Here is a 288,358-nt window from a genome sequence, read left to right as displayed (position 1 = left end):
CTCCAGCCATCCGACTCATAGACTTTCTCTCTGTTACCGCACGGAAAGTGGTAATGGAGCACCAAGTCTAGGTCCAAGAGGCTTCTAAACAGCTTCTACCCCCAAGCCATAAGACTCCTGAACAGCTAATCAAATGGCTACCCAGACTATTTGCATTGCCCCCCCATTATGCCGCTGCTACTCTGTTATTATCTATGCATAGTCACTTTAATAACACTACCTACATGTACATATTACCTCAATTACCTCGACAAACTGATGCCCCCACACATTAACTTTGTATCTATAAAAAGTAAATTTAAAAACTCTACCTACTTAGAAATGTCCTTGTTTTTAAAATAAAAGCTTTTTTTGTCCTATAAAATAACACCAACTTGATCAGAAATACAGTGTAGACATTGCCAATGTTGTAAATGACTATTGTAGCTGGAAACAGTAGATTTTTTTATGGAATATCTACATAGGCGTACAGAGGCCCATTATCAGCAACCATCACTCCTGTGTTCCAATGGCACGTTGTGTTAGCTAATCCAAGTTTATCATTTAAAAAGGCTAATAGTTTATTAGAAAACCCTTTTGCAATTATGTTAGCACAGCTGAAAACTGTTGTTCTGATTTAAAAGAGCAATAAAACTGTCCTTCTTTAGACTAGTTGAGTATCTGGAGCGTCAGCATTTGTGGGATCGATTACAGGCTCAAAATGTCAGGAAACAAAGAACTTTCTAATGAAACTTGTCAGGCTATTCTTGTTCTGAGAAATGAAGGCTATTCCATGCGAGAAATTGCCAAGAAACTGAAGATCTCATGCAACGCTCCCACTCCTCTTTCTATTCTGGTTAGAGCCAGTTTGCGCTGTTCTGTGAGCGGAGTAGTACACAGCGTTGTACAAGATCATCAGTTTCTTGGCAATTTCTCGCATGGAATAGCTTTCATTCCTCAGAACAAGAATAGGCTGATGAGTTTCAGAGGAAAGTTCTTTATTTCTAGCCATTTTGAGCCTGTAATTGAACCCACAAATGCTGATGCTTCAGATACTCAACTAGTCTAAAAAAGGCCAATTTTATTGCTTCTTTAATCAGAACAACAGTTTTTAGCTGTGCTAACATAATTGCAAAAGGATTTTCTAGTGATCAATTAGCCTTTTAAAATGATTAACTAGGATTAGCTAACACAACGTGGCATTGGAACACAGGAGTGATGGTTGCTGATAATGGGCCTATGTACGCCTATATTGCCTTAAGAAATCTGCCGTTTCCAGATACAATAGTCATTTACAACATTAACAATGTCTACACTGTATTTCTGATCAATTTGATGTTATTTTAATAGACAAAAACAAGGACATTTCTAAGTGACCCCAAACTTTGGAACGGTAGTGTGTACATTTTACCTCAATTACCTCGACTCCGGTGCTCCCACACATTGACATTGACTCTGTACCGGTACCCCCTGTATATAGCCCCGCTATTGTTATTTTCTGCTGCTCTTTAATAATTTGTTATTATTTGTTATTCTTATCTATTACGTTTTTGGGGGGTGTTTCTTAAAACTGCATTGTTGGTTAAGGTTGTATTCGGCACATTTGACAAATAACATTTAATTTGATGCTGCACGTCACTACTTCACAGAAGAGGCATTTGAACAACATTTTTTTTATTTGATCAAAATTAGTTTTTTTGAAGAAATGCCTTCGGGAATATGTGAACTTTCATGTGCTTAATAAAAATGTTTATGCCATCTGTAAAAATCAACACATTTGTTAAATGATGAGCCTAGTTGGTTTAGCCACGGAAAAGACAGGATGTTTTAAAGGGAGTGTGTGTATGTGTGAGAGAGACTGTTTTAAAGGGAGTGTGCGAATGAATAATGAATAACAAAACTATTTGTTGATTGGCTGAAATAGTGGATGGGCTGGACATGCCGAGAGATGGGTTTGGATTGGTCTTCCATGTAGCATGCTTCTGTCTTTAACAAGAGCTGCTCAGTATGTGTAGGATATCCTTTCTAACATAGCTTTTTTTAAAGATATCACGAAAACTGCAAGTTTTGCTAATGCTTTCCACTTTCTGGAATCAGTAGAAGTCCCAGTGGAAGCAGAGTATGATAGCTACTGTCTCCAGATTACATCTTCAAACTAAAGGTAACCATGGCATCGGTGACAGAGAGGCAGAAGCGTTCATCCATGTTTTTGGGTTATAGAGTCTAGCTTGCTACATTATTAGATATTATTTGTTTGTAATTTAGTCAGAAAGTCATTTTTAATGCAAGTTAAAGCGTACTGTTAGCTAACTAGCTAATGTGAACTGGCTGGCTGCATCGCTAGCTAACGTTACATGTATGGTGTGTGTAGTAATATTATTTGTATCTCAGAGCCTTTTGCGTTTCTAGATATAGTCTAATATTAGCTAGCTAGCTAACATTGAACATAGTCGGTTAGTTTTATCTACCAGCAGATTCATGCAGGGTAGTAACAATATGAGTTGGGATTATAGTTTATTGTTTAGGTAGCTAGATGTCTAAACTAAAGACTCCACTATGCAATTAACCATTTCACTGTATCGTTTACACCTTCTGTTTCCTGTGCATGTAACAAATAAACTTTGATTTTATTATATAGTGTGTATTTACCGGAGACGGTAATGTGAAGAACAACATGATCTGCACCAAAGTCAAATTAGGATATAACGTTAGGCCAACGAGACAGTGTCCAAGTTCTTGGCAGAGTCAGGTTGGAGACCTGAGCCAACTCCCCGTGCTTACTGTGATGAAGCAAGCACCGTGTTATGCGGTGATGCGCACTGTGTCGCCAGGGCGCATTCACAGGCCGGTGCAATCTGTGCCCGCTCCCCGCATTTGTCGAGCTAGGTTGAGCATCCAGCCAGGGCGAGTTGTGCCAGCTCTACGCTCGAGATCTCCAGTACGCTTCCATGGCCCAGTATATCCTGTGCCTGCGCCACGTACCCGGCCTCCAGTGAGTCTATTCAGCCTGGTACGCCCTGTGCCTGCTCCTCGCACTTGCCCTGAGGTGCGTGTTACCAGTCTGGCGCCACCTGTGCCAGCCCCAGGCATCAGGCCTCCAGTGCGCCTGCCCAGTCTGGGGTGTCCTGTTCCTGCTCCCCGCACTCGCCCTGAGGTGCGTGTTACTAGTCTGGCGCCACCTGTGCCAGCCCCACGCATCAGGCCTCCAGTGCGTATTCCCAGTCCAGAGCTTCCGGCGACAGTTCCCAGTCCAGAGTCTTCAGCGACGGCCCGCAGTCCAGAGTCTTCAGCGACGGCCCGCAGTCCAGAGCCTTCAGTGACGGCCGCAAGTCCAGAGTCTTCAGCGACGGCCCCCAATCCAGAGTCTTCAGCGACGGCCCGCAGTCCAGAACCTCCAGCGGCGGTCAGCAGTCCAGAACCTCTGGTGATGATCCACAGTCCGGTGACACAAAAACGGAGGGATCAGCGGGCGGAGCGGGGGTTATGCCCTGAACCGGAGCCGCCTCCTCTGTTGGAGGATCTGCGGGATGAGAAGGTTCTGCTTACTGCACCAAAGCCGCCAAAAACGTTTGCACCCTCCCTTTTTTGTTGTTGGTTCTTTTGTTTAGGTGCGGTCAGAGTCCGCACCTTTGGGGGGGGGTACTGTCACGTCCTGACCATAGTATGATGTTGTTTTCTATGGTAGAGTAGGTCAGGGCGTGACAGGATTTTTTTCTATGTTTTCTATTTCTATGTTGTCAGGGTCTAGTTTTGTATTTCTATGTTGGGGTTTTTGTTTGGGATGACCTCCAACTAGAGGCAGCTGGTCCTCGTTGTCTCTAATTGGAGATCATACTTAAGTAGGGTTTTTTTCCACCTGGATTTGTGGGAGATTGTTTTTGAGATGTTTCACCTCTGTGTCACGGTTTGTTGTTTTGTTAGTTAAGTTTATTGTTTATGTATTGCATAGTTTCACAGTGTTAATAAAATGTGGAACGACACACACACTGCACTTTGGTCTGCTTTTCCTTTCAACAACCGTGACAGCCTGTCATTTTTTTGTTGATTTTTTTTTTCATAACGACAATAACAAGTTTGATGTTGGATGACAATAGAATGTTCATGATGTCGCTGCGACAACTGTATACAGACATGTCGATTGACGTAGTATAAACCAGCCTTTAGTCTTGAAATCTTTGGTTGCTTAGTACACTACAGTACTCACTCTGGTTCGCACTGGCCTCACGTGAATCCTTAAAGAGATGAGTGGAGCTAAGCCTTAAGAGGGTGTGAACGATGCTGAATGGGTGTAGACAAAGTATAGCTCTCCAGTAGATTTACCAAAACATTCAAGGGCCATTTTCTCAAAAGTGGGGTTACAAATGTATCAACTTTCTAAGCAGAACTACTTTCCCACTGTTCCTCCACTGTAGTGTATGCTTTACCATTTTCTAGCTCTGAGTCTACTTTTATCAAATGTAAACAACACAATTTCACATTTTGCTGCAAAAGACGAAATCAAGCCAGTCAGTCACATATTTACCTAGGGTGCCAATAATTCATGAGGGCACTGTCATATATCCAACCAAGGGTATGCAAATCATTACATTTAATAGGCTACAATAACACTTTTCAATATTGGTGCAGGGTATAACTGACTCCACTTCCTCAGTCTGTCTGTGAATGCAAAGTACAAAAAGGGAGTGAGGGACAGCAGGAACATGAGACTTCTCAATGCTGATTCCTTTAAGGCAAACACTTCTGTTTTGAATGGACGGAGAAGGAGAAAAAAATCCCAATAAATTAACACTGAAGCTTTTTGTGTTGTAGACTTCCAGTGATTTTGCAGCTTCCAAAATGTGACAGTAGTGCCACCATTGAGTGACTGCTGATAACAGAGTGAACAGTTTGAGCGCACACAACTTGACAGTTTTAGTGTTGCATACTAATAAGCAGAGTCTCTGGAAACATTGTGTTTTTTGTTTTCTGTCTATGCTCTTCTACAGATGTGATAAGGGTACTGGAGTGGTCACAATGAGTGTTGAGGGTACTGGTTTTGCACTATAAGAGTGTTCACAATGAGACACATCCTTGGACACCCACAGACAAACACATTCACACTTGTATCCACACAAACACGGTTGTCTTGGGGTGAAGACTGTTTTGGAGACATAGAGGAACAGGCTTGGAGCCAGTACAGGGAAAGAGAAAAACTTGTAGATAGTACAGGGAGAGGGACATGCTTGGAAATAGTACAGACGGAGGGAGATGATGTGATCAAATGGCCGTCGAGGTAATCAGAAGAGTGGAGTCTGGGACAGAGGGAGGAATAGATGGAGGTAGGGAAGGTGGTGCCATTGAGCTGGAGTTGACTTTCTCCATTTCACATTCCTGTCACCACTTGCCCTTGGGACCAAGGTACAAAGGGAGACTGAGGCCAGAAAGGAAAGTAATTTCCTTCCTTCACCAATCTAGCACTTTGGCATAGCAGGCACCTGACACTTATCCCACATCTATCAGGGGGTAATACCTGCTTGGCTCCTATAACAGGATCTTCTCTCCTTGGCCTATCCAGACTGGAGCACCAGCCAGGCACATTGGTCATGCATAGCTGGGTAACATCAAAGACATGGCCAAAGCAATCTCCTCTTCTATCATCCCAACTAAATTACATCCAATCACAAATTCATTATTTGGGCTCGTGTTCAGACATTCAAAGGCACTATGAATACTGCAGTTATACCAGAACAATAATGAACACCTGAAGGAAAATGTTGCATCATTGATTATGATAATTAATACCAACATCTGCGGACAGATACAGCTATAAAATATAACTACTGACTGTCTGTGTTCGCTTATCAAAGACCTTCCTCATGTTTTATTAGCAGTGTTCACAGTCAGATGTATCCAACTCTCGAAGGCCCCCCATTGTGTCACTCGATTTATCAAAGCAGAAATAGTGGCATCATTTGCACAACAGAGGCCAAAGTCCTCAATCTGGCATTGACTTAAGTTGATTTATCTGTAACGGGCGGCGTTAGGAGTGCATGGTCTATCAAACTCATGGACCCTCACTCCACCATTGTTTATCGAAAGGGATCGGCTCTAATGAAACAGGGAAGAAAATCAACGGCACCAGGTTTCCCTTGGACCTTAATTTATGGATTGGTTGGCTCAATACCATCAAAGCAACAGTCTCACCTGCTAAGAGTATTCATTCAGTGCTTGTTTTTCTATTTTTTTCCTGCCTGATGTTTTGAAAGTTATGGCTCACTAGCCATAGTGCCTGTCTGTCTGCCTGCCTGGCTGACCTCCAGTATCTGCATGTCATGCTGAGCCTCCTAGGGGGATAGCATATCAAAATCCAGCGGTCCAGTTATTTTGACTGGATCGGTGATCAGTCCAAAGCCACTTAAAAGGTTACAAGCATATTTGTTCTGTTAGTTTTGACACATTGCAGCAGAAGCAGAAAGAAATAGAGGTAACTGTGTAAAATAACAACACAAGCAATAAAAGGTAATGATAGACATTTGTAGAATGTCAGTTAAAGTCTGAAGAAAAACGTTTGAGCAGGCAATCGTATCTATAAATCTCCAAAACAGATTTGCCATTACAGGCACAACTCATTTGGTAACAAGGACACCACATCATCTGCAGTAAAAATGGGGTTGCCCATAACAGAGTTGGATTCCAAAGCAATGCCATAGAAATGTCAGCACAATGCAAAGTGGTGATGTCTGATAGTGAAACCACTGAGCTACAGTATCACCAGCATGAGCTACAGATGTAGGATATTAATTAGAGCCAGTTTGCTTTCTTAAGGGAAAATCAAGTCTGGGAAAATCAAGTCTGACTCTGTATCGGTACTCCCTGTATATAGCCTCGCTATTGTTATTTTACTGCTGCTCTTTAATTATTTGTTACTTTTATTTCTTTTTTTTAGGTATTTTTCTTAAAACTGCATTGCTCGTTAAGGGCTTGTAAGTAAGCATTTCATTGTAAGGTCTACATCTTTTGTTTTCGGCGGATATGACAAATAATATTTGATTTGATACAATAACACCAAGATGTTGTCTGTACCATGTACAGTTCACGGATCATAGTCTTACAGGAGGCATGTATAGGTATAAAAAGGGCCTAAAATGTCCCAATTTTCTAAAAATGTGTTTGTGATATAAATATAAAAATAATGTTTAGCACCATAACTCCGAATTACGTTTTTATGTGAGAATTGCCAGAACGATATGTGATAGAAAAGATATTTCCGGGCCATTCTGGCATGGAATCGGTCAGGAAAAATGTTATGCATATCTTCGGCTTTAACACCGATATGAATTTGTATAGATTATTTGCATCCTATTCACAATAAAGGCAAACTCTGGCTGGTATAGCTCAAACAGAAATCAAAAGTCAGAATAATACAAATCTATTTCTGCAAATGGACAATTGCTTTTGTCTGTCCATGCCCATTTTTTTTCCCAACATGTGTTTTACTTTATGCGTGAGTGGGCGAGCAGTAATTCAAATATCTCATGTGGTCAGATGTGTAATCAAAGTTAAGGCTCTCACTCTTAGCTTCCTGTAAAGTCAGGAGGGCTCAACATCACACTCGCCTCCCTTCTCTCCTCTATATCTCCACCAGAACATCTCTGTCGCTACATCACCAGTCACATCTAATCATTTAATGGCATCTATAATTTGAGTCACTGCTTATTCATCATGCCTGGCATCCTTGCAAATGTGTTTGTCTTGCCGTGAGGATAGCATATAGATTAATTAGGTTGCTGGCGAGGTTCTGTACAGAGCATATTCATCACAATGCAAAGGAAGGTATAGGTGGGGGTGTTCATATTGACAGCATACGGATCTTGGATCAAGCTGTCATTCTGTTACCAAACTTTGCATCTGCACTGTTCTTCAAGTAGATGTGTTTTGTAAAATCTTCACTAGAAATTGTTAATAGAGGTCCTTGTGCAAACAGTTGTATGGTTTGTTTAACTTTGCAGTCATGGAATTTTGATAACATACATTTTAATGTGAAAAATCTGAGTCTTAGCATAATTCTGTTACTGTGGAATTGCCCTGAGGTCAACCATTAGAAAAATCAATGTCTGTCTATATGGAGACTGAAAACCCCTGACCGAGATATACATGGAGGAGGCTTAACCTAGCTAGCCGTCTTGATTACTTCCTGGTCTCATTCTTGCTGGCATCTAAAGTAAAAAAAGAAGGAGACCAAAGGAGACCGAATGCCAAACGGAACCGTCTAATTGGCCTTCATATACAGTACCAGTCAAAAGTTTAGACACACCTACTCATTCAAGGGTTTTTCTTTATTTGTAGTATTTGATACATTGTAGAATAATAGTGAAGACATCAAAACTATGAAATAACACAAATGGATTCATGTAGTAGAAGAAAGAAGTGTTAAACAAAGCAAAATATATTTTATATTCTTCAAAGTAGCCACCCTTTGCATTGATGACAGCTTTGCACATGCTTGGCATTCTCTCAACTACCTTCATGAGGTAGTCACCTGGAATGCATTTCAATTAACAGGTGTGCCTTATTAAAATTTAACAGACACATCTCAACATCAACTGTTCAGAGGAGACTGTGTGAATCAGACCTTCATGGTCGAATTTCTGCAAAGAAACCACTACTAAAGGACACCAGTAAGAAGAAGAGACTTGCTTGGGCCAAGAAACATGAGCAATGAACATCAGACTGGTGGAAATCTGTTGTTTGTCTGTCCAAATTTGAGATTTTTGGTTCAACCGCGTGTCTTTGTGAGATGCAGAGTACGTGATCTCCGCATGTGTGTTTCCCACCGTAAAGCATGGAGGAGGAGGTGTGAGGGTGTGGGGGTGCTTTGCTGGTGATACTGTCAGTGATTTCTTTTAGAATTCAAGGCATACTTAACCAGCATGGCTACCACAACATTCTGCAGCGATACGCCATCACATCTGGTTTGCTCTTAGTGGGACTATCATTTGATTCTCAACAGGCCAATGACCCAAAACACACCTCTAGGCTGTGTAAGGGCTATATGACCAAGAAGGAGAGTGATGGAGTGCTGCATCAGATGACCTGGCCTCCACAATCACCTGACCTCAACCCATTTGAGATGGCTTGGGATGGGTTGTACCGCAGAGTGAAGGAAAAGAAGCCAACAAGTGCTCAGCATATGTGGGAACTACTGGTTGAGAGAATGCCAAGAGTGTGCAAAGCTGTCAACAAGGCAAAGGGTGGCGAATTTGAAGAACCTCAAATATAAAATAGATTTTCATTTGTTTAACACTTTTTTGGTTAGTACATGATTCCATATGTGTTATTTCATAGTTGTGATGTCTTCACTATTATTCTACAATGTAGAAAATAGTAACAATAAAGAAAAACTCTGGAATGGGTAGCTGTGTCCAAACTTTTGACTGGTACTGTAGGTACAGCAGATACCCTTATTGTATGGGACACTTTTAATTGTACTTTAGAGGCCATACAATACTCTTCATTAAAATCAAACCAAATAAAATAAAATGTTATTAGTAAAATGTGCCGAATACAGTGAAATGCTTACTTACAAGCCCCCAACCAACAATGCAGTTTAAAAAATATGAATAAGAATACGAAATAAAAGTAACAAGTAGTTAAAGAGCAGCAGTAAAATAACAATAGCAAGACTATATACAGGGTGTCACGTACTGACCAGTATAGAGTATATTTGGTTATTGTAGTTTGGTCAGGACGTGGCAGAGGGTAGTTGATGTATGTATTATGGGGTTTGTCACTGGTCTATGTCTGTGTTTCTATGTCTAGTTGATTGGGGTTGGACTCTCAATTGAAGGCAGGTGTGTTGAGTTGCCTTTGATTGGGAGTCCTATATAGTAGTGTCTTTGTTTTTCGTGGGTAGTTGTTTGAGAGCACTGCTTTTTGTTGAGCCTGCTTTCACTGTTTCATGTCGTTAGTTTGTTTATTGTTTTCTTCCGTGGTGTTCGCATTATTTGATTAATAAATATGTTGAGCACGAAACCCGCTGCGCATTGGTCCCTTTCTCTCTACGATGACAAACGTGACACAGGGGGTACCAGTAAAGAGTTAATGTGCGCGGGCATAGGTTAGTCGAGGTAATTGAGGTAATATGTACAGTTAAAGTCAGAAGTGTAAATACACTTAAGTTGGAGTCATTAAAACTAGTTTTTCAACCACTCCACAAATTTCTTGTTAACAAACTATAGTTTTGCCAAGTCGGTTAGGAAATCTATTTTTCCAACAATTGTTTACAGATAGATTATTTCACTTATAATTCACTGTATCACACTTCCAGTGACTCAGAAGTTTCCATACACTAAGTTGACTGGGCCTTTAAACAGCTTGTAAAATTTCAGAAAATTATGTCATGGCTTTAGAAGCTTCTGATAGGCTAATTGACATCATTTGAGTCAATTGGAGGTGTACCTGTGGATGTATTTCAAGGCCTACCTTCAAACTCAGTGCCTCTTTACTTGACATCATGGGAAAATGAAACGAAATCAGCCAAGACCTCAGAAAAAAAAGAAATGTACACCTCCACAAGTCTGGTTCATCCTTGGAGCATTTTCCAAACGCCTTAACCTGTTATGGCTAGGGGGCAGTATTTTCACGGCTGGATAAAAAACGTACCCGATTTAATCTGGTTACTACTCCTGCCCAGTAACTAGAATATGCATATAATTATTGGCTTTGGATAGAAAAGACTCCAAAGTTTCTAAAACTGTTTGAATGGTGTCTGTGAGTATAACAGAACTCAAATGGCAGGTCAAAACCTGAGAGATTCCTTTACAGGAAGTGGCCTGTCTGACCATTTCTTGAACTTCTTTGCCATCTCTATCTTTTACAAAGGATCTCTGCTCTAACGTGACACTTCCTACGTCTTCCATAGGCGCTCAGAGCCCGGGAAAAAACAGAATGTCGTCATCCCAGCCCCAGGCTGAAACACATTATCGCCTTTCTCAAGTGGCCGATCAAGGGACTGTGGGCTTAGGCGCGTGACCTGGCCGCCCCCGTCTTTGTGATTTTTCCTCTATTTGCCGAAAAGGAGATTCCCGGTCAGAATATTATCGCTTTTTTTACGAGATAAATTGCATAAAAATGGATTTTAAACAGCGGTTGACATGCTTCGAAGTACGGTAATGGAATATTTAGAATTTTTTTGTCACGAATTGCGCCATGCGCACGACCCTGATTTACCATTTCGGATAGTGTCTGGGACGCACGAACAAAACGCCGATATTCGGATATAACAATGGATTATTTTGGACCAAACCAACATTTGTTATTGAAGTAGCAGTCCTGGGAGTGCATTCTGACGAAGACAACAAAAGGTAATCAAACTTTTATAATAGTAAATCTGATATTGGTGAGTGCTAAACTTGCTGGGTGTCTAAATAGCTAGCCCGTGATGGCTGAGCTATGTACTTAGAATATTGCAAAATGTGCTTTCACCAAAAAGCTATTTTAAAATCGGACATATCGAGTGCATAGAGGAGTTCTGTATCTATAATTCTTAAAATAATTGTTATGCTTTTTGTGAACGTTTATCGTGAGTAATTTAGTAAATTGTTAGCAAATTCCCCGGAAGTTTGCGGGGGGTATGCTAGTTCTGAACGTCACATGCTAATGTAAAAAGCTGTTTTTTGATATAAATATGAACTTGATTGAACAAAACATGCATGTATTGTATAACATAATGTCCTAGGTGTGTCATCTGATGAAGATCATCAAAGGTTAGTGCTGCATTTAGCTGTCTTCTGGGTCTTTGTGACATTATATGCTAGCTTGAAAAATGGGTGTCTGATTATTTCTGGCTTGGTACTCTGCTGACATAATCTAATGTTTTGCTTTCGCTGTAAAGCCTTTTTGAAATTGGACAGTGTGGTTAGATAAAGGAGTCTTGTCTTTAAAATGCTGTGAAATAGTCATATGTTTGAAAAATTGAAGTTTTTGTATTTTTGAGGAATTTGTAATTCGCGCCACGCCTATCATTGGATATTGGAGCAGGTGTTCCGCTAGCGGAACGTCTAGGTACCATGTTCATCTGTACAAACAATAGTACGCAAGTATAAACACCATGGGATTACACAGCCATCATACCACTCAGGAAGGAGACGCGTTCTGTCTCCTAGAGATGAACGTACTTTGGTGTGAAAAGTGCAAATCAATCCCAGAACAACAGCAAAGGACCATGTGAAGATGCTGGAGGAAATAGGTACAAAAGTATCTATATCCACAGTAAAACGAGTCCTATATCGACATAACCTGAAAGGCCGCTCAGCAAGGAAGAAGCCACTGCTCCAAAACTACCATAAAAAAAACCAGACTACAGTTTGCAACTGCACATGGGGACAAAGATTGTACTTTTTGGAGAAATGTCCTCTGGTCTGATGAAACAAAAATAGAACTGTTTGGCCATAATGACCATCGTTATATGTGGAGGAAAAATGGGCAGGCTTGCAAGCCGAAGAACACCATCCCAACCGTGAAGCACAAGGGTGCCAGTCTCTCCTGCAGTAAAGCATCCCCACAACATGATACTGCACTTCACAAAATAGATGGCATCATGAGGCGGGAAAATTATGTGGATATATTGAAGCAACATCTCAAGACATGAGTCAGGAAGTTAAAGCTTGGTCGCAAATATGCCTTCCAAATGGACAATGACCCCAAGCATACTTGCAAAGTTGTGACAAAATGGCTTAAAACCTGTTTTGAGGCAAATATTTGCATATTATTAGTAGATTTGGATAGAAAACACTCTGAAGTTTCTAAAACTGTTTGAATGATGTCTGTGAGTATAACATAACTCATATGGCAGGCACAAACCTGAGAACAATCCAACCTGGAAGTGGGAAATCTGAGGTTTGTAGTTTTTCAAGTGATTACCTATCCAAACTACAGTGTCTGTGGGGTCATTTTGCACTTCCTAAGGCTTCCACTAGATGTCAACAGTCTTTAGAACCTTGTTTCATGCTTCTACTGTGAATGGGAAGAGAATAAGAAGGGATTCAACAAGTGGACTAGGCTGAGGCCAACAAGTTGTTTACTGCGCGGTTACGCAGGCGCGCAGTTCCTTCTTTTTCCTCTGTAATGAATACACTATTGTCCGGTTGGAATATTATCGAAGATTTATGATAAAAAAAGACCCTAAGGATTGATTGTAAACATAGTTTGACATGTTTCTACAAACGGTAATGGAACTTTTTGACTTTTCGTCTCGGGTTTTGCGCTCGCGCATTGTGCCTTTGGAATAGTGATCTAAACGCGCGAACAAAACGGATGTATTTGGACATAAATGATGGACTTTATCAAACAAAACAAACATTTCTTGTGGAAATGGGAGTCCTGGGAGTGCATTCCGACAAAGATCAGCAAAGGTAAGTGAAGATTTATAATACTATTTCTGAGTTTTGTTGACTCCAGAACTTGGCGGGTAACTGTATAGCTTGCTTTGAAGGCTGAGCTCTGTACTCAGAATATTAACCTGTTGGGGGTAGGGGGCAGTATTGACACGGACGGATAAAAAACGTACCCGATTTAATCTGGTTACTACTCCTGCCCAGTAACTAGAATATGCATATAATTATTGGCTTTGGATAGAAAACACCCTAAAGTTTCTAAAACTGTTTGAATGGTGTCCGTGAGTATAACAGAACTCATATGGCAGGCAAAACCCTGAGAGGATTTTATATGGGAAGTGGCCTGTCTGACAAGTTGTTGTTCATCTGGGCTCTTTTTATTGAAGACTAAGGATCTTTGCTCTAACGTGACACTTCCTACGGCTCCCATAGGCTCTCAGAGCCCGGGAAAAAGCTGAGCGATATCGAGGCAGCCTCTGGCTGAAACACATTATCACTTTTGGCAAGTGGCCGATCAGAGGACAATGGGCTTAGGCGCGTGCCCGAGTCGACCCCATGCTTTATTTTCTTTCGTCTGTTTACCTAAATGCAGATTCCCGGTCGGAATATTATCGCTTTTTTACGAGAAAAATGGCATAAAAATGGATTTTAAACAGCGGTTTACATGCTTCGAAGTACGGTAATGGAATATTTAGAATTTTTTTGTCACGAAATGCGCCATGCTCGTAACCCTTATTTACCCTTTTGGATAGTGTCTTGAACGCACGAACAAAACGCCGCTATTTGGATATAACTATGGATTATTTGGGACCAAACCAACATTTGTTATTGAAGTAGAAGTCCTGGGAGTGCATTCTGACGAAGAACACCAAAGGTAATAACATTTTTCTTATAGTAAATCTGACTTTGGTGAGTGCTAAACTTGCTGGGTGTCTAAATAGCTAGCCCTGTGATGCCGGGCTATCTACTGAGAATATTGCAAAATGTGCTTTCACCGAAAAGCTATTTTAAAATCGGACATATCGAGTGCATAGAGGAGTTCTGTATCTATAATTCTTAAAATAATTGTTATGCTTTTTGTGAACGTTTATCGTGAGTAATTTAGTAAATTCACCGGAAGTTTGCTAGTTCTGAACGTCACATGCTAATGTAAAAAGCTGGTTTTTGATATAAATATGAACTTGATTGAACAAAACATTCATGTATTGTATAACATAATGTCCTAGGTGTGTCATCTGATGAAGATCATCAAAGGTTAGTGCTACATTTAGCTGTCTTCTGGGTTTTTGTGACATTATATGCTAGCTTGATAAATGGGTGTCTGATTATTTCTGGCTGGGTACTCTGCTGACATAATCTAATGTTTTGCTTTCGTTGTAAAGCCTTTTTGAAATCGGACAGTGTGGTTAGATTAACGAGAGTCTTGTCTTTAAAATGGTGTAAAATAGTCATATGTTTGAGAAATTGAAGTAATAGCATTTCTAAGGTATTTGAATAACGCGCCACAGGATTCCACTGACTGTTACGTAGGTGGGACGATTTCGTCCCGCCGGCCCTAGAGAAGTTAAACAATGTGCTTTCGCCGTAAAGCTGTTTTGAAATCTGACACAGCGGTTGCATTAAGGAGAAGTGTATCTATAATTCTTTGAATAACTGTTGTACATTTTATCAACGTTTATGATGAGTATTTCTGTAAATTGATGTGCTCATTTTGCCTCCCAAGTTTTGGGAGGCAAAACATTTTCTGAACATCACGCGCCAATGTAAAATGTTTTTTTTTGGATATAAATATGAACTTTAACGAACAAAACATACATGTATTGTGTAACATAGAGTCCTGGGAGTGTCATCTGATGAAGATCGTCAAAGGTTAGTGATTCATTTTAGCTGTATTTCTGGTTTTTGTGACGCCTCTCCTTGCTTGGAAAATGGCTGTGTAGTTTTTCTTGTCTAGGTGCTGTACTAACATAATCTAATGTTTTGCTTTCGCCGTAAAGCCTTTTTGAAATCGGACAATGTGGTTGGATTAACGAGAAGTTTATCTTTAAAATTGTGTAAAATAGTTGTATGTTTGAGAAATTTGAATTATGAGATTTTTGTTGTTTTGTATTTCGCGCCCTGCTATTCCATTGGCGAGGGGTACCGCAGCAGAACATCTGTCCTCAACTTAAGGACAACAAAGTCAAGGTTTTGGAGTGGCCATCACAAAGCCCTGACTTCAATTCTATAGAAAATTTGTGGGCAGAACTGAAAAAGCGAGTGCGAGCAAGGAGGCCAACAAACCTGATTCAGTTACACTGGCTCTGTCAGGAGGAATGGGCCAAAATTCAACCAACTTATTGTGGGAAACTTGTGGAAGGCTACCCGAAATATTTGTCCCAAGTTAAACAATGTAAAGACAATGCTACCAAATACTAATTGACTGTATGTAAACTTCTGACCCACTGTGAATGTGATGAAAGAAATAAAGCTGAAATAAATCATTCTCTCACTATTATTCTGACATTTCACATTCTTAAAATAAAGTGGTGATCCTAAGTGACCTAAAACAAGGAATTTTTACTAGGATTAAATGTCAGGAATTGTGAAAAACAGAGTTAAATGTATTTGGCTAAGGTGTATGTAAACTTCCGACTTCAACTGTATATGTAGGTAGTGTTATTAAAGTGACTATGCATAGATAATAACAGAGAGTAGCAGCGGCGTAAAGGGTGTGTCAATGCACATAGTCTGGGTAGCCATTTGATTAGATGTTCAGGAGTCTTATGGCTTTGGGGTAGAAGCTGTTTAGATGCCTCTTGGACCTAGACTTGGCGCTCCGGTACCACTTGCCGTACATTAGCAGAGAGAACAGTCTATGGCTAGGGTGGCTGGAGTCTGACAATTTTTAGGGCCTTCCTCTGACACCGCCTAGTATAGAGGTCCTGCATGGCAAGAAGCTTGGCCCCAGCGATGTACTGGGCCATACGCACAACCCTCTGCAGTGCCTTGCAGTCAGAGGCTGAGCAGTTGCCATACCAGGCAGTGATGCAACCGGTCCGGATGCTCTCGATGATGCAGCTGCAGAACCTTTTGAAGATTTGAGGACCCATGCCAAATATTTTCAGTCTCCTGAGGGGGAATAGGTTTAATCTTGCCCTCTTCGCGACTGTCTTGGTGTGCTTGGACCATGTTAGTTTGTTGTTGATGTGGATGCCAAGGAACTTGAAGCTCTCAACCTGCTCCACTACAGCCCCATCGATGAGAATGGGGGCGTACTCGGTCATCCTTTTCCTGTAATCCACAGTCATCTCCTTTGTCTTGATCATGTTGAGGGAGAGGTTGTTGTCCTGGCACCACACACCCAGGTCTCTGACCTCCTCCCTATAGGCTGTCTCGTCATTGTTGATCCATGACCAGCCTTACAAAGCACTTCATGACTACAGACGTGACCTGCTACGGGTCGGTAGTCATTTAGGCTGGTTACCTTAGTGTTCTTGGGCACAAGGACTATGGTGGTCTGCTTAAAACATGTTGATATTACAGACTCGGACAGGGAGAGATTGAAAATGTCAGTGAAGACATTTGCCAGTTGGTCAGCGCATGCTCATAGTACACGTCCTGGTAATCCGTCTGGCCCTGCAGCCTTGTGAATGTTGACCTATTTAAAGGTCTTACTCACATCAGCTGCGGAGAGCGTGATCACACAGTCATTCGGAACAGCTGATGCTGTCATGCATGTTTCAGTGTTACTTGCCTCGAAGCGAGCATAGAAGTAGTTTTGCTCGTCTGGTAGGCTCGTGTTACTGGGTAGCTCTCGGTTGTGCTTCCCTTTGTAGTCTGTAATGGTTGTCAAGCTCTGACACTTCCGACAAGCATCGGAGCCGGTGTAGTACGATTCAATCTTAGTCTTGTATTGACATTTTGCCTGTTTGATGGCTCGTCGGAGGACATAGCAGGATTTCTTATAAGCTTCTGGGTTAGAGTCCCGCTCCTTCAAAGCGGCAGCTCTGGGCTTTAGCTCAGTGCGGATGTTGCCTGTAATCCATGGCTTCTGGTTGGGTTTGGTACGTACGGTGACTGTGGGGACAACGTCATCGATGCACTTATTTATGAAGCCAACGACTGATGTGGTGTACTCCTCAACGCCATAGGAAGGATCCCGGGAACATATTCCAGTCTGTGCTTGCAAAAAGGTTGAGTAGCTTAGCATCTGCTTCATCAGACCACTTTTCTATTGAACGAGTCACTGGTGCTTTTTGCTTGTAAGCAGGAATCAGGAAAATAGAAGTATGGTCAGACGGAGGGCGAGGGAGAGCTTTTTACTCGTCTCTGTGTCTGGAGTAAAGGTGGTCTAGAGTTTTTTTCCCTCTGGTTGCACATTTAACATGCTGATAGAAATTTGGTAAAACTGATTTAAGTTTCCCTGCATTAAAGTCCTATCTCTGGTTGAGAGTATTCCTGTTTGCTTATGGCGGAATACAGCTCATTGAGTGCGGTCTTAGCACTAGCATCGGTCTGTGGTGGTATGTAGACAGCTACGAAAGATGGAGATGAAAACTCTCTACGTAGACACCGTAGTCAACAGCTTATCATGTGATACTCTACCTCAGGCGAGCAAAACCTTGAGACTTACTTGGATATCATGCACCAGCTGTTGTTTACATATACAGTTGAAGTTAAAAGTTCACATACAGTGCCTTGCGAAAGTATTCGGCCCCCTTGAACTTTTCGACCTTTTGCCACATTTCAGGCTTCAAACATAAAGATATAAAACTGTAATTTTTTGTGAAGAATCAACAAGAAGTAGGACACAATTATGAAGTGGAACGAAATTTATTGGATATTTCAAACTTTTTTAACAAATAAAAAAATGAAAAATTGGCCGTGCAACATTATTCAGCCCCCTTAAAACCTCTTCAGCGTCTCATCCCGTCACCGGGATCAAATCCAGCGAAAAATCATATCTCCAATTAGCATTAAAAAAAAATCATAATTTAAAAAAAATAAAAATATATATATATTTTTTTTTTTATAGATACACCTCTCCTGAATCGACCCACGTCATCCGATTTCAAAAAGGTTTTACAGGAAAAGCAAATCATTAGATTATATTAGATGAGTCCATCGTAAAAAGCAGCTTCATAGGCTTTTTCCGACCAACCACTTGCATCACATATAATCAAAAAACAGCTAAATGCAGCACTAACCTTTTACAAACTTCATCAGATGGCACCCCTAGGACATCATGTTATACAATGCATGCATTCTTTTGTTCAATAAAGGTCATATTTATATATAAAAACAGCATTTTACATCTCTGTCTGAGGTTGACTATATAATTTCCCCTCAAAAGCGTCCCGGGAAACAATGCTACATTTCCCTAAATTACTATCCTATAACGATTTTTTAAATTTATATTGTCAATCTAACATTTATAGATGAATATCTCTTGAGAACACCCGTCATACCAGATTTTAAATTAACTTTACTGGGTAATCACACTTTGCGATAAAAGGAGATGCGATACTCAGAAAATGAGCTAATATACAGAGCTCGGCGCCATCTTGGAAACAATCGCATGTCACATCTCATCTTGTATAATATTGTCAATAATCGCCTACCTTTAGTTGTCTTCATCAGAAAGCATCCCAGGTCCACAACAGATGTATTTTCGGTCAAAAAGTCCATACTTCACGTTCCATTAGCCTGATGTTGGTAGCGCGTCCTATGGCTCTCTCCAAGCGCAGGGCTGAAGTTCCGGATAAAATGCGATGCTCCCGCATGTAGGTTCGTTCAAACATGTCAAACGTTGTAAAACATAAATCTTCAGGGCCTGTAACACCAAGAGAGCCAATAACATTCGAGGGGGATGATGTCATGGCCTTTAAACCCGTTTCCAAAGGTGGGGGCAGACATGGCCGCCGGCGTCATAATGGTGATGGCCCATCCCCTGTGACCAATTTCAAACTCGTCTCATTCACTGAGTTTTGACTCTATAAGGCTCAAACCACTGTGAAAAGACTGGCGACATCTAGTGGAAGCAATAGGAAGTGCTCACTGAACCATGGTTAACGGTGTTATTTATAGGGAAAGATGAGAAGTCGAGTCCACAATTCAGAATTCCACTTCCTGTTTCAATCGGTCTCGGGGTTTTGACTGCCATTTGAGTTCTGTTATACTCACAGACACCATTCAAACAGTTTTAGAAACTTTAGAGTGTTTTCTATCCATATATAATAAGTATATGCATGCCCTAGCTTCTGAGTTTGATTAGTAGGCCGTTGAAAATGGGAACGATTTTTTTTCAAAATGCGCTGTGGCGCCCCCTATCCTACGGTATCCTCAAGAGGTTTTAACCTCTATGGGCTAGGTGGGACGCTTTCGTCCCACGTACTCAACAGCCAGTGTAATCCCGTGGCGCATTATTCAAATACCTTAGAAATGCAAAACCTTAAATTTTTCAAACATATGACTATTTTACACCATTTTAAAGATAAGACTCTCGTTAATCTAACCACACTGTCCGATTTCAAAAAGGCTTTACAACGAAAGCAAAACATTAGATTATGTCAGCAGAGTACCCAGCCAGAAATAATCAGACACCCATTTTTCAAGCTAACATATAATGTCACATAAACCCAAACCACAGCTAAATGTAGCACTAACCTTTGATGATCTTCATCAGATGACAACCCTAGGACATTATGTTATACAATACATGCATGTTTTGTTCAATCAAGTTCATATTTATATCAAAAACCAGCTTTTTACATTAGCATGTGACTAGCATGTGACTAGCATTCCGACCGAACACTGCCGGTGAATTTACTAAATTACTCACGATAAACGTTCACAAAAAGCATAACAATTATTTTAAGAATTATAGATACAGAACTCCTCTATGCACTCGATATGTCCGATTTTAAAATAGCTTTTCGGTGAAAGCACATTTTGCAATATTCTCAGTAGATAGCCCGGCATCAAAGGGCTAGCTAATTAGACCCCCAGCAAGTTTAGCTCTCATCAAAGTCAGATTTACTATAAGAAAAATGTTATTACCTTTGCTGTCTTCGTCAGAATGCACTCCCAGGACTTCTACTTCAATAACAAATGTTGGTTTGGTCCAAAATAATCCATCGTTATATCCAAACAGCGGCGTTTTGTTCGTGCGTTCAAGACACTATCCGAAAGGGTAAATAAGGGTTACGAGCATGGCGCAATTCGTGACAAAAGATTTCTAAATATTCCATTACCGTACTTCGAAGCATGTCAACCGCTGTTTAAAATCAATTTTTATGCCATTTTTCTCATAAAAAAGCGATAATATTCCGACCGGGAATCTGCGTTTAGGTAAACAGACAAAAGAAAAGAAAGCATTCGGTAGACTCGGGCACGCGCCTAAGCCCATAGTACTCTGAGCGGCCACTTGCCAAAAGCGATAAAGTGTTTCAGCCAGAGCCTGCCTCGATATCCTTCAGCTTTTTCCCGGGCTCTGAGAGCCTATGGGAGCCGTAGGAAGTGTCACGTTATTGCAAAGATCATCAGTCTTCAATAAAAAGAGCCAAGATAAAACACACCTTGTCAGACAGGCCACTTCCTGCATGGAATCTTCTCAGGTTTTGGCCTGCCATTTGAGTTCTGTTATACTCACAGACACCATTCAAACAGTTTTAGAAACTTTAGGGTGTTTTCTATCCAAAGCCAATAATTATATGCATATTCTAGTTACTGGGCAGGAGTAGTAACCAGATTAAATCGGGTACGTTTTTATCCGGCTGTGTCAATACTGCCCCCTAGCCCTAACAGGTTAAGTTAATACTTTGTAGCGCCACCTTTTGCTGCGATTACAGCTGTAAGTCGCTTGGGGTATGTCTCTATCAGTTTTGCACATCGAGAGACTGACATTTTTGCCCATTCCTCCTTGCAAAACAGCTCGAGCTCAGTGAGGTTGGATGGAGAGCGTTTGTGAACAGCAGTTTTCAGTTCTTTCCACAGATTCTCGATTGGATTCAGGTCTGGACTTTGACTTGGCCATTCTAACACCTGGATATGTTTATTTGTGAACCATTCCATTGTAGATTTTGCTTTATGTTTTGGATCATTGTCTTGTTGGAAGACAAATCTCCGTCCCAGTCTCAGGTCTTTTGCAGACTCCATCAGGTTTTCTTCCAGAATGGTCCTGTATTTGGCTCCATCCATCTTCCCATCAATTTTAACCATCTACCCTGCCCCTGCTGAAGAAAAGCAGGCCCAAACCATGATGCTGCCACCACCATGTTTGACAGTGGGGATGGTGTGTTCAGGGTGATGAGCTGTGTTGCTTTTACGCCAAACATAACGTTTTGCATTGTTGCCAAAAAGTTTGATTTTGGTTTCATCTGACCAGAGCACCTTCTTCCACATGTTTGGTGTGTCTCCCAGGTGGCTAGTGGCAAACTTTAAACAACACTTTTTATGGATATCTTTAAGAAATGGCTTTCTTCTTGCCACTCTTCCATAAAGGCCAGATTTGTGCAGTATACGACTGATTGTTGTCCTATGGACAGAGTCTCCCACCTCAGCTGTAGATCTCTGCAGTTCATCCATAGTGATCATGGGCCTCTTGGCTGCATCTCTGATCAGTCTTCTCCTTGTATGAGCTGGAAGTTTAGAGGGACGGCCGGGTCTTCGTAGATTTGCAGTGGTCTGATACTCCTTCCATTTCAATATTATCGCTTGCACAGTGCTCCTTGGGATGTTTAAAGCTTGGGAAATCTTTTTGTATCCAAATCCGGCTTTAAACTTCTCCACAACAGTATCTCGGACCTGCCTGGTGTGTTCCTTGTTCTTCATGATGCTCTCTGCGCTTTAAACGGACCTCTGAGACTATCACAGAGCAGGTGCATTTATACGGAGACTTGATTACACACAGGTGGATTCTATTTATCATCATTAGTCATTTAGGTCAACATTTGATCATTCAGAGATCCTCACTGAACTTCTGGAGAGAGTTTGCTGCACTGGAAGTAAAGGGGCTGAATAATTTTGCACGCCCAATTTTTCAGTTTTTTATTTGTTAAAAACGTTTGAAATATCCAATAAATTTCGTTCCACTTCATGATTGTGTCCCACTTGTTGTTGATTCTTCACAAAAAATTACAGTTTTATATCTTTATGTTTGAAGCCTGAAATGTGGCAAAAGGTCGAAAAGTTCAAGGGGGCCGAATACTTTCGCAAGGCACTGTATCAACTTCTTAGTTTAAAGGGAAATAATAGCTTGAGGATAGTAATTTTGCACATAAGGCAGACACCTCATTTTAGTGTCTAACTGCGTCAAATTTAAACTTACTGTAGGCATAGTCCACCAACCCTTGGCTTACCCAATGCCACTGTTCTATCCTGCCGATACAGCGTATAACCAGCCAGCTGTATGTTGATAATGTTGTTGTTCAGCCTACGACTCTGTGAAGCATAAGATTTTACCGTTTTTAATGTCCCATTTATAGTTTAATCTTCCTCGTAGGTCGTCAATTTTATTTTCCAATGATTGCATGTTAGCAATTAGAACGGAAGGCTGGGGGCGTTTATTTGATCGCCTACGAATTCTCAGAAGGCAGTCCGTCGTCTCTTCATGCAAATGACGGGGATTTCGGCCTGTTCCCGGGAAAGCAGTATGTCGTTCACGTGGGGCTCTTCAAGCTCGTTAAAGGAAAAAAAAGCTTCTGCCAGTTCGTGGTGAGTAATCACTGTTCTGATGTCCAGAAGTTATTTTCGGGCATAAGAGATGGTGGCAGCAACATTATGTACAAAATAAATTAGAAAATAAGTTACAAACAATGCAAAAAAATGAACATAAAAACACAATCGGTTCGGAGCACGTAAAACGTCAGCCATCTTCTCTGGCGCCATCTTCAAACAAAAGCAGTTTAGGTCAAAATAGATTAGACTAATAAAGGAAATAGAGGAAATAACAGGTAATGAAACTATACTATAGAGGCACAAAATAGGTTAGAGGAAAAACTAAAAGAATTAACTTAAAAGGGAAATATTCAAGAATGATCAAGTGTAATGTATTCCCAAAAATAAAGCAAATTGGATGGAAAAAGGTTCAAATGCATAACAATTGTCTCGAATCTTCGACATAGAACTGCTACCAAAAACAATTCATGGAAACTCATTACAAATGGAGTCATCCATGATTCACCAAATTATTTTTTTAAACATTTTTTAAGCATGTTTTCTTTTCAGTCTCCTCCATTTCCACTGAATGATGATAACTGTAAGGATTTCTTTCCTAATAATAACAATAATGTAAAATTAACAAATTTACAGAAAAACCTGTGTGAAGGCCAACTTACAGAAGAGGAACTTTTTGAGGCAACTAAGTCTTTTCACTTTGGAAAAACACAAGGGCTTGATGGTATACCAGTTTAGTTATATCAGACCTTTTTTGATGTACTCAAAGATCCATTATTAGGATGTTTTAATTACTTCCAGGCGCTCAACAAGAAGGTCTGATTTCATTACTACGAAAAGAGGACCCAAGTGGTAAGTATAAAGATCCAGTCCATTTAAAAAACTGGAGGACTCTTCCACTTTAATGTTGTGATGCGAAAATCCTGGCGAAATGAAAAGCACATAGAATAAAAAAAGCTTTTACCAGATATTGTTAATCCTGATCCGTTTTTTTACATGGATTATACATAATGGAGATAAAATATGACAATTACTTGAAACAATTGAGCATTATGAAAGATCAAAAATACCAGGCCTGGCCTTCATAGCAGATTTTGAAAAGGCGTTTGAATTTATATAAAATTCTAGTCGTATTTTATAATAATGGTTACTTCTCAGAAAGTATTGAACTTTTAAGAGACTGTCCATTGTCTCCATATCTATTTATTATGGCAATGAATAGAAACGGAAGAGTTATGTCACATATGCAGCAATCAAAAATAGAGTGCCTTTCGGAATGTATTCAGACCCCTTGGCCCGCTCAGAGTTTGCCAAAAGACACCTAAAGACTCTCAGACCATGAGAAACAAGATTCTCTGGTCTGATGAAACCAAGAGTGAACTCTTTGGCCTGAATGTAAAGCGTCACATTTGAAAGAAACCTGGCACCATCCCTACGGTGAAGCATGGTGGTGGCAGCATCATGCTGTGGGGATGTTTTTCAAAGGCAGGGACTGGGAGACTAGTCAGGATCAAGGGAAAGATGAACGGCGCAAAGTATAGAGAGAATCATGATGAAAACCTGCTCCAGAGCACTCAGGACCCAAGACTGGGGTGAAGGATCACCTTCCAACAGGACAGCAACCCAAAGAACACAGCCAAGACAACGCAGGAGTGGCTTCGGGACAAGTCTCTGAATGTCCTTGAGTGGCCCAGCCAGAGCCCAGACTTGACCCCGATCGAACATCTCTGGAGAGACCTGAAAATAGCTTTGCAAGCAAAGCTCCCCATCCAATCTGACAAAGCTTGAGAGGATCTGCAGAGAAGAATGGGAGAAACTCCAAGTACAGGTGTGCCAAGCTTGTAGAGTCATACCCAAGAAGACTCGATGCTGTAATCGCTGCTCAAGGTGCTTCAACAATGTACTGAATACTTATGTAAATGTGATATTTACAACTAGTAAACATTAAAAAACTGTTTTTGCTTTGCCATTATGGGGTATTGTGTGTATATTGATGAGGGAAAAAATAAGTTAATTGGAATGACTGCTCAATCCAAATTTACAACCAATTGATTAGAGCATTTCCACAAAAATGGAGGAGGCAAGTGGAAAAAGGGAAAATATACAAATTGTCTGAAAGGAATTGGGGTAAATACAAAAATATACCAGTTTCATTTGAGGACAAAAATGTTGACAGATGCAACACACAAGTTGCTAAATAAATGGGAAGAGATTTTCGATGTACCGATTCCATGGCACGTGGTTCATGAACTAGTACAAAAAACAACACTTGATTCAATCCTTCAAGTTTTTCAATTTAAATTATTATTCTAAATTCTTGCCACCAACAGAATGCTATATATACGGGGCATACAACAATCTCAGCTCTGTAGATTTTGCTGTGAATAGACAGAATCACTAGATCATTTATTCTGGTATTGCCCCTGTGTAGCTTGTTTCTGGTCACAGGTTCAGGAATGGTTAAAAAATCACAACATTCACTTAAAATTAACCTTACAAATAGCAGTGTTGGGCGATTTGGAAAGCCATAGTCAGTCAATAAATAATATAATAATTTACGTAGGAAAGGTTTTCGTCTTTAGCTCACAATCTCTGGATACCATACGATTAGAAATGTTCAACATGTATGGAAAAACATCACAGCACAATTGAAAAATATATGGCACGTTGAGGGGTGGGCTGAGAGTGGTTGAGGGGTGGGATTAAAGAGCTTAGCTTTGGTAATGCATTATTGTTATGTGACTGCTTTATACAAAAGTACCATGTATGTAAAATGTGTTTTCAACATATGTATGTAAAATGTATATGTAAAATGAATGTATACGTAGCAGAAAAGCTGTAAAAAATACAAACATATATTTGTCCTCTGAAGAGGGAAGGGTTAATAAAAAATAAACAAATAAAAAAGCAATGGCTGCCTACGATCACGGCACACCTGACGGAAAGGAATCTGACAACCTGCCATTGATTAAGCCTCGGCTCTGCTATTGTAAATAGTACAATATAAAGATGCACCGATACTACATGCTAAAGCAGATTTGAGCTTTCCCTTGACACTGTCTTCCAGTTCATTCTCAACACAAGGAAATAAAAAATGCATGCTATACTTGCATAATTAATCAACTTCTCCAGTCCCAGAGCCTGGCTATCATAAACTTATTCAATAAAAAAGTCCTCTGCAGCCTCTCAAACTCTTGACAAGCTTGCATTATTCCTAAGCTCCAAAGACAGTGGGCTTTGTTCTGACTTTATTGGGTTTTTCATTAATTAACTTCATGACAATATTTAGCACAGGCTCTCTCTCGTCTAGTCTCTGTCAGCAGGTTATTTTATTTTTACTAATTTGTGACTTTTTTCTCTCAAGCGTTCATTGCAGAGGTTTAATAACACTGGCTGAGGATGACTGCTGTATATTCCATGGGCGCTCATCTACGGGAAGAAAAGTGGTATGTTGAGCACATGCTTTCCACTATACTATTAATGTGCTTTTTTTAAGACTTTGCATTTAAATGTTATCTCACGAGATTCTTCCTTTCATACGAAATGGAGACTTTGTAGTCCAAACGTTGTTTAATATTAATAGTTTGTTTTGTGTTGTAAGTCATTTCCACATAATGTTTTACAGCTTAAGCCCTTCTCACATAAGGTCTACTTGTTGATCTTGTTTTGACCAGTAATCCTTACAGAACCTAAACTGAATCTGTATGCAGCACTACAAGGTCTCTCCATGGTGTGTATTGAGGCAGTAGGTGTCGGAGGAGTAGAGACAGATCTTAAATAAGATTTAGCCTGTAAGGTAGGAATGTGACGAGTTGGACAAGTGAAGAGATACAAAAAGATCATTCAAAGTGAACTGACCCAACTCAGTAAGAACTTATAATTTTCTCTAAATTCTTCACAGTGGTTGAATACTGATGAAGATGGCTTTATCACCTTCACTGATTACGCCAATGCCTTGAGAGACAGTAGTATTTGGGACATACCTATGGTTCATTCTGTTCCTAAGTGTTGATGAGCCAGAGGAACCTACAGTATGGTCTAAGGCTGAGACATTTCTGCTTAGTAAAGCACACTATAGGCCACCCTATTGAGCCAATTGTAAAGGCCATGAGGTATGGAAGATAACGCTGACATGCCCAGGGGAAATTAAGCACTAAGGGAATGAACTAAGGGAATATTCCCATCCCCTCCTTACAGTACAGTTCAATTGAACTGTGGTGGGTGGAAATCAATCCGTCCAGTGGAGAATGCTGCTAAGTTATGTGTGTGAATTTCATTAAGAGTGAGAAGATAAGAAATGGGATGGGAAGGAAAAAGGGAGAGTAAGAAATACAGTTTAGAGTAAGACAGCTAAAGTGATGATGGTATTGATTATGTGTTTTTTTTAAGACCAAGGCTAGTGCTCGTGTCAAGGAATATTGGAGATGAGATCTCATCAAAGGTTGTTTCTGTGGCCTGCTGCCATTGATTAAGCTACCCCAATTAGTGGGGAGGCCTTGACAATTCATAAATCAGCTGAAATTGATTTTTAGACAAGTATTAAGCAGCATCAGCACTGGGTTTACATTTTCATATTCAATGTAATATGCATGCTGCACACTGAGACACATTTGACAAGTTGTCATCTAAAGAGTCCTTGTTAACTTTAATGATTTGATTGAATAGAATTCATTGGACATGATGTCCAGCATAACTCTTACTTTGGCAAAAACTCTTCTGTTCTGACATTTGAAAATAGTGCAACTTCCTCACATACGCTGCTGCTACTGTTAATTATCTATCGTGTTGCCTAGCCACTTTACCCCTACCTATATGTATATATCTACCTCAATTACCTCGTACCCTTGCACATTGACTCGGTACTGGTACTCCGTGTACATAGCCACGTTATCGTTACTCAAGGTATATTTATTCCTTGTGTTATTATTGTTCTGTTTTTTACAAAGCATGTGACACACAACAGTTGATTTGAACTTAATCACACAGTGCAAAACTCATTTTAAGAAGTAAAAAAATTATAGTTCAAATAAGATACAGTTGACACACACGTCAATCAAAATAGCTTGGTTATACAGATACTAAATAACATAATTACTGTAAAATAAATTATTAGCAATCCAAGAAAGAAAATGATTTAATGTAATATGCATGCTGCACACTCAGACACATTTGACGAGTTGTCATCTAAAGATTCCCTGTTCATTTGATTCAATGATTTGATTGAATATGATTCATTGGACACGAAGGCCAGAATCTTGTAGTGTTGTTATCACGAGGCGGATAGTACTAGTCTCAGAGTTTATTACAGAACAAGGGGCAGGCAATCGGTAGGTCAATGCAGGCAAAGAGTCGTAATCCAAATCAGAGTCAGGCAGGCACAGGACAACAGGCAGGTTCAGGGTCAGGACAGGCAGAAAGGTCAGAACTGGGAAGACTAGGAAAAGCAAAAACTAGAGCATAAGAAACACGGAACACGCAGGTCGGACACAGGAGACAAATGGCTGTGCGACAGCAGATTCATTCACGATACATGAAAGTGGGATGTGTACGGAGGGTGCGGGGCAACAGAATTTGAACAGCAGAGGGGTTGAGGACCTTAGAAATTGGGAAAAGGCCGATATAACGGAGGGAAAGTTTGCGGGACTCCACCCAGAGGGGCAGAGCCCGAATGGTAGCAGGGAGCAGGGGTCCGGTGGCGGTCTGCCTGTCATCAATACATGGAGGTGGTTTTGAGAAGAGTGGTCCTCCATGTACGGTGACAGTGACAGACGAACATCTAGGTAGAAGGTATGCTGACCTCTTCCTCTTGTTCAGGGAAGAGTGGGGGCTGATATCCCAGGGAACACTCAAAAGGCGAGAGACCAGTAGCAGATCAGGGAAGGTGGTGGGATTGGTGGAGAAGAGGCAATGAAGAGTCATCTCCAAGTCCTGGTTGGCTCGCTCCAAATTACCTTTAGACTGGGGATGAAAACCAGAGGACAGGCTGGGCGACAACCCAACGAGGGTGCAGAACGCCTTCCAGAACCCGTTTGAGAACTGAGGACTGCGATCAGAGACCATGTCTACCGGATGTCCATAGATCCAGAAGATGTGCTGCAACATGAGCTGGGCCGTCTCCTTAGCTGAGGGCAACTTAGGAAGGGGGATTAAATGGACGGCTTTGGAAAACCTATCCATCACCGTAAGGATAGTGGTGTTGCCATCTGACGGACGAAGTCCAAGGATATATGGGACCAGGGGCGGTGAGGAACAGGGAGTGGTTGAAGTAGGCCAGTCGGAGCTTGCCTCGGAGTCTTGTTCTCCGCACACACAGACGGCAACAAACGTGGAGACTTCAGGAACCATGGCGGGCCATCAAAAACATTGTCGGATGAAAACCTAGCTCCGATGGGAGCCAGGATTACAGGTGAGTCTCGAGGAATGAGCCCATTCCAGGACCAGAGCATGGGCAGAGTCTGGGACAAACATCCAGTCAGCCTTGCGGACCAGACTCTTTATTCCCCAGATGATATCAGCCACTAGACAGGAAGTAGAAAGGATCATCTTGGGGTCCGATGGTGTAGTAGCTGTACAGACCTGAGAGTGCATCAGGCTTCACATTCTTGGACCCCGGGCGGTAGGAAATAGTGAAATGGAAACAAGTGAATAAGGGCCCATCTCAACTGCCTGGAGTTGAGGCTCTTGGCGGTGCGGAGATATTCCAGGATCTTATGGTCTGTCCACACCAAGAATGGATGTTCTGCCCCTTCTAACCAGTGCCTCCACTCCTCCAACGCCATCTTAACTGCGAGTAATTCCCGATTTCCCACATCATAGTTCCCCTCAGTGGGGTTAAGACGATGGGAAAGGAAGGTGCAGGGAAGCAGATTTGGGTCCAAGGCAGAACGTTGGGACAGGACAGCCCCCACTCCAACATCCGAGGCGTCGACCTTCACCACAAAGTAATGGGACGGGTCCGGATTGATTAAGATGGGAGCTGTTGTCACGAGTGCTGTCTTCGAATGCCCTGTCCTAAATTAGCCAAGGCGCAGCGTGCCGGTAGTTCCACATCTTTTATTTGTGAACTCGAAAAAACAAGAAAACAGGTGAAAACTGAAACAAACGTGACGTTCTGGGGCTGCTCACACACAGCTGCACAAAAACAAAATCACACAAAAACACAGGGAAAAACAGGCTTCCAATCAGAGACAACGATAGACAGCTGACTCTGATTGGAAACCATACCCGGCCAAAACATAGAAAACAAAACATAGAATGCCCACCCACCTATCACACCCTGACCTAATTAAACAGAGAAAACACAGCTCTCCTAGGTCAGAGCGTGACAGTACCCCCCCCCAAAGTTGCGGAATCCCGGCCGCAAACCTGAACCTATTGGGGAGGGTCCGGGTGGGCATCTATAATTGGCGGCGGCTCTGATTCCAGGTGTAGCACTCCCCCCTGCCCACTGATCCCCCTGCTTCTGTGTGTCCGGAGGAACCAGACCGTGGATTATCGCTTGAGGCTCTGGAACGCCAACCGCCACTGAAGACTCTGGGCTGCGGACCGCCGTTGAAGACTCCGGGCTGCGGACCGCCGTTGAAGTCTCCGGGCTGCGGACCGTCGCCGGAGGCTCCGGGCTGAGGAGCGTCGCCGGAGGCTCCGGACTGGGGAACGTCGCCGGAGGCTCCGGACTGGGGAGCGTCGCCGGAGGCTCCGGACTGGGGAGCGTCGCCGGAGGCTCCGGACTGGGGAGCGTCGCCGGAAGCTCCGGACTGGGGAGCGTCGCCGGAGGCTCCGGACTGAGGAGCGTTGCCGGAGGCTCCGGACTGGGAAGCGTCATTATAGGTTCCGGACTAGGGACCGTTGCTGCAGGCTCCATGCCATCGATCATCTCTACAGGTGCCGGGCCATGGATTATCCCTACAGGCTTCGTGCCATGGATTATCTCTACAGGCTCCGGACCATGGATAATCCCTACAGGCTTCTCACCATGGATTATCTCTACAGGCTTTGGGCCATGGATTACCTCTGGAGGCTTCGTGCCATGGAACATCCCTACAGACTCCGGGCCATAGATCATCACCAGAGGCTTCGTGCCATGGAACATCCCCACAGGCTCCGGGCCATGGATCATCACCAGAGGCTTCGTGCCATGGATCATGTCTACAGGCTTTGGACCATCGATTATCACTGGAGGCTTTATTCGTGGAGCTGGAACAGGTCTCACCGGACTGGGGAGATGCACTGAGGACTGAGTGCTCAAAGCAGGCACCAGCCGTACTGGGCTATGGAGGCGTACTGGAGGAAGAGTGCAAGAAGCAGGCACAGGACGTACTGGGCTATGGTGGTGCACTGGAGGGAGAGTGTGCGGAGCAGGCACAGGACGTACTGGGCTCTGGAGGCGCACTGAAGAGAGAGTGCGAAGAGCAGGCACAGGACGTACTGGGCTATGGTGGCGCTCTGGAGGGAGAGTGCGCAGAGCAGGCACAGGACGTACTGGGCTATGGTGGCGCACTGGAGGGAGAGTGCGCGGAGCAGGCACAGGACGTACTGGGCTCTGGAGGCGCACTGGAGGGCAGGAATGCTGAGCGGGCATAGTCCAAGCTGGCTGAGTGCCAACCTTAGCACGACCACGGTGAGGAGCTTGCGCTGAGCGCACCGGGCTGTGAGTGCGCATGGGCGACAGTGTGCGCACCACCGCATAACACGGTGCTTGTACAGTCACTCGCTCGCCAGGGTAAACTCGGGGAGTTGGCTCAGGTCTTAATCCCGCCTTAGCCAATCTCCCCGTGTGCCCCCCCCGAAAAATGTTTGCCGCTGCCTCTCGGGCTCCTGTAGCTCTCTTAGCTTTTCTTCCCAGTATCGCTGCTCCGCCTTCGCTGCCTCTATCTCATCCGGCGGGCGGCGATACTCTCCCGGCCTTGTACAAGGTCCTGCCCCATCCAGGATCTCTTCCCAGGTCCATTCCTCTGAACCACACTGCTTGGTCCCGCTCGTCTTCCTGGTGAGTGCACGATGCTTGGCTTTCTTTTGGTGGGATCTTCTGTCACGAGTGCTGTCTTCGAATTCCCTGTCATAAATTAGCCAAGGCGCAACGTGCCGGTAGTTCCACATATTTTATTTGTGAACTCGAACAAAACAAGAAAACAGGTGAAAACTGAAACAAACGTGATGTTCTGGGGCTGCTCACACACAGCTGCACAAAAACAAAATCACACAAAAACACAGAGAAAAACAGGCTGCCTAAGTATGGCTTCCAATCAGAGACGATAGACAGCTGCCTCTGATTGGAAACCATACCTGGCCAAAACATAGAAAACAAAACATAGAATGCCCACCCACGTATCACACCCTGACCTAACTAAACAGAGAAAAAGCTCTCCTAGGTCAGAGCGTGACAGCTGTAGTCAGTCACTGCTTGAGGTCTGAGAACGCTCAGTCAACTGCTGGAGACCATATGAACAGAACCTTGGTAGAGGTGAGTACAGAGAGGGGGGAAGCAAGGTTGCTGTAACCCCATATGAAACGACAGTAGAAATTAGCAGGAAACATTGCAGCTTCACTCTGGAAGTGGGTTGAGGCCAATCCACCACCACGCTCACCTTGTCAGGGTTCATCTGAATATTCCCTGCAGCAATGACGTGTCCTAGTAATGAGATGGTAGAGCAATGGGAGTCACATTTCTCCGCCTTCACGAAAAGCTGGTTCTCCAGGAGACGCTGGATGACCTGTCGGACATGGAAGACGTGCTCTAGAGCTGACCGGGAATAAATGAGGATGTCATCGAGATAGACAAACACAAATTGGTTCAACATGTCATGGAGCATATCATTGACCAGGGCCTTGAACACAGCGGGAGCGTTGGTCAGTCCGAGCGGCATAATCAGGTACTCGTAGTGCCCACTAGCCGTGTTGAAGACTGTCTTCCACTCGTCTCCTTCCAGTGACCGAACCAGATGGTAGGCATTCCGAAGGTTCAACTTGGAGAAGATGACCACCCCCTGGAGCGGCTCGAAAGCAGAGGAGATGAGTGGTAGCAGTAATGTCATTAAGACCCCAGTAGTCGATACACGGATGCAGGATCTTGCCCTTCTTCTCCACAAAGAAGAACCATGCACCGGTGGGGATTATGGACGTATAATCCCTGCAGCGAGAGAGTTCCCAATGCACTCTTCCATCGCTTTGGGGTCCGGACCCAACAGGGAATGAAGTCGAGGCAGTGTGGTGCCCAGGAGAAGGTTGATAGCACGGTCATAGATCTGATGTGTAGAAAGAGATATGGTGTGGGCAGAGTTGAAAACCTCATGTAAATCCTGATACCCCGCGGCAGGTACCAGAATCTCCAGAGTAGTGCTCCGGAGGAGGTAAGCGAGGTTCTCGGAAGAAGAGTCGCTGGGAAGAAGAGTCGCTGGTGGCGGGGTTGCTGAGAGTCTAGGGGATTACTGTTGTGGCTTGCTGCCAAGTTGGGAATCTGTGGAATTGCTCCAGCAATGTATTCAATGCATGGTCATGGTGTTCTGCCAGGGTATGGAGTCCCTCCATAAGGCTTTGCAGTAACTCCTCGTGTCTTCCAATGATGGCTCCTGGGGAGGAGACAGCATTGCAGGGCTGGTCCGAGTCTGCTGGGTCAGTCATGGCCAGTTCGTACTATCACAGCTCAGGCTAAGACCCAGATGCAGACACAGGAGGCAGATAATACGAGTCTCAGATTTTATTACAGTAAAAGGTGCAGGCAATCGGTAGGTTAAGACAGGCAAAGAGTCATAATCCAAATCAGAGTCAGGCAGGTACAGGACGTCAGGCAGGAAAACGCAAGTTTAAATACATATGAGGTAATGGGAGACACCTGGTGGGGGTTGGAGACAATCACAAAACAGATTAAACATTAGGGTGTGACAGTTGTCATGTTTTTGCTACGCCGGACCTGTTATGGATAGGGGGCAGTATTTTCACGGGCGGATAAAAAAACATACCCGATTTAATCTGATTATTACTCCTGCCCAGAAACTGGAATATGCATATAAATATTAGCTTTGGATAGAAAACACTCCAAAGTTTGTAAAACTGTTTGAATGGTGTCTGTGAGTATAACAGAACTCATTTGGCAGGCCAAAACCTGAGAAGATTCCTTACATGTAGTGCCCTCTCTGACCATTCCTTGGCCTTCTACACTCTGTTTATTGAAAACTGAGGATCTCTGCTGTAACGTGACACTTCCTACGGCTCCCATAGGCTCTCAGAGGGCGGCAAAATGTTGAATGATGCCTTTGCAGGCCCTGGCTGAAAAACAGTAGCGCATTTGGATAGTGGTCGATCAGAGAACAATGAGACTGGGGCGCGTGCACGACGTGACACCATGTTTTTATTTTTTCGTCTTTGAACGAAAACAGGGTTTCCCGGTCGGAATATTATCGTTTTTTTTACGAGAAAAATTGCATAAAAATTGATTTTAAACAGCGGTTGACATGCTTCGAAGTACGGTAATGGAATATTTAGAAATGTTTTGTCACGAAACGCATCAGGCGCCTAACCCTTCGTCACCCTTCGAATAGTGTCTTGAACGCACAACAAAACACCGCTATTTGGATATAACTATGGATTATTTGGAACCAAACCAACATTTGTTATTGAAGTAGAAGTCCTGGGAGTGCATTCTGACGAAGAACAGCAAAGGTAATCCAATTTTTATTATAGTAAATCGGAGTTTGGTGAGTACCAAACTTGGTGGGTGTCAAAATAGCTAGCCATGATGGCCAGGCTATCTACTCTGAATATTGCAAAATGTGCTTTCGCCGAAAAGCTATTTTAAAATCGGACATAGCGATTGCATAAAGGAGTTCTGTATCTATAATTCTTAAAATAATTGTTATGTTTTTTGTGAACGTTTATCGTGAGTAATTTTGTAAATTCACCGGAAGTGTTCGGTGGGAATGCTAGTTCTGAACGTCACATGCTAATGTAAAAAGCTGGTTTTTGATATAAATATGAACTTGATTGAACAAAACATGCATGTATTGTATAACATAATGTCCTAGGAGTGTCATCTGATGAAGATCATCAAAGGTTAGTGCTGCATTTAGCTGTGGTTTTGGTTTTTGTGACATATATGCATGCTTTGAAAATGGCTGTGTGATTATTTTTGGCAGGGTACTCTCCTGACATAATCTAATGTTTTGCTTTCGCTGTAAAGCCTTTTTGAAATCGGACAGTGTGGTTTTCTATACAAATCTACTAATTATATGCATATTCTCGTTTCTAGGCAAGAGTACTAACCAGTTTAAATCGGGTACGTTTTTTATCCGGCCGTGCAAATACTGCCCCCTAGCCCCAACAGGTTACAAAAGGCTTTCCAAGAGTCAAATCTGTAGAGTAGAGAGAGAAATGGGGGAAAGGTATTTATGGGGGTCATAAACCTCACCAACAGGGCAAGGTCATGACACAGTTGTAACTCTTACTTCTGTAGAGTAGAGAGAGAAATGGGGGAAAGGTATTTATGGGGGTCATAAACCTCACCAACAGGGCAACGTCATGACACAGTTATAACTCTTACTATTTACCTTAAGACAGAAAAAAACACAAGGTCAAATACGATACAGATATCTCAATCAAAATAGCTAGGCTATGCAGATACTAAAGAGCATAATTGCTGTAAAAGAAATTATGACCTCTTCTATAAAGGCAGTTAGAGCACCGTCTGAAAGTAAAGTCTGTTATCCAAATCTTCTAAATATTGTTGTCAAAATGTTTACAATTGATTCAATATTTATTCCCTTTACTTTCTTGGTAAACTTCCGCTTTGTCCAGTGTTTCCAGATTTCTATGAAATATGACCAATAATTAATTACAATATGTGTGAAATAGTTTTCCTTCCAAAATATTGTATGTTAAAAAGTAGCTTTTCTGTGTTTGAATGATGTAGGCGTACCCCAACAACAGAATGATATGTTTGTATACTGATCATCTGAGTAGACCACTGATTGGGCAACTCAGCCAATGAGCCAACACGACATCATGTTCTATGAGAAAAAACAAGACATTTTTAAATGTCAAGCCCTAGGTGGAGTTTTTTACGTGTTTTTTTCTTCCATTTATGCTTTGGCCACAAATACGAGTATAAGACGAGTCAATAACATAGTTTGGGTATAAGTTAACATAATACAAACTTTTAAAACTGATTTTCACTGGATAGTTACTTTAAAGCATAACAATTGGAAGATTAAAGAGATAGTTGTATGATCTTTTCTCTTTTTCTTATTTTTCTTATGACCACTATTTGACACAGTAATTGAAATCAAATACATTCTACTGAATAATATAATACACCTAAATTGCCTGATCTCTAAAGTATGTAAATTCTTCACTGCACAATGTGCTAAATGTTATAGAAAGGACCATATTTTATATATCTGGTCTTCTTAATAATAATAAAAATGCATTAATTGTTTTTACATTTATGTTCAACAGTCTTCAGTAGTAATGACAGTGCTTGGGGCAGAGTTTATGCTTCTTTTAGCATGCAGGATCAGACAGATAGTTGGAGCTCTGATTGTTCTGAAAATCCCTCCAGTGAAAAATAGGCCTGTGGATCCCATCCTTCTTCTGACTAACACTTTCAAGGTCAAGTATTAGAAATAGGTACTCTGCTTGCTTTGATTCTTTAACCATTATGCCTCAGTCAGCAAAACACTTTTCACATGTTCCCCAGTTCTCCTAATGACTATGAAATTAGTTCACAGTGAAACCATGCACACCTGAAGCAATGGAGGGGCCTCGGTTAAGTGACGCGCAATCTATCCCCGATGGAAAACCCAGAGAGAAGAGTGCAGGGGAAAAACATTGAATGCCAGGACATTGACGGAGAGCGAGAAATGGACAGGGAAAGTATTGTGTAGTTTGTACAGCATCTGATATTGACGCTGTCAGAGAAGCTGCTCACTATACTATGAATTGATCAAACTCAAACTTCTTTATCCAGTTTAGCACCAACTAATTTACCTGTACGTGACAAGCAGACATGAATTTCATTAGGGAAATTGCTACACAGCTTAATAAAGGGACGTTCTAACCATTCACTGCATTGTAAAGGCTGTGGTTATGGCTCATTAGTTATAACATGACATTTTACACATGGGCTTACCAATGACTGGCTATAGATGTGTTCAATGAGACTTTCTTCGGTTTCACAATACAAGACCCTTCAGGTCATACACTACTGGTCAAATCTTTAGAACACCTACTCATTCAAGGGTTTTTCTTTATTTTTACTATTTTCTACATTGTAGAATAGTTGTGAAGACATCAAAAGTATGAAATAACACATATGGAATCATGTAGTAACCAAAAAAGTGTTGAACAAATCAAAATACATGTATTATTTAAGATTATTCAAATAGCCACCCTTACCCTCGGTGACAGCTTTGCCCACTCTTGGCATTCTCTCAACCACCTTCATGAGGTAGTCACCTGGAATGCAGTTTAAAAGTGAATTTGTAGAATTTCTTTCCTTTTTAATGTGTTTGAGCCAATCAGTTGTGTTGTGACAAGGTAGTAAGGGTATACAGAAGATAGCCCTATTTGGTAAAAGACCAAGTTCAAATTATGGCAAGAACAGCTCAAAAAAGCAAAGAGAAACGACAGTCCATCATTACTTTAAGACATGAAGGTCAGTCAATATGGAAAATGTCAAAAACGTTGAAAGTTTCTATAAGTGCAGTTGCAAAATCCATCAAGTGCTATGATGAAACTGGCTCTCATGAGGACCGGCACAGGAATGGAAGACCCAGAGTTACCTCTGCTGCAGAGGATAAGTTCATTAGAGTTACCAGCCTCATAAATTGCAGCCCAAATAAATTCTTCACTGAGTTCAAGTAGCAGAGACATCTCAACATCAACTGTTCAGAGGAGACTGTGAATCAGGCCTTCATGGTCAAATTGCTACAAAGAAACCTCTACTAAAGAACACCAATAATAAGAAGAGACTTGCTTGGGCCAAGAAACACGAGCAATGGACATTAGTCTGGTGGAAATTTGTCCCTTGGTCTGGAGTCCAAATTTTCGATTTTTGGTTCCAACCACCGTGTCTTTGTGAGACGCGGTGTGGGTCAACGGATGATCTCGGCATGTGTGTTTCGCACCGTAAAGCATGGAGGAAGTCATCAAAACTATGATTTTGATCTTCACTATTATTCTACAATGTAGAAAATAGTAAAAATTAAGAAAAACACTTGAATGTGTTCTAAAACTTTTGACCAGTATTGTATGCTGCAGTCCCAGTGTTGAACTCTCTTAGCCTCATCATGCTCTCTAGCTGAGAAGTAAAAATCAGGGGCGTGGAATTGTAATGTACAGTGTTTAGAAAACAATAGATAGAACAAACTTTGACTATCCAGAAACAGGTGTTGGGCTGAAGCATGCCTTAAAACAAGATGTGTTTCTTATGGTCTGTAACAGCAGATTGTTATAACGTGGTCAAATCTGACCAAGGTCTGCCACCCTTTTGGTTTACACTATACCTAAGGATAGAGACTTGAAATCTGCAACTCCTCCCTTTCAATTATACCCACACAACAGATAAAAGCAGGCATCACACTCAGTGTGTCATACAATATACAGGCAAACCTGAAAAATAATAAACTAATGGGATAGTACACTATGTGCACTCTGCCACACCTCCTCCCTCTGTCTCACTCTCTTCCTCTCTCTTCAAAGGAGAATGGTCAGGCGCCAGGGTTAGGATCCCAGGAGGGCCCACAAGGAAAAGGATCCATGGGCCGCTGCATGTAACATTTCACAATTTAACCTCCTTGGATGATAGTTAAGGTGGATTATAGCACATTGTTATTAGGAAGACACTGATTTTCTATTTAAATGTAAATCAGCCCATTTTTTTCAATTATTATAATCCTGCATAACTTCTGGTGTGACAGGGAAAACATTTAATGGAACACAAAATCATTGAAGATCCCAGAAAATTAAGAGGATCCTGCAAGGCAGTGTGGGGCGTGGAGAGACTTTAACTTGGTCCAGACTGTGGCAATTAATAGCTGGGGGATGGTATGGGAAGACACTGTAGAATGGAACTATTCTACAAATGCTAAGTCTCGTTATCCATTAGTATGGCATGAAGTATATTGCTATTCTGGAGAGTAGACAACACGTGAGAGTGATCATATTTGTTCATTGGTCAATTCGAGTGAATACTGATGTTACGTGGTAGCTTCGTCACATCATTACATCACATCATGGGTTCCTGGATGCATTTAGAAGGACATCCTGTGCATTCAAAAACAGAACCGTTTGTGTCTTGGCTCCTCAGACTCGTTAGATCCTGAAAAGCTATCTATCCTGTATTACACACAACTTCCACTACCTAATCGTAATCCACACATCATCTGAAAGAATAGTATCTCAAAGGCTTCACTAACAAAAACTTCAAAACCAGCATAGCAGCCCAGACTAGCACCTCAGAGTGGAGATGCTATCATGCTGTGTGAAGCAGAGTCTGTTTAAGTGTGTTTGAGATGGTGACGTTACAAAGTTGTGAACAGCTGTCAGGAATCAGAGCATGCAACAGCTGCCTTCCAACAGTAACTTTGGAACTCTATTGTTTGACAAACGCCTAACAACGTTTGTAGTCCTAGTTGGTTTGCTGTTCACATAGTTAGTGTGTAATCGAGAGTCCCTCACTATTGACATTAGGAATGGCGTTTTTATGTCACAATAGGGAAATTAAATGCACCCCATCCTCTGTATCAAGTGTATCTTCCTGACAGACTCCCCACTGCTTTCAGACAGTTTGGCCACATCAGAGACAAGAGCTGATACACAAGGAGCCTCTGTCTCAAATACCCCTCAAAGACCTCAGTACAGTGTACTCAAGCAGCCAGACTACACTCGAATGGGCCTGGAACCGCACCCGAGCGTTGAGTGGAATGGATGAGGGCCACCAGGAAAGGGGCAGCAATCCAAGCAAGAGCAGAGAGAAATGAGAGGGCAAACAGAGTGTTTCTGACACCACAAAATCATTTTTTCCTCTGCAATTACCACTAGATAGCTTTTATTCCATCTGGGGAGGCGAGAGTGAGTGCAGCTAGGTCTGTCAGCAAATGCAACCTAAATCCATTGCCTACAGTAAATCTTGTGGGTTTTTGAGGATGTTTTAATGACCTGCCTTGTCCCCAACATGGCTCGCAATCTGATTTTTAGCGGCAGGGAGGACGAGAGGCTAATTGAAGTGTCACTCAGAGCAGAAGTGTATTTCTTTCTTTCATTCTGCTGAGAAAGGAGAATTATCTGTTTGAATAAGAAGTCGTCAGCACTCGAAATGCAGAGATAGTCACTGATTATTTTCAGCAGGAGCTCTATCATGGAAATGAAAAGAGCATAATACGTAGGAATATCCTTCTATGGAATAATGACTGTGAAAAGCACTATATAGGGTAGAATAATCCACTGAATAGTCTTTCTTGTCCAACGAAGTGCATTATGAATCCTAGCAGTCACTCCTTCTTTGAAACTCTTTAATCCATCTGGCTCGAAATTCAGTTTAAACAAAGGTTTTGAAGATTATGTTAACAGTAATGATTTCCATTAAAGAAAACTTTTAAAGGAAAAATGTATTTTGTACAGATTTTAGAGCATAGCTCAATTCAGTGACAAGCAAAACATTAGTCTGAAGAAGCTTTCACTTCGGCTTGATAGCACTGCAAGACTATGTCCTGAAAGGCTGTTTACATTTCAAACTGCCCGTTCTTGAACCATCATCTAACATTTTCTTTGCTTTTGTTCTTCTAAGAGCATGAAGTGCCTTTTCGCCACTTGAACAAGATAACCATCATAAACTTTAGCTAGCAATACTATAGTCTGAGCTGTGTTTTGGATCCTCTGATGGAGGGAGGCATGTATAGAGCTTTCTCCATCTTCTATTTCTCAGCCAGCTCAGTAAATGTAGCATTTGTGTAACTACTGGGTCACAGCCATTTATTTCATTTTCAGCGGTGGGGCGAGAGGGAGCGAGGCACACGATAAAAACACTCTGGAGCCCGTCAACTGCTTTTCTCTGTCCAAAGACATGTGGCGATGAAGACCTTCCATCTGAGGGTAGGATCGTACTCTCTGCCATTAATCAAGGCAATAGTGGAGGTTAGCGGCGCACTGGAGTCTGTCAGGGGATAAAACAGACTGAAGCATAAAGCTCCCATTGATCCAAGAGAGTCTCCCGTAATCCCACCGGATTAGTGCTGGCTAAAAGTAACTGATATATTTGCAAACAAAAAACTGCTTACGTTCAGGACATTATTCCCGAAAAAGAGTAAGACATGCTGTAGCTGCACAGATGGGAAGAGTCGTGTATACAACCAAGCATAGTTGTCTTTAAACTCTTGTTTTTTTTGTGTTTTGTCCAAGGAATTATTTATCTCTGGATGCTTGATTTTGTCTATTTTCCTTGGTGGGATGTAATTCTATGTGGAAGCTTTTTTATGTTTTTCTTAATGATGGGATGTCTCCCAGTAGTTGGATGGGCTTCTTGACAAGGTAGATAGATGTCCTTCCTATACCAGACATTGCTGAAGACATGAGTGATTGTACTTTTAGACAGAAAATGTAGCTCCATGATGACTTTGATGGAGACTGCATGGACTAGCATTTTTTGTTTGATCACTTGTATGACTAGCTAGCACACAGACCTATTGCCCATCATTGTTCTGCTTTTCAAAACATTGGAACATGTTATGATATTCTAGATTGATAGCATGGCGTTAAGCAATCCAGAAACTACATTACATTCCAGCTGAGTAATAGTCCACTTGATTTATTTTGAATACTAATGACATGACAACATACAGTGTGCATGCTCCCAGCCATAAAACCAAATTCTTAAAAAAAAAGTTTTATACATTGAGTATTTCCACTGAAATAACAAATGAGAACGTGCACAGACATGGGTGTCACCTTGACCTTTTCAGATGCTCATTCACTTTTTTATCCTTGGCAGAAAAGCTTCATATTGCAGACCAGTAACAAAAGGTAGCTGCTTCTGCATGGATTATTATTATTTTTTAAGGTGGAACACATACACAATCTCTAATGGGATTGTTCACACTTGCCTAGCAGAAAGTGCTGGCGTCTTTCAAGCAAGAAAGAACGTTCCCTCTTTGAAAATGTGATTATCACAAACAGGAAAACAACAAAGGCTTAATCCAGACAATAAGGACAGTGGACTCTTAAGGCATGACTGGATAATATTTCTTTATACACCAATGATTATATGAAAGTATTTGTAGTAATAAACAGCCAGGGAAAGGTGAAGAATGATAATCAGATGTGGCTAGTGAGCACCAGCAGCAGCAATAGCAGCAGGCCGGCAGAGTGCCTCATTCTAACAGCAAGATGTGACCTATTGTGGTCCCTTCTCTTGCCATCCTGTCCATTTCCGTTTGCGTTAATGCACGAAAATTAGATTTTTACTGTCATCTGTACTTTGGAGTCCGGGTCATATTTGCAAGGGCCTAAATGGCACTACCGCCCACTGAAAAAGCCCTGAAGCTCACTAAGGGATGTGGCGTGGGTAAGGACACAGACCTTTAAAAGCCCATGGAGCAGCATACCATCTATTCGAAAGATTGGGACAGCACATACAGTTTCGTCTTTCTAATAGAATAAGGACCAGAGTGGTCATATTGGTACACTGCAGGTGGAGGGTGTACAATGTCGACTGGGCGAACACACTCTTACAATGTATCAAATGCCCTGTGCTTTCTGCCACTCTGTCTGCAAATACTTCAAATGTTCAAATTGGCAAAGGTTGTTTCTGGTAAACCGTAAAATATATGGTAAATATAAGGTTAAGAGCAGTAAAATACTGTATGAATGCCACATGTACTGATACAATAAAAAATTTAATCATACTGATAAAAAACATTCTAACCCATCTACACAAAATACCCCATAATGATAAAGTGAAAACATGTTTTTAGAAATTTTTGCTAATTTGAGGAAAATTAAATACATAGATATCTCATTTACTGTACATGAGTATTCACACCCCTGAGAAAGTGCATGTTAGAATCACCTTTGGCTGCGATTACAGCTATGAGTCTGTATGTGTAAGTCTTTAAGGGCTTTGCAAACCTGGATTGTACAATATTTGCACATCATTCTTTTTAAAATTCTTCAAGCCGATTTAAGTCAAAACTGTCACTAGGCCACTCAGGAACATTCTATATTGTCTTGGTAAACAACTCCAGTGTTTATTTGGCCATCTTTTAGCTTATTGTCCTGCTGAGATGTGAATTTGTCTCTATGTCTGTTGGAAAGCAGACTGAATCAGGTTTTCATATCGGATTTTGTCTCTGCTTAGCTTAATTTCATTTATTTTTATCCCGATACCCATAACACGATGCAGCCATCACCATGCTTGAAAATATGAAGAGTGGTACTTGGTCATGTGTTGGATTTTCCCCAAACATAAAGTTAATTTCTTTGCCACATTTGTATGCAGTTTTACTTTAGTGCCTTCTTGCAAGATTCATGTTTTGGAATATGTTTTATTCTGTATGGGCTTCCTTCTTTTCACTCTGTCATTTAGGTTACTATTGTGGAGTAACTACATTGTTGTTGATGCATCCTCAGTTTTCTCCTATCACAGCCATTCAACTCTGTAACTGCTTTAAAGTCATCATTGGCCTCATTGTGAAATCCAAGAGTGGTTTCATTCCTCTCCAGCAACAGAGTTATGAAGGATGCCTGTATCTTTGTAGTGACTGAGTGTATTGATACACCATCCAAAGTGTAATTAATAACTTCACCATGCTCAAAGGGATATTTAATGTCTTTGTTTTTATTTTACCCATCTACAAGTAGGTGCCCTTATTTGCGAGGCATTGGAAATCCTCCCTGCTCTTTGTGGTTGAATCTGTGTTTGAAATTCATTACTCAACTGAGGGATCTTACACATAATTGCATGTGTGGGGAACAGAGATGAGATGGTCAATAAAAAATCATGTTAAACACAAATGATTGCACACAGAGTGAGTCCATGCAACGTATTATGTGACATGTTAAGCACAGTTTTACTCCTGAACTTATTTAGGCTTGCCATAAAAAGTGGTTGTGTCACAGATCCCTCTGGAACTTTCATTGCGCACACCTGACCCCTCTTCCCACTGATTGTATTTGTATATAAACTCAGGAAAAAAAAGAAATGTCCCTTTTTCAAGACCCTGTCTTTCAAAGATAATTATTAAAAATCCAAATAACTTCACAGATCTTCAATGTAAAGGGTTTAAACACTGTTTCCCATGCTTGTTCAGTGAACCATAAACAATTAATGAACATGCACCAGTGGAACGGTCATTAAGACACTAACAGCTTACAGACGGTAGGCAAATAAGGTGACAGTTACTAAAACTTAGGACACTAAAGAGGCATTTCTACTGACTCTGAAAAACACCAAAAGAAAGATGTCCAGGGTCCCTGCTCCTCGGCGTGAACGTGCCTTTGGCATGCTGCAAGGAGGGCCAGGGCAATAAATTGCAATGTCCGTACCGTGAGATGCCTAAGAGAGAGCTACAGGGAGACAGGACAGACAGCTGATCGTCCTCACGTGTAACGACACCTGCACAGGATCGGTACATCCGAACACCAACCCTGCGGGATAGGTAAAGGATGGCAACAACAACTGCCCGAGTAACACCAGAAACGCACAATCCCTCCATCAGTGATCAGACTGTCCGCAATAGGCTGAGAGAGTTTGAACTGAGGGCTTGTAGGCCTGTTGTAAGGCAGGGCCTCACCAGACATCACCGGCAACAACAGAGTCTATGGGCACAAACCCAACATCGCTGGACCAGACAGGACTGGCAAAAAGTGCTCTTCACTGACGAGTCGTGGTTTTGTCTCACCAGGGGTGATGGTCGGATTTGCGTTTATCGTCGAAGGAATAAGTGTTACACTGAGGCCTGTACTCTGGAGCGGGATCGATTTGGAGGTGGAGGGTCCGTCATGGTCTGGGGTGGTGTGTCACAGCATCCTCGGAATGAGCTTGTTGTCATTGCAGGCAATCTCAACGCTGTGCGTTACAGGGAAGACATCCTCCTCCCTCATGTGACACCCTTCCTGCAGGCTCATCTTGACATGACCCCCCAGCATGACAATGCCACCAGCCATACTGCTTGTTCTGTGCGTGATTTGCTGCAAGACAGGAATGTCAGTGTTCTGCCATGGCCAGCGAAGAGCCCGGATCTCAATCCCATTGAGCATATCTGGGACCTGTTGGATCGGAGGGTAAGGGCTAGGGCCATTCCCCCAAGAAATGTCCGGGAACTTGCAGGTGCCTTGGTGGAAGAGTGGGGTAACATCTCACAGCAAGAACTGGCAAATCTGGTGCAGTCCAGGAGGAGGAGATGCATTGCAGTACTTAATGCAGCTGGTGGCCACACCAGATACTGACTGTTACTTTTGATTTTGACCCCCCCTTTGTTCAGGGCACATTATTCCATTTGTTAGTCATGTCTGTGAAACTTGTTCAGTTTGTCTCAGTTGTTGAATCTTGTTATGTTCATACAAATATTTACACACGTTAAGTTTCCTGAAAATAAACGCTGTTGACAGTGAGAGGACGTTTATGTGCCCTTTGTTCACCATGGTGTTGATTATTGTTACAATGTCCTTTGGTGCGTGTGGTTACCTGTGCTGTGTGTTTTGAGCATTCGTGGCCTTGTGGATTGCGCAGATGATTACGGATCTCGTCCCATGAGTTAATTGGGCGCATGAACCGCTTGCGGGACACCTACGACAACATCCTTTGAAATTGCAGAGCGCGATATTAAAAATACAAAAATTGTAATATTAATCATCGTGCATATGTGTATTTATTCAAGGTACTCCTCGCTCTTTTGTTTGGGTTTCAACCCTGTGTTTTTGTTACGTGTTTGTTTGGTCTTCGTCCCTGTGCCCTTACACGGCACACCGTAATTTGGGGTTTAATAAAAAACCCTATTACACATTCCTGTGTCTGTCTCCCGAATCATATATACCAGCGTAACAGGTTGAATACTTCTTGACTCAAGACATTTCAGGGTTTCATTTGAATTAATTTGTAACAATTTCTAAAACCACTTTGACATTATGGGCTATTGTGTGTAGGCCAGTGACACAAAATCTAAATTGAATCTATTTTAAATTCAGGCAGTAACACAACAAAATGTGAAAAAGTAAAAGGGTGTGAATAGCTTCTGAAGGCGCCGTTTATTTATTTATTTTATTTAACTTCTTATGGCTGGAATCCCGTTAGCGGGATTGATATGACAACAGCCAGTGAAAGTGCAGGGCGCCAAATTCAAAACAACAAAAATCTCATAATTAAAATTCCTCAAATATACAAGTATTATACACCATTTTAAAGCTATACTTCTTGTTAAAACCTGTTGGGGTTAGGGGGCAGTATTTGCACGGCCGGATAAAAAACGTACCCGATTTAAACTGGTTACTACTCTTGCCTAGAAACGAAAATATGCAAATAATTAGTAGATTTGGATAGAAAACACTCTAAAGTTTCTAAAACTGTTTGAATGGTGTCTGTGAGTATAACAGAACTCATTTGGCAGGCCAAAACCTGAGAAGATTCCATGCAGGAAGTGCCCTGTCTGACAATTTGTTGTCCTACTGTTGCATCTCTATCGAAAATACAGCATCTGTGCTGTAACGTGACACTTTCTAAGGCTCCCATTGGCTCTCTAAAGCCGCCAGAAAGTGGAATGGGGTGTCTGCTGTCTCTGGGCGAAGAACAGCAGGAGAGTTTGTGAGTGGTTAGCCTGGGGACAGTGAGACTGAGATACGCATTCATGAGAATTCTCCATTTCTTTCTTTCAGCCTTTGAATGAACACAACGTTGCCCGGTTGGAATATTATCGCTATTTTACGAGGAAAATAGCATTAAAAATTGATTTTAAACAGCGTTTGACATGCTTCTAAGTACGGTAATGGAATATTTTGAAATTTTTTTGTCACGAAATGCGCTCGCACTACCCTTCGGCTAGTGACCTGAATGCACAAACAAAAACGGAGCTATTTGAATATAACTATGGATTATTTGGACCCAAAACAACATTTGTTGTTGAAGTAGAAGTCCTGGGAGTGCATTCTGACGAAGAACAGCAAAGGTAATCCAATTTTTCTAATAGTAATTCTGAGTCCCAAACTTGGTGGTTGTCAAAATAGCAAGCCGTGATGGCCGAGCTATGTACTCAGAATATTGCAAAATGTGCTTTCGCCGAAAAGCTATTTTAAAATCTGACACCGCGATTGCATAAAGGAGTTCTGTATCTATAATTCTTAAAATAATTTATGTATTTTGTGAACGTTCATCAATAGTAAATTAGTAAATTCACCGGAAGATTGTGGTGGGTATGCTAGTTCTGAACATCACATGCTAATGTAAAAAGCTGTTTTTTGATATAAATATGAACTTGATTGGACAAAACATGCATGTATTGTATAACATAATGTCCTAGGAGTGTCATCTGATGAAGATCATCAAAGGTTAGTGCTGCATTTAGCTGTGTCTTTGGTTTTTGTGACATATATGCTTGCTTTGAAAATGGCTGTGTGATTATTTTTAGCAGGGTACTCCTGACATAATCTAATGTTTTGCTTTCGCTGTAAAGCCTTTTTGAAATCGGACAATGTGGTTAGATTAACGAGAGTCTTGTCTTTAAAATGGTGTAAAATAGTCATATGTTTGAGAAATTGAAGTTATAGCATTTTTGAGGTATTTGTATTTCGCGCCACGCGATTCCACTGGCTGTTGACTAGGGTGGGACGCAAGCGTCCCACCTAGCCCAGGGAAGTTAATCCAGCCACAGTGTCTGATTTCAAAAAGGCTTTACGTTGAAAGCAAACCATACGATTATGTTAGGTCAGCGCCTATACACAAAAAAACAGCCATTTTCCAGCCAAAGAGAGGAGTCACAAAAAGCAGAAATCGAGATACAATGAATCACTAACCTTTTATGATCTTTATCAGATGACACTCATAGGACTTGTTGTTACACAATACATGTATTTTTGTTCGATAAAGTTCATATTTATATCCAAAAATCTCAGTTTACATTGGTGCGTTATGTTCAGTAATGTTTTGCCTCCAAAACAGCCGGTGATTTTTGCAGAAAGCCACATCAATTTACAGAAATACTCCTCATTAACCTGTTAGGGCTAGGGGGCAGTATTGACACGGCCGGATAAAAAACGTTAATCTGGTCACTACTCGTGCCCAGTAACTAGAATATGCAATATAATTATTGCCTTTGGATAGAAAACACCCTAAAGTTTCTAAAACTGTTTGAATGGTGTCTGTGAGTATAACATAACTCAAATGGCAGGCCAAAACCTGAGAAGATTCCATGCAGGAAGTGGCCTGTCTGATAAGTTGTGTTTCATCTTGGCTCTTTTTATTGAAGACTGAGGATCTTTGCTCTAACGTGACACTTCCTACGGCTCCCATAGGCTCTCAGAGCCCGGGAAAAAGCTGAACGATATCGAGGCAGGCTCTGGCTGAAACACATTATCGCTTTTGGCAAGTGGCCGATCAGAGTACTAAAACCCCTTCGAAGTACGGTAATGGAATATTTAGAATTGTTTTGTCACGAATTGCGCCATGCTCGTCACCCTTATTTACCCTTTCGGATAGTGTCTTGAACGCACGAACAAAACGCCGCTGTTTGGATATAACTATGGATTATTTTGAACCAAACCAACATTTGTTATTGAAGTAGAAGTCCTGGGAGTGCATTCTGACGAAGACAGCAAAGGTAATAACATTTTTCTTATAGTAAATCTGACTTTGGTGAGTGCTAAATTTGCTGGGTGTCTAAATAGCTAGCCCTGTGATGTCGGGCTATCTACTGAGAATATTGCAAAATGTGCTTTCACCGAAAAGCTATTTTAAAATTGGACATATCGAGTGCATAGAGGAGTTCTGTATCTATAATTCTTAAAATAATTGTTATGCTTTTTGTGAACGTTTATCGTGAGTAATTTAGTAAATTCACCGGCAGTGTTCGGTGGGAATGCTAGTCACATGCTAGTCACATGCTAATGTAAAAAGCTGGTTTTTGATATAAATATGAACTTGATTGAACAAAACATGCATGTATTGTATAACATAATGTCCTAGGGTTGTCATCTGATGAAGATCATCAAAGGTTAGTGCTGCATTTAGCTGTGGTTTGGGTTTATGTGACATTATATGCTAGCTTGAAAAATGGGTGTCTGATTATTTCTGGCTGGGTACTCTGCTGACATAATCTAATGTTTTGCTTTTGTTGTAAAACCTTTTTGAAATCGGACAGTGTGGTTAGATTAAGGAGAGTCTTGTCTTTAAAATGGTGTAAAATAGTCATATGTTTGAAAAATGGAAGTCTTTGCATTTTTGAGGTTTTGAATAACGCGCCACGGGATTACACTGGCTGTTACGTAGGTGGGACGATTTGGTGCCACCTACCCTAGAGAGGTTAATGTTGATGAAAATACAAGTGTTATGCATGGAACTTTAGATAAACTTCTCTTTAATGCAACCGCTATGTCAGATTTCAAAAAAGCTTTACCGAAAAAGCACACCATGCAATAATCTGAGTACAGCGCTCAGACACAAAAACATGCCATACAATATATCCACCATGTTGGAGTCAACAATAGTCAGAATAGCATTATAAATATTCACTTTCCTTTGATGATCTTCATCAGAATGCACTCCCAGGAATCCCAGTTCCACAATAAATCCTTGTTTTGTTCGATAAAGTCCATCCTTTATGTCCAAATACCTCCTTTTTGTTCGCGCCTTCAGTTCACAAATCCAAATTCACGGTGCACAGGTCAAACGAAAACTCAAAAAATTCCATTACAGTTCGTAGAAACATGTCAAACGATGTATAGAATCAATCTTTAGGATGTTTTTATCATAAATCTGCAATAAAGTTTCAACCGGAGAAATCCTTTGTCTTCAGAAATGCAATGGAACTGAGCTACCTCTCACATTACATTTACATTTACATTTTAGTCATTTAGCAGACGCTCTTATCCAGAGCGACTTACAGTAGTGAATGCATACATTTCATACATTTTTTTTTTTTCTGTGCTGGCCCCCCGTGGGAATCAAACCCACAACCCTGGTGTTGCAAACACCATGCTCTACCAACTGAGCTACAGGGAAGTGCGCATGGCTGAGGCTCATGCCCTGCTGGCAGTCCTCTCACTCAATGAGCTTTTATTCTCCCCCACTTCACAGTAGAAGCCTCAAACAAGGTTATAAAGACTGTTGACATCTAGCGGAAGCCTTGGGAAGTGCAAAATGACCCCACAGACACTGTAGTTTGGATAGGCAATCACTTTGGATTTATTATCAGGTTTTTGCCTGCCATATGAGTTCTGTTATACTCACAGACATAATTCAAACAGTTTCAGAAACTTCAGAGTGTTTTCTATCCAGATCTACTAATAACTAAGATAATGCATATCTTAGTTTCTGGGAGTGAGTAGCAGGCAGTTTACTCTGGGCACGTCAGTCATCCAAGCTACTCAATACTGCCACCATCCATAAGAAGTCAGTTAAGAAGAAATTCTTATTTACAATGACGGCATACTAGTAAATCCCCCCCCCAGCCAAACCCTCCACTAACCTGGATGACGCTGGACCAATTGTGCACCGCCCTATGGGATTCCCAGATGTGATACAGCCCGGGATCAAACCCAGGTCTGTAGTGACGCCTCTAGCACTGTGATGCAGTGCCTTAGACCTCTGTGCCACTTGGGAGACCTGAATCATTGGGTAGTCATTGCAAATATCTTAGTCCAGACCGTATTGTGTATGTAAGAATAAAGAATGAATGACCAGTACAGACAATTTTATTTTCATAGCTGATCCCTGTTCTCTCTGCTACCGCACAGCAAGCGGTACCAGAGCGCCAAGTCTAGGTCCAAGAGGCTTCTACGCAGCTTCTACCCCCAAGCCGTAAGACTCCTGAACATCTAATCAAATGGCTACCCAGACTATTTGCACTGCCCCCCCCCCCCTTTAGGCTGCTGCTACTCTCTGTTATTATCTATGCATAGTCACTTTAATAACTCTACATACATGTACATATCACCTCAATTACCTTGACTAACCGGTAAATGGCACAGTGACTCTGTACCAGTACCCCCTGTATAGAGTCTCGCTATTGTTATTCAAATCAAATGTATTTATATAGCCCTTCTTCCATCAGCTGATATCTCAAAGTGCTGTACAGAAACCCAGCCTAAAACCCCAAACAGCAATCAATGCAGGTGTAGAAGCACGGTGGCTAGGAAAAACTCCCTAGAAAGGCCAAAACCTAGGAAGAAACCTTGAGAGGAACCAGGCTATGAGGGGTGGCCAGTCCTCTTCTGGCTGTGCCGGGTGAAGATTATAACAGAACATGGCCAAGATGTTCATAAATGGCAAGCATGGTCAAATAATAATAATAATCACAGTAGTTGTTGAGGGTGCAACAGGTCAGCACCTCAGGAGTAAATGTCAGTTGGCTTTTCATAGCCGATCATTGAGAGTATCTCTACCGCTCATGCTGTCTCTGGAGAGTTGAAAACAACTGGTCTGGGACAGGTAACACGTCCGGTGAACATGTCAGGGTTTCATAGCCACAGGCAGAACAGTTGAAACTGGAGCAGCATCACGGCCAGGTGGACTAGGGACAGCAAGGAGTCATCATGCCAGGTAGTCCTGAGGCATGGTCCTAGGGCTCAGGTCCCCCGAGAGAGAGAAAGTGAATTAGAGAGAGCATACTTAAATTCACACAGGACACTGGAGAAATACTCCAGATATAACAGACTGACCCTAGCCCCCGACACATAAACTAATGCAGCATAAATACTGGAGGCTGAGACCGGAAGGGTCAGGAGACACTGTGGCCCCATCCGATGATACCCCCGGCCAGGGCCAAACAGGCAGAATATAACCCCACCCACTTTGCCAAAGCACAGCCCCCACACCACTAGAGGGATATCTTCAACCACCGACTTACCATCCTGAGACAAGGCCGAGTATAGCCCACATAGATCTCCGCCACGGCACAACCCAAGGGGGGGTGCCAACCCAGACAGGAAGACCATGTCAGTGACTCAACCCACTCAAGTGACGCACCACTCCTAGGGACGGCATGGAAGAACACCAGTACCCCTGTAATAGGGTTAGAGGCAGAGAATCCCAGTGGAGAGAGGGGAACCGGCTAGGCAGAGACAGCAAGGGCGGTTCGTTGCTCCAGTGCCTTTCCGTTCACCTTCACACTCCTGGGCCAGACTACACTCAATCATAGGACCTACTGAAGAGATGAGTCTTCAATAAAGACTTAAAGGTTGAGACCGAGTCTGCGTCTCTCACATGGGTAGGCAGAGCATTCCATAAAAATGGAGCTCTACAGGAGAAAGCCCTGCCTCCAGCTGTTTGCTTAGAAATTCTAGGGACAATTAGGAGGCCTGCGTCTTGTGACCGTAGCGTACGTGTAGGTATGTTGCCTACATCCGTAATGGGTCAGCGGTCAAACAACCTCCACTCATCACTGTCAAACGCTCCCTGAAACACTTCAGCAAGCAGGCCTTTCTAATCGACCTGGCCCGGGTATCCTGGAAGGATATTGAACTTCAGTAGAGGATGCCTGTTTTTTTTTTTTAAATGCCTTCCTCACCATGCCCCATTCAAGAAATGTTGAATCAGGAACAGATATAGCCCTTGGTTTTCTCCAGACCTGACTGCCCTTAACCAACACAAAAACATCCTGTGGCATTCTGCATTAGCATCGAACAGCCTTCCCTGTAGCTCAGTTGGTAGAGCATGAGCTCTGAGCTCTGAGCTCTGCCCAGGGTTGTGGGTTCGATTCCCACGGGGGGCCAGCACAGAAAAAAAATGTATGAAATGTATGCATTCACTACTGTAAGTCGCTCTGGATAAGAGCGTCTGCTAAATGACTAAAATGTTTAAAAAAAAATGTAATGATATGCAATTTTCAGGGAAGTTAGAAACCAATATACACAGGCAGTTAGAAAAGCAAAGGCTAGATTTTTCAAGCAGAAATTTACTTCCTGCAACACAAACTCAAAAAAGTTATGGGACACTGTAAAGTCCTTGGAGAATAAGAGCACCTCCTCCCAGCTGCCCACTGCACTGAGGATAGGAAACTCTGTCACCACCGATAAATCCACTATAATTGAGAATTTTAATAAGCATTTTTCTATGGCTGGCCATGCTTTCCACTTCTCTACCCCTACCCCGGTCAACAGCACTGCACTCCCCACAGCAACTTGCCCAAGCATTCCCCATTTCTCCTTCTCCCAAATCCAGTCAGCTGATGTTCTGAAAGAGCTGCAAAATCTGGAGCCCTACATATCAGACAATCTGGACCCTTTCTTTCTAAAATTATCTGCTGAAATTGTTGCAACCCCTATTACTAGCCTGTTCAAACTCTCTTTCGTGTCGTCTGAGATTCCCAAAGATTGTAAAGCAGCTGCGGTCATCCCCCTCTTCAAAGGGGGGGACACTCTTGACCCAAACTGCTACAGACCTATATCTATCCTACCCTGCCTTTCTAAAGTCTTCTAAAGCCAAGTCAACAAACAGATTATCGACCATTTCGAATCCCACCGCACTTTCTCCGCTATGCAATCTGGTTTCAGAGCTGGTCATTGGTGCACCTCAGCCACGCTCAAGGTCCTAAACGATATCTTAACCTCCATCGATAAGAAACAATACTGTGCAGCCGTATTCATTGACCTGGCCAAGGCTTTCGACTCTGTCAATCACCACATCCTTATCGGCAGACTCAATAGCCTTGGTTTCTCAAATGACTGCCTCGCCTGGTTCACCAACTACTTCGCAGACAGAGTTCAATGTGTCAAATCGGAGGGCCTGTTGTTTGGACCTCTGGCAGTCTCTATGGGGGTACCACAGGGTTCAATTCTCAGGCCGAATCTTTTATCTGTATATATCAACGATGTCGCTATTGCTGCGTGTGACTCCCTGATCCACCTCTATGCAGACGACACCATTCTGTATACATCTGGCCCTTCTTTGGACACTGTGCTAACTAACCTCCAAACGAGCTTCAATGCCATACAACACTCCTTCCGTGGCCTCCAACTGCTCTTAAACGCTAGTAAAACCAAATGCATGCTTTTCAACCGTTCGCTGCCCGCACCCGCCCGCCCGACAAGCATCACTACTCTGGATGGTTCTGACTTAGAATATGTGGACATCTACAAATACCGAAGTGTCTGGCTAGACTGTAAACTCTCCTTCCAGACTCATATCAAACATCTCCAATCCAAAATCAAATCTAGAATCGGCTTTCTATTTCGCAACAAAGCCTCCTTCACTCATGCCGCCAAACTTACCCAAGTAAAACTGACTATCCTACCGATCCTTGACTTCGGCGATGTCACCTACAAAATAGCTTCCAGTACTCTACTCAGCAAACTGGATGCAGTCTATCACAGTGCCATCCATTTTGTTACCAAAGCCCCTTATACCACCCACCACTGTGACCTGCATGCTCTAGTCGGCTGGCCCTCACTACATATTCGTCGCCATACCCACTGGCTCCAGGTCATCTATAAGTCTATGCTAGGTAAAGCCCAGCCTTACCTCAGCTCACTGGTCATGATAACAACACCAACCCGTACCACGCGCTCCAGCAGGTATATCTCACTGGTCATCCCCAAAGCCAGCACTGCCTTTGGCCGCCTTTCCTTCCAGTTCTCTGCTGCCAGTGACAAAAACTATTTAACCAGGTAGGCCAGTTGAGAACAAGTTCTCATTTACAACTGAGACCTGGCCAAGATAAAGCAAAGCAGTGAGACAAAAACAACAACACAGAGTTACACATGGGATAAACAAACGTACAGTCAATAACACAATAGAACATCTGTATACAGTGTGTGCAAATGTCACACCGGTCTGCGCAGACTCCGGTCTTGGGCGACACCAATGTTTTTATTAGGTTTTATTTACTGCAGTGTCTATTAATTGTCCAAATGCAAAGCCACTTTCCCACTCTATATTGCTATAGAATTTTCAGAAATGCTTTAGTACACGTAATTCCAAACATTATAAGAATTTATGAAAATGTGAAAATGACCATATCTAAGTGCTCGCTTGTCAGAAAATGTTTTTAAAAGTGTTATATTCTTCCTGGGTGTGTATATAAACAAATTGTTTTAATATGATTTCATGTTGCTAAAATGCTGTCAATTCCACTTCAATGCTTTCCTTGTTTATAAATAAATGCACTTAACCAGTCTCTTACCTTAGTCTGGATAAAATTACCATTATTAGGATAGGTCCTAAGAGGCTCTATTGTTGTACAGTATGGTTTTGTTATTTAACACCGATCCCGAAAAAGTTAATTATCATAATTTATTTCTTAAATATATATTCAGCCATAATGAATGGTGAAGTTTGCAATTTTTTCAGGTGTTAGATCCTTCGAGGTGTAGGTCTATTCCGTGTGGCTGTTTGTCTCTTCAATTCTAGCTTTGAGGTTTAAAAATCCCTACAACTGCCCACATGTGCAGCCAGCACCTTCAAATAAATTCAGATTGGTATCACTACCCCTCCATATGTTTTTAAGTGCATTCCTCCATATCTCAGGAGTAACGTGTGTCAGAGGGTGAGGGTTGGGTTTAGGGCTGCTTCAGAGATGTGGGTATGGAGCGTATTGGCTGCTTCACTTTGCATTTTCAATTGGGACCAGTGGCAAAATACTTCCAAACGGAATATTAATTTATGCTAATAATGGTTGAATCAGCGTATTTTACAGTGTTTTACTTTGATGCCATGCGGCACAAACATCAGCATTTTCCCCTCTAAATATATGTGGAACCCCCTCTATCCACCCACACATGTGTAAAAACAGTTACCATATTCACTAAATAGGAATGTTTTCCATATGGATTGATGTCTTTTGTTCCTACTTTTAACTCAAAATAGATCAATCTGGTTTTCTAACACAAACTGAAAGATTGAAGTATCTAGTGGGTTTCAATGAATTCACTCATGTTCATGTAGATCAACTATACAATATATCAGTGATATTGTATTACAGTATATAATTTGGAATGTAATTCAGGCCAATTACTACTTTCATGCTCGAACTCATTTGTTCAACCACGCATTTTTATAATGACACATTTTCGTTCTAAGCAGAGGAATGTATGAGACCGATGACACATTTTCATTCTAAGAGGAGAATTGCATGAGACCTATTTGAAAAGACATTAGTGGTTGTCACTGGAGTGCATCCATACATTACAGTAAGGCTAATAAAAACATCTGCATGAATGGTTCAGAGAGCTACTTTCATTTGCAGTATCAACATAGTGTTAACAGAAATTAGCAGTATTCTCTTGCTGCCATGTAGAGAGAACGTTCTTCCCGCAGCCTGAGGGCACATCCACTGTTCAACCCATTGCTGTTGTTTACAGCTCAGTTTGTCAGGAGAGGGCAGTCATACATTCATAATACATACATAATACATTCAATGAAGATGTCGATAGTTAGTCTTTGAAATGGAAATGTTTTTCTTCGAATTTTCCTCTCAAGCAAGGAGTCAAGCTTGAATTTTGCAAAAAACGCTCTGACCCGTGATGAGTCCCTCAAGGTGCAGACTGTTGCTGACCACTTTATTGTTGACTTAACATCAGACAAGGCGAGGTAAACAAATCCATACAGTCTTTGCATAGCATGTAAACCACATCTCCTTCAATGCAATGCAGATGAAATTCAAATGTGATGGGGTCGTGTGGCACAGCCAGGCCTGTGGCTGTGTGATCTTGTCTGGAGCGGAGGCAGTGAAGCTCTTGGCTAAGCCTTGGTTGTGTCTCAGGGAGTTTGAGTATGCTATTGATGCCTTGAAGTTGGGCCTGACTGCCTCAGAAGAGCCACCAGCAAAGTAATTGTAAGAAGTGCCTTGAAGTGTGACTACTTTGCCATTGACACAGTGGTAATTCTATGATTAAAATACTTTAATGCTTAACACAAATTATAACTCATTCAGCCACAATAGGCTTCCTATTTGTCGCAGGCTAAAACTTAATTCTAGAATATGCCCCAACATCCCTGAAGATTACGCAATATTTGTATTTTAAAAAGTGTGCCGGGAGAAAACACAGTCTCGTCTGTCTTCTGTTTCCCGACCTGTTGCCCTCCTATTTCATTTCATCAATTTAGAGCCTCTGCTGCTGCACTGTACAGGGTTGATTAGAATGAGAATCAAACACATCTGGGTTGGAGACGTCTCCCCTCCCGGGAATCTGACTGACAAAGATTGAGCGGATGTCCTTCCTTGAAGACAAGAGGCTGATATACTCATTTCGAACACAAATTGCTAGAAACACACTGAGGTGACACACACACACACCCACATCGACAAACACCGACAGGCACACGCGTGCGTAGAAGCATTAGGAGCTTTTCAGCGGCAAGTAAGGGATATGCAGGCCCGAGATGAATAAACAGACCTGTCACTATCCATCTAGCTCAAACTGAGGACCTGTCCATCATCTTTATGTCACTGAGTGTAGGAATGTCTTCTCTTCTCACAGTTCATCTGGTATTGGGAGGAGGGGAGGGAGACAAAATGAGTTTATAGTTACTACTGAGCTTAAGAGGTGTATGGTACATCTTCAAAACACATCTTGTGTTTTGGGAGGTTTTCATGGTTAGCATGCTGTGACTGAATTGATTTATAGACTTGAATTCATATTTGTTAATGTATATTTCAGGGAAGCTGGGTTTTACAGCTTCAGTCAGAGACTTTCATTTTTCTTTTCCATGCCAATTTGGCATTATATCTTCCCTGGTAGACCATCTGACATTCAGTGCTTCACAGTTACTCATCTGCTCTGAATACGAGTTTTGGATTGATGCTCAATTTGTTCCAGGTAATTTTTAAGCCTTCAAGTTATAAAGGTCACGTAGCAGCTCTACTTAATTAATGACATTAGTTTGGAGCTGCTGCCATGCCTCTGGGCCGTACTGTGAGTGGGGTGGAGATGTATGTGTTGTGCAGCAGCTTGAGATGAAGGGATGAGAAAGTATGCAGAACTAAGATTTATTGCCATTTCTCCAAGTGAGAAAACCAGTCTTCCTGCTGCCAGCATAATGTTGTTGGTCCTGAAACCTGGCTAACATGGAAATCAATTTCTAATCCTAGTGTTAAGGCTTTTGGGTTTTGCTGCAAAAAATGTGTGTATTTTTTTTTCTCACAACATTCACACAGGTTCTCATTTATTGGGGGGATTCTTCCCAGACATGAAAATAGTTCTAAAGCTGGGTTTTTGGACCATATTATGACATACAAAAACAAAGCAAACTGTTGACAGGTTGAACATGTTGCATATGCTCATGCTAGAATGGATATTAGGAAATACAAGTACAGCCAGTCCTATGATTCTAGACCACCCATTTTCAGCTTGTTATTTCATTACTAGATTCAAGTTGTGGAAAATGTGGTGTAAATTCTTAATGTCACACATATACCTTTGTCAAAGCATGACAGTCTTCTTGGGTATGACCCTACAAGCTTGGCACACCGGTATTTGGGGAGTTTCTCCCATTCTTCTCTGCAGATCCTCTAAAGCTCTGTCAGGTGGGTTGGGAAGCGTCGCTGCACAGCTATTTTCAAGATTCTCCAGAGATGTTCGATTGGGTTCAAGTCCGGGCTCTGGCTGGGCCACTCAAGCACATTTAGAAACTTGCCACTCCTTCATTGTCTTGGCTGTGTGCTTAGGTTCGTTGTCCTATTGGACAAAGACCCTTTGCGCCAGTCTCAGGTCCTGAGCAGGTTTTCATCAAGGATGTCTCTCTACTTTGCTCCGTTCATCTTTCCCTCGATCCTGACTAGTCTCCCAGTCCCTGCCGGTGAAAAACATCCCCACAGCAGGATGCTGCCACCCGCATGCTTCACCGTAGAGATGGTGCCAGGTTTCCTCCAGAAGTGACGCTTGTCATTCAGGCCAAAGAGTTCAATCTTGGTTTCATCAGACCAGAGAATATTGTTTCTCATGATCTGAGAGTCCTTTAGGTGCCTTTTGGAAAACTCTAAGCTGGCCGTCATGTGCTTTTTACTGAGGAGTGGCTTCCATCTGGCCACTCTATCATAAAGGCCTAATTGGTGGAGTGCTGCAGAGATCGTTGTCCTTGTAGAATGTTCTCCCATCTCCACAGAGGAACTCTGAAGCTCTGTCAGAGTGACCATCGGGTTCTTTGTCACCTGCCTCACCAAGGCCCTTCTCACCCCATTGCTCAGTTTGGCCAGCCGGCCAGCTCTAGGAAGAGTCTTGGTTGTTCCAAACTTCTTCCATTTAAGAATGATGGAGGACACTGTGTTCTTGGGGACCTTCAATGCTGAAGACATATGTTGGTACCCTTCCACAGATCTGTGCCTCGACACAATCCTGTCTCGGAGCTCTACGGACAATTCTTCGACCTCATGGCTTGGTTTTTGCTCTGACATTCACTGCAACTGTGGGACCTTATATAGACAGGTGTGTGCCTTTCCAAATCATATTTAATCAATTGAATTTACCACAGGTGGACTCCAATCAAGTTGTAGAAACATCTCAAGAACGATCAATGGAAACAGGATGCACCTGAGCTCAATTTTGAGTCTCATAGCAAAGCGTCTGAATACTTATGTAAATATGTTTTTTTCATTTTTTTTCAGTACATTTGCAAACATTTCTTACAACCTGTTTTCGCTATCTCATTATGGGGTATTGTGTGTAGATTGAAGAGGATTTTTTTCCCAGCCATTTTAGAATAACATAACAAAATGTGCAAAAAGTCAAGGGGTCTGAATACTTTCTAAATAACTTCTTTGGTCATAGACAAGTCATTTCAGGATATTGGACATTATGCACTGCACTGAATGAAGTGTATTTAATGTTAATATGAAAGCCAATCTACAACAATATGTTGTAGATACTATATTTCCTGAACTAAATTTGTGGCACTTCTACAGTACTGTGTCCTTCTACTAACAGCCCCGGAAGTGTATCAAGTAAACAAACCAGCGAAAACTACAAAACCGCTGCTGTTAAATTTTGATTCCTGTTTTACGTTTCTTGGAGTTTTTCATTTTGAAATCTGCCCAAATAAAAGCATTGCCACCCAAGGCTCAAAACTACAACAAAGCTTACAAATAAACTCTCTCACAGAAGGTGGAAATTCCATATTGTTTATGCCTTTTCAGGCTTTGAGCATGTTGTGTGCTCAGTCTCTGTGAACTAATATCTTTCTCCAGAATTGTAAAAAAAAAAAAAAGTTTCTTTGGCCATTTAATTTCCAGTCCAAAATAATATCCCAGGATCACACATATAGAAACACACAAACTGGCACATACACATACATATCCTCATTCACACATGCACTTCCGTATACATTCATTTGTAAGAGGCCAGTTAAAAACAATGTTAATTTCGCTGAATCATTTATACAAATACAAAGAAGGTTTCATTGACCTAATAGCTATAAGTAGCCCTGTAGCGCTTGATTTCGAGAAATATGAGAATGGGTGTAGGAAACTGGTTGAGCCAGGCAAGTTAAAAGCTGAAGAAAGAATGCTCCTTAAAATATTTACAAGGTGAAACAGACTTGTTAGCAAGCACTGCATTAGAAGGATTTATAGCCTTTACATTAGAGGTCAATCAATGAAGGACTGCAAATCTAACTCACTCCTGATAGAATTTGCAGGCTAATGAATATTATAGGACATTGGTCTTGGATTCTAATGTATGTGATTACTTTATCCTCACTGCTCTATATGGCAAACACACACTGATATTCAAACCCAGTTCTGACACTGTGGAATACTAGTCCCATGTTAGGCAGGAAGCCAGGGAGGACAGCTGCACTATTGTTTGTGGACGCCTGTGTTGTCCGTAGTGCAGCCAAACCTGGTCCTATTTTAATTCTCCCGTATAGAGATCCTAGTTCTCAGAGATTAGAGCGAGCTGATTCTCCCAACCAGACCCGCTCCAGCACAGGCTCCGACACAGGCACTGAAACAGACAGGCAGGCAGAGAGAAAGAGACAGAGGAGAAGGAGAGAGGGAGCTGGAAGGAGGAGCCTTACCAGGAGCTTCTACTGGTAGAGTGAGTGGGCGAGAGAGAGAAAGAGAGAGAGAAAGAGGGGAGGGGTGCGAGTAGAGACACTGATGCTCAGAGATTGAGAATGGAACATCAGTGAGACCGAGCCAGCATAAGCGTGAGAGAATGCGAGAAAGCTCACGCTGAGAGTCTACACATCAACAGGAGAGAGAAGCAAAGCTGACCATTGGCAACTCTGAAGAGTGACATAGAGAGAAGGAGAGAGAGAAGAACAAGAGGAAAAGAAGAGGAGGAAGACAGGACAGAAGAGTTAAAGCTATATCCCTGACAGCAGGGACATCATTGAGGGACTGTAGCACCCATCCAGAACTGCACAGAAGAGCACTGTTGTGTGTGTGTGTATGCCAACTTTAATTTCACACACTCGCCCACTGTGTTTCAGAGATTCACCCTCTCCCTCTCCAGCCATGATCCCCTGGGTCGTTGTGTTCCTGTGGATCTCCGGACATGGTAAGTCCACTGGCTCTTTTCCTTTTATCCACTGCATCTGTCTAGTACCCTTCTGTTATTATCTGTGTTAGTTCGTGACTGCATGTGAATAGGGAGCATTTTCTTTGAAGTAGTCTCTGCTGTGAGCTGTCAGAGCTGATGCAGTCAGATTTTTCTTATTTTGCCTCAATGATCTGTCACTGTGCTATATGGGGAGGAAACTGGTGGATAATAATGGAATACTTGTGTTTAGAGCTGTTAACAGCTGTAGCCGGTGGTGTCCTGTCTCAGGAGTTCATCACCGCTTGTGCCCTGTCAGTCTGGTTAGACAGTCCTTTTCAGACTGAATGTAGTCACCAGACACGCTCCTCAGCAGGAGTGCTCACATCCCAACTCGATGAAGCGTTTGCTCCCCACGACTCACATTGTCACAGTTTCAAAACAATCTCTTTGCCGGAGCAATTTCTTTCCCCTGACAATCTCTTTGCCAGAAACGTGCCGGGGGGTTGGTCAAGACCACAGAGGAAGATAAGTAGTGCTTAGAATAGAGCACTCTGAACAACACTATCCCCTTGGACCAAGTCTGCAGGTGATTTCAATCTTAGACAGTGGGTTAGAAATAAAGATGTGTGGATGGGTTGTTTCCCCTTCTTACCAGCAGGTGGTTGTCTTTGGAAAACAATGTAACTATCGCTGTCAGTAACATGTGAGAAGTCTGGGATCGTCACTATGTGGGGTCTGAGTGAGATGTGACTGGACTGAGACCAGACAGAGAGTAGAGGGAGTGTGTTTACTCCTCGTGGTCACGCAGAGTAGGGAGAGTGTTTGTGCAGTGTGTTAGCTCCTCCGTGGCCATGGTAACTGACCCACAATGGGAGCAGGAGCTAATCCCAGAGTGTGTCAGGGTCAGCGGAGCTGTCACAGCTTCTTTTCAAAGTTTGACCCCTCGCTCTGGGTTGCCATCTAAGCAGGGTTCTGTCCCTCAGCTCTCCTTGTGTGTGTGTGTGTGTGTGTGTGTGTGTGTGTGTGTGTGTGTGTGTGTGTGTGTGTGTGTGTGTGTGTGTGTGTGTGTGTGTGTGCGCGCACAGAGAGAGGCATAACCTTATGTTCAAAATCAACAGGGGAAAATGGAAATCAATTCTTTCTAATTTGTGTCAGATTGAACTGAATCTTACAGTTTTGAGATTGGAACATTTTCAGCAGAGGGAACTGCCGTTATGAGCTCTTCATTTATTTTCCAGAATTTTATCCCCCTTGTTCTCTAGATCACATAGAGAGAAATCAAGTTAATCATAAAAATAATAGAAAAAGTCAAGCTTGTTTTCACTTTGAAACACATCCTATGGTGCCCTTTTCAATGTCTATTCCAGGCACTAAAAATGATGTATGCGTATGTTTAAGCGGAAAAAAATGTACGACCGGACGAACTTACACAACCGACTAATTTGACGTTGACTCTGGTACTAAAGCTGTTAATATTGCTCTCGGCACTACTGGTTCAGGAGTTGTACATACGTCTGAGGAGGTTGTCGGTTGTATGCGTTTTGATGGTTGTGTTACTGTAGATGTTGACAAAAGCATACTGTTTTTCTATGAAGTAGTTAGAAAGTACAGAGTAGCTATATCGAGACTATATTCCACAGTTTATTTTTCATGAAGAGAAGTTTTTTCCAACATCAGTGTACTCTGGAAATAGGTTTAATTGGACACAGTTAGACTCTAACATTAGGTATCTGCCTTATGTGCAAAATTACTATCCTCAAGCTTTTCCCCTTTATTAAACTAAGAAGCTGATAATTGCCAAACTAAACTCAGCAAAAAAAGAAACGTCCTCTCACTGTCAACTGCATATATTTTCAGCAAACTTAACATATGTAAATATTCAACAACTGAGACATAAAGTGAACAAGTTTCAGAGACATGTGACTAACAGAAATGGAATAATGTGTCCCTGAACAAAGGGGAGTTTTTGCCAGTCCTATCTGATCCAGCGACGGTGGGTTTGTGCCCATAGGCGACGTTGTTGTTTGGTGAGGACCTGCCTTACAACAGGACTACAAGCCCTCAGTCCAGCCTCTCTCAGAATATTGCGGACAGCCTGAGCACTGATTGAGGGTTTGTGCGTTCCTGGTATAACTCGGGCAGTTGTTGTTGCCATCCTGTACCTGTCCCGCAGGTGTGATGTTCGGATGTACCGATCCAGTGCAGGTGGTGTTACACCTGGTGTGCCACTTCAAGGGCGATCAGCTGTCTGTCCTGTCTCCCTGTAGCGCTGTCTTAGGCGTCTCACAGTACGGACATTGCAATTTATTGATTGACCCTGGGCATCTTTCTTTTGGTGTTATTCAGAGTCAGTAGAAAAGCCTCTTTAGTGACTTAAGTTTTCATACCTGTGACCTTAATTGCCTACCGTCTGTAAGCTGTTAGTGTCTTAACGACTGTTCCACAGGTGCTTGTTCATTAATTGTTTATGGTTCATTGAATGGAAAACAGCATGGGAAACAGTGTTTAAACCCTTTACAATGAAGATCTGTGAAGTTATTTGTATTTTTAAGAATTTTCTTTGAAGGACAGGGTCCTGAAAAAGGGACCTTTCTTTTTTTGCTGAGTTTACCTGATGATGATAGCCTACCTGTTGAAATAGCATATACACCAACTGAACATTCTAATCTCATCGCTGCATAGATCTCGATACATCTGCTCTGTGTGCCCAGTTATTTTACCAGCATCATCATTTTCCCCTTCATTATAAGTGATAATTTCAGTTTTGGGAAAAACAACTAAAAACCAACCAGCACATATCTCAGGTAATGCAGAACGGTGTGAGATTGCTCTGCAATTCAGCTGAGTTTGTTATTACCATAATATGAAATAATATAAGCCCTGGTAGGTAAACAGAGATAACAACCCGTCTGCTTGCCTTTTACCAGCTATTTTACAAGCAACTTTACCCTTATAGCTAATTCTAGTTTTACAAATTATTACTCTGTTTATGTCGCCAGCTACTTTCAGCCGATATCTTTTATGAAAAAGGGATGGAGGGAATTGTGAGGCTGAGACTCACATTTCTAGAGAGAGACATTCTCTAGTGAGACTCAGAGAGAGAAAGAGAGAGAGAGAGAGAAAGAGGGAGAGATTGGTCCTGAGTTGTGCTGATCTCAATCCTGCCAGTACTGTATGGAGGGTTATGTAGGGCACCTTCCCTTCCCTCGCACCCTGGCACTCACCTGATCCACTACTGACTGATGACACGGTGTGAGCCAGGAGGATCCTGAAAGAATGTCCCCAAGAAGGCAGTCACCGCAGGGGCCTTCCCTGTGGCTCAGTTGGTAGAGCATGGTGTTTGCAATGCCAGCATGATGTGTGCAATGCCAGGGTTGTGGGTTCGATTCCCACGGGGGGGGCCAGTACAAAAGAAAAAATGCATGAAATGAAATGTATGCATTCACTACTGTAAGTCGCTCTGGATAAGAGCGTCTGCTAAATTACTAAAATGTAAAACCTGTCCTGAGACCTTGTCTGTCTTTCTCTCTCTTTCCCTCTATCCATGGCTCTCATAAGGGGTACAATGTGATTGAACACCATCTCTGCTGTCAGGGAAATGGTGCTGGAATTTCTGAGTACAGAAAGTCCCTGTGGAGGGAGCCAGTTTAAGAATAGAGTCTTGTACTGGATGTGCCTGTCCCTGTGGCAGACTGGAACTGAAAAACCACACAGAGGTATATGGAGTGACTCTCTCTCAAACTAAACCCAGATCCCTGGCCTCCTTATTAAATCCATAAGCAAACTGTCCAGTAGTTGCTTGGATGGTACTTATAGGCAACACGTCTAATCATTCTACTGGCCTCGGGTTTGCACACTGGGGGCAGTGCAGCACATCAATGGACTCCATTCCTTTCTCTTTCTCTCTCCTTCTCCCTCTCCATCTTTTGGCTTCCTTCCTCCTTCCCAGCTCACAAGCACACTCCTAGACCTCCTAGTGCTAAGTCACCACCCTGCCATGACACTAAGCTGTTTCTTAACCCTGGAAAGAAAGTCTTAGCACCCCACAAGCCTCGATTTAATTTACTGCTGTCTATTAACTGTCTGCCTATTCTGAACCTAAACCCGCTTTTCACGGAACACAAGCTTTGATACCAAATTCCTAATAGCTTCATAATTAAATGTCAACACAATGTCATGTTTGGTTTTTGGGATTTTGGAGTAAATCTCTTTGCTTCTTTGAAAGAGGAAAAACCCTCAATCACATTTCAAAATACCAATCATCCCCAAATAACATAGGTCAATGTTTTCTCCATTTTATTGCATCATTCTGCATTATAAATAGTTATTTGTAAGCAATTCATGTGTTAAACCCCTTGTAAATGTATGGATTATGACACATAATAATCCAATTGTAATTAATAGATTTTGCCATTTCAACCACAAGCGAAAACAAATTAATGTAGATATTTTTTCCATATACTGTCAAACGCCCTCCTTTAGTCATCATACAGACTTTCTCACATAGCTTCTGCTGTGGTCTATCTTCCTGTTTCTGTTGTCAACATGGTGGCTAAGGAGATAGAAGACACATTATGTGCCCTTCCTCTATCTTAACTCTTCACCCCTCAATGATGACACATGCTGTAAGGACGTAACCCTAGCCGGGCCACATCTCCACGGGAGATTGATATTGATGTCCTCCACTGGGATGTGACGTTGTGAGCCAACCTTTGTTTCCTTGTTTGTGCTTTGTGTACCATCAAGGCTAGCGATATAAGTCACCACAGACGCCCATGACCCCTGCTGATTTTTCTGTCATAATAGATTAAGCCTAATCCAATCCAGGCTGACGATTCCCAATGGATATTTCTGGTAGTAAACATATTAATAAATAATCAGGAGCTGTGTCTAGAAAGCTTTGGCTCTCAGTCCCAGTGGTAAGCAATGGATAGGCCTTCAAAAGGGGTCATTTTACAGAAAGTTATTTCCAAGAATATTAGATAAGGTTACAGGTTTATGTTGAGTGAATAGACATTGTTTAGTAGGTTTTTGCCTTCAGAGTAGCTGGCATTGTTTTTGTTTTTCACTTACATTGATACTTGATAATAGGTTATGGCTTTTGTTACAATTCGATTAGAGTAATTAGATCATTGAGTTACTGTGTAATTAAAGCTATTGCATTTTAATCAGCTGTTGTCTTTGTAATTCATTGATATGCATCATGTATCTTGATGCTTGCATCATGGGCCTTTAGCAGATGCCAAACAAGCATAAGTAAGAGATCATTTCAGAGACATGCAATGTTCTCTATTCTCTTCATATTTTATCTGTCTGCTTAATCCGATTAAATGGATGGAATCTCTTCAAGTCGGATTCCGGTCAGGGAGGAAAGGAAAATCATTAGTTTGGAAACTATTCTTGCAAACCAGGCAATGATTCGCTTCCTCTTAAGCAGTCAACAAAAATAAAACTATGTTTACTGGAGTTCATTAGAATTCTCCAATGGCATCACTGTTCCAAAGTATACTCCAAAGACCCCCTCCCTACCATTCGGTATTACATACTCCAATATCCCTCCAACCCCCAGCCACGCCTTCTCTCCCTCGCTGAGACTTTTCTCTTGGATCTCATTCCTAGGGGATGAATTTATCCAGATTGGAGCACTCTCGGCAAAAGGGCATTATCCCGGATTACATGTCTGCTGGGCGAAATGTTAAGTAATTCAACCAGATGCTGTTGTGATCACGAGGTCACCTGTGGAGTGAGGGTTATCACCCACCTGCACTCCTCAGTCCCACCCTTTCCCTATTCCCCCTCTTTCCTTGAAGACGTGGGGCAGCACCATACGTGGCCTGTCTGTCTCTCATAAGGAGTGTCAGGATATGGGGAGATAGCAGAAGGGGGAAGACAGGCACATTGGGAGGCAGCTGCCTTCTCTGAGCACAGTCAGGAATTTTTGACAGATTAAAGAGGGGATTAATGGTTTCTAAATTGCAGCCTAATGCACAGGAAACAACAGGCAATGTTATTCTGTCTCAGTGGGAGCTGAGCGCAGTGGCTTGGCAAGGGAGATCAACAGAGCCGGGGTAAGGCGGGTCGTATACCGCGCTTCTGTTCCGGCAGCGTCAGCATGGCACAGCTGGTCAAAACCCTGTGCCTACCTCCTTGTTCTTGTGCAGGGGGTAACTGGGCAGAGAAAAGGGTGGGAAGGGGGTAGTAGAGTGGAAGCAATGCTATGACTTTGAGTGTAGCTTGCTCATCAGTTGTTAACTCAATTTCCTCCTCTTTAGTAAAGATAATTTTTTCAATGATATAGTTTAGGGTGTGTTGTATCGAAAATGTATGCAGATATGATCAGCGTGAGGCTATACACTGCATGTTTGGATTCAGAGCATTGTTTCTCTTGATTTATAAATGGCACGTAATAGTGCCATTAGTGCCAAAATAGAGGAGCAAATTATGTTAGCAGTTCAATCGACTTTGGAGAGTTTAATAATGATGATTCTAATGTGTTATGGTTGTCTATTATGTTCTTGAGAACTCCTGACTTTGCCTCAAAATAACAATCCACATGTGTTTTCCCATCTCGGGCTCTTTTTGCTGCCCATTGCTCTTGCAGAGTGGAAAAAAAGTTGCTCCCGGCATTGATATTGTTATAAGTGCAGATCTGGAGTTATTACCTTGGGTAAATCGCATGCCATCCTCTTCGCTGCCTACTGCTGCCGATATAATGTTGTGTATCCTGGAAGCGGCTAAAGCATTTGTGCGTAAACCACCTAGTAAATGCATTGACAGGATTGTTACAGGCCGTGTTGGATGGAAGATGCATTTGGTGTTTCGGCACAGGAGGCACTTGAGGAATTGGGTTTCTGATCTGATAACAGCTTCAAAGTGTTTTGCAGGAAGTTTCTGGGACAGACCAATATTACACCTGGATGAACTCGGCTGTCTCTACCTCCCTCACTCCCTCCTTCCATTTCTCTCTCTCTGTTCTCCCTCTCTCATGTCAATGTTTCTTACCAGAGATGGAAATGGCTTTTAAATTGGCCGATGCCAGCTAGCTGTGTGTGCTTGTTCCATGCATATCAAAATTAATGTGTGTGTATGTGTGTCAGAGTTGCGGGAGTAGTGCTGTGCAATGCCAATTATGTCTGCAAGCCTTGTGCGGCAATATATACTGAACAAAAATATAAACACAACATGTAAAGTGCTGGTCCCATGTTTTATGAGCTGAAATAAGAGATCTCAGACATTTTCCATATACACAGCTTACTTCTCTCATATTTGTGCACACATTTGTTTACATCCCTGTTAGTGAGCATGTCTCCTATGCCAAGACAATCCATCCACCTGACAGTTGTGGCATATCAGGAAGCTGATTAAACAGCATGATCATTTCACAGGTGCACCTTGTGCTGGGGACAATAATAGGCCACTCTAAAATGTGCAGTTTTGTCACACAACACAATGCCACAGATGTGTCAAGTTTTGAGGGCGCTTGCAATTGGCATGCTGACTGCTGGAATGTCCACCAGAGCTGTTAGTGTAACCGATGTGAAATGGCTAGCTAGTTAGCAGGGTGCACGCTAATAGCGTTTCAATCGGTGATGTCACTCGCTCTGATACCTTGAAGTAGTTGTTCCCCTTGCTCTGCAAGGGCCGTGGCTTTGTAGAGTGATGGGTAACGATGCTTTGAGGGTGGCTGTCGTCCATGTGTGCAGAGGGTCTCTGGTTCGAGCCCAGGTAGGGGTGAGGAGAGGGACGGAAGCTATACTGTTACATTGATGCTGTTGACCCGGATCACTGGTTGCTGTGGAAAAGGAGGAGGTCAAAAATGGGGTGAGTGTAACCGATGTGAAATGGCTAGCTAGTTAGTAGGGTGCGCGCTAATAGCATTTCAATCGGTGACATCACTTGCTCTGAGACCTTGAAGCAGTTGTTCCCCTTACGGAGCGATGGGTAACGATGATTTGTGGGAGGTAGCTGTTGATGTGTTCAGAGGGTCCCTAGTTCGAGCCCAGGTAGGGGCGAGGAGAGGGACGGAAGCTAATCTGTTACATTGGCATACAGTTTAATTTCTCAACCAGAAGCCACCTCCAACGTCATTTTAGACAATTTGACAGTAAGTCCAACAGGCCTCACAACCACAGACCACGTGTAACCACGCCAGCCCAGAACCTCCACTTCCCGCTTCTTCACCTGCAACATCGAGAGCATCCTGACTGGTTGCATCACTGCCTGGTACGGCAATTGCTCGGCCTCCGACCGCAAGGCACTACAGAGGGTAGTGCATACGGCCCAGTACATCACTGGGGCTAAGCTGCCTACCATTCAGGACCTATACACCAGGCGGTGTCAGAGGAAGGCCCTAAGTATTGTCAAAGTCCCCAGCCACCCCAGTCATAGACTGTTCTCAAGCGGGACCGGTGTGCCAAGTCTAGGACAAAAAGGCTTCTCAACTGTTTTTACCCCCAAGCCATAAGACTCCTTAACAGGTAACCAATACCTACCTGGACTATTTGCATTGTGTGCCCCCCCAACCCCTCTTTTTTTACGCTGCTGCTACTCTCTGTTTATCATATATGCATAGTCACTTTAACTATACATTCATGTACATACTACCTCAATTGGGCTGACCAACCAGTGCTCCCGCACATTGGCTAACCGGGCTATCTGCATTGTGTCCCGCCACCCACAACCCACCACCCACCACCCGCCAACCCCTCTTTTACACTACTGCTACTCTCTGTTCATCATATATGCATAGTCACTTTAACCATATCTACATGTTTTTTATTTTTTTATTTTTTTATTTCACCTTTATTTAACCAGGTAGGCTAGTTGAGAACAAGTTCTCATTTGCAATTGCGACCTGGCCAAGATAAAGCATAGCAGTTAGACACATACAACACAGAGTTACACATGGAATGAACAAAACATAAAGTCAATAATACAGTAGAAAAAAAAGTCTATATACAGTGAGTGCGAATTAGGTAAAATAAGGGAATTAAGGCAATAAATAGGCCATGGTGGCAAAGTAATTACAATATGGCAATGAAACACTGGAATGGTAGATGTGCAAAAGATGGATGTGCAAGTAGAGATACTGGGATGCAAAAGGAGCAGAATAAATAAATAAATACAGTATGGGGATGAGGTAGATAGATGGGCTGTATACAGATGGGCTATGAACAGGTGGAGTGATCTGTGAGCTGCTCTGACAGCTGGTGCTTAAAGCTAGTGAGGGAGATGGGAATCTCCAGCTTCAGAGATTTTTGCAGTTCGTTCCAGTCATTGGCAGCAGAGAACTGGAAGGAAAGACGACCAAAGGAGGAATTGGCTTTGGGGGTGACCAGTGAGATATACCTGCTGGAGCGCGTGCTACGAGTGGGTGCTGCTATGGTGACCAGCGAGCTGAGATAAGGCAGGGCTTTACCTAAAAGAGACTTGTAGATAACCTGTAGCCAGTGGGTTTGGCGACGAGTATGAAGTGAGGGCCAGCCAACGAGAGCATATAGGTCGCACTGGTGGGTAGTGTATGGGGCTTTGGTGACAAAACGGATGGCACTGTGATAGACTGCATCCAGTTTGTTGAGTAGAGTGTTGGAGGCTATTTTATAGATGACATCGCCAAAGTTGAGGATCGGTAGGATGGTCAGTTTTACGAGGGTATGTTTGGCAGCATGAGAGAAGGATGCTTTGTTTGCGAAATAGGAAGCTGATTCTAGATTTCATTTTGGATTGGAGATGCTTAATATCAGTCTGGAAGGAGAGTTTACAGTCTAGCCAGACACCCAGGTATTTGTAGTTATCCACATATGCTAAGTCTGAGCCGTCCAGAGTAGTGATGCTGGATGGGCGGGCAGGTGCGGGCAATGATCGGTTGAATAGCATGCATTTAGTTTTATTTGTGTTTAAGAGCAGTTGGAGGCCACGGAAGGGGAGTTGTATGGCATTGAAGCTCGTCTGGAGGTTAGTTAACCTCTATGGGCTAGGTGGGACGCTAGCGTGCCACCCGTGGTGCACTCCATCAACAGCAGGTGCATTTCAAGAGCGGCAAATTTGAATCCAAATAAATGTCAAAATTCAAATTTTTCAAAAATACAACTATTTTACACCATTTGAAAGATAAACATCTCCTTAATCTAACCACGTTTTACGATTTCAAAAAGGTTTTACGGCGAAAGCATAAATTTAGAGTATGTTAGGACAGTACATTTACAAGAGTTGTGTGTAATGTTTTGTCAAGTCAAAGACAGGGTCACCAAAACCATAAAACCAGCTAAAATGATGCACTAACCTTTTACAATCTCCATCAGATGACACTCCTAGGACATTATGTTAGACAATGCATGCATTTTTAGTTCTATCAAGTTCATATTTATATCCAAAAACAGCGTTTTACTATGGCATTGATGTTGAGGAAATCGTTTCCCTCCAATAACCGGCAGTCAAGTCAGCGTCACAAATTAAATAATTAAAATTAGAAAACATTGGTAAAATATTATATTGTCATTTAAAGAATTATAGATTTACATCTCTTGAACGCAATCAACTTGCCAGATTTAAAAATAACCTTACTGGGAAATCACACTTTGCAATAATCTGAGCACTGCGCCCAGAAAAATACGCGTTGCGATACAGACTAGACGTCATGTTGGGGAGATCTAAAATCGAAAATACTATGTAAATAATCCATTACCTTTGATTCTCTTCATCAGATGTCACTTCCAGGTATCACAGGTCCATAACGAATGTAGTTTTGTTCAAAAAAGCTCATCATTTATGTCCAAGAATCTCCGTCTTGTTAGCACATGATCTAAGCCAGCCGGACTTCTCGTCATGAACGAGGGGAAAAAATATATTTACGTTCGTTCAAACATGTCAAACGTTGTATAGCATAAATCATTAGGGCCTTTTTTAACCAGAACATGAATAATATTCAAGGTGGACGAATGCATACTCTTTTATAACGTATTGGAACGAGGGTACCCAACATGAACTCGCGCGCCAGGTGTCTAATGGGACATCATCGTTCCATGGCTCTTGTTCGGTCAGATCTCCCTCCAGAAGACTCAAAACACTTTGTAAAGGCTGGTGACATCTAGTGGAAGCAATTGGAAGTTCCAAAATATTCCTCAGCCCCTGTGTTTTTCAATGGGATAGGTTTAAAGTCAATACAACACATCAGGTATCCACTTCCTGTCAGAAAATGTCTCAGGGTTTTGCCTGCCAAATGAGTTCTGTTATACTCACAGACACCATTCAAACAGTTTTAGAAACTTTAGAGTGTTTTCTATCCATATATAATAAGTATATGCATATTCTAGTTACTGGGTAGGATTAGTAACCAGATTAAATCGGGTACATTTTTTTTATCCAGACGTGCAAATGCTGCCCCCTAGCCCTAACAGGTTAACACAATGTCCAAAGAGGGGCCAGAAGTATACAGAATGGTGTACATACTACCTCAATCAGCCTGACTAACTGGTGTCTGTATGTAGCCCCGCTACTTTTATAGCCTCGCTACTGTATATAGTCTGTCTTTTTACTGTTGTTTCATTTCTCTACTTACCTATTGTTCACCTAATACCTTTTTTGCACTATTGGTTAGAGCCTGTAAGTAAGCATTTCACTGTAAGGTCTACACCTGTTGTATTCGGCGCATGTGACAAATAAACTTTGATTTGATTTGGGATCGTCTCAGACCAACCAACGGGATATCTGATGAAACGGAGGAGTATTTCTGTCTGAGGAAAAACTCATTCTGATTGGCTGGGCCTGGCTCCCCAGTGGGTGGACCTGGCTTCCCAGTGGGTGGACCTGGCTCCCAAGTGGGTGGGCCTATGGCTGCGCCCCTGCCCAGTCAAGTGAAATCCATAGATTAGGTCCTAATTTATTTATTTCAATTGATTGATTTCCTTAAATGAACTGTAAATCAGTAAAATCTGTGAAATTGTTACATGTTGCATTTCTGGTTTTGTTCAGTATACATGCAAATGTTTTATGCTCATTGGAGTATGCCCAACTCATTCCTGCTCAGTCGGGGTCAATGCAACTGGATGATACTTGTTTTTAATGGTACAGCGTTCTCTGTGGGAACCAGGCATACGGTATTTGTTAAGAGAGGCTATTTAATACAGCACTGATCAAGAAAATTGTTTTATTCAGTAAAGCACATCAGACACAATAGCACTCGCTAAAATTTCTCTTCATCTAAACTTCATAATAGTGTCAGGCCCCATCCCCTGCATCAGTCTGTTGATGTGGATAGTGTTTCACCAGTTGCCAAACGGGGGGTTGAGCCACCTGCTTGTCCCACTAAGACAATTAGGCAATTGAGGGAGAGGCCATTCAGTAGTCATGATCAGAAGGCTGCTATTAGAGATAGACAGAGCCACCCATCTTCCATCTCCAACCAATGGTGGCATGATGCCAATTTTTTTCCAGCGTTATTAGCATGTTTGTTGCAGGAAATGTAGGAGCGTTAAACATCAGGCTTAGGAAACATGTCAAATCATATTTCATTAGTCACATGCGCCAAAAACAACAGCATTACAGTGAAATGCTTACTTACGAGCCCCTAACCAACAGTGCAGTTAAAAAATATATGGTTAAGAATAAGAGATTAAAGTAACAAGTAATTGAAGAGCAGCTGAAAAAAATAACAATATATACAGGGGGGTGCTGGTACAGAGTCAATGTGCGAGGCACCGGTTAGTTGAGGTAGTATGTACACGTAGGTAGAGTTAATTAAAGTGACAATGCATAGATGACAACAGAGAGTGGTGTGGAGAGGGGAGGGGGGGGGGCAATGCAAATAATCTGGGTAGACATTTGACTAGATGTTCAGGAGTCTTATGGCTTGGGGTAGAAGCTGTTTGGAAGCCTCTTGGACCTAGACATGGTTCTCCAGTAGCGCTTGCCATGTGGTAGCAGAGAGAACAGTCTATGACTAGGGGGGCTGGAGTGTTTGACAATTTTGAGGGCCTTCCTCTGACACCGCCTGGAATATAGGTCCTGGATGGCAGGAAGCTTGGCGCCAGTGATGTAAAGTGCCTTGCGGTCGGAGGCCGAGCAGTTTCCATAACATGAAGCTCTCAACCTGCTCCACTGCAGACCCGTCGATGAGATGGAGCTCTTGGTTGGTGCTTAGACAGAAAAATCCCGTTGGCCCACAGACATGCCTCTAATGTTAGGCCTGTCTCTGTGTCATTATGGAGATGTTTATCATCCCACTCCCTCCTGCCTCGTTCTTATATCCTCATCAGTCCTCTCCCTGAGGTACCAAAGAGCAATCTGCCAACACCAATGCCTCCATTTCACAAGCTGTCCTGCGGAGGGCGCTACTGAGCAGACCACTGCTGCTTGAGTTGTAGCCTCAACTCAGGCAGAATATTGGATTGGTTGGGGGCTGATCATCTGAAGTATATATCCAAGTTTGTATCCATCTCACACTGAACATAAATATTCTCAAGGTCCCATATTGATTGAGAGTCTCTCTGATGTCTCTGATACATAGCAGATCGTATTCACTGAGTCCTCTCCACATGGAACAAAGAGGTCTATTTTTGCATGCAGCAATAACTGGTTTTCAGACTCAGGATCAGCTGTAAGTAATCCACAGATATCATGTCTCAGTGCAGGGCCTCAGCCCCACCCTCTACTTTATGATTTGTCTCTCATCATCTTCCTCTGACTCCTTTGTTTATTGGCATGCCAATTCAAATGGGTTTCAGAAATAAGTAAGTGTAAACATTGTGATTGAAACATTGTAAAAGTGTAAACATTGTAAATTAAACTGTAATTAATTGTTCGTCATTTATTTTTCTTTAATGATTTGGGGCTTCACGGGCACTTTTCACACCGCTTTTCTTTTGGAGCTGAAGTTCAACTGCAAATGAATATTGAGGAGATCTTTTTTTTATTTAAGGCCCAGGCGATGAAAAATACTAATGCACGATCGGGCGGTTACATTTCTTGCTATCCTTTCAAATCTGTTGGCAGGGGTTTCAATCTGGCAGGCCTCACTGGTGAATTGACAGTGGTCATTGCTCAATCCCTGGGGGACATCAGTGCAAATCACCGAGGCACACACTGGAGTCATCGCAGTTTGCCAATCTCCCTTGGCCAGCACCCAAAGCTAAATGGCAGCGCTTTCTCTGGCCAACAATACCGTGCCAGGAGACTCCCCTTAAACCTGATTTAATCATAATGCATCAAAACTGCCCTGGCTCTTACCCTGAGAGAGATCAAACAAACAGTGAAGGAAGAAGACCTGAGCGTCGGCAGGTAGAAGGGTCGTCCATTATTTCCTGTGTAAGGGGAAGTGGAGGGACACAGAAGATTCTCCGGCAGTCCAATGATAAACAGACTCCATGTCAGAGATTGGATTAGAGGAATAGCGATCCTTAAAAGCAGAGTGCAGTTTACTGTAACCTTATCTAAAGTGATAATGTTACCACAGAGTCATGCAATGATGGATGAGTGGATGGTACCCCTTATACATATAACAATGGGCCAGATAGCTTGGCGTACAGGCAACAACTTTATGGTCAACACTTATTCTTCTGAAAAAAACAGGAAGGGCTAGCTTTCAAGCAGCAGGGAATAGCTCCTCTGAAATCGACCCTCAATTGCAAGACTTCTAGTTGGTCTGTGGTGTGATCATCAGAACAAGTGTTGCCTTCGCTCAGAAGGGCACAGCTAGAACCCTGGTATGTTGCTGCAATTTGAGGGCTATTTTAGCTTCGATATGTCCAAGGCATTTTAAAAGTCATATAATGGAGATGTTTTTCTCAGATGTGTGTGAGGTAGAAGTATATATTTGTACTATAGTTTGACAAAGCAGTGTGTCTGAGAGGATCACTCTCAGGGAGGGTGTACTGCACTGTTGATGCTCACAGAAAGCTGCTAGGTAAAAAAAATAAAAAAATAACAAGAATAACAAGAAAGAGGCATCTTAGGTTTCCCGGTTAGCAGCAAAGTAACGTTTGGAGGTATTTAGGTAAGTCAACTGGGGATTTTCTCTCCCTTCTGAAGTCTATGTTATCTAACTGTTGTCTGATTAAGAACATCAGAATACAATACCTCCCAAGGTAAACAACGCTATCTCCTGCTTGGAAGAGGGAGCAAAAAAACTCAAAGGGAAGGGGGGGGGTTGTCACAAGTTAAACGTATCTGAAGCTTGCAGTCCTAATCCAGGCTAGGGATGTGCATGTGTGTTTTTGTGTGACTGAGCACAAATGAGATTATTCTCCTCTTTCACTGGATTCTAATTGTATTACAACACATTGTTTGTGTATCTGACTCATAGCAGCTTGACTTTTGAGGTTTAAAAGGCCTCTCACATTCGGTTTCTGTGATGTTGGACACAATTTTGCTTATATTTGAGGAGTAAGAAAAGAACAATCCCACTGGGCAAAAACTGGTTGAATCAACATTGTTTCCATGTAATTTCAACAACAACAAAAAATCTATGTGATGACGTTGAATCAACTTGGAAAACTGGTTAAATTTCAAAAAAGTAATCAAGGGAATTTTATATTTCTTTCACCCAACTTTTAAGATAAAACCAAAGACATGTTGAAGTGTTTTGTGGATTTCACATTGAATTTAAGTTAATTGACCACACAACCAAATGTAAATCAAAACTAGATGTTGAACTGACGTCCGTGCCCAGTGGAATAGGTTTTGAAATACCCTTGTCTGACTTTTGAATAGTGGTGCAGGATGGTGCATGCCACCAGGTCAATGCTGTGTGACAATAGCACTGCAGGACATAAAAAATGCAAAAGGGCATCTAAAGTTGATCATAGCAGTGCACTCTGGGATGTTCAGAGGTGTCACCAATCCCCCACTCACCTCCTCTGAATGTCCTTAAACTTCTCCAAGTCTTTGTATTCATGGGGACCAGATTGAATTATTAACAGTCTTTCATTAAAAGGCACTTTTCCGGGCTGCAGCCGGAGAAACTCGGGCTAGTTTGATGGACTTATTTGGATTAAGGGAGACACGGCACTGTGGTGGAGATTTGCGGCAGGAAAAGTTGGATGTCCAGCAGTCTAAAGGGTCTCTTCCAGATGGGCCTGTTCCACACAGAGTGGGGAGTTAATGGCTAGGAGTCTGCCGTCACTCCTCCTGTGCTGCTGCTCTCTAACTGCCAAATATCATCTTGTCCCCCTCTTTGCTCTTCTCCCATGGAAGTCTATTGCCTATGATCGTTTCATTTCCAAATCCTTTCTGTTATTTGAATGTAACCGTAGGTATTCATAGTGTGTTTATTAATACAGAATTCCCTACTGAAAACATACTTTGTATGCATGAGCCAAAGTACCAAAACAACCCTAATGAGGAGTGCCTGTGTGAGCCCTGGCATCGGTGTGGTATGTTATGTAGTTGTTCTCCCAAAAGCAGCGATCATTGCTTTTTCTCTGCTGTGCATCTCTTGATCACCTCCATATTGGGAAAAAATGGGGAATGAACAACCCGAAAACACAAGTGACTTTCAGTGCCTCTTTGAAGGCTGCCAAACAAATGTATTGCATGTTAAAACCAGCAGATGTCTGATACAGAAAGAGAATAACACAGACAAAGATCAGTATCCAAGGGTAGGAGATCAGAGATCAGTATTCAGGGGTAGGAGATCAGAGATCAGTGTCCATTGGTAGTAGATCAGAAAGTGAAGATTTTGGGGTCTCTTTATTTGCCTGTCCTTTGAGGCCTCCTCAGGAAATGGCATCTACTTCATAGTTTCTCCACACATTTATTCTGACCCCTCTCTTTAAAGCAAGATGAAGAAAGGGAGAAACCAGACCCCATCAAAAGGCTTGAGTCCAATTAGGGTGCAAAGCGAACTGACCATTTACAAAACTGGAAAAGCACCCTGATGCTTTCCACAGTTAATGAGGTGGGATGATGAATTGGAACATGTAACTGATACTCTGATTTCATCAGCCACAGCAGGTAACAGGCAAAGGGTATCAGAGACATACAGCCATACATACACTTGATCTCTCTCTGTATTGTTGTGAAATGAGGAGCGTCTTAAACCAAAGTTTCACATACTGGATTTCTTGGGGCTAGTGTGTCATGTGACAGTTCAACATGGGTTAGAGATGGTTACACGTAATATCTTTCCCCTACCACAACACACACACACACACACACACACACACACACACACACACACACACACACACACACACACACACACAAAACAGAGAAAGAGGGAGAAAGTGGGCTGTTGCTTACAGAATCTGTTATCCCTGAATTAATGATGGAGCGGGAGCTGTGGTGGCCCCCATCGAGACATGAACCAGATTTCAACCTGGGCTCCCATGGGTTGAGGGCTGCATGTATCCAACAGGCCACAGTGTCACCGAACTCTATCACTGCTGGGAGGGGGTTCTATGTCACCATCACCACCGACGTAATAGCCCCCCCATCTCTAAAAGTAGAGCAGCTTTGAATGGAAGAGGGTGGGGGGGGTGGGGGCTGTTTGCCTGGCTGAGATGTCGTGCCTCATCAGTTAGACCGACAGTTCTAATCAATTACAGCGACAGACCGCTGTGAACAAACAGCCTAATGGAAATAAAGTGGAAATTATCAGCCCAGGAATGAGAGGAAAGGAGGACAGAGAGGATGAAAAAGATGCAGGCTCAGACTTGATCGTTACAAAGGCAAATTGCCACTTTGAGAAAGGAAAATATGTTTTCATTTCCATCATTATTTATAATGAAAATGGAGAAAGAAAGAAAATCGCTCCGCAGACCAACAAATGCCCCCTTCTTGTTATCTAACAGCATCACCACCTCAGATCCCCATCCCTCCATCCCCTCCTCCATCTTCCCTTCTTCTCCCTCCTTCACACACACACGCACCATGTTTCTCCGAGGAAGCCACGCTCCACTAATACAGCTCGGCTGGAGAAAGCCTGCGAGCATATGTCATTAGAATGCTTAGACATGCGGAAGGAAGCGTTGAGAGATGGAGAGGCAAGGAGAAATGTTACGTCTGGGGAAGAGTTTGTCAGGTGCAATCAGCATGATAACCAGCCACCTAGAGACCCCTGCCAGACAGGCAGGTCAAGGGGGAGCCAAAATAGAACACCCCACCACTCTCCTCAACTTCTCAGAGAGAGAGAGAGAGAGCGAGAGAGAGAGAGAGATGTTTGTGTGAGGAAGAGGGAGTGGGGTGTGAAGGAGGGTGAAGAGAAGAATGTTTCTTTAAAAGATAGTATGAGATCTAGAGGAGTCAAGAAAAGCTCGAATTGCTCCATCTTCAAGAATATGAACTGACAGGTGTGAGTGTTGTTTCACCTAATTTGATAGGAAAAAGGCTTGGGGCGAAGCCAAATGAAGATGTATCAGAGATTTCAGACCAGCTCAGAGTGGAGATAGAGGTGAAACGGCTGAGCTGATGTGAGATGAGAACAAGTCAGGTGAAACCGATTAAAAGAAGACTGAATTTCAAATAAACTCTATTGACCTCAGCCGTCATATTTAAAGTTTGAGACCTTCACCTTCTGCTTTCAATCAACATGCGCCCATGCTCTTACAGAGAATAACCAGACTTTTAACGGCAGGGATTGTGAAGTTTTATCAGGTCAGGCAGGTGGAAGACGAAAAAACAAAGAGGCCAAAAGAGGAAGAAGCAGAAACCGGTTGTTCTTAAAGGGCCAAGGAAAGTGTCAGTTTTGTTCAGTTTCTCAGTAAGTGTTGCAAGGTCTGAAGATGCCATGGGGGCAATGTTGTGTTACCAAATTCGATTGCTGAGGAACTGACCCTGTGGGAAGGCTCTCAACAGTCCGCTGAAGTTTTCTCCAGTTCACTTTCTTAGCCAGACTGTGCGGCTCTGGTCCAAGGTTAACCAACACTGCTCTCTATCTTGCTGCTTTTATTATGAGTCTAAAAAGGATTGATGTAACAGAGGACAGGCTCCATAAGACACAGCCGTAATTAATTTGAGTGTCACCTAATAACAATTGGTTGAATAGCTGCGTTCCACAAAAGACTGCTAGCGCACAGTTTGTGCATGCAAGCTGTTTCATAAGCACGTTAAGTGAAAGCAGGACAGGAACAGACGGAGAAGGATGTCTGGTGTGCACATACATTTGTGTGTGTGTGTGTGATGGAAACTCAAAGGCTGTGAACAAGTGCTGCACGGCGAAAGGTGCCTGAGTGCGTTTGTCACGGGGAGCGTAATGCCGAGGAGAAAAGGGACTGCAGAGAGACTTTCCCCAGGCACACAGAGTCTGTCAGACTGATTAAGTCATACGGGCTGAGTGAGAGCTGGGAAATTGAATCAGTGCATGCTGGGGTAGTGTGTCATGAGGAAAAAAATTAAGAAATAAATACAAACATAAAAGTATTAACATGACGGTACATCAGATATGCACTTATACCTGTTCCCAGAGGCCCTGGCGCACCAGTGTGCTCCCGTCCCCCCCGCCTCAGGCAACGTAAAGCAGGTCAAGACATCTTAAAGTTCAGCAAACGCAACATGACAGGACAACTCCGACATATGGCCTGTATGACAACTAGTGCTGTGGAGAGATGAGTGATGCTGGCCTGTGTCTTATCGTAGGGGGATGAGTATGAAAGCCTGCTGGTGAGATAGGTACTTGTCTACTTTAGCTTCACCTCCCAGGTGAGGGACACGATGAAAAACTGGATGTGAACCACAAGAGAGTTTCACGTAGGCAGTTCAACTCCAAGATGAACTTTTGAATTATTCTAAAAGAGAGACAGTTTGCATCACAGCTACCCATCCAGTCCATCTATAGGCTGAGGCTGTCTATCATGCTATGGTGTGTGGTATAGCAGTGAAAACCTCTGATGGAACATTGGACTCCACTGCCACTCTCAGCCTCCAGACAAACATGCTCCCTCTCCACCACTCTGTCTTTGTTCTGGGGACCTCATCTGGTGGCAGTGCCCTGGTCTTCCTCTTTATTTTTTAAATGACCTTTATTTAACTAGGAAAGTCAGTTAAGAACAAAGTCTTATTTACAATGGCAGCCTTGTTCACAGCAGATTTGTTACCTTGTCAGCTAGGGGATTTGATCTAGCAACCTGTCTGTTACTGGCCCAACACTCTAACCACTAGGCTACCTGCCGCCCCTATCTTGCTTTCTATTTCTCTATCTTGCTTTTTCTCTTTTTGTCCATAATTCCTTCCCGCTTTTGCTTCCTCCATGTCGGAACGCAGAGGAGGATTACACAAGGGGAGCATCATTAACGCCACAGACAAGCCTCCCAGCGGCGAAGCCAGGATGAGTGAGTAAATGAGAGACAGAACTACGTGGAGATGTGAAATGGCATCTTGCCTCTGCCTCCCTCCCACGACTGGCCTACCTCCCCCACACTGCAGTAAATGGTCAACACTGGATGGTGTCACAACCCCCATAAGCCAAACTAAATCTATAGCACTGCCAGTGCTAAATGGTAAATGTATCGGCACTCTGCGAGTGAAAAGGGCACATTGAATTAAGAGTAATTTAGCTGGAGATTGAGTTCACTTTCGTAGCACAATGCCTAGCAGCTAATTCACCCACCTACTGAACATGTCCTTTCACAGAGCAAAGCACAAGAGCTGCCTTCCACACCTCAGCCAATGCTTACAATATTCACAATACAAAAAGTCAGTATACTACTGTAGCCAGCGGCGAACTGGGGCTAAAAATCGGCCCTCGCATTACTAACACGCTGGCCAATTTTTTTCATTGAGCCTGCCATACCGGCCCATTTTATTTCCTTGAGGCACCCATTGTAATTATAATTTTAAGCAAAAAAAGATATACATTTGACATGCCCACTAGGTTAAAAATATTCCTGGCATTTACCAGCCCAAATGACTGTAGCCATTACCTTTGTCGTAACGTTGTATTGATTAATGCGACGACTGCTGCTTGTCGAATGAATAACGATTCATAATTACGTGATTAAATAAATCAGGCAATTATTAACTCATTAAGCTTGGGCACCATGGGAAAGTTTTAGCTTTATTGAGTTTCTATTTCCCAAATTAACTCAAAGAATATCAGAATATTGATTTTACAACAGTCACTAATTAATTACAGTCTCATTCTGAACGTTGCATAACCCGGGAAACTGCACAAACCTGAGTCTCACCAAATAAGTCCATACTACACCAATTGAGTTGATTATTTATTTGCTAACAAGCTAAAATGATAATATAACATAAACAAACACACAGTCTAGGCTTTTGATTAGAACTTAGTACGATAAAAACAGGTCCCTAGCGGGCCAACACAATATGACACGTGTTAGACAAAATGGGGATTTCAAGAGAGAGAGAGCGAGAGAGTGCATGAGAGAAAAACACACTTGGTGCATTTGTCAGCTACGCTTATTTGTGGTGTCTCTGCGTGGACCAGATTCCAACCTCTCTGATGACGGTCCGTCTTCGGTTACCGGGTGTAACTCTCTGTTTCTCCTCACGATGTCAGTGTCCTTTCTCTTAGTGATCTGTTTCCTTGCCCTTGCTCTGAAAAGGGGTTTTCAGAGAAGGGATAATCAGACGTGTGGATGGTTCTAGCGTGGGAAGGAAAACAGTGTAGACACACGATTCCTTGGAGAATGGTGACAAGGTGGTCCAGCTTGAATTCACCACCTTTAGATACAGCTACTCGTCCGTAGCATAGGTTGTTAAAAGGCTGTTTTCTCTTCTTCAACCTCATGTTGCGTTCTGGGTTTGTTGACCAATCAGACCATGGCTGAAGCTCAGGTTCACTTAGTCTAATATGTTAATTTTTAACTCACATGTTTTATACCCTCGGGTCAGAAATAGGCATTTCCGCCTTTAGGGCAATTCTCTGGGTGTACCAAGTTACGAGCCAAGGTCTGGATTTTACTCAGATCCAATTTAGACAACTAACTTCACATTTCATCTTTCAAAACATTCTCTTTGATCTGGACATTTTCCACACAACGTACAATATGCAAACAGTAGGCACATATTAGGAAAACTCTTAAAGTTACAATGTTTTCGTTATAAAGTTGTTATTTAACTTTTAATAACATAACAAAAACGACATACATTTTCATATTCCATCTATCGTCATTACCACCATTGTGGCTGGCTGACGAAGCCTATTGTCCCAAAGGCCATTTAATGCATGTTAATGTTCTGAGGCCGGTTCTCCATAGTGAGAGGACAAATGAATTTTGTCTGCTACCTTAAGATTTACAATGGGCGTGAGGTGTCATAAAACCACCCCATCGCCATACCTCTCGATCTCTTCCCCTCTGGTGGGTGTGAGAGATCTCTCTGTAGGATTGTGGTCCACGGTAAACTGACCCGTGCAGGCCAGTCATGACACCTTGAAATATAAATAGTTTCCCTTCCAAACAATTACTGTAGTGAAACAAACTGTACATTTAAATGAGCTTCAATGTTACCTTTGATACAAAATGTTTCTTTTTGGGGGAACATCTCCCCTACTCAAGTTTCAACTCCTCTTTGGTCTGTACATGGGTTTTAATTTGTCAGACAAGGAGTTGTTCAACAACATCTCTTTCAAAGGGAATTGAAACAGCAATGAATAGAGAAGTGCACAGCAGTACTTCACCATCACAGAGAGGGAAGTATCCTCCCATTAGACCAGGACAAGCAGTTGGGAAGAGTGTCTCTTTGATCAAGGGCATGTCACTATTTGATCACAATGAGAAGTCTACTGGCTGTCCCAAGAGTGGCATAACCTCACCTTCAAAGTACTCTTTGTTTTTCCTATGAAACATCCTATTTTCTGTGGGTTTCATCAACATGTTCTGAGAACACTCACTGCAGCGAGAGCAGTCAACAACCACAAAGCAATGTGTAGCTGACAGAAGAAAAAAAATCAATAACGTATTCCGATGGTATTCCAGTCCAGAAAGCACTCTAGAGAGAAATAATCAAGTGGACCAGTTTATTTGTTTCATGCTGTCATGACTCAGGTACAGTAATCATAATGGATCCACAGCTATAGCATTTAATTGAACCACAAAGGAATATATTCTGCATAGAATGAAGGTGTATGTTGTTCGAGTTATTAAGGAAATGGAGGAATTACTATCATCCAAGACCTTCTACTGGGCAGTGATGGGACTCTGATGAGGAGACACAGTGTCAGATGGTCTATGTTTGGAAAGTCATGTGACCAAAATGAGAGGCCAATTCATTCTGCCATTTCCACTCTCAGTCCTCTGAGGGGCTTGCACTGAATGTCACTGACTCCCTCTCCTCTGCCCTGCTTCATCTAAGTTGTGTCTGTGAGACGGGAACAGGGAGCAATCCTCTGTGACTGGCATCAACCCTGTACTGCGTCTAGGTCAGGGTCCAGGGCCAGTAGCGCCAGATGGGTCCCTCTGTGACTCACAGTGCCCAGGCAGCGTCAAACTGACAGACAGAAACAGAGAGGGTCAGAGGAGGAGTGACAGGAGCTAGCTTGTGTCTCTGGGATTTCAGCATTGTCACTGTCCCTCTCCAGCATCATTGACTGTCTATGTTATTACAGAAAATAAAAAAGTTTCAGAAGTTCCACCAACAGGCCATACAGCAGTGGACCCCTGAACGTCTGCCTCCCTCTGTCCTCATCCAGACCAAACAGTGTAGAATAGGAAGCACGAGTACATACAAACAGAAAATCAATGTAAACACATAGAATGATATAATGAGGGAGCTGAGGGAAAGATACGCTATGATATTGTTCTTTATATTCAGGCTCAGTGTCATTTGGTCAATAAAATCCAACAATGAACTGAAAGGAATCTGCACGCTGGGGTAGACACACAGCCATACAGCCTGCTCTGACACTCTTTAATCCAATGTTGTTTTTTCCTATCCGCACATAAAGTGCTCTGAACCTGCTGGGAAATTGAATTTTCCACCCATGTGAATCAGCCAAGTACAGCATTGTCAGAGTACTCAATTAGTTCTCAAGGCAGGAGCCAAAATGTTTCTCAACAGCATGTCTTAAAATATATTTTTTACAGGGAAAGCTCTCTTTTGCATAATACTATATCCTATGAAGTAAATATATTCATTGTCCCCTTCCAAAGGCTTGAAATAAAATGACCAAAACAGCCCAAAGCCCAATACCACTGTGTCCCTGTGCCACATCATCATCCTAATAATAATCATTTGATGGGTGCTTATACTTCTCCTATTTCACACATGTGTATAAATATGCATGTGTGAATTGGATTTTTGTATTTCTTTTTTAGATCCCACCCTTGGAGAATGGGGTCACAGCCAGGGTCTGCCATTATCAACAACAAACCTGGAGCAGGGTTAAGAGAATTGCTCAAGGGTGCATCAACAGGGTTCTCACCTTGTTGGCTCAGGGATTTGAACTAGTGACCTTTTGGTTACTGTCCCAACGCTCTAACTGCTCTAACCGTCATTTCATTTCACTGAAGCACTTACAGTAACACTTAGCTCTCCAGTGGAGGAATGCTTGACCTGTGCTGTGAGTGACTCATCAACATTAATAAGGCCACTTTCATTTCTAGTTGTACCACTTGGCTTCTTAGACATTAAGCAAATATAAATATGTCTCCCTTTCTCCTCAGTCCTCATTCATACACTTTGGTATGACCGTTTCAGGCTGCACTTTCTCTGTTGACATTTACTCCAGTGTACTCCCAACACAAGGACAGCAAGAGTCCTCAGAATGTATCATTACTCATGAGAACCAATGGGGAAACCTTGTTTTTGTACTGCTTGTTCACCTGAGACGTTTTCTGAAGAACAACGAGTTCAAGCGATACATAAAATACAGTAAGAGCACAGCTCTCCGTTTAGTTACTTTATGATCTAAAAGTCTTTGGTCCTTCGAAGTTTAGTGAGATTCAGTCATGTTATTTACTCAACAGATGTAACTGGCATTGAATGAGTTGACAAAAGGATAGTAAGATTGCAAAATCTTTACTGCATTTTCATCTTAAAAAAGCAATGATTTCCATCAATACATAGAATAGAAGCAATGCTCTCCGTTGTCTTACTTAATGAGCTTCTAATGCCATTCTGCAAGCAAAGGTCCTTCAAAGTTGATTGAATGTTGTTCTATGTGTTTTCCATAAGGTCCAGATGCATGTAAAGAGATTAGAGGCTGAATAGGAGGAGATGAAGGAGAATAAAATAAGAGCTCCATATGTGTTTGAGTCATCTACAGCTAAACAACCCACAATGGTGACTGACTGGGGCATTTGGGGACCATACTGCAGTTCATCTCCAGTGTTCCACCACAATGTCACAAAGAGACAGCTTGCATGGTCGTCCAGTCATGGCCTTTCAATCTTGCCCCTATCTCGTCCCATTACAAAGGTGCCAGCACCTCCAATTTTAGAGCTCCTGTGCTAGCCACCTGCCCTGGCCCCTGTATATCAACCCCCTCCCCCCCTGACAGGGCCCATCAGCCAGACTGGGGTTGGCTCAGAGACAGAGGGGAAGAGGGGCTCTCCACACTATGTACCAGTGTAAATCCTCAGGCTTGCTTTCTTACAGAGGTCCTGTCAGGAAGATTGGACACAGATCAATCATACACTGTCTGTACATGTCACTGTGCCAAAGTAGACTGTGTGCATTTAGAAATGTAGGGGCAATAGGTGTTGATAATGGTATTTTCTTACTCTTACTCTGTGTTTTTGATTGAATTTTGATTATCTGATTGAACTTGGCATTAACTTAGTTTCTTTTGGAATTGGGTTTTTATTCAAATAAATAAAACATGAACTCAAATGGAGTGAACAATGTCTGGGAGGGAGAAGGCTTTTCTGTCCTTATTTTGTCATCAGGCATATGATGGCTTTCCTGACTGCTTGATGTGATTGACAGGTCCAAATGTGTGAAATCACCGTAAAGACAGGCCGTCTACAAAAGAGTATTGGTTATATCAAACTACTTTTTTGTATCTTTACCTATATGAAACACAAACATTATTATCAGAATCTAAACTTGCAATAAAAAAACAATGTAATATTGTTTATATGTGGACAAAAATGCAAAAACAGGATTTTGGAATAGGAAAAAGTGTAACCTGAATTTGAGTTGAATGCTGAACAATGGCTTTTCTCAAAGGAAAGTGACCACTGAACTGGCAAGGACATCTGGTTAACTGTAAGAGCCAAGTTGACAAAACCACATCCATTATTGTAACTGCACATTGTATCATGGCTCACAAACCTGTAAGGGTCTCCACATGTGTTTGTGTATTTGTGTGTTGTGTGTTGTGTGTGTTGTGTGTTGTGTATGTGTCAGTGGCCGTTTGTGTTTTAAAAGTGGCCATTTGTGTCTGCTCAAAAGCTTTTGGGTTAAACTCTCTGAGCTTTAAAATGGAGCACTCAGATTAGTGCACAATATATAAATTGCAGACAGAAAGTGGATTAACCTTGCTTTAACGGTGTGGGAAAGATTGGCTGATTTTAGGATGACCGGGGAGTGGGGTGAAATATCACAGCTGATTACCTGCATGTTAATGGACCTCACTGCGCCAAGAATGGAGAAGTTAGATATTCATATTGGAGGTAAACAATGTTGTACTGTAGCACTCATGCACTCTCTCTATCTAGCTATATATATATCCAGTTGAAGTCGGAAGTTTACATACACCTTAGCCAAATACATTAGAAATCAGTTTTTCACAATTCCTGACATTTAATCCTAGTAAAACTTCCCTGTCCTAGGTCAGTTAGGATCACCACTTAATTTAAAAAATGTGAAATGTCAGAATAACAGTAGAGAGAATGATGTATTTCAGCTTTTATTTCTTTCATCACATTCCCAGAGGGTCAGAAGTTTACATACACTCAATTAGTATTTGGTAGCATTGCCATTAAATTGTTTAACTTGGGTCAAACGTTTTGGGTAGCCTTCCACAAGCTTCCCACAATAAGTTGGATGAATTTTGGCCCATTCCTCCTGACAGAGTTGGTGTAAATGAATCAGGTTTGTATGCCTTGCTTGCACGCAATTTTTCAGTTCTCAACACAAATTTTCTATAGGATTGAGGTCAGGGTTTGTGATGGAGGCACTTCTAAACCCATGATGTCATGGCTTTAGAAGCTTCTGATAGCCTAATTGACATCATTTGAGTCAATTGGAGGTGTACCTGTGTACCTGCCTACCTTCAAACTCAGTGCGTCTTTGCTTGACATATGGGAAAATCAAAAGAAATCAGCCAAGTCCTCCACAAGTCTGGTTTATCCTTGGGAGCAATTTCCAAACACCTGAAGGTACCACGTTCATCTGTACAAACAATAGTATGCAAGTATAAACACCATGGGACCACGGAGCCATCATACCGCTCAGGAAGGAGATGCGTTCTGTGTCCTATAAATTAACATACTTTGGTACGAAATGTGCAAATCAATCCCAGAACAACAGCAAAGGACCTTGTGAAGATGCTGGAGGAAACAGGTACAAAAGTATCTATATCCACAGTAAAACAAGTCCTTTGTCGACATAAGAAAGAAGCCACTGCTCCAAAACCGCCATAAAAAAGCCAGACTACGGTCTGCAACTGCACATGGGGACAAAGTTCATACTTTTTGGAGAAATGTCCTCTGGTCTGATGAAACAAAAATAGAGCTGTTTGGCCATAATGACCATCGTTATGTTTGGAGGAAAAGGGGGGAGGCTTGCAACCCGAATAACACCATCCCAACCATAAGGCACGGGGGTGGCAGCATCATATTGTGGGGGTGCTTTGCTGCTGGAGGGACTGGTGCACTTCACAAAATAGATGAGATCATGAGGATGGTAAATTATGTGGATATATTGAAGCAACATCTCAAGACATCAGTCAGGAAGTTAAAGCTTGGTCACAAATGGGTCTTCCAAATGGACAATGACCCCAAGCATACTTCCAAAGTTGTGGCAAAATGGCTTAACCTGTTGGGTCTAGGGGGCAGCATTTGCACGTCTGGATAAAAAAAATGTACCCGATTTAATCTGGTTACTAATCCTACCCAGTAACTAGAATATGCATATACTTATTATATATGGATAGAAAACACTCTAAAGTTTCCAAAACTGTTTGAATGGTGTCTGTGAGTATAACAGAACTCATTTGGCAGGCAAAACCCTGAGACATTTTCTGACAGGAAGTGGATACCTGATGTGTTGTATTGAGTTTAAACCTATCCCATTGAAAAACACAGGGGTTTAGGAATATTTTGGCACTTCCTATTGCTTCCACTAGATGTCACCAGCCTTTACAAAGTGTTTTGAGTCTTCTGGAGGGAGATCTGACCGAACAAGAGCCATGGAACGGTGATGTCCCATTAGACACCTGGCGCGCTACTTCATGTTGGGTACCCTCGTTCCAATACGTTATAAAAGGCTATGCATTCGTCCACCTTGAATATTATTCATGTTCTGGTTAAAAAGGCCCTAATGATTTATGCTATACAACGTTTGACATGTTTGAACGAACGGAAATATATTTTTTCCCCTCGTTCATGACGAGAAGTCCGGCTGGCTTACATCATGTGCTAACGAGACGGAGATTTTTGGACATAAATGATGAGCTTTTTTGAACAAAACTACATTCGTTATGGACCTGTGATACCTGGAAGTGACATCTGATGAAGAGAATCAAAGGTAATGGATTATTTACATAGTATTTTCGATTTTAGATCTCCCCAACATGACGTCTAGTCTGTATCGCAACGCGTATTTTTCTGGGCACAGTGCTCAGATTATTGCAAAGTGTGATTTCCCAGTAAGGTTATTTTTAAATCTGGCAAGTTGATTGCGTTCAAAAGATGTAAATCTATAATTCTTTAAATGACAATATAATATTTTACCAATGTTTTCTAATTTTAATTATTTAATTTGTGACGCTGACTTGACTGCCGGTTATTGGAGGGAAACGATTTCCTCAACATCAATGCCATAGTAAAACGCTGTTTTTGTATATAAATATGAACTTGATAGAACTAAAAATGCATGCATTGTCTAACATAATGTCCTAGGAGTGTCATCTGATGGAGATTGTAAAAGGTTAGTGTATCATTTTAGCTGGTTTTATGGTTTTGGTGACCCTGTCTTTGACTTGACAAAACATTACACACAACTCTTGTAAATGTACTGTCCTAACATACTCTAAATTTATGCTTTCGCCGTAAAACCTTTTTGAAATCGTAAAACGTGGTTAGATTAAGGAGATGTTTATCTTTCAAATGGTGTAACATAGTTGTATTTTTGAAAAATTTGAATTTTGACATTTATTTGGATTCAAATTTGCCGCTCTTGAAATGCACCTGCTGTTGATGGAGTGCACCACGGGTGGCACGCTAGCGTCCCACCTAGCCCCAAGAGGTTAAGGACAACAAAGTCAAGCTATTGGAGTGGCCATCACAAAGCCCTGAACTCAGTCCTATAGAACATTTGTTGGCAGAACTGAAAAAGCGTGTGCGAGAAAGGAGGCCTACAAACCTGACTCATTTTCACCAGCTCTTTCAGGAGGAATGGGCCAAAATTCACCCAGCTTATTGTGGGAAGCTTGTGGAGGGCTACCCGAAACAGTTGACCCAAGTTAAACAATTTAAAGGCAATGCTACCAAATAGTAATTGAGTGTATGTAAACTTCTGACCCACTGGGAATGTGATGAAAGAAATAAAGCTGAAATATATCATTCTCTTTACTATTATTCTGACATTTCACATTCTTAAAATAAAGTGGTGATCCTAACTGACCTAAAACAAGGAATTCTTACTAGGATTAAATGGCAGGGATTGTGAAACTGAGTTTAAATGTATTTGGCTAAGGTGTATGTAAACTTCCGACTTCAACTGTATATATCTTTCTCTCTCTCTCTCGCTCTCTCTGTCTCGCTCATAATTCAAAGTACATTCGCTAAACAAAAGTCGGACCCACCACCTCGTTCTCCATCGTTTCTTCTCATACACATTACAGGTAGTAATGAGAGGAGGGGAGAAAATAGATAACGACCCATACACATAACAACATTTGACCTTTAGGTTTCGAGTGATTGAGAAAAAAATATACTGTTGAGGAGGATGGGGAAAGAGAAATGGAGGCAATTTAATAGCTTGTGAGTATTAGAGTGGATGATGCTCGAGAGGGGAGAATGATGGAGAGAAAGATAGAAAAATATGACAAGAGGAGGAGGATAGCTAGACACCTTAAATCCTTCCCATTAGTGGACTCCATTGCCAGGGAAGGATTGGGGGGTTTGATTCAGTGTCCGAGATGAACCAGGCTTCCTGGGAAAATGAAACAGGATGAAAGGGATCAGTGAAAGTTCTGGAGGGATAATCACACCCAAATCACAGCCATCTGCTCTCAATCTCCACCCCGATCCACACGCACCATCAGCAATCCCTCCTACCAAATCCTTAAATCCTGACAATCTGCTGGACTCAGTTTAGGGCCGTCTTAATCCCCATAGCACCCCGCATTACTGGACGGTAAAACCCACCATCCTCCCCACCCTGAGAGACACCCACCAAGTCCGACCCCTGATCCCCACTCCAACACCTTCCAGAAACATCCCTGATCCCAGTCATATCACTGATCCCATGATCATTAAAACCTCAACCTAGATGACCACCAAGCATTTTATTCTCAACCACTTCTCCTAGCCACCAATGACCTTTACCTTCCAACCCAACCCACCACACCATATCCCCTGCACTGACTCTTCCCCACCATCAAATATATTCAACGGCATCAGTAACAGAGGGATGCAAAAAAACAATGAGCTTGAATTCCATTAATACACAATATATTTCCTTTGTGGTTTAATAGACTGCAATATTGCATATTATGTTGTAATTGATTGAATATAGCGCCAATATGAGATTATATTGATTTGACATCAAACTATTGGTTTTGTATTGGTTCTCATAAGGCTTGTATGTAGCTAGTAAGGATCGGATTTTGTAATCTCTGTGTCAGTGGCACTATACAAAAATGCTATCTTCAAAACTAATAAAGACATTGCCAGTGAGAGGCAGTGTTGTAATTTCTGCCCTGGTGCAACATGCACAAAAAATGGGTCCTACCTCAAGCGGCATTTCTTTCATCAAGATCCCTCATCCTATCTAAACCAACACTAAGCCAATTCCTATTTTATTTTGACAAGATTGCCCTGGACCTACCAGTAAAACAAAAAAAGAAGGAATTGGCTTAGTGTTGGGTTAAATAGGATGAGGGATCTTGATGAAAGACATGCAGCTTGACTTTTGTCTGATAAACCCAAACACCCCACCTCCTATTATCACCCAGAGTCCTGCAGCTCTGTATTGGTGTGACCGCTAGAGCGATCAATGACCAGTGCCTTCCACCTAAGGATTGGAAAGTAAACAGACTAATCTGAAAGCAGAGAAAATAAGGGAAGAAGAAGCAACTTCCCCTTGACTCAACCACCCAGAAAGGATCAGAGAATGATCTGAGAGACAACCAAAAAGGACTGTATCGTCCCCTCGCCCTGGCATCTTTGTGGAGAAACGATCCTTCTTTGTGTCGCCTTGTCGGACTGCTTCTAAAAATTGTCACTCTCAATATGACACTGAAAGACTTTATTTAAGATTCCCTTATTGTTGCTGTTTTCCCCCTGATATCTCTTAAGTGCCATCTTTGTGCCGGCTAAACACACAGTTGGCTAGCTAACTTGCTCTTTTTGATTTTCCCTTCCCCCCGAGAGCCTAGGGCTGTCTGACAGCCTGTCCGCCTATCCAGGACCAATGTTGATGAGTGGATTCTCTCCACTGATCCCCCTATACCCTTCCTTACCCCATGGGACTGGAGGAGGAGGGCAGAGGGGTCCCCTTCACTCAGCCCAAGCTGCCACTCTCACAACAGGAGGCCTTGTTTTTTTGTTTGTTTACTCAATTTGTTAGCCCACGTCGTCAGATACACGCCGAGGGTTGTTGTCAGTTTTTTTCTTTCTTTCATTCTTGTGTCCCATCTGGTTCCCTATGTCTCTTCATGGATATCACTTAACTCTCAAGCTCGCACAATAAGTTGTCACGTACAGCCTATAGCTAGCATGTACCATAATTGACCAAGCCTCTGACACCTTGCAAGAAACACCCTCTTGTTATGCACTTCAAATATTGATTCCACACTGTCGACTGTGTAGAAACGAAACAGCATTTATCTGTCTTAAATCCTTGACACGACAGAGACGACAAGTGTCCCAGTTTCTCCTTGAAAACAGTTTATTTCATTCCAGCGTGGGTTTATGGGTAATACATTATTGATGCTTCCATTTCCTGAAGTTTACACATAATAGTTTAATGGGTCTCCACCAGGACATTATGCATTCACCAACCTATCAATCAAAAGCACACTCAGCTGACATTTCAAAGTTAAAATAACTTAACAAAATGGAGTGTTCTGCCATGATCCAATGATGTAGTTTCTCTCCTTCGGGATGCATATCTTGTGTTATGATGCTTGGGGTTTATTAAAACAATGTTCTATTCATGTAATCACTATTTTAGGCTTTCTAAACTTGGAAGAACTTGAAGGCACAAAACTGTCATAAACTAAAGTTCCTGTCCTTAAAAGACAAGAGAGTAGATCCACTCAACAAGGGGGGCTTACATCTCTCTTGTTTTCTGTGGTACAGAATGGTAATAGACTGGGCAGAGTCCCGGTATTTAAGATGGATTTCAAACCAAAGCATCCCAAGAGCATTGAATTTAAGAGGGATTAGACACCAGAATAATAATGGCAAATTTGATTATGTATGTCCCTTCTTTTCCTTCTCATCCTAAGTACGTACAGTACCAGTCAAACGTTTGGAGACCCACACTCATTCAAGGGTTTTTCTTTATTTTACTATTTTCTACATTGTAGAATAATAGTGAGTACATCAAAACTATGTTATAACACATATGGAATCATGATGTAACCAAAGAGGTGTTAAACAAATCTAAATATATTTTAGATTTTAGATTCTTCAAAGTAGCCAATCTTTGCCTTGATGACAGCTTTGCACACTCTTGGCATTCTCTCAACCAGCTTCACCTGGAATGCTTTTCCAACAGTCTTGACAGAGTTCCCACATACGCTGAGCGCTTGTTGGCTGCTTTTCCTTCACACTCTGGTCCAACTCATCCCAAACCATCTCCATTGGGTTGAGGTCAGGTGATTGTGGAGGCCAAACCATCTGATGCAGCACTCCATCACTCTCCTTCTTGGTGAAATAGCCCTTACACAGCCTGGAGGAGTGTTGGGTCATTGTCCTGTTGAAAAGCAAATTATATTCCCAAGCGCAAACCAGATGGGACGGCATATCGCTGCAGAATGCTGTGGTAGCCATGTTAAGTGTGCCTTGAATTCTAAATAAATCACAGACTGTTTTACAAGCAAAGCACACCCACACCATCACACCTCCTCCTCCATGCTTCACGGTGGGAACTACACATGCGGAGATCATCCGTTGACCTACTCTGTGTCTCACAAAGACAAGGTGGTTGGAACCAAAAATCTGAAATTGGTCTCATCAGACCAAAGGACAGATTTCCACATGTCTAAAATCCACTGCTTATGTGTCTTGGCCCAAGCAAGTCTCTTCTTATTATTGGTGTCCTTTAGTACTGTTTTTTTTTGCAGCAATTCTGCCATGAAGGCCTGATTCACGCAGTCTCCTCTGAACAGTTGATGTTGAGATGTGTCTGTTACTTGAACTGTGAAGCATTTATTTGGGCTGGAATTTGGAGAATAGTAACTCTCATGAACGTGTCCTCTGCAGGAGAGGTAACTCTGGGTCTTCCTTTCCTGTGGCAGTCCTCATGAGAGCCAGTTTCATCATAGAGCTTGATGGTTTTTGCTACTGCACTTGATAAACTTTCAAAGTTCTTCAAATGTTCCGTGTTGATTGATCTTTTAATGTCGTATTGTAGTGATGGACATGTCGTTTCTATTTGCTAATTTGAGCTGTTCTAGCCATAATAGGGACATGGTCTTTTACCAAATAGGACTATCTTCTGTATACCACCCCTACCTTGTCACAACACAACCCATGTGGCGCCTCATCCGACTGCTCCACTTATTTGTGAAATCAGGCAATTTGGGGCTTTTTCATTGACTGGTCTGTGTCGTCATGGATATCCACTCGATTAGGTCTTACAGCACTGTTTGTGTAAAGTAAATTACCCTGAATGGAAATTCAGTCTTGAATTTACTTAGTTAAGCTTTTTATAATAGCCAAATATTATCCAAATGGGATGTTAAAATGGCATCAGCAACCTCACTGCATAGACTTTATGGCTGAGAGACCTGTAAAATAGACAATTGTTAACCTGCAATTATGCCACTATTCAGTCGCACAGCTCTAAAATGGAAAAGCAGCTATACAGAGGGACCTAGTGTCAAGAGAGTGTGTAGGAACGGATCAAGGCGCAGCGTGCGTATCGTTCCACATCTTTATTATATTGTGAAACGTAGCCAAACAAACAATAAACAAACCATGACGACAGAGGTGCAACATGCACTAACTCAAAATAATCTCCCACAAACACAGGTGGGAAAAACAACTACTTAAATATGATCCCCAATTAGAGATAACGAGGACCAGCTGCCTCTAATTGGGGCTCATACAAAAAGCCCAACATAGAAAAAGGAAACTAGAACCAAAACAACATAGAACTAAATAAACTAGATAAACCCGCCCAGTCACGCCCTGACCTACTCTACCATAGAAAATAAGAGCTCTCTATGGTCAGGACGTGACACCTAGGCAGTAAGCAGCTTTTCTATTGATCAGTTCCCTCTGCAAAACAGATGTGTCCAGATGTCTCCATGTCTTCCCTACCCCTGCTGCTAAGGCATGCACTCTGTGATGGATATCGAGAGAACTTGCCCACTCAATTGTTTTAAGTCAAGTAAAGCAGTAGATGCAATCTGCTTTTGCACAGCATTTACTGTTGTAGTTAGGGCCAGATAGCCTCACAATTATGGATTTTATATTTTTATCATAAGCAGCTTGGGAGCTCAAAGCATATGGTCAGCTGCAGTGGCAATGGCTGGTATATGTCTGTGCTCAAATATGTGTTTATAATAACAAATGCTGGCGAAAGAACTTGGACTTAAGTTAAAAAGAGACTAATTATTTAGTATGCAAGGGAGTGTTACGTTTATATGCAGTGGTGTAAAGTACTTAAGTAAAAATACTTTAAAGGACTACTTTAGTCATTTTCTGGGGTATCTGTACTTTACTATTTCTAATTTTGACAACTTTTACTTTTACTTCACTACATTCCTAAAGAAAATATTGTACTTTTTACTCCATACATTTTCCCTGACAACCCAAAATACTCGTTACATTTTGAATGCTTAGCAGGACAGGAAAATGGTGAAATTCACACTTATCAATAGAACACGTGGTCATCCCTACTGCCTATGGGCTGGCGGACTCATTAAACACAAATGTATTGTTTGTAAATTATATCTGAGTGTTGGTGTGTGCCCCTGTCTATCCGTATATTTTAAAAACAAGACAATGGTGCCGCCTGGTTTGCTTAATATAAGAAATTTGAAATGATTTATACGTGTACTTTTACTTTTGATACTTAAGTATATTTTAACAACAAAATTTGCTTTTGATACTTAAGTATATTTAAAACCAAATACTTTTAGACTTTTACTCAAGTAATATTTTACTGGTGACTTTCACTTTTACTTGAGTAACTTTTTATTAAGGTATCCATACTTTTACTGAAGTATGACAATTTGGTACTTTTTCCACCACTGTTTATATGGCAATACCCCAGACAGGCTTCTTGATGGAGGGATTCAGTGTGCTGTGCGCTATGCATGAGCAAGATGTGCTGTGCTTGGCTGGATTTGCAGATGCTGAGATCATACAGTAGCTCAATGCAAGATTGCGCCTCTATACATTTAGGACAGGAAGGATGTGGTAGTTGAACACATCTGCCTATTTGAGAGCGCTCCAGTGATGTTATCTGGAACGCACTTAAAAAAAGCTGACAGCGGAAATCTCTAATTCAGTCCACACATCAATGTGAGGAAGATCTTTTCAAATCCTATTTGGGGGTATTAATGGACATTATAAAATACAGCTTACATTACTAAACTCAGTCCTCAATTCTAATTCGCACTCTGAAAATCACATTCTCTAACCCTATTACAATATATATCCTACCTCGGAGACTCCATCCATGAAGTGACACTGCATTGTCACCGGAGGATTTGCCCATCTTCAATGAACGAGCAGCACACATTGCGCTTTATTTATACGAGCAATTTCAACACGCCAAATATATGATCACATTATTCCTGTAGATTAAACGTGGAGGCGCATTGCTCTCTCATCGCCTAGATTTCTTCATAATTCTATTCTGAAGATGCACACCCGGGTACTATTCATATAATGTTATCTACATGAAGGATATAGCTAAGGAGTGCAGAAAGTCTTTGTAATAAATCATGTATCACGTTTAGTGCTGTGTTAAAAACTGTACTGCATAGTAACTAAAACGAGGTGAACATTTGAAGTAATGGAACAGCGGGGACCGCTCCTCTCTGTCTCTATCTATCTGCAGCGGGCAGAAGAGCCATCCATTTAAGTAACTTTATCCATACCAAGCACAGAGCATGGATCCACACAGGGAAATAGTATCACTGGGAAACTAATGGTACTTGACAGACACTGTGGGAGATAGCATACTTACCTTTGCATTATGTGAAAAGGAGGCATTTTCAAAGATTTGACAGTGTGTGTGGTGGTAGTTGGGGAGGGGTGTAGATAGGGATATTACAGAACAAAACCACCACTGCACTCGCACAGCTCTCACTAACAACAAATAACTGTTTTTATCACTTTTAGCCTAGACCATATACAAAAGGTAAAAAAGACCGAATTTAATCCCAAGGGTAGTGGTCTTCTTCTCTCACTCTCACCCCTCCTCTACCACTTAAATACATGTCTGCATGAAAGGGTGCTAGCAATGTCCCTCTACAAAGGAATGCCCAGCTCTCCCTGTATAAATCATAGTGGGAAAAATACCCCAGAACAAGTTCCTCAACTCTGGTCTTAGTGCAGATTGTTTAGGGCCTACTGATACACTATATTAGCTCCACACTGAGCTCTTCCATTCCAATACACTGGTACTTTAGCCTTCCCTCTCTGTATCCCCATATCCACTTCCTCAGCGTTGATATATGTGTTATTAATTCCCTGTCGGTGCTGCGTGATTCATCTGGTTTCTCTGAAAGGAAGACTAAACCCCCACATTAGAGTCAGTGTGTCACAGTGGGGAGGTGGGCCTCCTAGCCTGCATGCATGCACGTCATTAGCAGGTGGGCGTGCCCACTTATTGTTCATTACAATTAGTTATGATTCAATTACACAAGGTCAACGCCTTCATCAATCACCATGGCCAGACGCCGCCATGCTACTTCCACGGTTAATCTTCAATAAAACTAGATCTTTGTGTGTTTACTTGTTGGCGGTTTTAAATCACAACATGAAAAACACATATCTGTCAAAAATGTGATGTATGGCGATAATTTATTGTGGTGGCCTAGCATTGCTTCCAATTGAGCAGTCTGGCCACTTTGCCATGAATGATGGATTTGGAATGTGTATACCTTTCTCATTTTTCCACTGATCTAAGACTTGAATGAATAGCACAGTAGATTGCACTCCCACTCACTAACTGTTTCTATGACTTGGTAAATAACGAAGACTTCCCTGTAAGCTCTGTGTGGGAGACTCTCCTACTAAACTGCTGATCTCAATTAAGAAAGATATTGTTTTCACTGGATAGAGCCCGGTGATTAGTGTGTGTGTGTGTGTGTGTGTGTGTGTGTGTGTGTGTGTGTGTGTGTGTGTGTGTGTGTGTGTGTGTGTGTGTGTGTGTGTGTGTGTGTGTGTGTGTGTGTGTGTGTGTGTGTGTATTTGTGTGTGTGCAGGCTTGTTGTGTTGGGTGGCTGCTCTGATAACGGTCGTCCTGGAGGAGAATCGGATTAAGTGATACTCTCCCGTCAGAAGACAATATGTAACAGCCTCTCTCTCTCTCTCTCTCTGTCTCTCTCTCTGTCTCTCTCTCTCTCTCTCTCTCTCTCTCGTTTGCTCTCTCTCCTTCTCTCTTTCTCTCTTGAATGTTGATAGTCACGATTAAGAAAAAAAAAACTTCCAGGTCTTGGTTCAATAAACAATTTGCTGAGGCATATTGCTTTAACACGGTTATTGCCTATTATACACTGCAAAACCCCATACATCTAACTCTTGTTGCCACTTCAAGAAATAAACATATTAGTAAACATAGCTAGATTTACCCACTATACCAACAACACATTTGCACAACATGTTTGCCTTTTGCCAACACATATTGTAGTACAGTAAGACACTCTAAAGTTTTCTAGTCTACCACTTACCTCTTCTTTGTCTTGGTCTCCATGGCTACTTGCTTTGACTGTGTGTAATATCCACAATGTTGATATTAAAGCAACAGAGGTGAATAACAAGTTGCTGTGTTCCTTTTGTACTTTAACAATATCAAAACACTGTGGCCTCAGTCCTAGTATGACAGGCCAGATATAAGTACTGATATTTTAGGTGCTTTGCCTCACAAGGTGGAATGGAACAATATTTGCTGTTGAATGAATGCATTATCCAAGGGCTGTTAATAGAAACTGGAAGAAACACATCAGATAATTACTACTGGGATGCTGTTTTTGATAGAATGTATTATTATTCAATATCTTAAATAGGGAGTTTTACGGCTTCAGTAACTCCCCTTCCTTGTATTTGTCCAATGCACCATTGTCCTCCTTCTCTGTTCTCCATTCATCCCTTCCCTCCCCCTACCAGCGTTCTACCAGCATCATGATAGCAGGGCCCAAAGTTCCCCTTCTCCTCTTGCTGCTGTTCAGATTCATCTGAGGCACTCGGCATGGAATTAGGAATTGATTATTGTATGACACTTCTGCTTGGTTATCCCCATTCAGCTCTGTTGGCTCACACGCTCCTCCCTCCTCTCCCCTAGGTCAGGCATTCATTCTCTCAAATCTCTGTTTAAAGATTTACACAGGCAAGTCTTCCTTCGCCTCCCTGTGTCCTTGCTGCCCAGAGCTCGGGCTGTAGGCTCCACAACACTCCGGAGCCCACTGACTGACAGTATTAGTCCTCGGTTGCCATAGCAGGTGAAGACAGCGGTTAGAGTCACCTAAGGAATATTTCCACTCCTTTCTGATTGCAATTACAGTTGTGATCCCTGACATGTGGATTCCAACTGTCCATCACAATTTACTTAAGGCAGTTCTCTAGGCAACTGCAATAAAACAGAGATGAAAAATGAACAAGCCGGATGCTGAGATGCCATAAAGGATTGTGACATGCGGGGAGAGAGTTGGTGATGGGTTTCACAGTGATTTTGTAAACAATATACTTAAGGACAAGAGATCTTTTGATTAATCTTGTTTCGTCGTCATCACTGGGAATAAGAATTGCTCAAGAATATTATTATTTTTTAAATGGAAGAGTTCTCTTTTATTTCCCTGTTTTACACAGATCAATGGCACCTTATTCAATGCATTACACAGCTAGACAAATCCCTATATGCTTTCTATTTTACTGTATGTGTCGCCATTCAAATCACACCGAAGAAGCAAAGAAAAAAATAATTTAGGAGATTAAAAAAATGACTCAGCAAAGACTTCATCGGTCAGTGGGAAAGAGCCACCTCTAAGTCCCTTGGAATTAAATTCAGGACTGTCATGGTGGTCTGTACAGTAGTGTGTGTGTCTCCATTGAAAGCAGGTTTCCCAAGGCCCCATAATCCTGCGATCCAGTCAGATACCACTTGAGAGCTCAGCAGGGGGTAAAAGTGATGGGGGGGCGTCCTGAGTCGAGAGTGGAGAGGCTCAACCAGGACACCCTACAGAGGCCTTACCTGCATCCTCACTCCCCCTTGCCTGGTTCGACCCCCTTTAAGTAGCTGTCTAAGAAGTAATCAGAGGAAAATCATTCCTGGAGACAATGATTATCAACTTCATCCTTCAATAAGACGAAGCAGATAAGTGCTGTCATGCTGACAACTGATTACAACAGCTAAGTGGAGGTGGTAAACTAGGAAGGATCCACCGATCAATAGGGATGGGAGGGATGGGAGGGACCACAAATGATGGTTCCTAAGGGTATGTTCAAAATTAATTGTGAACATTGAGTTACACAAGTAATCATCAAAATATGTAATGATGTGGAAAGCCACAGGTAGAAGTGGGAAAATGTTCACTAATTTCCTGGCTTACATATATGTGGTGAATACCTGATCTTCAGAATTTAAAAGGGGAATGTTTGATTCGGAGCCTGCATACCAACGCCCATGCAAATGGAGAGGGAGATGGGTGCCAGACAACAGGCAAATGGTATGCATTAGTGTGCTGTGTACCTCGGCCGCCAAGAAGCTTCTCTCCATGCCGTTTTACTGTATATCATACACAGACACACACATGCACACACACACACAGAAACATCAGCAACCAAAACATTTAAAGAAGTTTCTTCTTTGTGCTGACCTGGTGGGTATGAGAGAGATTTTTTCCATGACTGTTTGTTACTTGTTTTTTCTGAGCCACAGAGGACCCATTATAATCAATATGTGTCTACAAGTGAAAGGCACAGTGGTGCTCTGCTCTGTCTGCTCTCTTCTATACCCTGTACCACAGATGCCTCGTAAACAACAGGACGATTCCATTCTCTCCATTCTGCCACTATTTCTTCTACTGTATCCAGTGTGTTACTTCACCCCTCCCTCCCTCCCTCCCTCCCTCCCTCCCTCCCTCCCTCCCTCCCTCCCTCCCTCCCTCCCTCCCTCCCTCCCTCCCTCCCTCCCTCCCTCTCTTCATCCCAAACTCCAGTTTAGTGCTTTCTCTCTCAGTGTGATAAGATCAGGTGCTAGTCCAACTGGGCTGAGATGGCCACCCTCTCCTCTCTCCTCTCCTTTCTCCTCTCCTCTCTCCTCTCCTCTCTCCCCGATATAATAATTCCACCCCTGTACCGGCCTGATATTTGTCAGCTTAAAGGCTGTAGCTCTGGCTGCTCTGTCTGTCGCTTTGTGAGACAGCAGCGCGTGCTTATTTGCCATTCTATTTTGAGGTTTGATTGACGGACCGACAGGCTTGACATTCTCTGCAGCATTGTGGAGCCTGTTATTATGCAAACATTAACATTCTGATAAACCCATGGTTGGCCATTGAAGAAATAATTACATGCCATCACTCTACTGTCTCAAACAGCTGGATGTTTGTGCACGTGTGTGTCTGTCCTCAGGTGCATGTGTGTACGACATTTCCTTCCCCCTCTTTCTCCCTCTCCTTCCTTCCATTCCTTTGTTAATGATTTCAGTAGTGGTTACTCTTATTCTGTAAGGATTTCACAAGTTCATTATATCCATGTATGTATTTGACTTTCTTCTGCTGTGTCCTTTGCATTTGTAAACATGCATACAACAGTCCTACATGCAACATATTTACTATACAGTATACGTTTTGAGGACTCACACATTCAACCACTCCCATTACTCTCTCAAGCTTTATTATAAAGGCAAAAACCCTGTGCTACCCAAGAGCACGAGTACAGGACATAACAAGGCTGCTTCCGACTGTTCTACCACAGATGCCTGGAGCTGACACTGTCGTAGTCCATGTGGGGTCAAACAACATCAGGAGGGCTAGCTCGGAACATTTGAAAATGGATTTTAAAGAACTGACTTTAGCATTAAAAGACTCCAAAAAACGGCCAATAACTTCAGGTCCAGTACCATTGTTGGGCCGCGGGTGTGAAATATTCAGTAGACTGCTGGCATTACACATCTGGCTAAAAGACTACAGTAGCTCTGCTGGAGTCACTTTTATTGATAACTTTGACACCTTCTGGAAACAGAAGATACTCTACAGGAATGACGGAGTCCATCCAAATCATCTTGGCTCCTGGACTCTGTCTACGCATTTCAAGTCTGCGTTGAAACAATGACCGGTAAATGATCCAAGACCAGCTCAGTTAATCCCTACCATTGTGACAATGAGTTGTCATAATGCTGCATCAAATGTACATGATCTTAGGGGTATTGGCAAACACAATGTAAGTAATTTAATTTATGTACCCTAATTGCACCGAATACAGCTGTTTATCCTACAGCTATTGTAAGCGGTAATCATGAGCCTATAAACCAGAGTTACACTGTTGGCACTGAGGCGGTGTGCAATACTAGGAAGACCACTTTATGCAGCTCACCCTGCACTATCAGCTCCATTGTAAATAACATGAGTAAGTCTACCTCTGATGAGCTTCCCAGTAACTCATTAAAAACAATCAAGCAAACCAGGAAAGTTCTACAAACAGCCCATGTTAACATATGTAGCCTAAGAAACAAGGTCAATGAAGACAATAACTTGCTTGTAACAGATGACATTCATGTTCTGACTATCTCTGAAACTCACTTAGATAATACCTTTGATGATACAGTGGTAGCAATACATGGTTATAACATCGACCGAAAATACAGAAATGCCAACGGAGGCGGTGTTGCGGTCTATATTCAGAACCACATTCCTATAAAGCTTAGAGACAATCTAATGTTAAATACTGTTGAAGCAATATGGCTACAGGTTCATCTGCCTCACCTAAAGCCCATTCTTGTGGGAATCTGCTATAGACCACCAAGTGCTAACAGTCAGTATCTGGATAATATGTGTGAAATGCTTGATAATGTGTGTGATATCAACAGAGAAGTATATTTTCCGGGTGATAAATGACTGGCTATCATCAAGCTGCCCACTCAGGATTTCAAAAAAAACTGTAACCAGTGCCTGCAACCTGGATCAGGTTGTCAGTCAACCTACCAGGGCAGTTACAAACAGCACAGGAATTAAATCAACATGTATTGATCACATTTTTACTAACGCTGCAGATATTTGCTTTAAAGCAGTATCCAAATCCATAGGATGTAGTGATCACAATATAATAGCCATATCTAGGAAAGCCAAAGTTCCAAAGACTGGGCCTAATATAATGTATAAGAGGTCATAGAAGAAGTATTGTAGTGATTCATATGTTGATGGTGTAAAGAATATTTACTGGTCTGTGGTGTGTAATGAGGAGCAACCAGACACTTCACTTGACGCATTTATGAAACTACTTATTCCAGTTACTAATAAGCATGCACGCATTAAGAAAATGACTGTAAAAACTGTTAAATCCCCTTGGATTAATGAGGAATTGAAAAATTGTATGGTTGAGAGGGATGAGGCAAAAGTTATGGCAATTAAGTCTGGCAGCCCAACTGATTGGCAAACAAACTGCAAATTAAGAAAGCATGTGACTAAACTAAATAAAAATGTAAATTAACTACACTATGAAACAAAGACAAATTACATAAACAATGATAGTAAAGAGATTTGGGGCACCTTAAATGAAATTTTGGGGAAAAAATCCAACTCGGCTCCTTCATTTATTGAATCAGATGGCTCATTCATCACAAAGCCCACTGATATTGCCAACTACTTTAATGACTTTTTCATTGGCAAGATAAGCAAACTTAGGGTGACATGCCAGCAACAAACGCTGACACTACACATTCAAGTATATCGGACAAATTATGAAAAACAAGAATTGTACTTTTGAATTCCGTAAACTCAGTGGGGAAGAGGTGAACAAATCATTGTTGTCTATCAACAATGACAAGCCACCAGGATCTGACAATCTAGATGGAAAAGTATTGAGGATAATAGCAGACGATATTGCCACATCTTCAATTTAAGCCTTCTAGAGAGTGTGTGCCCTCAGGCCTGGAGGGAAGCTAAAGTCATGCAGCTACCCAAGAATAGTAAAGCCCCCTTTACAGGCTCAAATAGCCAACCAATCAGCCTGTTACCAACCCTTAGTAAACTTCTGGAAAAATTGTGTTTGACCAGATACAATGATATTTTACGGTAAACAAATTGACAACAGAATTTCAGCATGCTTATAGGGAAAGACACTCAACAAGCACAGTGCTTACACAAATGACTGATGATTGGCTGAGAGAAACTGATGATAAAATTATGGTGGGGGCTGTGTTGTTGGACTTCAGTGCAGCTTTTGACATTATTGATCATAGTCTGCTGCTGGAATAACGTACGTGTTATGGCTTTACGCCCCCTGCTATAATGTGGATAAAGAGTTACTTGTCTAACAGAACACAGAGGGTGTTCTTTAATGGAAGCCTATCAAACATAATCCAGTTAGAATCAGGAATTCCCCAGGGTAGCAGTTTAGGCCCCTTGCTTTTTCCAATGTTTACTAACGACATGCGATTGACTTTGAGTAAAGCCAGAGTTTCTATGTATGCGGATGACTCAACACTATACACGTCAGCTACTACAGTGACTGAAATGACTGCAACACTCAACAAAGAGCTGCAGTTAGTTTCAGAGTGGATGGCAAGGAATAAGTTAGCCCTAAATATTTATAAAACTAAAAGCATTGTATTTGGAACAAAACACTCACTAAACCCTAAACCTATACTAAATATTGTAATAAATAATGTGGAAATTGAGCAAGTTGAGATGCCTAAACTGCTTGGAGTAACACTAGATTGTAAACTGTCATGGTCAAAACATATTGATGCATTTTTAGCTAAGATTGGGAGAAGTCTGTCTATAATAAAGCGATGCTCTGCTTTCTTAACAACACTATCAACAAGGCAGGTCCTACAGGCCATAGTTTTGTCGCACCTTGACTACTGTTCAGTCGTGTGGTCAGGTGCCACAAAAAAGGACTAAGGAAAATTGCAATTGGCTCAGAACAGGGCAGCATGGCTTGCCCTTGGACGTACAAAGAGAGCTAATATTAATAATATGCATGTCAATCTCTCCTGGCTGAAAGTGGAAGAGGGATTGACTTCATCACTACTTTTATTTATGAGAGGTATTGACATGTTGAATGCACTGAGCTGTCTGTCTAAACTACTGGCACACAGCTCGGACACCAATGCATACCCCACAAGACATGTCACAAGCGGTCTCTTCACAGTCCCCAAGTCCACAACAGACTATGGGAGGCACGCAGTACTACATAGAGCCAGAGCCATGGAACTCTACTCCACATAAAGTAACGGACGCAAGCAGTAAAATAAGATTAAAAAAAACAGATTAAAAACACCTTATGAAACAGTGGGGACTGTGAAGCAACACAAACATTGGCTCTGACACATGCATACACACACACACACACACATACAATAACATACGCACTATACATACACATGGATTTAGTACTGTAGATATGTGGTAGTGGTGGAGTTGGGGCCTGAGGGCACACAGTGAATGTATTGTAATGTTTTAAAATTGTATAAACTGCCTTAATGTTGCTGGTCCCTGCCAAAGCAGCAGCTAATGAGGATCCATAATAAATACAATGTAATACAATACAATTATAATATGCTAGTTGAAAGCAATTCAATAAAGCAATTCAGAAAAAACCTCTCTTTTGAATCCATGGCATATACTGAGATGGACATGATGAAATAACAACATCATTAAATACAGACATTCAAGCATATGACATTACTTTGAGTTGGTAATCAAATTAAAACAAAACTAACATTGGAATAGCTTTTGAATGTCATTATCATTATTCTTATTTCAAGGTCGTTCTATGATCACAGGAATGTTTCATGGCATTGATATGAAAGGCCCCACAGTGCATTGTTGTTTCTGTCATGTACTGTACGTCTAATGAAGAAGACGCTCAATTCTAAAGTTCGCCCTATCCACAGGAGTTGACCATGTCTTGGTGTTCTCTCCTCGTGCACAGCCCAACTTGATAACTGATTCACCGGATTACCTTGCCCAGTAATAGAAAGCCCATTTACTAATTATAGTATGGCATGGAAAATATTGACAGAAGCTTTCTGGGGCTTTCAGGAACACCTAAATCAGATTCCATTTAAGCTAAAATGACACATGATATCAATCAGTTGGGTCAGAATCCTCCGTTACCCAGGAACTGATTGATGGGTCCTGGCAGTGAATGATTGTGTTTGTGTCAGCGGGTGTCCAGCCTAATTGCCTGAGTGCAGACCCCTGCTGCCATTTTATCACAGGCACCAAGGGAAATGCCTTTCCTTTCTGTGACCTGTCTCACTCAGGTGCATAGTAAGCCAGGATATTTGATATTTAAAGGATATGTCATATCGTACTATATCAAAACTTAAACCAAACATTTTTCAACTCCTCATCTCCACCCAAAACTTTGCAGAACTATGTAGTGGATATTACGATATCTTTTCTGGCTTCAGCTGCAGCATTGACTATATGAGAAAGATGTGTCACCACATATGCGACAACTCAGTGGCCATGTGCTTAGAGTGTCCGCCCTGAGATTGGAAGGTTGTGAGTTTAATCCCATACACAAGACTGTAACAATGGGACCTGATGCGTCTCCGCTTGGCACTCAGCATTAAGGAGATAGGTTGGGGGTAAGGCCCTGCGATAGACTAGAGGCCTGTCCACATGGTGCAAGGGTTTACAGTAACAATAAAAAAGGGCTTTGAGTTGCAAGCCAGCAGGTGATTTCATATTACGCTAAAGTGGGGCTGGCTAACTTAAAGGTAATACAGAGTGAAATGGAACCAAACCAGGCTGCAGAGAGAGGAGAGCTTCCATCCATACTGTGTGTTTGTCAGAGAGAGTGCATAGGACTCAACGTATAATTTGTTGGTTTTTGATTTAAGGTTCTATTCCATTGAAGGCTGTGATTGCTGATACTTTCCCTCTGCATCTTCACACCTCCGCTGCCTAAAAGTACGGCCCTCTGGGCTCTAAGGGAGGCAGATCCCCTCATTAAGAGCGCAAATGGCAACATGAAGTGCATCAACCTGACAAGCAGCCCCAAGTCCTGAGGGAACCCGTTGGTAAACCGCCGTCTACAAAGCTTGCTTTCTGTGTAGATTGACCCTCTGCTGTCTTTGTCTTTGCGGGCCCCATCGGTAAAACAAAGACTGCAAACACTATCTCTCTCTCCTTTTTTTCTTACCTTGAACAGAGCGCTGGTGCTCATGGGGGAAATAGGGATTACGTGAATGAATAGCTAATGGTTCACCAGACTGCACAGAGCAGATAAACCAAGTGGAAATGTGAAACGATGTGATGTGATCGTCAGGCTCTTTTAACACGTAGTCCTAGCAAGAGACTTTCAATTATTCAACCTTTATTTGCCCTTGAAGTGTACATTAGTCTTGTTAGTTTGTTCCTGTGTTAGCAGGGGATGTCTGGCCTGTTCTCGCGAGGCGGTGGCTATCGCCTCCATTTCACTTCATAGTGTTTTGGGAGCTGTGTATAAAGGCCAAAGCAAGAGTCCTCCACTGACAAATGGACCCGGTGTGCATTTTTATAACAGGCCTTTTAAGCTGTAAAATCAAAAGCATTTCCCTTTCCTGTTGACTACAGGAAAGGGAAATGATGAGATGATGATACCGGTAGGTGCATACAAGCGTGTGACTGTGTGTGTGTGCGTGTGTGTGTGCGCGTGCGCATATGTGTGTGTTCGTGTGTGTGTTTACTGTATGTGTGTGTATCTGCAGGGTTGGGTTGGTTACTTTCTAAATGTAATCCGTTACTGTTACTAATTAGCTGACCAAAATTGTAGTCACTTGCATAACTTTTGGATTACTCAAACTCAGTAACATAATCTGATTACTTTCAGTAACTTTTTGATTACTTTCCCCTTAACTTCTATGGGCTACGTGGGACGCTAGCATGAAATATCAGGGCGGCAAATTCAAAAACAACAAAATGTCATAATTAAGCTTTCTCAAACATACAACTATTTTACACCATTTTAAAGATATACTTCTACTTGATGTAACCACATTGTCCGATTTCAAAAAGGCTTTACAGCAAAGCTGTAAGGGCTGTCGTCGGAAGAAGACCAAAATGCAGCGGAGTTAGTATTTGTCATATATTTAATTACGGCAAGAACACTATACAATACAAAACAATAAACAGACAACCAAAACAGTCCTGTCACGTTTAACCTGTTAGGGCTAGGGGGCAGTATTTGCACGGCTGGATAAAAAAAATGTACCCGATTTAATCTGGTTACTAATCCTACCCAGTAACTAGAATATGCATATACTTATTATATATGGATAGAAAACACTCTAAAGTTTCTAAAACTGTTTGAATGGTGTCTGTGAGTATAACAGAACTCATTTGACAGGAAGTGGATACCTGATGTGTTGTATTACCTTTAAACCTATCCCATTGAAAAACACAGGGGCTGAGGAATATTTTGGCACTTCCTATTGCTTCCACTAGATGTCACCAGCCTTTACAAAGTGTTTTGAGTCTTCTGGAGGGAGATCTGACCGAACAAGAGCCATGGAACGATGATGGCCCATTAGACACCTGGCGCGCGAGTTCATGTTGGGTACCCTCGTTCCAATACGTTATAAAAGAGTATGTATTCGTCCACCTTGAATATTATTCATGTTCTGGTTAAAAAAGGCCCTAATGATTTATGCAATACAACGTTTGACATGTTTGAACGAACGTAAATATATTTTTTCCCCTCGTTCATGACGAGAAGGATTGGATTATTTACATAGTATTTTCGATTTTAGATCTCCCCAACATGACGTCGAGTCTGTATCGCAACGCGTATTTTTCTGGGCGCAGTGCTCAGATTATTGCAAAGTGTGATTTCCCAGTAAGGTTATTTTTAAATCTGGCAAGTTGATTGCGTTCAAGAGATGTAAATCTATAATTCTTTAAATGACAATATAATATTTTACCAATGTTTTCTAATTTTAATTATTTAATTTGTGGTGTTGACTTGACTGCCGGTTATTGGAGGGAAACGATTTCCTCAACATCAATGCCATAGTAAAACGCTGTTTTTGGATATAAATATGAACTTGATAGAACTAAAAATGCATGCATTGTCTAACATAATGTCCTAGGTTAGTGCATCATTTTAGCTGGTTTTATGGTTTTGGTGACCCTGTCTTTGAATTGACAAAACATTACACACAACTCTTGTAAATGTACTGTCCTAACATACTCTAAATTTATGCTTTCGCCGTAAAACCTTTTTGAAATCGTAAAACGTGGTTAGATTAAGGAGATGTTTATCTTTCAAAGGGTGTAAAATAGTTGTATGTTTGAAAAATTTGAATTTTGACATTTATTTGGATTCAAATTTGCCGCTCTTGAAATGCACCTGCTGTTGATGGAGTGCACCACGGGGGGGACGCTAGCATCCCACCTAGCCCATAGAGGTTAACACAGTAACACGAACAGAAACAATTACCCACAAGACCCCAACGGAAAAAACATGCACTTATGTGTGACTCCCAATCAACAGCAACGAACTTCAGCTGTGCCTGATTTGGGAGCCACACACGGCCCAAAACAAAGAAATACAAACACATAGAAACAGAACATAGAACGCCCACCCAATGTAACACCCTGGCCTAACCAAAATAAAGAACAAAAAACCCCTCTCTATGGCCAGGGCGTTACAGTACCCCCCCCAAGGTGCGGACTCCGGCCGCAAAACCTGACACTGAACGGGAGGGTCTGGGTGGGCCCTCTTACGGCGGCGGCTCAGGTGCGGGACGAAGCCTCTGCCCCACCCTTGGCGTCGCCCTCTTAGGTGGCGCACCTGGCCACGCCGAAGGTCTGGTGGGCGACCCTGGCTTCGCCTGGCTGGCGGGCGACCCTTGTTGCACCCGGCTGGCGGACGGCGCTGGCTGCACCCGGCTGGCGGGCGGCGATGGCTGCGCCCGGCTGACGGGCGGCGATGGCTGCGCCCGGCTGACGGGCCACTCTGGCAGCTCCAGACAGGCGGGAAATTCTGGCTGCGCTGGAGGACAGGCGGGCGATTCTGGCTGCGCCGGAGGACAGGCGGCCACTCTGGCTGCGCTGGAGGACAGGCGGGCCACTCTGGCTGCGCCGGAGGACAGGCGGGCCACTCTGGCTGCGCCGGAGGACAGGCGGGCCACTCTGGCTGCGCCGGAGGACAGGCGGGCCACTCTGGCTGCGCCGGAGGACAGGCGGGCCACTCTGGCTGCGCCGGAGGACAGGCGGGCCACTCTGGCTGCGCCGGAGGACAGGCGGGCCACTCTGGCTGCGCTGAACAGGTGGGCCACTCCGGCAGCTCCGGACAGGTGGGCCACTCCGGCAGCTCCAGACAGGTGGGCCACTCCGGCAGCTCCGGACAGGCGGGCTACTCCGGCAGGTCCGGCACGGCGGGCCACTCTGGCAGATCCGGCATGGCGGGCCACTCCGGCAGATCCGGCACGGCGGGCCACTCCGGCAGATCCGGCACGGCGGGCCACTCTGGCAGATCCGGCTCAGGATTCACCATGCTGGGGAGACATGAAGGAGGCCTGGCTCTGGGCGCAGGCCCTGGACTCACCAGGCAGGGGAGACCCGCTGGAGGCCTGGTCTTAGGAGGCGGCACAGGAGAGACCAGGGTGGAGGGATCCACCGGAGGACTGGTCCTTGGAGGAGGCACGGGACGAACCAGAATGGGGAGACCCACTGGAGGACTGGTCCGAGGAGGAGGCACGGGCTTGACCAGGATGGGGAGACCCACTGGAGGACTGGTCCGTGGAGGAGGCACGGGCTTGACCAGGATAGGAAGACATGCAGGAGGCCTGGTTCTGGGCGTAGGCACAGGACGTGCATGGCTGGGAAGACATGCAGGAGGCCTGTTTCTGGGCGCAGGCACAGTCTTCACCAGACAACCAGCACGCACCTCAGGACGAGTATGGAGAGCTGCTTCAGGTGACATCATTTCAACGACACGCTCCGTAGGGCAAATGCCGTGCCTTATGCACCAAACTAGCAGCTCTCTCATCTCTCTCTCCTTTAATTTCCCCATTAATTCCTTCACATTAATTCCGTCTCTGCCTCGTACCCCTCGCTCACCTCCAATGTCAACCCGAATGGCTCTGGTTCCGACCTCGGCTCCGCCAACTGTCCCGTGTGCCCCCCCCCCCCCCCAATTTCTTTTTTATTGGGGCTGCCTCTCGTGCTCGTTGCGCTCTCTCTCCTCATAATATCGCCTCTCCGCTCTCGCCGCTTCAATCTCCCACTGCGGGAGGCGATACTCCCCAGCCTGAGTCCATGGTCCCTCTCCGTCCAGTATCTGTTCCCATGTCCACGAGTCCATCAAGCTGTTCTCCTGTTACTCCTTCCTCCTCCGCTGCTTGGTCCTGGTTTGGTGGGTAATTCTGTAAGGGCTGTCGTCGGAAGAAGACCAAAATGCAGCGGAGTTAGTGTTCGTCATATATTTAATTACGGCAAGAACACTATACAATACAAAACAATAAACAGACAACCAAAACAGTCCTGTCACGTTTAACACAGTAACACGAACAGAAACAATTACCCACAAAACCCCAACGGAAAAAAACATGCACTTATGTGTGACTCCCAATCAACAGCAACGAACTTCAGCTGTGCCTGATTTGGGAGCCACACACGGCCCAAAACAAAGAAATGTAAACACATAGAAACAGAACATAGAACGCCCACCCAATATAACACCCTGGCCTTACCAAAATAAAGAACAAAAAAAACCTTTCTATGGCCAGGGCGTTACAAAAGCAAAACATTAGATTATGTTAGGAGAGTACATAGACAAAAATAATCACACAGCCATTTTCCAAGCAAGGACATGTGTCAATAATACCTAAAACACAGCTAAATGAAGCACTAACCTTTGACGATCTTCATCAGATGACACTCCTAGGACATTATGTTACACAATACATGTATGTTTTGTTCGATAAAGTTCATATTTATATCCAAAAACAGCATTTTACATTCGCGGGTGATGTTCAGAAAATGTATTCCCACCAAAACAGCCGGTGAATGTGCACATCAATTTACAAAAATACTCATTATAAATGTTGACAAAATATATAACAATTATTTAAGGAATTATAGATAGACTACTCCTGGATCCAACCGCTGTGTCAGATTTTAAAATAGCTTTACGGAGAAAACACATTTTTCAATATTCTGAGTACATAGCTCAGCCATCACAGCAAGCTTTACAGACACCCGCCAATTTCGGGGCCACCTAAACTCAGAATTAGTATTAGAAATATTCTCTTACCTTTGCTGATCTTCGTCAGAATGCCCTCCCAGGACTGCTACTTCCAAAATAAATCTTGTTTTTGTTCGAAATAATCCATATTTATGTCCAGATACCTCCGTTTTGTTTGTGCGTACAGATCACTTATCCAAAGGCATAACGCACGAGCGCGGAACCAGAGACGAAAAATCAAAATGTTCCATTACATACTTAGAAGCATGTCAAACGATGTTTGAAATCAATCTTTATGGTATTTGTAATGTAAAATTGCGATAATATTCCAAACGGACAATAGCATATTCATTCAAGAAGAAAAAGAAGGAACGGCGCGCTCGCGGGATCGAGCATATCCAATCCCTTTGTTGCCAGGCAGTCCATTCAGTAACTGAGCTCCTATACTCTGCCCAGTGACAGGAGAATGCTCAAACCACTTTCTGAAGGCTGTTGACAGCCAATGGAAGCCTTATGAAGTGCAACGTGACCCCACAGAAACTGTAGTTTCAATAGAGAATCAAAAGAAGAACTACAATTCTCAGACTTTCCACTTCCTGGTTGGATGTTTCTCAGGTTTTTGCCTGCCATATGAGTTCCGTTATACTCACAGACAACATTCAAACAGTTTTAGACACTTCAGAGTGTTTTCTATCCAAATCTACTAATAATATGCATATTCTAGATGGAAAAAATACTAAATGGATCCTGAACCACATTTGGTGTCACGTGTGCTCCCTCTCGGGCCTCTAGGTCACCAGGCTGCTCGTTTTGGCGCACACCTGACACCATCGTTATGCGCACCTGCGCAACATCAGACTCACCTGGACTCCATCACCTCCCTGATTACCTTCCCTGTATATGTCACTCCCTTTGGTTCCTTCCCCAGGCGTTATTGTTTCTGTTCCAGTGTCATGTGTGTGCGTTGTTTGTGTTTCTTGTTTTGTATTTAGTTGTGTTTATTTATTAAAACACTCACTCCCTGAAATTGCTTCCCGACTGTCAGTGCATTCATTACAGAATAGCGCCTCACCTAAGGGAAGCGTCAGGGAGTGTTTTTTTTTATTGTGCCAGGTGGAATGACGTTGGTTCCGGGAGCCGCTACAGGCTTTCATGCCACAGCCAGATCGCCAGGCTCCCCTGCTTCCACCGGCTCGTCAGGCTCTCGTGCCTCAGCCGGATCGAAAGGCTCTACTGCCTCAGTCAGTCTGTCAGGTTACCGCGTCCCAGCCGGCAGCAGGTTACCGCGCAGTAGCAGGGGTGACCAGTTTGCTCCTGATCCCTGGGATCATCCCTTGGGTTGGCGTCCTGCGGCTGGAGCCGAACACGCCGGGGAGGGGGTACCGTCAGGTGTGCTCTCTCTCTGGTGCTCCAAGTCACCATGCTTCTGCGTCTCAGCCAGATTGACAAGTTTCCTGCGCCTCTGCAGAGGTGACAGGTCCGCTCCTGATCCCCGGGATAGTCTTTTTGGTCAACATCCTGCGGCTGGAGTCGCGAGTCGGGCAGAGGGTACTGTCACGTGTGCACCCTCTCCGGCCTCTAGGTCACCAGGCTGCTCGTTTTGTCACCATCGTTACGCGCACCTGCACGTTGTCAGACTCACCTGGACTCCATCACCTCCCTGATTACCTTCCCTGTCTATGTCACTCCCTTTGGTTCCTTCCCAAGGCATTATTGTTTCTGTTCCAGTGTCATGTGTGTGCGCTGTTTGTTTCTTGTTTTGTATTTAGTTGTGTTTATTTATTAAAACACTCACTCCCTGAACTTGATTCCTGACTCTCAGCACACTCGTTACTTTGGTGTGTCAAAATAGTGGTCTTTGACGTGTCTCAAGTGGAATAAAAAAACGTTTTCAATGCTGAATTGAATGTCATTGAGAAAACAAAAAGATGTCATAATGTATTTTTTTCCCGAACATCCTTTCTGAATTTAAAAGTAATCTAAGAAGTAATCATTTAGTTTAAATATATATATTTTAGCAGGTAACGTAACTGCTTAAAGGTGCAATTTAAAAAAAATCTGATTACATGTGCTCTCCAACCCTACATGTGTGTGTTGGGAAGTTTTCAGTTGACAAACATACAAGCTGATGAACTGAGGCATATCTCTGAGTGTAACCTACAAGTAGGAAAACTTGTGCTGGCACAAGCGAAAAACGCAGCCACAGCTAATTAATCTGGCGGAAATGCCTGCAACTCCCTCTGAAATGCATTTGCAGTATTTAATAGTTAGTAATTGACTCATATCCTGTGAAATGCAGAGAGTCCCTCCGTGGGAAAGACTTCCTGTGGAGAGAGCTAAGCTGTGAGGTAATGATGTTGGGAAGAGGGGTTTTACTTTTTAAAGCAAAGCCAAGAGATTGCAGAAAGGTTGTATGTGTTGTGCTGAGACTCATACATCACATATACAGGCCAGATACTCAAGCATACAGATACACCTGAGATTGGATGGAGCCTATTGACTGGATCAGTCACCCAGTAGAGCAGTCATCCCTGGTGGTCCAGGGGTAGCTCCACCATTGAACAACTCCTGTTGGTCTTCTGAGTGTGTAGCAATGTTCCAGAACAAATCCACCTGACCTGGATTCCTCCATTGTGTCACGACTGGGTCATCAAGCTGTGCCAGTGAGCACAGCTTGACCACTTATATTTAGGAAGCACTACCGTCTGTCCCAAAAGGACTCAAGCTGTGTTCTCCCCTGGGCATCCTGTTAGCTCATCCTCCCACTGCCTCATCTAAAAGGTAAGGCTGTGACCTTTCAGCGTGGCCCGCGCTGTTTGTCCTTTGCGGAGTGCTGTACCTTGACCTTTCCAGTCCCTTTAGCCCCAGCAGGTAAACAATTAGAGGCTACATAGATTATCACAGCCAACGGTAAGTATTACATGGTGGAGTGAGCTGGATGAACTAGAGTTTTTAATGATGACTTTGCTCTCAGATCCCTCAGGTAGTTGAGGCAGGCCGATAAATGGGAGGACACGTCCTTGAAGAATCTGGAAGGGAATGAGAAAGTGCCTACGGTGGTCTTTAGATTGTTAGGTAGTGCACTGGCTGCACTGTTTACATATGCACGATGGGAGGGAGTCCAAGGCGGGAGAGGACTGGTGGAGACACCACCTCTCTCTCCATCTCTCTCTCTCTCCATCTGAGCAATGTTAGTAAGTGCACAATCCAGGTCTGATTATTCAGTCTGTCAAGTCAAGGCCAGGGAAAGGGATATTTTCCACCTTGTGGCGGCAGAAGGTTCTACCAGAGAAAGAGGGGTGTTCAGATTCGCTGAACAGTTTTATGGGAGAAAAAAAATGTATTCCTCGACACTCGCACATCTTCCTTCTGTCCCTTGACGAGTCTTAGTGGCTGGCATGTATAAAAAGAGAGGGTGAGAGAGAGAGAGAGAGAGAGAGAGAGAGAGAGAGAGAGAGAGAGAGAGAGAGAGAGAGAGAGAGAGAGAGAGAGGGTGAGAGAGAGAGAGAGAGAGAGAGAGAGAGAGAGAGAGAGAGGCAGTGGCAGACACCTTGGTTTTTGCTCGTTGTCATTGCGAGATTAAAATGTGCCCTCTGATTAAAGACAAGGTCGTCCCTGGCGACCACAACGCTTTTTAAGATCCGACCTTCGACCTGCACCAGCGCCAGTCTAATGCACCTGGGACAACACACACAGCTCCTTATAATTGCCACAAATCTATTTTTCTTCAGTGGGAGAGTTGGCAATGTTCATGTGCATGAGTGAGTGATACGATTAGTCATAAAAGACTCACGTTTGGCAGGAGGTGAAACAAAAGCTGTGCTCCTCTCTATCCAAAATGACTGAGGGGAGGAGACTTGAAGAAGCTGCATGTTGCTACCTGAGCCAGTGCATCAGAAACAGGAAGCAACTAGCTAGCTAAGCCTTCAGAGGTGTGACAGCAGTGGGTGTTGTGTAACAGCGGAACCATCCAATCCTGTTTTATACATGACCGCATTTCTGCTTTTAATGACCTTTTGGCCTGCGAGGGCTGGTGTGGAGACTACTGGAGTTATCCCCGCAAATCTCACTCTCTTACTCAGGTTTACTGCCACTCCTGCGAGACCCAAGCTTTAGCTACTGTACAATGATTATTTTACCATCACCTGAATGACCAAGTCAGTCAACTAGAGAAACTTTTCTGAAGAATATGACATTTTATTATTATTTGAGAATATATTATTTTCTTAACTATTTTTTGAACTGCATTGTTAGTTAAGGTCTTGTAAGTAAGCATTTTATGGTAAGGTCTACACCTGTTGTATTTGGCGTATATGACAAATAATGTGATTTGATGTGATTTGTCCTGACTCACATGGTTATGCATTGATCATTCGAATGCTTTTTCAGTAGATAACTGATATACACACAATGGAAAATATGTAAAGCATTGTTTTTACTGATGGCATTTTAGCATAACGCTAAAGCTTCTGGCATCATCAATACATCAATGTACTGCATGTGGCGCTGACTGAGAACATAGGCTGTGTTTACTCTGAAATCCCTGTACACATATTCCTTCAATGCACACAGCTATTGGTTGTTTGTGCCTCTAAAAACACGCCTTTGAGTTTCATGGTTCCACATCCAGTCACACAAACTAAGCGCCCCTATGCCACTTTTGGAGGAGGCACTCACTCCCGCAATGCACCAAAGGTCAGCGGACTTCATTTATTTATTTCACTCTCTCTCCCTGTTGCTCTCTCTCTCTCTCTCTCTGTCTCTGTTTCTGTCACCTCTCCTCTGTTCCCTCCCAAGAATTCCGCAGTGCAAAGTCCACTTTATCACTTTGATGAATCTGCTCCCTCTTCTCAAGGAAAGCCCATTTACATTTCCAATGAGCTAATATAAAGACAAAAGCCCCCCCGGTTTATGTTTAGGGTGATGCTGAGTGACAGATTGATTAAAGAAGGTTAAGGGATCCAGAGAGGCTGTCAGTCAATCAGGAGAAGCTGTCAGTCACGTCCGTGACAGATCGGTGACAAAGGGGTCAAGGCTGCAATGGAGAAGGTGTCAGAGGAATGGAAATTGTCCCCCGGAATTTCTGTTGTCTCTGCAGGTGAAGTGGATTGATGATTGCCCAGGTGTTCATGCAGGGACACGGCAGCCATGTTTGAATGAAGCCAGACGTCTGAGAAGAGACAGTGGGAATGTGACTATAAGGAGAATGGTCGCTGGAAGGAGAAAAGGGATGATGTGTTATACCTTTTTTTCCTGCTTAATTAATACCCTAAGACTGAGCTCCATTGTTTTATGAAAGAACACTCTCTGAATGCAGTGTCCATCATAGACAGCCCTAAACACAAACTTGTGGTTGCTGAAGGGTACTCTGTGCATAGAGAGGGGAAAATGTTGTCCTTAGACAAGGTAGACAAGAAATGGAGACAATTCCCATACATACCACTACACCATATTATCTCTTTGTTACATACTACCTGAATAAGTGGAGAAGTGACAATGGAAAACAGGATCAGTGTCTTTAAACGGAAGTGGTCCACAGGGGTGCATGAGGTTATTTTGCTGTATATGTCCACTGTTTTCTCAGATGGGTTGTTTGACCTTGAATAAAGCTGTGAAAAGTAGTCTCAGCGGAATGAGGGAGCGTGGGAGGGAGAAGAACAATTTGCCTCGAAGTGAGTAATTCCCCCGGCCCCACTCATCCATATCTGGACCAGATAGATCTGCACTCTCACTGCAGAATTATATACTGTATGCTCCTTTGAGGGAGAGTTCCAAGCACAGAGAAAAAACTCCGGCCAGCTGCAAAGGCTTTGGCCACTGGCCATTTCTCTGTTCGACTGCCATATCTCAAATAGGCCATATTCTATATTTGAGTCCATTCTTGTTTGGATCAATCTGAAAATGTGCTCTAATTATGTTGGTTTTTCAATGCAACTTTTAGATATGAGGACACAAAGGATAGTGCTAACCATAGTTATCCTCCAATGTGGATTCTACATTTGATTGTTATTGAGCTTTGTGTTGCCTAACTTTTAAACAGACACAGCTGGATACCTAGGATAAAAGTAGAGCCACAAGCAAAAAACGTATCAGAGGCTTTGTGTGTTTGTTTGATGTAAAGAACACCCTCAGCAATCATCTTTTTCCTAATAAATATTAGAGACGTTGCTCCAAACATCTAAACAGCTGGACTCCACTATAAGCTCATTGTGCACTCTCTAACTGCAGTACTGCAGTGTGTGTGCGTTTGTGTGTGTTTGTGTGTGCAGACACTGTTGTGTCCTCTCAGACTCTGTGGGTTAATGTGTCTAACAGATCCATGCTCTCCTAGCCACCATTAAAGGCCTCCACTATATTAACACTGGGCTAAACATCTCCACTGGTGCTTCCTCTAGCCTAAACACACCTTCCACACCCAAAGGGCCAAAATGGCTTAAGGACAACATAGTCAAGGTTTTGGAGTGGCCATCACAAAGCCCTGACCTCAATCCTGTAGAACATTTGTGGGCAGAACTGAAAAAAACGTGTGCGAGCGTCTGGTGATGCGTTGTGCAGACCTCACTACCCTCTGGAAAGCCTTACGGTTGTGGGCGGGGCAGTTGCCATACCAGGCGGTGATACAGCCCGACAGGATGCTCTCGATTGTGCATCTGTAAAAGTTTGTGAGTGTTTTTGGTGACAAGCCGAATTTCTTCAGCATCCAGAGGTTGAAGAGGCGCTGCTGCGCCTTCTTCCCCATGCTGTCTGTGTGGATGGATCATTTCATTTTGTCCGTGATGTGTACTCCAAGGGATAGGGGGCGGTATTTTGACGTCCGGATGAAAAGCGTGCCCAAAGTAAACTGCCTGCTACTCAGGCCCAGAAACTAGGATATGCATATAATTGGTCGATTTGGATAGAAAACACTCTAAAGTTTCTAAAACTGTTAAAATAATGTCTGTGAGTATAACAGAACTGAAATGGCAGGTGAAACCCCAAGGAAAACCATCCCCCCCCAAAACAAATCATCCTACCACTGATTTCAATGGCTGGCACTTTTATAATAAGGCGAAATCGTGCCCAATTGCAGTTCCTAGGGCTTCCACCAGATGTCAACAGTCTTTAGAAAGTGTTTCAGGCTGGTTTTTGGAAAAATGAGCCAGAAATTGTAGTTTTTCTAGGTGGCTCCTATTTTGGTTGTAGTGTATCCAAGCATGTCAATGAGAACACGTTCTTTGGTATTTTTCTCCGGTAAAGACAATAACAATTCTCCCTCTTAAATTTATCATTTATTTGCGCGTTAGGGTACCTATTGCTTGATTATAAACGTTGATTGACTTGTTTGGATATGTTTATTGGTAACGTTTGGGATTCATTTTGTATGCATTTTGAAGTAGGGAAACCGAGTAGATTATAGACTGAAGCGCGCCAGCTAAACTGAGTTTTTATGGATATAAGAAGGATTTTATCGAACAAAAGGACTATTTGTAATGTAACTGGGACCCTTTGGAGTGCCAACAGAAGAAGATCTTCAAAGGTAAGGCATATATTATATCACTATTTCTGACTTTCGTGTCGCAACTCCCTGGTTGAAAATGATTTGTTATGCATTTGTGTGCCGGGCGCTGTCCTCAGATAATCACATGGTTTGCTTTCGCCGTAATACCTTTTTGAAATCTGACACGACGGCTGGATTAACAAGGTAAGCTTTATTTTGATGTATTGCACTCGTGATTTCATGAAAGTTTAATATTTACAGTAATTTAATTTGAAATTGGCGCTAGCATGACACTAATCCGCAAGAAGTTAAAACTTTCCACCTTCTCCACTACTGTCCCATCGATGTGGATAAGGGGCTGCACCCTCTGCTCTTTCCTGAAGTCCATGATCATCTCCTTTGTTTTGTTGGCATTGAGTGTGAGGTTATTTTCCTGACTTCACACTCCGAGGGCCCTCACCTCCTCCCTGTAGGTCGTCTCGTTGTTGTTGGTAATCAAGCCTACCACTGTAGTGTCGTCTGCAAACTTGATGACTGAGTTGGAGGCGTGCATGGCCAAGCAGTCATGGGTGAACAGGGAGTACAGTAGAGGGCTGAGAACGCACCCTTGTGGAGCCCCAGTGTTGAGGATCAGCGGTGTGGAGATGTTGTTACCTAACGTCACTACCTGGGGGCGGCCCGTCAGGAAGTCCAGGACCCAGTTGCACAGGGCGGGGTCAGTAAGAATGCTGTAAGAACAGCATTCTTACATAGGTATTCCTCTTGTCCAGATGGGTTAGGGCAGTGTGCAGTGTGATTGATATTTCGTCGTCTTGCTAATAAACTCGCTCACCGAATCAGCATATTCATCAATGTTAATGTCCGATGCTATGCGGAACATATCCCAGTCCACGTGCTATAAATTCTCAGACAACCCAAAGATTCCTTGATGCCCTTCCAGACTCCCTCTGCCTACCCAAGGACGTCAGAGGACAAAAATCAGTTAACCACCTAACCGAGGAACTCAATTTAACCTTGCGCAATACCCTAGATGCAGTTGCACCCCTAAAAACTAAAAACATCTGTCATAAGAAACTAGCGCCCTGGTATACAGAAAATACACGAGCTCTGAAGCAAGCTTCCAGAAAATTGGAACGGAAATGGCGCCACACCAAACTGGAAGTCTTCCGACTAGCTTGGAAAGACAGTACTGTGCAGTATCGAAGAGCCCTCACTGCTGCTCGATCATCCTATTTTTCCAACTTAATTGAGGAAAATAAGAACAATCCGAAATGTATTATTGATACTGTCGCAAAGCTAACTAAAAAGCAGCATTCGCAAATGGAGGATGGCTTTCACTTCAGCAGTAATAAATGTATGAACTTCTTTGAGGAAAAGATCATGATCATTAGAAAGCAAATTATGGACTCCTCTTTAAATCTGCGTATTCCTCCAAAGCTCCATTGTCCTGAGTCTGTATAACTCTGCCAGGACCTAGGATCAAGGGAGATACTAAAGTGTTTTAGTACTATATCTCTTGACACAATGATGAAAATAATCATGGCCTCTAAACCCTCAAGCTGCATACTGGACCCTATTCCAACTAAACTTCTGAAAGAGCTGCTTCCTGTGCTTGGCCCTCCTATGTTGAACATAATAAATGGCTCTCTATCCACCGGATGTGTACCAAGCTCACTAAAAGTGGCAGTAATAAAGCCTCTCTTGAAAAAGCCGAATCTTGACACAGAAATTATAAAAAAACTATCGGCCTATATCGAATCTTCCATTCCTCTCAAAACTTTTGAAAAACTGTTGCGCAGCAACTCCCTGCCTTCCTGAAGACAAACAATGTATACGTAACGCTTCAGTCTGGTTTTAGACCCCATCATAGCACTGAGACTGCACTTGTGAAGGTGGTAAATGACCTTTTAATGACGTCAGACCGAGGCTCTGCATCTGTCCTCGTGCTCCTAGATCTTAGTGCTGCTTTTGATACCATCGACCACCACATTCTTTTGGAGAGATTGGAAACCCAAATTGGTCTACATGGACAAGTTCTGGCCTGGTTTAGATCTTATCTGTCGGAAAGATATCAGTTTGTCTCTGTGAATAGTTTGTCCTCTGACAAATCAATTGTACATTTTGGTGTACCTCAAGGTTCCGTTTTAGGACCACTATTGTTTTCACTATATATTTTACCTCTTGGGGATGTCATTCGAAAACATAATGTTAAATTTCACTGCTATGCGGATGACACACAGCTGTACATTTCAATGAAACATGGTGAAGCCCCAAAACTGCCCTCGCTAGAAGCCTGTGTTTCAGACATAAAGAAGTGGATGGCTGCAAACTTTCTACTTTTAAACTCGGACAAAACAGAGATGCTTGTTCTAGGTCCCAAGAAACAAAGAGATCTTCTGTTGAATCTGACAATTAACCTCTATGGGCTAGGTGGGACGCTTGCGTCCCACCTACGTAACAGCCACTTGCAGCCTGTGGCGCGATTTTCAAAACCTTAAAAATCCTATTACTTCAAGTTCTCAAACATATGACTATTTTACAGCTATTTAAAGACAAGACTCTCGTTAATCTAACCACACTGTCCGATTTCAAAAAGGCTTTACAACGAAAGCAAAACATTAGATTATGTCAGCAGAGTACCAAGCCAGAAATAATCAGACACCCATTTTTCAAGCCAGCATATAATGTCACCAAAACCCAGAAGACAGCTAAATGCAGCACTCACCTTTGATGATCTTCATCAGATGACAACCCTAGGACATTATGTTATACAATACATGCATGTTTTGTTCAATCAAGTTCATATTTATATCAAAAACCAGCTTTTTACATTAGCATGTGACGTTCAGAACTAGCATACCCCCGCAAACTTCCGGGGAATTCGCTAACATTTTACTAAATTACTCACGATAAACGTTCACAAAAAGCATAACAATTATTTTAAGAATTATAGATACAGACCTCCTCTATGCACTCGATATGTCCGATTTTAAAATAGCTTTTTGGTGAAAGCACATTTTGCAATATTCTAAGTACATAGCCCAGGCATCACGGGCTAGCTATTTAGACACCCGGCAAGTTTAGCACTCACCAATATCAGCTTTACTATTATAAAAGTTTCATTACCTTTTGTTGTCTTCGTCAGAATGCACTCCCAGGACTGCTACTTCAATAACAAATGTTGGTTTGGTCCAAAATAATCCATCGTTATATCCGAATAGCGGCGTTTTGTTCGTGCGTCCCAGACACTATCTGAAATGGTAAATCAGGGTCGTGCGCATGGCGCAATTCGTGACAAAAAAATCTAAATATTCCATTACCGTACTTCGAAGCATGTCAACCGCTGTTTAAAATCAATTTTTATGCCATTTTTCTCGTAAAAAAGCGATAATATTCCGACCGGGAATGTCCATTTAGCTAAACAGAGGAAAGAAAACAAAGCTTTCGGTCGACGCGGGCACGAGCCTGAGTCTCACAGTACTGTAACCAGCCACTACCCAAACGCGCTACTTTTTTTCAGCCAGAGCCTGCAAAGCCACGATTCAGCGTTTTGCCGCCTTCTGAGAGCCTATGGCAGCCGTGGGAAGTGTCACGGGACAGCTAAGATCCTCACTCTTCAATAAACAGAGACAAGAAGAACGACACCTTGTCAGACAGGCCACTTCCTGCATGAAATCTTCTCAGGTTTTTGCCTGCCATATGAGTTCTGTTATACTCACAGACACCATTCAAACAGTTTTAGAAACTTTGGAGTGTTTTCTATCCAAAGCCAATAATTATATGCATATTCTAGTTACTGGGCAGGAGTAGTAACCAGATTAAATCGGGTACGTTTTTTATCCAGCCGTGAAAATACTGCCCCCTAGCCATAACAGGTTAAACAAAAAGTAGATGTCCTAACCAACTTGCCATAACTTTAGTTTGTTAACAAGATATTTGTGGAGTGGTTGAAAAACGAGTTTTAGTGACTCCAAACTAAGTGTATGTAAACTTCCGACTTCAAATGTATTTGTAGCGACTGGGTGTATTAACCTCTTGGGGCTAGGTGGGACGCTAGCGTGCCACCCGTGGTGCACTCCATCAACAGCAGGTGCATTTCAAGAGCGGCAAATTTGAATCCAAATAAATGTCAAAATTCAAATTTTTCAAAAATACAACTATGTTACACCATTTGAAAGATAAACATCTCCTTAATCTAACCACGTTTTACGATTTCAAAAAGGTTTTACGGCGAAAGCATAAATTTAGAGTATGTTAGGACAGTACATTTACAAGAGTTGTGTGTAATGTTTTGTCAAGTCAAAGACAGGGTCACCAAAACCATAAAACCAGCTAAAATGATACACTAACCTTTTACAATCTCCATCAGATGACACTCCTAGGACATTATGTTAGACAATGCATGCATTTTTAGTTCTATCAAGTTGATATTTATATCCAAAAACAGCGTTTTACTATGGCATTGATGTTGAGGAAATCGTTTCCCTCCAATAACCGGCAGTCAAGTCAGCGTCACAAATTAAATAATTAAAATTAGAAAACATTGGTAAAATATTATATTGTCATTTAAAGAATTATAGATTTACATCTTTTGAACGCAATCAACTTGCCAGATTTAAAAATAACCTTACTGGGAAATCACACTTTGCAATAATCTGAGCACTGTGCCCAGAAAAATACGCGTTGCGATACAGACTAGACGTCATGTTGGGGAGATCTAAAATCGAAAATACTATGTAAATAATCCATTACCTTTGATTCTCTTCATCAGATGTCACTTCCAGGTATCACAGGTCCATAACGAATGTAGTTTTGTTCAAAAAAGCTCATCATTTATGTCCAAAAATCTCCGTCTCGTTAGCACATGATGTAAGCCAGCCGGACTTCTCGTCATGAACGAGGGGAAAAAATATATTTCCGTTCGTTCAAACATGTCAAACGTTGTATAGCATAAATCATTAGGGCCTTTTTTAACCAGAACATGAATAATATTCAAGGTGGACGAATGCATAGTCTTTTATAACGTATTGGAACGAGGGTACCCAACATGAAGTAGCGCGCCAGGTGTCTAATGGGACATCACCGTTCCATGGCTCTTGTTCGGTCAGATCTCCCTCCAGAAGACTCAAAACACTTTGTAAAGGCTGGTGACATCTAGTGGAAGCAATAGGAAGTGCCAAAATATTCCTAAACCCCTGTGTTTTTCAATGGGATAGGTTTAAAGTCAATACAACACATCAGGTATCCACTTCCTGTCAGAAAATGTCTCAGGGTTTTGCCTGCCAAATGAGTTCTGTTATACTCACAGACACCATTCAAACAGTTTTGGAAACTTTAGAGTGTTTTCTATCCATATATAATAAGTATATGCATATTCTAGTTACTGGGTAGGATTAGTAACCAGATTAAATCGGGTAAATTTTTTTTATCCAGACGTGCAAATGCTGCCCCCTAGACCCAACAGGTTAATACACCATCCAAAGTGTAATTAATAACTTCACCATGCTCAAAGGGATGTGCAATTTCTGCTTTTTTTTATTTTGCCCTTTGTTGCGAGCTATTGGAAAACCTCCCTGGTCTTTGTGGTTGAATCTGTGTTTGAAATTCACTTCTCGACTGAGGGATTTTACTTATCATTGTATGTGTGGGGTATATACTGTATATGAGGTAGTCAGTCCAAAATCATGTTGAACACTATTATTGCACACAGAATGAGTCCATGGAATGTATATTGTGACTTAATTTTTACTCCTGAACTTATTTAGGCTTGCAATAACAAAGAGATTGAATACTTACTGACTCAAGATATTTCAGCTTTCCATTTTTAATAACTTGTAAAAATGACAAAAAATATATTTCCACTTTGACATAATGGAGTGTGTAGGCCAGTAAGAGAAAATCTCTTTTAAATTCAGACCATAAAACTAAAAACACTTGGAAAAGTAAAGGTGTGTTCTTACTTTCTGAAGGCACTATATATACATGTATATCGATTTCAGTTTGATTATTCGCTGAAGAGCATTTAACATTTAACTGCTTAGAAATGGGAATGTGAGGAAGACATGAAGTTCAGAGAAATTGTGACATGTTGTAGTTCAAATACTTCTCTGGTTTTTTTGTTCGTCTCTCAGGTATACATTTTTAATCAGCACATCAAACGAGGCCTCCAGATTAGGACCAAACTAAAATCTTGCACTATGTTTATTTAGCAGTAGGAAATGAATAATTTTGTATGTAAGCAGCTCAAATTTTAGACAACTCTCTTTTCATTTAATATAAAACTACAGGTACATCTAATCATTTTGTCAGTGAAGGTAAAGTATGGTATTTCAGGATGAAAACTAAATAAATTTTTCAAAATGTCCAGGAATTCTGTCTACATATCAACCATCTCTTTAATATGGTCTGTGGTGGTGTCTATTTGAAGATATCTAACCTTTCCATTATTGGGAATGAAGGCATATCTGGAAAATGTTTGATGGATTCAAAGGTGAATAGACCAGAGAATGTGCATTATTTAAAATTCCACCCAAGTGTGTGACAAACACCAACATCCTCTCTCATTTACAAACATTTGCAAACCCTACCCCATAATGATTTACATGCTCATACACTTTAGAAATGAGGGTATGAGCAGAAAAACTGGGGGATAAAATGGCTGAGGAAAACAGCTGATGTTTGGGAAAGTGTCAACAATGCTGGGAAGCTGCCACACAGGTTATTGAGAGCCAGGTTGTTCTCATTCGCTTTCCCTCACATGTTGACGGTTGCCTCGTGAGTGCCAAAGCAACTCAACATGCTATGGCCTCATTTATGCTGACATTCACATATAGCCTGGGATTCCACACAAGACATCTCAGAGAGAACGTGCATGGAGAAACCCATTCCTTGGAGGATGGAGTGGGAAGGAATGCCAAGGTTGATTTGCGACCTTTAGGTGCTTGATTAGCATTGATTCTGGAGGGGTCTCCAGTCAAAACATGTGTGCTCCTAATTGTTTCTCAGATTTTTTTATATTGCTTTCACCAAAATAACTATTTTCATTTACTACAAGCAACCTGTGAAAAGAAGACAAATAGAGGGATAAACAAGACTTAATTGGTGAAAACAACGTACCGCACATGCAGCATGCCAGGCCTTTTGTTGAATTAGGAGGGAAAAAGGCTCTTAACTTCTCAGCAATTATGTTTACACATTACTTGCTTATTTTCTGCCTCCCTGGCAGGTACTAATTCAGCAGCCAGTGGAACATTTTTGACTTAATGAAAAACTCTCCACCGTTGGAAGCACATGCAGACTATCTTTTAATTAAAACTGAGGTATCCAGGAAATCTACTTTCATTAAGTGTAAAATGGTGAGTAATTGGGCTACAGATTGTAAAAAGCTGATTAGTGGTGTTTGAGCCATTTGCCGAGTTGAACCGTCAACAAACATACTACACTACACTATACTACTCCACTCTGGTAGGGGGGCAGATGCTCTTTGACACAAATGCCTTACTTTCATAGATCAAACCACCCAGATGCACAGGAATAGTTGTAAATCTGGTGGATTTTTTTATTTTGTCTCTCTCTCTCTCTCTCTCTCTCTCTCTCTCTCTCTCTCTCTCTCGATCTATCTATCTTCTGTCTCACTCTCTCACTTTCTCTCACTCTCTCTCTCCCTCCATCAAACTCTCCACTCCCTTCTCTTCCACCTTGTATGCTGTTGCTCACTTGCGACGGAGCCCCCTTGATGGTGTGCAGTGGTGGAGCTGTTGGGAAGAAGGTTAAGTCTAATGGCTGTAAGGGGAGGGAAGTGGGAAAGCTGTAGTTGAGATGGGGCTGAGGAGGAGTTGTCAGGTTTGATTTATTAAGTGCAGCTCCCTCCCTGACTGCTGGTAACTTGTCAGTCCCCACATAATGGATGGGGCTCACAGCTCGTTGTGCAGCAATTCTTTTTTCCCCAGACGCCGGGCTATGTGCCTCCTTTTCTTCGCCTATCTTGCTTCATTTTTAATTAATTTGCTATTCACAACCCCAAACCTCTTCTCTGTTTGCCCTGGTGTTGGGAGGGCCAGGCAGTGCTTTTCTATTTCTCTCTCCTTCCTACGTCCTTTATTTAATTTCCTGCTCTGTTTTCCGGCTTCCACCATTTTCTCCACTCTGTGTTGAATCTGGCAAATAACTGCCTGTCTCGACCCCATCATTCCACTACAGTATCTTTCCATTGTAATACCACATTGCTCCACAGCCAGTCAACAGAGATTGAAAGCATTGTCTTTACCTTTTACACCTGGGAGTCAATGACAGCAGTCGGCTCTGAGCACATAAAGCTCCTAACCAGCTCTGTGCTCTCCTGTTGTGTTGGTTGGGATCCTGTCATAAGTTACTTGAGCTTTTATTATGCTAAAATGTGCCTATGTGAGCCGAGTTCCGAATCCCTCTCCATTACCCCGAGCCTGTTGTAATTTTAAACATCGCCGAGAGGGATAAAATACATACTGATGGTAAGGTACAAGAAAAGTACAGTGGGGATAAAACAAAAGAAAATAGAAAATGATTGCACTGAAATGGCTTGGGTCCTTTCCAGTTTGGGAGCCTTACAACTAGCCAGAGAGGACACACTCAATGTAAGCCAGATCAACCTTTCAAATATGATCCATTCTGAGCAATGAACAGATACACTGACACTGGCTGGCATGTTTTACATTCTTATTTTTTATTTAACCTTTATTTAACTAGGCAAGTCAGTTAAGAACAAATTGGACATACATAATAAACATTATCACTGTGTCATGACTGTCCTGATCAGGTCAGGGTACAGGAGACCACCACCCTACAGATTATCTCCCAAACCCCCAACAGAGGAGGAGAGATCTAGGGGTCTGAAGATGTGGGGGGTTTTATGACACCTCACGCCCATAATAAACCTTAGGCCACTGAGAAATTCCTTTGTCCTCTCACTATGGAGAATTGGCCTCAGAACATTAAAACATGCAATAAAGGGACTTTGGAACAATGGTTTCCGTCAGCCACAATGGTGGTCATGACGAGAGGTGGAATATGAAAATGTATGTAACTTTTGAATTGTTATTAAAGGTTAAGAGATGACGTTATTATGAAAACATTGTACCTTTAAGAGTTTTCCCAGTATATGCCTGATGTTTATACATTGTACGTTGTGTGGAAAATATCCAAATCAAAGAGAATGTTTTGGTAAAGATGAGATGTGAAGGTAGTGTCTAAAATAGGATTTTAGTCAAATCTAGGCCTTGCCCCTTAACTTGGTCCGCCCAGAGAATTGCCCTAAAGGCGGTTACGCCCACTTCTGACCCTAGGGTATAAGACAGGAGAGTGAAGAATTAACATAGGAGACTAATTGACCCCAAGCTGCAGCGAAGGTCTAACAAAATCAACGAACCCCAAAACGAAACACAAGGTTGAAGACAAAGAAATCTTTTTCTACACGAGCTACGGACGAGTAGCTGTGTCTAAGCGGGTGAATTCAAGCCGAACCACCCAGCCTCCACTCTCCATTGAATCGTGGTATATACACTGTTCGAGTCCGAAGCTGTGAGCTCTGAGCTACAGAGCTGTCTGTCCTCAGAAGACCCCTTTCAGATCAAGGGCGAGGGATCAGACCACTTAGCCAAGAAGGACACTGACATCGTGAGGACAACCAGAGAGTTGCGCCGGAGAAGTGCGTCATTGAGAAGCCTAAACGACACACGCGGAGCTTCCCACCTGAGACCTCCAACACGTAATTACATCATTATATTCTGACCCATAAGAGCGGCAGTTCGGGGCAAGGCTAGGTAACCTCTTACATCTAGACGTTCCGCTAGCGGAACACCTGCTCCAATATCCAATGATAGGCGTGGCGCGAATTACAAATTCCTCAAAAATACAACAACTTCAATTTTTCAAACATATGACTATTTCACAGCATTTTAAAGACAAGACTCTCCTTTATCTAACCACACTGTCTGATTTCAAAAAGGCTTTACAGCGAAAGCAAAACATTAGATTATGTCAGCAGAGTACCAAGCCAGAAATAATCAGATACCCATTTTTCAAGCTAGCATATAATGTCACAAAAACCCAGAAGACAGCTAAATGCTGCACTAACCTTTGATGATCTTCATCAGATGACACACCTAGGACATTATGTTATACAATACATGAATGTTTTGTTCAATCAAGTTCATATTTATATCAAAAAACAGCTTTTTACATTAGCATGTGACGTTCAGAACTAGCATACCCCCCGCAAACTTCCGGAGGAATTTGCTAATAATTTACTAAATTACTCACGATAAACGTTCACAAAAAGCATAACAATTATTTTAAGAATTATAGATACAGAACTCCTCTATAGACTCGATATGTCCGATTTTAAAATAGGTTTTTGGTGAAAGCACATTTTGCAATATTCCAAGTACATAGCCCAGCCATCACGGGCTAGCTATTTAGACACCTGGCAAGTTTAGCACTCACCAATATCAGATTTACTATTATAAAAGTTTGATTACCTTTTGTTGTCTTCGTCAGAATGCACTCCCAGGACTGCCACTTCAATAACAAATGTTGGTTTGGTCCAAAATAATCCATCGTTATATCCGAATAGCGGCGTTTTGTTCCTGCGTCCCAGACACTATCCGAAATGGTAAATAAGGGTCGCGCGCATGGCGCAATTCGTGACAAAAAAAGTCTAAATATTCCATTACCATACTTCGAAGCATGTCAACCGCTGTTTAAAATCAATTTTCATGCCATTTTTCTCGTAGAAAAGCGATAATATTCCGACCGGGAATCTCCTTTTCGGCAAACAGAGGAAAAAATCACAAAGACGGGGGCGGCCAGGTCACGCGCCTAAGCCCACAGTCCCTTGATCGGCCACTTGAGAAAGGCGATAATGTGTTTCAGCCTGGGGCTGGGATGACGACATTCAGGTTTTTCCCGGGCTCTGAGTGCCCATGGACGACGTAGGAAGTGTCACGTTAGAGCAGAGATCCTTTGTAAAAGATAGAGATGGCAAAGAAGTTCCAGAAATGGTCAGACAGGCCACTTCCTGTAAAGGAATCTCTCAGGTTTTGACCTGCCATTTGAGTTCTGTTATACTCACAGACACCATTCAAACAGTTTTAGAAACTTTAGGGTGTTTTCCATCCATATATAATAAGTATATGCATATTCTAGTTACTGGGTAGGATTAGTAACCAGATTAAATCTGGTACGTTTTTTATCCAGCCGTGAAAATACTGCCCCCTAGCCATAAGAGGTTAAATAAGAATGGCTGACAAATGAACTCAAATGTATATTTCTCTCGTGTACTTTCTTGGTTTCTCTCTCTTTTAAATCCCCATTTTGGGTAACACGCGCCATAGTGTGTTGGCCCGTTATACTAAGTCCTAATCAATAGCTAGACTGTGTTTTGTGTATGTGTATTTTAATCATCATTTTAGCTTGCTAGTAAATAAATAATCAACTAAGATTGGTGTGGTAAACTCATTGGTGAAGCCCGGGTCCGTGCAGATTCCCGGATTATGCGACGTTCAGAATGAGACTGTAGAGGAAATTGATTAATTTAGCGACTGTTGTAAAATCGATATTCTGATATCCTTTGAGTTAATTTGGGAAATAGAAACTCAATCAAAATACTGTTCCCATGGTGCCCCAGGTTGATGAGTTAATAATTGCTTGATTCATTGCTTAATTCATTTAATCACGCAATTATAAACCGTTAATCATTCGATGAGCAACAGTCGTCACATTAACTAATACAACGTCACGACAACTGTATCTAAAGTGTTAACACAGTACGATAAGCAGAATCGGAAGATGATGTATATCTGGACCAACAGTTTTAATGGAAAAAAAGTTATATTGAACTAATAGCGGCAAATGCAACTACCCAGACAGGCTAATGTTGTTTGTCATGTAGACAGTCAACCACAGAAAATGGGCAACAATATCTGCAATGCTTGCCAAATCATTGTAAGCTGTAAATGGACATCCCAGTTGGGTCAACAGCTTGAAGACATGTACATGTACACACAGATGAGGTAAATCTTTGTGATATGTGGACCATGACACCTACAGCCTAGAAGCCTCTGGTCATAGATGTACATATCACACCCGGCATGAGCCCAGCTGCCCTGTGGTCAGCCCGTCCACAGTGATCCCTCACATTGCTGTTCCCCGTCCTCCAGCATTAGCTTTGTCTTCCCCCAGATAGGATGCAGCGCATGGACCTGGAGGAAGTAGCACAGCACGCTAAGTTATTACTCAAAAAACATCCATCAAAGCAACCCCCTGACATCATGTTTTTAAGTCTGTGCATAGTGGGATGGCACACTTTGAACGTGAAAGTGATTTTTTGTTCTACTATAGAGATTAATTAGTTTGTCTAAATATCAGCATTGAGCACATTTATCAACTACCAAAAGAACAATACAATTCCTCAAAGAGAATGCACCTCTTTCAATGGTAGGCAAGATTATCAAATAAGCACTGTTGAGACCGTATACTGATATTGCACATTTTCAGAGATACAGTATGTTTGTTTTTTCACTGAAACATTGCTGCCCAGACACGGTGAGACGGGTCATGATTCGTCACTTTCTTAACTCACTCTAGTTGTTGTGGATGTTTAGGTGAGGAGGATGTGTCATATGAATGCATCAGAGTTACCAAATAGAGGTGTCAAATCAGACAGTTCTGTTGTCATTATTAGACAGGTCTTCAAGGGAAGTGGGTGGGCTCTGTTTAGGACAGGAGTGCAGCTATCGATTTGAACAGCTTGTCGATTCGAATAGCCCTACCCCACAGCTAACGGTGTGCGTCATTTGGCTTTGGCTTTTCCTTGTTTGGAGGATTTATGAAGATTTTTGTCAAAAGGGCAGTTTGTCATTCAGAGGAGTCCGAGTTTCAGCATTTCAATAGCTTTCGCATCCATTGGGGAGAGAGGTAGGTTTGGAGGAAGAGGGTTCATGGCGGCATCGTGGGAAAGAAAATCTGTTTTTTCAGGCTATCAGAGATGACATGCAAATTGAAAATGGCAATCTGTAATGATTTTAAGTGGGGTCACAGTTTAGGGTTCCATTTGCTTGATATGTGTTTTTTCTCGCTCCCAGCCCAAATCCAGCTTCTTTCCTGACAGAAATTATTTAACTGTAAAGTGTTTTTACAATTTGTTTGTGGGTAGAATCGTCAATTTTGGCTTCCCGCTACAAAAAATCGAACACAATAGAAACATAACAAAAAATTGTTTCTGATGTGTTTGACCTGGTCATGGCAAGAACTACGAATGACAAGAACTACGAAATCAAACACAAAGTTCTTGTGATCGATGCCAATGATATGTTTCTTCTGATTTATACTTTCCCCTTGCACAGCTACCCCTGAACACCTTGCAGCTTCGCTGTGCCGAGAGCTTGTGTATGTGGGCGTAGTGAAGAACCCAGTAAATACAGGATGTAACACTAAAGCATATTTGCATCATCCATCTTGATTGAATTGCAATCCACCTCTGGTTCTTCTCCCACTGAGACCAATAGCACGGTTGGCATAATGTTCACACTGTGCTGCAACACCTGTTGTCTGATACTGAGAAGACTGTCTACTTTATTGTTTTATATGTATTTTATTCAGATCCCTTACCACCTGCAGCTTAGTGAACAAGCCCTTGACAGAACTGAACTGTGTAATGTAAGGTTAGATACAGCATAGCAAAATAGCCTGGAGTCCTGTCAATTTGACTGCAATGTTTCAGGTTTTGTCAGATGTCTATCTTTCCATCTTCCTGTGATACAGAGAGTCCTACAGAGTCCTATTTTACCACTGAAGTATAGCATTCCTGTCCATCCATCCACATAATTCGCCCATAAATCTAAGTAAAAATGACCATTCAGAGTTATATCAATGCATAGAGAGTTAGTATTCACAGGACCATCTTTATGAATAGCTACAATGATGATAGATCTGAGGTGCCACAGTTATCTATTCTCATCCATCAACCTTCAGATGGTGAAAAGTGCCATGACAAACACTGACGTCCGATGACAATCTTTCACTCAAACTCCTAAGTGATTGATGCATTGTGACTCAGTGTGCGGTCACATACTCAACTATGTCATATTTTTTCAAAATAAATATATTGAATTTTCTATTTGCTAGGGAAGAACAGGTTACTATCTACCCCACTATAGAAGTCCCCCGGAGGGAGAGGGAGAACACAGTAGCCACTGAATAAGGACTTACAGTAATTGAACAGGATCTCTATGACAGTAACCATACCAATGATACTCATACATGATGTAGTGATATGGGAGTATAGCCATAGCTAATACATGCAGGCTCTTCTGGGTTATGGGGTTCAAGATGCTCTGCTACAAGATGCAACAACAAGATATAGGACTTTTGCTGTCTCTCTACTGTAGTAGATCCGCTCTCCATTAGGTGGCCTATTTAAATTAACAAAGTCATATTCCACAAATATATATATTTTTTGCCATGTTCAGGAGAAGAGTTGTATTTTTGAAAATTGTCAAAAATGTACAAAGAATTTGTAAACTTGACTCATTGCAGAGGAGCTAGATGTGACACATACTGTATGAGATGATGAGATGTGACATCACTCAAATCTAAAGGAATGTTTCGTGATGATATTTATTATCTCTCCCCTATCTGCCTCACCATTCACTCAAAGCTGATGCTCTTTGATTAACAGATGCCAGTGGAGTCATTTCTTACACAACAACATGTGTAAGTATGTAGTAGGTTTCCCATCACGGTATGGTATACGTAGGGCATACTACAGGTATATCAAACATCCACACCAGAATGAGAAATTAAAACAACTTAATCCCCTTAGAGGTCAGCAGGTTAATCATCGTACACACCTCCAGCTATCTGAGCTCTGGTCCCCACATAGAGGCAGGCGCTTGATGACACTGTGGCTGTGTACAGAGGATTGAGGAGAGGCACACAGCTATTAATTAATCAGGGGACAAAAGATGGTTGCCGTGCGTTTTCACTGTTTGTCCTTGACTAGACTTTCCCCCCTCTCCAGTTGCCTTGTGTTTAATCCGAGAGCATTTTTCATCAGGGTAATTCACCTGCACTCTCCGACACCTTATGTTCTTGTGCTCAGAGGCTGTAGTCACTATCATTATTGGGTTGTTAAAAGGCTGATTCCACTGGATTTTAGATCCGTGCATGTTGTTTCCGATTGGGTTTGGGCTCTGGTCTATGTGTGTTATCTTATCTTAGACAGATCAGTTGTTTGGCACTAAACATTTTCTCCACTTGACCATAATGCTAACTCTAGCACAAACTAAACTTCTCCTCATAATTTAAGGTCAGTGAATGACCTTTAGGTCATTGTAATGTCTCAGAGTGCCTGGAAGCAGGCAACCACACGGTGAGAGGAATGTATCAGTGCAGAGACTATCGGAAGGTCACACACCATTGACCCAGGGTGAGAGTGTATTGAGTCAATTTGACTACAGTTCAATACAGAAACACATTGACTAGAGTAATTGGAATAGTTACCGTGACCTTGTGTTGGCTTAACAACCTCTTTTGTCATGGCCAAGGACAACACTTTGGAAAGCCGTGAGCACATAATCAAGGAACGGGAGTCTGGAGTCCTTTTCACCATTTCACCCTCAATCTTTCTTCCCTTCACACTCTTTCTCATCACCCTCAATCTCTCGCTCACTTCGCCAGCTCTCACTATCCTCGACAATCCAATCATTTATACTTAGGATGGAATGGGCCAGGGGATGCGCTAGAGGGCGAGCCAAAAGAGCTAGCGATAGCAGCTAATTAGCCACAGCTGCTGGAGGGACCACCGCACATTGGCTACCAGAGGAGCCTTGACAAAATTGTTATCAAATGCAATTAGAGAAAGACGGACATTTTTAGGGGGATAAGATGCTGGGTAAACCTGGAGGATGGAGGAGATACTGACAAGTTTCAGCAGGTGTCTGCTGGGGGTCTTTGCTAGCTTAATGTGTATTCTGCATGTGTGGGTACATGTCTTCGTGTGTGCATGTCTTTGTGTGAGTGTGTGTGTGTGCACGTGGGTGTGTGGTCAGGTTCAACCAGCAGGTGAACCGTTTCTTGCTGTTTAAATGAGGTCACAGACTAGGCAACAAAAACACCTTGGGGACTACTTTACAGTACAGCTTTTCAACCCTGCACTGCGAGAGCACTGTACACAGACTTTACCATGCCACAGTCGAAGCATGGCAACTTGTCACAAAGTTAAGGGCACCAGATGGGATCGCTGTAGTGTGTGTGTGATTGTGTGTGTGTGTAGACATGAACATGCATGCTTATGTCTGCATATGTGCATTCTCATGCATGCCCAGTCTTCTTGGTCTACATATGCACACATTGACGTTGGGAAGCTAGCCATCCTGTTCTACCATACTGCTCTCACAGACCATCCAGATGGCCAAGTAGGAAGAGAGGCCTGGTGCCTAGCCATCCTGTTCTACCATACTGCTCTCACAGACCATCCAGATGGCCCAGTAGGTAGAGAGGCCTGGTGCCTAGCTATCCTGTTCTACCATACTGCTCTCACAGACCATCCAGATGGCCCAGTAGGTAGAGAGGCCTGGTGCCTAGCCAAGCATACCATCATCACTGTCTCCAGAAAAATATTCTAATAGCAATCCATATATCCCCCTCTGCCACACATGCTTGTGACCACATAAGGTAAGTTTGGTGGTCTGGTGGTCGTTTTGGACTCGGCCAGCACTGGTTTCATGAGCCTTCTGCATAGATAGGCCTAAGAAGAGCGTGCCGAACCACAGGTTACGCCACCGGTGGCTGGACTGGCTTTGTGGGAGAGCAGCCTGAGGCGAGAACATGACCGCCTGCGGTCAGTAAAGCCCTGTAGCCACAATGCAGCTCCCATTGGAGAACCAATTCAGCCCTGGTATCAGGGAGTTGCCCCTGTCACACACACCCCTCTTTAAGTTTCAAATGATCAGCAGCAATGGTTGTCACAGAGGGGTCTCACGTTGCTCTCGGGTGGAAATACAAATCAGACGTTGACGTGATGGCCATCAACGCTACTTTCCAAACCATTTCCTGGAAAGCACGTAATGACCCTTGATGTGGGTCTGCTGTTGGATGAGGGATGTGAATGGATATAGTCTCCAGTCTAATCCCTCACTGTGTGTATGTGAGTGTAATGCTTGTTTAAGGTGTGTGTGTGTGTGTGTGTGTGTGTGTGTGTGTGTGTGTGTGTGTGTGTGTGTGTGTGTGTGTGTGTGTGTGTGTGTGTGTGTGTGTCCATGGTCCTGGCCATAGGCCCCTGTCCAGAGAGGCCCAGTCAGGCTGGGGTGCTGTCAGAGGTTGGAGAGTGGCCTCAGATTTGAATTGTCAAGCGTTGTGTTTGGCTCATTAGCTGCTCTTCCACTTGCACCAAACACAGCTGTTGCCTGACCCAGGGAGCAGAGGGGAGTGTTTGCGTGTTTTCAAAATATGGATATGAAATATGATTTATGTATGTGTCCTTTAAATTCCTTTACACTATGTAGTGAATACCATCTCTCTCATTCCATTATCGTCTTATCTTTTTTGTATGTTCTCACAGACGTTACAATACATCCGCATGCAGGTTATTCAGACTGAATTAGTGGCCTGATGAGGAACCATTCAATAACAAGTACCCTGTGCAATGTGTTGTGATAATTCTGTCTGTCTACCCTCCCCAGCCCACTGAAACCAGCATGTTATCTCCCATCTGGATTGATTTGCAGGAGCCGGCTGTGGATATTGCTCATGTGGCCCTGTGTTTAGCTATGCTATTGATGGTCCTCTGAACACGGCAGGTATATTGTGGTCATTATAGTTGCCTATATAGTCAAACCAAATGCCCTTCTTGTTCTATGATTGTAGTTCTGCTTTACCTCATAGCTGGCAGTCTGTGTTCCGACAAAACTCCTAAGAGTGTTTTGAAATTATGGTTGTAATTCAGGAACAACTTTAATACTTCAACAGTAATTACAGCATGTTTAGTACAGCTCTACACTCTTAAAAAAAAAATCTATTTGGCTGTCCATATAAGAGAACCCTTTTTGGTTCCAAGTATAATTATTATATAAAACCCCTCTGTGGAAAGGGTTTTACATGGAACCCAAAAGGGTTCTAGAAAATAAAGGAAAGCCGCACACTCTAAGAGCTCAGATGCAAAAATTGAATAACCAACGTTTCGACAGCGAAGCTGTCTTCATCAGGGTATCATCACAAACACTGCGAGATGAGTCATTTATATCATGTCAAGAGACACACAGGTGTTTGTAATCATGGCCAAGTATGGCCTAATATCATTGGTTAACTCAAATATTTAAAAAAAATGGCATACAAAGAACATACAAAAAGACAAACAAATGGATAGCATACGATCATAGCATTTGTAGTCTAAAATGTATCTAACAAACAATTACAATGGCAAAATCACAATAATCACAAGAATGGCTTCAGATCAAAGTCTATGTTGAGACCGAAGGGAGCAAGGGTCTTTAAATTAAAGATCCAGGCAGGCTCTCGTTTTAACAATAAATTATCAAGGTCACCCCCTCTCCTCGGGAGGGTGACATGTTCGATGCCAATATAACGCAGAGACTAAATCGAATGGTTTGCTTCCAAAAAGTGGGCCGCAACTGGGTAAGTCAAGTTTTTGCACCTAATGGTGCTACGGTGCTCTGAGATACGTACTTTTAATTCACGCTTTGTTTTGCCCACATAATTTTTACCACAGGGACAAGTTATAAGATAAATATCTGCCTTAGTGGAACACGTAATAACACCTTTAATTGGGATAGATTTCCCTGTTTGGGGGTGTTTGAAGGATCTACATTTATAAGTGCCATTGCATTGAGCACAGCCATTACACTTGTAATTTCCATCCAGTATGGGCGCAAATAGGCGTTGTTCAGGAATATCTTGGGGTGGTAAATCAGAGTGTACCAATTGGTCTCTGAGGTTTCTGCCCCGCGAGAATACGACCAGGGGAAGATCAGAAAACACATTACCGAGACTATCATATTTCAGAATGTGCCAATGTTTGTGAACCCAAAAGGGTTCTACCTGGAACCAGAAAGGGTTCTTTAAAGGGTTCTCCTATGGGGACAGCCAAAGTACAAAGTACAATTTTAGGTTCTAGAAAGCACTTTTTTTTCAAAGAGTGTAGAGGATAAATACTATATTGCAAGCTTTATATCAGAGAGAGCCCTATTGTTACTGTGGTATATGACCATCTGTCATAGCTCTACAGTCAAGCCTTGGAAAATATTCCTTTACAAATGTTTTATTGAAGCTACAATTATATGAAGGAGAATTTACAGAGAACATTAGTTACTTTTAGTTCAATTTGACCTGTCAAGAACTCAAACTACTGTAAGGTCATTTTATCTCTCAAAGATCCTGTCAATTCAATGGGATTACAGATCTTTGAACTAGCTGTAGTAAACCCTAGTTTTTGTTTGAGCAAGTTGATTTATAAAATATAAACTCAATAACAATGTATTTGCTATGTCTATGTTCTGAAACTAATCTGTATTTACCAACAGAGGGTATGCGTTTAGCACTCCTAAATCAGAACACCCAGCTGGGATATGTAACACTATGTAACATAAGGCCTCTACTTCACCATATCTCAATTATCTGAGTATTCTGTAATTTTATACTGTAAATAGTTACCATTTGTTAATATGCAGTAGACCAGTGGTGCATCAGCCTGTTGTAATAACCAGGTTGGATCTGCAAACTGTTGTACAAATATTTTGATAGAGCTCAGGCTACCAGTAATTAATGGTTAGGAAGCTGTAGGAATTGTATTATCCTCCTCACAGGAATCCCGGACAGCTCTGCTGAACCCAGGTCAGTATCACTGGGGCTGGGGCAGGCAGTGTGGGGCTGGGGCTGTCGACATGGGAGTAGGGAGGAGCGGTGGGCATAGAACAGAGATCCAATAAAGGACTTGAATAATTGTGTTCAGATTAGTACTCTCTGTCTATAATCTAATTGGAGAGTACTGTACATTTATGTTTCTTCTTGCATTATGCAGTAAGAAAGAAATTCAATTGAAAGCACATTATGGTTAGGTACAGTATGAATAGACAATAACAATTGCAAATTTAAACATTTTCTCACTTTATTCAGGATTTTTTTGCATGACTTGGATGGCCAAACTGGCTAGTAGGTCAACTTGTACAGTAAACTTGCTCTAGTAATTGGTATGGTAAAGAAATACATACAGCATGAAATTGTAAACCTTTAATAGTGGATATGACCCCTGAAGACCTCAAACCACAATCAAAAAGGAATCTTAAACTGCTGCCAAGTGCCAGGCAGTGTACATAAAACATAAGACTTTCTATGTTGGTCCTAAACACTTGTATCCTGAGATATTGTAATGTGTGTAATTGAGAGCTTAGAGCAAGAGAGAAAGAGAGAGAGAGAAAGAGAGAGAATGAGAGAGAAAGAGAGAGTGAGAGTGAAAGAGAGAGTGAGAGTGAAAGAAGAAAGAAAGAAAGAAAGAAAGAGAGAGAGAGAGAGGGAGAGGGAGAGAGAGAGAGACAGGCCCTAGCTAGATTGGGAGCAGTGGAGCAGTAGCTGCTTCAGTGTTACTGGTGCAAGTAGAAAGCCCCCGCACCAGTGTTTTTAATGAAATCCCTCTAGCCTAATTATGTGAAAAAGCACTATATGTTTGTGAAGCACAGGGACAGGCCCTAAAGAGCCATCGACAGCTAAAGAGCGACAGGGCGGATAGACTGTACACGGAAGAATGTGCCACAGGGGTATTCACCTCAAACCAACAATGTTTGAACAGATGACATCTTAATTTGGCACAATAGAACATGATCCATTTCTACCAGTGTGAGGAGGCCTCCAGAGGGCCATGTGCAGTACCCACATCTAATTGTTTTTTATGTTACTTCAATATCTCTCCAGCGTTACATCACTGCCATAAAGTTGATCCTTTATTCCCAAGTAATTCAGATGTAACTTTCCCAACCATAACATAAAATAGCCAAACATTCTGTTTTACATTCCAGCTTGACTTATGGAACAACAACGTAATTGACTAAGCACTTTTTGTATAAGCACTGCTGATCTTAAAAATGTTTATTCATTGAAATACATTTTATTGATTATGCCACATTCAAACAAATTTGAGCTTTTATACATTTTTTTTCTCATCAATTACTTTATAAAACTAAAAGCTCATGCAAACCTTGAAATATGCTAGCTATACAAGGGAGCATAAATGAGTAGTTGTTGATATTATTGCTGCAGTAGGGAGTGTCTAAGACATAATTCACCCAGTAATGCAGTTATCAGACAACAAACATGTCCGAGAAAAATTATCACCAGGGCCGGTAATTGAAACTGTTTCCTTTTCACAAAGCATCCAGGCTTCCCTTTAATCACTTTCATATGAAGGAGTCCATTTGGAGTTCATTAAAAAGTCATTAATTGACCGTCTAATGAGTTCAGTGGGTGTCAAGGGGACAGCGGCAGGTCAGAGGCACCTAAACAACTGTGTTGGCCTGTCAGAAGGCAATCACAACTTTATTAAGGGGAGGACAAGAAGTCACTAACAACATCAAAGTGTATTGTCTCCATTTTAATAAAACAATAGAAGTGAGGGATAGTGGGCGTTGTGGAGAGTAGCCGTTTTTGGCATCTGACACCATTGGTTTGTGTTTCGGAGAAATGCCAACCATAATATTTCTGCCAAGCTCCCCTATCGGTCGAACTAGGACAAGCGATTTTGTTTCCTCTCATTGTGTTTGTTGATATTTTTATCTTTCTGCCCTAGTATGAATGATCCATGTCACATCAGAGACCACTGTCTCTGGAGCGCTGCATATCAAACGCTTCCAAGATCACCGTCATGCTGCACCATCAGTGTGTGGCAATGTGGAGCCTTTGTCAGCTGAGCCAACTGTAAGTGGATGGAAAAAAATAGGGCAATTTTATCACTTTTTTCAAATAATACAACTTGCTGAGTTGCGGTGGCTTCTGGGCCTGGTGGTTTGGACATAGACTAAAGGAAGATGTTTCTGTCTGCAGCCTACACCGGCTGCTGCCAGCTAATCTGTTAATTAACCATGCTAATGGTTGTAATTGCAGCCGTTGGTGAACCCAGCAGCTGAGGTAAATGCTAGGTTTACCATGGCTGCCAGGATTCAATTGTCTCAAAGATGAGAGGACCCTGACTGCTCTGCGGGGGCACAGAGCGCTGGGAGGGAAGGAGGCATTTGTTAGGTGAAAGGGGAAGGATAGCCAGGTTTTACCTGACGTGTCTCCTGCTCTCCTGCTGCAGGCAGACAGCAGCTGCTCCCAGCTAGATGCCCAGCTGTTGGCGCAAGCCTCAGTCCTGGCCAGGGAACAGGGATCATGGGGGGCAGTGAGCTGGGGTAATGCAGGGGCTTATCCAGGCTGGGCATGAGTTATACAGTACAGCAGCCCGCCAGACCAGGTGTGGGGGTGGTCAGCAGGCTAGTTTGCTTCTTTGATCTCTTGTGTCTACTTATAGCCAGCAGGACAAGCTGCCATGTCTGATTGATTGACACACACACCTCACAAAATGCAGTGCTTTTAGCCCACACAGTGAAGCATGTATTTCTGGATTGTGGTACTTTGGGTAATTGGTTTCACTGCCTGCAGAGAGAGCATTACTTTATTCTCCCTTCAGGAAATAGACTGTTAGTGGCTTATGTGATCCTGGCAAAGAATCTATTTGACATAGCGGATCTACAGTGAACATGGTGCTTGATACACACCATTATTTTTGGACTATGCGTTTTATACATGTCTGCGCTCAGCGTCAACAATAGTACTTTTTTGACCTTTATTTAATTAGGCAAGTCAGTTAAGAACAAATTCTTATTTACAATGACGGCTTACCCCGGCCAAACCCGGACGACGCTGGGCCAATTGTGCGCCACCCAATCACAGCCGGATGTGATTCAGCCTGGATTCAAACCAGGGACTGTAGTGACGCCTCTTGCACTGAGATGCAATGCCTTAGACCTCTGCGCCACTCGAGAGCCCAACAATGCTGGTACACTGTACCTGATGACCTTGTGGTCTTATCTGTTGTGGTAGAAAGTCATTCCGAGGATTTGAATAGCATCAGCTCATAGAATCCCCTAACTCTCGATAAAATAGTCTCTTTCCTGGACAATTCACAAAAGGTACCCTTTGCTAAAGGACCACTTAATAGGAGCTGAATACAATAATGTGTGTTAATGAAGCAGGTTTTGTAAATCCTCAGGTCTGCATTTCATCTGTCCCCTTTCATGTGTTGAATCTGGATGAGGGCCTAACACAGGACATTTCTACATTCTATTTCAACTCATTGAGAGACAGCCATTTTGATTCTCTAATGGTCTTCAAAGCTGGTTCTGGTATGAGAGAGAGGCTTGGCCTTTGTATCATCTCCTGTTCATATATTTATACTCCACTAAATACATCTATTATCTTTCCCTTACTTAATAATAGTTCTCCATTTCATTCCCCTTATTCTTCCAGTCTTTCTTATATGAAAGCTGGACATTGGTGTATAATGTTCTGCGCAATAGTGGGAGTAGTGAGTGAATATACAGTGCCTTCGGAAAAAGCATTCAGACCCATTGATATTTTCCACATTTTGTTATGTTACAGCCTTATTCTAAAATGCATTAAATCGTTTTTCCACCTCATCAATCTACACCCAATACCCCATAATGACAAAGCAAAAATTGGTTTTTAGAAATGTTTGCTAAACATAAGTATTCACACCCTATATTCAGTACTGAGTTGAAGCGCCTTTGGCAGCAACTTCAGCATTGAGTCTTCTTGGGTATCATGGTACAAACTTGGCAAACCTGTATTTTGGGAGTTTCTCCAATTCTTTTCTGGAGATCCTCTCAAGCTTTGTCAGGTTGGATGGGTAGTGTTGCTGCACAACTATTTTTACCTGGTTTACAGCAACAACCTGGGGAATAGTTACAGGGGAGAGGGGATGAATGAGCCAATTGTAAGCTGGGGGTGATTAGGTGACCGTGATTGTCACGGCTGTCAGAATGATCGGACCAACGCGCATCATGGTTGTAGTTCATCATCTTTTTATTTATAGTGAAACGTTGCAATACACCAAATACTAGAAATACAAAAACAACAAACTGTGACGCAGAGAGGAAAACACTACTCAAAATTAACAACCCACACCCACACATAGAAAACAGGCTACCTAAGTATGGCTTCCAATCAGAGACAACGATAGACAGCTGCCTCTGATTGGAAACCATACCTGGCCAACGCATAGAAAAGGAAAACATAGAAATAGAAATCTGGAAACCCCACAATGAAACAGAAACCCCAAAACACACCCAAAACACCCCCCTGTCACGCCCTGACCACTCTACTATGGAAAATGACCTCTTACAAGGGTCAGGACGTGACAGTGATGGTATGAGGGCCAGATTGGGAATTTAGCCAGGACACCGGGGTTAACACCCCTACTCTTACAGTAAGTGCCATAAGATCTTTAGTGACCACAGAGAGCCAGGACACCCGTTTAACATCTCTTCCAAAAGATGACACCCTACACAGGGCAGTGTCCCCAATCAATGCCCGGTGGCATATTTTTTTAGACCAGAGGAAAGGGTGCCTCCTACTTGTCCTCTTGAACCACTTCCAGCAGCATCTGATCTCCCATCCAGGACCAACCCTGCTTAGCTTCAGAAGCAAGCCAGGAGTGGTTTGCTGTTCAATCAGGTTCAAGTCTGGGCTCGAGCTGGGCCACTCAAGGACATGTCCCAAAGCCACTCCTACATTGTCTTGGCTGTGTGCTTAGGGTTGTGGTCAAATTGTGCAAGCTACTTTCATGTTTTACCTTTACTTAACTAGGCAAGTCAGTTAAGAACAAATTCTTATTTTCAATGACAACCTAGGAATGTTGAGTTAACTGCCTTGTTCAGGAATGACAGTTTTACCTTGTCAGCTCGGGGATTCAATCTTGCAACCTTTCAGTTACGGGTCCAACGCTCTAACCACTAGGCTACCTGCTGCCCCATGTCTGTTATAGATTAAGGGGATATTATCTACATGCATGCTACGGCATCCACTCTTAAATTGCTGGATGCTACTTATCATTGCACACTTAGGTTTATTACGGGTGCTGGCTACAGAACTCACCACTGTGTTTTATATGAAAATGTGGGTTGTATTTTCGCTGTCCATGAGACGAAAACAACATGCTCTCGAGTTTGTCTATAAAGCACTTCTGAATAAACTACCTTCTAATTTATCATCACTCATCAACATTAGAATTAAAGTTCCTAAAACCAGGTCTCAAGCATGGATTACACTTGAGGCCCATGCGATTTAAACAGAGTTTGGTATGGCTGCCTTTTCCTGTTACGCTCCTTGCCTATGGAATAGCCTGCAGACTAAACTTAAACTTGAGACTCTTGTCCCCCTTGCACATTTTAAATATTTATTGGATGATTTTTATTTTTGTATTGCTTATTGCGCCGTTAGGGGAATAACCTATGTGTAAATGTAACAATCTGCTGCTGTATTTTTGGTGTTATCTGTGATTGTTTTGTTTGTCTTGTGTAATTTCTTAATCATTGTATCTAAACTGTATGTGTGAACATGTATATGCAGGGCCCAGCTGTAAAAGAGACCTTGGTCTCAGTCTGTGTTCCTTGTTGAAATAAAGGTATAATAATGTTGGAAAGTGAACCTTTGCCCCAGTCTGAGGTCCTGAGCGCTCTGAAGCAGGTTTTCATCAAGGATCTCTCTGTACATTGCTCCATTCATCTTTGACTTGATCCTGACTAGTCTCCCAGTCGCTCCCGCTGAAAAACATCCCCACAGCGTGATGCTGGCACCATCATGCTTCACCGTAGGGATGGTGCAAGGTTTCCTCCAGATGTGACCCTTGGCATTCAGGCCAAAGAGTTCAATATTGGTTTCATCAGAGCAGAGACTCTTGTTTGTCATTGTCAGAGAGTCTTTATCTGCCTTTTTGGCAAACTCCAAATGGGCTGTCATGTGTCTTTTACTGAGGAGTGTCTTCCGTCTGGCCTCCGTCTGGCCACTCTACCATAAAGGCCTGATTGGTGAAGTGCTGCAGAGTTGGTTGTCCTTCTGGAAGGTTCTCTCATCTCCAGAGAGGAACTCTAGAGCTCTGTTAGAGTGACCATTGGGTTCTTGGTCACCTCCCTGAACAAAGCCATTCTCCCTCGATTGCTCAATCCCCCGATAGAGGCCAGATCTAGGAAGAGTCTTGGTGGTTCCAAACTTCTTCCATTTAAGAATGATGGAGGCCACTGTGTTCTTGGGGACCTTCAATGCTGCAGACATTTTTTTGGTAACCTTCCTCAGATCTGTGCCTCGACACAATCCTGTCTCCTGTCATGGCTTGGTTTATGCTGTGACATGCACTGTCAACAATGGGACCTTATATAGACAGGTGTGGGCCTTTCCAAATCATGTCCATTGAATTGAATTTACCACAGGTAGACTCCAATCAGGTTATAGAAATATCCCCAGGATGATCATTGGAAACAGGATGCACCTGGGCTCAATTTTCAAGTCTCATAGCAAGGAGTCTAAATACTTATGTAAATATGGTATTTGTTTATTTATTTTTAATACATTTGCAAAATGTCTAAAAACCTGTTCACTCTGTCATTATGGGGTATTGTGTGTAAATTGCTGAGGATTTTTATTTATTTAATCCATTTTAAAATAAGGCAATAACGTAACAAAATGTGAAAAGAAGTCATGGGGTCTGAATACTTTCCGAAGGCACTGTATTAAGCGTATGTCTGTGAGGCAGAGGCCAAGAGGTGATGATGCCTAGAAAGCAGAGGCAGAGGCAGAGGCACAAGGCTGTTTGGTCTCCCTCCCAAACCCTGAGGGTAATAAATTAAGCTCTCTGATTGGTCTCGACTTCGATTGACGACTTAGTAAACGTGTGATCATTTAGCGACTCCATTTCAAAGACATGCTAAAGAGGGCGGCAATCATTAGCGGCGAGGTCTTGACGAAGAGCGACTCTTCGCTAACCCACCATGCACCCGAGCAGGGACCTCCGTCTGCAACCCAGAGGAAGTTTGGTCTCGTCTGGAGAGAACAAAGAAATCAATTACAGGGGATAGATCCTCAGTGGCCAGACAAGAGAGAAGAGTGCTGTAATGTGCTCATTTTGACTTTAATGAGCATGTACACTGGCTTTGTACCCTATGTAGTTAGAGCTGGATTAAAATCTATATATATTCATTATTGCATTTGACAAAATAGTGATTTTTGTGATTGAAAGGGTTATTTTTTTAATGATATGCTCTTTCTAGCATTGAAATAATCACTGGCAAACTAAAATGCCATATCATTATGTGAAATTGCACAAACACAAAACAGCCAATGATGATGTCAGCCAAGGGGGTAGCAAATCATGTTGTTTGCAGCACTAACCCACCTTGGAATGGGACAAAAACCTGTCAGGCTAGTGTAACATGCACTGGTCTTGGGGGAATTAGCCATTGATGTTATAAGTAAACTTCCCTGTTAAAGTCAATAAGTAATTTTACATTACTCCTCTATTGAGCGCAGTAATCACACAGAGGAGTGATTGAGGGAGAGGAAAGGGAAAAGGCTGTGTGCTCTGTAATGAGAGGATATTACGTGCTTTGTGTATTTGTGTGTCCTCTCTCTCTCTCTCCCTCACACTTATACACACATCCTCCACACATCCCCCCTCCTGTACTCTCCTGGCCTATAGGACCCCAATCGTGTTCATCTGTCCACTGTGCCGGGCTTTGCTCTGCGACAGACAGCCGAGGAGTGTGTGTGAATGTGTGTGTGGGGCTGATGATGATGATGATGTCAGATGGAGTTGATTAGCCTGGCCGTTACCTCAGCAGCTCCCAGGAGACGGGGTCCTGCCAGTGGCAGCAGTGAGGGATGGGGGGCTGCTGTGTCATTACTGCCAGCCAGCACATCTCAGTGGCTGCTCAGTTAATCTCCAACTAGCTACCTCGCAACCCGCCCGCTGCCTTGGAGAGGAAAAGGAAGATTATATCCGATGCTCGCTTATCACATCACACTTCAAGACAGCTTTCAGAGATGAATCACTCAATTGGTGCTGTGGACAGTGTACATGGACATATCTCTGTTATATGAATAGAGAAAGTAGGGGGACTGTCTGTATCTATGCAATTGGGGAATAGTGTGTCTGTGTGTGTGGGTATTTATGTGTGTACCGTTTGTGTGCAGGGTATGTGCATGTCCTTTTGACCTCTGTGGTATTATGAATTGAAAGAGGTTTACAGACTGTAGGGTTTCTGAGGTACTCAGCTGCCAGTATCAGAAAGAGGCCACATGTCACAACAATGGTCAAACATCAAGATATACCCTGTCGGCTTCAGGATGGACTCAGATATTGAACTCCAAATTACTTTTTTGTAATCCATTAATTCTCAATGGGCACTTCAACCTGCAAATTATTCTAATAATCTCTTCCAAAGACTCCTTTGGTTTCCAACTCCATGTCAGTAGGACTGCAACATACACAGGTCCCTTTGAGGGAGTACACATGAATTATAGGGACATTTATTTTAGCCGTGCAGAGGACATTGGGGTCACCAGCACGGTTGTCACTGAGTAGAAAATGTCCATAGTAGGACATAATGTAGTACTAAACAGACCACAGCCACTGGGTTCTGTCTCAACCATAGCAGTGCCCAGTAATGACTCGCGAGTAGAGAGATAAAATCTGTATGCTTCAGAGACCATGTCTGCTCTCAGGGTCAACAATGGGAACAGGAAAACAAAAATGTATCTGCCAAAGCCCCCCTCCTCCCACCTCCTAAACCAATGGTTACCTCAGGGGGGGTTCAGACAAGAGGGGCATACCATATGTCTAGGAAACAGGGGTATGCTGAGAGAGAGAATTTTATCTTTGTATCTCAGAATTTATGGATGAGAGAGAGAGAGAGAGAGAGAGAGAGAGAGAGAGAGAGAGAGAGAGAGAGAGAGAGAGAGAGAGAGAGAGAGAGAGAGAGAGAGAGAGAGAGAGAGAGAGAGAGAGAGAGAGAGAGAGAGAGGAACATTTTAAATTTGGCTCGAAATTCAAATGGAAAATATCTATATCCTCCCACTAGCATCCCCATACTTTAATGAAGACAGCTTCTCCATCCTGGAGGGGGAAATCAATCATTTCCAGGCCCAGGGATATATACTAGCCTGTGGCGACCTAAATGCCAGAACCGGACAAGAACCTGACACCCTCTGTACACAGGGGGACAAACACCTGCCTGGTGGTGACAGCATTCCCTCCCCCCATATGCCCCCTAGGCACATCTACGACAACATAACCAACAAAAACGGTCACTACTCCTGCAGCTCTGTCACACCCTGGGTATGTCCATAGTCAATGGTAGACTTTGAGGGGACTCCTATGATAGGTACACCTATAGCTCATCTCTTGGCAGTAGTACTGTAGACTACTTTATCACTAACCTCAACCCAGAGTCTCTCAGAGCATTCACAGTCAGCCCGCTGACACCCCTATCAGATCACAGCAAAATCACATTCTACTTGAACAGAGCAATACTCAATCATCAGGCATCAACACCAAAGGAACTGAATAATATTAAGAAATGTTATAGATGGAAGGTACGTAGTGTGGAAACCTACCAAAAAACTATTGGGCATCAACAAATTCAATCCCTTTTAGACAACTTCCTGGACAAAACATTCCACTGTAAGAGTGAAGGTGTAAACGTGCAGTAGAACATCTCAACAGTACAGTATATTTGACCTCTCAGCTTCCCTATCAAATCTAAACGTTTCAAACAGAAACCCATAGAAAATGAACAACAATGACAAATGGTTTGATGAAGAATGCAAAAACCTAAGAAAGAAATTGAGAAACCTATCCAACCAAAAACATAGAGACCCAGAAAACCTGAGTCTACGCCTTCACTATGGTGAATCACTAAAACAATACAGAAATACACTACAGAAAAAGAAGGAACAGCACGTCAGAAATCAGCTCAATGTAATTGAAGAATCCATAGACTCTAATCCCTTCTGGGAAAAATAGAAAACACTAAACAAACAACAACATGAAGACTTATCTATCCAAAATGGAGATGTATGGGTAAACCACTTCTCCAATCTTTCTGGCCCTATAACAAAGAACAAACAGCAAAAACATATACATGATCAAATACAAATCTTAGAATCAACTATTAAACACTACCAGAACCCACTGGATACTCCAATTAAATTGAATGAACTACAGGACAAAATACAAACCCTCCAACCGAAAAAGGCCTGTGATGTTGATGGTATCCTCAATGAAATGATAAAATATACAGACAACAAATTCCAATTGGCTATACTTAGACTCTTTAACATCATCCTTAGCTCTGGCATCTTCCCCAATATTTGGAAACAAGGACTGATCACCCCAATCCACAAAAGTGGAGACAAATTTGATTCAAATAACTACCGGGGGATACGCGTCAACAGCAACCTTGTGAAAATTCTCTGCATTATCATGAACAACACACTCGTACATTTCCTCAGTGAAAACAATGTACTGAGCAAATGTCAAATTCGCTTTTTACCAAATTACCATACAAAAGACCACGTATTCACCCTGCACACTCTAATTAACAAACAAACAAACCAAAACAAAGGCAACGTCATCTCATGCTTTGTTGATTTCAAAAAAGCCTTTGACTCAATTTGGAATGAGGGTCTGCTATACAAATTGATGGAAAGTGGTGTTGGGAAAAAACATACGACATTATAAAATCCATGTACACAAACAACAAGTGTGCGGTTAAAATGGGCAAAAAACACACATTTCTTTCCACAGGGCCGTGGTGAGACAGAGATGCATATATATCAACGAATTGGCAAGGGCAGTAGAATATTCTGTAGCACCCGGCCTCACCCTTCTAGAATCTGAAGTCAAATGTCTACTGTTTGCTGATGATCTGGTGTTTCTGTCACCAACCAAGGAGGGCCTATAGCAGCACCTAGATCTTCTGCACAGATTTTGCCAGACCTGGGCCCTGACAGTAAATCTCACTAAGACAAAAATAATGGTGTTCCAAAAAAGGTCCAGTCGCCAGGACCACAAACACAAATTCCATCTAGACACCATTGCCCTAGAGCAAACAAAAAACTATACATACCTCGGCCTAAAATCACGACCACAGGTAACTTCCACAAAGCTGTGAACGAGCTGAGAGAAAGGCAAGAAGGGCAATCTATGCCATCAAAAGGAACATAAAATTCGACATACCAATTAGGAGCTTGCTAAAAATACTTGAATCAGTTATAGAACCCATTGCCCTTCGTGGTTGTGAGGTCAACCAAGAATTCACAAAATGGGACAAACAACAAATTGAGACTCTACATGCAGAATTATGCTAAAATATCCTCTGTGTACAACGTAACACACCAAATAATGCATGCAGAGCAGAATTAGGTCGACATCCACTAATTATCAAAATCCAAAAGAGCCATTAAATTCTACAACCACCTAAAAGGAAGCGATTCCCAAACCTTCCATAACAAAGCAATCACCTACAGAGTGATAAACCTAGAGAAGAGTCCCCTAAGCAAGCTGGTCCTGTGGCTCTGTTCACAAACACAAACAGACCCCACAGAGCCCCAAGACAGCAAAACAATTAGATCCAACCAAATCATGAGAAAACAAAAATATAATTTCTTGACACATTGAAAAGAATTAACAACATTTTTTCAAAAACAAGAATGATATTTGGCCCTAAACAGAGAGTACACAGTGGCAGAATACCTGACCACTTTGACTGACCCAAATTTAAGGAAAGCTTTGACTATGTACAGACTCAGTGAGCATAGCCTTGTTATTGAGAAAGGCCGCCGTAGGCAGACCTGGCTCTCAAGAGAAGACAGGCTCTGTGCACACTGCACAAAAAATTAGGTGGAAACTGAGCTGCACTTCCTAACCTCCTGCCAAATGTATGACCATATTAGAGACACATATTTTCCTTAGATTACACAGATCCACAAAGAATTCAAAAACAAACTCAATTTGATTAACTACTGGGTGAAATACCACAGTGTGCCATCACAGCAACAAGATTTGTGACCTGTTGCCACAAGAAAAGGGCAACCAGTGAAGAACAAACACCATTGTAAATACAACCCATATTTTCCCTTTTGTACTTTAACTATTTGCACATCGTTACAACACTGTATATAGACATAATATGACATTTGGAATGTCTTTATTCTTTTGGAACTTCTGTGAGTGCAACGTTTACTGTTAATTTTAATTGTTTAATACATTTTTGTTCATTATCTACTTCACTTGCTTTGGCAATGTTAACATATGTGTCCCATGTCAATAAAACCCTTGAATTTAATTGAATTGATTTGAGAGAGAGAGAGAGAGAGAGAGAGAGAGAGAGAGAGAGACAGGAGAGAGAGAGTAGAGGGAGAAGAGAGAGAGAAGGAGAGATACAAGGAGAGAGATAAGGAGAGACAATAAGAGAGAGAAATATATACCATATTCTTATCTTTGAACTGTCGACTGTGTACAGCCACTTTAGCTATGATGCTTGTGAAGTCTCCAAAAGAGCGATGCACCCCTTTCTCCAACTGATAATTACGAGGCCCTGGCTCCGATGGCGATGGAGGGGTTATAACAAGGCACAATGGGATACTTAAGGCCTCATAACGCCAGAGACAAATCATAACAGGGATCCCTCACTGGGACCCATTGCTTCTCCACATTCTTTGGCCACTCTCTCAGTCTGGCATCATGCTAAACGCATTAACGCATAAAAGCTTGTTCTGAGTGGCGGTTCTCCTTCAGAAACGCATAAAAGGTGTCCCTGTAAGCAGCTAGTGCCATGTGCTCATTCTGTTGACTCAGGGAACCAGCTTCTAACAGGGGGTATAAGGACACGATGTGTGAGGGCCCATTAAAGGAGATAAATGGAGCGATGTCCATCTTCTTGAGGTATTCACCATGGCTGGACAATTAAAGGCAATCATAGGGAGGTTCAGGGGTGTTTGAGGCACACAAAAAACATCCTGGAGTCTTTGGAGAACTAGAAGGCTAGTGGATGCCATTAGTTACCGGCGGCAGTTGTTCTGAAGTAAAACTAACTAAAGCTGAAAGCCTGAACAGCACCTGCCTGAGCAACAAGCACAGGTGACGACAACAACCGCTGGCTTTGATGTGCTAGGTGCAGAAAGATATCCTCACGCTACCTTTGTCCTTAAAAAGACTGACTGTCCAATCTGCTGCCTCTCTCCTCCCCCGGTGGATCGTTTGTCGAGAGATTCTCTTGCAAATAAAATGTGGCAGGCTTTCATTTTGATAGATGTGTGTGCATTCGGAGGAAAGGAAGAAGGGGCAGTGCTTGGGTGCTAGTGGATGCTTGTGGATGCTTGTGGATACTTCTGGATGCTTGTGGATGATTGTGGATTGCTTGTGGATGCTAGTAGATGCTTGTGGATGCTTGTGGATGCTTGTGGATGCTAGTGGATGCTTGTGGATGCTTGTGGATGCTAGTGGATGATTGTGTATTGCTTGTGGATGCTAGTAGATGCTTGTGGATGCTTGTGTATGCTTGTGGGTGCTTGTGGGTGCTTGTGGATGCTTGTGGATGTGCGGGGGCCCTTGCACAGGTAAATATTTATTCAGTGATTTAGATTTTGTCTCGGGTCTTTCCTCTACGAAGGCCAGTTCTCCCTGAGGAGAGGATGTGTGGCACTGTGTTAATGTCCCCCTTTCACAAACACACTAACACCCAGCACTGCCTGTCTGCAGTCCAGGGAGATAAAAAGAGAAGACAATGGAGGTGGGAGTAGAGAGCTCTTTTAGATGTCTCCTTCACACATTTGAATGTGGTGATGTCGCAAGGGCATGCTGCAAATCGAGCACCAAAACATGTTATTCTAAAAAAGCTTCAACCTGGACCCTGCCTTGCCCCTCACACACTAAAGTGCTGTGGTGATTCATGTTAATGCATCATGCATGCTTAGGCCTGTCCTTAGTGTGCCTTGATGACAACTTTGCACACTCTTGGCATTCTCTCAACCAGCTTCATGAGGTAGTCACCTGGAATGCATTTCAATTAACAGGTGTGCCTTGTTAAAAGTTAATTTGTGGAATTTCTTTCCTTCTTAATGTGTTCGAGCCAATCAGTTGTGTTATGACAAGGTAGGGTTGATATACAGAAGATAGCTCTATTTGGTAAAAGGCCAAGTCCGTATTATGGGAAGAACAGCTCAAATAGCAAAGAGAAACGACAGTCCATTATTACTTTAAGACATGAAGGTCAGTCAATACGGAACATTTCAATAACTTTTAAAGTTTAATCAAGTGCAGTCGCAAAAACCTTAAGCGTTATGAGGAAGTTGGCTCTCATGAGGACCGCCACAGGAAAGGAAGACCCAGAGTTACCTCTGCTGCAGAGGATAAGTTCATGATAAGTGCGTTACCAGCCTCAGAAATTGAAGCCCAAATAAATGCTTCACAGAGTTCAAGTAACAGACACATCTCAACATCAACGGTTCAGAGGAGACTCCCTGAATCAGGTCTTCATGGTCGAATTTATGCAAAAGAACATACTTAAAGACATCAATAAGAAGAAAAGACTTACTTGGGCAAAGAAACACAAGCAATGGACATTAGAAATCTGTCATTTCGTCCGATGAGTCCAAATCTGAGATTTTTGGATCCAGCCACCATGTCTCTGTGAGACGCAGAGTAGGGTAAAGGATGATCTCTGCATGTGTGGTTCGCACCGTAAAGCATGGAGGAGGAGGTGTGATGGTTCTTTGTTGGTGACACTGTCTGTGATTTATTTAGAATCCAGGGCACACTTAACCAGCATTGCTACCACAGCATTCTGCAGCGATACGCCATCCCATCTGGTTTGCGCTTAGTGGGACTATCATTTGTTTTTCCACAGGACAATGACCCAACACACCTCCAGGCTGTGTAAGGGCTATTTGATCAAGAAGGAGAGTGATGGTGTGCTGCATCAGATGACCTGGCCTCCGCAATCACCTCAACCCAATTGAGATGGTTTGGACCGCAGAGTGAAGGAAAAGCAGTCAATAAGTTCTCAGCATATATGGGAACTCCTACAAGACTGTTGGAAAAGCATTCCAGGTGAATCTGGTTGAGAGAATGCCAAGAGTGTGCAAAGCAGTCATCAAGGCAAAGGGTGGCTACTTTGAAGAATCTCAAATCTCAAATATATTTCTTCAACACTTTTTTGGTTACTACATGATTCCATATTTGTTATTTCATAGTATGTCTTCACTATTATTCTACAATGTAGAAAATAGTAAAAATAAAGAAAATCTCTTGAATGAGTAGGTGTGTCCAAACCTTTGACTGGTACTGTTTAAAACCTCTTAGAGTGGAGATCCCGCTAGCGGGATCAAATTCGACAACATCTGGTGAAATCGGAGCGCGCCAAATTCAAAATACAAAATCGTAATATTAAACATTCATGAAAATACAAGTGTAATACATGATTCTGTAGCTTAGAATCTTGGTAATCGAACTGCTTTGTCAGATTTCAAAAAGGCTAGCATAGCATAGCATTCGATTGTCTGAGGACAACAACATCCTTTTCAAACCAGCACAGGCGACACAAAATCACAAAATAGCGATAAAATAAATCACTTACTTTTGAAGATCTTCCTCTGTTTGCAATCCCAAGGGTCCCAGCTACACAATGAATGGTCGTTTTGTTCGATAAAGTCCTTCTTTATATCCCAAAAATGCTGTTTTGTTGGCGCCATTGAATTCAATAATCCATTCCTTCAACTTGCATACTAAGGAATCGAAAAAGTTACCAGCAAAGTTTGTCCAAATGAGTCAAACAATGTTTTTTTATTAATCCTCAGGTTGTATAATATCTAAATAATCAATAATATTTCAGATGGAGATGTGTTTGTTCTGTCTACTGTGTTCAACAGCAAAAGAAAAGTACGAAGAGCGCATCCATGTTCACACGCGCAAAAACTACTTTCGCCCTGGCGCTCAACTTGGAATGACTACAAATACTTCTTCATTTAAAAAAACAAACCTAAAACCTTGTAAAAATAGTTGACATCTAGTGGAAGCCATAGGAACTGCAATCGGAGAGGTGGAAGTTCGATCTTTTAATAGCATTGCGTTGGAACTCATTCTGAGCTCAAAAAACAAAATTTCCGGATCGATTGTCGCCGGGTTTTCGCCTGCTGTATCAGTTCTGTTATACTCACAGACATTATTTTAACAGTTTTAGAAACTTCATAGTGTTTTCTATCAAATTCTACCAATTATTTGCATATCATAGCTTCCGGGCCTGTGTAACAGGCAGTTTACTTTGGACACATCAGACGAGGCGGAAATTCAGGAAACTAGCCTTACTCGCAGAGAGGATATCCCTGCTTCATGAAATACACATCCATCATCCACGCTGTCCATCCTAATTGCTGTCAAGCAGTCCATTCGAAACTGTATATAGCTACATTAGAAAGAGTTACATCCTAACAATGTATTAATGTTGATTGAAACACGTATGATTAGAGAGATACAAAATCTTTAATTTGTAGTTGGAGTTATTAACAGAGTCCGTAGCTTTGTAATGCTCATTAGCTGATCATGTCAATTAAGCACATTCATTACTGCACTCTGCTCCCTTTTAGGGGTAGGGTACATGCTACATGCCTTTGAGGTAGCTGAGGCTAATTTCCTTTTAGCGCTACCATATCGCTATGTGACAGGTGTTTCTAATTGTGACCATGCCATGCCATTCATTAGTGCTGCTCAAACAGACACCCCATGGGAGAGAAGCACATACTGTAACCACATATTAATCACTGGCCAATATGATGACCTTTATGTAGTGAGAGAGGGGTCACACACACACATAGACACATACACACACACACACACATAAACACATGCATGCAAGCACACACAAGTACACACACAAACCCACACAGAAACACACACATAGACATGCTTGGGAGAAAGGAGTCAGGGGCATAACAGTGATGCTCTGCTAGGGCTAGGGATTATCAGGCATGACTAGGTCTGAGAAAAACAGCCTGGGTGTTTTAATCCAGCATGCCGCCATGTAAATCCCAATCCTTTAATTTAACCTCTTTTTGTTAATTAACCCAGATTTGAGCACTAATGAGGAGCAGGTATTAAATACAGATTATTTCTGCAGAGGCCGACCTCCTGGAATGAGTGTAGATGTAGTTTTCTTGCATTTGATCCTTCAGGGAAGCCAGAATCCTCACCCTATTAGTAGACCATGGAGATGAGTATGTCTCGTTATGGGTCAGATTGAATGGGAGGTAATTTGGATTTGCTCAGTATGGATGCCCACAGGAGAACCCTTTGAAGAACCATCATTTGTTCCAGGTAAAACCCTTTTGTTTCCTAGTAAAATCCTTTTGTGTTCTATGTAGAACCCTTTCCACAGAGGGTTCTTCACTCAACCCAAAACGGTTCTACATGAAACAAAAAAGGGTTTTCCTATGGGGACAGCCGAATAACCCTTTTGAACCATTTTTTCTAAGAGTATAGTGTTAGACACAGTTTTCTCAATAGACTTCTTCAAATGTCAAGGTTGTCCCATAACTCTGACAGAAGATACAATGCCGTCATACGAAAGAGAGAACAAATCAATCTGAAAAACAATGAGGAGACAAGCAAACAACTGATTCATGCAGCACATCATCTGAGTGGAGAAAGTCATTACTGAAATCAAAATAAGCTTTCTTATGTTTCTCACAGTCTTTTTCCATTACATTGCACCTTTATACTTTTAAAATGAATCATGACTTAGAACTATGAATGTGATAAAGGTAATGTGCTTATGCACATTGCACATTGCACACAAGCGTCATCAACCTTCACCTCTCTATCACTGCCGTTCTTCCCTCATCTATCCTCATTGCCACCTAAAAGCTTGTTTCCTTGTATCATTGCAGCACAGTAACATAATGAAAAAGGCCCCTATTAATGGCACCAGGCAGAGAGATAGCCGAGAGACACCACTGCTTGTTACTCTCACATAATCATTGAAATGCTAATCAGGATTTCAGAGGATCTTGACCTCTGTCTGTAATAAGGCCCTAATGGCTCTCATATGGTGCAGGGACTGGGAGATTGGCCTAGACATACATTGCCATCTGACAGAATGCATACACCATGAGCCGGTCCTCGCCCCACTGTCGGACTGTCATGGCACACCTTGTTAGTCTGATGGGAGATCCATGCCCAGCGGCCCCAACACTAACCCCAGAGGGCTAGAAATCAATGCGTTCACAGCGGGGTGCAGGAGGAGGGGTTTGGGCCATGGATCAGTGTGGAGCGTCAGCCATATCCTTTGGGCTGCTGTGCGTTGGTTAATTATCACCACGGTGATTGCGAACCGCCGAGCTACTTGTGAGTGGAGCATAAACAACAACAAATTGGAACAGGTATTACATGGCATTCAATTTAGTCCTCCTGGAGTGCCTGTGCTGATTAGAACAATCACTGTATGTGTCGCTGGGACAGATGAGAACATGGAGTGGTATGAAAGTGCAAGCCTCCGTAGCCACATCCTTCTTTCCACACAGCCCACTTATCCATATTGAAAATCAAAAAGTGTCTCTTATCAGTGGCTTATCACCAATGTAATGGCAAGTTCAATTCATCCATCCACACAGCTCATAGAGCCATTCAACTGCTCTTCTGACAGACCTCTCTGTCACCATGGCCCATTTAATTTACTGAACAGATGAAGGCAGTTCACAACAGAGAGCTTTCATTATTATGGATTGAAAAATACAATGTTTTAACACTCCATAACCCAGGAAAGGATATTTTGAGAGATGTTATATTTTTTTACCCATCTGGTGTCAAGAATTAAATACTATTTGAGTTCCAGCAAATCCAATCAGAGCAGTGTTTAATTTTGTAACTATGTCCTTTTTGTGGACATGTTCCTATCCACCATGGCAAACACCATGGCAATTCATTAAACATGGTTCTTATTGATTTCCACTTCTAGGTTGAGGACAAAGAGCACTATAATCAAGTCAGCTACAACAAAATGGTAGCAAATTAGTCATAGATTGATCATTGGTGGACATGATGTACAATTCAATGTACAGGTGATTCGGAAAGTATTCAGACACCTTGACTTTTTCCACATTTTGTTACGTTACAGCCTTATTCTAAAATTGATTAAATAAAACATGTTCCTCATCAATCTACACACAATACCCCATAATGACAAATCAAAAATTATACTTATTTACATAAGTATTCAGACCCTTTGCTATGAGACTCGAAATTGAGCTCAGGTGCGTCCTGTTTCCATTGATCATCCTTGAGATGTTTCCACCACTTGATTGGAGTCCACCTGTGGTAAATTGAATTGATTGTACATGATTTGGTAAAGACCAAGTCCATACTATGGCATGAACAGCTCAAATAAGCAAAGAAAAACGACAGTCCATCATTACTTCAAGACATGAAGGTCAGTCAATGCGGAAAATGTCAATAACTTTTAAAGTCTCTTCAAGTGCAGTCACAAAAACCATCAAGCTCTATGATGAAACTGGCACTCATGAGGACCGCCACAGGAAAAGAAGACCCAGAGTTACCTCTGCTGCAGAGGATAAGTTCATTAGAGTTATCAGCCTCAGAAATTGCAGCCCAAATAAATTCTTCATAGACTTCAAGTAACAGACACAACTGTTCAGAGGAGACTGTGTGAATCAGGCCTTCATGGTCGAATTGCTGCAAAGAAACCACTACTAAAGGACACCAATAAGAAGAGACTTGCTTGGGCCAAGAAATGAGCAATGCACATTTTTTTGCTCAGGGGCAGAATGACAGATTTTTATCTTAGACCGATGGAAATCTGTCCTTTGGTCTGATGAGTCCAAATTGGAGATAGTTGGTTCCAACCGCTGTGTCTTTGTGAGACGCAGAGTAGGTGAACGGATGATCTCCGCATGTGTGGTTCCCACCGTGAAGCATGGAGGAGGAGGTGTGATGGTGTGGGGGTGCTTTGCTTGTGACACAGTCTGTGATTTATTTAGAATCCAGGGCACACTTTACCAGCATTGCTACCACAGCAATCTGCAGCGATACACCATCCCATCTGGTTTGCGCTTAATGGGACTATCATTTGTTATTCAACAGGACAATGACCCAACACACCTCCAGGCTGTGTAAGGGCTATTTGACCAAGAAGGAGAGTGATGGAGTGCTGCATCAGATGACCTGGCCTCCACAATCACCCAACCTCAACCCAATTGAGATGGTTTGGGATGAGTTGGACTGCTTAGTGAAGGAAAAGCAGCCAACACGTGAGGTAACTCCTTCAAGACTGTTGGAAAAGCATTCCAGGTAAAGCTGGTTGAGAGAATGCCAACAGTGTGCAAAGCTGTCATCTTTAAAGAATCTAATATATAAAATATATTTTGATTTGTCTAACACTTTTTGGTTACTACATTATTCCATATTATTTAATAGTTTTGACGTCTAAAAATAAAGAAAAACCCTGGAATGAGTAGGTGTGTCCAAACTTTTGACTGGTACTGTATATATTCATATATAGTATTTATTTTTTTAATCTGTGTCCATATTGTCGATGAGTTTCTACTAGATATAGCCTATAGGTCAAGAGAGAATCTACTCAACAATGGCATTGTTTTCAATTAACTCTGCAACTCTTCCAACTATTTACTTTTTTTCACAACTGCTACCAGTTTGACGCCAAAACATTGACACCAAATACATACTGACATAACATAAAATATGCAATAAATATTTTTTTGATCATCTTAATTAATTATTTAATATATGTTACATGTGATACGGCCACACAGAAGGCCAGAGATAATAACAGACACCTGTGATAATCTAAAGTACCCAAAAGGGCCACTAGATGTCTTGTGACAGATTTCGCAAAATCTTTGAAAGATACAACCTTAATCAGAAGTTTGTCTGAGTTTAGCTTAGGTAAAACACTGTTCAGTTCCTCATTGACTCTCTGTGGGACCTGTCCTCTTGGTCATGTGTTAATGGGGTCATGGCTGCCCCTTAGCCGCCCGACAGACGAGACAAACCCACCACAACAAGCCTGGCTCTGCCATATTGAACTGGAGAGGCTGAGTTTAGGGATAACTCCAGGAGGGGCGGCAAATGAATGCTCAGCTAATGAGTTGCGGTTTCTTCATTTGTTCTCCCCCGTAATTCCAGAATGGATTAAGTCGGCTTTATTTGCCTCTTTCCCGTTGATTAGCACAGCACTCGGTTTAGGAGTTTAGGGGGGGAGGGGGAAGTCGGGTTATAGAGCTTATGATGAGACTAGTTCAGTGGCTTTTGCAGTGTTTAGCAGATAAAGAAGTTCACATTTTCTGGACAGTGGAGACAGTATATAGGGGTCCGTTATTGGATTTAGTCAGCCTGATAAAGCGAGGGCGTAATTCGCAACAGTGATCCTCTATCTGTCTGTGATGTTGGGTCTATCCCTCTCCTTGTCTCTCTCTCTCTCTCTCCTTGTCTCTCTCTCCTTGTCTCTCTCTCCTTGTCTCTCTCTCCTTGTCTCTCTCGCTCCTCGGCCTCTCTCTGCCAGGGGAAGAGTGGACTTTAGACTGTCAATTAGGGTTAAAAGGCTGGGAGCACAGCAGTGTGCAACGGAGCAAAGAGCCCGGACCTGGCATGGCACCTGATGCTGCTTTTAATTCTCCTGCTGCAGGTCAAAACTCCAGCACAGTACAAAACAGCCGCAGGGCAGAAACCCACACCTCCAGGCTAGATGCTTCTCCCATTAGGGTAGTGCCTGGAGTGTGCTGGACCGCAGTGTCTTAATAATACACGGGCTTCAGTGTCAATCAACGTCAGTGAGGAGAAAACACCACACCTTGCCTCAATACTGAGATAACAGCTCCAGAACACTGCCTTCTATAGTACCACTCTGTTCTCGGTAAGACAGACCTGTGTAGCCTCTTCAAAACAGTTCAAGCGGTTCAAGTTGTTTTAGGTACACATATAGGGCCATCCAGTAAACTTATCTCCCACCTGATATCTCCCAAATCTCTCCAAATTACTAATAAAATAAATGCTCTCATGGCCCCCAGGTGTTTATGAATGCATGGAAACCAAGGCCTGGCAGATGATTTCTAACCCAATGCTTTGTTTGAGAGGTAAATGTACTCTCTCGGTTTGATTCTATGCTCCTGGAGAGTAACGATAAACACACTGAGAGACAGTAGGTTGAGATTTCAGCTGTGTTGTTTGTACAGGCCTGCCTGGAGTATATATTCACCCAGATAGGCAGGCCTCCTTTGACCAGTCCACTTAAATCCATAATTTTTCATCTCAAACACACCGTGTGCATCACCTATGGTGGAATATCTCTCTCCATCAGTCACCATGTTGAGCTGTGTGTTGTGAGTCACGTCTCCTATGCCAGTCAGAGCTATATATTGTATCCACTCTCTCGTATTGTCAAACCATCTAATATAGGGGTTAAAAATGGCAAATTAGACTGCAGTATCAGACAGACCGGAGGTGGTTGTAGTATTATGGTTTCTCATTCTCTTCATTCTCAGTATTTTTTTCCACCCCCCTGCAGCTTTGGGGTCTCGAAAGGTATGTAACAATGCACCAGAAAGAAGTCACACACCGCCTGTGTCCAATACCCTCCAGGCTGGTATGATGTCACAACTATTTTCAACTCCAGAGCTGCAGATGTGTGTTCTCATTAGCCTCCAATGTGGGGAACATGAGAGGGCTGGGATCTTAAGGAGGATCAGAGCTAATAAATGAATACGAAAGACCACCTCCCTTGTGTGAGCCTGTACTATGTCAGCCAAACCATGACTCAGAGCTTGCAAAGGTGGACAGCTTGTCATCAGAAGATGCAAATTGCCATGGCAACAGCTATGAGTCACGGCAGGAAGGGCTGGTGAGTGGTCTCTTGGATACATTAGCAGCCTGTTCATGTTGTTTGTGACAGTCTGAGGCCGTCACTCTGTGAATGGGCTGCTCAGCTTCTGAGTCTAGTGGTCAATCAACGAGTTGTGATAAACCTTAGGGTCTATCATTTGACACATGATAAGCAATGCATTGATTATTTTCTTTAAGTGCATTTTAGCGAATTGGATTTGCATTACAAGATTTTAAGCTGGAATGTGTGAGTGTGATGTATAAATAAGTATGTGTCAGATATGGAGGGACAGGGAGGGAGTAATAACGTCTGAGAGAGATAAATTGTAAGTCGCTCTGGATAAGAGCGTCTGCTAAATGACTTAAATGTAAATGTAAATGTAAATAAATTGAGAAAGAGGGAGAGGGGAGAGAAAGCACTGTGATCCTGACATTAAAAGATGACACCTTAGCTTTAGCCTGGGGCCAACCTGCTCTGACCTCCGCCGTGACCGTAGCTCTGTAGACAGCAGCCACACATCACAGACACTCCCTCCGGTACGATCTGTCCACAATAATCAGAGAGAGAGAGAGGAGACCAGACGCTCGCTTGCTCGCACCCGCCCGCCGCCCAGCCTAACACAATACCAAACACCATGTGGTGTCATATCACTCATACAGCACAGGCAGCCAGACAGACTGACTGAGATGAGTTCCTCCAGTAGGCTTTCATCTCAGTGGGCTGCTTGCACCCGTCAGGGAAGATATGAAACCAGAGCAAACAGAAAGAACCAACATTCGTGCATAGCATTGTAAGCCATCGACTCCAATATTAACTTCAGGGTTCACTCTCCTTCATGTTTGCTCAGGATTTTGTCTGTTGCTTTCCACTGCTTTCCGCTGTGTTTGGGGGAGGTAGAAACAGCTTGTGTTCTGTTCAGATGCAGAGCCAGTTTGTCCTCCACCGGCGTGATGTAAGTAAACAGCCAATGTGTTTCAATAGTACTGGGGGCTTCGCTCTGGTGTAAGAATGGCAGCTCTGGTGTGAAAATTGCCCTAAACGCCAGTCAGCCAGACAGCTTGGCTTGAGCTATCTTTATTTATACAAAAAATGTAATCTGTTTTAATAAAGGAACACTTTAACAGCCACCCAATATAAAGAGTATCATTTCATCTAATTGGAATAGAAGTAAAATAAACAGCTTCAGTTGAGATGGCATCGCACAATGTTGGCTTTCCCCAGGTTTTAAGTATTCATAAATTGGCCTCCGCACATTAATTAATTCCTATATGGTAATTAAGCCACGTGTTATCATATTCCACACCATACAGAGCAAAGGTTTCCCTTTGCTCACATAAATGTCCATGCGCTTATTATGTAATAAATGTGGCAATTAATTTTATGTTAATAAGAGACCCATTTTCCCAAGGTTATTTGCAGGCCCCATCTTGGTCCCTCTCCGTCAGTGGCGTTATGTTGAGTTGAGGTTGGTACTGAGGGTAATTGCTGTCGTTTAACGCAATAAAATCGGCTCTGGGAATCCTCAGGTGAACTGATAATGGGGACAAAAGGGTATGTTCATTATGTGTCCAAGTCCATTCTTTTATGGGGCGGATGGAAGATAGGATGACTCATTTGGACTTGTGTGCGGAAGAAAGGTCCCCCACCACTTTCATTACGCCATTCCATAATTCATTGTGCATACTGAATTTTTTAAGAGTCCTCCGATGTCGGCTTGGAGATGTCTATCTACAATGGGCTGCTATGTAGTTCACTGAGTGGCGCTCTGCTCAGACTGGGTCAAAGGAGGAACAAGAAAGAACATGAGAACCACTGTCAGAGACAGGATACCTGCCAAACCTGTCAATGTCCCACGCCTATTCTGCTATTCAGCTCCTGTGATAAATGAGTGATAAATCATGTCCAGGAAATTATATAAACGATGAAAGAACAAGGATTTTCTGAGAAAATTGCTCTCAATCATAAATGTATATTAAAAATGATTAAACAGTTCAAATTCACCATTTCCAAGCCTACTATTACTGTGTTAAGGAAGAGCACGTTTTATATGCTCAGCAGTCTAGTCAAGAACCATATCACACTCTTTACAATTCAGATGAACGAATCCATACTGGTACTGTAATTTATCTCTCAGTGGATGAAGCCTTATTATCTCCATGATTGGGCTTCTCGTGTGGGAATAGTCCTGTCCTCTCCTCTCTGGTGAGTCGAGTCTAATGCTGTGTGGCAGGGCCGGCACTCCACTGTCCAAACACGTCTGTCATGTCATGTCACAGTGACACCGCAACCAGTCAGACTCAGCTCCCACCTCTACTGTATGGCAGGAACCCACGTGACACACACACACAAGTTCACACACTGCACACACACATATGACACACACACATGAGCTCATGCATAAACTTTTGAACACACACGCATTCCTACAGTACATTATCACACTTAAACAGGCACAAGGCAAACACATTCACAGGCAGAAACAGACCATGGCCAGGGTTAAATCCGGACCGCAGTGGATCAGCTTTGTAACTTAGCTTGCTTGACATTTAAAGGAAATTTCCGATTGAGCTGAAATATGCAGCGTTTACCTTGAATGCGATCTCTGTGACCATGGTAACATTGTTTTAAATGGTGCATAGCCAAAAAGGGCATATCGGATGTAATCTCGACCAATATCAGACTAACGTGAAATTTTGAGTTTGTAGTGTTTGATGTATTTGAGTTGTTTTTGTTTTTCACATACAGTACTGTGGAGCCTTCAACACAGTATTGATGTCAGGGAAAATGTATTAAGTCTGACCTAGAAAATACTATTAAATCAGCAAGAATATCTGCTGGCCATCACTGCATTGTAATGTAATTCACTGGAGTCTGTTCTTACCCTATAGCATCTGCAATGCAATTTCGACTTATAGTATAAAGAGATTGCCAGATAAAAATTCAAATTTTTCAAAAGATGTTCAAACGTACTTTCTAACTTATTTTTTTCATCGCTCTGCATATGTCTGGTTCAGCTTCTGAATTACTTTCATGGAAATCAAATCTCTCAAAAAGCTCTGAGAGGAATTCAAAACAACGGTAGTACCCATCTGAAAATTCCTACTTTACTTGTTAGCCTTGAACTGTTTAATAACACGTTTGTAGAATTCATTTTTTGCTCTTCGGAATGATGTGCGAGTGAAGCTTCTAAAGAACATGTACAGAATCAAGCAAGTGCAAGAGGGTGGAGTACTTGGCTTGACAAGATTAGGCTGATTCCTTGCTAACCATGGTAGGGGTTCTGTAGAAAAAAGGCAAGGCAGAACTCTTTCTCTCCTCCAGCGGGGCCCGTTGAGGGACTGCTGTCAGGCTTTGATAGACAGGCGGGCAGTGTCAATGAGTGTCATGTTAGCATGGCAGAAGTGTGTGTGTGTGCATGTGCATGCATGTGTGTGTGCAGTGTGCAGTGGAAGGAAGATTTGACTGCATCAAAATGTGTGAGGGGATGATGCGGCCCCAGGGTCGTAGGGCAAAGTCATAGTTGTCCAGGTCCTACAGACACAACTTCAGCGGCCCTCAAACTCTCAGTATGATGTTTCACATTCTCCTCTCCTCTGCTTCGAAAAGAGAGCTGAGACAGTATGGCAGGCTGCAGGCGTTTATTGGATGGGAAGGAATTTATCAAGCCAGATTTCAATACTATGCACTTCTTGGATCATCTAAACTTTTATCACTCAATGACTTCCAAATACTGTATCCAAATTACGTGGAAGAATGCTTGTGTCAACAAAATAATTTGATAACTTGTCCTGAAGCCATGTAGTGCAGAATATGAAATCAAATAATACACAACAAAATATTTTAAAAAGTGTTACTTGGAAATAATATATTGTACAGAGAGGCAGGGAAGCATAATAAACAAGATTGCTGGACTCTCGTTGCCTGAAGGTAGCACTGCAGTTTGGAGAAAGACAACAATAGATTGCAGAATATGCTATTGGGAAAATTTGGGGAGTCTCACGGGTGCTTGGCCCTGCTTTCAAGACAGCAGTGGACTTAAAATAACCCATCTCATCTACAGGAGAGAGGAAAACAAAGCAGAGTCAATCCAATGCTAATGATTTATACCACATTAAGCAGTGCAGGACGAAACCCTGTCAAGCCCAGCGGTAATGGGTCTTTTTAATTGTTTTATTATTGGAGACCCCCCCCCCATATGGCTAGGCACAAACTATGAATCATAGAAACAGTTGCTATCACTCAATATGTTTGCTTTGTTATTAAGAATGATGCATACAGTACATTGTGGCACAGTGGGCAGTGCATGGAATAGAGGTGGAGCTAAATAAAGGGTTTAGCAATGAGGACAGTAAACATTGATTGACAGAAAGAACAGTGCTATTATACCTGCCAAAGCTAGAGGACAAAGGAGCGAACATCCCTCCACCTCGCCTCTCTTTCTTTCCCTCTCATTCCTTGTGTCAGACAATCTCCCATGCACACCAATAGCCTCCTTTTGTCTCCAGCACGTTTTTAGCACAATGAGCCCATTTGCTCAGCAATTACAGAACAATGAATGCTAGTCCCCATGAATATCTATTAAAAACCTGTATGCCACTTATTTCCACATATATAAACTGCCACATTGTTCCTCATAGCAGCAGCAGGTCTGTCCTGTTATTTCCTTTCCTGACGGTGGTCACGTCAGAACAGTGGAGTATGATGATCCATCCAGGCCATCTGACTGTTCAGTGTGGCCTTGCCGTGCTAAACAGCTGGAGACCAACATGGCCGCTCTCCAGGAACACAAGATGGCTGAGGCAGATGGCCAATTAGATCCCATAATGCCTAATTGTAAATGATGAGGCAGGTGTCAAATTAGGCATACCTGCAAATTAATGGGAATTCATAAACCAGCTCACAGAAAATTCTCTAATTCAAAAAAACAGAGGAGGAAACAGGACCCTTAGGTTCTCTCCATAAATTCCTGGGTGAGGTTAAATGGAAAGGTACAATTATGTAAATTATTTATAAGTAGCAAGTCCTTGTCATGCTAAAAGCTTTGGTTCTAATACACTACTGTGGAGATATGACATGATTCACCCAAGGTCACTGTAGTGAGGTCTTCTAAGAAGACATTTAGAATCTGCTAGTAATCATTTTCACTTCCTCCTCTCTTTTTTCATCCCTCCATCCCGCCATCTCTCCTCACAGGTTCCCCCTCCTCTCATTCCCCAACCTCTCCCCTTCCTCTCGACTCTCCATCCAGACACCGCCACCCTCTGCCCTGTTAATTAGAGCAAACCTTTTAGTCACAGAGCAAATGTGGCCGTCCCAGTCACCCAGACAGGGCAAGACAGTGTCTGACTCACCGCAGACAATCATTAAGTTAACATTGACCCTGTGCTCTCCAGAAGCCCTCAATCTTAAAGGACATTGTGACTAAACAGCCAAATCCACCCGTCCGGAACGACCCGGCAAAGAATATTAAAAATCCATCAGACAGCAACAACAAGCCAGTACACGGCAAGACTACTATTTCATACAGCATTACAGTCACCCTTGCCCCCCATTAACGCCACAGCGTTATGCAGAAAGTGATTCAATGCATTACCGTTTCTGTGCCAGTCCCAACAACCAATTGACCTGCTGGTTTAACAATCTGTCACAGCTGTGCTGCTTTGCAACGATCATGTTCAAAAAAGGAAGGAAAAAATGAAATCAACTAACTCTGCATGTCCACCCACCACTGGAAAATGTTGGAGAGCTTAGAAAATGTTGATTACTAACACAGATAGCCATAGGATGTTAAAATAAAAGCTTGGCATTTCGTGAGGATCTTGGCCTCTTCCCTCAAGCACACTCAGATACTTTTAAAGATGCTATTTAATGTGCCTGGTGTTCCCACCGTACAAACACATTTGAGGATGCCTCCCGCCTCGCATGGAGAATGGAAGCTCTTCTCCTCCAATTGTGTTGGTGGATGACCTCTCAGACTGGCCCTGGGCTAACAGGTGCTGAGGGGGATTAGAGACCGAGCGCTGGGCCTAGAGGGGGCAGAGTGAAGAGAGACCCATGCCAAAGGAGAGATGAGATACTGGGATGAAGAGAAACCAAGGCTGGAGGAGAGATGATATACTGGAATGAAGAGAGAACGAGGCTGAAGGAAAGATGAGCTACTTGGATGAAGAGAGACCCAGGCCGGAGGACAGATGAGCTACTGGGATGAAGAGAGACCCAGGCCAGCGGACAGATGAGCTACTGGGATGAAGAGAGACCCAGCCAGGAGGACAGATGAGCTACTGGAATGAGTACAGAGAGGAGAGGGACCTCAGCTTTTGAGCTTGGCTTAGCGTACTGGAACAGAGAGAGAAGAGCACAAATGATGATGATGATGATGATAGAGAACACGTCAGCGGTTGCCATGCATATGTCTGGAATCAGCCAGATCTCTCCTGGGTCAGCAGTGGTGAGATGGAGAGAAAATGACCTTCTCTCAGTCCTATCCCAATGTGATGGGGCAGCTACCTCTCAGAACATCTCGCTCTACAAAGAAAGATGCTCTGTCCTCTGCTATAAGCGCAGTGTGTAACAACAACAGCAAGGACAGACGGAGAAATATTCTGAAGAAATACAATCAACATGCATACTTGCTATGTGGTAATTGAGTCCTCTCTGAGTCCTCTCTGAGGTACGTAACTCACTCCCCCATGTCCATCTCCATCCATGGCTGCTGCAGCCTAATGTCCATTTGGTGCCTGTGCTCTGGGCTTCTTAGCGTTGCTCTCCTGTTCAGTTGATGAGGGCTTATATGAGCTGACAGATTACTGAGGAAGCTGTAAACACCAAAGAGGCAAAGTGTCCCCTGGATCACAAACCCAAACCCTCACCTCCGCAGGCCACAGCTGAGTGTACCAAATCGCCCATACACTCCACAGCTTATGGAGGCAAAGCGCTGCCAACGGGGCGGGAAAATGGTGGTCGAGCTCGGCCCATCTGAGCCCCTCTGGCACTCTGTGCCACAATCAGGCTGTGGGCAAGCAGTAGAGGGGCAGTAGAGAAACTGCCCCAATATCATGGTAATGATAAGTTATTTTATGGCCCACTTTCCAAAGCTATGCACTCTGACGTCAATAAAAAACAAAATAAATAATGACTAATCGCTGTGAGAGCCAGTGTTATTGTTGACGTACGCTCCCATGCTTCATAACGGCACTAAATTGGATTTTGAAATTATTAAAGTATATGTTTTTTTTGACTGAGCATACTTTTGTTCGCTTATGCAAATAAATTAACATTCCCTGGCTCTGATTCCCCAGCCTGCCACAGGGCAGGCATTAACGTCCTACTCTGTTCAATGGAGGTTTGTCATAAAAGAGACATCAATAACCAGGATGTCTAGCTGTTCGGCAATATGCACTACACAATATTAAGCCATTATTATTATTATTTAATGCTGGGTTGATTTAATGCCCCCTGTTTTTTTTTTGCCTGTCTTTGCTTATCTGCAGAGTTTCATTAGCATACAAAGCCCTCTCTTGGTGGTGGGGGGTTGAAAATAGTACTGAGCGAGTTAGCTCAGCTTCCTACTCCTACTGTGCTGGCAGCCCCACGGCCACTACAGTTGATGGCTTTGCAGAGAGTAGGGGGCTCTGATGGGGCTCTGCCACATTATGCCTTCCCACACACTGGTCACAGGAAGCCAGCCCCCGGCCCCAAACACTTCCACCCCAGAGAGTGCTCAAATCTCCCCAAAAAATTACTTGTTTTCGAAAGCAAGGGGAATAAGACAAACAGCAGTTGGCTGGCAGGAGAAGGGGCTTCAGCAAATATTTAAAAAAGTCACTCAGATAGCTGGGCTGTGCTGCAACAGGGTTTTATTTTCGGGAAGTCCCTATCCACAGCAACGGGATCTGCCGTCTCCTATTCCGAGAGACACTGGCTTTTTTAATGCCACGGTTGTCAGAGCGGCCTTCAGCTACATGCCTGTTGTTTCTCCCGGTCCAGGCATCTCCACTGTCTTCAAGTCCTTACAGTTTTATGTTTCTTTAAATGGGAAATGTCAGGAGGGAAGGCACAGACACCCAGTCAGCAAACTACACATTTCGTCAGTCCTTGCCACCCTAACCATGACATGCTAACACAAACAAGAATACACACACAAACACACACACACACACACCTATGTAAACACACACACTCAATTATGAGGAGAAATGTAATGGCAACATTTGGAAAAGCAGACTGAGGCCCCTCCAATGTGTAGAGAAGGAAATGTAATTTGTCATTCATAAATCTGGCTTCATTATTTCTGTATGACTTGGAGTCCTCCTGCTTACCAAACCAGCCCTCACACAAATGAACAAGTCAGCCTGATAAACTGGTGGTCTCTCTGGGGTAGTGTTAGCTGTCGTTCCTGCAGGTAACACTTTTCCACACAACTCTCCGCACCTGTAACCTGCTGCCACAGGGGTAAATTGGCTCTGCTCTAATTGGTTTGTTCCAACCTGGTGCCATACGACCGCACTGGGCTCTTTTACAGCCAACAAGTACCTGGTGCTGTTGAGTGGGAGGGGATGTGGGGAGGGAGGAGGTGGGGGTGGCTCCGGGGGCAAAATTATGTGGCAGACAGGAAACAACCATTCATTATGAGGTGTCATCTTACCAAATCTCTCCTTGAATTGTTTATTACTACTAGCAAGGAATTCATACCAATTACAAAGAGAATCTGGCGGTTGCGTTTTACAGCTCTGATGAACACAGAAAAAGACAGAAGTCATGTCTGGTCTTTTTACATCCCCATAGCGAGCACCGAGTGTGTCAGTGTTGGATGTTAATGCCTCTCTGCTCTGCTCTTCTTTCCCTTTACATCACTGCCCTATGGCTAACCATAGATGTTTGGTGAAATAACATGAATTAACTGTAAGCACATCCCCAAAGGGATCCTCCTTCTTTTCAGATCTTGGGTGCGTCTATCTCCTACACTTAGAACAGCATCTCTGACAATGGCAACCCTTGAACATGGAGGAATCTGGGGCACCCAGTGATCTTGTTGGATCTTATTGCACTTGTGTAACTCTCTAGCCCTTAACTAGATGCCTGCTGCCTGTTGGCAGTACTGGAACGTAGTGGGGAGCTGACAGGCCAGTGTGCCTGCGGATTAGCGCCCTCTGTTTGGGTGACTGCATAATTAGGCCAGTCTGTTGACTGTGTTGGAAAGTGGCCTGCTGCTCAGAACCCCTCCTCCTTTTCCTCCTCATCATCTTCCTCTTCCAGTGTGTGGACCCCCCATGTTATGGCCAAAGTACCTAAATGGGTTTCAGATACACGGGTGGCGTTGAATGAGGGCAAGTGGTTTAGAGCCAAAACTAAGGCAACTTAACTTAAGTATTCAGGGATTCTGATATGGAATGGGACAGAGTTAAAAAAAATGCAGAGGTTCTGCAGCTAATAATGTATGTATGTGAATGTAGATGGGTAAATTGTGCGGTTTTTCCGGTTTTATACGTGGTAAAATATTCCCGGCCTTCAGGGAGCAAGGGATGGGATTGAGGGAAAAGGGAGATAGAGAAGCCCTGCATGTTCCCCTCTCTCTGTCTGACTGAGGCTTTCCCTTTCATTACAGTGTTCTTGGGGGTACGAGCGCAGGCATCAAAAATCTGTCTTCTCTTATGATCTTTCCTTTTTCCTTTGTATTTCTCTTTCTTTCCCTCTCCTCCCCCTCCTTAGTTTCTTCCACCTTCCACTGTGCTGTGTTTAGCTGAGAGTCTGAGCTGTCTTTACAGGTCCTCTCGGGACAGTTGTCATGCCTATACTACAACAAATATCTCTAATTGAGCCACACGCCTCAGTGCCGCCTTCTTGCCGGATTCCGTCAACTGCCCCTGACATGGAGGGGGAGGGTTTTCTGAGTCTGGGCGTCTGTCTGGGTGTGTGTGTGGGAGGTCCTGGGTGTGTGTGCAGCATTGCTCTGTGATGCGGTCTGATGGCCTGTTGTGCTCCAGGTAATAGCTGACATTTCTTCATTTGTGAGGATAATTGCTGATTTACACCACCTCTAATGACATGTGAAGTCTGATCCAGAGTCTGTAATGGGAATGGGATCTAGCCCGGGGTGCAATCCTCTCACCTCCCCTCTCTTCCTCTGTCTCTTTCACTCTTCTCTTCTCAGACATCTCTTCTGCATCCCTTATTTATGTACTCTTTCATCAGGGTCCGTACTCCTGGCAAAATGGCAAGGCAAATCGTCACTTAAGATCAGACATGAATTTATGTCTTTCTCTTTCCACCTCCATCCCTCTCTTTCTACCTTTTCCTCTCTCCCTCCCTCTCTCCTATCCTCTCTCAGTGTCACTCTAGTGGTCCCTGGACACGGCGGCTCAAAAACGGTTTAGAGATCAGTTGGCTGGAAAGACTGTAATGCTGGCTGGTGTAAAGAGAATCAATGGCTCAGCTTTAACTGACACTAAGCAGAATCTTATTTTTACCTGAGATTTTACTCATACAGTACATATATATCACATCTGGCAATCGAGATATAGTCAGGCTCAGATTGACTAAGATATTTCACAATATTAGCCAATAAAGTCTGAATTAACACAACACATTTAACCTTAATAGTATCCATCTTGCTCATTAGCACAGCACTGTACATGCATGTCTTCCCACACAGTTTTAATTTCCTCCATATCTGAAACTGTTCTTCTAAGACACAACATGTGTCTGCATCTCAGCCAAGTCAATAATCTAATTAAGATGTTCTTGCGTCCAACATCTTTCAGTTTTAAACTACAGTATGCTCTGGTGCAGGGAGAGAAAGATCGCCAATAAACCATACATCACAGCAAAGGACCAAAGTAATTTCCTTGAAATGAACACACACACCGGGGAAGTTGATATATGGAGGTCTACTTCCATGTAACGGCAATCTAAGTGTCCTTTATGATTTTATTCAAAATCCATCGACAATGTATTGCACACTAAACACATTCGTGCACATGACATATTGCCCCCCTGCAAAGGAAGAAAGCGGAAGTCACCCCTCCCAGCCCAGCGTTTCTTAACGTCTCTAGGGCCGGCGGGACGAAATCGTCCCACCTACGTAACAGCCAGTGGAATCCTGTGGCGCGTTATTCAAATACCTTAGAAATGCTATTACTTCAATTTCTCAAACATATGACTATTTTACAGCATTTTAAAGACAAGACTCTCATTAATCTAACCACACTGTCCGATTTCAAAAAGGCTTTACAACGAAAGCAAAACATTAGATTATGTCAGCAGAGTACCCAGCCAGAAATAATCAGACACCCATTTTTCAAGCTAGCATATAATGTCACAAAAACCCAGAAGACAGCTAAATGCAGCACTAACCTTTGTTGATCTTCATCAGATGACACACCTAGAACATTATGTTATACAATACATGAATGTTTTGTTCAATCAAGTTCATATTTATATCAATAACCAGCTTTTTACATTAGCATGTGACGTTCAGAACTAGCATACCCTTCCGGTGAATTTACAAAAAATTTACTAAATTACTCACGATAAACGTTCACAAAAAGCATAACAATTATTTTAAGAATTATAGATACAGAACTCCTCTATGCACTCGATATGTCCGATTTTAAAATAGCTTTTCGGTGAAAGCACATTTTGCAATATTCTCAGTAGATAGCCCGGCATCACAGGGCTAGCTATTTAGACACCCAGCAAGTTTAGCACTCACCAAAGTCAGATTTACTATTAGAAAAGTTTGATTACCTTTGGTGTTCTTCGTCAGAATGTACTCCCAGGACTTCTACTTCAATAACAAATGTTGGTTTGGTCCCAAATAATCCATTGTTATATCCAAATAGCAGCGTTTTGTTAGTGCGTTCAAGACACTATCCGAAAGGGTAAATAAGGGTGACGAGCATGGCGCATTTCGTGACAAAAAAATGTCTAAATATTCCATTACCGTACTTCGAAGCATGTCAACCGCTGTTTAAAATCAATTTTTATGCCATTTTTCTCGTAAAAAAGCGATAATATTCCGACCGGGAATCTGCGTTTAGGTAAAAAGAGGAAAGAAAATAAAGCACGGGGTCAACTCGTGCACGCGCCTAAGCCCATTGTCCTCTGATCGGCCACTTGCCAAAAGCGTAAATGTGTTTCAGCCTGGTGCTGCCTCGATATCATTCAGCTTTTTCCCGGGCTCTGAGAGCCTATGGGAGCCGTAGGAAGTGTCACGTTACAGCAAAGATCCGCAGTCTTCAATAAAAAGAGCCAAGATGAACAACAACTTGTCAGACAGGCCACTTCCTGTAAGGAATCTTCTCAGGTTTTTGCCTGCCATATGAGTTCTGTTATACTCACAGACACCATTCAAACAGTTTTAGAAACTTTAGGGTGTTTTCTATCCAAAGCCAAGAATTATATGCATATTCTAGTTACTGGGCAGGAGTAGCAACCAGATTAAATCGGGTACGTTTTTTATCCGGCCGTGTCAATACTGCCCCCTACCCCCAACAGGTTAATTATTGTGCGAGCTAGGAGTTTGTCCCCCTACGTGTCATAAAGGCCCACTAGCTGTGCAGTGTGGGGAAGGGGAAGTGGACGTTATATGGGTAATGGCTATGGTGCTCCCTCCATCGTGGCACTGGCTGGGTTTACGCTAACTGGAGCTGACGCTAATGGAGGCCTTAATGAGAAGCTGGGGCCCTACTGAAGCTTTCTTGACATTGCGGAGGACAGGCAAGTCACTCTCTTACCCCAAGCGCCCGCTCCCGTGGACTCTCCTCCAGGAAATATTTGCCTTGATGCACAAAAGCTTTCTGTAATGACTAACATGTGTCTGCGTGGATGTTTGCCTGCGCTAACATATGCTCGAGCAACAAAGCTTTGATAATGCAAAACCCACTGTCAGCCTCTTCCTTCTAGCATCAGATCAACGCTGAACCATTACTAGTTTCAGCTTCCCTTTGTTCATTAGGAATCAGCCTGACGTCTTTACAGGCTAGAAAGGAAAAGCGGCACTGTTTGAGATGTCATTATGCTGCAAATGGGATGGGAAAATGGCAGTTGCTGGATTTTCTTCTCTATGGAAAAGGCTTGTCAGTCACTCCCTTTGAGGATCATCTTTCCAAAGAACCTTCTTTCCCAAAGCTCATTTGCAGCTGATTAGAAATAGTGATGCGTTCTGCCATTATCTAACGAGACCAACCTTTTCAACTGAGGATGACTTGTCCTAATTGTAAAACCATGAAAGCAAGGGGCTTAATAAGTGAATGGACCCCAAAATGTGCCCTGACAAAGTAGAATGGTCGGATGACAAATTCAGGCAAAGTGACTCACAAACACACACACACACACACACACACACACACACACACTAATATCATTATGATGAGGTATCATTTCTCTTTTCCTTTTCCTTCTTGCTGCACTTCCTTTAAGGTTCTTGCTGTAGTAAAGCATAGACATGGCTATTTTTTTCCTTCCTTTTTATTAGCATCTGTGACCTTCAGCTCTTTTGAAGTATTATATTTGATGAAATCTTCCAACTATTTGTTTTCATCCACTTCTTTTATTTTGCTTTCTTTAATCATGATCTGTGCTCACTGTCACAAATAAATAAATAATGAACTCAAAATAGCCATTGATTTGACAGAGCTTTGCCAGGTCACAGCTCAATCGGCAGGGAAAAGGTTTGTAGTTCCATCCATTTGTAACTGTGAACAGTGATACAGTGCCTCATTTGTAGTCAGACAGTGTAGCTACTGAGTGCTATTGAGTCTCCCATTGGAAACCCTTGATCCTTGAGATCATGACAATATGCTGTGCCTGACTGGAGAAAGGAGAACACTTCCTCTGCATGACAAATTGCACTCTTAGGCTGGCATTTAATAACATACTGATTCATTGGTCATAGAAATCCAGAGGAAAAAATTGCAGTGTTAAGTTACACCAGAGGCTTATGATGGGGAACAGCAGCAAGAGAGAGATAGAACATAATCTACACCTACCATGTGACTGCGCTCCAGATGAAACGTCACATCATGTAAGGCCCTGCATTTGACACGCACTGCCCAGAGCTGTAGCAGAGCCATGGCAGCCAACAGATTTGTGTGTGAGCAGGAGAGATCTACTGCCCAGAGGTGGTTTGTGACCACATATACAATCCCTAGCGCCCCCTAGGAGTCCGGGAGTGGATTTACATCTGTCACATCAGTCTTCAAGCCTACGGTCAGAAATAACACATTTGCTGTTATTATCCCATCATGTTTGAATGTGTCTGTCTCTGTCAAAGGGCCAGTAGCTAGTTTATGAACGTAAACAACTCGGCTTCCCTCCCGTTGGGCTGCGCTCCATCATGCTAGCGCTAGCACACTTGGTATGCATGCCCTGTGTTGCTGGCCTGCTGCTCATTCAGTTAGCAGGGTAGCTAGCGTTCAGCGTTAGCCTCATATGACCACAAGGGGGCTTCGTCTGATTCTCAATCTGGACTCTCCACGCTGATCTAATTCTCATGGAGCCTCGCCTCTCTCTCTCTGGCTGTCTAGCCTGTTTCTTCCAAAATACTAGAGTTTTTTTTCTCCCACTCCGGCCCCACTGTCTGTCAAAAGTGATAAACATGCACAGAACAGTGAAAGTAAACAACGCTGCTCCCTCAGACAGCAGGGTGGTGGGACAATGAAGATGCCTGCAACAGCAGTATGACACTGAAAGGACTAGATCATAGAAGGTGTTCCTTCGCCACTTTTTGAACACTCACCAGTCAAAAACGTAGTGTGTCTCCCTATCTACACACCAGATGGTTTTCTGATAGGAGCATCATACCAGCCACTAAAGCTAAGCAGAATATATCAATGTATGCTTTATTTATTTAAAACAAAATGTTTCCTGAGTTACAAATGATGTTATGCATAATTACATCACATGCCTCTTGCATCTAGTTACAGAAGAGTCAGAAAACCATAGGGATGGATATGTTTAATACTTTCAGAACAATAAGTGTTTCTGGTCATTAGATATCACGTTTGTGAGCAGAGGACCTCAATAAATCATTTTTTGTTTTTAAATAAAATCTCAAGCAAATGTGTCAACTTTCCCCTCAGCAATCGGTTTAGGCCTAGTGGTCTGGCCACCGTTATTGTGGCTCATCACAAATCTCTGGTCCCCATTCTCAGCATAGGCACTTCATTAATGCGGAGGAGCTGAGAGGCTGGCAATAATGATTAATACAAAATAAAATCCACCTTCAAATCGAAGCAACAACTATTATGTCTAGTGCTCCATCTGTCTAATGTATTTGAAGGTATTTTTAACACCAGATAGCACAACACACATTTTAAGGACCTGAAACTCATTATTCATGCAGTTCTTTCAAGGTTAAAGAGGGATGTGAAGAGGACACCTCGGTAATAGGGACCCCACTACAAGGGGCTATATGTTAATGCACACCACACTCATGTTATCAAGAATCCCCGCCTGCATACTCAAGCATTTCAATCAGATAACCACTCTTAAGTCCTTTGTTTGGTTCATTATCCAGCTTGTGTTTGTTATTGACTTGGCTCTGTTTGGCCCTAGAGATGCCTGACAGGTAAATCAAAACCTGACACGTCCATATGGAGCAAGCCAATTTGAATCTCAATGATAAAATGTTACATTTTAGCACTTCTCAGGAACAAGTCCTCATTATACCTGGTTTGGAACACTGTAGCATACATTACTTCCTGCAGTGTTTTAGGTGGTTTGGTAGGAATATATTAACTGTACGACATCTAGTTTTGCACGGGTAGTATGGTTTGATGGTTCTATGATGGTTTCCCAAGTCATCTGGGTTACCTTGCCTTAATGTACCATTTAGGACTCACCTCTAGTTTCCCTTGAGCATTGGAGATAGAAAAGAAGCAATGTGGTTTTCACTAGTGGCACAATGTAGAGCTCAGCTGCATCGTGTGATTCCCCCCACACACCTGCAGTACACGTTTGGCTGCTGTTGGCCAAGGGTAAACTCTGCTAATTGGGGGCTGAAGAGGGCAGTTATTGCACCTCCTGTCACCATGACTGGGTCACACCAGGGCCAGTGGGGGAGCAGGGGAGACAGTGGCGAAGTAAAACAGTACAGAGAGAGGAAGGGGGGGTGTAAGAGAGAAACAGAAGGTGATAGAGAGAGAGCGTGAGAGAGAGCGTGAGAGAGAGCGTGAGAGAGAGAGAGAGAGAGAGAGAGAGAGAGAGAGAGAGAGCGTGAGAGAGAGAGAAAGAGCTTAGGTTGTGACATTTTAATTACAGAGAAAACCTGCTCCTCTCCAGTCATGCAGGTGTGGGAGAGAGTTATCAGCCTGCAGTCTGCGGGGGAACAGGAACAGCCAAGGAGAGTCACACACATCTCCTCTCCTCTGCTCCTTCCTCTCCTCCTCACCTAGCTCCCTGACACACATTGGGAACTAACAGCAACATGCCCTCTTACAGTATACAGACAATGGACTAACAGACTTCAGCTTCTCACTGTAAACAACCACATTTACAGAACATTGCTAAAGCGTGGTTTGTGGCAGTGACAAATCAAATGTTATTTGTCACATGCACTGAAAGCAACAGGTACCGTGAAATGCTTACTTACAAGCACTTAACCAACAATGCAGTTTTAAGAAAATAGAGTTAAGAAAATATTTACTAAATAAACACACCAAAAAATGTATTATAATAATAATACAATGAAATAACAATAATTAAGTACCGTGTCAATGTGCGGGTACAGGTTAGTCGAGGTAATTTGTACATATAGGTAGGAGTAAAGTGACTATGCATAGATAATAAACAGTGAGTAGCAGCAGTGTAAAAAAGGGGGGGGGGGTCAATGCAAATAGTCCGGGAGGCCATTTAATTAATTGTTCATCTTTAGGAGAATGGAGAGGAGTTCCATCCCATGTGACATAATGAGTTATATCTAACCTCTGGGGAGGGAAGTGGATGGCGCAATATCTTTGTTATCTCTGAGTTGTTCTCTAGTAATACCAGTCATCATTATCCTCCCACTGCTCTTCAAGTCCTAACACCTCTTAGTGGTTTCAGACTGAAATGTGGTAGCTATGTTCATGTTGTAATCCTACAGTACATGAGCTGAAGCGGTAATACCAGCATGTGCCACCGCTAGGCAGTTTAACTGATTATCCTAATAACTGTTAGTACGCCTTTTGTTCCCACTGCTAATTTCAGCTAGCTGTGCTGTAGCCCATCACTTACAGTAGACAAGCCACATATGTCCTGCATGTGGAAGCCAACACAGCAGAGACCGGGGCGGCGGTGTGTCAGAGGTGTGCTTATCCACCCCAGGGCACCAGTCCAACTCACTCAGCCTGGAACAGTCGGGCACCAGTCCAACTCACTCAGCCTGGAACAGTGTTCCCCCACCCCAGGGCAGCAGTCCAACTCACTCAGCCTGGAACAGTGTTCCCCCACCCCAGGGCAACAGTCCAACTCACTCAGCCTGGAACCGTGTTTCCCCCTCACAGCAGCATTTTCACACTGTGTGCCAGCCCCCATTTGGGTTGAGGTGAGGTGATTGCCCCCGTGCCTGGGAGGGAGGCAGAGGCGTTGGAGATGTCGCTAGGCAAGGAGAGCCAGAAAGACGTGTCTGTGGAGGGTCCTTCCCGCAAGGATTAGCCTGCTAAAGGTCAGACTAGCTGTAAGAGCAGGGCACGCGTTCTAATCTCCCTCTCTCCACCCGACCTTTCTAAGGCTACATTAGATCCATTAGCGGCTGCTGAGGTTACACTGCTACACCAGGGATGCTATGCAGAATCTGCCCACTTGTGGGTGTGATAGCTGGCATCATGCCCGTTAGCAGGGCTATAACCTGCTTTAACCTGGGCGACAGCGAGGAAGGGTAATATCCTCCTAGTGCATGAGTGTAGTGTAAGAGAGTGTATGAATGAGTCTAGTCACCGGTGAGGCTAGCAGGTCTGTGCTAGCACTCTGTAATCCAGCTCTAGCCAGTCATAATGGTCACCCTCTCCTCATGAAGACCTCTAATTGCTTTAGAACACATGTCATCATCACCACTTAGACATGCCACATAACCTAGTAGGCACTGTAGTGGACAGGAGTTCCTATATCATTAACAGGTTTAAGTGGATCTCATTGTGACATAATGAGGTATATCTAACCTCTGGGGAGGGAAGTGGATGGCACAATATCTAAGACTAACTTCAGGATTCTCAGCCGGATACAGTACAGTATATCCACATTATGCTCTCATTAGAGCCAAGGCCATTGTTTAATATTTTCCCACTTCACTGTTCACTCCTGGCCTTTTCTTCCCCTCATCAAGCCCACGTAGACCTGTGTGGAGCAGGAGTCTTCACCAGGGACCTGCGTCCTTCTGCAGTCTTAATGAGACTGGAACTGTGGACCCATTAAGTCACACAGACTTTAAACCATTGTTAGGTATACAGTTAATTAGCACTTATTGAGTCTGTATGAGACAGTTAGTGAACTTCCCAAGCCCGCTGAAGTAGAAAGTGGTGCTGGCAACAGAAAGTTCAAGAGGTGGGAGTTGAAGGAGGTGAACCGTGCAAAAAAGCTGTCCTGTAGCTTCACACTCCAATTCACCGGGTGTGGATGGGGATCTGACATGGGCCCCAGAGGGAAGGCCTGTAGCCCAAAGGGAGTGAGGGTAACCTGGGATAAGACTCACTTGAGCTAAGATATCAAACCTCCAGCACTCCTCTGAGGACTGGCTCTCTCTGTTGACTATTATCCAGAAAATGCCCAGTCTTGGCACCCTCTTTAGTCTCTAAATGCCCAGGTCTCTGCTGGTTACCATGCAGTCAAGGAGGAGAAGTGTGGGTGTTGGTGTACCTTTGAAATGACTGGAGATTGAGATGTGCTGTGAGATACAGGGCCCTGCCTTTTTTGAAAAGTGGTGTTCTGGTCTATAGTGCAGATTCCACTTTTAATAGTATACAAGCAGGATGTTTATATAAAGAGGAGAACCCTTATGTTGAGAGCTAAGTCTTTTTAGGTTGGGTTTGACTTAAGAGCAATGCCTTCATCTTGCTAAAGAGTGACATTTGGCTCTCTCCCTGAATCCAGCTATTGCATAATATGTTTTTTTCTTCACTGAAACGCAGTAGTTTGATAAACAGCTTTTTGAAGATTACCCTGGAACTGGAAGGATAAGCGCTCATCTCTCAGGTAAAAAATGTAAAAAAATTAAGGGGAGCGTTTCCATTGATCCATTTTTACATTTTTAGTCATTTAGCAGAGGCTCTTATCCAGAGTGACTTACAGCAGTGAATGCATACATTTCATACATTTTCTTTTTCCTGTACTGGTCCCCCGTGGGAATTGAACCCATAACCCTGGCGTTGCAAACACCATGCTCTACCAACTGAGCCACACGGATTCAAAGAATCCGTTACACGTCTGATTAATACTGATGCATTCTGGGGCTGTTTGCCCACAGAGTCTCTGGCAAACCTTTTCCATCATTACCCTCTCTTATATCACTGTCTTAAGTCTCCTGAATGCTGTGCCCACAGAATACAGCACAGCTGTGCACTTTTATGGCATTGTTAATGTACTGTAAATGACATAAAATATAAATGGCTTCGTTTTCTGGCAGCTCCCTCTTTTATAAAATATGTTTTACTCTGTTTTGAATTCCCATTTATTTATTTGAAGGCAGATGTGATTTTATGTCCTCACCACAGCTGTAAAGTCGCTACTTTGAAATGCTAATTCAGTTTTGATTGAGTGATTTTTGTGAAAATGTTTTGTACAAGGTGGCAGCATGAAAACACATCCAAAGGGAGATGTTTTTAGTCCCATTTGGGCACTGATATGTACTTCTGGAAAAATCCAGAGTTGTAGAGGACATCCAAGGAGAAAGCTATCAGAAAGCTGCCAATACGGCCTGTCTAGCCTTCTCTGTGACAACTCTCTGCCATTGACAAGTCACCTCATCTCATTCTATAACCTTTAGCCCACATCACCTCCTCTGCAGCACAGAAAAAAATTCCACAAATCCAGGGAAAGTCCATAATCTTGTATTTTTTTCAGTAATAGGATATACTGTATGCACTAATTTCAAAAGGGCTTCCTGACCTACCTTCACCCATTTTCAGTAAAACGTTAATACAATGCTGTCAGGGAAGGATTCAAAGAAAGACGAAGGAGGTCCAAATTACATTTTCACTTATGGTGAAGTGTTCACTTGAGGGATAATGACTTTCTTTAGCCATGTTTTATAGCGGCCCCCGACTGAAGTGGGTCTCTTTATTTTTAACTCAATGGCTTCCTCTTAGCGAAGGTGTGGTGTAATGCCACTTTGACTCAGGATACTATCTCATGTCCGCAGCCTCATACACACTGTCTGATAAAGCCTCCTTTCCCCGCTCTTCCTGTAATAACAGCCCTGTCTCTGACAGGTTGCTACCTGCAGTCTGCCTCTCATCTTCCTCTCTAATGCTACAGATAGTGTTGGAGAGACGGCTGCTGCATCCTGCTCAAGTCAAAGAAGTACATTACATTAGAGACACTTCCATCACTTGAATTCTTGATATGCTGCGAGTCTGACACCTCAACCCCCAGACTTTCAACCCCCAGACTATTTAATAGAATACACAGACTAATGATCCTGTCATCAGGGAAATTTCATTGAACTCTGACCCAGAACCCTCTCTCTCTCTGTTTCTGCCACAAGAGGGAAGTCTACTTCCTACTGGCAGGGGGAGAGTGAAGCATTGCAAATGCATCACGACTAGATTGGAGAGCATTTGCATTTAATGCTTGGCTGCTCTGACAACACAAGCGTTGCAACATGCTGTCTTAAAGGATGACACCATGTAATGTGGTCCATTTGGTGATGTGCAGTGAAAGCTGGAACACTGTAGTTATCTTACAGCCACACAATGCCATTTAGACAAGAAAAGCAACTGCAGGCTGAGTCTTGTTAATGTCGTAACCTGGTGGCGGCTACAGACACACACACCAAAGCAAAGAAAACAATACATGTTTCATGCACAATGTAAAAATCCTAATTACAGCATATGTGAAAATAAACAAGCGTGGGATCATTATGTCAGAGTTTATGGTGATGGTGATGGGATGGCTGCTTGGTGGTAATGGTTATGGCAGTATCGTTGTCATCGTTTTTGATTTAACCTGGCAGTTTGGTGTGGCGAGCAGCTCCTCCAAATCAAGGCTAAGTGGCGGATTCATCAGTGTTCCGCCGACACAGAACATTCGCCTAGTGGTGAAATGGCGGCGGGCCCTGATTGGGACAAATACGTCTCCCTCTGGTGTCAGCTCTCATTCACCGATCTGAGCGCCGGCTGAAAGAAAGACAAATGTTTTGATTAAGGGTCTCTCTCAATGTCAAGGCGGCCAGCAGATAAAAATGAGACGAGGTCCTCGCTAAGGGAGCAGCAGAGATAGGGGAAGACAAGAGGAAAATGGATGTCTCCACTGTCTGGAGGGCATTAGATGGGCTTTTTATGAGTGAGAGAAAGCGTGAGCAGTGCAAGCATCTTTTTTAATGAGTCCCATATCCCATTGCCAGAGGATCATTTTCAATCTTTGCTTGGTAATACAATTTCCAATTACTTGATATTTGTAAAACTATAAACAATTGCATAAGCCACGTTACTCCTCCCTTCATCATAAGACATCATGTTTAGACTGCATGGCCTTGTGTTGATGAATCTTGTTGTCATAGATTCTCTGGTAGTGTGAAGGAAAGGCCATCTATGGGGAGAGAGCAGACAATTAGGAGCCTTGGCAACAACAGTGATGTAACCACCATCCTGTCCTTCACCATTGTACACTTGGCTACTGGCTGGGAGCATTAGTTTGAATGGTTTGCACCCACCCATGCCTCATCAACCCTCCTTTCCATTTTATATCCTCGCCACATTACAAGCTGTCAGTTATTCCCGCTTAGCTTACCACCTTCCAATGCCATCCATGGAATGGAAATCCCATTTCTCTTGGAGCATCGGAGCATTAACAGCCTTATTTCACCAGCAAAATATTAGTTGCATTTGCTATTTCTTGCTTTTTCCTCTCAGACAATAATTCATTGTAGGTAGCAGACCCCTGTAGAGCCACCAAGGAGCCTTTCAGAATTCCTCAGATGTGCTTTAATGGACCTGAACCCCGGGCTGATCACACACTGAACAGGAAATGTATTAACTTGAGCCATCTCCAACTACCTTTGTCATAAAAACAGAGTAAAAAACAACGTATTTTGATTTGTTAAGTTGCGCTCAGGTTTTTTGTCCCAGACCCCCCTATTCTTTCTCCCTCCTCCCTGGCTGACGGCCTTGGGCTGTGTTTTAGAGTCTTTTGTACTTGCAGCAGGAGAATCAATTGAAGGAATCAAAGTCGCTGAGGATACATATATCTCTCTCTCTCTCCTACTCCCTCCACTCTTGTTCAATCTGCCAAACACTAGGCAGAACGAACCCAGCATCTGATATAGCACACTTTTTTTCACTGAGAACAGAATGCAATTATCCACAGCTTGCTGTGATTTTTTTTCTTTCAAATGTTAGGTTTGAGAAAAAACCTTGAAGTATATGACACATCAACAGCATACTTCACTGTAGAGAATGGTCAGCAACTTGGGCTGCATTTACCCTTCTGTGTTGCACTTCTCAAACAATGCTCACTTGTCACGAGAATGGTGTCAATCAATTACATTGGGCAAGGCCAACACAGTTTTTAATTGTCAATGGGACAAACCAGGCCTTCACAGCAGCAGAAAATACAACAATACTCTAATCCCATTGTTGTTTTGGTTGCAACAAGTCTGAAAAGGAGAGACATTATGGCACAACACAACAAGTCTGAAAAGGAGAGACATTATGGCACAACACAACAAGTCTGAAAAGGAGAGACATTATGGCACAACACAGCAAGTCTGAAAAGGAGAGACATTATGGCACAACACAACAAGTCTAAAATGGAGAGACATTATGGCAAAACACAACAAGTCTGAAAAGGAGAGACATTATGGCACAACACAGCAAGTCTGAAAAGGAGAGACATTATGGCACAACACAACAAGTCTAAAATGGAGAGACATTATGGCAAAACACAACAAGTCTGAAAAGGAGAGACATTATGGCAAAACACAAGCCTAAAATGGAGCGACATTATGGCAAAACACAGGAATCTGAAAAGAAGAGACATTATGGCACAACACAGGAAGTCTGAAAAGGAGAGACATTATGGCACAGCACAACCAATCTGCAAGTAGATACATATTGTGGCACAATACAACAAGTCGGCAAGTGAGAGACCCATTATGGGACAACTTACTGTGTTCAGCACTGTTAGCTTTATAAAGCTGAACTAATGAGCCATCAGCAACGCTTCCAATGCTGACACCATTTACCGCACAAACTCCATATTTCCGAGTACACCTTTTCCTGTCTACTCTAACAATTAAATAGAGCTTACAATTATTGCCCTTCTCCAGTTTAAATGTTTGGAGATTAGCAACCCCCTACGTAAGCTCACTGACTTTGTCATCTCTTTATTTCCTCAATAAAAAGACTCATAAAACATTGACTTTTCAGAGTGAATACATTTTCTAAACAAACTCCCTCTAGACAATGTGTTGCATGTGCTCCAAACCATGACAAGTCATTGCATGACAAGCGTCAAAGCAAAATTTGAGGACAACAATTTAATAGAAAAAAACCACGCCTTCCACATAGAATAATATATGATGCTGATAATATTTAATTCTCTTTACAATCCTGGGGTTGACAGCTTTTGTAAGCTGAACAAATATCACTGCATATATTTCAGAACTTGACATATTGTTAACTTGGTTAGGTTTTCTCTATTTACTAGTCCCTGAATGTGAATTGTACACATGTCCTATCCTTTCATGACACAGCGCATATGCCTTTGGGCTTATTTCAAAACACTTTGATCTATCTTTTGATGTAATCTTTGTCAAAGAGGAGAGAATATCTCAGTGATATATTTTATCTTGTCAACCCACAAAATAGGAGCTATGGCTGTGTAACAGTGTAGGTTCAGTCCCTCTCTTCGCCCCAACCTGGGCTCGAACCAGGGACCCTTGCACACATCAACAACTGACACCCCACGAAGCATCGTTACCCATCGCGCCACAAAAGCCGCGGCCCTTGCAACGCAAGGGGCAACCCTACTTCAAGTCTCAGAGCGAGTGACGTCACCGATTGAAACGCTATTAGCGCGCACCACCGCTAACTAACTAGCCATTTCACATCGGTTACAGCTGGACAAAGAGCAGTGCTCTATACCTGTTGTTACACAGCATGTAATGGAAAATTGGACTCTCCCTCTAAATGTAGGGTGTGTCCATTGGAGGAAGGCCCTCTCTATATCACATCCATCAAACAACTCAATCGAGGCTGGCCAAAGATCTCCACAGAATAATGAATCTGATCAATCCCAATAAAATCACACTGACTGGACCGTTTTTATTTTTTTTACCTTTATTTAACCAGGAAAAGCCGATTGAGACCCAGAGTCTCTTTTTTAAGCGAGACCTGGCCAAGAAGGCAGCAACAATCAATACATTACATAATTAAAACATACAACAATACAATACAACACAATATGATCCAGCCTAAAAAAAGCATTTACACTCCTCCGTAACAGATATTTTAACAATATTTTAAATTCATTCAGTGGCACTAACATAGCTAGATGAAGCATGGATTGTAGACTATTCCATACCTCTGGTGCACAAGAAGATAAGGCAGTCTCGCCTAATACTATGAATGTCCTGGGGACTTTAAGTAGCAACCACCTAGCAGACCAGGTATGGCAACTGCCGGTGGTGAAGGAGACCAGAGTACGGAGGTAAAGAGGGAGTTTACCCAAAAGGGCTTTGTAGATGAACACATACAAATGTATCTTTCTGCGCATATAAAGCGAGGTCCATCCTACCATTTGGTACAAGGTGCACTGGTGGGTGAGTGACTTTGCATTTGTAATAAAGTGCAAGGATGCCAGTGTGTAATGGACCTTTCAAGATCCATCTCTACCAAAACGAATTCCCGTTACAAAGCATCAAGAGTTTCACCACACAACTATTCCAAGAAAATGCTAGGTCTCAATGGCTCAGCTACAACCCCATTACGATATCGCCAAGAAAGCCTTGCCATTACACACTGGCATTCAAAGACACCTCGCGACTGTGTGATGGAAAGGCATGAAGAGCCAGGGAGGAAGTGAAGTGGAGGAAGTTCATAGAGAGAGAACATAATTGTAATGCTGGGGAAACAGAAGGGGCCATTCCATTTTTCAATTTCAATCAGACACATCTGAACTTCACACTCCTTCTCCCCATTTTTCATTAGCATCTATTTTATGTTCTTACTTGTCATTATGCACAACTTGAAGCTGCTATAAAAAAACATGGATAGTTTGCAGAGAGCCTCTCTGTTTTCAATCAATACTTGCCCTGAGAGGTTGCTCTGTGTTACATCGCATTCTATTCTAAGTGAACTGTTATGTCTGTTCAACTGGAGTTACCTTGGAAACAAACCCACAGTACACTCTTTTTCATGACAGTAATTACAATCGCTGGTCAGATTAGTCCCATTGTTTACAGCAAAAAGCCCTGGTAAAATATGATAGGCCTACTTTGAATTAATCTCTACTATATTTGACCACTTAAAAATTCAAAAGGCTGTCTGGCCAGCCATTCCTTAACCCCTCTTCCCGTCTATTATAAAAATGTGGAAACATAATTAACATAGGACAGAACAAGACTTAAGAACCTATACTGTGGCTTTTGAAGCCTTAAAGCTCATTTGACTTGATTTTATGCCAACTGAAAGAAAGATGTAGGCCATAAATATTTAATAAAGGTTTCTGCTACTGATACTCAAATGTTTGTTGTCTGTGATATTTTTGTTGGTCTTTCTGCCCCTGTGGCTGATGATAGAGTGTGCGTCTGTGAGGCTCTCTCCCATTGCCATTTATAATTTTTAGAACTCATCATTGGAAGCAATCCGTCTTGATTGTGCCTCAGCAACTGTCCTGTACCACTAATGCGCAGCGCGAGAGCGGGCATATATACACAGGCTTCCGGCGGCTGCGATGTTTATCTTTCCTGCTCCATGTATTTACAGTCTCAGAGACAAATCTTCATTAGAACAGCAGCCATCACATTGCAGAGATGGCCTGGTTGATCATATGTCGGCTTATTTGTTTTGACCGAGTGAGGAAAATGGGTTTGTACTTTCTGATAGAGGAAGATAAAGGCAGCAATGCAATGCCTCATCTAATGGATTCCTCAGCCACTTTATGAAATATTCATTATTGCTAACTATTGTCATAACTTTGCCAGCTGTGGTCGAGGGATCAAGTATACAGAAAAGGTAATACACGATGTAATGTGCAGCTCAGACAATTAATCTAATGACTCAGGTGGGGGAGGGTCAAAAATAATGGAGCCTAGGCTGAACCAATATCTACAAAAAAAATCGAACTTAAAAGTTTTGGCCCATCATCACTAATACATAGAATTGTAGCTTTGTCACGGAGATGTGGATTCTTTCCTGGTTGGGGCGGCGAACAAATTCTCCATGATGATTAGCCTAATTTCCTTTTCTTTCCCAGTAAATGTTTCTCATGGACAGACTTTCAAAATGCTTGTTCTACATTAAATGTAATTTTTAGTAACTCGGATCAAGACAAAAGCAATTACTGTCAGAATGATTTATATTTTCTGAACAGCTCATTTAAAGCCTTCCAGTGCATAGGCTTCAGGTGTAATACCAGTTAATTTACAATACTCTGACTGCATATCAAAAGTGAGTTATTGTTGGCTGGCGAGCTAACCATTTGTCCATTTCCAGGCCCTTTTATTTGAAGAGTCAGTCAGTCAGTCAATCTGCCCTAGACATTGCTCAAAGAATCTCTCTGAAGACATCCAGAATATTTCAGAGGAGAAAAAGGTGAAGAATAGCAAAGTGTCTTATCCTGCTTTCAAGCAAACATAATTTAAAGACTATTAGCTACGTATAAGGTTCTATCTGCAAAAATATGATTCTGAGATAATTGGCTTTAAATTTCTGAGCCCTCATTGGTTTGAATTAATGGTGTCAGCAATTTGTATATTGTGTTATTTTGAACTTAACAACATGAATTGGGATATTTAGAGTACTATATAGGTAGAGAACATTGAACAGAATAAGGTTATGTCAATAATTAAATGTTGACTAAAATGCATATAGAACCAAGCTCTTGGTCATATTACAATACTTGTGTGTACATCTGTGCATGTGGGAATGCAATGGAATATCGAGATGACCAAACATCAGGAAAATTACCTTATAATTGGCATATTAAGCTCTATTAAGAAGTAAATTAATGATAAATAATTGAAAAGTTAATTTGGGACTGACGTGGTGTCCCGTAATCTCCTCATCACTATTTTCCCATGTCATACATTATTAAAATATCATAATATATTAGATTATAATGACCATTGATTTGAAGTTGACCTACAATCAGGCCCCAGTATGTTGTCATGCAGCTTAGTAGCAAAGGAATCCATCAAATCTGTAACTCATCCATTTTAGTGTCAGGAAATGTCATACAGTATGTTAGCTGTCTCAAAAGGGATGACTATGGAGTGATTTCAGTGCAAACAGAATGCCACTGCAAACAGAATGCCTTCTGCTTACCACAGTGACAGTTTGATTCTCTCCTACCTTTCCTGGCTGGCAAAGTACCAGGATGTTGTCTCTGGTTATGAATCTGAATTTAGAGAACTGAATTTGACATTTGAGCTTGTAAACTTGATACAGAGAAAATGTATACAATATCTACCATATTGAAACTGAATATATATATGAAACTGAATAAATATTAAATTTGAATATTAAATTAAATTGAAATTGAATTTAAAACTGAATGGAATATTCACTCTATTAACTTTCAAATCATTCAATTCCAGATCAATTTATTAATTAAATTATTCAATTTGTACAGAAAACATTTAAAACTGTTACATTCAAATTCAATATCCTAATACAATTTTAAAATTATGGAATTGAAATACAATTTCTGTTGGGACTGAAATCGCTCCATAGAAGACCCTTCATTTTCTCTCTGATTGGTTGTTAGCATAATAGAGATAGATGGGGTGTAGGGCCTCAGCTGTGCCCTCACCTCGCTGTAGTTAATGTTAGTCAAATGTTTCATGTATCACATCCTCAAAATAGTCCAGGCTTAACTCACTTCCTGTCAGCCACTTAGTCCCCATGGTCCAGTCTAGAAGTAATGGTAGAAACAAAAGAGATTGATAAGTAGTGTAGGGAGTCAATATAGCGAACCAGCTCGCTAGCTTGTTCTCATACTTAATGAAAGAAACTCAGGAAAATGCCATGACTTTGAGTATTACACACTGTGGCTTTCTGCCCTACTAATTAATTGATGCACCTCACAGCACGGTTCTTTGAGGTTGTCGAATTAGTGATAGCGCTCCAGATAATTAAGTGCGTCAATCACGGCTCTGGCACGGTCAGTCGGAGAGCGAGCGGTGGAGTGGTTAGTGTGTGACTGATCAGCGTGTGGCGATGAAGGGCAAGAGCATGTGTCTCTGTCTCCAGGAGGAAGTACAACTGGTGGCGAGATGGAGGGGGATGCATTGTAAATCTCTGCTGTCAATCACAACGTGGCATTTCACTTGAATAAGTTGGAGGCAAGGCCAAATGATCGGAGTTTGAGTTGGAACAAAGCCATTCGAATACAATAAGGCAAGGCCAAATGATCGGTTTTTGTTGGAACATAGCCATTTGAGGAGAAATGACAAAGAATTGAGTGTACTGTGTGTATGATGCAGTCTAGTACTGCTTCAAAGAGCATTTACTGATGTGTGAGGTTTATGACGACCTCAGCAGATATAGACATTGTTTACAGTTGAGAATTACATTCAATTAATTTGTTTAGTATTCTTGTTATCCTATTCCCTCAAAACCCTTAAGTGGATAAACTGAAATATATTAATCAAAAATCCTGACTTGATGCTACTGTGGGGACTCTTGTACTGAAGACTTCGTGCAGGGAACGTCTGTATTCGAATTAGATGTTATCATCGTGGAGAAATCAAATGACATGAAAGTGCTGTCATATTAATGCAATTTTGTATCACATTCCCAGCATAGGAAGATTACTTTTTAAAGCAAGACTGCATTCAGTTATCAAATCAAATCAAATGTATTTATATAGCCCTTCTTACATCAGCTGATATCTCAAAGTGCTGTACAGAAACCCAGCCTAAAACCCCAAACAGCAAGCAATGCAGGTGTAGAAGCATGGTGGCTAGGAAAAACTCCCTAGAAAGGTCAAAACCTAGGAAGAAACCTAGAGAGGAACCAGGCTATGATGGGTGGCCAGTCCTCTTTTGGCTGTGCCGGGTGGAGATTATAACAGAAATTGGCCAAGATGTTCAAATGTTCATAAATGACCAGCATGGTAAAATAATAATAATCACAGTAGTTGTCGAGGGTGCAACAAGTCAGCACCTCAAGAGTAAATGTCAGTTGGCTTTTCATAGCCGATCATTGAGTGTATCTCTACCGCTCTTGCTGTCTCTGGAGAGTTGAAAACAGCAGGTCTGGGACAGGTAGCACGTCAGGTGAACAGGTCAGGGTTCCATAGCCGCAGGCAGAACAGTTGAAACTGGAGCAGCAGCACGGCCAGGTGGACTGGGGACAGCAAGGAGTCATCATGCCAGGTAGTCCAGAGGCATGGTCCTAGGGCTCAGGTCCTCCGAGAGAGAGAAAGAGAGAATTAGAGAAAGCATACTTAAATTCACACAGGACACTGGATAAGACAAGAGAAATACTCCAGATATAACAGACTGACCCTATCCCCCCGACACAAAAACTACTGCAGCATAAATACTGGAGGCTGAGACAGGAGGGGTCAGGAGACACTGTGGCCCCATCTGATGATACCTCCAGACAGGGCCAAACAGGCAGGATATAACTCCACCCACTTTGCCAAAGCACAGCCCCCACACCACTAGAGGGAGACCTTCAACCACCAACTTACCATCCTGAAACAAGGCCGAGTATAGCCCACAAAGATCTCCGCCACGGCACAACCCAAGTGGGGGAGCCAACCCAGACAGGAAGACCACGTCAGTGACTCAACCCACTCAAGTGATGCACCCCTCCTAGGGACGGCATGGAAGAGCACCAGCAAGCCAGTGACTCAGCCCCTGTAATAGGGTTAGAGGCAGAGAATCCCAGTGGAGAGAGGGGAACTGGCCAGGTATAGACAGCAAGGGTGGTTCGTTGCTCCAGAGCCTTTCCATTCACCTTCACACTCCTGGGCCAGACTACACTCAATCATAGGACCTACTGAAGAGATGAGTCTTCAGTAAAAACTTAAAGGTTGAGACCGAGTCTGCATCTCTCACATGGGTAGGCAGACCATTCCATAAAAATGGAGATCTATAGGAGAAAGCCTTGCCTCCAGCTGTTTGCTTAGAAATTCTATGGACAATTAGGAGGCCTGTGTCTTGTGACCATAGCGTACATGTAGGTATGTACAGCAGGACCAAATCGGAAAGATAGGTAGGAGCAAGCCCATGTAATGCCTTGTGGGTTAGCAGTAAAAAATTGCCTTAACAGGAAGCCAGTGTAGGGAGGCTAGCACTGGAGTAATATGATACCATTTTTTGGTTCTAGTCAGGATTCTAGCAGCCATATTTAGCACTAACTGAAGTTTATTTAGTGCTTTATCCGGGTAGCCGGAAAGTAGAGCATTGCAGTAGTCTAACCTAGAAGTAACAAAAGCATGGATTAATTTTTCTGTATCATTTGTGGACAGAAAGTTTCTGATTTTTGCAATGTTACGTAGATGGAAAAAAGCGGTCCTTGAAACAGTCTTGATATGTTCATCAAAAGAGAGATCAGGATCCAGAGTAACGCCGAGGTCCTTCACAGTTTTATTTGAGACGACTGTGCAACCATCAAGATTAATTGTCAGATTCAACAGAAGATCTCTTTGTTTCTTGGGACCTAGAACAAGCATCTCTGTTTTGTCCGAGTTTAAAAGTAGAACGTTTGCAGCCATCCACTTCCTTATGTCTGAAACACAGGCTTCTAGCGAGGGCAATTTACAGCTGTGTGTCATAGCAGTGAAAGTTAACATTATGTTTTCGAATTACATCCCCAAGAGGTAAAATATATAGTGAAAACAATAGTGGTCCTAAAACGGAACCTTGAGGAACACCGAAATTTACAGTTGATTTGTCAGAGGACAAACCATTCACAGAGACAAACTGATATCTTTCTGACAGATAAGATCTAAACCAGGCCAGAACTTGTCCGTATAGACCAATTTGGGTTTCCAATCTCTCCAAAAGAATGTGGTGATCGATGGTATCAAAAGCAGCACTAAGGTCTAGGAGCACGAGGACAGATGCAGAGCCTCGGTCTGACGCCATTAAAAGATAATTTACCACCTTCATAAGTGCAGTCTCTGTGCTATGATGGGGTCTAAAAGCAGACTGAAGCATTTCGTATACATTGTTTGTCTTCAGGAAGGCAGTGAGGTGCTGCGCAACAGCTTTTTCAAAAGTTTTGAGAGGAATGGAAGATTCAAAATAGGCCGATTATTTTTTTATATTTTCTGGGTGAAGGTTTAGCTTTTTCAAGGGGCTTTATTACTGCCACTTTTAGTGAGTTTGGTACACATCCGGTGGATAGAGAGCCGTTTATTATGTTCAACATAGGAGGGCCAAGCACAGGAAGCAGCTCTTTCTGTAGTTTAGTTGGAATAGGGTCCAGTATGTAGCTTGAAGGTTTAGAGGCCATGATTATTTTCATCATTGTGTCAAGAGATATACAGTGAGGGAAAAAAGTATTAGATCCTCTGCTGATTTTGTACGTTTGCCCACTGACAAAGAAATGATCAGTCTATACATTTAATGGTAAGTTTATTTGAACAGTGAGAGGCAGAATAACAACAAAAAATCCAGAAAAACACACGTAAAAAATGTTATAAATTGATTTGCAGTGGGCAAACGTACAAAATCAGCAGGGGATCAAATACTTTTTCCCTCACTGTAGTTCTAAAACACTTTAGTGTCTCCCTTGATCCTAGGTCCTTTCATAGTTGTGCAGACTCTGGACAACTGAGCTTTGGAGGAATACGCAGATTTAAAGAGGAGTCCGTAATTTGCTTTCTAATGATCATGATCTTTTCCTCAAAGAAGTTCATGAATTTATTACTGCTGAAGTAAAAGCCATCCTCTCTTGGGGAATGCTGCTTTTTAGTTAGCTTTGCGACAGTATCAAAAATACATTTTGTATTGTTCTTATTTTCCTCAATTAAGTTGGAAAAATAGGATGATCGAGCAGCAGTGAGGGCTCTTCGAAACTGCACGGTACTGTCTTTAGAAGCTAGTCAGAAGACTTCCAGTTTGGTGTGGCGTCATTTCCATTCCAATTTTCTGGAAGCTTGCTTCAGAGCTTGTGTATTTTCTGTATACCAGGGAGCTAGTTTCTTATGACAAAAGTTTTTAGGGGTGCAACTGCATCTAGGGTATTGCGCAAGGTTAAATTGAGTTCCTCAGTTAGGTGGTTAACTGATTTTTGTCCTCTGTTGTCCTTGGGTAGGCAGAGGGAGTCTGGAAGGGCATCAAGGAATCTTTGGCTTGTCTGAGAATTTATAGCACAACTTTTGATGCTCCTTGGTTGGGGTGTGAGCAGATTATTTGTTGCGATTGCAAACGTAATAAAATGGTGGTCCGATAGTCCAGGATTATGAGGAAAAACATTAAGATCCACAACATTTATTCCATGGGACAAAACTAGGTCCAGAGTATGACTGTGGCAGTGAGTAGGTCCAGAGACATGTTGGACAAAACCCACTGAGTCGATGATGGCTCCGAAAGCCTTTTGGAGTGGGTCTGTGGACTTTTCCATGTGAATATTAATGTCACCAAAAATTTGAATACTATCTGCTATGACTACAATGTCCGATAGGAATTCAGGGAACTCAGTGAGGAACGCTGTATATGGCCCAGGAGGCCTGTAAACAGTAGCTATAAAAAGTGATTGAGTAGGCTGCATAGATTTCATGACTAGAAGCTCAAAAGACGAAAACGTTGTATTTTGTTTTTTGTAAATTAAAATTTGCTATCGTAAATGTTAGCAACACCTCTGCCTTTGCGTGATGCCCGGGGGATATGGTCACTAGTGTAACCAAGAGGTGAGGCCTCATTTAACACAGTAAATTCATCAGGCTTAAGCCATGTTTCAGTAAGGCCAATCACATCAAGATTATGATCAGTGATTAGTTCATTGACTATAACTGCCTTTGAAGTGAGGGATCTAACATTAAGTACATACATTAAGTCCCAGAAAGAGGGCCAATTATCTACAAATTCTATCTTTTGGGAGGTACAGAAAACAGTTTTCAACCAGCGATGATTCGTTTTAAGTCTAATACTACGGGTAATGGAGTCGCCAATGACTAGGGTTTTCAATTTGTCAGAGCTAATGGTGGGAAGCTTCGACGTCTCAGACCCCGTAACGGGAGGAGTAGAGACCAGAGAAGGCTTGGCCTCTGACTCCGACTCGCTGCTTAATGGGGAGAACCGGTCGAAAGTTTCTGTCGGCTGAATGAGCGACACCGTTTGAGCATTCCTACAGCATTTCCCTCCAGAAGCCATGAGAAAGTTGTCCGGCTTGGAGGACCTTGCGAGGGGATTTATACTAACGTTACTATCTGTACTTACTGGTGGCACAGACGCTGTTTCATCCTTTCCTACACTGAAATTACCTTTGCCTAACGATTGCGTCTGAAGCTGGGCTTGCAGCACAGCTATCCTCGCCGTAAGGCGATTGTTCTCCTGTATATTATGAGTACAGCGACAGCAATTAGAAGGCATCATGTTAATGTTACTACTTAGCTTCGGCTGGTGGAGGTCCTGACGAACCATGTCCAGATAAAACGTCCGGAGTGAAAAAGTTGAATGAAAAAACTTGAGTGAGGGAAAAACTAAAAATATAAACAGTAATTAAAAAGTAAAAACCGTAAAGTTGTCAGGTAGTAAAGTAAGGTTGGCAACAAAACACACAGCAGCATGTAAACAAGTGTTCTTTAGCAGTTATGTCTGCCCTTCTGAAAGAAGTGCTATTAATGACAGATTTGAAACCCTTGTTGGTCCAGGGTAAGATTAATATTGATAGACTGACCTTCCTGTTTTGCTGCTCCATATTCTCTGATGTCTTTCTTTTGTGTGTAATCTATACATCACACATAGGGGTGCATGGTATTAACTTTTGGGCTGTTTTTACTGAGGTGCCTTGTTGGGGATTGAGTGAGGAGAATTAAGGAGCCAAAGCGATGCATTGGGAGATAAGCCGGAAGGATGAGCTGTAGATAAACATTTGGCTATGGAGGTATAAGCAGAGAGATGGGGAGCTCAGATTGATCCAGCCATCAGGTTGTGCCCAATAGCCAGAATTCAATTAGAGAGAGATGGGTTAAGATACAGTAATCCATATTGCTTGGGTTTGTGTTTACTTAGGTTCTCAGGCTTGGATTAGTGGAGAAATGCTGGAGTCCTTTTACCTATTATTATGTCCTCAAATAACTCACATCGCCTCGGCACAGGTAAATTTAAAGCCTGTCGCTGCGCTTAGATAATTTGCCTATCTGCCTTCAGTTGGGCACTTTTCATCTTTGGGCAGGAAGAAATAGAACAGTAGGGGCCCACTAGCTGAGTGGATGGTGATTTTAATGTGACTGAGGTTGCCTTGCATGTTGAAAAGGAAAACACAATAATGATGGGATTTATTCATTCCTTTCACACTCTCATTAGAGGTAGCTGTGCTCGGCAGACAGTCCCTGTGGTAAACAGGCACAGGATTAGGAGACGGAGCTTCCGCCCCCAGCAAATGAACAAACCAACACAGCATGCCCAGTGGGTGGGAGAGGAGGTATAGGGAGCGATGGGTGGAAGGGCAGGTGAGGGCAGATCCATGCCAATTTAGCCATCAGGGAAAGCCACACCATGCGGCTGGCCAAAGATATCACAAAACTACCTTGCACATACCTTCCTTATTGTACATTTCAGCTCTCTCAGGCCTGAGGAAATGTGAAGACCAGAGGGGGTAATAGTCCCTGGTTATGATCCGTAGCTGAGCTCCAGGCAACACGGACGGCATGGCAGGCGTTGGGCGGCCAACGCTCTGATTAGTAATTTCAAGTGGACAGGATGTGCAACTCCAATGGTAATTTCCAGGGCTGATTGGCAGACAGCGGCGAGATTGGGGGCCGCAGCGAGGCCATTAGCGCTGCATGAAAATAGCGCTGGAGTGTGTGGAAACGTGGTCGCTGTCCAACAGTAAACTAACTATCTGAAGTGAAATGAAAACATTAGGTGAAGGCAGAGTGCTCGTACAGGCATTGTGTGGCGCAGCTCAGTGCCTCTAACAGCCTGCTTCCTTAGGAACCCTGAGCCCTTCATTCCCGGTCAAAGGTCTGCTGCCTTTACCTCCTCAATTGACCCACGGTGTTCAATCAAAAGGTGTTGTGTGAATGATTAGTGATTTGTGTTGGGTAAATAGGAAGAGAGGCAGCTGCAAGGCTACTCAGGGGGTGAGCAGAGGTCCGGAGGCCCATGGGTCAATGGTGAGAGGTATTCATGTTCTGTATGGTCCTACTTGAAAACAAACAAAAGTTAGACCCCATTTATTCTATTGCTGTGGACTGAGCCGAGCCAAGGTACCATGTAGTGGCACTCTTATATCTCCATCTGAGAGAAACATAACTCCCATTCACAGAATAATAGAGAGTTACTGGTCAGTGCTTTTTAAATAAAATGTTTGTAAAAACAGGTGAGAAGTGTTAGCTTGAGGAGCTGTTTCTAGGTGGGAAAGCCCACCTCCCTCACTGTCCTCAGTGATAGTCACCTGGTATCTACAATAGCTCTACAAATGCCAAAACATCCCCCCCCCTCCCACACACACACACACACACACACACACACACACCTGACCGCTCTAATCAGACCACATTGCTCTGTGTAGACATTTCACAAGGCTCATTCTCATCTTCCTCCAATAGCAGATGTTAATAAAGCATTATTAAGAGAGATCTCTGCTCTCTTCTATCTCCTCCAGCACCTGAACCTCACTGCAGTCAGCCCTCTCTCCGGCTACCAGCACCTCCCAAACATGCACAGAACTTTTTCATTCACTGTTTATTTGCTATTATTAAATCGCCTGGGTATTTCTTGCTACGCTTTAGTTTTTTGTCTCTCGCTCCTCATTTCTGATCATCTGGTGTTATCGACCCCCCCATTCTTCTGCATGGGGGGAGGAGGAGGAGAGGAGGAGAGGAGGAGAGGAGGAGAGTAATCTGTTGTCTCCACTCCACTGCACGTCATGGTTGGCTGCCCCTGCAGCTGGCCCAGGGAGGAAGAGTGGGAGGTAAACGAGGGGGCTCCGCTAAAGCCGCACTGCCGTCCACCGGAGCAGAAAGCTGGCAGATGCGACGGAGCCTTGTACGACGCACAGGGCTGTGACTTCACCAACACTGCTAAAGGACCTCCAGTCTGTTATGGGCTTATGCTGCCCCCCCCCCCCCAACCCACCCTACCTAACCCCCATACTTACCCTGTTCTCAGTGCTCCTCTGGTGAGCTACATATGTGGACTTCCATAGATAGCCTTTTTATGTGAAATAAGCAGATCTCCATTTTGCTGGTCAAGTGGCCACACCAAGTGGACTGTATTTTTCTCTGTGGGAGGGCACCTCTTAATCTCCAAGCTTCTCTCTCCCTCTCTCTCTCTTCCACCGACGTCTGTAGCCCTCCTGTGTCTGTAAAGGTCTAGGAGAGTCTGTACTTTTGAGAAACCTCTGTGCTCTCTTATTTCTGTCTGTGGAGAATTACTCTTTCATCAACTAAGGGGGTGGTTTATACTGGGGAGTTAACAATGGCTTCGGCGCTGTTTGATATAAGTTTCCATTCACCTACAGCAGCTGGAATTTCTGCATAATGTGTGTGTTAGTGTGCATATTTTCTTTATGCGGATTTTAGAATATTTGCTTGAAAATCTGTTGCCAATTGGATAGAAACCTAGCTTCTGTTGTGAAACAGAGTATCTCCAGAAGGGGATATTTAGGTTTGCATGTTTGTTTGGCAGGATTTGTTTTGGCATTGTATTATTTTTCATTACTGTTTTAATTAGATGTTAGTAATAATTAAAATAATTATCCTAGGCTGTGAATAATAATAATTACTGGTGAGTTGAAGACCTGACGTAGGAGGGGAGGCTATGACAACCTCTGAGAAAATCATCCTAAACTGTCTAATTTCTTACAATGATGAGAAGGATTTTGACATGGTGGGGGGAAGGGATTTGAACAGCAGGTTAGAAGGGGGAGAAGGTATGGGGGTATTAGTGTTGGCAAGGTGGAGACACCACCAACGTTAAATCAATTACAGCACAGGTTGAAGTGGTTGATAATAGCAATCCGGACTGGGAGGATAGAGAACAAAATAGAAGCGAATTCTCTCGCATTCTCTTGTTCTGACACATGCCAAGAGATTTCGCCAAGCCGCCGCACTCCTACCATGTGTCTGAGCGCTGACTGGTTCGCTGCGTGCAGCCAAGATAAACCTATCATAGGGGAGACGGAACAAGGCTGTCTGGGTAGTATACCCAAGGCCAACACAACAAAAACTTCACAGAAAAACATGCCGGAGAGGCCCGTCGGGTTCCCGAAGATGAATAGTCCAATATACAGTATGCTTAAGGATTCCCGCACATTTATTTTATTTAATAATGGGGGTGCATGCAGGAGACATGGCATACAGTGGGGGAGAATTTGTATAAATCAATATGGAGACTTGTCTTTACCTTTTAACTAGCTATCACTCACGTTTCACCGACCGGAGGACTGGATATGACTGATGTGTTTACTAATGTAATACTTCCATGGAATTAAAGACATCGTGTTTGTATTTCTATAATCTATTATTGTCCCCATCTCTGCATTGTACTAATGTTGTAAAACAAAGCTAATCTGTTTCTTCTCTGTAATTACTATCTGAACATAGGAAAACAACAACCCAAAACATAAAAATAACAGGATTATTGTAAGCAAATCCAATATGTTGTGTGGAAAGAGGTGCATTAAACACAGCAACATAATTTACTATGTATGCTGTTATTGCTGTTATTGCAATCCGTTACATTTCCTCTCCTATCTGCCGCTTTTACTCCCCTTGGAGATATTGCAACATAATTATCAGGGGAGGAAGCACATATCTCTTCATTATTTTCTTTGTGTGTGTGTGGGTGTTTGGGTTGCTTGTGTGTGTACCTAAGAGGGAGAGAATACAAACAAGGTAGCCAAGGCCACCCTAAGCTTTGCACAACAATCTAAAACAATATATAAGAAATAGACGGAAGCAGGAGAGAAATCAAACGAGAGTCCATCTTATTGATCTGAGAGACCACAAGTGTCACTTGTTAACCTCAGTCGAGATTCCTGCCTTATCCCCCCATCCCAAGATGCATTGCCTGTCTTTACATTAAAGTAAGCCGCAGACCGTGCTTTAGCTCCTGGTAAACACAATGTGCTGGAGAGGCTGACATCTCAGCCAACCCCGGCTTCAGATGGAGGCAGCGAGACACAGGCAGGCAAGAGCTAAAGCCCAGATGACAGGCTGACTTTAAAAGGCTTTTTCTCTCCCCGCTATTCCTCTCACAATGCCTTCCAATTACCCATCGGCCTTTGTGCTACAGTGTGGTAGGATGTCAAGGAGGAGGAGGGGGGCTGCTGTTTAGGTGGACTCAGAGGGAGATAGCTTCAAAGATATCAGAACCTCAACACGTTCATCAACACTCTGCATGGCAGTGACACCTCTCGCTAAGTGCCATTCCCCACTGTGCCTCCAGTACCCCCTGTCCACCCTGCCACCCTCTCCCTACCCCTAATGGGGTCTGTCACACCACACTTGAAGGCGATGTCTTTGAATGTGTTAGAGAACTGGTTACCCAGGGTTATGGATCATAGTTTCTGACCGTGCCTCTATCTTTCTGTGTGTTTCTCCAGGGGTCCAGGCCACGTTTTCCCAGCAGCCCCAGGACCTGGTGGTGGTGGCTGGCCAGCCCGTCACCCTGCCCTGCTCTATTCCTGGCTACCATGGTGTTGTCCTGTGGATCAAAGATGGCCTGGCTCTGGGCGTTGGCAGAGACCTATCAGGTAAGGAAAGACATTTATCAAACCACTCAATCCACTCTCTTAATCTCCTTCTGTCATGTGTCTATTTCCAATTCATTTTCCAATGTGTTATAACTACTTACATTACTGACACACTGTCATATATTTGTCAATGTGGGATGTCTCACTTGACTGCTTTTAATCTTTTGAAAGGTTAAGTCTTCTTCCTCATCGCTGTAAAAATATCACTCAGCAGGTAAACAAACATACAAAATCCTATAACAATGCACTACTTTACATTAAATGTGGTGTTAACTTCATTGTAAGCACAGCAAAACAAGCTGAAATTCACTACTTTCATCAATCTGCTTGCCCTGCCTTCATATTTAGCCCAACATTGGGCTACAAGTAGAAGATGAAACAATTTGACATAAACAGTTACATTCATGATGTTTGTATTTACAAATGTCAATAAACAAATAAGGTCTGCATAGCAAAACCCTGATAAAAAATGAATTCATAAGAATGCTGTAAGTACAGAAACTGTTTTCTCAGTGGGAAATGAATATCCAACAAATAAGTGACTGTGTGGAGTTTGGAGTTTGTGACAATAAATGTGAGCTTACAGTATTAGAGATAATATTTTCTGGGATTTCCTATGACCTCTATGTAGAAGAAACCCTGAGTGTCATAGAACGAAATAGATTGTGTACAGTACCAGTTAAAAGTTTGGACACAACTACTCATTCAAGGGTTTTTCTTTATTATTACTATTTTCTACAAAGTAGAATAATAGTGAAGATATCAAAACTATGAAATAACACATATGAAATCATGCAGTAACCAAAAAAGTGTTAAACAAATAAAAATATATTTTAAATTAGAGATTCTTCAAAGTAATCACCCTTTGCCTTGATGACAGCTTCGCGAACACTTGACATTCTCTCAACCAGCTTCATGAGGAATGCTTTTCCAACTGTCTTGAAGGAGTACCCACATATGGTGAGCATATATGGCTGCTTTTCCTTCACTCTGCGGTCCAACACATCCCAAACCATCTCAATTGGGTTGAGGTCAGGTGATTGTGGAGTCCAGGTCATCTGATGCAGCACTCCATCACTCTCCTTCTTGGTCAAATAGCCCTTACACAGCCTGGAGGTGTGTTGGGTCATTGTCCTGTTGAAAAACAAATGATAGTCCCACTAAGCGCAAACCTGATGGGATAGCGTATCGCTGAAGAATGCTGTGGTAGAAATGCTGGTTAAGTGTGCCTTGAATTCTAAATAAATCAGCGCCCCCACACCATCACATCTCCTTTGCTTCACGGTGGGAACCACATGCAGAGATCATCCTTTCACCTACTCTGCATCTGAGAAAGAAACGGTGGTTGGAACCATAAATCTCAAATTTGGACACATCAGACCAAAGGACAGATTTCCACCGGTCTAATGTCCATTGCTTGTGTTTCTTGGCCCAAGCAAGTCTCTTCTTATTGCGGTCATTTAGTTGTGATTTACACAGTCTCCTCTGAACAGTTGATATTGAGATGTGTCTGTTATTTTAACTCTGTGAAGCATTAATTTGGGCTGCAGTCTGAGGTGTAGTTATCTCTAATGATCTTATCCTCTGCATCAGAGGAAACTCTGGGTCTTCCTTTCCTGTGGCGGCCATCATGAGAGCCAGTTTCATCATAGTGCTTGACAGTTTTTGCAACTGCACTTGAAGAAACTTTCAAAGTTCTTGAAATGTTCTGCATTGTCTACTCATGTCAATGAGTAGGTGTGTCCAAACCTTTAAATGGTACTGTATATTTTTTACATTTTTAGTCATTTAGCAGACACTCTTATCCAGAGCGACTTACAGTAGTGAATGCATACATTTCATTTCATGCATTTTCTTTTGTACTAGCCCCCTGTGGGAGTTGAACTCACAACCCTGGCGTTGCACACACCATGCTGGCGTTGCAAACACCATGCTCTACCAACTGAGCAACAGGGAAGCTGTATGTATTTGTGATCATTTCAGCATAATAGTTTGTAACTCAAACCATTCGGACGCTACAGACGTTTTTGTGAGAAGATCCGCTCCCAGACCCCTTTCGGATCTGCTCTTGTCTCACAAACACCACTCTAACTCAGCCCCTGTTAATCACACATATGAATGGTTGATATCAGTAAATGCAGAAGACATCGGCGAATCCAATGGTGCAACCCTTGGACTCTGTAACTCTAACACAATGTTTAAAACATGTCGGCGTGACAGTGGGACACAAGATTTAATTACCACACTCCATTTTCCACCCCAAATACCTAGTATCCAATAATAGATACATTGAAATACCCCAGACAGTTGTATTCACTTTAGTACTACCACAAAAATGTAGCCAAGACCTCATTACTATCTAATAGAAAGATTAACCTAATTCAATAACAGTTTGTGGTGGGCAAAGAAGCCCCAAAATCAACACTGAATGTGAAATCAATATAGCCAGGGGTCACATTTCAAGTACTTTTAGCGAGTAAATGGGCTTTTGAAGAGTAACTCACAATCCAAACTGCATTGTAGCTTTTGTATTATTACCTTAATTGTTTAATTTGGAGTACCACTTACTGCTGCACTGTCATTTTAGTAGCCTGCAGTTTCTCTACTTGACGCTGGCGCCTGATCCATATTCATGAGACGTGATGACTATCTATTCTTCCAAATAGATATTTACAATCTTTAACTCAATCTTGGGAGAGTAAATTCATATAGCTTGAAAAATCGGAATTATTTATAAATATATAACCTCTCTAGGGAAGGTGGGACGAAATCGTCCCACCTACATAACAGCCAGTGGAATCCTGTGGCGCGTTATTCAAATACTTTAGAAATGCTATTACTTCAATTTCTCAAACATATGACTATTTTACACCATTTTAAAGACAAGACTCTTGTTAATCTAACCACACTGTCCGATTTCAAAAAGGCTTTACAACGAAAGCAAAACATTAGATTATGTCAGCAGAGTACCCAGCCAGAAATGATCAGACACCCATTTTTCAAGCTAGCATATAATGTCACATAAACCCAAACCACAGCTAAATGCAGCACTAACCTTTGATTATCTTCATCAGATGACACGCCTAGGACATTATGTTATACAATACATGCATGTTTTGTTCAATCAAGTTCATATTTATATCAAAAACCAGCTTTTTACATTAGCATGTGACGTTCAGAACTAGCATACCCCCCGCAAACTTCCGGTGAATTTACTAAATTACTCACGATAAACGTTCACAAAAAACATAACAAAAACATAACAATTAATAATTTTAAGAATTATAGATACAGAACTCCTCTATGCACTCGCTATGTCCAATTTTAAAATAGCTTTGCGGTGAAAGCACATTTTGCAATATTCTAAGTAGATAGCCCGGCATCACAGGGCTAGCTATTTAGACACCCACCAAGTTTAGCCCTCACCAAAGTCAGATTTACTATAAGAAAAATGTTATTACCTTTGCTGTTCTTCATCAGAATGCACTCCCAGGACTTCTACTTCAATAACAAATGTTGGTTTGGTTCAAAATAATCCATAGTTATGTTCAAATATCCTCTGTTTTGTTCGTGCGTTCAAGACACTATCCGAAGTGTAAAGAAGGGTGACGCGCCCGACGCGTTTCGTGACCAAAAATTTCTAAATATTCCATTACCGTACTTCGAAGCATGTCAACCGCTGTTTAAAATCAATTTTTATGCCATTTTTCTCGCAAAAAAGCGATAATATTCCGACCGGGAATCTGTGTTTTAGTACAAAGAGAGAGAAAATAAAAACATGGGGTCGCCTCGTGCACGCGCCTCAGTCTCATTGTCCTCTGATAGACCACTTACCAAAGGCGCTAATGTTTTTCAGCCAGGGGCTGCCTCGACATCATTCAGCTTTTCCCGGGTTCTGAGAGCCTATGGGAGCCGTAGGAAGTGTCACGTTACAGCAAAGATCCTAAGTTTTTAATAAAAAGAGTCAAGAAGCCCAAGGAATGGTCAGAGAGGGCACTTCCTGTACAGAATCTTCTCAGGTTTTTGGCCTGCCATATGAGTTCTGTTATACTCACAGACACCATTCAAACAGTTTTAGAAACTTTAGGGTGTTTTCTATCCAAAGCCAATAATTATATGTGTCATGACGTTGTATTAGTTAATGTGACGACTGTTGCTCATCGAATGATTAACGGTTTATAATTGCGTGATTAAATGAATTAAGCAATGAATCAAGCAATTATTAACTCATCAACCTGGGGCACCATGGGAACAGTATTTTGATTGAGTTTCTATTTCCCAAATTAACTCAAAGGATATCAGAATATCGATTTTACAACAGTCGCTAAATTAATCAATTTCCTCTACAGTCTCATTCTGAACGTCGCATAATCCGGGAATCTGCACGGACCCGGGCTTCACCAATGAGTTTACCACACCAATCTTAGTTGATTATTTATTTACTAGCAAGCTAAAATGATGATAAAAATACACATACACAAAACACAGTCTAGCTATTGATTAGGACTTAGTATAACGGGCCAACACACTATGGCGCGTTACCCAAAATGGGGATTTAAAAGAGAGAGAAACAAAGGAAGTACACGAGAGAAATATACATTTGGGTTCATTTGTCAGCCATGCTTATATAAACCTAGCCTTGCCCCGAACTGCCGCTCTTATGGGTCAGAATATAATGATGTAATTACGTGTTGGAGGTCTCAGGTGGGAAGCTCCGCGTGGGTCGTTTAGGCTTCTCAATGACGCACTTCTCCGGCGCAACTCTCTGGGTTGTCCTCACGATGTCAGTGTCCTTCTTGGCTAAGTGGTCTGATCCCTCGCCCTTGATCTGAAAGCGGTCTTCTGAGGACAGACAGCTCTGTAGCTCAGAGCTCACAGCTTCGGACTCGAACAGTGTATATACCACGATTCAATGGAGAGTGGAGGCTGGGTGGTTCGGCTTGAATTCACCCGCTTAGACACAGCTACTCGTCCGTAGCTCGTGTAGAAAAAGATTTCTTTGTCTTCAACCTTGTGTTTCGTTTTGGGGTTCGTTGATTTTGTTAGACCTTCGCTGCAGCTTGGGGTCAATTAGTCTCCTATGTTAATTCTTCACTCTCCTGTCTTATACCCTAGGGTCAGAAGTGGGCGTAACCGCCTTTAGGGCAATTCTCTGGGCGGACCAAGTTAAGGGGCAAGGCCTAGATTTGACTAAAATCCTATTTTAGACACTACCTTCACATCTCATCTTTACCAAAACATTCTCTTTGATTTGGATATTTTCCACACAACGTACAATGTATAAACATCAGGCATATACTGGGAAAACTCTTAAAGGTACAATGTTTTCATAATAACGTCATCTCTTAACCTTTAATAACAATTCAAAAGTTACATACATTTTCATATTCCACCTCTCGTCATGACCACCGTTGTGGCTGACGGAAACCATTGTTCCAAAGTCCCTTTATTGCATGTTTAATGTTCTGAGGCCAGTTCTCCATAGTGAGAGGACAAAGGAATTTCTCAGTGGCCTAAGGTTTATTATGGGCGTGAGGTGTCATAAAACCCCCCACATCTTCAGACCCCTAGATCTCTCCTCCTCTGTTGGGGGTTTGGGAGATAATCTGTAGGGTGGTGGTCTCCTGTACCCTGACCTGATCAGGACAGTCATGACATATGCATATTCTAGTTTCTGGGCAGTAGTAATAACCATATTAAATCGGGTACGTTTTTGATCCGGCCGTGTAAATACTGCCCCCTAGCCCTAACAGGTTAACTTATCCCCCCGACTGTCTTTAGAAATGGGATCCATGGGATTCCAAGACATTCTATGGCCTTTTACAGGGAGTAAGAGTGATGAGTGAAAATAGCCAAGTTCCTTTCACACCTCTCTTCCTCCATCACTGAGGGATCTCTAGCCTGTCTCTCAGAGTACTTGCCATTCAAGTCATGGCAAAAAACGCAACTGGGGCCCTTTAAAAGCGGGGGCCTCTTTTGATCTGGACGATTAAATATGTATTCCACTAGAGATATGCGGTCTCCTAACCTCTGACTTTCAGTGACTGCTCTAGTGTACCTGCCTTGTCACCGATAGAACTCTTTAATTAAACCTCAGTTGACGACGGTGTCCAAATAAATGTGTTCCATTCCTCAGTGTGGCCCTTATCAGGCCCCCAGGAGGCTGGGGAAGGCAGTAAACAATGGCCCAACAGTTTTGAAGTGGTCGAGAGGAGAGGGAAGATAGGGAGAATAGGGAGAAGGACTTATGCTAACGAGAAGAGAGAGAGGGTGAGAGCGACTCTTAACGGCACATCATCAGCAGTTTAACGGTCATGGGCGAGAGGCTGTGGAGGGAGGCTGTGGACTGACCTCATCGTGTCTCTACCCCTATGAACCAACACTTCCCTCTGTATGCGGATCAATGGCCGGGCCAGGACGCTCAGAGATGGGCTGAATATGAATGCCCCTCTCCATACAGCATGAGTCGATGAGATACATCGAGTTGGAGAAGGTTATCATGGACGAAAGATATCTTTATTAAAAAGCACAGACAGGGTCTTAGAGCAGTGTATTAAGATGAATGTCACTTTTTGAAATAAAGTGTACCACAGCTGCTCTTTTAATCGTCTCTGCCTACGTCAACAAGCAATACAGTCAGCCATACAGAATGATGGCATATACACGGCTATATACACAAGGAAAGCAGCTGTATACATAAAAGTGTGAGGCGTCTAATATTGTGCAGAGCATTTCAATATAGCAACCACTCTGCTATTCATAGAAGGAGCTGCGTTAGCAGTAGCTCGCTCTGTCTGGGCCCGTTTCAATTCAGGGGAACAGTGATTAAAATGAGAGAAATCTTTCACTATTGAGTCTGATAAATCAGAGGACAAAGAGGATGATTCCTATCGCTTCCTGAATTCCTGCTCCTTCTCTTTGTGTAGCGTCTTCTATTCTAATTAAAGAGAGAGATGCACCGGCCCAACGCTGCACCAAATGAATGGCATGAATATGCATGAATGGCATGAATATATCTCCAAGCAGTCCACAGAGAGTGCCCACTGGTGTGCACTTTTTTGGAGGGCAAAAATGGAATGATTGAAAACCGAAGTCTTAGAATGTTCCAGATATTGTTCATAACATTCTAGACAGAGGCGTAGAGTCATTGGAAGCTACCTGACAAACGTGCTCCTCTGGCTTGTCCCCCGACAGCAAATTAAACATTGGTCATCCATTTCTCAGCATCAACCTACCCTATTTCAATCCCTGGAGGTGTCAGTGTGAGACGTGTTCTTCCTGAACAGTGTAAATCACTACCCCCCTGGCCAATTCATCGTCCCTTCCCCTGCCATTGATCCACCATAAAGACAAATCCATTTCTGTCCTGATGGATTCATTACACTTAATGGGACTATTTTACATTGTTTGCTTTAGTTAACACACCTTGTCTTTGAGATTCATTGAGATCAATGTGAGTTATATTTATACAACAGTGACGTCCCTGAAATTTCCTCACATAGAATAAAGCAATGTTTTTGCATGCTCTAAACGTAACCCAGTTATGCCACAGGACAAAATCCACCAATGTCTATTTAAAAGGCATTTAAATGCCATTAAACGAGGCTTACGCTAAGGTATTTTTTTCATTTACTCTCAGTTAGCAAGCTTTATTGTATTACAACAGCACATCTTATGTTCAATCTGCTAGAGGGCAAGAGGAGTGAATTGACCGGGTCATTTGTTAATGTACATGAACAATATGCCTACAGTAAATATTTAGTACATAAGCTCCTGCACTGGATATAAGGCAGATGGGGTCACCTCAAGGTCATACCATTTACAAGGCCTGCTTGTTGTGGAGAAATAATTTATCATGTCTCCTGAGCTTACACAGGGTCACCCCAGTGCATTGTGCTTAAGCAGGTTCTCGTATTTGAAGGAATGACCTTCATTCAAAGCATGTATTTCAGGAATGGAGTCTCATTCAACTTTAGAGAAAGACATCAGTCAAACTGTTCTTTATCTCTAATAAATAGTTCAACGAAGCCATTGACTCACTGGCTGCATAATCAACAACAGCATGGAACTCAAGATCAATGGTCATTAATGTTATTAAGCGAATGCTGCTCAGTTTTATCAACAATATATTAGAGGGATGTGTAACCTTTTTGACCTTCTTCTGGCCCTGTATGGAAGCTTATGTATCAATGTGAATAATAAGACCCATAACTGCAAGCGGTATGTGGGCAGGAGAGAGCACTCTCTATCTGAGAATCTGGCGATCTTATAAACAGAGGAACCACTCAGAGCTCACATAGCCTACCCCCCCATCTCTTTGTTTGGTACCTCATTGTACACTGCTCCTTTGTTTATGCTATATACTCTCATAGCCGCAGGAAGCGCTCCTATGTTTATGCTATATACTCTCATAGCTGCAGGAAGTAGCTCCTTTGTTTATGCTATATACTCTCATAGCCGAAGGAAGTAGCTCCTATGTTTATGCTATATACTCTCATAGCTGCAGGAATTAGCTGCTTTGTTTATGCTATATACTCTCATAGCCGCAGGAAGTAGCTCCTTTGTTTATGCTATATACTTTGATAGCCGCAGGAAGAAACTCCTATGTTTATGCTATATACTATCATAGCCACAGGAAGTAGCGCCTATGTTTATGCTATATACTATCATAGTAATATATGTTTTGTCAACGCGGGGAGGTGAGTGCCTGAACAAATCCGTCCTGCTTCCATCCCCCACCCTCTTAAAGCTTCAAAGCTATGTGGGAAGATGAAATGCAGAGTGGTTTAATCGGCTATAACTCATCCCACTATGAGAAAATTAGGGCCACTTCATGGTCTATGAAATTGAATGGGATCCAGTAAAGCAATGGATGATAATTGGGCATTCGGAACACAGTGGTCTCCATAGCCGAACTCAAGGACTTAAAAGCCATTATATCTCCTAGTCTATTAGTCCTAGTCTATTATACTCATATTGGGTGGCATGTGCTAAAACATACCTCTTTAAATCCCCAGTGTTTTATACTAAATCACCAGAAAATCTTTGAAGAGAACATGACTCATTGATAGATGCAACGGAATACATTTTTCATCCAGACATTTAATGGCAGTGATTCAACAGCGGGGTTTGCAGAGATTGTAGCGGGTTAGAGTTGAATACCATCTGATGTATAACTTCAGTTTGACAAACCACATCGTTGGATAAAATGTTTAACTGTTGGCCTGGTTATGCTTTAAAACTCTCCACTCTATCGGGTTCTGTCATCAGTGAATTACAGAAGAACCTTAGGAGGAGAAAGCAATCACTGCCAAGAAATACTGAACATTTTGGAGAATTTCACTAGCAAAGATTCTCGTTTCAATTCACATTTCTCCAATAATTACACAGAACTCAGCCTTTAGACAGCTGTTCAAGTTATTCATATTGAAAGCTTGTGCAATTTTCCATAAAGCTTCACAATCAAACATATCCCTTTGTCACTTATTTTTTTGTGTTTTAGAACTATCCAACTTTACTCTGCGCTGTAAAATGGTCAGGACTCCTGGACATACATCCCTCTTCCTGCATTATTAAACTATGAATCTCACAGCACTGTCCTGCTGAAACACATCTCAATATCTAGCCGTGCGTCTTCACCATGGCAATAAAACATACTCGCTCTCCCAAATACAGAAACCTCCTCAACCCCTATCATCATTGTCATCTACGGAATTCATGTTTTCATCCAGTTATAAAATGTCTACTTTAACATGTATAATTTTTAAGAAAATCTGGCTTCACATCGGTGACACTAATAATTCTGAGACAGGTATATTAAATTAAGGTCTCATCTCATTGGAAAAAGAAAAGCCCATTTAAAATTATCTAAAATGTACAGTAACACAGCAGTCAACAATCAATATTGCACCACTGATCCTTCACTAATTTGTGATTGCCTGCATTCTGGCATTGTTTGTAGCACGCTTTGATATCTCCTATCTTTTAAAAAAGGTTGGATTGAATGGTGCTGATGTAGGTTGAAAGACCAGACTCCAGGTTCTGACAGAGCATATGTTGCGTTGTTGTTCCAGGCTACCCTCGTTACACAGTGATTGGGGACCACAGTACAGGGGAACACCACCTTCGGATCCAACGTGTGGAGCTGATGGATGATGCTGTCTTTGAGTGCCAGGCAATCCAGGCAGCCATGAGGTCCCGTCCTGCCCGACTCACTGTGCTGGGTAAGTGAGGATTACGTTTACACACAAATGCACACCACACATACATGCATAGACACAATTTGCACAGATACAATGGCAATGGATGCAGGCAGTTACTTAGTAGCCACCTCAAACCAACCACAATGTCATACCTGTAGTGCTCCTCCCCTCCCTCAACACTTTCAAAATCCACTAAATCTGTGCACTGAATCAATGATCATGCCAGAAAAGCCACAGCTTTTTATCAGCATAACAGGAACTATCAAGATAATGCTGCAGCTAATGGAAACAGTACAGCATCTCTTAACATTGCCAGTCCCTAATGTTTTTACTTTAATTTCCTTCTACAAACCCAGCCATCTTCATTATTAAGCCTGAGAGGTTACTGGTTCTTAATTAAACTTTATTGGGTTATCATTCAGCATTGCCAGTTCTGCCATATTGAGCAGCATTTGTAAACTCACTGCTCACTTTTTTCTATAGCCCTGTAGGCTCTCTCCCACTCTCTCTGCCCTCTATGCTGTATACCCTTCTGCTGTGGAGGATGATGGGTAATATGAGGGGAAGCTGGAGTCAATGATAGAGCCAGAGAACAAGGGAGAAGAACTGAGGGGAGAGGAGGAGGGAAAGTGGGAGGTCCGTGAAGCTGAGTGTCCTCGCCACGAGAGACTGATTCGCTTTATTGATCTCCGCTAATGAAAAGTGAAACTAATGATCTGTAGGGGTGGAGGCAGCCAGAGAAAGGAGAGAGGGAAGACAAATTGAGGACCAACGTCTCTCACTCTGCCGCGCCCCCTGCAAATGGATATTAATTAATAATTATGAGTTCTTTGCAGAGAGTCAAAGCAGCTATACGCCGATTCCCCTTCCTCCCCTCCCCTTCCCCCAAAGTTAAGTTTATCTCCCTCCAACCCCGCCGTTCACAGCAGCTAAGTCGTTTGATCAAGGCCTCAAGGAGAGGAGAAGGGTATGAGATACAAATAATTTAGGATGCATTGCCATACCTTCCATTTATTTGTGGTTTCTCTCAGTTGGATTTGATTAATTGACTCTTGATGATAGTGTTGCTTGGGGCTTGCTAAACATTTAGAGTTGAACTAAAGCATCCTTTTCCTGCTCAGTACACTACTGCAACAGTTGATACGTTTCTAACCCAGCCCTGTTGAGCTGTAGTCACATTCTCTAACAAGGTAAAACTGGCTACTTAGAGGAAAGGGCTTGTCTGTTCAAGCTCCATTAAAATGATTAATCATCAATCAACGAGGGGAGCCATTTGTCTCTATTCCTCTTTGGCTATTTGAGGGTGAAACACGTATCATCCTTTCTCATAAGCCAGGCCATAAGATGTTTGTTTAATCCCCTGCCTAGCTGGCTGACTCCTGAATACATTGCGAAGGAGGGCCCCCAGGCAGGCACACATGCAAGGTAATGGAATAAATATATGCAAACCCCATGTCACTGCAAACTCTAAGCTGTCAATTACCCGCCAGTGGTGACAGAGTGTGTCTATCGACTCGGAAGACACCGACGGTCCGTCATAGAGTGGAACAGTCTCCCTTCTCTCCTACCTGACTGTCAAATAAATCTAAAAACATTCCCCTCCTCTCTCTCTCTCATCAGCCATATATCTGTCCCAGCCCTACTGTGTTCTATATCAAAGGGAACCGTTTTCTTTATAACTTTGATATTTACAGATAAAAGACACAGATTTTGAGTGTTTTTTTGTCGCTCGATATTCTCCCATAAGAATGGTACTGTGTCAATATGTTCATTTATTTAAAAAAAAGTTCATTCAATTTTGCTATGCATTTAAGCCAAGGATATACAGTCTCTAACCTGACCCTTCTCCTGTTTCCACATTAGTAAAAACATGTGTTGGTGAGTTTGGAGTGTCTTATGTGAGTAGCATTTGGAGCAAAAAGTAAGCTTATAAAATACATTTGGTATGGGGGAAACACCATAGAAGAATGAAAGGGTCGTCAATAAAGCAAACAGGCATCTACTTCCCTCCTCAGAAATGTTTCAACAAAATATGGCCCCTTGGAAAAATTATCCTTGAACTTTGAACCCCATATCTGAGTGCAGCCATGGGATCCAGGATGCAGCCATAGAGCCCTGGAGGTCAAGGGGGCTAAGGTCTGGTGAATTAGACATGAATGTGGGGTTATGGTCTGGGGTTAGTCCTCAGCAGGGGAGGAAATCCCGGGGGGGACGGGGGGGGACACGACCCCCCCATCCTGGGAAAAATATGATTTGTCCCCCCCCAATATATCACTGAAACATAACTATGTAATTTAAATAATATTAATAATACGCAATGAAAGCAATTGTGCTGATTATAGACACTTAATAGCGCGTTTTTAAGTTTCAAAAGATTGCGACCCCCCCACCCTTTGCCTCACAATGGTTTGATCCACTGCCAGTTCCTTAGTTGGCAAGGTAACAGAGGGGTCGTATCCACTGTCTGAAAGGCACTCAATGAACGTAACTGACGTGAGGTTAACCTCTTACATCTAGACGTTCCGCTAGCGGAACACCTGCTCCAATATTCAATGATGGGCGTGGCGCGAAATACAAACTCCTCTAAAATCCGAAAACTTCCATTTTTCAAACATATGACTATTTTACAGCATTTTAAAGACAAGACTCTCGTTAATCTAACCACACTGTCCGATTTCAAAAAGGCTTTACAGCGAAAGCAAAACATTAGATTATGTCAGCAGAGTACCCAGCCAGAAATAATCAGACACCCATTTTTCAAGCTAGCATATAATGTCACAAAAAACAAAACCACAGCTAAATGCAGCACTAACCTTTGATGATCTTCATCAGATGACAACCCTAGGACATTATGTTATACAATGCATGCATGTTTTGTTCAATCAAGTTCATGTTTATATCAAAAACCAGCTTTTTTACATTAGCATGTGACGTTCAGAACTAGCATACCCCCCGCAAACATCCGGTGAATTTACTAAATTACTCACGATAAACGTTCACAAAAAACATAACAATTGTTTTAAGAATTATAGATACAGAACTCCTCTATGCACTCGATATGTCCGATTTTAAAATAGCTTTTCGGTGAAAGCACATTTTGCAATATTCTCAGTAGATAGCCCAGCCATCACGGCTAGCCATTTAGACACCGACCAAGTTTAATCCTGACCAAACTCCAATTTACTATTACAAAAGTTTGATTACTTTTGTTGTCTTCGTCAGAATGCACTCCCAGGACTGCTACTTCAATAACAAATGTTGGTTTGGTCCAAAATAATCCATCGTTATATCCAAATAGCGGCGTTTTGTTCGTGCGTTCAAGACACTATCCGAAGTGTAAATAAGGGTCACGAGCATGGCGCAATTCGTGACAAAAGATTTCTAAATATTCCATTACCGTACTTCGAAGCATGTCAACCGCTGTTTAAAATCAATTTTTATGCAATTTTTCTCGTAAAAAAGCGATAATATTCCGACCGGGAATCTGCGTTTAGGTAAACAGACGAAAGAAAACAAAGCATTCTGTCGACGTGGGCACGCGCCTGAGTCTCACAGTACTGTAACCAGCCACTACCCAAACGCGCTACTTTTTTTCAACCAGAGCCTGCAAAGCCACGATTCAGCTTTTTGCCGCCTTCTGAGGGCCCATGGGAGCCGTAGGAAGTGTCACGTAACAGCAGAGATCCTCTGTAATGGATAGAGATAATCAAGAAGGGCAAGAAATTGTCAGACAGGGCACTTCCTGCATGGAATCTTCTCAGGTTTTGGCCTGCCAAATGAGTTCTGTTATACTCACAGACACCATTCAAACAGTTTTAGAAACTTTGGAGTGTTTTATATCCAAAGCTAATAATTATATGCATATTCTAGTTTCTGGGCAGGAGTAATAATCAGATTAAATTGGGTACGTTTTTTATCCGGCTGTGAAAATACTGCCCCCTAGCCATAACAGGTTAATCCAGTCAATCGCGCACACACACTAGCTGAATATGCAGAGCTAGCAGGCAAATATTAACTATTAAGCTAGCTAGTAATTATTCCATTTATGTGGCCTCGTCAAAGATGGAATCTTTGCTATCATCAATTTATTCCAAGATCAGCATGCAGATGATGTAAGTTAGTGCTTCAAAGTCCCTGTGATAAGGTTAGCAATAAACTGCAGTCCAAACTGAACAGAACTACACTCTCTTCTACCATTGTCTTAAATATATTTAATGGTCTCGTTGCAAAAGCTAAGTTGTCGCAAGGGAACTTTTATTTATTTATTTTATTTCACCTTTATTTAACCCGGGTAGCAAAGATTATAGCAAACACCACTGAAACGCTAGCTTTGCAAATTCAGCTATTGTTGGAAGCCAGCCAATATGAAACAAACTATTAAAATTACAAAAGGTTGCAGCATATGTTGTGTAAATGGTGAACTCATACAGCTGTCAACTCTTGTCATTTTAATCCGTTTCACATTTGCTAGCTACCTTTTAGATCGAAGCCCAAATACAATGATAAAAGATAAGATGATAGAAGCCCATCTCCTACTGTAAATAACCTACACACTGTGTGTGTAGCCAGCCAGCCAGGTAGAAAAATGGCAGAAAAATAAAAGACGGACATCAGAGTATTTTTCAGTACACCAAAACGCAAAGTAAGAACCCTAGTAGCCTAATATCTCAAAGACTAGTTGATAAAATGTTCATAAGAAAGAAATTAAATTCTAATGGAAATGTTTCACAATGATGTCATTAGGCAGAGCAGGCAACAGATGGCACACAGACAGCAGAGTTGGGGACAGATATGCAGGGACAGACTGGCAGAGACACGGAGTCTCAGGTAAGTTTGTTGAGTCTTTGGCAACATTATGAAAGGTTCTCAATTTTTTGGACTTGTAAAATAGGAACATAATTGGAAAATGCCATGGATACCCCCACTCTCAACTTAAACTGGTGACTGAACTAAGATTTGTTAAAGGCAATGGTATTGCTGTTGTGATTAGTTGTGTAGTTTTGGGTACACCTTATTTCTTTGATTCCTCAATATACATTTACCATATTACAATGTAGGCTATGTGTTACAGTACTACTTTTGGTGTCCCCCTCAGGAATTGCTCTTGTAATTTCATGTAATTGTCCCCTCCAAAGTTGATATCAGATTTTCGCCCCTGGTCCTCAGTCTAATTATATCCTCTGCAGCAAGGTAGCAGGCAGCCAAACCTATGCATCAATGTGTTCACCTTGGTCTGGGGTAGGAGCAAAGGGGGAGGCCTGGGCTCTCTGGAATAAGGTCTCTACCTTTAAACAGACCTGTGAGGCCAGGTAGTTTTTTGTAAGAGAAATGTGCAACATTTACCATTTAGCGATGGAGAAAGCGTTATTGCTGCTGTTTTCAGAGTAGGCCTACATTGAGTGTTGAGGTCTGCTGTTGACTCTACTGTGACATTTAGAGAGCTCATTGACATTCATCCACCGACAGGTCTTCTAATGAACCTTCAGTCCTCATCAATCGCTTATGTTTTCCTTTGTTGTTCCTTCCCGTTCCTCGTTTGGTCTTGCTCGTTAATGCAAGGTCGTCGTCCTCTCTGATTACTACATGTGTTGCAGTCCAAGATGAAAAACGATTAAAAAGTGATACAAAGTAATGCCACAAGGCCCTAATACATTCATAAGTATTCTCTGGGAAGTTATGTTTTGATATTGCTCATTAGGAAATATTTACTTTGCTGCAGATTAATTCCAAAGAATATACCAGAGCTAGATCTGTCATCAGTTTTCATTTGCTGTCAAGCTAATTATTCATTACAGTCACACTGCTATGGGAAGATCAAGTTTCCTTAGCATGGAATTAATAATGGTAAATAGCAGGTCTTAGAGCTGTAATGTCCCAGACAGCCTTCTATCCTTGTTTGTCACTTTAGAGAGCGTCCGGAGGCACTCCGATTATTAACTTTTAATTGCAAGAGAGCAAGACTTGAGATCTGATAAAACACTTCCTTCCAAATTGCTAAACATTTTTCTTTGGAGCAGCCAAAGACAAGGGAGGGCAATCAGCTATGTTGAGTTCTGACTTGCCTTTGAAAAGGTTTTTTTCAGAGGCAAAAATTAAATTTTCCATGAAAGCTTGATGATTATTATTCTACCTTCTATTCCAGCCTTGCACAGTGCCAGGGGTCATGATGTGCCTCACAGCATGACGTTGGAAGGAGAAAATCAAGTTATATCTAACTGTGCACAGATAGTTTGCTTCCCAGTGTCGTCCTGTTACTGCTTGGAGCTCACGTCTTTTCTTATGTCTAGTTTTTCGTCCTGTGGTGAAATGATTGAGTGTCTGTTCAGCGTGACCCTTTGTTATTTTTACCTTAGAATCCACCTCATCATCCTGTCATTTCTTTGTCCTCAGAAAAATTTACTTCTCCAGTCAGGGGAGGGAGCCGGTGACTTATTTGACTTTAACACACCTTGGGGAGTGTAGGTCATTCACTAGATTTCTCCAATAGTGTTGGACCAAACAATGCTGCTCTGCACCACAGGGTCTTTTTAGCATGACATCTTAGTGATGTGTCTCTACTGAAGTGCCTCAATTTTCAACTTTAAAAAGGTTCAGTCATATGTTTATTCTATTACATTGCAATTTCTATTTTATGAAGGATAACTTTAAAACAGTGATAGACAAAGGAAATAAAAGTTCAACATTTTAATGAAAATGTGTCCTTCAAATGTTTTGTCTCACTCAAGGAACTGTATTGAAATCTTGACACTGAACCGAAGGGCAACTTCATGAGGAGCATTGTGTTTTGATAACCAGACACAAACATGAAGCAGTATTTGTCCCTATGTCTCCTGTAGTTCAACCCACTGAATCCCACTTATGCTTTACTGAATCAAGCATTTGAAAATAGATGCACTGTATGAAAACAGAAGGGACACAAAGTGAATGCCTTACTGAAGAAGCACAAGGGCGAGAATGCAAGATGATTGGCTTCCAGTAGCAGTCACGACGATAGCAGTATTTCTATCGCCACCACTTTTACCCCTCCAACTAATTCATGAAACTGGTTTTACTCCCAGCTCTCTCTTTCTCCCTTTCTCTATATCTCTGAATGATGCTACATGACTGTGCATGACAAAATTGCAAAGTCTTGAAAGAAAATGCTGAAACACCTCATTTATCAGTTTAAGTGTACTAGTGTTCTGTATGTAACTAATTTATCTCTCACAAAAGTCAATTTGGCTCTAGCCAAGCATCGCCGCTCAAGTAGGGCCAGATAAGAACCCCTGATCAGCAGTCATTTTGTTAGAAATATGGCTCTACCATTTACATTATTCTGCTCACACTACCCTGATTTACATTAAAGTACATTACTGACTTGTCTGAGATCTAAGACAAAGTGAGACCATCTATAATATCAGTGACTCTATGAACAGCTGTACGTTAATACCAACAGATTGCAGGTAGGGTATGTTTTTGGGTTTGAGCGAGTTTTAATAGGCAATGGTACTTTTCCAAACACACACACAGCTGTGTTTTTGAAGTATTTTAAATTCCATATATGTTCAGTAATAATTTATCATAACAAAAATGATTATTGACTGAAACAAATCTAGAACTGGAGGAGGTGAGAGATTGATTGACACACTGCAAGGAACAAAGCATTTCCATAACATTTCATTGGACCCTGCTTTTACATTTCATGCAAAATCACAGCGACATAGCTACTCACAAATAAACATACACACACAAACACACACGAACACGTTAGTGCCCTCCCAATCTGTGGAGAGCAGCTTTGGCGCTGCACATCGCTGCTCTGTGACGGAGCCGTCTCTGCACGCTGCTGACAAGTCTGGCATCTCACCACCCCTCCCATGTCTCCAGAAAACCTCCCCAACCCTGTCTTCACTCTCCCTGTGTGGGTCAGCACCCACGCACGCACGCACGCATGCTCACACACACACACACGCACGCACGCTCACACACACACACAAACACACACACACACACAGTTAAACCTTGACTCACATTAATCCCTGATCATCTGTCGTCTCATAAGGATAGGGTCCACTGTGATACTTTGGATTGGCATCATTCATGCACACATCTTAAAATAAAAAAAGAAAGGAAAACTAACACAGATGGTATTACCAGAGAGGGAGAGATAGAGAGTCTGTGTGAGCCAGAATCTTGTGGCCTACAAACAGGTGTATGGTGACATCAATTGAATAGGCCTGTGTTTTGGGCCAGTGAGCCACATATGTCTCTTGTCTTCCATCTACAATGGATAGTTATTTTTGCCCTTCTCTATTGTGATCTGTCGATCACAACCTCTGCAAGCTGCCACGGCGCCGTCGCATTGGGGTGACAGGCTGCTGGCGCGAGCATTCCGCCAAAACCGACCAGGCAAGCCAACCCATTTTTGTTCCAGACACCTCGGCAGAAGCACAGCACTGTGCACGCTGCATTTCCAGTCCCCCCCTTCCTTTCCCATTCCCCCATCTCAGAGTTTCTTCTGAGGTTACCCCTCTCATTCACTCACCTCCAAATTGCCTTTTCAACCAAATCTCCTGCTCCTGGATGGCTGTGTATAGGACTACATGCTGTATGGAGAATGTTCCCCAGCCTGGGTTTGGCTGTTTATAACTCAGGTTGTCCGCCATCAGCAGAGCCCCAAAGGTAATAGACTGGCTTTACTTCTCCCCCAGTCATGGCGCCATCAAGGTGTTTTCTCAGACCAGGCTAATCCCAGAGGTTCTGAGGTATTGAAATGTCTTCCAGGACACAGGGCAGGTTTATACTCAAGGTTTATTCAGACAAGCCCTGACCATGACAGACTTACTGGCCCACACTGTTTGCTTAATTACAAATCCATACTGTATGCCTCAGTCTCATTTATAGATATTTTTGATTATACACTAAAAGTAAATGATCTCACTAAAACACAATCAATAGGAACTGACTTCTTCTCCCCAGCCTGCTCTGAGTTTTGCGGTAAAACATGGCTCTGAGCTCTGGATTGGGCAAAAACATGAAACAACCCCTATTGTTATCTCTCTCGGGAAGGGGCGATGCAATTCCATTAAACTCCAGTGCTCCTTTAATGAACTTCAATGGAATCTCTAATCTGAGGCGGATGGCTGGGCTAATGTAAGACTGTGTGCCCCCTCAAAACACACCTAATATTCTCACTCCCTGAAAAATGTTGCTTGGAGCATAAATATGTGAAATTAACTGGTACACCTGTGATGGCCATGAAAAAGTGACAGACAGGCACACAATAACCCTCCAGATAATCATTAAAGGTGAGAAAAAGTTATACGCAAAGTACATTTAGAGGTAAAATGTTAAATACATGCTTGAAATCCCTCCTCGTGAGCAGGAAGGAAAAACAGGGAAACTAACAGTATGAGACAAGTAAGACAAGAACACATACTACATAACTAATCTTCTCTTGATTGATCTACTCCTTTAAAGAAAACTCACAGAATATCTCTTCCATTCCCTATCTCAGACAACAAGAGGATGTTTTTTGCTCTCTAACCTAGTTGAGAAACTAATGAACAGTGTGTGTGTTTGTCTGTGTGTGGAAGTGTGTGGTGTGAGATTGCATTATACTCTCCCAGAGAAAAGTGGGGAAAGAGAAAGGATTTCAACGAGCCAGCTGGTAATTAAAGAGGAGCGATCAATCCGAGCCACTGACCGGCTCGTGAGAAATCCTTTGCGGGGCCACAGTAAAGGGCTAATTTGGAACCATTAGGGGCTGCCGAGTTTGCAAACAGGCCTGTAATGATGATGACTGGCGGGGTTCGAGGCCTTTGTGCGGTTGTCAGACCGGCCCGCAAGAGGGACGGTGGTGGTGGAGAGATGACTTAACAGAAGCCCTGTATGGAGAGAGTGAGAGGGAACTGGAATTACACCTACTTTTATAACTGTCCTGGGAGTTCCACTGTGACTCAGTATAGGCTACTCTTTAACGTTGCTTCATTGTCCACTGTAGAAAGTCCACTGTAGAATGTACAGTCGTAGATCAATGGCATGTGATGTACATAGGTTGAGGTAAACTACCTGCCCATTGTTTGGTCAGGCAGTACTTACAGTACGTCTGAGTGAGCCTTTTGTTTTGTGAGGGGATTGCCCCTGTGTCCCTAAATGGGGAACCCACAGTGAAAGATTGAGGTGTGCAGATGGAGAGCATGCCACCTGTGCCAATCACTTAGCAAAGAGATGACACTGGCACTCATTCTACTCAGAGATCCTCTGTGTCATCCTTGTGACAGACATCGGACACATGGTGGAAATGAAAAAAGCCCTGTCAGAATCAGCCAAGCGTGTCTTTCTCCTCTTTGTCTGTTTTCCATCCAGCCTTGACACATCACCGCCTGTCTCCCAGAGCAGAGCACACGACTTGAAAGCATAACGACAATCTGTGTGCGCTGCCATGGACCTCTGCGTATGGAGTTTTCCATGCATTAAATCTTATCCTTCACTACAGCGGCACTTAGGTCCTCTCTGAGGGAAACCTTATGGATGGTTTAATGGCTAAACTATTATCAGTTTTACAGGTCAAGATGGGTCAATAATGTCTCTAGGAGATGGGTTGGAAATAGCCTTTAAACTATTACACTCTTTCACATTCTGTTGTGGCATCGCATCACTTCCTGGCTGTACTGTACCTACTGGGCACAGACATCAATTCAATGTCTATTCTACATTGGACCAACGTAATTTCATTGAAATGACGTTGAAACAACGTTGATTCAACCAGTGTGCGCCCAGTGGGTATGTGATTTCTGGAAGCCTAGATCTGTCGTGTTCTCAGGTAGAACGTCAACACATTTGACTTATATTAGTTCACAGCCATTGCTCTTCCTTGATGGCCTGGTATTGTGACTGGAGTGGCGACAGTCAATACCAGCCTGAATCCACAACCCACTTACTCCATATTTAATATGCATGTCTGCGCTGTCGTCAGTCACATAGTGTTAGGCTCTCAGAGAACTCCAAATGGAGCAGTTTTTCCTCTCAATTGGCCCCTTCAGAAGATGGGAGCCTTGCATACCTCAAACAACTTGACAGTTAATTAATGTTTCAGCAGCATTGAGTGAGCACTGACAGCAAGCCAATAACACTGGAACTCTAGAAGCAACAGTCATCTCTCCATCTCTGTTCCTCACTATTATTCATATTTTCATAAACAAATTAGATGGTTGGTTGGCCAGTATGCAAGCTGATCAGGTAGGGCTGCTCTCATTCTGGTGACAAATGAGGATAAAGCTTGTTTCCAATCTTACACCACAATATTACCATACCACAATGTATGTCCATTAGTTCAGATACGCAAATATCTTTGTCTTCTAAATAAGACCCAGCATTTCTATCTTCCACAAACTTGTGTAACTTTACATCATGAAGAACACCAGGTCAAAAAGTCATGAAATAACTGCAATATTTTCTGTACAAATAAAACATTGCACTCTATATCACTTTTCCCAGATGCATTTGAAGAGGCAGGAATGTGTCAATAGTTCTGGTCTAGAAACAGGTTGGAGAATTTCCTGGGAGTTGAGTCACAAGGTCCAGCCGGACTCCACTGGCCAAGCAGAAAAACATTTCCCCAGCGCTCCCGTTGCAAAATCTCACACTTTGTCAAATCAAATCAAAGTTTATTTGTCACGTCCGCTGAACACAACAGGTGTAGACCTTACAGTGAAATGCATACTTACAGGCTCTAACAAATAGTGCAAAAAAGGTATTAGGTGAACAATAGGTAGGTAAAGAAATAAAACAACAGTAAAAAGACAGGCTATATACAGTAGCGAGGCTATAAAAGCAGCGAGGCTACATACAGACACCGGTTAGTCAGGCTGATTGAGGTAGTATGTACATGTAGATATGGTTAAAGTGACTATGCATATGTGATGAACAGAGAGTAGCAGTAGCGTAAAAGAGGGGTTGGCGGGTGGTGGGTGGGACACAATGGGTGGGACACAATGCAGATAGCCATAGTTAAAGTGACTATGCATATATGACAAACAGAGAGAGCAGCAACGTAAAAAGAGGGGTTTGGTTAGGGGGGGGGCACACAATGCAAATAGTCTGGGTAGCCATTTGATTACCCGTTCAGGAGTCTTATGGCTTGGGAGTAAAATCTGTTGAGAAGCCTTTTTGTCCTAGACTTGTCACTCCGGTACCGCTTGCCATGCGGTCGTAGAGAGAACAGTCTATGACTGGGGTGGCTGGGGTCTTTGACAAGTTTTAGGGCCTTCCTCTGATACCGCCTGGTGTAGAGGTCCTGGATGGCAGGCAGCTTAGCCCCAGTGATGTACTGGGCCGTAAGCACTACCCTCTGTAGTGCCTTGCGGTCAGAGGCCGAGAAGTTGCCGTACCAGGCAGTGACGCAACCTGTCAGGATGCTCTCGATGTTGCAGCTGTAGAACCTTTTGAGGATCTCAGGACCCATGCCAAATCTTTTTAGTTTCCTGAGGGGAATAGGCTTTGTTGTGCCCTCTTCACGACTGTCTTGGTGTGTTTGAACCATTAGAGTTTGTTGTTGATGTGGACACCAAGGAACTTGAAGCTCTCAACCTGCTCCACTACAGCCCCGTCGATGAGAATGGGGGCGTGCTCGGTCCTCCTTTTCCTGTAGTCCACAATCATCTCCTTAGTCTTGGTTACGTTGAGGGATAGGTTGTTTTTCTGGCACCACCCTGCCAGGTCTCTGACTTCCTCCCTATAGGCTGTCTCGTCATTGTCGGTGTTCAGGCCTACTACTGTTGTGTCGTCTGCAAACTTAATGATGGTGTTGGAGTCGTGCCTGGCCATGCAGTACAGGAGGGAAGTACAGGAGGGGACTGAGCACGCAGCCCTGGGGAGCTCCAGTGTTGAGGATCAGCGTGGCAAATGTGTTGCTACCTACACTCACCACCTGGGGGCGGCCCATCAGGAAGTCCAGGATCCAGTTGCCGAGGGAGGTGTTTAGTCCCAGGATCCTTAGCTTAGTGATGAGCTTTGAGGGTACTATGGTGTTGAATGCTGAGCTGTAGTCAATGAATAGCATTCTCACATCCAGGTGTGAAAGGGCAGTGTGGAGTGCAATAGAGATTGCATCATCTGTGGATCTGTTTGGGCGGTATGCAAATTGGAGTGGGTCTAGGATTTCTGGGATAATGGCGTTGATGTGAGCCATTACCAACCTTTCAAAGCACTTCATGGCTACTGACGTGAGTGCTACGGGTCTGTAGTCATTTAGGCAGGTCGCCTTTGTGTTCTTGGGTACAGGGACTATGGTGGTCTGCTTGAAACATGTTTGTATTACAGATTTAATCAGGACATGTTGAAAATGTCAATGAAGACACCTGCCAGTTGGTCAGCACATGCCCGGAGCACACGTCCTGGTAATCCGTCTGGCAACGCAGCCTTGTGTATGTTGACCTGTTTAAAGGTCTTACTCACGTCGGCTACGGAGAGCATGATCACACAGTCGCCTGGAACAGCTGATGCTCTCATGCATGCCTCAGTGTTGCTTTCCTCGAATAGAGCATAGAAGTGATTTAGCTTATCTGGTAGGCTCGTGTCACTGGGCAGTTCGTGGCTGTGCTTCCCTTTGTTGTCTGTAATAGTTTGCAAGCCCTGCCACATAAGATGAGCGTCGGAGCCGGTGTAGTATGATTCAGTCTTAGCTCTGTTTTGACGCTTTGCCTGTTTGATGGTTCATTGCAGGGCATAGCAGGATTTCTTGTAAGCTTCCGGGTTAGAGTCCCGCACCTTGAAAGCGGCAGCTCTACCCTTTAGCTCAGTGCGAATGTTGCCTGTAATCCATGGCTTCTGGTTGGGGTATGTACGTACAGTCACTGTGGGGACGACATCCTCGATGCACTTATTGATAAAGCCAGTGACTGATGTGGTGTACTCCTCAATACCATCGGAAGAATCCCGGAACATGTTCCAGTCTGTGATAGCAAAACAGTCCTGTGGTTTAGCATCTGCTTCATCTGACCACTTTTTTACAGACCGAGTCACTGGTGCTTCCTGCTTAAATTTTTGCTTGTAAGCAGGAATCAGAAGTATAGAGTTGTGGTATAGTCCCGGTGTCACCGGTACTATACATATCATATACATATCACGTTTTAGGTAAGACCCAGATGCAGACAGTGTTGAAGAAACAAAGTTTAATTCTAAAAAACGGGCTGGCAAACGACAGGTCAAAGGCAAGCAGGGGTCAATAATCCAGAGAGGGTGTAAAGGGTCCAGAACGGCAGGCAGTCTCACGTCAGGGCAGGCAGGGATCAACAATTCAGTATGGTGGGGTAAGGTAGAAAACGGCAGGCAGAACGGTCAAAACCGGGAAGGACTAGAAAACAGGAAACAAACACTGGTAGGTTTTACGAACAAAACAAACTGGCAACAGACATACAGAACAGAGGTATAAATACACAGGAGATAATGGGGAAGATGGGTGACACTTGGAGTGGAGTGGAGTGGAGACAAGCACAAAGACAGGTGAAACAGATCAGGGTGTGACAATACAGCCCTGCCTTTTTAATTGCTTGTCCTTAGGAAGGAGGACGTGGGTGGAAGGAGGGAGAAGCATCAGTTATATTTAGTCTGTTTTTTTCATCCCATAACCCCAAAAATGAAATTAACTAGAGGCAGTAAAAATAACCTGTATGACCTTCCTTCCTGAGTTTGGATGTTAGCTCTATTTGACATCAGAAGTTGTAGATGTGTTGATGGTGACACAGTTCTTGTTGATCATCCACAGGTCTGCTATGACTCCCATAGGATGTTAACTAGGCAGTGCTCAATGTTTCAGAGGAATTGTTGAAAGTGTTGATCCTGCTGAATGTGGGTTGTTTAGTACTGTAAAGCTTAAACATGAATGGAAGACTAACCATTAAAGTGATATCTGGAACTTTAGCATCATTTCAGCCAGTAGTTTTGGAATTGGTGCTCGAGGCAAAACAGGTCCCCGTTTTTTTGTACACTATAGTACGTCATCCAATTGTGTACTACATCATCTAATCCGTATGATATATTACGTCATACATTTAAAAAAAAATACAATGTATTTTTTCAGCAATTTCGTATGATATGTTTCGAATACAATTCGTACAATATGTTACAAATGTGTTGAGCCTAAGATCCCGGGCTGCATCTGTAACCCCTTAAGGTCCACACCCCAGCAGGAATCTAATTAGCATAATAAACAAATCCTCACAAAAATCTGTCAGTTTAAGCTAGAAATATCTGTTTTTTTTGCATTGGATGCATCTCAATCCACCACATCCACCTACAGTATATGGAGACTGTTTAGTGCCAAAAATAAGGCTTGAATACATATTAAAAAATATATAAACAATTCCTGATCTTCTTATATCTCTCAGATAATATCCTGCATGAATTGGCTGGGATCTAACCAACCAGGTTCAATGTTAGCTAGCTAACATTAGGCTCTAACTAGCCAAGCAAATGGTTCTGGGATATGATTAATAATGTTATACACTTTACTTTAGCTAGGGAGCCAGCCAGCTAACGTTAGCTAGCTAGCTAACAGTACATTTTAGCTTGAAATGAAACAACTTTCTGTCAACTTTAAACGTGTAATATCTAAAAATGTACCTAGCTAACGCTAGACTATCTTACCCGTATACATCATCATGGATGATGGATGAGTCTCCATGCCACAGATGCCATGCCACGGTTGCCCTTAGTTTGAAGATGTAATCCGGGGACAGGTGTTTTCTCCATCTCTTTAGCTATCAAACTCTAATTCCACTGATTTCAAAACTCGATCCTCCAGAAAGTGGAGAGCAACACTTATGCAGCTCCACTACACAATATATATATTTTAAAGCCGCGTTCGACAGGATTACCAACACAGACTGACCAGCTCTAATAGACAGAATCCTTCTATTTGGCAGACCAATCTGAACTCCTCTCTCGGCATGTCCAGCCCACCCATTATCTCAGCCAATCATGGCTAGTGGAAAGGTTGCTGACTTTTTCTGTGGCTTAACCAACAAGGCTTGTAATTTAACAATTGTATTTGTATTTACAGATGGCATACAAGTTTGTTATTAAGGCACATGAAAGTTCACATGTTTCAGAAGGCATTTCTGCCCAAAAATGCATTTTGATAAAAAAAATGTATAAATACGTTAAAGTGGCTCTTCTGTGAAGTCGTGACTTGAGACATATGCCTAGTTTCCTGAAACGGGTCACATATAGGATAGCCACTTCAGAACGACTTCCTCTGGATTTTTTGGGGGGTCTGCTATCTGTTGTTCCATGTAGTGAAAATGATGGTCAATGTGTTTTGTATGGGCTAATGTCAATAATTGTTTATATATTTGCTTTTTTATTCTTCAAGGGGTCTTAAAATTCTAAATCAAATAGCAAAATTATCACTGGTATGACCTTCTGAAAAGGATTAGCCCCTTTTTTAAATTTTCACCAAAAATGACATACCCAAGTCTAACTGCCTGTTGCGCAGGCCCTGAAGCAAGGATATGCATATTATTGGTACCATTTGAAAGGAAACATTTGACGTTTATGAAGGAGAATATAACACAATAGATCTGGTAAAAGATAATACAAAGAAAAAATCAACCGTTCTTGTATTTCTTTGTACCATCATCTTTGAAATGCAAGAGAAAGGCCATAGTGTATTATTCCAGCCCAGGTGCAATTTACATTTTGGCCGCTAGATAGCATCAGTGTATATCTAAAGTTTTAGACTGATCCAATGAACCATTGCATTTCAGTTAAATTTTCTTTAAATCAAGACTGCTCAAATGTGCCTAATTTGTTTATTAATAACTTTTCATGTTCAAAATTGTGCACTCTCCTCAAACAATAGCATAGTATTCCTTTACTGTAATAGCTACTGTAAATTGGACAGTGCAGTTAGAATTTAATATTTCTGACATTATCAGATCTTGTTACTTACAACCTCATGCTAATTGTATTAGCCTACGTTAGCTCAACCGTCCCGTGGAAGGGACATCGATCCGAAGAAGTTCCATATAGCTTAGTAGAACCCCCATTATCCATAAAATCATTCAGCAGTGTAACACACTATCCATAGTTCCCCCTTTTTCATACCAACCCTTGGCTGTTTGACAGAAGACCCCCGCCACCCTCTCTAATCCGACCCTCTCACCCTTGTAGGCGAATATGCCAGCTGCTAGTAGCCTTTGATTTCATCACGCCCCAGATCTGCACTGTAATGAGTGTGCAGGCCAATCAATAATTCACTGGAGTTGAATAAAAAGTGGGTGATCAGCATGTGTGTAGAAAGCAGAATGTAATCAGTGCCAATCAGGGGCCTACATTCTGCATCCACCACGATCTTCCTCTATCTGTCTTTTTTCCAAACTGTCAATTCTATTCAAAGTTTTGATTGCCCCAATTGCCTCCATGTATGGACATGTGAAAGTCATGATTAAATTGCAGCAGTGTCTGTATCATCCATTCACATTGTCAGTAACAGCACAAAGCTGAACTGTGCTTTGGATTTCTGAGGCAGCTTATTCTCATTCCATTGTTGCTTACAAGCCACACATATGACGTGACCAAAATCTGCCCAATATTCCTCTGACATCGCTGCATCAGTGAACATGGACACAAGATATTTCAATTTCACAGGAGAGAAAAAGAAAACAAAACTGAAACCACTCACCTCGCCTGTCTCTCACAAAGCTGTATTGTATTTGTAGAAATATCTCTGTCCTTGCCTCGCACAGGTATTATTTAAAAAGAGCGAACAGGCAGTTTTACACATAGTCACACAGCTGCAGACCTCACCTAATATGAACCTTCTTCTGTCCAAGACATGTCTTCTATCAATCCAATGGATTAGTGTAAGGCTTGACCAATACCTTTATCAGTGAACATATGACACTCTGACCTGAAAACAACAGTTGTTGTTGTATACAAGTATATGCCATTACATGTTTATAACATAGCTAGAACACAATGCCTTTCTGTTTTCCCTCCAGTGCCTCCTGAAGACCCAGTGATCAGTGGTGGTCCAGTGGTGAGCCTGAGAGCAGGAGATCCCCTAAACCTGACCTGCCACGCTGACAACGCCAAGCCAGCCGCATCCATCATCTGGATCCGCAATGGAGAGGTCCTCAATGGAGCCATGTACTCCAAGGTAAGCATCAAGGTGTGTAATACACAGTTTGTTTTTTAAGGTTAGAGGGATGGTTGGGGTTTTTGGGGGTGAAGTGGTTAGACAGTTACCCATTCCTGTAGATAGAAAGCAAAAGCCCTCATTCATTATTACCGGCAAAGTGAACCAAACACTTTTTTCCTCCATGTAATAGGTTATGTCACTCATCAAATTACAGTTGACGTTAGTCAATCCTTTCCTTGAAGTTTGTTGTGAATAGCCACTAAGGGCTCCTGACTGGCGCAGTGGTCTAAGACACTGCATCTCAGTGCAAGAGGTGTCACTGCAGTACCTGATTCAAATCCAAACTGCATCACATCTGGCTGTGATTGGGAGGGTTGCGTACAATTCTCCCAGTGTTGTCTGTGTTTGGCTGGGGTAGGTCAGTATTGTAAATAAGAATGTGTTCTTAACTGAGTTGCCTAGTTAAATAAAGGTAAAATAAAGAGCACTAGCCATCTGTGATGGGTGATTACTTGTGCCATTTGTAAACTGTGTTTCAGCCTAGTTTGATTGGAATAAAATCTCCTGAAAATCCAAGGTCTTCCCTGGGATATCTAAAGGATGTTTGTCCTCTTCGCACAGCTAATGCTTCTACTCAATCAAGCAGATGGTAGATGATAAGAATGGATGTTGCTGACTCTCGAGCACCTTCGCTTTCTCCTAGGTTCCCTGCTTTCTCTTTTCAGTGGCAGGGTCCATAAAGAGATCCTTTCAGTCACTTCTCTGTTGGAGAAGCCATCCCTGATCCCTGCCAACCAAGGGTTCAACTCAACCATCATTCCACCACACGTAATGCCACACAACACTGCCATCAGACCTCTCTGGCACTTCAATGACACTAACTCGCAGGCTAAACTTGTAATGAACCCCACTGTGTGAATTTCCATATAAACGAGGAGAGTGAGCGGGAACCAACTCTCTCTCCGCTGTCTCATCCCATTATCAACTTTTTCCAAAGAGCAGATAAATTCTATTGATTGGGCTAGGATACGGCACAAGCAATTTGAATAAAATGATTGCCGGAGGTGGCGTTTGCTAATAGTAGGGAGACAGTGTGCTTCCTGCATGCACTTCCTCTTTCTGAAACAGCAGCAGCAGCGATGTGGGGACATTGTAGCCCAGCTGATGGATGGCAGCAGCAGCTGAGCCATGCAGTCTCTAGACACAGACCTCCTTCATATCACTACCATTAAAAAGAAAAGTGTTCAATTAAAAGCAGATGATTGTCTCCTGAATAATGGAGCTTTTGAGAGGATAATTGGCCGTCCTGCCTCGCCCCATGCCTCGCTCCACACCCCACAGATGATGGGAGGTAATGTGGCCAGATGTACCAGAGTGAGATGGGAGTTACCTGATGATGGCTTCCCAGGATGGCTTTGACCCCCATAGGTCTCAGAATCCCCTCCCTCAATATCCAAATGGATCCATTATCTACCATTTATCTTTCATTAAGGTGTTACTTTGTGGTAAGTTATTGGACTTGGTATGGTCTTACTGTATGAAGCAGTTATTAAAAATATCTGGTTATACTGCATGTGAATGGGATTGAGTATGGGATTGACCTGGTACCTGCGGATGTAGATTGTTGTAGTCGTTACATACGTTGTGAGGAGGCCTAGTAGAAGCTTTAGATGGTGGAAACATCTGAATTTGAGAACAAGGTCTCATATCTAAACCCTAACAGTTCCGTAGTCGGTTCGATTCCCACGGGGGACTAGTACTAAAAAGTATGAAAATGAATGCACTCACTACTGTATGTTTCTCTGGATAAGAGTGTCTGCTAAATGACTAAAATGTATAATGTAAATGTAAACCCAAACCACATTTCAGTCAGCTCCTCATGGATGGACTGAGGAAAAACATAAGGGGTATAACAGTAGGAACAGCCACAGGGAGGAGGGAATCTATTGCTCTGTGAAACATTCAAATGCATGACACAAAAAAGGAAGTTCTGCTAATCGTCCCTCTCTTCCTCCACAGATAAGTTTCCCTGCTCATTCCTCCCTTACTCCCCCACAAACCTTCAAAGACGCTTCTTTATCTGTCTTTCAATTTCATTATTTTCCTCCCAACCTTCATCTCAGCAAAGTTTTCTGTATAATTAGAGAGATTTCCTTTTAAAAGGTAATGCTCACCACCAAGTGAGGCTCGGGAAAATCATCCCGGGGAAAAGAAGCTAATTAACTTTAGAGAGTGCATTATACATGTCACATTTTTCACATTCAAGAGACAGAGTTCCCAGTAGTTGATCTGCATATTAATCTATAATACCCCTTATTTTTTCCAGTATTTATATATTGCTCGCTACATTTAACCTGTTTCAAATCATTAAAAAACGATCAGTCTCTCTCTCTCTTCCATTGTTTTTCTCTCTTGTCAATGTAATTAACCTCACTGGCTTTGTGCAAGATACATTTAAACTAGGCCTTAGGTGCACTAAAAGAGTAATATAATTAATATTGTTAAACAGAATTGTAGAAAATATCTGACTTTCAGTAGTAGGATTAGATAAGTTAATCAAATAAGACCTCTTTAACCCCATGACCAGAACAATTATGTAAATATATTATTTTCTCTTTTGTAGAAATAGGTAGTACAAAGCTTATGCAAAATATCTTATTCCTAAGTGAAATTAATATCCAGTATTGAGATTTGAAATGAGCTTCTGGTGTGGTCTGCAATTAAAAAAAATGCTGATTTAATTTAACCTGGAGCTACGTTTCAAGTTTGGACATATCAAAGGCTCGTTAGATTAACAGCAGAATATTAATGTCAGCCAAATTATTAGACATCCCTCTGAGCCTCCCTTCATATTCCCTTTCACTGGGATTCTAACCTAAACTAATCAAGGAATTTCAGACATGCCTGCAAGGTGAAAACTGTCCATCTTTTATTTGAATAAGCCTTCCTGTTAATTGTAATAAACAGAAAAACAATTAGTGTAAAGGTTAGGTAAAAACAATATACAGCCTGTCAGAATTAGATTATTTACTTTAAAACTTGCAGGTATTCCTGAAAAATAAAAAAAGCTCCATATTTATCAGTAGAAATGTAACCAGCATAATCACTATACTATACGTTCTCCCATATTCACTCAATATGACCTTCTACTGTCTCTGCCCCCTTATCCCATATCTTGAAGAGCAACTTTCTCATTCTCCATTTTTCAGTTACTTTCTTAACTTGGGAAAGGTATTCTCCTCACATGCTCCAGGCAGTGATATGAGAAATCATCAATTTATAATTTGGGCTATTTTAAAACAGCTAGTGCTTGGGTGTTGAGTTCTATGCTGTAGCTGGGCCTGTACAAGATGAATGACTTCAGACAGGTCCAGAGCTATGAGAGAAACAATCCTGATGGTGTCAGAAAGGATATTACATTGACACATCCAACAGCTGACAGCTAATATGTTCTGCTTTAGGGGTGAGTTCCAGGCCTTTTGTAGCCTGGTGAGATCGAGACACTCTTCACAAAGGCATTTTGTTTTAGTGCAAATGCAGAAGAACAATATATGAATGTACAGTATCTTTACGCTATTTTGCGTATTCCTTACATACCTATTATTTCACTCCAAGACAATAGTATTTTTTCTTGGCTAGGTACAGGTAACACTTGAGTAAATGAGGGATACAAATTATATTGAAAGCAGGTGCTTCCACACAGGTGTAGTTCCTGAGTTAATTAAGCAATGAACATCCCATCATGCTTAGGTTCATGTATAAAAATGCTGGGCGGGCCATTACTTCGGCCATCATGGCTATGCTCCCATAGGATGACAATGTCCCCATCCACAGGGCATGAGTGGAGACTGATTGGTTTGATGAGCATGAAAATGTTGTAAACCATATGCTATGGCAATCTCAGTCACCAGATCTCAACCCAATTGAACACTTATTGGAGATTCTGGAGCGGCGCCTGAGACAGTGTTTTTCACCCCCATCAACAAAACACCAAATGTTGAAATTTCTTGTAGAAGAATGGTGTCGCATCCCTCCAATAGATTTCCAGACGCTTGTAGAATCCATGCCAAGGTGCAAGGAAGCTGTTCTTGCTCGTGGTGGCCCAACGCCCCATTAAGACATTTTGGTAGTTTCCTGTATTTCTTTAGAAGATGTATAGTCGTTCACTGGAGAAAGCAGGAAAGTAGGATGATGAAAAGGCATACATGTACTGTATGTAAAAACCTCCAAACTAATATAATGCCAGGTTCCTTAACACTTTAATATGCAGTCAGTGTGTGGCATATCTAGCTGGGTTTCTGCTATTATCTGCTATTATCCGGCAACCTGTCAATAGCGTTCATTGTGACATGCCTTAATATTTAAGGATTACTGCGGCTAAAATATATATTGTCACCCTTGGCGAACTGACAGATGATTATATACAAGGACTTGTGGAGAGCCGGTTTCAGAGGGTAGCTGTCAACTTTCCTCCCACGTGAGTCATAACCTTGGTTTGAAAAGTATATAAAGTACATCCTCAAAGAAGTTCTCATCAGAGCTCCTCATAGTGCTGCTGTAAATAAAGAGTTTCATCACAACCTATTTGTTTGTGAATTGAGTAATTAAATTGTGAATAAACTGTAGAGAAATTGCAGAGGAGCATTTTGTTTTGCGGTTATAGTGGGACACACACACACACACACACACACACACACACACACACACACACACACACACACACACACACACAAACACACACACGCACACGCACACAAAGCATCAAAGGAGTTTATATAATGAAGAGCAACATGTCCTAACTTGGCCTTGCCTGATATGTCCTCTATAGCTGGACCTCTATAAGTGAAAATTATTCTTTTTTTTGCTCATATCATAGTGTGGAACCTGCAGAGCCAAGAAAATGATGTGATATTGGAAGAGATTCTACTGTGAATCCCAGTAGTTAATTTGTAAAGCTAACCCAGGGGTCGTGGAAATGGACAGTATCTTTGTATAGAGCACCAATAGAGTATTATTTGAAGCAGTATCAGTCTTGACATTGTGGTTGGCCACACAGTGCCCCTTGCATGGCCAATTTGTTCTGGTGGGTGAGCGTGCACTGTGGCATGGTGGTTACAGGGCTCCCACAGTCCTCCCTGAGCACCAGGCAAGGCAGAATTGTACCGGGCGGCCTCCAGATGTCTCTCACAATGCGAGTAGGGCTGCAGCTCAGAGGATGAGCACTGAAAAGAAGATTGATTTCCTTTGTGGTGTATGACAAGCCATGCGCCAGAGCACAACTCTCCAGTCACACAAAAGAGGGTCAGAAACAGATTCCTTTTCTCGGATCAATCAGCCTTGGAGCAAGACTACAGGCTTGAGCATGCCAGGGGTTTATTTGTCTGTGTTGTCCACAGGGGCATCCAGGGCATTCAGGTAAATTGCTGCATTTGCGTTCCAGGCCTTGAGTGTAGATTTATGATGTTATTCAGAATGTTCCAGTCTCTCCACTACCACCTCATCGGTGAACTCTAAACTCTTTCCTTTTCTCTTTTCCTCTCAGACACTGCTTCGTGATGGAAGGAGGGAGAGTACGGTTAGCACCCTCTACCTGTCTGCATCCAACATTGAGACAGGCCAGCAGATCATCTGCCGAGCATCTAACAAGGCTGTGCCTAATGGCAAAGAGACCAGCGTCAACATCGACATCCAGCGTGAGTTTCCCCTCCTCTAAAGGCCTATAACCTGGTCCCTGAAAAAACATTAGCATGCCCCTGGGTATTTCCCACCACAGTATCAGCCCCTGACTCGATGGATAATATGTTTCTCTATGTTTACCATTTCTACTTGGAAGAGGAGGTATTTTGAGCACAAAGAGGCCATTTTGACAGTTGCAGTTATAAACATCTAGATACATTTGAATAAGCTCTGATGCATATGCATAATTAGTTTTGGGTTTGCATTTCTTGTGTGGGTTGGTATGAGATCACCTTGTTGTTTCCAGTGATGAAATATCACTAGACCCGTCTGTCTTAAGTGAATGGGATTTTTTCTTTGCTCCAACAATCTTTCCGCGGCATTATGCACATATCCCTGGCTCTTTTATTTCCTCTTCTATGCTATAAATCTTTATGACGAGAGCATGCACAATTCCTCTCCAAAATAGGAAAAGTAAGCCCAGCGTGTAAAACACATTGAGCTTCAATTGTCAGAGAATCTTTTTCGATCAAGAACTATTCACAGTAAGAGTTTAATTCTGAACAAAGGGATTTCGCATCAGCCCCCTTCAACACCATTAAGTACGACTAATAAAGCAGAAAATGCTATTTAGAGATCCATTACAAGTGACGGCTCCATTCTTTTCATTATGTACGCCACGAGAGGCGCATTCCAGCTCAATGCCAGCATGCAGACGAATGGAGGCGCCGGTGTACAAATGATTAACAGTTGTTGGTGTTTGCATCCCTCGCAGTTTGTTCTAATGTTTTTGTCATGCAAAGTGAGAGGAAGTGTGGTGTGATTGTGTGAAACAGAGAGTAGTGAGGAGCTATGTTACGATGGCTCTTCCCTCCACGCTCCAAACGGGGTTCCTGTGGTCGTGACACAAGGCTTAACAAAGGGAAGGAGTAGTTGCTAACAAATAATCCCGGAAAACAATCTTTCCAACTTGCAAAACTGGGGCTTCAACAACAGCTTTTCACAGGGTGAAGAACAAATGAGTGTGAGCAAGAGGAAATTGACTAGCGTCATGTTGCGTCCCACTCACCTTTTGTGTTACCCCAGGCCTCCCACTCACCTTCTGCCACTCTCCACCTCCACCTCCACTCTTGGCATGTGGACAGGTAGCGAGGCTGGTGTTCCTCACCTCTGTCTCCAGTGCTCATGCTGAAATCCACACTAATTAAGCCGTACAAGAAATAAAAGGCACTTTAATTTATGTTTGAGTCATTGGTGCTGGGTAGCAATTTAATAACTTCCGATGCTGACTCATTTGATTATGGGGTTCATGCCTTGGCAACTGGATATGAAACCCTCAAAATACACTGTTGAAAATATCATTCAGAGGAAAATGAGAGCGATGAATACAAAGCTTGTGTGCAATGAAATACATATTAGGAGGTGGATGGTGAAAGTTTAAACACTTGCTAGAGCTTATAGAATTAGATTCCAATGAGCATTTATAGACAGCCTAAAGACCACTTGAGTGTGAATACAGACAAATCATTTTCTAGTAGAGGAAGTGTGCAAAGAGAGGTATCCATCTGGTTTCCGATTGCTACAAGAGAAAACGGGTGTTGAATGAATAAATGATGGAGCGATTGGCTAGGTAGAGAGAGGTAGACATGCACCCTCTTTCCCCCCAAACCTCCCGTTGACTGAGTAGTGTCATGAGGTTGGCCTGTTTCTTTATTCCTAAGTCTTCCCGCTCTTTCATTCAAGCCCAACCCCCTTTCCTTTGTGTAACCAGCCATCATGTATGACATCATTTGTATTCGGTGTATTTGTAATTCTGTGTGATTAGTTTAGGTATTTAGTAAATAAATAATTAAACCCAATTTTGTATTGCTGATTCAACTTGTTAGCCAGGGTTCGTGAAGATAGCCAAGAATTTACAACTTTCATTATGAGACTGAAAATAAGATAAGGGTTAATATTGACTGCTACCAATGTCAAGTATTACTAAGTATTTTAAGAGTTTATTCGGAAGATAACGGCTCTATAAACGTTCTTCCGTGGTGCCCCGACTTTCTAGTTAATTACATTTACATGATTAGCTTAATCAGGTAATATTAATTAGAGAAAGAATTGTATAGGTTAGCATGTCATATCACTTAATCCGGCATAGCCAAAGACACGACAGTAGTCACCACAGAGGTCCTGTTCACCTCTCTACAGGGGTGCAGTGTGTAGGACAGGGGGCAGTAAATATTGATGAGAGACAGCTCTCTGCTCACAGAACAGGGAGGTACCTGGGGGAGTGAAATAGTGGAGAAAGGACCTAAATAAATACCTTTCCAGCCCTTTCACACCGAAATAGACACACACATAAATGTAAGACTAAGTCAAGCCATTTTGCAGGAGGATGCAAATTCAACATTTTATTTTTGGGGCCCCCACCCAGTACCACCAGATGAAGGCTAAGCTAAGAGAATACGTGACCATGTTCCCTTCAACTCTTGAGGGTTGCTTTAAACCCCTCAAAGCAAATATTCCATTGGGCCACACACAACATTGAGTCCTGAATGGCTAACTTAATAGTACAGTTGCTGTGTTACCGAAGCAAACTCAAGATGAAAAGCCTGGAATAACATACATTACAGCCATTTGTGTAGTCCATGTCAAGTACTAAGAAAAAAATCTATGCGTGTTGCCTTTGTATGTTGTATCTCATATGTTATGACTGGTGAACAAGTTTTCCCAGGCCCCTCCAACAAAGGCTGGCAGTATCGATGCCAGTTCCAGGTGAATGAAGGCTATTAGTCCTGCCTAGGCTTTCATGAAGGCTAGATACAGTACATAGAGTCTTTGAGGTGCTGGTGAAGCAACTACACATCCACACACCATGTCCTATTTTAGTTAGTCTGCTCCCCCTGCATGGAATTCTCTCTGGAACACTGAGTATTTATCAAATCAAATCAAATTGTATTGGTCACATACACATGGTTAGCAGATATTACTGCAATTGTAGTGAAATGCTTGTGCTTCTAGTTCCGACAGTGCAGCAATATCTAACATGTAATCTAACAATTCCACAACAACTACCTAATACACAAATCTAATTTAGGTTGTGCTTTTGATTTATTTATCTATTTCAATGGAGGCCAGTTACGATGGGAGAGGAGAAGAGAGGATCGTGGTGGAGAGGGTTGATAGTGATCTTCTGTCACAGTAATATTTTACGGTCATGAGAGGGCATGTGTCTGTGTGTGTGTTTCAGAGACGGGAAAGAAACAGAGAGCAAAAGAAAGAGAGAGAGAAAGATTGTCTTCAGTACCACAGTAGCCTAAGTACTGACAAGATAGGAAATGTTTCTCTATGTTTAAATGCTATTGAGAAAGAGAGGAAATGTTTCTCTATGTTTAAATGCTATTGAGAAGGAGAGGAAATGTTTCTTTATGTTCAAATGCTATTGAGAAAGAGAGGAAATGTTTCTTTATGTTTAAATGCTATTGAGAAAGAGAGGAAATGTTTCTCTACTGTATGTTTAAATGCTATTGAGAAAGAGAAAACATGTTTCTCAATGTTTAAATGCTATTGAGAAGGAGAGGAAATGTTTCTCTATGTTTAAATGCTATTGCGAAAGAGAGGAAGGATGTGCGTGAGCACTTGTGTGCGTGTGTCTCCACGTATTAATTTTAGTGATTGTCTCCGATCCCTTAATTTAAATTTGACTAATTGGCGTTCTGGTTCTATGTGATAATGTCAGCTACAACAAAAGTAATAAATGTTTTTGTAGATTTAACTCTGTGGATAACTTTTATTTTGGACACCTTTCCCTTTTTAAAAGCCTTAACTCCTCTCAGTCTAATTTTGAGTAATCTAAACATTACCCCAAAACTTTACTGCACAGCGTAAGCCTGTGTCAAATCCAATAAATTTGTGGGCACTATTTCCCTTTATCATCACTTTAATTGTCACGACTTCTTCCGAAGTCGGCTCCTCTCCTTGTTCGGGCGGCGTTTGGTGATCGACGTCACCGGCTTTCTAGCCATCGCCACTCCATTTTTCATATATCCATTTGTCTTGTCTTGTTTCCATACACACCTGGTTTCCATTTCCCCAATTAAGCTACTTGTATTTAACCCTCTGTTTCCCATCATGTTTTGTGTGTAATTGTTTCATGTTATGTGGTGTTAGTTTACGTGCTTTACTTTTATGTTCCATTTTTTGAGCATGTTTGATTTATGTAGTGCTCTCGTTTTGGAACTATAATAAAAGTGCGCCTGTTCATTATACTCTGCTCTCCTGCACCTGGCTTCGCCTCCAATACACAATTTGACGTTAATGTGCTTGTGAATTACATTGGCCTCAAAATTTTCAGCTCAACACAAGTTCATACAGAGTTATCTGACCTGGAGGTTAAGCATATTAGTATCTAAACATGCAGGAGGCAGGAGGCAGGGTGAGTTCAGGACCATGGACAGAGTGCAGACTTTAGTTGTGCGAGTGAGTACATTAGTTCACTGTAATTATTTGATAGCAGAGTTAGCCCATGGTTCTCTCTTAACTACACCATGACTTTGGGCATTCTTTATATTGTGCTCTGTAGACTTTTTTTAGGGTAGGGCAAAGCCTGAAAATCACATCCTCCAACTCTGAACCAAAGACACCATATAGCAAGCCTCATGATAATATCTTCAGCCTGGCTGGCTATGTGTTAATCTGTCTGTTGAGCTGCATCCAACATGTGTGCACGGCATCCCCCACACAAGGGGTGGGGTGAGGGTTAAGGCTAACGCGTTTGCATTGCAAATAAGTCGAGCAGCGGCAAAGTAATGCCATTTGTTGAGACTAATTAATAAAAAAACATGCAGATGTGTGGTGGGGGAGGATTTGTGTTTGTTACCCAGCTCCGCTTCATGCTCTCGTTGCCTAATCGAGCACATAATGACAAATTGATCTGGAAAAAAGAGAGGGAAACATGGGTTGGAATTAGTTTTGGCCGGTAGTTCGAGTATGCCAGAGGTGTAAGGATTTTATCATAAGGATTACAATTGGGAGCAGTGGCTGAATCTGGATTCATTGTATTGTTACTTATATGTAAGGTTTTGAATGGAAACCAGTAGCATCTGTACCGTCACTCAACTAAGCTATGCCCACCAGCCTCAACTGTTTTCTCTTCAAACTTTTGAAAGTAAACCATGTGTCGGATCTACTGTTGAACCTTCCAGGTATACTTGAAAATGTAAAAAGCCCAAACATATGGCCTACAGTCGGAATGGCAAAACATATGCCTGCATTGTGTGAGTGGGTAAATAAATGCATGGTGTTTGCTTTGTGTGTTAGTCAAGCCGTGAACCTGCAGTTGTCTGCCCCTGTGTGCCCGCCTCCAGTAATACACTGGGCCAACCAGCAGGCAGCATCAATATCCGCATTGCTAGGGATATGCCACTGCCCTAGTTGTGAATAAACAGACTCCCCATCCTTCAGAACCAGCCGTTGCTCCTGGAGGCTTATCCTCATGGAGGAACAGCTGTGTACCCAAAGAGAGTTGAAATTGAGCTTTAAGAAAGGGAAGAAAGCAATTTACGTTGGCACCATCTCTGGGAAATCTAGAGAAGTTGGCTGATTGTTCAAAAACGCCATCTGCTCCTCTCTTTGAACTTCCGATCAAAAGCTGTCAGCAAACTACACTGTCTTCCTCTTTTTTTAGCCATGCTGTTGTTGTCACCACCACTGCCATCATCACCAGCGCTGCTATTCCCAGCACCCCTCCCACCATCTCCATTTCACTCTCACGATTAATCTGAAGACTTAGCGCCCCTGCATTTTGATGGGCCTGTCGCGTGAAGCCTCAAATGAGCTCACTCCCACTCATGCATTTATACATCAAAGTGACAAACAGACTTCTTTATTAAGTGGCTGTGTCTGACTGCATGAGGGTCAGGGGGCGGCAAATTGGCATCCAGAGATCCCATCCCAGAGTCCCTCTCATCGGGTGTTTTGGCGGCCGTCACTCCCTTCCCCCGGTTCTCCAAGGACAGAGCTATCCAAGCAGAAGAGCCAAGTCGCTCATCTTATTCACTTACAAAAGACATAATGGCATTATGCCTCAACGTCTCATAAGCGAGAGACACTCGGGTGCTTCTCTCATTCAGGGAGGGTCAGTCTTCACAGGATGACTGACTTGAAAGAACTCCCAATCAGTAATAAAATAGACAGCATTGGGCCAAGATGCCCTCAGACCTCACTAGCTGCTGAACATATTTAGTTTGGTATTACAGAGTCCAAGCACGCTATAAGGATAATGTTGGCAAGGTAGTAGGCCCATGGAAAAGCTCCAAACACAAAGCAAAGTAGCAGGGTAGACTGCCACCACCTCTACATGTGCCATTCTGCCTCTCCGCAGTTCCCTCTGCCTGCCTCTTTGTCCACCCAATTAGCTGGTCTTCCAGGATCCAGCATGTTGTTCCTACCTTCATTGGCCTGCAGGAGACCTGGCACGGGTGTGTGGGTTGTTGTGTATTTGTAAGGGGGCATAGTGCCCCAAAAAGTCAAGGGAGCAGATGAGGGGTAAGCATGGCACCTGGACCACCCTCCCTCTGGGGTGCGGTGGCAGCTGAGCTTGCCTAGAGCAGCTGCACAGTGTATTTCCCCTCCATGCCCATACACACACACACACACACAGAGGGATGTATGCACACTTGCGCGCAAGAACACAGACACACAGAAACACACACACATCATCACACATGCATCCAGGTCCCCATCCAGGTCCTGTGTGGCTCAGTTGGTAGAGCATGATGCTTGCAATGTCAGGGTTGTGGGTTTGATTCCCATGGGGGTCCAGTAAGTAAAATGTAGGCACTCACTACTGTAAGTTGCTCAGGATAAGATTGTCTACTAAATGACTGAAATGTAATATTCTTCTTACAACGCTGGGAGGATTGGGCTGAGCAACAGCAACCTAAGTGTTCTCTCTGCTAGTGGCTGTGCCCACGACCCTGTAACCGCTGAATCCAAACAACTGGGCCCCTGGATGTTACATTAGTGTAATTGCATATTGAGACAGGACACCATCCAAATAGATGTTTGCTGCACCTGCACCAAACCCACATTTATGCTACTTTGCTGATGTGCCTAAGGCTCTCCAAATTACATAACGACAGATGTGTAATTATTCTACTTTCTCAAAGTTTAAAGCTAGGGAGGTCTAAGGTCTGGAGAGTCTTTGGACCTTTCCAGTTTGAAATAATGATGTTGTAACATCTTGCTACACATATCTATCATTCCTCATTCATGTATTCGTCTGTAGGCTGTAGGGTCAAGCCAAACTTATCATTGGAAACAACATCCTGCTGTAGCAACTGCAATCATAATTTTGCAGATTTTTTTTATAGACATAAAGTAGTCAAAAGTTTACTTTATGTATCGTGAATAATGGTGAGTGAAAAAGTTACACAAGGTCAAAGATCAGGTTAGCATGCTTTGGGGGTGTGTTCTTTGACCCTCCATAACTTTCTCACTCATCATTATTCACGATTCATTCAGGATTATCTGTAGTCATGGTAGCATCCACATTAATGTAGAAGTGTTTAGAAACATATCCTATTCTTATTTACAATAAAAGTGTCTCCAAAATGACACAATACCTTATATAACATTCATTTTCTATTGGGCACAATGTATGGTACAGTATGAACATGGTACCAAGTACTAAACTCTTTAGTGGTGTCAATAAATTTGACCTCTACCTTTTTGAGAAAAAAATATCCCTTGTTAAACAAAATCTCTTGTATATAATCTCTACGTATAAAATAATATAATTTCCCAATTTCATTGGCAAACAATAGAGCTCCGTATTTGAATTCTTTATTTTATACAGTCATTACTGCTCGTCTTTATCAAGGGTGTCAATAACTTTGGAACCCACTGTATATGATTAGTCATATAATTTATGGATATGCACTCAGAGAGAGAGCTTCCCTCTAGCTTCCATGCCACCCTCTTTCCCAGCAGAGTTAGATTTCATCAAGCAAAGTTTAATCAAGGACTTGATTGAATTAAAGCAATCTACATAAGCTAGATATGGAAACGGCTTGGACAGTTGCCACAGTAGACGTTAAGAGGCAGTAGTCCATTTGGTTTGAAGCAGCGGACGTAGAGAAATGTGAGAGGGGCCATGCTCGTTGCTGCCGTGTTCCATTAGTGATATCAGGCAAACTTTGAGTCGCCCCATAATATTCAGAGAGGGGGCAAATACTGAAAGACTGTTGCTTTTTTATCACTCAGACTGTCAGTGTTTGATGAGGCTTTTTGTCCCTCCAAACCCTTTACATACTTTACAGGCTATAGCAATGGCCCTTTCATCAATGCTAGACTTCATTGAAAAATAGCTTACCATAGTTGAAATGTTTTATCTGAATATAAAGGAGGACCAAAGTGGAAGATTAACCATTTGCCTTCAGAGATGAAAAGCGATTAAAACATATCTTCAAAAAGAATGCTATATCTTTGTCATTTAGATACATTTAATTGCTGTTTATTTAATTAACATAATCTATGTGTTTGCTATTTTAAGAGCAGTTTTAATTGTGTCTCAGTGTTTATTGATTTTGTAATTATAATGGAGTGCTTAGCAGGCTGTTTCTATTAATCCTTATTTTCAAATCACCAATTACTGAAAAACTCATCAAGAGTTGCACTATTTGCTTTGATTTCCTGTGTTTTTCTGCTCTTTAATGTCTAATGAAAAAAAAAAGTATGGGTAATGTATTTACGCACCTGTGAAAATATATCACAACACAAGTTACTGTAGGGGAAATATGCTGGTCTATGGTAAATTGAAATGGCAAGCAAGTTTCTGCAACCGCCCTAGATTACTGTAAAGTTGTTACGGGGGTCTTTTCTAATTGGTTGTCTGTCTCTGGTGTGTGTCCATTCAGATTTGCCACTTGTCAATCTGTCAGTGGAGCCTCAGCCCATTCTGGAAGGAAACCTGGTCAAGTTCCACTGCTCAGCCAAGGCTAACCCACCCATCACACTGTTCAGGTGAGATGACCTACAGTTGAAGTCGGAAGTTTACATACACCTTAGCCAAAGACATTTAAACTCAGTTTTTCACAATTCCTGATATTTAATCCTAGTACAAATTCCCTGTCTTAGGTCAGTTAGGATCATCACTTTATTTTAAGAATGTGAAATGTCAGAATAGAGAGAATGATTCATTTCAGCTTTTGTTTCTTTCATCACATTCCCAGTGGGTCAGAAGTTTACATACTCCATTAGTATTTGGTAGCATTGCAAACATTTCAGGTAGCCTTCCACAATAAGTTGGGTGAATTTTGGCCCATTCCTCCTGACAGAGCTGGTGTAACTGAGTCAGGTTTGTAGGCCTCCTTGCTTGCACATGCTTTTTCAGTTCTGCCCACACATTTTCTATAGAATTGAGGTCAGGGATTTGATGGCCACTCCAATACCTTGAATTTGTTGTCCTTAAGCCATTTTGCCACAACTTTGGAAGTGTGGTTGGGTTCAATGTCCATTTGGAAGACGCATTTGCGACCAAGCTTTTACTTCTTGACTGATGTCTTGAGATGTTGCTTCAATATATTTTTCCTCCCTCATGATGCCATCTATTTTGTGAAGTGCACCAGTCCCTCCTGCAGCAAAGCACCCGCACAACATGCTGCCGCCACCCCCGTGCTTCACGGTTCGGAATGTGTTCTTCGGCTTGCAAGCCTCCCCTTTTTTCCTCCAAACATAACAATGGTCATTATGGCAAAACAATTATATTTTTGTTTCATCAGACCAGAGGACATTTCTCCAAAAATACAATGTTTTTCCCCCATGTGCGGTTACAAACCGTAGTCTGACTTTTTAATGACGGTTTTGGAGCAGTGGCTTCTACCTTGCTGTTTGGCCTTTCAGGTTGTCGATATAGGACTCGTTAAACTGTGGATATAGATACTGTTACGCACGCCTCTAGGAAGAGGAAACGCAAAACCCTGCTACAACTCAACTCCCCGTGGAGTGAAAGAGGTATGGGATTGTAGGTGCAAGTAAGGATAACAAAAGCAGAGAATTTACCGTTTACAGGGAATTTATTCCTTCACACGGTAAATTTGGGGAAAAGGGGCTGAACGGAAGCAAAGCTAAGAAAGTAAAGGTCAAAGCCCCCTCTCCTACCTACCCATTACTTACCACCACCTGGTGCACTAACCAAAATACAGAGGGTGGCCCACCCAGGTCTTACCTAGTGTGTATAGACAATAAATACTAAGGGTTATGTATGCCCACAGGCCTCTTGCCTAAGCACTCCCTAGGTGCCTTCCCCCCTGGGAACAAATGAAACAGAATAACACAAACTACTTCACATCAAAAACTGAGAAAAAACCTTCTCAGGACAATAAAGAAGCTCTCTCTGAGCAAAAAACTAACACAGACTATAACCAGTTCTCTTAGCAACAACTAACATAGTACATACCAAATCTCTTTCTGTGAAACAACCAACTTATGACATAACCCTCAGCTCTCCTCTTACAAAGGAACACTGGCTTTTAAAGCTGGAGGAGTCTGTAATTGGATATAGCTGTATCCTCTGACGAGAGGGCGGGGTCAGCTCCAATTAGCAAAGGGGGCCGACCAATCAGCTGCTTGGGGGGAATTTCAGGAAGCCATTTCCTGAAACTCACATACGAACAAAACCAGAACACAGAAACTGGGGAACGTAACAGATACTTTTGTACCTGTTTCCTCCAGCATCTTCACAAGGTCCTTTGCTGTTGTTCAGGGATTGATTTGCATTTTTCGCACCAAAGTACGTTCATCTCAAGTAGACAGAACGCGTCTCCTTCCTGAGCGGTATGACGGCTGCGTGGTCCCATGGTGTTTATACTTGCTTACTATTGTTTGTACAGATGAACGTGGTACCTTCAGGTGTATGGAAATTGCTCCCAAGGATGAATCAGAAGCTTCTAAAGCCATGACATCATTTTCTGGAATTTTCCAAGCTGTTTAAAGGCACAGTCAATTTAGTGTATGTAAACTTCTGACCCACTGGAATTGTGATACAGTGACTTATAAGTGAAATAATCTGTCTGTAAACAATTGTTGGAAAATGACTTGTGTCATGCATAAAGTAGATGTCCTAACCGACTTCCCAAAACTATAGTTTGTTAACAAGAAATTTGTGGAATGGTTGTAGAACAAGTTTTAATGACTCCAACCTAAGTGTATGTAAACTTCTGACTTCAACTCTACCTATACTGTACATGCACAACTAATGTATGTCTGTCTCCACCCCTCTCTCATGATAGTCTATATCAGATTATTTTCACTCTGAACTTGGTTCCTTGTGAAGACTTTGAACTTGCTGTCTGGGAACTTTACTCGAAACTCCATTACTAGTCTCTAAATGAAAAATGTATCATAGCAAAATATATGTGGGCTAGACATCCTGCATTATGCAATGCCCCGTAATGAGAAAGAAAAACACTGAAACAAACTTCATATGATATACAAAGGTCCTCTCTAATAGATGTTGCTTATAGCAACACTTCAGTGTTGATGGCATTAATCACTGTCAGAGAATTCTTATGATGCCATGACACTATTAAATCTCTCGTCGATTTGGAAAATATTCACAGAGGAAAATCTAATGACAAATGTCTGTTGAAATTGCTTCCCAGTCATGTACTTAGAGGCTAATGAATGCATTGACTTGCATGGCTTTTGTTTTGAGATAATGTTGTCTATATACCCTGAAGATAGATACACTACGGTGAGTGGGAGAACAGCTGGTATTGTGTTGTATCTGATGAGGTTGTCAAGGTTACAAGGTCTCATGTTAAAAGGGCGACATGGGAGTCAGAGTACTGAAGGAGGGCTAGTGGACATTTGTGTGGAAGGAGTGGGTTGATCTTCTGAACCTTCGCTGAACACATGTCTTATTCTTTTTCGCAATCCTTTTTGGATTCTGCCTGACAACTGCAAGCACACATTGAGAGGCTTGATTTGGAGCACTGAGTTTTTCAATTCTCACAAGAAATGTGAAATAGAAGTTATTTACTCTCATGAAATCTCACTTGGTCCTTGAAGAGGTGTAATGCCAAGGTGATTTGTCAAGACATGCTTTTCTGTGTGGGTTTTAAAACCAAGGGAAGAATAAGTGGAACAAAATCAATAGCGAAGGGAATTACCTGGCCGACACTGAGTCTGAAGCTGTATTGGGAAATGAAATGGATCTACAACACACTCACAAGTGGCAAAACAGAGACATTCCTTTGATGGATTCTGCCCTTTACAAAAAACAGATATCAAGGCAAACAAGACTTGTGTTTGACTGTACAGCTATACACCAAAGGCAGGTCTTCTGCTACCATCACTGTGGAAATCAGTCTCTATTGTAGTGGGACCCAGATCAACGTTCCGCTGACATGTCTACATTGAGACGACTTTTCCTTTGGCATGGGAAACCATGGGAGAATGGATTGAAAGAAGGAGAGGGGTAGAACTTCAGGCTGAAATATGCACTCTCTAGAAGGGTTTCACTAGAGTTAGGGTCCAATACCACTTTGAGTTGAGTCATTTGCATCTGAACCCACATTTCACTTCTGTTCACAGGACTGTGAAATATATAACCTTTTTCTAATATGCAACAGTGCAGATTCATTTCTGATTCATTTTAGCACACGTTCTCATAAAGAACCATAGGTTATTTTATCTCCAGTCTACCCCAGTCCAAATGGGGGAGTGTTGGACTGCTTCTGTCTCCCAGGGAGAGCTCTCCACTGGGGAGTTGACTGAGGAGAACCCCCCTTGTCCCCTGGAGAGAGTTACAGCAGTGCAGAGCAGGGAGCCAGCGGTGTGGTGTGGCCGTTAGTCAGCTCTAATACACCCTGTCTCTGGAGATCAGATATGGAACAAGGACAGGGCAGGCCTTAGAGTGATGGCCTCTCTGCCAATCTCCCCAGCCCGCCACTCTGCCATCCCATTCTCCACTTCAATAAGCACTTCACACACAGACAGAGCCAAGGTAGCAGAGGAGGAGTCAATGACATGGTGATTTCTATTCTCTATGATCTGCTGTGATTGGCCGGTCTAGGAATCTTGCTTACAAAAGCGAATGGAAAGCACTATCCCTGAGACAGATATCTCTCAGGCAGAGCCAGCACTCTAACTCCTGGGGGGAGAACATGTGTCTCAGGGATATTGCTGAGTAGAGTATAGGGAGTGACCTAACGTAGCAGGCATAGAAAGACGCCTGAGCGGAGTTCCCATTTATATTTTTCAGAGAAATGGAAGTTAGGTTTAAAATACTGTATCTCTCAAAACCAGATGTTAATGTTTTCTGGCGACTCCATATATTCTAGATATGGAGGGAAGTACTGTTGGAGTAAGTTTGTGTTTTGGTCTGAGTGTGTTGGTGTGAATAGAGGAATCGTAAAACAATAGAGCTGTTATGGAATCTTCATTACCTAATGGAAGCAGGAGGGGCAAACACAATACATCATATTCAACGCCATGGTGATAAATATACAAAGCTTTTTTTTCACTACTCAAAGCAGAGGAGGTCCAGAGAGGGACACGACAGAAGAGGAGTTTCAGGTCCCTCGTCTGCGCAATCTACCACGCGACAACAAACACATCCCTCTCCACACCCAGCAAACACCATCCCCAATTTTCTCCCCAGTTAAACAATTATGATGTTGTTGCTAGTTTCTCAAAAAAAAAATGGTCAGTTCTATCATCTACCTTTTCCTCGTCTGTGTCTCTGAGGTGGTTAATGAAGAAGTTTTACATCATGGCATTTTCCGTCACGTTGTCTGTGGGCACAAGCCACTGTTTGTTTTCCCCTGTGACTGGCTTTGTGCCACCCAGTGCATCCAGCCGACGAGAAGGACAGCGAGAGAAAAAAAAACAACAAAGCAACAGGCAAAGCAAATTAAATCCATCTTGTCTGCTCTACTGGCATAAACACTTTGGCTGAACACACTATCTTGACTGGTGCCATGCCACTAATGCCAGTAATGTTTTAAAAATATATATACAGTACCAGTCAAAAGATTGGACACACCATCTCATTCAAGGGTTTTTCTATATTTTTACTATTTTCTACATTTTAGAATAAAAGTGAAGACATCAAAACTATGAAATAACACATACGGAATCATGTAGTAAACAAAAAAGTGTTAAACAAATGAAAATATATTTTATATTTTATATTCTTCAAAGTAGCCACCCTTTGCCTTGATGACAGCTTTGCACACTTAGCATTCTCTCAACCAGCTTCACCTGGAATGCTTTTACAACAGTCTTGAATGAGTTTCCACAGATGCTGAGCACTTGTTGGCTGCTTTTCTTCCCTCTGCGGTCCAACTCATCCCAAACCATCTCAATTGGGTTGAGGTCAGGTGATTGTGGAGGCCAGGTCATCTGATGCAGCACTCCATCACCCTCCTTCTTGGTCAAAAAGCCTTAACAAAGCCTGGAGGTGTGTTGGGTCATTGTCCTGTTGTAAAACAAATAATAGTCCCACTAAGCGCAAACCAGATGGGATGGTGTATCGCTGCAGAATGCTGTGGAAGACATGCTGGTTAAGTGTGCCTTGAATTCTAAATAAATCATAGACAGTATCACCAGCAAAGCAAACACACACCATCACACCACCTCCTCCATGCTTCACGGTGGGAACCACACACACGGAGATCATCCGTTCACCTACTCAGCGTCTCACAAAGACACGGCCGTTGGAACCAAAAATCGCAAATTTGGGCTCATCCGACCAAAGGACAGATTTTTATCAGTCTAATATCCATTGCTCGTGTTTCTTGTCCCAAGCAAGTCTCTTCTTCTTATTGGTGTCCTTTAGTAGTGGTTTCTTTGCAGCAATTCGACCATGAAGGCCTGATTCATGCAGTCTCCTCTGAACAGTTGATGTTGAGAAGTGTCTGTTACTTGAACCCTGTGAAGCATTTATTTGGGCTGCAATTTCTGAGTCTGGTAACTCTAAGGAACGTATCCTCTGCAGCAGAGGTAACTCTATGTCTACCTTTCCTGTGGTGGTCCTCATGAAAGCCAGTTTCATCATAGTGCATGATGCTTTTTATGACTGCACTTGAAAAAAACGTCCAAAGTTCTTGAAATTTTCCGGATTGACTGACCTTCATGTCTTAAAGTAATGATGGACTGTTGTTTCACTTTTATTATTTGAGCTGTTCTTGTCATAACATGAATTTTCTCTTTTACCAAATTGGGCTATCTCTGTATACCACCCCTACCTTGTCACAACACAACTGATTGGCTCAAACGCATGAAGAAGGATTGAAATTCCTCAAATTAACTTGTAAGAAGGCACACCTGTTAATTGAAATGCATTCCAGGTGACTATCTAATGAAGCTGGTTGATAGAATGCCAAGAGTGTGCCAAGCTGTCATCAAGGCAAAGGGTGGCTACTTTGAAGAATCTCAAATATAAAATATATTTTGATATTTTTAACACTTTTTTGCTTACTGCATGATTCCATTTGTGTTATTTCATAGTTTTGATGTATTCACTATTATTCTACAATGTAGAAAATAGTTAAAATAAAGAAAAACCCTTGAATGATTAGGCATGTCCAAACGTTTGACTGGTACTGTATATATATTTTGTTACCTTCATTTAACTAGGCAAGTCAGTTAAGAACACATTCTTATTTACAATGACAGCCTACCAAATGGCAAAACGCCTCCTGCAGGGACAGGGCTGGAATAAAAATGTTAAATACAGGACAAAACACACATCACAACAAGAAAGACACCACAACACCTCATAAAGAGAGACCTAAGACAACAACATAGCATGGCAGCAACACATGACAACACAGCATGGTAGCAACACAACATGGCATCAGCACAACATGGCGGCAGCAGCACGAAACATGGTACAAACATTATTGGGCACAGAAAACAGCACAAAGGGCAAGAAGGTAGAGACAACAATACATCACGCGAGGCATCCGCAACTGGGAAGGTACAACAGTGATGTTCTACCATGCTGTGAATTCATTGCCAGACAAACAGACGCCCTGGTTTTATTTGAATTGTAAGACACCAAACTGACAGTCACATCATCTATGCTCATGTCCCCTACCTCATGGCAGAGAGTATATTGAAATGTCATTCACAATGTTTTGAAACTATAGACAATGTTTTTGTTCTCCCTTCTAATATTGGGCCTTTTGTCATATTATGTAAAACAAAGAGACATTTCTGTCTATTTTCATATACACATTTCATTCAAGGAACATCAGGGTGCGATTTGATCAAAGCATCGTTATGAAAGTCTCTACTTTCCATTGAAATAAGTATTTTGATATATTCAACATTATGAAAATTCAAATGAGCAACATAATCTGTGCTGTGGTGTACTTAACCATGCCGATAATAATAATTTATTTTATATGTTAATGACATAGATAGCTGTTTAATTTGATATAATTCAGTTTACCATTGCTATCCCCTTAATCATATCAGTGAGAGAGAACAAGGTTGTTCTTTCCATGGTACACACTGATTTCACTGATATTGCCACATGCACACACACACATGTACACAAACACCCTGAGGCATACACCTGACTTGCACCTCATTGTATGACCTAAATCCCTGAATAGGTCCCGGTGGTAAGTGAGCTGTTGAGTAAGTTCTCGCTGGCCACTCTGCCCTCTCAGAGGAGATGCAGGTGTCTGATGGATGCAGAGCTGGCTATGTTTAGACTCTCTTGGATGGGGACCAGCACACCAGCCGATCTCTCACACTACCTGCAGGCACTAGCATTCTGTCTCTGCTCTCACTGCACTGTGGACCTCCCAGCCCTGGCAGCCTTACACTCCCTGCAGGCACTAGCATTCTGTCTCTGCTCTCTCTGCCCTGTGGACCTCCCAGCCCTGGCAGCCTCACACTCCCTGCAGGCACTAGCATTCTGTCTCTGCTCTCTCTGCACTGTGGACCTCCCAGCCCTGGCAGCCTCACACTCCCTGCAGGCACTAGCATTCTGTCTCTGCTCTCTCTGCCCTGTGGACCTCCCAGCCCTGGCAGCCTCACACTCCCTGCAGGCACTAGCATTCTGTCTCTGCTCTCTCTGCACTGTGGACCTCCCAGCCCTGGCAGCCTCACACTCCCCTGCAGGCACTAGCATTCTGTCTCTGCTCTCTCTGCCCTGTGGACCTCCCAGCCCTGGCAGCCTCACACTCCCTGCAGGCACTAGCATTCTGTCTCTGCTCTCTCTGCACTGTGGACCTCCCAGCCCTGGCAGCCTCACACTCCCTGCAGGCACTAGCATTCTGTCTCTGCTCTCTCTGAAATGTGGACCTCCCAGCCCTTGCAGCCTCACAATCCAATTGGGAGAGACCTGCTGGACAAACTTCTGTGCTTCACTCACTTTAACTCCTCCAGTACTCTAGCGACCATACACTCTCAGTCACAGCCTGTGGAGAGTCATTCATCATCCGACACTGAGATTCAGAGGGCATTGATGATCGCTGTCATCATTGACATTGTCTAGTGAATTCTTATCTTATATTCATAGACAGTGTGTTGTGAGATTTAGAAACCATCATCATCATTACTATAGTCATTATCATTATCTTTTATTATATATTTTGTGTACAAAATTGTTTTCTTGAGGGACAATACCTACAGAACGCTGTGTGTAGCTTACTGCAACGGTAATAATAGCTTTTCCCAAATCCAGCACATTCTCCTCCAGGATCAATTACGTAAGGAAGGGACAGATGAGCCATGCATACCCATCTGCCCTCATTTTTTTATTATTGGAAACACAGGTGTCCCTGTGCATATTAAGCTGACAGTGCTCTCAGCGACTTCATTTTTCACACAGTGAAAAACTAGCTCCTACAGTGTGGAAACAGTCTCCTCGGCAGCCCAATGTGCAGCAGAGAAAAATCAACTGGAGCCAATTAGAAAGGTGCTTCACTTCACTTGCTGAATGAATGAGGTCTATTCTCATTTAAATTATACTACTCCTTTTAAGCATAGACCAAGGCTTCACTCATGGATAACAAATGAGTCCCTTATCCCTGGAATACTGCGAGTTCCCGATCCCTGGAATACTGCACAGTGCACCCTGTGCTCTTGGGTGAGAAAATAGATCCATGTTTTGTGACAGCTAGAAGTTCAAAGGTTCTCTTTGCCCATATCAGCATGCAAACACATCTCTGTCTGGGCAAGGTGAGAGGTTTAGGAGGATATAGAGTTGTATGTCCCAAAATACCTTGTAAATCTTCCAGAGAAGAAGCCCCATACATCCACTCATGCCTTGGCTCGCTTTAATAAATGGTCCCTGTCTCCCACAGCAACAGGGAGCCATCCAGTATGGCATGCTGAGCAAGACAGAAGTGATGACATAAGAAAAGTATTAACCCAGCAGTTGGGAGAAAACATCCCTCTGACAGATGCCTCCAACACAAACGGATGTTCTTCTCCCAATCCTGTGTCAATTTATTAACGTCGGGTAACTTTATGTGCATACAGTATGTGTCAGCTGACATCGCCAGGGGGGGACTCTACCGTACAGTACGTTTCAGCCTGCATCGTCAGGGGGGACTATCATACAGTATGTGTCAGCTGACATCGTCAGGGGGGGACTCTATCGTACAGTACGTTTCAGCCTGCATCGCCAGGGGGGGACTCTACCGTACAGTACGTTTCAGCCTGCATCGCCGGGGGGGACTCTACCGTACAGTACGTTTCAGCCTGCATCGTCAGGGGGAGACTCTACCGTACAGTACGTTTCAGCCTGCATCGTCAGGGGGGGACTCTACCGTACAGTACGTTTCAGCCTACATCGTCAGGGGGGGACTCTACCGTACAGTACGTTTCAGCCTGCATCACCAGGGGGGGACTCTACCGTACAGTACGTTTCAGCGTGCATCGTCAGGGGGGACTAACATACAGTTTGTGTCAGCTGACATCGTCAGGGGAGGACTCTACCGTACAGTACGTTTCAGCCTGCATCGTCAGGGGGGGACTCTACCGTACAGTACGTTTCAGCCTGCATCGTCAGGGGGGGACTCTACCGTACAGTACGTTTCAGCCTGCATCGTCAGGGGGGACTCTACCGTACAGTACGTTTCAGCCTGCATCGTCAGGGGGGACTCTACCGTGCACTACGTTTCAGCCTGCATCGTCGGGGGGACTCTACCGTACAGTACGTTTCAGCCTGCATCGTCAGGGGGGACTCTACCGTACACTACGTTTCAGCCTGCATCGTCGCGGGGGACTCTACCGTACAGTACATTTCAGCCTGCATCGTCAGGGGGGACTCTACCGTACAGTACGTTTCAGCCTGCATCGTCAGGGGGGGACTCTACCGTACAGTACGTTTCAGCCTGCATCGTCAGGGGGGGACTCTACCGTACAGTACGTTTCAGCCTGCATCGTCAGGGGGGGACTCTACCATACAGTACGTTTCAGCCTGCATCGTCAGGGGGGGACTCTACCGTACAGTACGTTTCAGCCTGCATCGCCAGGGGGGACTCTACCGTACAGTACGTTTCAGCCTGCATCGTCAGGGAGGGACTCTACCGTACAGTACGTTTCAGCCTGCATCGTCAGGGGGGGACTCTACCATACAGTACGTTTCAGCCTGCATCGTCAGGGCGGACTATCATACAGTACGTTTCAGCCTGCATCGTCGGGGGGGACTCTACCGTACAGTACGTTTCAGCCTGCATCGTCAGGGGGGGACTCTACCGTACACTACGTTTCAGCCTGCATCGTCGGGGGGGACTCTACCGTACAGTACATTTCAGCCTGCATCGTCAGGGGGGACTCTACCGTACAGTACGTTTCAGCCTGCATCGTCAGGGGGGGACTCTACCATACAGTACGTTTCAGCCTGCATCGTCAGGGGGGACTCTACCATACAGTACGTTTCAGCCTGCATCGTCAGGGGGGACTCTACCGTACAGTACGTTTCAGCCTGCATCGCCAGGGGGGACTCTACCGTACAGTACGTTTCAGCCTGCATCGTCAGGGAGGGACTCTACCGTACAGTACGTTTCAGCCTGCATCGTCAGGGGGGGACTCTACCGTACAGTACGTTTCAGCCTGCATCGTCAGGGCGGACTATCATACAGTATGTGTCAGCTGACATCGTCAGGGGGGGACTCTACCGTACAGTACGTTTCAGCCTGCATCGTCAGGGGGGACTCTACCGTACAGTACGTTTCAGCCTGCATCGTCAGGGGGGACTCTACCGTACAGTACGTTTCAGCCTGCATCGTCAGGGGGGACTCTACCATACAGTACGTTTCAGCCTGCATCGTCAGGGGGGACTCTACCGTACAGTACGTTTCAGCCTGCATCGCCAGGGGGGGACTCTACCGTACAGTACGTTTCAGCCTGCATCGTCAGGGGGGGACTCTACCGTACAGTACGTTTCAGCCTGCATCGTCAGGGGGGGACTCTACCATACAGTACGTTTCAGCCTGCATCGTCAGGGGGGGACTCTACCGTACAGTACGTTTCAGCCTGCATCGCCAGGGGGGGACTCTACCGTACAGTACATTTCAGCCTGCATCACCGGGGGGACTAACATACAGTATGTGTCAGCCGGCATCATCAGTGTCTTCGGCATCATTAAAATGAAGACTTAATTTTATCAAATAAATTCTCCGTAATTATTATTACGTGATTAAACTAACTTAATCATGTAAACGTGGTTATCGAGGTAAGCTGGTCTGAAGATAAATTCCCAAGGTGGGGGTTATATTCGGACGAGCAGAAAGGGGCTGTCTCATGACGCCAGATCAATGTCTGTGCTCATGGGGCGGGCCAATGATTTAGTTAATCTCCAAAGGGAATTGGAGTTTCCTTCATTAAACAGTTTAAAATCACATTACATAATTTCACAAATAGTTTCATCTTTACTCATTAATTTTATACAACAATTAGATGCAAGCCTCACAACTGAGACTCTTGTATTAATAGGGTTATGGTAATGTGGCTGTACTGTCTCTCATGAGTTTCACAAAATTGTACAAAATGGACCAGTTCGTAGCTGGCTACTTCATTGACCATTTATACATTCTCCAGAACATGAATATTGTTCAGTTCTCAAGTTCTGTGAGGTGGAAGAAGTTCATTTGTTCTCTCTATGAAAACACTCTCTCTTATACTCTGGCCATGAGGTGAGAACTCAAGGAATTTATGACCTGCCTAACAGAGCCTGGTGTAGGGGGAAGAGAGAGAGGGGGATGGTGCAGAGAGAGGGGGATGGTGCTCGCTGTACCCAAAGAGGGCAACATCATGACACTACCATACACTACTTGTCAGCTGGCATCGTCAGGGGGGACTCTACCGTACAGTACCGGTCAGCTGGCATCATCAGGAGGGACTCTACCATACAGTACGTGTCAGCTGGCATCGTCAGGGGGCACTCTACCATACACTACGTGTCAGTTGGCATCATCAGGTGGGACTCTACCGTACAGTACAGGGGCGGAAATCCCGGGGAGGACGGGGGGGACACGACCCCCCCATCCTGGGAAAAATATGATTTGTCCCCCCCAATATATCACTGAAACATAACTATGTAATTTAAATAATATTAATAATACGCAATGAAAACAATTGTGCTGATTATAGACACTTAATAGTGCGTTTTTAAGTTTCAAAAGATTGCAACCCCCCCACCCTTTGCCTTACAATGGTTTGATCCACTGCCAGTTCCTTAGCTTGCTAGGTAACAGAGAGGTCGTTTCTACTGTCTGAAAGGCACTCAATGCACATAACTGACGTGAGGTTAATCCAGTCAATCGCGCACACACACTAGCTGAATATGCAGAGCTAGCGTGCAAATATTAACTATTAAGCTAGCTAGTACCTATTCCATTTATGTGGCATCGTCAAAGATGGAATCAGCATGCAGATGATGTAAGTTAGTGCTTCAAAGTCCCTGTGATAAGGTTAGCGATAAACTGAAATCCAAACTGAACAGAACTACACTCTCTTCTACCATTGTCTTAAATATATTTAATGGTCTCGTTGCAAAAGCTAAATTGTCGCAAGTGAACTTTTATTTATTTATTTTATTTCACCTTTATTTAACCCGGGTAGCAAAGATTATAGCAAACACCACTGAAACTGAATTGGTGCTCGCTAGCTTTGCAAATTCAGCTATTGTTGGAAGCCAGCCAATATGAAACAAACTATTAAAATTACAAAAGGTTGCAGCATATGTTGTGTAAATGGTGAACTCATACAGCTGTCAACTCTTGTCATTTTAATCCGTTTCACATTTGCTAGCTACCTTTTAGATCGAAGCCCAAATAGAATGATAGAAGATGATAGAAGCCCATCTCCTACTGTAAATAACCTACACACTGTGTGTGTGTGTGTGTGTAGCCAGCCAGCCAGCCAGGTAGAAAAATGGCAGAAAAATAAAAGACGGACATTAGAGTATTTTTCAATACACCAAAACGCATAGTAAGAACCCTAGTAGCCTAATATCTCAAAGACTAGTTGATAAAATGTTCATAAGAAAGAAATTAAATTCTAATGGAAATGTTTCACAATGATGTCATTAGGCAGAACAGGCAACAGATGGCACACAGACAGCAGAGTTGGGGACAGATATGCAGGGACAGACTGGCAGAGACAGGGAGTCTCAGGTAAGTTTGTTGAGTCTTTGTTTGGCAACATTATGAAAGGTTCTCAATTTTTTTGACTTGTAAAATAGGAACATAATTGGAAAATGCCAAGGATACCCCCACTCTCAACTTAAACTGGTGACTGAACTAAGATTTGTTAAAGGCAATGGTATTGCTGTTGTGATTAGTTGTGTAGTTTTGGGTACCGGTAGTTAGGAGTACGGCAAACACCTTATTTCTTTGGTTCCTCAATATACATTTACCATATTACAATGTAGGCTATGTGTTACAGCACTACTTTTGGTGTCCCCCTCAGGAATTGCTCTTGAGAAAATTTCATGTAATTGTCCCCTCCAAAGTTGATATCACATTTTCGCCCCTGGTACAGTACCGGTCAGCTGGCATCATCAGGGGGGACTCTACCGTACAGTACCGGTCAGCTGGCATCGTCAGGGGGGACTCTACCGTACAGTACAAGTCAGCTGGCATCATCAGGAGGGACTCTACGTATTTGTCATTTTGTGATTAGTTTGTCTAAGCCACTCTGCGCTCTGTTCTGCTCCACTCGTCCTAATGAAGAACGTGCTGTCTGCTCCCCCAGTCACTGAGATGCTTGTGACGTCACAGCATGAATGGCTGCCACATAAACATGCTGAAGCCAGCAGATAACCTGCACAGGAATTATTTATTCAGAGAACAATGTGACATTGACAGGGAGGGAGAGAAACTGTCTTAATGTTTTATCCCACCCTCTTCTCCCCTCATCCTCCCATCCTTCAGACAAATGCCATCCTCCTTCGCTGATGACCGGAACTGAAACGTTATAAATCAGAAGCAATCCATTCTTCATACTGGTCTGGTGCTAGTTCAAATGGTCTTTCTACCTCAGGTATTCTGTGTCCTCAGCAGAGTATTTCCTGACCACCATTAACCAGGCGACCATAGGTCAATATTAAGGTCAAAGCAAGTTGCAAATAACAGTTTCTTATCAGATCACCCCTCTCATGCAAGGTCTCCTCTCTCTCGCTCTCTCTCTCTCTCTGTGTATTTCCCTTTACTACAGGTGGGCCAAAGGAGGCAACGTGATCAAGGAGGTCTCTGGGGACACTTATGAGGTCATTGTGGACCACTCCTTCTTCACTGAGCCGGTCTCCTGTGAGGTCACCAACCCTCTGGGCAGCACCAACATAAGCCGCAACGTCGACGTCTACTGTGAGTGCTACTAATGTGTTGCTCTTTCTGTGATGATGTCCAGCCAACGTTATGCATCCTATTTAGATTATAGACATTCTGTATCTGACCGTTAATAGAGTATTCTGTTGTGGTGCTGGTGGTGTATTGATTAGATGCTGACTGGGTGGCTCTCTGTGTTCTGGCAGTTGGTCCACGCATGGCTGCAGAGCCCCAGTCCTTACAGGTGGATCTAGGGTCTGATGCTGTGTTCAACTGTGCCTGGACGGGAAACCCCTCCCTCACAATCGTCTGGATGAAGAGGGGCTCTGGAGTGGTATGTATTCCCATATTCAATGTCTTTCATCATTTATTGTATATGTTTTGACTAGGTGCAATACACTATAGATTGGAACAATCAGGTTAGCCAATACTTTCAATGTCATTTAATTTATAGTGATATATTTTCCACAACCACCCTCATATCATGCTGGCCACAACAGTAACTTCATTAACTATTCTATTTGAAAACCTAAAATATCTAACACTATAGGTAATTCAGGATTCATGTGACCAAGCAGTGCCCTTTGAGCTTAAATCAGTTTTTTTCAAAGTCTCATTAATCAAAAAATCCAGAGGCAGCTAGCGGTTCGGGCTCGTTAGTGCCCCTGCTCCCTGAATACTGACTGGAGATGTGTTGAGGTGAGCATAGGGGCATGCAATTGATCTGCCAGTCAGGCTCATTCCTCAACTCCGTATACGTCAACCATCAGAGCCTGGAGATCAAAACCGCCCCTCTCTCATATGAGCCTGGTCCCAAATTGGATTTTAATAATAGAAGAGAGGTGGCCTTTAAGTCGTTAAGAGGAGCACGGGCTGCTATGTGCTACCTCAAATGTGAAGGTGACCTCTTGCTGCTAATTCAGTGACCCTTAACCTCTGTGTGGCAGGTACTAAGCAATGAGAACATCCTGACACTCAAGGCTGTGAGGCAGGAAGATGCTGGGAAATATGTGTGCCGTGCCGTGGTCCCGCGAGTCGGCGCCGGGGAGAAGGAGGTTTCTCTCACCGTCAACGGTAAGTGTCAAGCAGGTCAGGAATGTTTTGGAAGGTTTGGGGGTCACATCTGCTAAGAAGAAAGTCATTTGTCACTGGTTTACACACAAAAACACATCTTTACCCCAAGGACTCTCCAACAATACAGTGAAAGGAGAAAGTTTGCTATTGGGCCTCAGAGTGTCCAGGTCTTTAAGCTCTGAATAAATCTTTGTGGTGAGGCCGTCTCTCAATGTATTTACAATAGAAGAAGGGTTCAAATTCAACTCTGCAGACATGTCTGCTACAGTGTAGTAGACTACAGCAGAGAGATTCACAGCATTATTGAAACTGCAAGCGTAGTAACAGATGCGATAAAATTAATTTCCTTTACACTTTATTTTCCATTATGTTTCATCAGTCCTTATTAAAAAAGACACAGGGATGGATGGATAAATATAGCTAGCACATCCAGGATGTAGCCTTATGTTCCTTAAGACAGGAAATGTGCTTAATGCAGATTAGATTCTGAAGGAGTTGAGGAGAGGGAGGTTGGCATTTTCAGGCAGTGACTGACTAATGAATGTCGGGGAATGGAATGGTGGGAGACCCGGCAACTCTCAGACAAATGACTTCATTAACACCGCTTGGTATTCACAGAGTGCGCATTAGCGTTGCAGCAGCCTTCAGTGGCAGAATTGACACGTTCTTTATTAAAGGACTTTTTCTCACCACGTCCGTTTGCATGGGGTGATAGATAGAAGAAAGGAGGTTGAGATGAATGTTTAGCTGAGGTATTGTCCTCAACAATATATTGGATATCTTGAATGCAAACGTACAATGTCTGTCGTTAGCGGCGTTGTTGCTAGATTGGGACTGAATATACATCAAGTACCAAACATTACTTATTTTCAAACTTGTACAGTAGCTGTGCATAAAAGAGAATGGCATGCAAATGTCTCCTTCGGCATTGGATTGCAACCGCTAGTGTGTGCTGTGAGACCCTTTCCTATCCATCGCCTAGTTCTGTTCAAGATCAGAGCTCCACTAGTATGGAGCAAAGTCATTCCTAATTAACATCTTAACAGTTTTGTTTCATCCCAGCATCCTTTTTACTGTCTGAACTAGTAAACAAAATCTCTGTTCAGGTTTATTTTCCATTTCATGTGTTCTTTCTTTTATGTACAACTATCTATGGGAATTGCATTACCGTAAATTCCGGACTATAAGCCGCAACTTTTTTCCCAGGCTTTGAACCTCGCGGCTTAAACAATGACGCGAGGTTCAAAGATTATTGGATTTTTCCCGCTTTCAATTTTTTTTCTCCAAAAAAACACATTCTGTGACGTGCTCAGTTTTTTGGCGGCATGAAGCTTTCATTTGACCAATGAAATTTGCGAACGGGTTAAGGTCAAACAACTTTTTTGTTTACTGTTTAGATTAAATCGAGCGCTCTCAAACTTCCCATCATTCTGATTACGGTAGTAATTTTGTCACCCTCATCATGGCAAAGACACGGAGAAATGCATATGATGCAGCTTTCAAGTTGAAGGCGATTGATCTGGCTGTTGGAAAAGGAAATACAGCTGCTGCACGGGAGCTTGGTCTTAATGAGTCGATGATAAGACGTTGGAAACAGCAGCGTGAGGAATTGACTCAGTGCAAAAAGAGAACTAAAGCTTACTGCAAATGTTTTATTTTTGTTACAAGCCGTGTTTCGTTAAAGCCTATTTATTTTTGTTACAAGCCGTGTTTCGTTAAAGCCTGTGTAAAGTTAATTTGTTTCAATGTACCGGTAGGCACCTGCGGTTTATAGACATGTGCGGCTTATTTATGTTCAAAATAAAAACATTTTTTAAATTCAGTGGGTGCGCTTAATAGTCCGGAAATTACGGTACTTCTGTATACAACACTATATATGATAACAGAACTCATAGGACACTCATCGTGAAAAATAACGAAGCGGAAAACGTTTACTTGGTCTCTATAGACTTCAGTCAAGTGTTACCCACTTCTTTATCGGTCTTTGACTTCTCTTTTATTTTGTTATGTTCTCCTGTTCTTCTGCCTCTTTTGCCTCATGGCCTGAATCTGTCTCAGACATTAAAAAGCCACATCATTTTTTAACTTTTGAATAATTTAAATCCACGCTTTCTGAAAACCACAGAAGGGGTCCTCAGACAAAATGTTCACATTTCTACCCTACCAAGTCCTCTTAGTGAATCCGATTGTCAAGCCGACAAAGTACAAACAGAGTCTTTGAAGTTGCAGCACGTGGAAAGGACTCTCCGACGGTTTGCTGCTTGATTGTTTTAAGTTGTCGTCTTTATGGCAGATGAAGCTTCATCCTCCTCACCCTCATCAACCTGCAGTCTTTGACATCCAATAGGATCCATTTGGCTCTGACAGTCAGAGAAAGTCATGAATGATGACCGTGCATTTTGGGAGACTGCCTTGATCATGTGTCAGAAAGACTGAGGAATACTCAAGAGTATATGCTCAGTGTGGTGGAGTGTGTGTGTATGTGTTTGATGTTTTGCTATTTGCTTCCCGTCGCTTATGCCTGGATAATTTTACCCAAACAATTAAAATCCATGTGTTTAGAATTTGTCAATATGTTCTTTCCTCCATTGCATGTCAACGACTCCCACTGTGCAGCAACACAGACAAGAGAATCCTCTCCTTCCCTGGGGACTGGTGTAATTTAATTATAATCAAACAGCTAGCAGGGGAGGCAGTTTATGTTGAAGTCACTAATGGATACATATCGCTCACCCTAGTTTAACATCCTCACACAGTCAGTCTGAGCTTCAATATTTGTTTGAGTGAAGTTATGGTGTTGTGCTTGTTCTTTTGATCGTATGTTCAATGCATCCTGATACATTGTACGCACACAGGGGAAAAAAAAATAGTAGGTATATGTGTGAATATATGCATGAGATTGGTAGCGTGCATGTGTTTCTGTCTCTATCAAAGAACATATATATCATATATATTATATTTGAATGAGTGTTGGTTCGTAGAGGTATGAGTCCGTCCATATTTCCACGTGTGTATGTCTTGGTGTCTGTCTGTCTGTCTGTCTGTCTGTCTGTCTGTCTGTCTGTCTGTCTGTCTGTCTGTCTGTCTGTCTGTCTGTCTGTCTGTCAGCAGAGAGATTGTCTGATCAGATGTCAGGCAGCCCAGGGAGAGGGAGCACATTAACACATTAATGGAGAAAGTGGCCCGATGAGCCTTTTAGTCTCCCACAGGGCATCTTGTTGTTGAAGTTTTTTTTCCTTCTCCCAGATATAGTCTTTATATGCTCAATAAATTAGCATTTAATTCCTTCTCCAAGTGCCAAGACAGACATTTAAAAAAACAGATCAAATGAATAATTCAGTAGAGAAATGCCATTCAAATAGATGTGACAGAGTAACACAGTAACACAGCTCTGAGGTGCTTTGAAATGAGCTGTTGCAAGGAAGCACAAAATGACATCTTTTCAAAGCTCAGACTATACTTCCAACTCTGGAAGTGGAAATGCAAGGCCTGGTCTCGACAAGGTGATGAACAAACGATAACAAAGATTCAGATTGTGAGGCGGCACACTCCATAGCCTCCCCGCCTCTCTAAACAAACGTCTCATACCGTATCGACTGTGTCCACTGACAGTTGGAGTAGTGTAGTTGTGCTACTCACACCATCCACCAACTCCCTCTCTCTCTGATCACACTGTCTGTGCATGCATGCACGCATGCGCGCACACACACACACACACACACACACACACACACACACACACACACACACACACACACACACACACACACACACACACACACACACCTCCCTATCCTCTGGAGGAGCCACCACACCCCAGTTGTCTGAAGCAGGGAGATAAAACCATCTAATTATATTCCTCATTTGCAGCCCTGATCCACAGAGCAGATTCTCCTGAGTCACCAGCGCTCGCCTTGTTCAACCCGGGAGGAATAGATCTGAGTGTGTTTACCACAGGAACCCATTCCAGCCACACACACTCCCACGCACACACATTCTTATGCATGCAACCACACTGACAAATCCGCACAGGTCCACACAGACCGGACCCCCCATGCCAGTCCACCATAGGCTACTAAGACAGTGGTGTTGGGGCATAGTGCTCAATGCAGTGCTGTTAGTTTGCAGCAATCATTCCACAGCGGCAGCAAACTAGCTCCCAGTCTCCTGCATGCAGTAGCATACCAAGACACCATCTGCCAGAATCTCATTAAAATGCTAATTTATTTTAATAGGAAACAGGTAATAAACTGCAATTATGTATCGGCAGAGAGAACGGAAACGGGTTGGAGGGAAGTTGGTAGGAAGCTCACCTTCTTACTAATGAAGTTGTTTCCCCACTACACTATACTTAAACCTCTTAAATCACTAGAAATTGTTTTTTCAATGTTTTTAATGGCTGTTTAAGATGATAGACTGCTTCCTCTGTTGTCGTGAGGGAGGACTGGAGGTTATCCGATTGATGGCATCGCTGCGGGTCAAAGTGCAAGACTCTGGAGAGCTAAATTGATGTGCAGAGACACAGGGAGGAGTGGAATCTCTCCGCAATGACATTTCTCCCATCATGATTACGCCCATATAAATGCCTCTCCACTCGCCACCATGACCCTTATCTTAGTGGGAGAAATCAAGGGCACCATAAATCAACTTTTCAGAATGAAGGCTGGGCCCACATGGATGCCCTTCATACAGCCCTGACATGCCCTTGGTGATATTGTGGAGGTTAGATGAGATGTTCCTATCAAACCACAATTCAATCCTCAGTGCCGGAAGTCCAAAATTGGCGTTTACTGCCGGCATTCCGAGTCGGTTGGAAATTGGAAGTAGGGTTTTCTGTGAGAAAGAAAGCTGTTCGGGGTATACCGCTTAACTGACTGCGGCACAACTTGATTGAATCAGTATTACATGGCATTTTTTAACCATTATTTAACTAGGCAAGTCAGTTGAGAACAAATTCTTATTTACAATGATGGCCTACCCCAGCCAAATCCTAACCAGGATGACGCTGGGCCAATTGTGCGCCACACTATGGGACTCCCAATAATGGCATGTTGTGATACAGCCTGGAATTGAACCAGGGTCTGTAGTGACACCTCTAGCCCTGAAATGCAGTGCCTTAGACTGCTGTGCCCCTCAGGACCATGAACCCAAAGGAATCTGTAAGTGGTTGATTTTGGTAATGTGTGGGTTTGTGATTGGCCTTCATGGTACAGTGTTGATATGTTCTCCTTTGTGCCCTCTCCACAGGCCCACCCACCATCTCCAGTACCCAGACACATCAGGCTCTCCACGGGGAGAAGGGAGAGATCAAGTGCTTCATCCGGAGCACTCCACCTCCAGACCGCATTGTGAGTATCACCAACACCACTTCCTTCAAAATGTATCTCTTCTACTTATCTCTACTGGCCACAGCATTGCATGGTATATGGGTTGCATTATGGCCATGGTGCCCTGACAGCGTGCCTCTTGCGTTATTAGCATTTGATTACACCATCTAAGAACACATGCAATACAAGTGACAAGTTGTATTCATACAACAATAAACGGTTAGAATACTATTATACTCATTAAACTGATATCTTTCTCAAAACAAATCAAATTCAAATCAAATTTTATTGGTCACATACACATGATTGGCAGATGCTATTGCGGGTGTAGCGATAAGCACAAGCATTTCACTACACCCGCAATAACATCTGCTAATCACGTGTATGTGACCAATAAAATTTAATTTGAATTTGATTTGAGAAAGATAGCAGTTTAATGAATATAACAGTATTCTAACCATTTATTGTTGTATGAATAAGAAGGCATGAAGCATGGCAAGCTTAGACCCTTAATTTCTCATTTAATGCATGCTGATGCTCTGTTAGCACAGATCCCATTAAGATTTATGGCCCTTAGATAAACAGCTTACTCTCAGAGCCCTCTCTTGTTCCATTAACTGTGTGTGTGTGCATGTGTGTGTGTGCGCGTGTGACATGTGAGTTTACATGTGAGTGTGTATGTTTTTGCATAATTGCAATATACTAATTAGTGTTTTGTGTATTGAGGATGGCCATCAATTTGCTGCATAATTAATATGATGTTGATTTGATGGGAGGGTCTAAAGAGGCATATTTATCCAGGATAAATGTGAAAGTAATTTTGCTTTCATGCTTATGAATATGATTTAACAACCAGAATAGTGCTTGCAATTTATCCTCTTTGTTTGCAATCAATTGTTGTCAATTAGAACAGTACAGGGAAGTCCTCCCCCCTCATGTTTAACTTGTGATTCCCTTACAGGCCTGGTCATGGAAGGAGACAGTGCTGGAGTCAGGGACGTCTGGCCGTTACACAGTGGAGACGGTCAGCACTGAGGAAGGGGTCATCTCTACTCTGACCATGAGTAACATCGTCCCTGCAGACTTCCAGACCATCTACAACTGCACAGCCTGGAACAGCTTTGGTTCTGACACGGAGATCATCCGCCTCAAGGAACAAGGTGGGAGCCAAGGTTCGACAGGTTCCACCTCTACTTTAACACTGTGATGGCCGTGGTTTTAGTGTAGTGTAGAGACAAATAGAGTAGTGATATGTTGTGTGTGTGTGTAGTGTGTGTGTGTGTGTGTGTGTGTGTGTGTGTGTGTGTGTGTGTGTGTAAACGAACATGAGAGTATGAACGTCAATGGATTTGATGGGTTTACAACTGTTCAACCAACCATTATCACAAATCACAATGAAACCTGCATGCACTATTCAGTGTTTAGGCGTTGACAACACCCATCTCGTTTGTGTGGGACATTTTTGTTGTGTCTGGTTTATCAGCACTTCACATTATTTCGCTTTAGGACAATAGGATGACCCAGACTGTTGAAATTATCTAGTTAAGATAAGGTACAAGTGCGGTTAGTAAAAGCCTTTAATTGTCTGGCTGGGTTTCATAGCTGGATGTGTTGCTCTGTCTTTTCAATGGTGAAGATTTGTTTGTATTCACTCTCCATAAATGATCATGTATTGCTGGCTTATTTGACAGGGACATTGATTAATGAAGGCATTAAATAGACGTTAATGCTGGGGTTAAGCCACTCTGTTCTGTTGCATTTGTATAAAGTGCAGGGAGGTAATTCATGTAGGTGGGTTGGAATCAGGCCACTCATAGATACTTTAAATGGATTCTTCAAGATGTTTGCATTGAAGCCCTTTATCTACTGTACTTACCCAGAGTCAGATGAACTCGTACATACCATTTTAATGTCTCTGTCCAGTATGATGCTAACAATGCTAACTACTGTAGCGTCAGCGAAATGACTGAACGTCTACAGGAGCATGCTAGCTGTTCCCATAGATTTCCAGTCATTGCGTTAATGCCAATTTAGTAATTGCGCTACTTCCTTCAAACTGCATGCAGAGACAAAGATGATATCCACAAGTTAATCTGACTCTGGGGAACAAGATAAAGGGCTTCATTGCCAAAATCTCAAAGTATCCCTTAAAGGATTAGGCTGATTCAACAAACAGCCCTGTTGCTATTTAACAACTCAATAAAAAAAACACTCAGCCACTTCTGTAAATGAGGATGAATTAAATGTGAATGGAAGGAATCAGCACTGTAATAATAAATACACCATATATACAAAAGTATGTGGACACCCTTTCAAAACTGTGGATTTGGCTTAATTAACTGGTTTCCATGGCTGAGCAGCCACCCACAAGCCTAAGATTACCATGCACAATGCCAAGCGTCGGCTGGAGTGGTGTAAAGCTCACCGCCATTGGACTCTGGAGCAGTGGAAACGCGTTCTCTGGAGTGAATCCCGCCTCACCATCTGGCAGTTCGACGGACAAATCTTGGTTTGGAATAATGGTCTGGAGCTGTTTTTCATGATCCGGGCTAGGCCCCTTACTTCCAGTGAAGGGAAATCTTAACGCTACAGCATGTGCTTCCAACTTTGTGGCAACAGTTTACAGAATGCCCTTTCCTGTTTCAGCATGATAAAGCCCCCATGCACAAAGCGAGGTCCATAAAGAAATGGATTGTCGAGATCGGTGTGGAAGAACTTGACTGGCCTGCACAGAGCCCTGACCTAAACTCCATCGAACACCTTTGAGATGAATTGGAATGCCGCATGCGAGCCAGACCTAATCGCTCAAGATCAGTGCCTGACCTCACTATGCTCTTGTGGCTGAATGGAAGCAAATCCCCGCAGAAATGTTCCAATATCTAGTGAAAAGCAGCAAAAGGGGGACCAACTCCATATTAATCCCCATGATTTTGGAATGAGATGTTTGATGAGCGGGTGTCCACATACTTTTGGTCATGTAGTGTATGTTAAAATGTATATATATATATATATTTCTTATGTTAGCCACCAAAACATTTGGGGAAATATTTATGATTAATATGTTATGGAGATGTGTGTATTTGTAAAACTAAGTAATGTCTTTATTATTTTACAATGGAATTGTTTGAACTTTGGTCCTCATTTTACATGTTTGTATTTATGTATACTTTATATGTGTTTTGTCATCCACAGAGTCTCTCCCGGTGGCGGTCATCATCGGGGTGGCAGTCGGGGCCTTAGTAGCTTTCATCGTCCTCATGGGAACCATCGGAGCTTTCTGTTGTACCCGCTCTCAGAGAAGTACGTATCACTGTACCTGTGTCACCCAATGCATGCCAAAGCTTAATGAGGCATGGTCCTCAGGAAGAGATAGACAGGGTGTGAGGGCTCATGTCTCATAATTGAGCAGTATAACTTACCACACTATTAATTGCTGGCTACAGTTACTTCCATCCTTTCTCATATTCAAATCAAAACTCCATCCCTAACAGTGCCTCAGGTTAGAAACAGTCAGCCATTGCGCTTTGCTAAAATTGTGTTGCTGCGTGCGAGGGACCTTTTACCTGTGTGGGACCTTTTACTTGCGTTCAGCATGTTGTTGTTGTATACCACAGAGGAAGCGCACCTGGTTATGCCCTCACTACCCGTCTCCATCTGTGCTCACCAGAGAGAGCTTGCAAGCAAAATTAAGACAGAAAGTAAGACTTTGTTATACGACAGTATGAACTGCACATCTGAAACTGGCCTGATGGTGGCTCATTTAGGACAATGCTTACAGTTGAAGTCAGAAGTTTACATACACCTTAGCCAAATTTGCCAAATCAGTTTTTCACAATTCCTGACATTTAATCCTATTTTCAAATTCCCTGTATTAGGTCAGTTGGGATCAACACTTTATTTTAAGAATGTGAAAATGTCAGAATAATAGTAGAGAGAATTTTTTATTTCAGCTTTTATTTCTTTCATCACATTCCCAGTGGGTCAGAAGTTTACATGATACCAAATACTAATTGAGTGTATAGTCTTTAAATTGTTTAACTTGGGTCAAACGTTTCAGGTAGCCTTCCACAAGCTTCCAACAATAAGTTGGGTGAATTTTGGCCCATTCCTCCTGACAGAGCTGGTGTAACTGAGTCAGGTTTGTAGGATCCTTGCTCGCACACGCCTTTTCAGTTGGATTTTCTGTAAGATTGAGGTCAGGGCTTTGTGATGGCCACTCCAATACCTTGACTTTGTTGTCCTTTTGCCACAACTTGGGAAATATGCTTGGGGTCATTGTCCATTTGGAAGACCAATTTGCGACCAAGCTTGAACTTCCTGTCTGATGTCTTGAGATGTTGCTTCTTTTTTGCCATCTTTTTTGTGAAGTGCACCAGTCCCTTCTGCAGCAAAGCACCCCCACAACATGATGCTGCCACCCCCAAGCTTCACGGTTGGGATGGTGTTCTTCGGCTTGCAAGCTTCCCCCTTTTTCCCGCAAACATAACGATGGTCATTATGGCCAAACAGTTCTACTTTTGTTTCATCAGACCAGAGGACATTTCTCCAAAAAGTATGATCTTTGTCCCCATGTGCAGTTGCGAACCGTAGTCTGGCTTTTTTTATGGCGGTTTTGGAGCAGTGGTTTCTTCCTTGCTGAGTGGCCTTTCAGGTTATGTTTATATAGGACTCGTACATTAATCCCTAGGAGACAGAACGCGTCTCCTTCCTGAGCGGTATGACGGCTGCGTGGTCCCATGGTGTTTGTAGAGATGAATGTGGTACCTTCAGGCATTTGGAAAATGCTCCCAAGGATGAACCAGACTGAACCAGAATTTCTTTCTGAGTTCTTGGCTGATTTATTTTGATTTTCCCATGATGTCAAGCAAAGAGGCACTGAGTTTGAAGGTAGGCCTTGAAATACATCCACAGGTACACCTCGAATTGACTCAAATGATGTCAATTAGCCTATCAGAAGCTTCTAAAGCCATGCCATCATTTTCTGGAATTTTCCAAGCTGTTTAAAGGCACAGTCAACTTAGTGTATGTTAACTTCTGACCCACTGGAATTGTGATACAGTGAATTATAAGTTAAATAATCTGTCTGTAAACAATTGTTGGAAAATTTCTTGTGTCATGCACAAAGTAGATGTCCAAAGTAGACTTGCCAAAACTAGAGTTTGTTCACCAGAAATTTGTGGAGTGGTTGAAAAAATTGTTTTAATGACACCAACCTAAGTGTATGTAAACTTCCGATTTCAACTGTTATGTACTGTACGCAGAAAACAATCTGATCTTAACAACAAAACAAAATAAACTGCATATCTTGCTCTGTATTGATGGGGAAAGTGACTCTTGTCTCAAAAGCCATGTCAAGGGAATTTGAAGTCCAGTGTATTGAAGATATTGGGGGAAGTGCAATGTCTTTGTGAATATTGTGTGTCTTAGCATCTTGAGCTGTAATTTACTGTTGTTTCCATCAGATCTAAAAGGGGTGGTGTCGGCCAAGAACGACATCCGAGTAGAGATTGTTCACAAAGACCACAACGCGGCCCGGGAAAACGAGGAGCACACCGCCATGAAGCAACTGATGGTGAGTGTGAGTGTCCTGCCACCATTTTCACCTGTACCCAATGTAAAAACAACAGAAAACTCTATCCCTTCCAGCCCTCTTCATACTCACAGATAATGAATGCTAATTATCTCTAGGATAGGATTAAAAGCACTGTTCTAGGGCACAAAAGCAACCTGCTGAATAATGGAACAGGACTGAGGTGTGTAGATGTATACACTGTGATCAAGGCACTGTGTTGGCCTATATTTAGAGAACAGGCCCACGTTCTTTCTCCCAGTGAGAGAAAATGCCGCTGTAAGGCGTAGCTATTGAGATGTTGAAACTCGGATGGGGTCGCAGGCAGTTTTAATTATGCCCTCTCTATGCCTATTAAAAAACCCTGCCTCATTTTTGGGAATTACATAAGAACTTTGAAATGGCAAAGGGGCAGGACTATGGTTTTAGCAAGGGGCCTTTGATAATATTATGCTCTGTATCACTTCACGGGAGTTCATGTGTCTGCATGTGATACCTTATATATCGGCATTTCTCTAATGAGATTCATGGATACATTATTTATAGTTACTTGCCCCGACTGAAGTCGAAATGTTATTAGAGAATTTTTCAGAAGGGAAATTCCTGTATTCTGACTGTTTTGATAACGTCAAAGAGACCAAAGAAGCTGCGAGCTCAACACTTCTTTTCATATTTCCGTGCCTTGCCTATGTGCAGGTAGAACGTGGGGAGTTCCAGCAGGAGTCAGTGCTGAAGCAGCTAGAGGTGCTGCAAGAGGATGAGAAAGAGTACCAGAATATCAAGGTAGGTCCAGGAGTATGGAGGATGGAGGGAGGACAGAAGGAGATAGAGGTAGAGAAGGAGAAAGAGGGGAGGATGCAGGAAAGTGGGATCAGACTGATCTTCAACTCAGGACCTTTTTTCCAACCACCTTGGCTTTGGAGAGGATAAGACCAGGAGTCAAATGTATCCAATTAAGGTTTAATTTGATTAATTAGGTGGTCAACAAAGGTGGTGTACAGTATATGGAATCAGGATGCGTCTGGCTCTGGAGGTTAAAAGTGGAGGAGCCATGCTGTAGAATGCAGAACACACTGACACTACCAGCTACCAATGACTTAGAAAGCAAACCATACTAAAAGTACAAAGTACGTACTGTATGTGTATGGCAAAATTACGTTTGTAAACTTCACCAGATAGAGAATCATGTGATGCATTATAATATTCATTAGTCACACTTCGGCAAAGCAGAATCAGTGTTACACTTTTGTAATGAGAGTTCACCATTTCTGCAATCAAATCACTTAAAAAGTGGAAACAAATTTCCAGAGCCATTATATTCAACCAAAACCAATAATGTATCATTCAGTGTGATGATTGCCTCCCTCATATTTTCACTGTAATGAAAGAGCTCTTAATGTGACAAAAATTAAGAGGAAGGTTAGTGTGCTAGAATTTCAGTATGCTCAATCAACAATACTTGTTATGCCAGAGAAGCCCCATTACTGCTGCTTTAGATACAGTTTGGAGGACTTGGTGAGTCTGTGCCTCGGAAGGGAGATGCTTTTAATTTGCCAACACTCTGACAAAAGATATATTACTGTAAGTTAATAGCACTATAACAAACTCAATATCCAGCGCACTATACCTGTCTGGACTTACTGCACAAGCTATGAATATTAAACAATGATCCCTCTGTATAATATAAAGGTGGATATCCTGTACTTTTCTATGTTCATAATGAGGAGAGCAGTAAGCCTATGAATAGAAAGGGATTCCCGCACTGCTTTTGTTCCAGATACTTCTCAGATATGACACCAATTCTTGTTATTTCAACATAAACACTCTCACTTGGAGTGGTATATAAGGCAGTTGAGGATGCTATAGTTAAAACAGACAGGCAAAGAGTCAGTATGGGATGTTTTAACAAGAGGCCCCCTGGATCTCAGATATGCAAATTCCTCAATTAGACAAGCACTGTGCTAACAGCACCATTACCTCACTATTTATGCAGAGTTTAGCACATCTACAGTGTGGGAGATATGGCATTATACTTCTAAAGAAATAAATATTGAAATAAAAACCTCCAAACAAGACGCACAGATAATATCATTAGACTATGGAACAAGCAACTCACTATGAACGATGGCCAATTCAAACTCAGCACACAGAACGCCAAAGCCAATCAGGAGCTGAAAACAAAATTGTGGTCAGGTTTATTTATGCCATTGTACATATGATTGTTTCCCCAGTACCCGAGAGTATTCATCTGGTGTTCTGTCTGTATACCTGTTTCCATTGGACTTGGCTCTTTTGATCCACACTGATGAGTCTGTGTATGGGAGGAGATCACTGTGGACCAGACACCAGATAAGGGAACACAAAGTCTGATAATGACGAGGATTCTTTTAGGTTGTCATAGTTGTGTCATTTGCCCATGATTAGAATGGCTCCTCTGGGATCCAGTATTGTTCTCGTTGGGCTTGACATTTACGTTCATTCTCACAGCCTTGTCCCGGCTGCTTCTTAGCAACAGTATTGTCAAGGCAGGAGCCAGGAGCTGTGTGACAACCTCAACCTCTGCACTGCAGCAATGGCGGCATTGTGCTCATTGGTCTTGACATTCATGTTCATTCTCACAGCCTTGTCACACCTGATTCTTAGCAACAGCAATCACCGAGGCAAGAGCCAGGATCTGTGACAACAGCAACCTCGGCATGGCAGCCATGGCTCCACACAAGTCATTTATTTTGCACATATCAAATTCAAGACTATGTTTTCACAAACAATTTTGGGCCCAATTAAAACTGGGGAATTAGTGACTGTGAATCATCTGTGAATCATCAAGGCTTGTTAATTAGCAAGTAACATGATTGTAGAGGTTTATGCAGAAGAAGACTAAATCATAATTTTAAGCTTTAGCTATAAAAAAATCCTTATTTATTTGCCAATTTGAATGGTACTTAAAACCAGTTTGACCTTGACACTGGTTAAGCTTTGAGAAGAATAAACACATACAAATAATGGGATGACTTAATTTTCTATGTTTCCCCCCAGAGATGTTCTGCTTTACAGACATTTTCCTTACTAAGAAAAGTAGTTTTTGTCCTCTATTGTGCATTGCCAACAAGGCATACCTAGTCGGGTCATTTTTCAAACTTGACAATGATAAAACTAATTAAAATGCTCTCCCCTCCTCTTCTCTCCTCTCCCATATTGCCTCTTTAAGGACCCCACCAACGGATACTACAGTGTCAACACCTTCAAGGAGCACCACTCCACCCCCACCATCACCCTGAAAGGTAACCAGACTACAGAGATGCGGAATCCCACCGCTGCCACCACCGGGGGCAAGCAGCGGGTACCCACGGGCATGTCCTTCACCAACATCTACTCCACCCTAGGTGCCGGGCCAAACCGTCTGTACGACTACAGCCAGCGCTTCGTGCTGGGCATGGGCAGCAGCTCCATCGAGCTGTGCGAGAGGGAGTTCCAGAGAGGATCACTCAGCGACTCCAGTTCCTTCATCGACACGCAGTGTGACAGCAGCGTCAGCAGCTACAGCAAGCAGGATGGCTACGTGCAATTCGACAAGGACAGCAAGGCCTCCGCCTCCTCCTCATCCCACTACTCCCAGTCCTCCTCCCAGAACTCAGACCTCACACGGCCCCTCCAGAAGCGCATGCAGACCCACGTCTGACCTGACCGTCAGAGAAGGCCTGCCTGTCTTGGGGCATCCAGCCATGGGTTGGGACTATGGGAAACACAGCTTCCTGAGACAGAGAAGGGACCTACGTTTCAAAGCACATGATGTGTTTGTGGGAAGCCTTGAAATAGGTGGCTTTAACTCACATTGAACTTGTTCAGACTTCTCTGTGTTCCAACCAGTGGATCAAGAAGCCTTGCATTCTCCCCACGTCTCATCCTAAGCTCATCAGAAACCACCTCCTGTTGCCCAGTTTTCCACTAACCCATAAACATACAGTAGCTGCGCCATAGAGAGGTATTTTGCCAACATGGACACAACTCAAGTGTGGAGGTGGTTGCTGCACTGATTTCAGTGGAAATAGGATCCCATATAAGACAGCAAAATAACCAAACACTGAGGCTGGGGGCTAGGAGTCTTGGTCTACAGCAAGTTCTCTTTCAAACAAAGTGAGACCACTCTCTTATGGGTGGCAAAAGTAACCCATCACTTGGTACGTGTAAGCCAATATTCTGCTGCTCTCTTGTTGTTCTAAGCACAACTGTGAATGTGTATTAATGGTCAAAGCTTTTCTTCTTTCTTATCCCCTCTCTCCCCCCAGCATCCGCTCACACACATTACATGTTAAGCTTGGCTGATTCAACTTCATCCCGTGTGTGGGTGGAGTAAAACTCTCCAAATTTGCCCAGACTTGCCAAACAATTAACCGACGCCAGACTTTTCCCCGGGCTCCCAGCTCTCAGAACTCTGTAGATAAGGAGGCCCGTGATCTCAACCGGAAAGTCTGGGTCGTCGTTTCACAGTTTGCCACTCTGAGATAAAGGAATAATATCAGTGTACATTATGCATCTTTATTCAGCATTCTTTATTTTTATTTGGCTGTTTGAGTTAACTTGTTTTGAGGTCTCGGAATAGAGTTTTTACCCTTTTTTATGTCTTGCCTTGAGTGGGACTATTTGAAATGCCCAGAGATATTTCAGGAGATAAACTTTTGCATTCAGAAGCTGAACGGGATATGTTCTAATTTAAAGAAGGGGATTGGTTACTCAGTCAACCTGTTGGCACCATGCCAGCTCAAATGGAGGAGAGCATAGCTGCCTGACTATAATGTGTGCCCTACCCATGTAATGTGAAGTCTTTCATACTATATGCTTTAGATCATCAGCCATGTCCACAGGATAGGATGCTGCCTGCGGAACCAAATGTAAACACTGTGTACTGTAACAGAGCTTCTCATCATCATGTGGCTTTCCCAATACCATGTTAACACTGGAGCTCAGTCAATCCAGACTGTATACCTACTGTGATCTAGCTGCTCATCGATGGAAATGGATAGGAATATATTATGTACATTTTTATTTTTATTTCCTGTATTTTGTTCATTTGGCTGCTGTGAGACTACTGTATATACGCTGACTGTTTTAAGTGAGCGTATTGTTCATGCCAGATATGGAATTTCACTTTTTTCACCATTATCATTCTTGTCATTTTAGTCGAGAGATGAGGGAAAGACAAAAACAAACAACATCACTGATAAATACAAACTGGACTTGTAGGGTAGATCCACAATGCCTCGTCTCTGCTAGCTAGCCTGCTGTGGAAGGTGACATGGTCACATGAAACACAGGGCATGTCACGTACAGGACAAGTACTTTAACACCAGACAATACCAACCACGATAATGTTAATCCAGTACAGCACACTATATTGGATGAGTTAATCAATGTGGTTGTGTTGGTGATAATGACTAAAATATACAGTACATCATTTTGCCACCACACTACATATCACCACACACCATACAGTCAGGCCTGCGCTACCATACAGTACAAGACTTATGAGTCCTCCATTGTAGAGGTCTTAAGTAGGGTGGGGAAGAATTACAGTAATTCTCAAGGGCAGTTCTTGGAGTGTCAGTTAGTTACAGTATATTACTTGTCTGCAATTCAACCTCGCAATTATACAGTATCATAGGTTACATCATCAGTTAGCCTTCAAAAGCCTTTAAAAGATGTTTGCCTGTGGGTGGCTTCTAGTTCTGGACAGACAGGCCCTGCTTTCTAACATCAGTTTGATTATTATTAGATATAGCATCAGAGAAGGTTAAAATGTAGCCTAATGCCAGGAAAACAACATGCTCCAGTTTAACGGCAATACAGTAGACACCGAGTTGTAATGATGATGTAATTTCCTGTTTTTCAAATCTAAAACAGTCCTCTCGTATCTCATTATTTTGCATGACTCTTCTTCTGCAGGAATACTTGGCCAATGGAATAGATAAATGTACTAACTAGTCCTTCACTTTTGTTGTCTTGCTGAAAATTGACAATCCTTTCTAAGAGTTAGACTGTACCTTCGACCAATGAGAAAGTTGTTGCTGTAAGCATTTTACATATGATTATATTCAAGGCATTTCAATGGGCTTTTCTACATGAGTGGTGGTGGTTTGACTCTAATTTTACAAATGGATTGGTGCCCATTGTACGGCTTAAACACAAAAAGGTCTGTGTCAATGCTGATAATTCAGCTTGGCTCTTAGAACACTGTATATAAATCTCCAATTCTCTCTGTATATAATTTTGCAGTTACTTATTTTCTCAGTCAGTTTTCAGTATATTAGGGCAAAACAAATCCCTATACCATCAATATTGTACAGACAGACAATCAATTTTCCGTTCCTTTTTTTTCTCTCAGCATTCATTGACATCTCCAACCAAGCTTGTCTTTGCAAACATGTTGTTTGTGTGAGCAGTTTTTAATCTCTTTGTGGCAGTCTCTCTCACACAGTCACACGGTCAAAGCTGTTTGGCCCTTGGGTGTGGCACGGGAACTGTTCATGGGGTGAGATGGGAGCTAGAATGTCCCTAGAGAAAAGAGACTCTCTTCCACTTGCTTCCCTTCCCAGATTCAGCCCTGTCTTACTGATGGGTTAGAATAGTACCAACTAACTGGAGCCGTAGTGCATCAACTCCAGACACACAACGTTCGTGAGGTTTTCTAACATCTGTCTTTGTGTGACCAGCAAACTGGATGGATTAATAAATTAAATGCTATTCTACCAACCCCCCACCGTCAACTTGCTACCGTGGGAGTCTGTATACAGTATCACCTGTGCCATGCTCATCACATATACTGCTGTGGGAATCAAAGCCCATGTGGGTACACATACACCAGTCTGCATGTTTGACCTGAGGAGGGGTGTTTGTTTGGCACCAGCTGGTGCTGTTTGCCATGTTTTAGAAATATGCCTTGGCCAAACAGATGAATAAATATGCCCACAATGATAACACAGGGTTGCTGCCCTTCCCTGATAAAACACAACATCCATTTCCAGGGTCACCGAGCCAGGGAGGTAAATCCTCCATTTTTCAGTGGTGTTGAAGACCACTGTTTGGTCCACATTTTCCCCATCCCACAAGGCTGTTTCTGGGGTAGAGGGGAGAGGGGGGCGCTACAGTAGTCTCAGATTGGTGGATAGTTCTCTTTGTAATGATTTCTGTGACATGTGGCTATATTGCATCAGTGACTTGTGCCCCACAGAACATTTTGCTTGGTCTGAGTTAAATAGTAGAAAAAAATGTATGAAGAAATATATCATGCCAAACACTGACACTGTCATAATGTAGCTCTGCCTGAAAATGGTGGTTTACAGACACTAGTATATGCTACAACGTCCTCCATTTTCTTTTCTACCAATCAATATCTTGATAGTCTGCTACAAAAAGATATTGACATGGAAGTTTTAAAAGTCAATATAAATAGTGAATCCTCAACGTATATACTGTAATTTAAAGAGAAAGTGAACATTGTACTGGCTAAACCACTATTTTCACGCAGTGGCCCTCTGTATTTAAAACAAATTTTAAAAAAGATGAAAAAATGTATTTTACCCGTACTGGTCTGTGAATCTATGATGCTTTTGCTCTGTATATTTGGGGGAAAAAATTATAATAATTGTCTGAACGTGTCTTGATTTCACCTTCAAGAGTGCTTGTTTGTTTGTCATTGAGAGAAGCGTGAGTGTTTATCTATGAGTCAGATGTGTGAGTGCCAGGGTTGGGTAGGTTACTTTCTAAATGTAATATTTTACAGTTACTAGTTACCTGTCCAAAATTGTAATCAGTAACATAACTTTTGGATTGCCCAAACTCAGTAACGTAATCTGATTACATACAGTTGCTTTTAGATTACCTTCTGCTTAAGAGGCATTAGAAGAAGTCAACAGTGTATGTTACCAATTGAACGACATCTACTGCAGGATAATCAATGTTAAAGTTTACAAAGCTGGCCAAATATGGATGTTAAATTTGACTATATGGTTTGGTTATGTAGGCTTCCTCTAACCCATCGTTTTCTAATACATATAATAATACGATTCAATTATATCTTTAAATTAAAAAACAAAGTCTATTAGAATTCCAGTAATTACAATAAATGTTATATCCCTTGATCTTCAAGAATAGGACTTGGAAATATGGAAGTATAGATTAGCCAATTTGTTTTACCTCAGCATAACCCCAAAACTAAGGATTAGCCAGCCCTACTGATTGATGGGCTGATTGATTCGAGTTTAAAAAGAAATGCTACGCTCATGGAATGGCATGCTTTGAGCACTACTGAAAAGTGCTATTTACATGGGAAAAAAGAATGCCATATATATGCTGCATTTCCTATAGGCCTATTGTTAAACTTTTTGTTGGGGACATGTTGATATCTTGATAATATGCAGCTGTTTAAAGGGCAAATCCACAGATGAAACAATAACAAAACGGAGGCTCTGTTTTAGTAAATAGCTGAGGGATGGGCCTGGAGAAACGTAACCCCTCTCAGGTCATAGAACAGAGCTATGGATGCAAGGACTGACCATCCATGATATCAAAATGATTGTTTTAACCATGTTATGAGGCTATACAGTGTGTTTACATTTACAAAGTTTACAAACATTGGAGAAAAACAAGTTTATATTTTGGGTTATCGTGGAATGTGACAGTTGAACTAAGCTCATGAGGCATTTATAAGTTATATTCTTCAAGAATCAATGGATAAACAGTACCAGTTAAAAGTTTGCATACACCTACTCATTCAAGGATGTTTCTTTATTTTTACTATTTTCTACATAATAGAATAATAGTGATGACATAAACTATGAAATAACACATATGGAATAATGTAGTAAACAAAAAACGTGTTAAACAAATCAAAACATATTTTATATTAGAGATTCTTCAAAGTAGCCACCCTTTGCATTGATGACAGCTTTGCACATTCTTGGCATTCTCTCAACCAGCTTCATGAGGTTAAAAGTTAATTTGTGTAATTTCTTTCCTTCTTAATGCGTTCGAGCCTATCAGTTGTGTTGTGACAAGGTAGGGGTGGTATACAGAAGATAGCTCTATTTGGTAAAAGACCAAGTCCATATTATGGCAAGAACAGCTCAAATAAGAAAAGAGAAATGACAGTCCATCATTACTTTAAGACATGAAGGTCAGTCAATCTGGAAAATGTGTTGTCACAAAAACCACCAAGCGCTATGATGAAACTGGCTCTCATGAGGACCGCCACGGGAAAGGAAGACCGAGAGTTACCTCTGGTGCAGAGGATAAGTTCATTAGAGTTACCAACCTCAGAAATTGCAGCCCAAATAAATGCTTCACAGAGTTAAAGTATCAGACACATCTCAACATCAACTGTTCAGAGGAGACTGCGTGAATCAGGCCTTCATGGTCGAATTTCTGCAAAGAAACGACTACTAAAGGACACTAATAATAAGAAGAGACTTGTTTGGACCAAGAAACACAAGCAATGGACATTAGACCGGTGGAAATCATTCCTTTGGACTGATGATTCCAAATGTGAGATTTTTGGGTTCAACGGCCGTGTCTTTGTGAGATGAAGAGTAGGTAAGCAAATGATCTCTGCATGTGTGGTTCCCACCATGAAGCCTGGAGTAGGAAGTGTGATGGTGTGGGGGTGTTCTGCTGGTTACACTGTCAGTGATTTATTTAGAATTCAAGGCACACTTGAATTCTAAATTCAAGTGTGCCTTGAATTCACACATTCTGCAGTGATAAGCCATCCCATCTGGTTTGCTCTTAGTGGGACTATCATTTGTTTTTCAACAGGACAATGACCCAACACATCTCCAGGCTGTGTAAGGGCTATCTGACCAAGAAGGAGAGTGATGGAGTGTTGCATCAGATGACCTGGCCTCCGCATTCACTCGACCTCAACCCATTTGAAATGGTTTGGGATGTGTTGGACCGCAGAGTGAAGGAAAAGCAGCCAACAAGTGCTCAGCAGTACTGAAACTCCTTCAGTACTGTTGGAAAAGCATTCCAGGAGAAGTTGGTTGAGAGAATGCCAAGAGTGTGCAAGGCTGTCAGCAAGGCAAAGGGTGGCTACTTTAAAGAATATAGAATATTGTCACGTCCACTAGCGCTCCTCCTCTCTGTTGCTCATTGTCGCCAGTTTACTCATTATTACGCACACCTGTCACCATAGTTATGCACACCTGCGCCTCATGAGACTCACCTGGACTCTATGACCTTCCTGATTACCTCCCCTATATCTGTCACTCCACTTGGTTCTTTCCTCAGGCTATTCATGTTTCTTGTTTTGTTCCATGTTCATTTATTTATTAAATTCACTCTCTGTACTTGCTTCCCAATTATTAGTATACACATTACAAATATGTACATTTTGATTTGTTTAACACTTTTTTGGTTACTACATGTGTTATTTCATAGTTTTGATGTCTTCACTATTAGTCTACATTTTAGAAAATATTCAAAATAAAGAAAAAACATTGAATGAGTAGGTGTGTCCAAACTTTTGACTGGTATTGTATATAAAATGTACATATCCAAAAATGGATGTAGCAACTACAGATTGCCCCTTTAAGTCTATCAAAAGTGTGCGAGTTTGAGCATGTGTCTATTAGGCCTATGGTTGAATTTTTTTTATCAGCATGAATTAGATTGAGCAATAAAAGCCTCACTTTATTCCATAGGCTGGGATCTGCACTATGTAGCTGTTGCAAGAGCACATTTTTCACTGGCTGTCCACTGGTTTCAGAAACAATGATTGATCAGCAGCTTAAACTTCTTGAATTCAACCATTATTCTGTTCAAATATACATTTAGATTTGTGAACAGCCATCCACAACAACCACAATCCGTAATGCGCAAATAGCTAAATGAGAGAGCAGTAGTGTGATTCACATCAATGTGCTATATAGATATCAATAATAAGTGATAGCCGTATCGCCATAGACGACACCACTGCTGTCAAGCGTTTATTCAAGTTGGATAATCTTTGGATGCCGACAGAAGTCGCACCATTAGAATACTTAGCTTGGACTGTAGCCTACAAAAGCCTATTCCTGCTCTTTTCCCACAATCCATCAAAACACACAAACACATTTGGTGTGTCATCATAGTGGTCTCTGACTTATGGTCAGACTTGCTCACATTGAACAAATTTCAACTTGAGCCTTTTTTCAATGCTGATTTGAATGTCATTGAGAAACAGAGAAGTGTCAAATATTATTTTTACGCAAACATCCTTTCTGAATTTAAAAGTAATCCTAGAAGTAATCTAGTTTTTCAAAAGTATCTGTAATCTGATTACAATATTTTAGCTGGTAACGGATTACAGTTAGTTTTTTTATAATCCCTTACATGTAACGGATTACATGTAATTCGTTACTCCCCAACCCTGGAGAGTGCTTGTCTACATAGCTGTATGATTATAATAATACAGAGAAAAAAATGCTATTCTTAGTCTTTAAAGGTATAATCAGCTCACCATCTGACCAGATGTCGAATTCCCATTGAGGATCAAATATGTGGGAAGGGAAAGAAAGAGGCGACTGAGACAGAACACTTGTCTACCAAATAATTATCCTTCTCAGTGTTAGCCGCAGTCTTGAAATCCTGTCTCAGACAGCATTATTTCTCTTTGTGAGCCCTGAAAGGCTATGAAAAAGAATAAGGGTAACCAGACAGACTGTGCACGTGATTGTTCCAAGATGTACAGAACGTTTCTTCAAAGCCAATGCCATGACAAGTTCTCAAGTTCTCTTGTGGTATTAAAATTGAACACCTATCTGTCATTGAAAAGGTGTCTTAAATATATTTGACAATAAACACAGCATCTGCATAGTAGGGAAAATACAATATGAATTGCACAGTAAAATCATCAATAAACTAATTTAATACAACCCAGACGGTACATAATTGCTCATATTAACGTTACAGTAAAGTTGTACACATGCACCTCACCAATGCATTTTAAACACATATTCCTGACTGACCTCTAATTGTTCAATTTTCTGTCAAAGTAGGGGGCTTCCTCCACCTCCACCTCTCCCTCCCCAAACCCTCCCCGGGCGTCATCCCCTATTCCCAATTTCCCACAGATGCAGGATTGTTCCCGAAATGACTCCCAAATGACTCTGCATCCGTCCAAATGAGTGATTACAGCAGGTTATTCTGTTGTGGATTACCTTGCCTGATAATTGGATTTGAAATCCAATTTGACAAAAGGCCCAAAATTGGTGCGTATGGCAGAATCAGCGTTTGATGCGCTGAAGCACTCCATTACAGAATTATCTACAGACAGCTATTACATGGCATGTAATAGGTAGCAGAGAGATGGAAAGATGGAAAGAGGGAGGGAACTGTACAATGAAGGCCTGCGCAGTGAGGCCCGATATGCAAATTATGTCTGCTAGCATTTGTTTATCGGAAATACACAGAAACAAAGGTGCTCCCTCTCTTTAGTCCATACCAGCAACCATAATGGATGTACCCAGTAATATTAACTGAACTCTCAAATCTGCCTTGTACCTTGGTTCTCTAGAAATAATGTTATACATCTATTCTATTCTTGTAGGCATATGCCAGACTAGTATTCATCTAAATGTTTCCTCCTTGTGTCCTTATGGGATATTGAATAGAGTTCAGTGACACGTCATTACATGAAAAAGTCCTACACTGCTGTAGCCTCAATGCAATTGCCTGTAAAATCCCTCCCTTACTGTCATTTGTTTAAGGACAGCTGTTGCAGTGGAAAGCTCATTATACCAACATCTGTCTTTTAGTAAATTATAGATCCTCTAACTAAAGCCCCCAACTGAAGCTGGCATAAAATGACTCATTTATAGGCGTCCTGTGTCTTTTCGCTCTTTGAACCAAAAAGTTCTCAACATATTCAAAGTTGAAACCAACCAAAAGATGTTGATAATGGTAATTACTTTTTAGATTTACCACATACCGGTAAAAGGAGGACAAACCGGCATACTTCCGGACTCACTTTGGCTAATGATTTTAATGCAGGGAAACTGAAATCAGTTTTACCTCATTTATCAGCATGTCCCCTCTGCGACTAGTAGCGACAAAACACTACATCACCTTTACTCCACACAAGAACGCATACCTGGTGCTCCCTCGCCCTAATTTTGGCAAATCAGACCATAACTCTATCCTCCTGCTTCCTACTTACATGCAAAAACTCAAACAGTGATGCTCTCAATCCAGAAGTGGTCGGATGAAGTGGATGCTAAGCTACAGTACTGTTTCGCTAGCACAGACTGGAATATGTTCCAGGATTCATCCGATAACATTGAGGAGTTTACCACATCTGTCACTGGCTTAATAAGTGCGTCGATGACGTCGTCCCCACAGTGTCCGTACGTACAAATCCCAACCAGAAGCCATCCACAGGCAACATCCACAATGAGTTAAATCCTAGAGCTGCTATCAAACAGGCAAAGCGTCAATACAGGAATAAGATTGAATCCTACTACTCTGGCTCTGACGCTCGACGGATGTGGCAGGGCTTGTAAACAAAGGGAAACTCAGCCGCGAGCTGCTCAGCAATGTGAGCCTACCAGACAAGCTAAATTCCTTCTACACTGAACCATGCATGAGAGAACCAGCTGTTCTCATAGATTATGTGAGTAAGACCTTAAAAACCTCTTAAGGATTGGCCCCTTTTTCCAATTTTCTAAGAAAGGAGGACGCGGGCAGTTCTAGTTCTACTTCATCTCATAAACGCTCACTCAGTCAGTGCAAAATTATTACCTCACAATTGTTCTCCAAAGATGGTATTTTGACAATGACAACCTGCTGCTTCAGAGGACCGAAAAGACTGGAAAGAGAACACTCTTTCTTTACCATATGTGACCCGTTTCAGGAAACTAGGCGTACAGTATGTCGTGGGTCACTACTTCACAGGAGAGACGTTTTTGTCAAAATGTGTTTTTTGGCAGAAATGCCTTCTCCAACATGTGAACTTTCATGTCCCTTAATAACAAACTTGAATGCCATCTGTAAATACAAATAAAATTGTTAAATTACGAGCCTAGTTGGTTTAGCCACAGAAAAAGGGGGGACCTTCACGTTAACCATGATTGGCTGAGATAATGAGTGGGCTGTCTGGCTCGCTAGCTAATGTTACATGTATGCTCTCCACTTTCTGGAGGACAGAGTTTTGAAATCAGTGCAATTTGAGTATGACAGCTAAGGAGCTGGAGAAAACACCTTTCTCCGGATTACATCTTCAAACTAAGGGTAACCATGGCATCCAACAGGAGACATGTCCATCCATGATATATGTATGGACATGTAGTAAGATAGTCTAGCTAGCTACATTTTCAAATATTACACTTTTCAAATTTTGACAGAAAGTGGTTTCATTTCAAGTTGAAGTGTATTGTTAGCTAGCTAACATTAGTTGGCTGTCTCGCTAGCTAACATTACGTGTATGATCTTATTCTTCCTATTTCTATTTCAAAGACATTTGCTTGACTAGTTATAGCCTAATGTTAGCTAGCTATATGCAAATTAATATTAATACCATTTAAATGTAGATGTTTTTTGCATTGGATATATTTGCAATATAATATGGAGACAGAAACATAAACTTTTTACCTTATCATGAGTAGACATAATTGCAAATGATTAATAAGGATAAAGCTATTTGTAATACATTGAGATGCTATGTACTGATGTTAATGTGATAGAATTGGATTTCTGTACCAAGCCTAACTCAGCCATCGGCACGCCCCCAGGGACACAGACAGGACCAGGCGTCATTTGACAAGCCTGTTCTAGGGTCACTATAAAACTATACCCTGAGCTACATTTCTTTAGACCAGGCCTCCACTCCATTAGTGAGTTGGCCAGTAGGTATTACCATCCAATTCCTCTACTGAAAGTGAACTACACCACGTGGTTAACTTTTAGACTATCGAGACCGACAGAATAAGAACAAGTCTTTGATATTAATTATTAGTCTGCAGCTAAGTAAATTATATCATCGAACGCGAAGACCAACGAAACATCCATTCTATGACGACATTAATGAATGTCGCTCTGAAAGATCCATTCTAACCGAGAGAGAGAGAGAGAGAGAGAGAGAGAGAGAGAGAGAGAGAGAGAGACAAAACTCCCCAACAGAACAGAACTCTCCAACAAGGATCCCGACGACACACTGAGCGTAAATATATATTGATTGCAATTGTTCCCGAAGGAGTGAGCGT

At 42.5% G+C, this 288,358-nt stretch overlaps 1 protein-coding gene across 8 annotated transcripts; it reads left to right on the top strand.

Moving 5' to 3' along the window:
- Nucleotides 1-61,099: 61,099 nt before the first annotated feature.
- On the top strand, nucleotides 61,100-281,755 carry LOC106612967 (kin of IRRE-like protein 3). 8 transcript variants are annotated; one of them, XM_014214718.2, is made up of 17 exons: nucleotides 61,100-61,631; nucleotides 203,212-203,361; nucleotides 213,435-213,584; nucleotides 231,548-231,705; nucleotides 237,230-237,380; nucleotides 246,273-246,378; nucleotides 261,049-261,197; nucleotides 261,365-261,492; nucleotides 262,106-262,232; nucleotides 267,480-267,580; nucleotides 268,521-268,731; nucleotides 270,752-270,859; nucleotides 271,174-271,257; nucleotides 273,022-273,137; nucleotides 273,825-273,911; nucleotides 276,337-276,409; nucleotides 276,512-281,755. In XM_014214718.2, exons 1-17 carry the CDS (start codon nucleotides 61,523-61,525, stop codon nucleotides 276,805-276,807), a joined length of 2,304 nt encoding a protein of 767 aa, XP_014070193.1. In that variant the 5' UTR covers nucleotides 61,100-61,522; the 3' UTR covers nucleotides 276,808-281,755. The 8 variants fall into 8 exon arrangements, with proteins under 8 accessions (XP_014070193.1, XP_014070187.1, XP_014070186.1 ...); XM_014214712.2 differs by having other exon boundaries at nucleotides 268,521-268,719; nucleotides 276,337-281,754; XM_014214711.2 differs by having other exon boundaries at nucleotides 273,022-273,131; nucleotides 276,337-281,754.
- The last annotated feature ends 6,603 nt before the right edge of the window (nucleotides 281,756-288,358 follow it).

Source organism: Salmo salar, chromosome ssa09 (assembly GCF_905237065.1).
Source record: "Salmo salar chromosome ssa09, Ssal_v3.1, whole genome shotgun sequence".
Classification (NCBI taxonomy): Eukaryota; Metazoa; Chordata; class Actinopteri; order Salmoniformes; family Salmonidae; genus Salmo; species Salmo salar.
Note: the sequence above shows the minus strand (reverse complement) of the source record. Positions and strands in the feature narration are given on the sequence as shown.

Coding starts and splice junctions, on each gene's coding strand:
- LOC106612967 (XM_014214710.2), top strand. CDS start 61,523: ATGCCAACTTTAATTTCACACACTCGCCCACTGTGTTTCAGAGATTCA. Junction 213,585..231,547: donor TGCCCGACTCACTGTGCTGG/GTAAGTGAGGAT, acceptor TTTTCCCTCCAG/TGCCTCCTGAAGACCCAGTG. Junction 270,860..271,173: donor TTGTACCCGCTCTCAGAGAA/GTACGTATCACT, acceptor TGTATACCACAG/AGGAAGCGCACCTGGTTATG.